Source organism: Microtus pennsylvanicus, chromosome X (genome assembly GCF_037038515.1).
Source record: "Microtus pennsylvanicus isolate mMicPen1 chromosome X, mMicPen1.hap1, whole genome shotgun sequence".
NCBI classification, from domain to species: Eukaryota; Metazoa; Chordata; class Mammalia; order Rodentia; family Cricetidae; genus Microtus; species Microtus pennsylvanicus.
Genome location: NC_134601.1, coordinates 110,413,899 through 110,702,256, shown reverse-complemented (window position 1 = coordinate 110,702,256; position 288,358 = coordinate 110,413,899). Strand labels below are relative to the sequence as shown.

The 288,358-nt window shown below is 39.6% G+C and overlaps 2 protein-coding genes and 2 pseudogenes across 2 annotated transcripts; 2 read left to right on the top strand and 2 right to left on the bottom strand.

Moving 5' to 3' along the window:
- Positions 1-6,303: 6,303 nt before the first annotated feature.
- Positions 6,304-6,936, bottom strand: LOC142840493 (claudin-34-like). The gene has a single exon (XM_075956985.1). The coding sequence runs from the start codon at positions 6,934-6,936 to the stop codon at positions 6,304-6,306; it is 633 nt and encodes a 210-aa protein (XP_075813100.1).
- Positions 6,937-52,382: 45,446 nt separating this feature from the next.
- LOC142840492 (small ribosomal subunit protein eS6-like) lies at positions 52,383-198,834 on the top strand (annotated as a pseudogene).
- Positions 54,509-62,556, top strand: LOC142841376 (small ribosomal subunit protein eS7-like). The gene is made up of 2 exons (XM_075958211.1): positions 54,509-54,927; positions 62,245-62,556. Exons 1-2 carry the CDS (start codon positions 54,602-54,604, stop codon positions 62,501-62,503), a joined length of 585 nt encoding a protein of 194 aa, XP_075814326.1. The 5' UTR covers positions 54,509-54,601; the 3' UTR covers positions 62,504-62,556.
- LOC142840658 (nucleophosmin pseudogene) lies at positions 99,907-101,023 on the bottom strand (annotated as a pseudogene).
- Positions 198,835-288,358: the final 89,524 nt, after the last annotated feature.

Genomic DNA, 288,358 nt, shown 5'->3' with positions numbered 1-288,358 from the left:
AGAGAGAAGCTTACCATACTATGACTGAAAAGGCCACTGAAGTGTCAAAGGCCCCCTAAAGGAAACTCACCCATGAACTGGCCTTCTATATTCATTGCACTGGGAAAATGGATCATCTGCCTTAACCACTTTTTATTGCTTTGATAAAGTTCATGTTAATAGAAACTTAAAGGAGAAAAACTTTATTTGGGTTTTCAGTTCTAGACTGAATAGTGTCCACCCTGATGTGTAAGTGGCAGCATACCAGCATGCATAGTGATTAGCGTAATAACCTGAAAAGAGACATATCCTGAACTGTAAATGCAAAGGAGGGAGCAGAGAGCAGATCAGAGAGAGAAAGAGAGAATTAAAAATGACATCTTGCTTAGTAAGATTAAGCCCATTTCCAATGGCATCCCTTTTCAGCAAGGCAATGCATGCTTTACCTACTCAAACATTACAAACAGCTATAGACTAAATATTAAATTATTTATACGTATGGGAAACACTAATTCAACCTGCCACACCATACGTTATGGGACTAGTAACTCAGTCTATGTCTAAGAACCCAGGCATAAAATATTTTCATTTGGTTTTGACCACAAAGTTTTCATAGAAAATTAAAAAAAAAAAAATTTCCCAATAGAGAGTCTTAGTTTGAGGCGTATCTATAAATGTAGACATGAAGTAGATGCTAACAACATTAATTACATAATGAAATATTAACGTACAGTTGCTCTAGTTCATTGCACATACAAAATTGATGGAATAACAAAATAAGTGTTTGGCAAGAATGTTTATGCATAAAATACAAAGTTTTCAATTATTAAAAAAAAGAAAATTAAAAGAACTATCTAAACTAGTAAACAAATTCTAGCAAAACTTCTATGAATTCTCAATAAAATGGAAATTTTTATTCATTGCCTTCGTGAGAAACAAAGTAGATTTTTAAACGTCTAGGTCACGTTCAGCCTCTATGTATTATTATTTAAAAGGACATTATTCACAATAGATCTGATCTTAGACATGAAGATCATTAGACTTCTTAATACATAATAAACCTAGATCACATCCATCTGCTCCCTACAGGAATATGGAAATAACATCATACCTAGTCAAAAGTATGAAGCAACACATATCATAGACCCCAAGGATTGAGTCTTTCTAAAAGCCTGAAAAGAATATCGATAAAACTAGTTGAGAATCAGATAAAGATGTAACTTATCAGATTTACTGAGCAACCTCATGGATGTTAAAGTACTGGGAGGCAGCATTAGGGCTCATAGTAAAACCAGAAATTTCAAACCAGGAGATACAACCTGAAAATTGTAAACAGAGACTATTCATTTATTTTCAAGCCTTCTCTCTGAAATATGACTCTGTACATTTAGAAAACCTAACTAACATGACTACAAGTTTAATTATTATATAGGACTATCTATTAATCTGTAATTTTTAATTATACATTACATTTTTTCAATGAGCTGCACAAACACAACTCTTTAAACAAGAGCAAAAATGCATATACACATTGTAACAAAATTGGCCTTAAATCTGTATCAATACACCAAGATCTGTATCAATGTAAAGTATTCATCTCTGTATCTTATCCCTTTTTAAATGAAAATAGACATTTATAAACAATTATTTTGAGAATTTGGACATAGTTCTCTTAAAACTGCTTCCTGCTGATGGTTAGGTGAAGTATTTTTAGGGTACTTGGAGATCTTTTGGGGGATCTTGTTCCATCAAACCACATTAGTCTGGAAAAAATCCACAGGTTCCTATCATCTCTGGTAACAAATGAGAATCTCTTTTCCAAAGTAACATATCCTTAGACTCAAATTTTGTAATCAAGATACCCTTAAAATATATATGTTGGTTTAGTTGAGCAGCCCCCAGAAACAAATGTTTTTCTGCAGATAACTCATTAAACATTCAAAAATGCAAAGAGAACAAAATGATATACATAATCCAGTTTTCAAGTGCTTAGCACTCCTGGACAGTAAAAAACTACAGATATATAATGAAGACAAATCAAGATTTAAAAAAAAAAAAACACCTCTAAATGAGTCAGTTTCAGATAAATGTATATAGGCTTGAAACAAAAGAGTATAAAAATCATAAAAAACAGTTAATGGCTTAAAAAAGGTAAAGTCTTTAAAGATACAAAATGCTGACAGTCATAACAGAGTAAAAATAATAAAATTAATATTAAGCTTTTAAAAATTAATACAGTAAAAATAAGTCACATAAAAATTTACAGAGTCTAGATTAGGTATATTAATGTGTTTTCTTTAATTTTTGTACTGTAAATAATCTAAGTACAGAGAGACATGTCATTGTATGGGCTAATAAGATAAACCAGCATATATATTATAAAGGTATCATGACTTTGGGTCTAAGGATATGTTGCTTTGAAAAAGAGGTTCTACTTTTGTTTTCATGGATGATGAGAACCTGTGCATTGCTTCCAAACTGGTGTGGTTTGATGGAACAAGACCCCCTGAAGACCACTGTAGACACTCAAAAAAATTACTATCTACAACAATCCTCAGAAAGCAGTATGGAAAAAACTACACCCATATTCCCAAATAGTATCTATAAATGTTTGTTTGCATTTAAAGGGACTATGATATAGATATAAATAATTTGCATTGGTATGGATCTTGGTTTATTAATGCAATTTAAGATTTCTGCTCTTGATTAAAATATTGTGATTGTGTAGTTCATTTAAAATGTAATATATAATTAAAAGTATAAGTTAATAGATAATTATCTATTATAGTCAATCTTATAGTCATGTTAGTTAAATTTTCTAGATGTATAGAAATATATTTCAGTTAGATAGGTATTCTTCAAATCTTTCAGAGACATTCAAAATATGGCATTTAAAATATTTAAGAACTTAACACTTTTCATGACAGAGAAACACATCTACTCCTAGAGCAACAAGCTACTTCAAGAGAATGATAGACCTTAAAGTGGCTCCTTGGTTAAACATTTGGGCAAAAAAATACTCTTGCCTGGACTTATTGATGGTATGCTATGTAAACTGAACATGCAGGACCCACAGAAAAATGAGTGCTAAACTTGCCTAAAGGTGAGAAAAATTTTTGGGGTTCATGATTCATAAAAGAGTTTGTGAGACATTCTACAAGATATACAAAATGTGACTAACAAACTGCCAAAATAGGTGGAACTGTATTTAAAATTTCCTGCTTCAAAAAAAAGTCTCCTAGATACTATGGGTCTATAGGATAAAGATGGATGCCCCAATGATACAAATATTTTGGGTAACTGTCCAGGTAGCGAGATGTCTCTGTCAATTTTAGAGTTTTAAAAGGTGCTTACATGTGCACCTTTTTTTTTTACTTATATTTACTTAGGTAATATAGTATCCCCCTGGAGTTTTTGGATGAAGTTAAATATCTATAGTTGAAGTTATAGTTTCCTTAGCTATGACAAAAGATAAAAAAGATATAAATATTGTAACTATAATTCTTGGTCGATAACTGTTTGTTATATGTAATTTTACTATGTTAAAGTTAAATATTTCCTTCTTATTTAAACAGAAAAGGGGAGGCGATGTGGGATTTCCCTCTGTATGCTGTGATTACCATTAATGAATAAAGAACTGCTTTGAGCCTGTAGAAGAGCAGAGTGGGGCAGAACAGAGCTAGGCAGGTAGGAATGGAATAAATGCTGGGAGAAAAATGGGTAGAGTCAGAGGGAAGCCATGGAGCCACCACCAGAGCCAGACATGTTGAAACTTTGCCAGTAAGCCATTGCCACATGATTATACACTGATTAATAAAAATAGGTTAAATTAATATGTAATGGTTAGCAAAAAAAGAAAGAAAGAAAGCTAGAGCTAATGGGCCAAGCAGTAATTTAATTAATACTGTTTTTGTGTGATTACTTTGGGTCTAAGATAGCTGGGTGGCCAAATACCAACAAGCAGCCTCCCTCTTCCAACACTTTAATATCATGCATGAGAAGTCCTCTTTTGAATTGTTGTCCAGGGATATAAAAGACTCTTCAAACTTATAGCTACGGCCACTGCATTTGGTTACCCACCCTTAGAGGTGTAAGGTAAGCTCCCATTATTTAAATAACAGTGCACTTCAGAAACAGGACCCAGAGGACCCTGATCTGAAACTGACCTTAGCACTCCATCCCTGAGGTCTAGCTTTCAGGGTACCAGAAGCTAACATGCAATTTCACAACAGAGAGCCAAGCAATAGTCCTACCCAGCTATGATATTTATTAGCCACATTAATGACCAGCACAAATGGCATACATACCTTGACAGTAATCAATGGCTCTCTAATTATACTAAAGACCTCAACAGATGGATGTCATGCTTAGTATTGGAAACATAAATAGTGCTATTGCAATTATGGTTATTGGAAGAGAATCTATGGTCACTAATTTATTAAACCAGCATAATCCCTAACAATAATCTATAACATTTGTCCTTTACCAACAGGTAACTGTAGATTTCATCTCTCTTGGAGGAAATTTCTTTCTGCACTAGACAGAGACCACAACAGAAAACCACAACCAAATATATATGCAGAGTCCAGTCACAGAGGATGTTCTCAAAAAAACATGCACCCTGCATCAGCATCAGCTGCTGCCTCTAGGTTTATGCCCTGATTTTCTTGTGCCTAAAAGAAAAATTAAACCCTTTCCTATGCCCTAAATTCCTTTGGCCATAGCATTTTATTTCTACAGTAGAAACCCTTCCTGAGACATTAATGAATGTACCACTTGTTTGAGGTGTCTGATATCCTACAGTAGATTAAGAATTTCATTTTAGGTACTCTGGATGTGATGTTGGCTATCAAGAGTCATTGCTCATTTCAGATGGCATAATAAGTATGTAGGTCTCCAAGTGCATATTTTGAAATAATGGTTCATAAAATTCTATTTCCCTTTTCCCAAAGCAGTCCCCTTACTAGGAATATTTTTTGGCCTTTTGTTCTAAAAAAGGAAGGGGAGAGTATAGAATTTTCAGTTATCATTTTTGATAACCATTGTATATCCTTAATTCTCAATTTACTGTGAAACTGTTCCCATTGTTAGACCACATCTCCTTTGAATTTCTAGGGGCTTGTCATTTAAGTCAGGGTGATTTATTCACTATCATATTGATATTAATAGGGTGTTATAGTGTATACTCATTGTTAATTTCACAGAATCTAGAGTAACATATAATGTTTTTGGACACACTTGTGAGATATTATCTTATTTCATTAACCTCTGGGAAATCCTGCATGGGGTTATTTTAAATAGGTAGGTTGATGTGGAAAGACCTGTACTAAAGGTGGGTAGCATCATTCCATGGCCTTGGGCCATGGACTGTATGAAAAGGAGAAAGCCAATCAAATGCAGCATTTGGGTTTCTATCTATGATTACAAGGTAATTAGCAATCTCAAGATCCTGGCACATGACTCCCTTGCGACTATAAACTAGATCCCAAACTTTCAGGCAAAAATGACACTTCTTTCAAGAATTTAGATCGGTGTTTTCCTTAGGGAGTTTCTCAAGTTAGTCCATTCCTTCCAAGTTATACCTAATTAGAATTATTTTATTGCTTTAGTTGATATTTTCTCTGTGGTGAATATTTTCTCTTACATTTCCCTAGTAAATGTCTCATAAGTAAAGACATAAAAACCTGTGAGGAACTATAACAAAGAATACTTGTTAAGCTAATTAAGTATAGGATAGTATTAAAATGTTTTGTATGTAATAAAGATGGGGTACAAGGAGAACAAAAGTTGGGATGAGATTCCTCAAATTTAAAACTCTTGTAAAAGAAATATCAAAAGGAGTAAAAGAGGGAGCAAGGAAATATGGGAAAATCTTCACAGGTATTTTGACAAACACATTGGGGAGATTCCTTATAGCAATCTGTAACATACTTTGGGAAATAACATCTGGTGGATAGTTGCAATTTGTACAACGTGGGAAATCATTCTTCTTTAATTCTTATGAACTTACAGAATAATGTAAGGGGTCATTGTATTCTTATACTCCTTTCCATATCTACTATGTTTCTTGATAATTTACTGTCAGCAAGAGCAATTCAAATACAGAACTCATAAGACTAAGTGGGCAAGAATTTATTTAATGAAAATCCATAAACCTCTTGATGAAAAACTGAAGCAATTAAGACAAGAAATGTAACTGGAAGCCCACTTCTCTTCATTGGGCATGGTTCTGAATCTGAAATTTTAGGGAGTTATCCAAAAAATACTGGTGATAACTCCTTGTAATTTTGGATTTTCAAGCATATGTAAGCTGGAAATTCATATTTAAATAACAGAATATTTTCCGGAATGCCGCGGAAGAGTAAAAGAAAGAGAAATTATGCCACCCACTAGAAATAGAAAAGAAGAAAGGGTTGCCATTGCCAGTGCAGTGCCAACCTTCTGGGTATCTGGGAAAGAAGGAGTGTGGAAAGATGGGGGGAAGTCAATCCCAACGTTGCGAATGATGGATAAATAGTTGAACAAGTTGGACAGGAAGACAAAACTGCTAGCAATGACGTTCAGAATCCCTGGCAGGATGAATGGATTGTAGGTGTCTTTCTTCCGGAGTCTCCCTGAGTACAATTTCCAAAGAGCCACAATGAAAGTGACTGTGGCAATCATGCCGAGAAAGCTGGAGATCAGTAGCAGGTGTTGAGCCACTCGAATATCAAAAGGGATGAAGCTGTCCTGGTAGTTATATTTGTAACACACTTTGGAGATGTTGGAATTGCCTTCCTGGTGGTGAATGCAGACTTTCCACATCCCCACTAAAGTCATTCTGGGCTTGGAATCCATGGGCTCCTGAAAACACCACACTCTCCACTGAGGGAGGCCCAGGGAGGCACTGCACAGGATCCATGCTAGGGTGGCCAGAGCAAAGCCTCCTAGCTGCTTGCTGGCAGCCCTCCTGGCCATCACAACGGTGACAGTGAACACCAGGCAACTGCAAAGAAACACAGGACATCATGAGGATAGATTCTTCAGGACTGGAAGATTATCCCCTGTGGGGGCAGTACCAGGAAGAAAGGTTATGTTGAGCAGATGGACTTTTGACCAGGAAACTCCTGCAGGGAGTGTGTTCTGGTCAAACTCAAAAAGAATTGCTCAGTGGGAACATTTAGTAGCACATTGATAATCCACACACTATTAAGATTTTCTTTTTCTACTGTTTACGGAATCACAATGAATTTTGGTTCCACATATTTGGTCTTCCAGATAATCATGATAATATGAAATTTCACACCAAAAATATAAAGTTACTTCAAGCACAACATTTGGATAATTTATGAAATATCCATATCATGGCATTATATGCCAACCTTAAAAATAGAAGTGCAATTATAGATTAAAGATTTTTTTAATTTAATTTATTTTTTTTATTTTTACTCAAACCATTTAACTATTTATTTGTGTGACACTGTATGTCTCTGTATCCCAGGCTGGCCTAGAACTATGTCCCCATTGTGGCCTTCAGTTAGAAGCAATCCTGCTTCCTCTCCTTTTCAATTGCTGGCACTAGAGGCAGTAGCCACCACACAATCTAACTAATGTCAGGTTCATCAAGTGTGAGAAGTTTGTCAACTTTATAATGACAAATTTCTCATTGTATTGATGAACCATGGTTTTACTGATCAATCATTGAGTACCTATATCTGGATTAATACCAAGATTGACTTAAAATCAATGGTGTCATGTGCATCATGTATGGAAAATGTCATGTATAATATATATACATATATACTTATATATGTGAAACTTATGTATATATACATTCACATTGTCGTTGGTTTTATCCTCAAAAAAAGAATTGAGCTTGTGTAATAGAGTGGCTAGTGTGTATTTTAGAACTTTCTAAATCTAAGGCAGGATGAAGTATAGAAAATTTACTGTAGAAAGAAAATAAAGTTATAGTAACTGTAACATAATCTGCAACTAAGAACACAAATCTCAAAACTATAAAAATGACTGCAACTAATAACACCTTTTAATAATAACTTTAAGAAGCAGTGATGTCTACTTCACAGTCAATAGACTCAAGTTAGGTAAAGAAACAAGAGGTGTCTTTGTATGGTTTACTACGAACTCAACTTGTCCTCAAAGTTGGGAGTGAAGTTAGATTGAAAATAATTAAAAGTATCCTAAGCAAATAGGAATAGTAAACAAACAGTTTCTCTACCCTAATTTCACACAAGATAGACTTCAAAATAAAATAAATGAAAGAAGACAAAAGAGGGATACTTCCGGGACACAGCATCTAACCTCTCTATCCATCCAGATCTCACTTGACATTCTTCAGGGTCTAACCCAGTGAGTGTCTTGGACCTTCCCCTGACACATAGACTTCCCAACTAGCAAATCTATCCTCAAGACCCATACCTATGGCCAAGTCCAGTCTAACGACCAATGTGTGCATTTCAAACAACCTCTAGGCTTCTGCTAAGAACAACCCTGCTTGCCTCCCATCTAGAAGGCGTCTCCTATACCACATAAGACTTCTTCATCTAGTCAAATCTATGCCCACCCTCAAGTCCTGGACCATGAGGGACATCGTATGTTCACTGTTCACTCATCTCAGTTCACTTTTACCAGTAGACTTCATTATTCTCTCACCATTTTCAACCTCTCTGTACAATATGCCCAACATGCCCAAACTTTTTCTTTTTTGATCCAATCTGGTCTGTGCATATATGACAAAAAACTAGCAGAATAAGTCCATATGCCTAGACCTCACTGGAAAATCAAATCAATATGAAAAATCAAGTCATTTCTTTCTCTCCAAAACCTACCAGACCTGGACAAGAGTTTGTTAATGAGAACTATGTAGATGAACCCCAGGACAAGGACATATAATTTAAAATGACAATCATAGACTTCAGTAAAGAATCCCAGGAATATAAAAAGACAAAAAGAAACAGTCATTAAAGTTAAAGAGACAGAACTGAAGGAGAACAAATGCTTGAGTGATGCCCAAGAACACACAAACATAAGATTGGTGAAGATGACAAAGTCAGTCTTGGACCTGAGAACAGAATTCCACCAGGAGATAGAAATATTGATGAGGACACAAGCTGAAATGAAAAATCCAGTAACTAAAGTAGAAAACTCAGGGGAAAGCCTCGTAAGTAGAATGACTGCAGCAGAAGAAAGAACATCAGAATACAGAGATAAAGAAGAGGATCAATATCAAACAAGCAAGGAATATGAAAATTTTTACAAAAACACAGAGAAGGAGCATACAAGAAATGTGGGACATCATAAAAAAACCAGAACCTTCAAATTATAGGCATAGATGAGGGAGAATATTGCCAAGTCGATAGCACAGACAGGGCACTCTTTACGATCTTAGAAGAAAACTTCCCCAAATTAAGATAAGGCACACTCATGCAAATACAGAAGCACACAGAATACCAAATAGACCAGAATGGGAAAGAAAATCCCACAGCATATTATAGTTGAAACACTAACTATATATAAATATATAACAAAGAAAGTGCATTTAAACCTTCATGGGAAAAAAAATAGATAATGAGCCAGGGACTTAAACATAAAGGTCCCAAAAGAAGAAAATGTGAACAAAACAAATCACATTTCAAAAGTTGTTCATCATTCGAAGCAATTGAAGAAGTGAAAATCAAAACTTGAGATTTCCTCTTCATCCCAGTAGGACGGCAATGATTAACAAAACGAGTGACAACTAATGCTGAAGTGGGTGTGGGGGGAAGAGTTCTCATTCACATTTTTGGGGATTGCAAACCTGTAAAGCAACTATCAAAATCAATGCAGAGAATTCACAGGAAACAAAAATAGATCTACCACATTACCCAGGTATACCACTCCTTGAAAAGACATCCTACTCCAAATATATTTGCTCAACCATGTTCACTGTTGCTCTATTCACTATAGCTAAAACAGGGAAACAACATTAATATCCATCAAACAAAGAATAGATAATGAAAATACAGTGCATATGTCCTATAGAATACTATTCAAATGTAAAGAAAAAGTGAAATAATAAACATTTTGGGCAAGTGGATGGAAAAAGAAACAATTCTGAGTGAGCTAACCCAGGACCAGAAAGAAAAACATCACATTTCTTCACTCATTGGAAGCACCTAGGTATAAAACATCAGATGTGAGTATATATTCTAGATCAACTCCCTAACCACAGATAATAAAATGCCCCATTTGTCACTATATGTGGCGGAGGACCAATGCAGAGGAGAATAGCAGATGATTAGAAATCTTATGTGGGAAATAGAGAAAATGGGGATTTATGGAGGGATGAAGGAAATAATAAATACAGAAGGATAGTAGATGATAAAACAACAGTAAGAATTTATGAAAAATTATGATGAACCATACTATTATTTCCTTAAAAAATAAATGACCTATAAAGCATATGACTTCTGTATAAATATACTGTATAAAAGAAAATATCTCATCTGGACTTATATTGCTTCCTCCAAGAGCCAAATATCAGCTAACACAATCTACATCTGAAGGCATTAGAAGCCTTCTTTTGAATTGTTGGTAAGGGCTATCAAAGAGAAAACCAATACAGAATATTGCTATTCCCTTTGGCTGACCTTTAGAGGTAAAAAGTAAGTCCCTACTGATAAAGACTCCATAAACTTCAGACTCAGCTCAGAAACCTCTGAGGTAGAACTGACCTGAGTGCAGCCTCACTCTGGTCTAACTTTAATGGTACCAGGAAGGTTTTCAAGGTAGGCAAACAACCGATAGACCTATTCAGGTATGATGCCTATGAACCACAACAATGATCACCATGGAAAGATAGCCCTAGAGATCCAGTGATGGCATGCCGAACTCTAATAGTATTTAAGACCACTTATGAGAGGCAAGCCATGCCTGGTACAGGAAACCTGGGAAAATACAGAGAACTAGTGTTGTCATGGATCTTGGAGAACATGTAACTACCACTTTACTGTCAATAGACATGTAGTGGTGAACCTACTTTCCCAAAGTCAGTCATAAATTCTGATATGGATACTTAGAAACATAAATTACATATACAACAAATGTGAATGCAGCTTATTCTTACCTGTATAAGTATACTTACCTGTTACAGTATTTTTAACTGAATTGGTGGCCAGTTATGTGGCAGAATCACTTAAACTAAGGAAAACATGATGGTTCCCCTCATGTGCTCTTTCAAGGCTGGTTGCTGACTTCACAATCAGTTGAGTGGTGACTGGTCTGTTTACAGTTCTGAGACATTTATTACGTCATCAAATGTTATCTCCCACTGAGACCATCTCCCAAGTTTCAGTCATTCGTGTATGAGTGCAAAAGCAATTTAACTAACCACAATAGATTTTCAGTTCCCTTTGTTATGTTTTTTACCCAGCATTTGAGAAGTGGGGTGTGTTTGCCAGTGTGTCTCCCTGTTCATAGTCAAGACCTACCTGACTGGTTTATCCCTGTCTATAATTTTTTTCTTTCTCTATGAGGCACTATTTCAAATCCTGTCAATGGAGGTAGTGACATTTTATAAAGTTATTGCTATATGTAGATGCTGTGCTAGAAGTGGCATCAACATACCAGGAAAGCTCCTAGTTAACTCCCAAGAATTGTTCACAAAAATCTAGGGGTAGGGAACAACCAATGATATGGCCGGGATGAAAGGAGAGATCTCCTGAAACCACATAGAAAACCCCTCCAGGATACAACTGTCGATCATGATAGATGCAGCTAGTCCACATTATGTTGAAATGTATTGAAGCAAATGTTTCAATGTTGGCCAACAAATAGCTCATTTTAAAACTATACCACTAGCTCAATCCTGGTTCAATAATAATATAGAAGGAAAAGTGATAGATGATGGCAGATCAGAATTTAAGGGAAGGAAGAGAATGATGAAATTAGTAGCAATATGGCATTTTTCTTATTTTGTTTTTATTTTTGAGACAATTTCTACACCTAGATCATGGTCAACCTGAATGTATGGACATGCTATCACTGACTCCAGGGTACTGGTGTTTCAGGCATGTTCCACCATGCATCTTCTAAGACCTTGTATTAGTTGCTTTTCTACTGCTGTGATAAAATACTTTGAGAAATGAATCTTTTGGCAGGTGGGAATAATTCAGGCTGGCTCATGTTTCCAGAGGACAGTCCATAATGACAGGGAAACATGACAACAGGCAAGCAGGTCAGGAAACTTGTAGCAAGGAGAGGGGCTGCTTGGTCATTCCTGGCTGCCCAGCTCTGAAGTAATTACACAGAAACTGTATTAATTAAATAACTGCTTGACCCATTAGCTTTAGCTTCTTACTGGCTAACTCTTTTATAATTTATCCCATTTCTATCAACCTGTATCTCACAACATGGTTATGGTCACATGACTGTGGCTTACTGGGCAAAGTTCACAGCATCTATCTCTGGTGGCTTAATGGCTTCTCTCTAACTCCACCTTTCTTCCTTCCAGCATTCAGCTTAGTTTTCCCCACCTAGTTCTGTTCTTCCCTGCCATAGGCTCAAATCAGTTCTTTACTCATCATCTAATAAAAGCAACACAGAGACAGAAGGACCTTTCACACCAAGACCTCATATCTCCATCCTTGAGAGACCAAACTAGAGTTGGACAAGGCTACGAACTCTCAAAGACCGCCTACAGTGAATGTGGTACTTCCTCCAACAAGTATATACATTCCAATAGTTCCACAACTCCTTAAAAGAGCATCATCATTTATAGGACCACACATGATCCTATGTGGGACCTTCTAATTTAAACTACAACAGAACCCATAGGAAATTAATATAGTTACTCTGTCTAGTACATGTCACTTTACAGAGACTGTGGCAGCATGAACAGGGCATGCACAAGGCCAAGCCATATCCCTACACTGAGAGTAGAAGTGGACATGAGTTCCTATCCCTAACCAAGCAGTTATATCCAATTGGCAATTGCTTGCAAAGTAAAGATGAGTTTTCTCCAATGGAGCGTTACCAGGTATATAAATCCCACTTAAGGGCAGGTCCCATGCTCAGCAGTAAATAATCAATACAAATTAACTCAAGGGTTGTTATTAAAAACTTTGCTTTATATAATGTTTTGGGGAATTTTATACCTTACTTAACTTTTAGTTGTATATTATGTTTTCTGACTTTGAGTTTTTAGAGTGTGTGTGTGTGTGTGTGTGTGTGTGTGTGTGTGTGTACTTCTTTGTACTTTTTTGTTTTTTCCTCTTTGGTAGTCTGTTTAGTTTGCTGGTTTGTTTTCTAAAGAGAGAGAGAGAGAAAGAAGGCATAGAGTTGAGAACTAGAGGTCGTTTTGGCATAAGATGAGTGGTGAGATACTGTGATCAGAATATGTTGTGTGAAAAGAACATATCCAATAAAAATAATTACTGTTGACTTATAAAAAGAAGATATTGAAATCACTCCATGTATATATGTGAACATAATGCAATAAATGATAGCAAAAATTTATTTAGTATGTATGCAAACACATGGAGATTAAACAATCACTTACTAAATGATGAATGATTCAAGGCAGAAATAAAAATAAAACTTTAGATCTGGGTCTTTGAAAAGATGAACAAAACAAAAAGATGCTTTAACCAACTAACCAAAAGAGAGGATCCAAATTATCAGTCAGAAATGAGCAGGGAAACATTACAACTGGCACTGAAGAAATTCTGAATATTATAAGGGAATATTTTTAAAATCCACACTCCATTAATTTAGAAAACCTAAAAAATGATTGATTTTTCTAGCAAACAAAGGAATAAGATAAGTTAGAAGAGAGGACTCAGAAGGCCCACAGGATGTGGGAAAACTGGATATGCAGCAAGGTTGATGGAATCCCCAGGGAATGGAAATAGAGTGTGATAAGGGTTTCCTACCAAACCCCAGCCCAATGTGTCAGTACCCACACTCTTCCTTAGAGTGACAGCTCCCACCTACAGCTGAGAGTAACTTGTGTGTTTAAGTGCTTTCCACAAGATGCCTGACCAAGTAGTTTGTCTTCTGCCCTTACCCATAGTTCTTCTCCCAATATCCTAATTTTTTCCTCTTTCATTCTTGAGTCACCTGATGCAGGTACCTCATTCCTGATAATTCCTTGTGCTTGCTAGCTCTCAATGTGATAAAACACTGACTGAAAGCAACTTGGTGAAAAATAGCTATTTTTGATCTTAGAGCTTATAGTACATAATAAAGGAAAGTCACAGTAGGAACCCAAGTCCCATATACCCCTCCTTGCTCTCTTTAAAATTCATAGCCCCAACTTTTCATCATTTCTACATACATATATGTAAATTTATATACATATATTGCTAAATATACAAATATTACCTGCTCAGTCTGTATAATGTTATTTGTGTATATGTTTTCCAGGGATAACCATTTGGTATAATGGTGTGAAAAGATCTTCTGTATATGTGTTGTGTTGTGTTTTGCTGTGTTGTAGGAAGCTTCTTGTTTGTTCCCAGCTGCTCAGTCATGAAATAATCACACAAAAACCGTATATTTGCAATACTGTTTGGCCAATAGCTTATTGTATTTCTGGCTAACTCATATCTTAAATTAACCCATCTCCATTAATCTGTATATCACCACAAAGCTGTGGCTTACCAGCTAAAGTTCAGGAGTCTGTCTCTGGTGGGGCTACATGACTTCCCACTGACTCTGCCTTCTTTCACCCAGCATTCAGTTTAGTTATTCTGCCTATTTCTATTCTGCTAAACCACTGGTCAAAACATTTATTCATTAACCAAAAAAAGCAACACATATACAGAAGGACTTCCTACATAAGTGTTGCTTTTATTGGTTAATAAATAAAGCTGCTTTGGCCTATACCGGGGCAGAATATAGGAAGACTGAAAGAGATATGTATATATAGAGAGAGTAGGCAGAGTCAGGGAGATGCCATGTAGACACCACAGGAAACAGATGTCAGAATCTTGCCAGTATGCCACAACTTCATGATGATGCACAGATTAATAGAAATGGGTTAATTTAAGATATAAAAGCTAGATAGAAAGACAATTAAGCTAGTGGACAAGCAGTGATTTAATTAATACAGTTTCTGTGTAATTATTTCAGGTCTGGGCAGCTGGGAACGAATAAACAGCCTCCTCTGACAGTATTGGATAACCAATTGGTATGCTTTACTCTGGGAAGACTTTCTTTACTTTCTTTTTTAGCTGCCTGCAGTCCTTTGTGTAGGGTTGAGGCCACATTTACTTTCTCCCATGTACTTTAAAATGTCTACGGCTGTAGTTTTATTCAACTCATACTTACCTAACCATGTTGGTGAGCTTTTATGAGTATATCTTTTAGCATAAAAGGAGACACTATCTCACAGCAAACTCCCTGATCATCTGGCTCTCAGTGATCTTTCCTTCACTCTTCTGCAACGTTTCTTGAGCCTTAGGTGCAGGGTGTATTTATTTAATATTGTTTAGTTAGTTTAGTCTTTTGAGGTAGATAAATCCATCAGGAATGGGCTCTAAATTAATAACTATAAATTTTTATTGGTTATGTTTTTCCATTATGTCTCAAACAGTTACAAAGGGAAGTTTCCTTGATGAGGGCTGAGGACTACACTTACTATGCTATATCTTGCAGAAGTTAATGTTTTTTTAATTCTTATTGTTATTAATATGAAATTCCTTTGTTATTTTTGAATACTGCTGCATAAGCCTTCTCAATTGTCCTATATTTCCAAAACAGTAAAATAAAACCCCAGCACTTCATTGCAATAAATTTCATGTTATTTTGTTTCTATATCACTAAATTTATGACCTGAGTTGCTCATTTCTTCCCACCTACCATTTTAGAGTTTGGTTCAGTTGTCCTTGTATTTCCAAGACCTTATTGAATATCTTAAATTTTTTTACTTGATATTCTTGAGATTTTGATTTGTGCATTTAGACTATTATCTTTCTTCTTTGAATTGCCTTGATTCTTTCAAAATAGATTTTGGTATGTTGTGTTTTCATTATAATTCAAATCTAGGAATTTTTGTTTCTTTTATTTCTCCAGTGATACATACAAAATTCAACTTTGTTTTTTTTTTAATCTCCATGCTTTTATAGTATACTCTGTCCTTTAAATTACTATTGATAACTAGCTTTAGTCCACTATGTTCAGGTAGAATGATATATGTTTTCTTAATTTGTTGAGATTTAACTTGTGTACTAATACATCTTCAATTTTAAAGAAAGTTCCATGAGCAGGTGAGAAAAATATGTATTATTCAGTGTTTGGATGAAATGTCCTATTAATGTCTGCTAGGATCATTTGATATATTATGTAATTTAACACTGTTTCTCTATTTATAGTTTTCAATGAACTATGTACTGGTGAGAGCATGGTAATAAAGCTAACTACTTTCAATGTATTTTCAATAATCTTTGGCTTGTCACATAATAGTATATGCTTTATGAAATTTGGTGTGTTTGTCTTTCATGTATATTTAATTATAATTAAAATATTCTTTTAAGAAATTTTCAGTTTTAAGAAATTATATTCTTTATATATTGTAACAATTTTGGGGTTTAATTCTCTTTTGTCAGATATTACTGAAATGATTCTTGCTTACCCTATAATTTCATTTTATTGGATTCTTTTATCATCTTCTTACCCTAAGGTATTGCTTGTCTTTGACAATGATGTGTTTCTTGAAGACTAAAAAAAAAATACATCCTGCTTTAAATCCTTCCTGCTAGACCATGAATATTGAAAGATGTCCATGAGTTCTGGTCACTTAACTGATTTTGCGATGTTTTCTTAGTTTTAAGTCTCTTTTGATTATTTTTGTTATTTTTATGTCATTTTGTGTGTTTGTCCTTCTTTAGAGATTCAATTATTCCTTCATATACCCTTTTGAGGTTTGGCTTAATATTCATATATTTATTTAGTGCGTTTATCAAGGATAGTTTTATTTGTCCTTCAATTCTAATAAATATATTGGCTAGGTATAATAATCTGTGTTAAAAGTTTTGGTCTTTCATACCTTGGGTTACATCTTTCCAGTCCCTTCTGCCTTTAAAGGTTTCTTTTGGCTAATCAGATGTTATTCTAATTTGCCTGCCTATATATGTGACTTGACATTTTTCTTACAATATTCAATGCCTTTCTTGTGCCTTACATGCCATTTATTATTAGTAATTACTTTTTTGTTCTGTCTATTTGCTGTTCTGTTACTTTATTGTATCTGACTCGGAAATTAACCTTAGGTTTAGGATGTTTTCTTGAATGATTTTATTAAAATATTTTCTATATCTTTGATATCACATTTCTATACCATCAAATATGTAGACTTCTGTTCTTTTCCCAAAGTTCTCAAATGTTACATCCATATTTTCCTTTTTTTTATATTTCCTGAATAATGTAATTTGCATCTCTAATCTTCTAGCACTGGTACCCTGTTTTCTGCGATCCATTCTATTAATGAGACTTTCCACTAATCTTTTAATTTGTACTATTGAGCTTTTCACTTCAAGCAACATTTCTATTTAGTTTTCAGTCATCTGTTCCATCCCTTTATTGAGTTCAAATTTTATATCTTGGGTTGAATTCCTTCTTGAAATCAGCTCTTTGTTTTTGTACTGCTGGAATTCATTCATGTCTTCTTTAAGTTGTTTAAAGATAGGTATAATTCTTCTTTTGAATTCTTCATCTCTAAATTCTTCTAAATCTTTCTCATCAGTTGTAATGACAAGAATTGGTAATACAATTTACAGATGATGTATTATCTTTGAAGAAAAATATTGAAGAGGACACCAGAAAAATGGAAGGCTCTCCCTTGCTCTTGAAATGGCAATTCTACCAAAAGCAATCTATAGATTCAATGCAATCCCCATCAAAATCACATCAAAATTCTTCACAGACCTGGATAAGACAATAATCAACTTTATATGGAAAAACAAAAAAAAACAGGATACCCAAAACAATCTTATACAATAAAGGATCGTCTGGAAGCATTACCATCCCTGACTTCAAACTCTATTACAGAGCTACAGTATTGAAAACAGCTTGGTATTGGCATAAAAACAGAGAAGTTGACCAATGGAATCTAATAGAAGACCCGGACTTTAACCCACAAACCTATGAACACTTGATTTTCGATAAAGGAAGCCAAAAACACATATAATAACACAGACATCTGACAACTCTCCACCAGCACAACTCAAAGAAGGGAAACAAAAACACTACCACCAAAAAATAATAATAACCAGAGTTAACAAACACTGGTCATTAATATCACTTAATATCAATTAACTCAATTCACCTATAAAAAAGCATGGGATACAACCAGACTCTCTGAACATGGCAGACAATGAGGGCTGATGAGAAGCCAAGGACAATGGCACTGGGTTTTGATCCTACTGAATGTACTGGCTTTGGGGGAGCCTAGCCTGTTTGGATGCTCACCTTCCTAGACCTGGATGGAGTGGGAAGGACCTTGGACTTTCCACAGGGCAAGGAACCCTGACTGCTCTTTGGACTGTAGAGGGAGGGGAAAGGAGTGGGGGAGGGGGAGGGGAGAGGAGTAGGGGGAGAGGAAGGGAAATGGGAGGTGGGGAGGAGGCAGAATTTTTTTCAATAATAATAATAATTTTAAAAAATTCATTTTTTTGGAAAAAGCAAAACAAAAAAAAAGAGAGAAGGGATACAAAAACAAGATCCAACATTCTCCTGTTTACAAGAAACACACCTCAACCACAAAGACATATACTACCTCAGAGTAAAGGGTTGGGAAAAGGTTTTTCAATCAAATGGACCTAAGAAACAAGCAAGTGTGGCTATACTAATATCTAACACAATTGACATCAAACTAAAATCAATCAGAAGAGATGGAGAAGGACACTTTATACTCATAACAAGAACAATTCATCAGGATGAAGTCTCAATCCTGAATATCTATGCCCCTAATATAAAGCACCCACATATGTAAAAGAAACATTACTAAAACTCAAAGCACAGATCAAACCTCACACACTAATAGTTGGAGGTTTCAAAACTCCTCTGGTGGACAGGTCAACCAGACAGAAACTTAAAAGAGAAATAAGAGAATAGATGTAATGAATCAAATGGACTTAACAGACATCTATAGAACATTCCACCCAAACAGGAAAGAATATACCTTCTTCTCAGCATCTCATGGAACCTTCTCAAAATTGGTCACATACTCAGTAACAAAGCAAACATCCACAGATGCAAAAAATTTTAGTAACCACCTGTGTCTTATCGGATCACCATGGAGTAAAGTTAGAATTTAACAAGAATTCTACCCCCAGAAAGCCTACAAATTCATGGAAACTGAACGGTCAACTACTGAACCACCCCTGGGTCAAGGAAGAAATAACGAAAGAAATTAAAGTCTTCCTTGAATTCAATGAAAATTAAGACACAACATACCCAAACCTATGGGACACTATGAAAGCAGTCCTAAGAGGAAAGTTCATAGCACTAAGTGCCCACTTAAAGAAAACAGAGAAAGCTCACATTGGAGACGTAACAGTCCACCTGAAAGCTCTAGAAAAAAAAGAAGCAGACTCACCCAGGAGGAGTAGAAGATTGGAAATAATCAAACTGAGGACTGAAATCAACAAAATAGAAACACAGAACACAATTCAAGGATCAATGAAACAAAGAGCTGGTTTTTGAGAAAATCAACAAAATTGACAAACCCCTATCCAAACTAATCAAAAGGCAGAGAGAGAACGCACAAATTAACAAGATCAGAAATGAAAAGGGGGACGTAACAACAGACACTGAGGAAATTCAGAGAATCATTAAGTCTTACTACAAAAGCCTGTATGACACAAAATTGGAAAATGTAAAAGAAATAGACATTTTTTAGATAAGTACCATATACCAAAATTAAATCAAGACCAGGTAAACAATTTAAATAGACCTATAAGTCACAAGGAAATAGAACCTTCATCAAAAACTTTTCTATCAAAAAAAGCCCAGGACCAGATGGTTTTAATGCAGAATTCTATCAGAACTTCCAAGAAGAGCTGATACCTACACTCCTTAATGTGTTTCACATAATAGAAACAGAAGAGTCATTGCCAAACCTTTTTTATGAAGCTACAGATCTAGGGAATAACTGAAAAATGCTGGAAGTTTAGGGGAGGAAGAAAATGTTCATACACTGTTGGCGTGAGTTTTTTTTTTAACCTGGCTGAGCCGTGTTAAAAGTCAATGTGGAGAGTTCTCCAAAGACTAAAGATAAATTTACCACAAAAAAAGTACTCAATATCCTACTCCATGGATACTCCATGGATCAGTCATGTATGTGGCTACCTGTTTATAATAGCTAGGAAATTGAAGGGAAAAAATTAAATGTCTTTCAACTAACAGATAATAAAACTGTGGTACATATACACTATTGAAAACAATTCAGCGGTAAAAATAAATAAAATCACAAACTTTGCAGGTAAATAGTTGCAACTAAAAAAGACCATATTGAGGTACCCAGACCAAAACAGTAAAATGTCACATGTTCGCCCTCATTTGAGGCTCCTAACGCCAAGTGTTCATATGTAAATACATATGCTTGAGTAACTTCAGAAATCAAGAAATCAAAATGGACTATTGCTGGAGGCAGGGAGCAATAGAGTGGTAACTAACAGGATACATATGTTGCAATCTGGTAAATGGGGAAAGGGGGTCTGTGATTACAAAGGGCAAAGGAGATAAATACTGGAGAGATGAAGGTAAAATAAAAATAACATTGTCTAAAAGAATATTAAATATATAGCAAAAATAAAAACCTATAATAGACAAAAGTCTGTGTATAAATATGCATACATAATTTAAATGAAAAATTTCTCAGCTGGGCTGGCATTACTCACTCCAGAGCCAAGGCCCATCTAACAAATATACCAACGCCAGGCTTCAGAAACCCCTTTTTGAGTTCTTGGTTATGTGTTTTCAAGAAACTATTCCACAGATTATTGTCATTACCCTTGGTTACCCCTCAACCCCACTCTGATGTATACCCTGAGAAGTGAAAGATAAGTCGCTATTGAGGAAGAATCCATGCATTTCAGATTCAGGACACAGAGGATCCTGAGCTGAAAAGTTCCTTCCTAACAGCTAACTTTCTTCATGTAAGAAGGAACTACACAAGCTTCCAAAGGAGAGAAGCAAACAACAGTGTTACCCAGCTATGATGCCCATGAGCCTCATCAATGATCAATACAACAGGATAATTCTAAGGGGATAGTTCTGCCATGAATACCATAGTAGTAAACAATATCTTTCTAATTGGAGTTATAACTCATTGTGTACAGTAAAGATATCTGTCAGGATTGTCCCAGAAAGGGACTGTCATTCTAAACATTGCCCTTCCAAGTTGTTTTAGCACAGCCTTCAGAACCACCAGTTAACCAGGCTTGAGTCTTCTCTTCCTCAGTCAAATGATCTTCATACAGACTCTAGAAGGCCTTAGTGCAGACAAGGAGCCAGAAGGCATTAAAACAGACATAGAACCTGAAATGACCCTATCCTAGAGCAATACTGACGAATATCATGCATATCACCCTAGAACTTTCATCTGGCGATGGATGGAGATAGAGACAGAGACCCACACTGGAACACTGGACTGAGCTCCCAAGGTCCCAATGAGGAGCAGAAGGAGGGAGAACATGAGCAAAGAAGCCGGGACCACGAGGGGTGCACCCACCCACTGAGACAGTGGAGCTGATCTACTGGGAGCTCACCAAGGCCAGCTGGACTGTTACCAAAAAAAACATGGGATAAAACTGGACTCTCTGAACATGAAGAACAATGAGGGCTGATGAGACGCCAAGGACAATGGCACGCGGTTTTGATCCAACGCAATGTACTGGCTTGGTGGGAGCCTAGCCAGTTTGGATGTTCACCTTCCTAGATATGGACGGAGGGGGGAGGACCTAGGACTTACCACAGGGCAGGGAACCCTGACTGCTCTTTGGACTGGAGAGGCAGGGGGAGAAAAGTGGGGGGAAAGGGAGGGGGGTGGGAGGAGGGGGAGAAGAATGGGAGGAGGGGGAGGGAAATGGGAGGCTGGGAGGAGGTGGAAATTTGTTTTTTTTTCTTTTTCTTTCTTTTCTTTATTCTCCTTTTATCAATAAAAAAAAATAAAAAAAACAGACATAGAAACAATATGCATGTGGAAAACTCCTTTATGTAATATGTTTTTGCCCTCAGGAACTGCCTGGACCCAATCACGTGTATACTGTTTCCATTTGAAAATGGATTGCTCCTGTACAGATAATACCAAGCGCGTGATGGGCAGCTCAGGTTACATGGTAGCTTGGTTACTTATTGTCAAACATTGTTTCCATTCAGCCTTAATAGGTCAAGTGCTGTCTCTCCAAAAAGAACAATTGCCTTCAGATAATGGCAGAGCCTTGCATCAAACTCCTAATAGTTTCTTCTGTGATGCACCTATAGGGACCTGCCAAATACTCCAAGCAGCATCCCTATCTGCCACTGACACTTCAAGTACCATGTGTTCTGCAGGATATGGTCCAGTTGAGTATACTCAGTAGCCTTGATATTTTGAAGACCATTCTTCTTTTTCTAGACCACTTTCAAACCCTGAAAATTTCACCTGGTTATGGTCCTGGGTAACACACCTAAGTGAGTAATGCGCTGTCTCCAGAATCCAAATAAGCACACCAAGCATTGTGCTTTTTTCTTGTGGTGGTGGTAGTGGAGGAGGTGCAGGTGTAATTACTTGTGTGTTTCATGTTTGAAGGAATATCACTCACAACATGACCCACACCACAGTTCATAACTTTTGTAGAGGTATAAGGTCTTTAAATTTTCCTACCCTCTGACACACATATGAGTCACCAATAAGACCAAAGTGGTTGCTACCTCCTGCTCGTTGTGTCCAATAAACATTATATAGTGGACCAGTGTGGGTTTTTCTGTAAGAAACAGACAACCAAGATCCTTCCAAACTGTTATGACGCCTGGCTGGAGGGTTAATATACACTTGAAGTAAAACTGTAAAGGCATACTGTTGGCTTTGCAATCTGAAAGCAAATTGTTTCTGGTGGTCCTTGTGGATGTTATTGAGAAAAGGGCCTTTGCTTGATCAATACCTGCACAGAGTGAACCACAAGTACATCTACTCATGTAAGGATGTAATATCTGGTACAGCAGCTACAAATGGAGATTAAGTTTGCAATAGTCAACTGTCATTACCCACTATCCATTTGTCCTCTGCAAAGGGCATATAGGAAAGTTTAAGTGAGATATGGCAGGAACCACCCACCACCTCTACATCTTTCAAGATACTGATAGTGGCAATAACTTCTGAAATTCCTTAAAGCAGTGGTTCTCTGTAGTATGAGCGGCGGGCTGCATTCCTGCCCAGTTCCCACATGGCTAGCTTTATACCCCGAAATAACAACACACAAATTGTATTCTTTTAAACACTGTCTGGCCCATTAGCTCTAGCCTCTGGCTAATTCTCACATCTTGATTAACCCATTTCTATTAATGAGTGTAGCACCATGAGGTGGTGTCTTACCAGGAAGAGGAAGGATCTTAACCTGCATCCATCTTGGAGAGGAGAGCTATAGTGTCTGCCTCACTTCCCTTCTTCCCAGCATTCTGTTTGGTCTTCTCCACCCACCTAAGGGCTGGCCTATCAAAGGCCAAGGCAGTTTCTTGATTAACCAATGAAAGTAAAACATAGACCCTCCTCCATCAGTTCTCAACTTCCTAATGTTGAAATCCTTTAATATAGTTCCTCATGTAGTGGACCCTAACCATAAAATTATTTCATAATTTTAATTTTGATACTGATATTAATCATAAATATCTGTGTTTTCTAATCGTGTTATGCAACTCCTGTGAAAGGATCATTCAACCCCTCAAAGGGGTCGCAACATACAGGTTAAGAACTGCTGTCTTAAGAAATCTGATATTGACTTTGGTTAACTATTTACCCTGCTATAGGCAATTTCAAGGACTTCTGTTTGACCTTTCAACCATAGAGTTCTCACACCACAGGAAAGGGAACCACTGTGATAATTCTGCGAACTTCTAAGAATATTGATCTCAGCTATTAATCCCGGAGCTGTAGAAAAATGTCACAGAATGTGTTCAGGGACTTTATTTACCTACTATAGGTTAGATTTCAGTTAAAACTTTTGACTTCCATAAACACCTACTTTAGCACAATGGCTTTTTTTGCAATATTTTATCATTTTACATAGCTATCCCCATTCCCATCTACTTTCCTCCTCCTGTTTCCTCCACATTCCTCCCACCTCACCTCTCCATGTACTCCTCAGGAAGGGTAAGGTTTCCCATGGGGAGTCAAAAGTCTGACACTTCACTTCTAGGCAAGACCAAGGCCCTCCACCCTATATCTAGGCTGAGCAAGGTATCCCTCCAAAACGAATGTGCTCCTAGATCCCAGTTCAAGCACTAGGGATAAATCCTGGTCCTACTTCCAGTGGCCCCACAGCCTGCCCAAGTCTCACAACTGCCCCCCACGTTCAGTAGGCCTAATTTGGTCCCATTCGGGTCTGCCTGCTGTCAGTGCAGAGTCAGTGAGCTATCACTCACTAGTTCATGTCAGCTATTTCTGTGGGTATCATCATCATGGTCTTGACCCCTTTACTCATATTATCTCTCCTCCCTCTCTTGGGCTCTCTAAGGTAGCTTAGTTCAGTGCTTCCCTGTAGATCTCTGTATCCACTTTCATCAGTTGCTGATTGAAGGTTCTATGATGACAATTAAGGTAGTCATCAGTCTGATTACAAAGAAAGGCCAATATAGGCGTCCTATTGACTGTTGCTTAGAGTCTTAGATGGGGTCATCTTTTAGGATTCCTGGGATTTTCCCCTACTGTTATGTTTCTCAATAGCCCTTTAATGGCTTCCTCAATAAAGATATCTCTTCCCTTTCTCTCCCTCACTGTCCTTCCCCCTTCCTAAGCATTCCATTCCCTCATGTTCTTCTCCTCCCTCCCCTTCTCCCCTCCCCTCCCATGCCACTCTACCTTCTCCCCCCTCCTAATTTTCTCAGGAGGTCTGGTCTGTTTTTCTTTCCCAGGGGGATCCATATATGTCTCTCTTAGTGTTCTCCTTGTTACCTAACTTCTCTGGGATCATGGATTATAGGCTGGTTATCCCTTGCTTTAAGTGTAATATCCACTTATGAGTGAGTATATACCATGTTTGATTATCTGGGTCTGAGTACCTAACTCAGGATGTTTTTTTCTTGTTGTATCCATTTGCATGCAAATTTTAAGATGCCATTGCTTTTTACCCCTGAGTAGTACTCCATTGTGTAAATGTACCACATTTTTTTTATCTGTCCTTCAGTTGAGGGGCATCTAGGTTGTTTCCGGATTCCAGATATTACAAATAATGCTGCTATGAACAGTTGAGCAAATGTTCTTGTGGTATGAGTGTGCATCATTTGGGTATATGCCCAAGAATGATATTGCTGGGTCTTAAGGTAGATTGATTCCCAATTTTCTGAGAAACCACCATACTGATTTCCAAAGTGGCTGTAAAAGTTTGTACTCCCACAAGCAATGGAGGAGCATTCCCCTTATTCCACATCCTCTCAGTATAAGCTATTATTAGTGTTTTTTTTTATCTTAACCATTCTGACAGGTGTAACATGGTATCTCAGAGTAATTTTGATTTGCATTTCCCTGATGGCTAAGGATGTTGAGCAATTCCTTAAGTGTCTTTTGGCCATTTGCAATGCTTCTGTTGATAATTCTCTGTTTAATTCTGTATCCCATTTTATAATTGGATTATTTGGTAAGTTGATGTCTAGTTTCTTGAGTACTTTATATATTTTGGAGATCATTCTTCTATTCAATGTAGGCTTAATGAAGTTCTTTTCCCAGTCAGTAGGCTGCCATTTTGTTTTAGTGATTGTGCTTTGCCTTACAGAAACTTCTCAATTTCAGGAGTTCCCATTTATTAGTTGTTTCTCTCACTGTCTGTGCTACTGGTGTTATATTTAGGAAGTGGTCTCCTGTGCCCATGCATTCAAGGCTACTTCTTACTTTCTCTTCAATGAGGTTCAGTGTGGCTGGATTTATGTTAAGGTCTTTGATCCATTTGGATTTAAATTTTGTGCATGGGGATAGATATGGATCTATTTGAATTCTTTTACATATTGACTTCCAGTTATGCCAGCACCATTTGTGGAAGATGCTTTCTTTTTTCCATTGTATAATTTTATCTTCTTTTCAAAAATCAGGTGTTCATTAGTGTGTAGAACAATTTGATTATGTGTGGTCTTCGATTCAATTTTATTGGTCCACTGGTCTGTTTTTATACCAATATCAAGCTGTTTTCATTACTGTAGCTCTATAATAGAGCTTGGCAACAGAGATGGTGATGCCTCTGCAAGTTCCTTTATTATAGAGGATTGTTTGGGCTATTCTGGGTTTTTTGCTTTTACATATGAAGTTGAGTATTGTTCTTTGCTTCTTAAGATCCACTGGTAACAATGTCAGTTCAGTAACAGTATCCAAATAGACCTTCAAAAGTCTGACTGTTTTCTTTACAATTGTGAACATTTACCATTGGAAAGGCCATGCTGGGGAAAATGGGAGAAGTGTTAACAGTAAAACTCTTAGGTGTTTTAGCAAGATCTTTCCTCAGGGTAGCTTACCATTCCTTCATTCACTGATGTGGTGAACTTATTTGGATTTCCTTACCCACTTCATAGCAGAAAGCAGGAGGGTACACAAGACAAAGGCCACCAGACAGGGTCCTGGGCTTTTACTGTTCTCCCTTCTCACACCAAACAGAGATTTACTGGAACCACACCCATTCCTGGATATACAGGCATCTGCCCATGCACTGAGGGCACAAGATCTTATACTGAAAGCCTTCAAAGGTGCATAAAATTGGGTGAGCTTCTACCTGTGTTCACCCAAGAGCAGCCCTCTTCCTGGTTTAATTTGTCAAAGGTATTCCTCAGTAATACAAGATTGTAAAGAGTGTGCTGACAATGTAGGACTTTAGCAAAACCAAACTAATTTACAGAATAGGACCCAGATGCAACAGTGAAAATACGCATGCACCTTATCTGGAATGCAGGCCCATATATAACTTCAAACCAGGAAGAAGGCTGCTCTTGGGTGGACACAGGGAAAAGATCACCCAGATTTATCTACCTTTGAAGGCTTTTAGTATAAGAACTTGTGTCCTCAATGCATGGGCAGATGCTTGTATATCCAGGAATGGGTGTGTCATTGTGGGGCTCCATCTTCCCATTGGAGACTTCAAAGGTTGCTGTTAGGCATAGTCTTGGTTCACTGCAGAAACAAACACTTTAAATGTCATATGCAACAGATCTCAAAGATGCTAAAGGATCAATATCTGTTATGTACATCCAAAGTAAAAAACTTAATTCCTAGTTACCTGAAATCATGTACAGGAACGTAGATGAAGCTTTTTTCTAGAGTTGGTACTCTATATAACCATTAATATTATGACAAAAACTTAAAAATATATTTTAACCTTATAAATTGAGATAATATATGCACCTAAAATTGTTAGAGTCAAAATAAAATCAAAGGATTATGAGATTAGTGGGAATACAATAGTCTCTTAATTTTTGTTTTTCTTCTGTTCCATATCAGGTGACTCTTCTGACATTCTGACATAAGACAAATATGTTGGAGTTTTCCTTTTAACAAGCATGTTTGGGTTTGGAGAAGGAGAGAGCCACATTCCAACTCCAAAGGCAGCTTTAAGTTTTAACTGGACTGGGGCTACAAAAAGACTATTTGCATTTTATGTCTGTAGAGAACTGCAGAAACAAACAGTCAACTGTTTGGGCTGCCTAGGCACAAGCATAGATCCCACTTGCCAAGACTGGATGCCTTTTTTCTGGCATCAAAGGTTTAAGTGCAATCTGTGCATACTCAGTGCTGAGTCCTTAAATTTTCTCCACTAGATTATAGCCATTCTTTCTTGTTCCACATTCATTACACATGTGCAAACACCCTTTCCTATTGAACACAGGGCAGTCCTTCTATACCTGCTGTACATTTGACCTCCTCAGCCAAGGTTTCTGTACTGTCTGAGGCTTTTGTTTTTCTCCAGAATACAAACACAGAATGCAAACTCCTCACTTTTTCACCACTGAAAACAGCCCACTGAACCCCAGGCTCTGTCATGTGCCAAAGTTTAGCCTGGCCATAACCAGTTTTAATCTGTGCTCACAGTCTTTAATCTGTGTTGGTACACAGGGAAACACAGAATTGGGACAGGAAGACTGGGGATGTTTCTTAACCTTAGCTTTGGTTTACTCTCCCAGGAGGTAGAAAAAGGTGGCAAAGAAAGGAGTTGCTGTTGTGGAATATTCTTTTTGTGTACTGTGAATATGTGTCACTCTGATTGGTTTAATAAAAAGCTAAACAGTCAATAGCTAGAAAGGATTTTCAGACACAGAGGAGGCTGGGAAGAAGAAGGTTGGAGATATGAAGAGTTGCCAGTCAGATGGAAAGGAAGCAGTATTGGCAGTACAGAGTAAACATGATAAAGCCACAGGACAAAAAGTAGATTGATAAAATGGGTTAACTTAAGTTGTAAGAGCTTCTTAGTAACAGCTTAATCTATTGAGCAAGCTTTCGTAATTAGTAATGTCACTGTGTCATGGTTTGGGAGCTGGAAAGAGGGACAGAAAAATCCACGTTTAAATGATGCCCAACATCCAGCCATTTATAGCCATAGAAAAATTGAGAAAACTTTATAAAACATTCTAAACACACAGAAATGGAGCCAAATATAGTTTCCTAGTCTCATGTCTCTCATGCTAGTCCCAGTACAAAGACAAGGCTCATGGCACCTGCTTGTGTGTTTGAGCCACCAGTACACCATGAGCTAAGACACATTGTGGATTTAATGTTTTGCTTATGCAAGCAAAATAAGTTACAGATACAGTAATGCAGATTAGGGGAGAAAAATGCTCTAAACATGTTACAGTGTGTTCAGCAATGTGCACAGGCTTAAGGAAATATGGGTATAGTCATAAAAAACCAGCTTAAATATAAGAAAGTCTTTAAAGAGAAAGTAATAAATAAAAAATAAGTCATGTATTGATGGAAACTATACAGGGAGTCTGGAACCTCTATGGTATCTTGATAATTTTAAATTTTTAAATGCTATAAACAAAAACAACAGTTGCTGAGATAGATTGCATTGTGAAAGGCTCTGCTGATTTAAGCCAGCCTATATACTTTAAAAATGCTTTAACTTTAAAATGTAAGTAAAAATGCATTGCATTGGAAAAGTTTTTTTATATATTTTTGTTTCCACAGGAAATGAAAGGTTATAGATTCTTTCCAAATTAATAGAGATCAGATTTGATTGGGGAAGACCCACTGAAACCCTGGCTACAGAATTAAAAAAAAATAAACCTAGAAAAACTGTAAGACAAGTGATGGATATTTTACCTGCTCAAACAGAAAACAGAAAATCATTTGACTGACTTGCACACACAACACATTATATACTTGTATTAATGCAGGTATGTATGTTATCTTTGAAAGTTTATGCATTTTCAGAGCAAGGGGACCAAATACCAATTAAAAATGGATGGCCCAGGTGATCCAGTCCTTCAGAGTACCTTTTTAACCTTTTTATTGATATTTATTGAGCTCTACATTTTCTCTGCTCCCCTCCCTGCCTCTCCCCTCCTTCCTTCAGTTTTCCCACAAGGTCCCCATGCTCCTCCAATTTACTTAGATCTTGTTTTTTTCTACTTTCAATTTCCTATGTAGATTATATCTTTGTAAGTCTCTCTTACTGTCTCATTGTTGTCTAAGTTCTCTGGGATTGTGATTTGTGGGCTGGTTTTCTTTGCTTTATGTTTAAAACCCACCTATGAGTGAGTAGATGTGATAATTGTCTTTCTGTGTCTGGGTTACTCACTCAAAATAATGTTTTCTAGCTCCATCCATTTTCATGCAAAATTCAAGATGTCATTATTTTTTTCTGCTGTGTAGTGCTCCATTGTGTAAATGTACCACATTTTCTTTATCCATTCTTTGATGGAGGGGCATTTAGGTGGTTTCTAGGTTCTGGCAATGAAAAACAAAGCTGTTAGACAAAACGACAGCCTACAGAATGGGAAAAGATATCCACTAACCCCACATCAGACAGAGATCTGATCTCCAAAATATATGAAGTACAAACCTAAACAGAGAACTCTCAACAGAGGAATCTAAAATGGCCGAAAGACACTTAAGGAAATGTTCAACATCCTTAGTCATCAGAGAAATGCAAATCGAAACAACTCTGAGATTCCATCTTACACCTGTAAGAAGGGCCAAAATCAAAAACACTGATGACAACTTATCGTGGAGGGGCTGTGGGGAAAAGGGAACACTTCTGCATTGCTGATAGGAATGCAAGCTGGTACAACCCCTTTGGATGTCAGTGTGGCAATTTCTCAGAAAATTAGGAAACAACCTTCCTCAAGACCCAGTAATACCACTTTTTGGTATATATCCAAAGGATGATGTAACACGAACAGGGCCTGCTTGTTGGGGTTTCTGTCCTGCCCAGTACTCCACAGCCGGCAAGCCCCAAAGAAAATCACACAGAGATCTCTATAAGTTATAAAGCTGATTGGCCCATTAGCTCAGGGTACTTATTAGCTCATGTAGCTTATATTAACCCATTATTCTGATCTATGTTAACCATGTGGCTCAGTACCTTTTTTAGTGGGGCAGATCACATCCTGCTGCTTGGGTGGTCTGCGTAGGACTGGGAGGAATCAAGTTCCTCCTTCCCAGAATTCTCCTGTTCTCATTGCATCATTTCTACTTCCTGTCTGGTTTTCCCACCTATACTTCCTGCCTGGCCAATCAGTGTTTATTTAAAACATGATTGACAGATTACAGACAATTCTCCCTCACCAGGATGCTCAATCATGCCACAAGGACATGTGCTCAACTATGTTCAGAGTACTGTTTCAGTTTTCTTAGAGTTCTGCATCCAGAACAACTTCAAGATTGATGGCTGAGATCGTCCAGCCAGGACTTCAGATAAGCCTTATACTTTCCCAATGCACAGAGATTGGACAACAAATGATACAGCTAGCTATCATAGAAAATGCCCATTATCTCTATTTTCTCAGGGTCCCCTAAAGCTATCAGAGCTCCTAGACAACAGGAAACTGTCTAGAGAACACAACACCCATATTCCCAAGATGTGGGATGGATGGATTTTGGTCATTTGGTGGGTTACAGATATTTGTGATCCTTTGGGGAAGGGTTGATTACAAATTGTTAATGGTCATGGTCAAAAAACTGAACAAAGAAGATTAGCTTCAGGGCTACAAGACATCCAGAAAGCGACTGGTGAATGTTGTCAAGACTAGGTAGAACAGTCCTTTATAATTCCTGCTTCATAAAAAAAGTCTGCCAGATATTCTAGGTCTGTAGGCAGAATATTGGATGCCCCCAATGTTGCAGAGAAACCTCTAGTGTCTGTCCAAACATTCAGCTGTTTCTGTCATTTCTATATTTTTGGAAGTTGTTTGCTCTGTACGTCCTGTTTAGTCAAGTAATTTTTTATATTCTTCTTGGGTGACTAGATAGCTATAGTTGCAGTTTTCCTTAGTTATGATAGAAGGTAAATCAAGTACTGAGATTTGGACACATACATATTAGATAATGGAGTATTCTCTCCAAATATGACAAATACAAATGTACTGGACATTATGAATGTAATTCTTACCTGATAATTGCTATTGTTATCTATAGTTTTATTGTGTTAGAGTTAAAACATAGTACACTTTTTGTACACAGTCAATTATATGTCTTTTTGGTTTAATAAAAAGCTTAACAGCAAATAGTTATGCAGTATTTTCAGGGAAGAGAGGACACTAGGAAGAAGACAGAGTCAGAACCACCAGCCAGATGGAGAGGAAGCAGCATGAGCAGTTGATGGAGGAAGGTCATTGGTTAAGTAATAAAGAAACTGCTTGGCCTCATAGGTTAAAACATAGGTGGGAGGAGTAAACAGAACAGAATGCTGGGAGGAAAAGGAAGTGAGCTCAGAGGCCATGCTCCCCTCTCCCAGGCAGACGCGATGAAGCAAGCCGCCAGGTCAGACATGCTGAATCTTTCCTGGTAAGACTGGTGCTACACAGATTACTAAAAATGGGTTAGGCGAAATATGAGAATTATCCCATAAGAGGCTAGAGCTAGTGGGCCAAGCAGTGTTTAAAATAATACAGTTTGTGTGTTGTTATTTCGGGTAAAGCTAGCCAGTGGCAGAAGCTGGGTGGCGGAATGAAACCCGCAGCTCCTACCACAGAATGGCCCCCAACGCTGCTCTTATTACAACAAGCAGTGTACAGTAAAGATAAAAAATCCACAGAGGAAAACTAGATTGATAAAATGGGTTAATTTAAGTTGTAAGAGCAAGTCTAAGCTATGGCCAAGATTTCTTAATTAATAAGTTTCCATGTCATAATTTGAGAGCGGTCAGGTGAAACAGAAAAATCTGCCTACAATTTGTCTTCCAGTACCAACTGAAATGCATGGATCGGCTACTCCAGGTAGAGGGTCTGCTAGCAAAGTACAGATGGTAAAACCTAACCACTTAGCACACTCCTGCCTTGTCTCCTTTGGGTGCCCTTCCATTCACAAATGTCTATCACTACTTCTATTCAGATTCACCCTGAGGAAGACTACTTCCTTTTGTTCCTTGCTGCCACGCACCAACTACATACTCCCAAGATGGACTAGCTGCGTTCCATCCTTGCAGTGTTTCTCATCACCCAGGGATTGGGCTAGGAACATGAAACTATAGAACCTATAGAAGTAAGGACACATAGAGAAGTTTTGGTCTGCTTGCTACCAATGCTATGGGCAGAGGCTAGAATATACAGGGTATATTCTGTTCCAGGTAATGGAGGTATAGGTGTGGGTGGGGAGAACAGAAAACAGCTAGGGATCCTGGACACTTGCACACACACCTGCATTTTTCTAGGAGGAGAGGAAGGAAGCCCAGGTATGTTCTCTATATCACTGAGCCCCAGATATAGACTCCTAGTCAGTGAGTCCCTGCCATCCTTGCTAGCTATAGCTGACAAAAGTCCTGTGAGCATGTCTTTCCTATATTTCCAGGCCATGAACTCTGGAGCCCTGACTGCCTCAAGAGTTTGCAGTTTGCAGTTTGCACTGGACCAGGTTGCCACATCTGAACTCTAGTTGCCCTCAAAGCTTCCTAAGTCTTCTGGAACTGCATGCCCTGTTCTTAAGGAACTAGTATCCACCCATTCAATTCTAGCCAAAAAATAAACAAAGAGAATTACCGGGTACATCAGCAATACAATATGCTTCAGGCCAGTATTGCATCAAGAATGCTAAGCTACCCTTGGCCCGTGTACATTCTGTGGTCCCTCTGTAGAGTAAAGCACCCTAACCAGTTTCTGTCAAATTCCTTAAGGAAGTGACTTGTCCACTTCTGGCCTGATATGTATCTATAAGCCTAAGTTTGGAAATCTGTCAATTTAAAACTATTAAAACCAACTATGGACAATGGGCCTAGGGTCTGAGCAGTAGCTAAATTCAATTCTGTATCACCATGAGTCTAGGTCTGAAAGTAAAGCACAGGGTGGCCATGCCTACCAAGGTTGTACAGAACCTGCAGAGCTACAACCAAGGTTCTAGAGATAACAGGTCATATGAGAAGGAGAGCAGTTGTCACTAGAGAAATAATAGCCATCCTCAATCAGAGCTTAGCCCCGGAGCATGCTTCACACCTGACAGAGGGAAGCACAGATGTGGACACAGGGAAAACTCATGGAAGTGTGTGTGCCTCTGATGACTGGAGCTTCTCAGACCAACTCCCAGAGCCCAGGGGGAGAGGATAGCAAAACAAACACTCTGGGCATCTCTCCACAAAATACGCAATGTACAAACAGGTTCTTTCACTATGGGTTTGCATCCAATCTGCCAGGATCTTACATAGCTTGGGCCATTGCTTGCCTTGGAGTATTCCCAACCACAATCATCTGAAATGATATACAGGCATGGAAAAAAATCTAAGAAGAAACACGACATCCAAGCAACCATTATAATTTTTATATCTGTCAAAAAAGTATTCTGGCATCAATAGATTACCATGAACCTTTAGATTATTTTTCTTTTTCCCAAAGAATACCAAGTCCTTTCAAGACTTGTAATTTTCTTTTGCATCAATAACCACATAGTTATACATAACTGTGATCTGGCACACACTGAAGTGAAGGTACTCTGATGCCATTCAAGTAGAGATCTGGTTACTTAGACACATTTCAGCAACCCCAGATGTGTCCATACAAATTACCAAGACCCTTGTCTTAGTCTGCCCCTTCCTACCCTTCCCACTACAACCCTACCATTGCCAAAAGAAACCCCCATGTTGCCTTCATCTTATTTTCTCTCAATGATGAAGACCATGGACAAGGGACAAAGTCAGAGACGTGGCAGTTAAATGAACTGTTTAAAAATCAGCCCCCACCAGACTAGTCATTGTTTTCCCACACTCACTCTCAACTGAATGCAGTTCAAGGAACCAAGTGGAAAATGAACGCCATGGGAGCTAGCCTGTTCAGACTTCTCTCCAACACCCACCAATGCATTCCAATGGACTGACTGGGTCAGTTCATGGGGATCCCAATCAGTGGTCCAATGTGTTTGGTCACATGAATACACTGACAATACCAGATTCCTATCCCCTAGTGTCCCAGAACTATTTTCTACCTATGCCCACCTGGGCTCTTTGTGGGGGCTGAGTCTCTAATGGGCTTCCAGTATTGTTTATACCTATATGATTTTAAGTCTGTCCTTCCACACCTGCTACATATGGCATGTTCTACCATGGCTTCTGGATTCTCTGATGCATTCCATCCTCTGCAAAGGACTCACACAGAATGCAATCCCTTCCCTACTTACATGCCTGCTGAACCCAAACCTTTTCCATGTAAATACCCTGGTCATTATCCAATCTAAGTTCATAGATATGCTTGGCAGAGGGCCACATTTACATAGCTGAGAAGGGCTGGAGGGTTTCCATAATTTTGACTCTGGAAGTCATCTGAGAATCATAAGAAAGTTGATCAAGGAAGGGAGTTCCTTCCATGTGTGGTCAGTAATGCATGAATCAACTAGTGCATGTAATAGGTTATGATGAGTGATGATGGGTAAAATCCAGCTACAAGAAGCATTCTCTTACGTTGCCTTTTGGTAATCCTTCAGTTATTGAAAAAATGTTTATCCTCTACACAGATTCACCTTGAGGAAGGACACATATCACCTTTGAAGTGCTTCAAAAAACACTTGGATTAGGCTAGGAATGGGATTGTCTTTAAGAACCATTGTTTGATAGGTAGGGGATACCTGAATTCCACCTGCAATTCTCTCAAGGGTGAAAAAAGCAATAAATGATTGAAATAAAAAGAAATTACCCTAATTCTGATAGAAGAGAAATTAGGAAATAGACTTGAACTCATGGCACAGTATTTAAGTTTCTGAATAGGATATCAATAGCACAGGCATTAAGACCAACACTTAGTAAATAGAACCCTATGAAGCTGAAAAGCTCCGGTAACACCATTTGTGTAAAGCAGCACCCTACAGAAGGAGGAAAAAAACCTTTACTAATTATACATCTGATAGAAAGTTAGTATCTAGAAAACACAAGGAACTAAATACATAAAAATAAAAACGCAAATACCCCAATTAAAATGAACTGTAAAGCAACAGAGAAGTATCAAGAGAGATAACACAATAGGCTGAGAAACAGATCAAATTTTCAACATCCTTAGCTACAAGAGAAATGCGAATTAAAACTACTCTGAGATTTCAGCTTGCCCTGGTCAGAATGGCCAAGACTAATAAAACAAATGACAGCACATGCTGGTGAGGATGAGAGTAAGGGGAAACACTTACTACTAGTAATAATAGTAATAGTACAAAACAGTATAGCCAATATGGAAATCAGTGTGGAGGATCCCTAAAGAGCTACAAATTGAATATATATACCCAAAGGACTCAGTCACTTACTACAGAGATCCTTCTCCATGTTCATTGCTGCTCTAGTCATAATAGTTGGAAACTGGAAATCCTTAGATATTCATCAACTAAGGAGTGAATAATGAAAATGTGATAAATTTAAACAATGAAATGTAATTATGCTATTTAGAAACATGATGTGATGGAATTTGTAAGTACATGGATGGAAAAGCCACCATAATGAGTGAAGTAACCCATATCCAAAAAGACAAATATTGCATTTTTTCTTATATGAAGGTGTTGTTTTCCAATTTGTGGATATGTATGTTTCAATCAGTATAAGCACAGAGGTTAGGTAGTTATTAAAGGACCAGGTTGAAGAGGGGGGTAAAGATAAAGGAGAAAAAGATATAGGAGGATAGGGAAGGAGATGGGAGTACAAGTTAAAGAAAGTAATATGGGTATGGGCAACTAACACTAAAGGATGTGTTAAAGCCATATGGAAACATATTATTGCTGTAGAAGTTTGATAAAATTCATATAGATAAAGTTACCATATAATCAGTAAGATAATACCCCAACTAGACATTTTATGTCACAAAGTCAAACTTCTATTACCAGGCATGGTAAGTAATATCATTGAGCCATTGGCTAAAGGGGTCCCATGGACTCCCAGAATATCACAAGTTATTGACAATGCTTTTGGTCACCCTCTAAAACCTGACAGTAAGGCCCTATTGCTAAAGACACCACTTAGATGAGTAAGCATGAAGAAATCAAGCTAGTTCCTAATTATTATATACTGGCTGGCATTTATGATACTAGATGATGCTTTTCACCTCCCATCCCTGTCAGTCATGAATGCCAAAGGTTCCCTGAGCCTGGGCTTCCTTTCTATACATGTCAAAGAACTTCAGAGCCCTACCTAATTTGGGAACTTTCACTGACGCTGGCTAAGTTCTGGTTATTCTACTGACAGACTACCAATGAATTGAAACCTGGTTGTTCTATTGACAGACTACCAATATACTTAAACCTGGTTGTTCTATTTTTAGACCACCAGCATATACATTCAGGAAAACAGGCTATTGGTTCAGTATAGTTGTCTAGCCATCTTATATAGTTCCAAACATAGCATGTTGATATGTGTATCCACCAGCATTTGCTGATACGAGTAGTTGTATAAGATCCTAATCTTGAGACCTTAAATTATTCAAAGAAGAAACAATACATCCCAGTTGCTACCTGCCTGGCCCTGCACATAGGCATGGACATAGAACCCTGACCAGATCCTCCAAATTGACAGACAACCATTATCATCTCATTATCTGTCAAAAATTTCTCCCACTCCTTGCAGAAACACCCCATCCCACCAATCTCTCTCCCATCCACATATTTCTATTTCCTCTCAACTAAGGAGGGAATTGAACTTTAGTGTCTGCACCATTACAGATACCCATTACTACAGGCCAGTAGAAACACAAAATGCACACATTTCAGAGACACCAGTCCTCTTATTTCCAGACAGGATGCCAGCATCATATTCAATGCCCTGCCTCACTTCCTACCATAGTCCTGGAATTCCAAAAACAGAACAGAACAAACAAACCCAAAGCACACACAAACACTCTTCATACAATTTTATCTCACTAAGTTGTACTGCATGAGTAAGAGCCAAATTCAGTGGATGTGCCAGGTGAATTCATAGGTTATCTATCAATCTTTGTGTGTGTGCGCACAGAAGGGGGGAATGGCACAGAGAGATACACAAGCAAAACACATGTTGTCATGTTTATATAGTGACCTTGCTTCAGGTATAAAGAATAGGTAGTTTCTCTTGATTCATGCAGAATCTCTCACTTTGGAAATGCTCTTTTATTACCCATCAAGAGTTCTTTGTCTCCTTGTGTCGTTAAGGACTGAGTTTCCTCCTTCCCCTCCCTCTTGGAGTAAAAAGGTATTTGACATTTTGTACTATGGCAGCCCAGTTAGGAGACGTGGAATACTTTAGAAGACCCTGGATATTTTTGAAAGACAAGTATTAAGGGGACTTAGGAGTTTCAGAGAAATTAAATTTATTTTTGTCATTTTAAACACTGTGGGACTTACATAATTTATAAAATTTTATATTTAAGTACAAATAGGTCATCTTGGGTAAAAAAGTAAAAGAAAATGTTATAGTTCGTTAATATTTATCAAGTTAATAGTGGGACAATTTTCCTTTCTTATTTTTTCTTTTCTTTTTCTTTCTTCATTTTATTTATTTATTTATTTAAATTAATTTATTTATTAAAGATTTCTGTCTCTTTCCCGCCACCGCCTCCCATTTCCCTCCCCCTCCCCCAATTAAGTCCCCCCCTCCTCAGCCCGAAGAGCAATCAGGGTTCCCTGCCCTGTGGGAAGTCCAAGGAACCCCCACCTCCATCCAGGTCTAGAAAGTTGAGCATCCAAACTTGGCACAACTAGAGTTCTCCTAGAATACAAAACTCAATTCAGAACTGCCTCCATCAAATTGTCTGTATGAAAATCTGTAGGACATTTTTTATTAATGGTTAATATGGGTGATTCCCAAGCTCCTTAAGGAAATGCCATGGCCAAACTCATGGTCCTGGATGGTATAAGAGATCAACCTGAATAAGCAATGAAAAGCAAGCCAGTAAGCAGCACCCCTTCAAGTTCTTTGTTTTTACTATATACAGGTTTGTGCCCTGCTTGAACTCTTGGCCTGGCTTCCCTCAGTGATGGAACTGTAAGACAAAATAAACCCTTTGTTCCTCAAGTTGCTTTTGCTCATGCTGTTTTATCACCACAATAAAAATCCTAATTAATACACCACTGTTTTAATGTTTTTTTTCAGAACTCTGACCTTACTCTTTAATTTTTTTTTGAATTTTTTTTAATTTATTTATTTATTAAAGTTTTCTGTCTCTTCCCCGCCACCGCCTCCCATTTCCCTCCCCCTCCCCCAATTAAGTCTCCCCCCCAGCCCGAAAAGCAATCAGGGTTCCCTGTCCTGTGGGAAGTCCAAGGAACCCCCACCCCCATCCAGGTCTAGTAAGTTGAGCATCCAAACTGCCTAGGCTCCCACAAAGCCAGTGCGTGCAGTAGGATCAGAAACCCATTGCCATTGTTCTTGAGTTCTCAGTAGTCCTCATTGTCCGCTATGTTCAGAGAGTCTGGTTTTATCCCAGGCTTTTCCAGACCCCGGCCAGCTGGCCTTGGTGAGTTCCCGATAGAACATCCCCATTGTCTCAGTGTGTGGGTGCACCCCTCGCGGTCCTGAGTTCCATGCTCGTGCTTTCTCTCCTTCTGCTCCTGATTTAGACCTTGAGATTTCAGTCCTGTGCTCCAATTTGGGTCTCTGTCTCTGTCTCCTTTCATCGCTTGCTGAAGGTTAATATTCAGGAGGATGCCTATATGTTTTTCTTTGGGTTCTCCTTATTTAGCTTCTCTAGGATCACTAATTATAAGCTCAATGTCCTTGGTTTATGGCTAGAAACCAAATATGAGTGAGTACATCCCATGTTCCTCTTTTTGGGTCTGGCTTACCTCACTCAGGATAGTGTTTTCTATTTCCATCCATTTGTATGCAAAATTCATGAAGTCCTTGTTTTTTATTGCTGAGTAGTACTCTAATATGTATAAATTCCATACTTTCTTCATCCATTCTTCCATTGAAGGGCATCTAGGTTGTTTCCAGGTTCTGGCTATCACAAACAATGCTGCTATGAACATTGTAGAGCATATACTTTTGTTGTATGATAAGGCCTCTCTTGGGTATATTCCCAAGAGTGGTATTGCTGGGTCCAGGGGTAAGTTGATCCCGAATTTCCTGAGAAACCGCCATACTGCCTTCCAAAGTGGTTGCACAAGTTTGCATTCCCACCAGCAATGGATGAGTGTACCCCTTTCTCCACAACCTCTCCAACAAAGGCTATCATTGGTATTTTTGATTTTAGCCATTCTGACAGGTGTAAGATGGTATCTTAAAGTTGTCTTGATTTGCATTTCCCTGATCGCTAAGGAAGTTGAGCATGACCTTAAGTGTCTTTTGGCCATTTGAAGTTCTTCTGTTGAGAATTCTCTGTTCAGCTCAATGCCCCATTTTATAATTGGGTTGATTAGCCTTTTACGGTCTAGTTTCTTGAGTTCTTTATATATTTTGGAGATCAGACCTTTGTCAGTTGCGGGGTTGGTGAAGATCTTCTCCCAGTTGGTGGGTTGCCTTTGTGTCTTAGTGACAGTGTCCTTTGCTTTACAGAAGCTTCTCAGTCTCAGGAGGTCCCATTTATTCAATGAGGTCCTTAATGTCTGTGCTGCTGGGGTTATACGTAAGAAGTGGTCTCCTGTGCCCATGTGTTGTAGAGTACTTCCCACTTTCTCTTCTATCAGGTTCAGTGTGTTCGGACTGATATTGAGGTCTTTAATCCATTTGGACTTGAGTTTTGTGCATGGTGATAGATATGGATCTATTTTCATTCTTCTACAAGTTGACATCCAGTTTTGCCAGCACAATTTGTTGAAGATGCTCTCTTTTTTCCATTGTATACTTTTAGCTCCTTTATCGAAAATCAGGTGTTCATAGGTTTGTGGGTTAATGTCAGGGTCTTCTATTCGATTCCATTGGTCGACTTCTCTGTTTTTATGCCAATACCAAGCTGTTTTCAATACTGTAGCTCTGTTTGAAGTCAGGGATGGTAATGCCTCCAGACGATCCTTTGTTGTATAAGATTGTTTTGGCTATCCTGGGTTTTTTGTTTTTCCATATAAAGTTGATTATTGTCTTCTCCAGATCTGTGAAGAATTTTGATGGGATTTTGATGGGGATTGCATTGAATCTATAGATTGCTTTTGGTAGAATTGCCATTTTTACTATGTTGATCCTCCCAATCCAGGAGCAAGGAAGATCTTTCCATTTTCTGGTGTCCTCTTCAATTTTTTTCTTCAAAGACTTAAAGTTCTTGTCAAATAGATCTTTCACTTCCTTGGTCAGAGTTACCCCAAGATATTTTATGCTATTTGTGGCTATCGTGAAAGGTGATGCTTCTTTAATTTCCCTCTCTGTTTCCTTATCCTTAGTGTATAGGAAGGCCACTGATTTTTTGGAGTTGATCTTGTATCCTGCCACATTACTAAAGGTGTTTATCAGCTGTAGGAGTTCTTTGGTAGAGTTTTTGGGGTCGCTTATGTATACTATCATATCATCTGCAAATAACGAGAGCTTAACTTCTTCTTTTCCGATACGAATCCCCTTGATCCCTTTATGTTGTCTTATTGCTATTGCTAGAACTTCAAGCACTATATTGAAGAGGTATGGAGAGAGTGGACAGCCTTGTCGTGTTCCTGATTTTAGTGGGATGGCTTTGAGTTTTTCTCCATTTAATTTAATGTTAGCTGACGGCTTGCTGTAAATAGCTTTTATTATATTTAGGTATGACCCTTGTATCCCTAATCTCTCCAAGACTTTTATCATAAAGGGGTGTTGAATTTTGTCAAATGCTTTTTCAGCATCTAATGAAATGATCATATGGTTTTTTTCTTTCAGTTTATTTATATGCTGGATTACATTGATAGATTTGCGTATGTTGAACCAGCCCTGCATCTCTGGGATGAAGCCTACTTGATCATAATGGATAATTTTTCTAATGTGTTCTTGGATTCGGTTTGCCAGTATTTTATTGAGAATTTTTGCATCGATATTCATGAGTGAGATCGGCCTGTAATTTTCTTTCCTGGTTGGATCTTTCTGTGGTTTTGGTATCAGGGTAACTGTAGCTTCATAAAAGGAATTTGGCAATGACTCTTCTGTTTCTATATTGTGAAATACATTAAGGAGTATAGGTATTAGCTCTTCTTGGAAGTTCTGGTAGAATTCTGCATTGAAACCATCTGGTCCTGGGCTTTTTTTGGAAGGTAGATTTTTGATAACGGTTTCTAGCTCTTCGCGACTAACAGGTCTATTTAGATCGTTCACCTGGTCTTGGTTTAGCTTTGGTATGTGGTACTTATCTAAAAAAATGTCCATTTCTTTTGCATTTTCTAGTTTTGTGGCATACAGGCTTTTGTAGTAAGATCTAATGAGTCTCTGAATTTCCTCTGTGTCTGTGGTTATGTCCCCCTTTTCATTTCTGATCTTATTTATTTGCATGTTCTCTCTGTGTCGTTTAATTAGTTTGGATAGGGGTTTGTCGATCTTGTTGATTTTCTCCAAGAACCAACTTTTTGTTTCATTGATTCTTTGGACTGTTTTCTGCGTTTCTATTTTGTTGATTTCTGCCCTCAGTTTGATTATTTCCAGTCTTCTACTCCTCCTGGGCGCATCTGCTTCTTTTTTTTCTAAAGCTTTCAGGTGTGCTGTTAAGTCTCCGATATATGCTTTCTCTGTTTTCTTTAAGTGGGCACTTAGTGCTATGAACTTTCCTCTTAGCACTGATTTCATAGTGTCCCATAGGTTTGAGTATGTTGTCCCTTTATTTTCATTAAATTCAAGGAAGACTTTAATTTCTTTCTTGATTTCTTCCTTGACCCAGGTGTGGTTCAGTAGTTGACTGTTCAGTTTCCATGAGTTTGTCGGCTTTCTGGAGGTAGGATTGTTGTTGAATTCTAACTTTAATCCGTGGTGATCTGATAAGACACAGGTGGACACTGATATTTTTTTGTATCTGTGGAGGTTTCCTTTGTTTCCGAGTATGTGGTCAATTTTCGAGAAGGTTCCATGGGCTGCAGAGAAGAAGGTATATTCTTTTCTATTTGGGTGGAATGTTCTATAGATGTCTGTTAAGTCCATTTGCTTCATTACCTCCAGTAGTTCTCTTACTTCTCTATTAGGTTTCTGTCTGATTGACCTGTCCATTGCTGAGAGAGGTGTATTGAAGTCTCCTACTACTAGTGTGTGTGGTTTGATGTCTTCCTTGAGTTTTAGTAATATTTCTTTTACATACGTGGGTGCTTTTATATTAGGGGCATAAATATTCAGGATTGAGACTTCATCCTGACCAATTGTTCCTGTTATGAGTATAAAGTGTCCATCTCGATCTCTTCGGATTGATTTTAGTTTGAAGTCAGTTTTGTTAGAAATTAATATGGCCATACCTGCTTTTTTCTTAGGACCATTTGCTTGAAAGATCTTTTCCCAGCCCTTTACTCTGAGTAGATGCCTGTCTTTGTGGTTGAGATGTGTTTCTTGCAAACAGCAGAATGTTGGATCCTGTTTTTGTATCCAATCTCTTAGCCTGTGCCTTTTTATAGGTGAATTGAGACCATTAATATTAAGTGATATTAATGACCAGTGGTTGTTTACGCCAGATATTCTTATTGTTTTTGGAAGTAGAATTTGTGTGTCTCCCTTCTTTGAGTTGTGCTAGGGAAGGGTCGCTAGATGCCTGAGTTATTGTAAGCAGTGTTGGCAATGTTGGATTCCTTGGGTTGCGATTTTCCTTCTATTACTTTCTGTAGGGCTGGATTCGTGGCTACGTATTGTTTAAATTTGTTTTTATCCTGGAATGTCTTGATTTCTCCATTTATAGTGAACGAAAGCTTGGCTGGGTATAGTAGTCTGGGCTTGCATCCATGGTCTCTTAGCTTCTGCAGTACTTCTATCCAGGACCTTCTGGCTTTCATTGTTTCCATAGAGAAATCAGGTGTAAGTCTGATCGGTTTACCTTTATAAGTTACTTGGCCTTTTTCCTTTGCAGCTCTTAGTATTCTTTCTTTAACCTGTATATTTTGTGTTTTGATTATTATATGGCGAGGGGATGTTTTCCTTTGATCCAGTCTGTTTGGTGTTCTATATGCTTCTTGAATATTCAAAGGAATATCTTTCTTTATGTTGGGAAAGTTTTCTTCCATAATTTTGTTGAAAATATTTTCTGGGCCTTTGAGCTGTGACTCTTCTCCTTCTTCTATTCCTATTATTCTTAGATTTGGTCTTTTTATTGTGTCCCATATTTCCTGAATGTTTTGTGATGAGAATTTGTTGGCTTTGCAGTTTTCTTTGATCAGAGCGTTTATTTTCTCTATGTTGTCCTCAGAATCTGAGATTCTTTCTTCTATTTCTTGTATTCTATTGATTATGCTTGTTTCTGTAGGCTCTGCTCGTTGACCTAGATTTTCCATATCCAGCTGGTCCTCAGTTTGTGTTTTCTTCCTTGCTTCCATTTCAGTTTTCAATTCTTGAACTGTTTCCATTACCTGTTTGATCGTTCTTTCTTGGTTTCCCAGGGTATTATGTACGTATTTACTCATTTCTTCAAATTTTTGGTTATACTTCTCATCCATTTCTATAAGGGCATTTTTCACATGTTGTTTAAGGGACTCTACAACTTTCATAAAGTCAATTTTTTCCACTTCTTCTGTATTATGGTGTTGGAGACCTTCTGTTGTAAGATCGTTGGGTTCTGGTGTTTTCATGTTGTTTTTCAGATTATTGGGTGAATTCTTTCCTTGGCGCCTGCCCATCTCCTCCTATCGATGCTATCTAAGGGGTCTTTTAAAACTGGTTCAGGTTCCCCTGCTGGCCAGGGGCTCCTCTTACAAAATGCCCTTGCTCTGTTTCCTGGTTCCTGCCGGGGGCCAAGATCCCTCTCACCCCTCAGAAAGGTCTTCAGGAATAGGACCCGGCTCCTCCTTTGCCAGGGACCTCCCCAACCGAAGGCCTACCTCTTTGGTTTAATTGTAGTGGGGCGATCTGTTCTTGGTGTTGCGCGTGGTCCCTGCAGCCTGCTTCTGCTGCTGGGACAGTTCCCGCCGCCAGCAGCCTGTGTCCTCTGCTGCTGCTCTGGTCCCAGTGGGTCCCCGCCGGCTGCGCTGGGCGTCCTCCGGCCGCGCTCCGCCGCCCGGTGTTCCGGCCGCGGTCCGCCGCCTGTTTTAATGTTTTAAAACATCCCTTGATTAGTCTGGGAAGATATTTGCTTGCAGAACCATTGTATGACAGACAACTGTTAGCAGAAATCTACATACAGCTCTACCAAAGGAGAAGACAATTATTACCAAAGCCAAAAGTAAGAAATGAGAGGCAGAAAAGAGAAAGCAAAAAGAGAAGAAAGGAGAAAGAGAGGAAGGGAAATTGGGAGACAGGCAATGTTAGAACCAGGCAGGAAGAACAAAAGAAGGAAGGAATGAGGTAGGAATGGAGGACAGATAAAGGTTGTTAGATTGTAAAGTCCATGTGTTCCCATGCCCATGGTTGAGGAAAGAATATACAGAGCAAGTTGGGACTCCATCAAATGTACTGTGGGTGGGAAGGAGAGCCCATAAAAGAGCCAGACAGACTGTAAGGAGTCCTGTGTACCTGTGCCCTTTCCTGCTGTCAGCTAAGAGAACATCGAGGGAATTGAGGCAATTTCCTCATATCTCTGTGCCCCAGATAAAGACTCCTGGGCAAGGAACACCTGCCATGCAATCCACTAGGATGTCACAAGAGTATCTATCCTCTATCCACAAGGCAGTCATGCCTGACAAGGTTGTGCCAACAATGGGTACTCATGCCACACCAAGGCTACTGGAAACAATAGTGTACAGAAATAAAGTGAGAAAGAAGCATCAGCCTCAGCTGAGGCATTGGCCCAGAAATAGCTTCAAATCCAGCATAAGGCAGCTCCCAAGCAGACCCAAGGAAAACCTCACAAAGGTGTGTGTACCTCTGAGGCCTATAGTTTCTAAGGGCAAAGCCCAAAATCCATTTGAAGTGCACAGCTGCCTTTGGTCATCTTGTCTTCAGAATTCCACCTGTTTTGTCAGGGAGTCATGCCTATAGATTTGAGTCCAATATGTATGCTATCTTTAATAAGTCTGGTCATAACTGGGCTGGGAAAATCACTGAGCACTATATGATTAAGAGATTCTGCGGGACTTTGATCTGCAGAAAATAACACACACACACATACATGTGCACATGCACATACACACATACACACCACACATGCACAGGAACACTGTATCTCAGATATTACCTGCCTTCTTAACCCCAGTCATATGCATGGGTATGACCCGAAGTCATCTCCTTGTGGTTGGCAGGAAATCATTATAATCATTAGGTGTCTCAATATCTCCCCTCTTTTTACTCTAGTGCAACACAACACCATGATCCATAAAGCCCTTTACATCATGCTTTTCTGTGTGAACAGAGAGTACTTATCCCATACTTGATACAGAAGAGACAGGTTCTACTGTTGTACTGAACTCTCTGAAGTATTCCTTTGTATCTAGTACATATTCTCATTAGATGTTTCTTTCCTTGCTCACATGACTACAGAAGCCCAATCTCTAGAATGTATGATAGCTATGTCCTACCCTATCCAGTTTTTTCATTTGTAATACTAGATCAACCTAGATGATAAGTATGCCTTGACTTGAGAGATGTGTGTTGGAGGACATTCCTATCAACCTTCAGTATTTTTCTAGTATCTCCAGCAAGGTGGGTGAGTGAGGAGGTGACTCCAAATGCCATCAGCTACACATTGATTACTTATTGAAGACAGTGAGCTTGGTAACAGAGCTATGGGCACCTAATCTGGCTACATTTCACTGAACTTGCCCTAGCCCATATGGGCACTATTGGATCCATTAATGACTGGCACTACTTCTACTCAGATTCACACTATGGAATGATACCCCATTCTGTACCTTGATAATGAATGCAAACTAGCTACATTCCCCATCTGCATGCAACCCTATCAATGCCACCCCACACTCTTTGATTGGCCTGTAGATAAAGTTGATGTGGGAGTCCCCTTTGTGTGTTGTAATTACCATTAATGAATAAAGATACACAGACTAATGAAGATGGGTTAAATTAATATGTCAGAGTTAGCCATTAAGAAGCTAGAGCTAATGGGCCAAGCAGTGATTTAAATAATGCAGTTCCTGTGTGATTATTTCAGGGCTGATCAGCCGGGAACCAATAAGCAGCTCACTCAACAACAAATTGGTGCACCAACGTGGTGGACTAAATCCATGTAAAACCTGAGATGGCTTGAAAAGAAATTCTAGACACACCAAAAAAAAAGTTTAGCCACATTTATATTTCATCTGGTGGCTTGCCACAGCTCCATTAAGAGAGGTCTTACTGATTCAGCAGTAGCAGCCACATGGTTTCAAAACAGCAGCTTCCTGGCCATGGGCCATGCTGTTAGCATAAACTCTGGCTCTTTCTGTCTCTTTCCAAGCATTTGGATGAGGTCTGTAAACAGACTGATACAGCTTGCTTAATGGCAACATTGACTGGTTGTGTGCTTATAGATGGGGCAGTGTGCATGGCTCTTAGGGGGTGGCAAGCAGCTCAGCCATGCTGGACTGTGTGGAACAAGCAGAAATTACCATATATACCCTAGTAATGACACAGCTTAAGTTTTAAAAATAGCTTAGTGTTTTAAAAAATATTCCTGTACATTAAATAATTGCAATAAAGGCAAATCCAGATAAGTCATAGTGCTGGATAAATGTACGTAGGCTTGGAAGACAGAAAAAAAAGACCAACTCTCCTGCCCTCAGGACTTTAAGGTCAGACATCCCTTATCTATACCTTCAGGCACAACTCTAGCCATCACCCAGGCAAGGCACAGGGGCCACTCTCCCAAGAGCCACAGCAGAGGAGTGGGACCAGCTCTCCTGCTCTTATGACCTCAGGGCCAGCTCTCCCACCTGTCTCCAGTACTGTTGGGTGAAAACAAAAACAAAACAAAACAAAAACAAAACAAAAAAGCCGGGCAGTGGTGGCGCACGCCTTTAATCCCAGCACTCGGGAGGCAGAGGCAGGCGGATCTCTGTGAGTTCGAGGCCAGCCTGGTCTACAGAGCTAGTTCCAGGACAGGAACCAAGAACCACAGAGAAACCCTGTCTCGAAAAAAAAAAAAGAAAAACAAAACAAGTACTGATGGGTGGGGGAAGGATGTCTCTCCCCTGTCCATGCTGCCTTAGGTAGAAGAGTAATAGGGACAGTTCTCCCAGCTTCAGGGCTGGCTCACTTACACCTCTGCCAATAGGATTGGCTCTATTGTGCTACCGAGGTGAAGTGCAGGGCCTGCTCTCCTCAGTGTTGCAGCTGGGGGTGGGCAGGGGAAGATCTCCTGCCCTTCTGACTTCAGGGCCATCTCTCCCACCTGCCTCAGGCATTGATGGGCTAGGGATGGGGGAAGGTATCTCTTCCTAGCCTATGCCACCACCTGAAAGATAAGTAATGGGTGGGTCAATTCTTTTTTTTTCTTAGTCACTATTTATTGGTTGCATGATGTACAACATGTAGTTCTCGGGAAAGAGCCAAAGAATTGACTAAATACTTAGCATTTTAAAAGGAATTTTGCTAGCAGATAAACACAGTAAAACTTATCATCATTGCCCACAATATAAAAGGAAGAATAAAACACCAAAATACGACAAAGGTGTTATTCAACACCTGTCACTCGTCACTGAAATGCTCAAAACCAACTTTAGTACTCACATTGTTCGCTTACTGTCAAGCAAAGTCCATTCATTGTGTTTACATATGCTGATGATTACTACAACTGGGGCTTACTTAGTGATTAGAAGACCAATCCAATCAAATAAAACTCTGTGATTACAAGGGGATTACACTTAATTTGATCCCTGCTTTACTTTTGCAGTGCCAGAATTTGGAATAATACTTGAATAGGAGACCCATGTTTTTATTTTATATGGAGCGCACCAATTATGTAGCGAATCCTGACTACAAGGAGTCCTCTTTCGATTGTACTGAGATACTTCACATGCGGTAATAGAGCACTATCATGGCACAGGGACCATATATGCATGAATTCAAGGCTACCTAAATGACCTAAAAAGAGGTTGGACACTTAAAACGAATCTATTGACATGGGACCCAGGGGCTGAGTCCAGGTTATCTCATTGCGCAGTAGTAAAATTTAGTCCTAGGCATTGACCCTGGACCCTCAGTCTTCATCTTGACCCCAAGGTCAAGTATAAACTACAGGTTGCCCGGGCATGCTAAGGGTGAACTGGCACTGTGGACCCATACTACAACAAAGCTATTATAGGCCATAGAGAAAGTGGGGCAGTTACTATGAGGGAGTTAAGATTTGATTCAGCTGGGGTCTGAGACTAGAAATGGCTTAAAATCTGCCAGAAGGCAGATCTGGGGTGAAGAGGGGGATAAACTTCCCCAGCTGTGTGTGTTTCTGAGGGCTACAGTTCCTCAGGCCTGAGACTAAAGTGAAGAGGGGGGGATAGATGGCTCCAAAATCTTTTGCCCATCTTTTCTACAGAACATAGCCTGAGTTTTTAGGTAACATGGCTATGGGATTGAGTGTAAACTGATGGTCATCTTCCACAGCTTGGCCATAGCTCAGCAGGGAATCTCCCTAACATCTACTTAAATGATAAGTTTCATAAACTCTGATCTGTGGACAAGAAAATATCCAGAGAAGACATAATACATTCTCTCAGATATGGGCATGAGCCCTCCATCATTTCCTTGGCATTGGCAAGCTACCATTATAATGTCACTTTCTGTCACAATCTCTTTCCTCTTCTCATCCCACTGCCATAGGCCAGCCACACTGAAGCTCCTCAGAATGCCTTTATATCCTTTCAACAGAGAACCCCAAATTCATCTGGGACTTGGATCTTTGTTTCTACTTAGACAGCCCAGCTACTATGAGGGAAGTCCAGAGTAAACACAAAGGAAGCAGCTCTGCTGTCGTTCAGCGAACACATGAGTTCATGTCTGCCACAGGATTCCAGGACCCCAGTCACACTCCTGTCATATTCAGTCCAGTCCCATCACAGAACTGGCATTGTCAAAGGAAACCTACTACATTCACACAGTTTTCCTTGAGGGAGCTGGACACTCTGGGCAAGGGACGAAAATCATGAGATGTAGCAGCTGAACAAATGTGTGTTTGCACCAGTCTGTTACCATTCACTTCACATGCCTGCTCACCTTCCTCTCTCTGTCACCCTCACAGAGTCCCTGTCACAGTTAGACATGGTCAATAGCTCTTGAATTCCTGAAGAATTACCACTTCACTTAGGAAATACTTTGTCTACTTAAGGACTGAGCCTCCAAAGGGCCACACCCTCTGGACTGCTCAGAGGGAAAAGGCTATTAATCTTCCTGTGGCCTAAAGATAGCAGCCTAGAAACAGCTCTAGCCATACTTCTCAACTCTCCTTTTTTATGAGACCTAGCCTGGGGAGCTCCTCTGCTGCTGGCTAATGAGTTCCCTTGGAGTTGCCCTGGCCATCACCAGGCCACCCACTCCAATAGACTGGCCTTTCACAGTCCAGACAGTTCTCTGTCAATGGTCTGGGCTACCTAGTCACATGCATAGGCACCCATTTCTAAGGAGGCAGGATGAAACTGTTACAAAATGGCTGACAGGGGCAAAGAGCCTGACAGAGCGGGAATAATCTGAGCAGAACACATCAGGAAAAAGAGGGAATCTGGACAGAAAGCACCCAGAAACCCATATGAAAATCCAATTCATGCCTCCAAGCAGACTCCCACCACAGGACACCTACCTCCCTTTACATTTATCGAAGTTCTTGGTCGGTTCTAGAAAAGTTTTTCATTTTTTTATTCTTTTTTCCTCTCTGTGGGGATGGTCTTTTACTGTGTCAATATGTAGCTTACTTCCATTCTGTCAGTTGTCACCAGGAGCTATAACTTGCTCTGTGTGAATGATACTCAAGAGCTCTAGTTTTACTCCAGGCTCTAGTGACTGCTTTAGCAAACTGCCTCAGATCTCTAATTGTCCCTTTGTGTACAGGACCCTAGGGGCCTCTACTTCCACTCTCATGAGGCTGCCATTTTGTGCCCCACCACCACCATTACCACACACCCTGGTCCTTAACTATAACTTTCTGTTCAGGAACTTCATAATTTGTTACTTTCATTCTTGGTGGCTTCTGTTTTCGTGTTCCCCACCTTAGATCTCTGGCTATCACAGTCAGTAGCTCATCTTTCACTCTCTCCAACTGTCACTACATTTTCCTTTCTCACTGGGTCTTCTTTCCAGAATGTGCAATTCTTTGCCAGTCCCACAGAATGAGCTGGCTTATCCCTAGATGACTATGCACAATTTAAGAGCCATTACATTTGTTGGGACTACCCTAGATTTGAAGATGCTTTACCATTGAGATTTTAATAGTCCATGCCAGAATTTGAAGAGCTCTACTTATGGTCAGTATAAATAAAATAACAATGAAGGCTCAAGGATAACAGAAACCATACAGTGCCCAAGCAATCTGGTGGAAGATAACACCCCTTTTATTTGCTTTAGTGACCAGGAAGAGTGGCGGGTCTATTCTTTGGGAAACAAAGACCCTTCATGTTCACACAACTAAGAGATTTACACTCATAATTGGTGGAAAATAGAGTGGGATTTTATATTGCAGGCCTTGTTTAAAGGCCATATCCCTGTGCGACAGAGAAGGGTATGTTTCCCTAACACATCCAGTCATCCTCATGGTCTCAATGAAGCCTAATAATAACATTCTTTATGGAAGTCTGGCCAAGGTATATGAATGATATACATCACTTCATTGAACACCTTCTAGTAGCCTTTCCAGACACCTCCAACTGTTCTTTTTGTAGTAGTTTTTCTCCTAGATCATTCTTCAGTTATCAGACTCCCTTTTCCCCCATTCTCCCTATCATTGTGGCCATTACACACTTCACCAGAATTAATATATTGGCAGGATCACATCACTAGATTAGCTGATAGCATTATGGCAAGTAGTCATCAAAACCACACAAGATGCATTATGTTTGAAAGCTAATGACAGTGTAGTCACTTTTTCTGAAAGAGACACTTCTTGGACCCAAAGAGGGTCATTTCAAATTTGCCTCTTGGAACCTTTTCTTCCTGATGGAAAAGCCTTGCGGTTTGAAAGATTGCATGAGGGTTTGGGCCTGCAGAATTCATATACTGAAGAGAACAAGAGACGAATATGTTAGGAGCCAAGCTGTGGGTAGGAATGTGAGTTCACCTTCTCGGTCTGGAATCACCTTGGGGTAAACTACCGTACTAACTGTCCCTCTTTAAACACTGGAGTCACGCCTTCCAGCAGCGAATGCTGGTAGGGAAGGACCATCCCCACTTCTCCTTCCTCCTACTAGCTGCGGATGGTACATTCCAATTACAAGATCTTTTTGAGATCACCACATGGATCCTCTACAAAATTTGCATGGAACTAGATGCCCAAAACCTTAAGAGAAAGAGTTTGAGTCTTTTCTAATAGGGTCAGTGGGTGACTTCACTTCCCCCTGGGTGATAATGAAAAATGTCCTCCAGGGAAGTCTCTATTATAATAATGTCCTCTACCTAGATGTATCTTACAAAAGGAAAGGATAGTTACTCTTTTTTTCTGTCACCTCTTAAGGAATTGCCTATGTCAAGATGAAGCTGAATGCCTCCTTTCCAACCATAGACTGCCAGAAGCTCATTAATGTGGGTGATATACACAAGATTTGTATTTTCTATAAGAAGTAAATGGCCAGAGAAGTAGCTGCAGATGTTAGGATTGAAGAGTGGCAGGATTATGTGGATGGAACCAGTGGTGGGAATGACAAATATGTTTTCCCCTGAAGAAAGATGTCCCACACATGACAGAGTATGACTGCTGTTGAGTAAGGAAAATTGGAGAAAAGCAGAACAAGTTCAAAAATGCAATGTGGATTCTAGCTTGATTGTTTCTTCTAAGACTGAGTTCAATCAACAAACAGTAAGAGTACCAAATTGATAATCAATCCTCAAAAATAAAAAAGTAAAGGAAAATGGTCAAATCTTATGTTTTACCAAACAGGGAACCCTGCATTAGCCAAGGTGTGCTAACTAGACCATGGTAAGCTAACTGTCATATGCATGATGATTGAACTTTTCTTCTTTAAAGGTCAAGGATCTTGTCCCAACATACTCATAATTTCTACCTGGGCTTACTCCCTGCACCTTAATCCACCTAAGCCTCTATATCTCACCTTACCTCCTTTGGAGATGTGTTCACCAAATACATAGGGGCCCTCAAGGAGATTAATAAAAGCCATGTAGATCCCTCCTGAGGTATTAAGGATAGGTCTTTTTCAGGGAGAGAATACATTTCATATATAAATTAATCAGTTTATAGAATAAATAATGATACATTTATATATTGTATTATATATTTACACATATACATATATTTATATATTATATATGCATATACTTATATGTGCATATAAATATATCTAAAGATATATCTATTTATATTTAGATATATTTATATATAAATATTTATATAAATATCTTTATATAAATAAATATTTGCATCTTTAGATTTATTTGTATAGAGAGATATATCTATATCATTTGCATGTAGATAACATTGATGAATTGTTACATGCTGTTTAAGCTCACTGAGAAGCTAGATCTTGAGATGTTTTATTGGTTCACCAACTTCAGTCCCAAATAGGTTTGTCTTCAAAATGTGCTCCATAGTCTTGTATTACTCAAGATTGTCCTCCAACTCTGTCCCAGGGAAAAAGCATTATTAAGTGCAAATAGCTCTCCCTTGACTCCTGGAGCATTGCCATTTTCTCTTAGGAAATATTTTTCACTATCTAACAGGAAGCCTTCCTTTTCAGAAAGACTGAGCCTCCAGATGCCCACTTCCTCAATGTCGAGTCCTTCCATCCTAGCCAGAAAATTAGTCTTCTTTACATATTTCCTGAGATAGCCTTATCATTACTTTCCTACTCTGCCTCTCTACAAGGCTGAGCTCACAACGCTGGTAACTAAGCTCGCTGGAAGATGACCTGTTCTGAATTCACACTAGCACCAGAACATGTTCTCCAGTGGACTGACTTGCCACTGTCCACAGGGTTCCAAGTCTAGGATGCCTAGCCACTAACACAGATGCCCACCCTTTGACAAGACCTATGCCTCTCCTCTGGAATTCATCAATACTTGCCTAATGTGATCTTCTCTTTATGGATTTCACCATAGACCAGCCATAATGTCCTGGATGAAATGGGGCTGTTCTTTACATTTGCTACATGAACTGTGTGTTGTGCCACGGTTTATGGACTCTCTGAGGCTGTGATTCTTCTCTAAGTGACACACACACACACACACACACACACACACACAATGTGTGCCTATTCACATGCCCATGGACCTACTAAATACCAGAATAAGTGATGTGCCAAAATTAGGCCCTGACCTGCATATTCTTCCATCTGTTGTTACAAAACAGTTTGTCACTAAGGGCTTCCTTAACTTAGGCATTGCCACAAGACACTTAGCAGTCATTTTGACCCCAGGGAAGCCAGGATGCCAGGGTTGTGTGGATACTCTGCTGCCATACTGCAATCACAGAGACAACAGGGAATTGAAGAAAGGCAGGTTGCATGTGGTAGACAAGCACATGTCTCAAACATGGCCAATGCATAGAAGTGGACCTAAACGGTGGTTTTTCCGCGAAGGTCGGGGAGGGGAACCCTCGGGGTACCTGCGGGACTGCGGTCCATGCATCCCGGGCGGATGCGGCGGATGATGCGGTGTGCGCCGGTCGATGGCCCTGGCCGGGTGCCCCGCGAGCCGAGTGACCGACGGCGCCTTGCTCCCTCCCCCCAGGGCGAGCCATGTTCAGCTCGAGCGCCAAGATCGTCAAGCCCAATGGCGAGAAGCCGGACGAGTTCGAGTCCGGCATCTCTCAGGCGCTGCTCGAGCTGGAGATGAACTCGGATCTCAAGGCGCAGCTGCGGGAGCTCAATATTACTGCGGCCAAGGAAATTGAAGTTGGTGGTGGCCGGAAAGCCATCATCATTTTTGTACCAGTTCCTCAGCTGAAATCCTTCCAAAAAATCCAAGTCCGGCTGGTTCGTGAATTGGAGAAAAAGTTCAGCGGGAAACACGTAGTCTTCATTGCTCAGAGGAGGATTCTGCCCAAGCCAACTCGGAAAAGCCGTAGGAAAAATAAGCAGAAGCCCCCGCCCTCTTTTGGCGCGTGGCATTGGGAGCTAGGTCCCAGTCCTCGGGGCGCCCGGGCGGGCTGCACTTCCTTTGTTCCTGTGGCCTGCCTGCACCAAGGAGGGTAGGCGCTTTGTCTGCAAGCTGCCCAACCAGCACGGAGGCCTGATCTCTCGGCCCCAGGAGAACCAGCATTGGGGTGAGTTTCTGGCCCGTGGCGCCAGCCAGGGACGGGGATCTCGGGGGTCCCTTGGCCTCCTGTCTTTCTTGGGCTCTCTGCAGGACCTCTATTCCCTGGTTACTGCCTCTTTCTTCCTGGCCCACCCAGCTTCCGTCCAGAGCCCTCCCCACTTGCCCCCCCTGCCCTCTTTTGGCGCGTGGCATTGGGAGCTGGGTCCCAGTCCTCGGGGCACCCGGGCGGGCTGCACTTCCTTTGTTCCTGTGGCCTGCCTGCACCAAGGAGGGTAGGCGCTTTGTCTGCGAGCTGCCCAACCAACACGGAGGCCTGATCTCTCGGCCCCAGGAGAACCAGCCTTGGGGTGAGTTTCTGGCCCGCGGCGCCAGCCAGGGACGGGGATCTCGGGGGTCCCTTGGCCTCCTGTCTTTCTTGGGCTCTCTGCAGGACCTCTATTCCCTGGTTACTGCCTCTTTCTTCCTGGCACACCCAGCTTCCGTCCAGAGCCCTCCCCACTTGCCCCCCCCCCCGCCCTCTTTTGGCGCGTGGCATTGGGAGCTGGGTCCCAGTCCTCGGGGCGCCCGGGCGGGCTGCACTTCCTTTGTTCCTGTGGCCTGCCTGCACCAAGGAGGGTAGGCGCTTTGTCTGCGAGCTGCCCAACCAGCACGGAGGCCTGATCTCTCGGCCCCAGGAGAACCAGCATTGGGGTGAGTTTCTGGCCCGTGGCGCCAGCCAGGGACGGGGATCTCGGGGGTCCCTTGGCCTCCTGTCTTTCTTGGGCTCTCTGCAGGACCTCTACTCCCTGGGTACTGCCTCTTTCTTCCTGGCACATCCAGCTTCCGTCCAGAGCCCCCCCCACTTCGCCCCCCCTCTTTTGCGTCCAGGCGGGCTGCAGTTCCTTTGTTTCTGTGGCCTGCCTGCACCCAGCAGGGTAGGCGCTTTGTTGGCGAGCTGCCCAACCAGCAAGGAGGCCTGATCTCTCGGCCCCAGGAGAACCAGCATTGGGGAGAACCAGCGTTGGGACGAGCCAGGGTTGGGCACGGAGACCTGATCCCTTGGTGCCAGGAGAGCCAACATTGGGGAGGCCGCGTTGGGTACGCAAGGAGACCTGATCTGGTAAAAGAAGATCCATAAGGGAGTATTTGGAAGAAGAGATGGGCAGACGCCAAGGCAAGAATTCGCCCAACAAACTGAAAAGCAACATGAAGCCACCAGAAACCAGCGACCTCACAACGGAAGGACATGAACACCTTAATCAAGAAGGAGAAAAGATTGACTTCATGAAAGTGATTGACGCCCTTAAACAGCATGTAAAAAACGCCCTTATAGAAATGGATGAGAAATATAACAGAAAGTTTGAAGAATTGAATAAATCAGTGAATGATACCCTAGAAAACCAAGGAAAAATAATCAAACAGATAATGGAAACAGTTCAAGACTTGAAAACTGAAATAGAGGCAAAGAAGAAAACACAAACAGAGGGCCGGCTGGACATGGAAAATCTAGGTAAACGAATAGAGACTACAGAAACAAGCATAACCAGCAGAATACAAGAGATAGAAGAAAGACTCTCAGATTCTGAAGATACCATAGAGAAAATAAACACTATGATCAAAGAAAACAGCAAGTCCAACAAACTCTCATCACAAAACATTCAGGAAATATGGGACACAATAAAAAGACCAAACCTAAGAATAATAGGAGTAGAAGAAGGAGAAGAAGTGCAGCTCAATGGTCCAGAAAATATATTTAATAAAATTATAGAAGAAAACTTTCCCAACCTAAAGAAAGATATACCTATGAAGGTGCAAGAAGCATACAGAACACCAAATAGGCTGGATCAAAAAAAAACATCCCCTCGCCATATAATTATCAAAACACAAAGCATTCAGAATAAGGAAAAAATATTAAGAGCGGCAAAGGAAAAAGGCCAAATTACTTACAAAGGTAAACCTATCATACTTACACCTGACTTTTCCATGGAAACCATGAAAGCCAGAAGGTCCTGGATAGATGTACTGCAGAAACTGAGAGACCATGGATGCAAGCCCAGATTACTATACCCAGCCAAGCTTTCATTCACTATAAATGGAGAAAATAAGATTTTCCAGGATAAAAACAAATTCAAACAATATGCAGCCACAAATCCAGCCTTACAGAAAGTAATAGAAGGAAAATCACTAACCAAGGAGTCCAATAATGACCACAATGACTCAGGCATCTAGAGACCCTTCATCAACACAAACCAAAGAAGGGATACACACAAACACTACGACTAAAAAAAAATGACCGGAGTTAACAACCACTGGTCATTAATATCACTTAATGTCAATGGTCTCAACTCACCTATAAAAAGGCACAGGCTAAGAGATTGGATAAGAAAACAGGATCCAACATTCTGCTGTTTACAAGAAACACACCTCAACCACAAAGACAGGCACCTACTCAGAGTAAAGGGTTGGGAAAAGGCCTATCAAGCAAATGGACCTAAGAAACAAGCAGGTGTGGCCATACTAATCTCTAACAAAGTTGACTTCAAACTTAAATCAATCAGAAGAGATGGAGAGGGGCATTTTATATTCATAACAGGAAAAGTTCATCAGGATGAAGTCTCAATCCTGAACATCTATGCCCCTAATATAAAAGCACCCACGTACATAAAAGAAACATTGCTAAAATTCAAGGCAGCCATCAAACCGCACACACTAATAGTAGGAGACTTCAACACTCCTCTCTCACCAATGGGCAGGTCAATCAGACAGAAACCTAACAGAGAAATAAGACAATTAATGGAGGTAATGAAACAAATGGACTTAACAGACATCTATAGAACATTCCACCCAAATAGGAAAGAATACACCTTCTTCTCTGCAGCTCATGGAACCTTCTCGAAAATCGACCACATAGTCGGTAACAAAGCAAACATCCACAGTTACAAAAAAGTATTACTAACCACCTGTGTCTTATCAGATCACCATGGATTAAAGTTAGAATTCAACAACAAGGCTACCCCCGGAAAGCCCACAAAGTCATGGAAACTGAACAGCCAACTACTGAACCATACCTGGATTAAGGAAGAAATAAAGAAAGAAATTAAAGTCTTCCTGGAATTCAATGAAAATAAAGAAACAACATACTCAAACTTATGGGACACTATGAAAGCAGTCCTGAGAGGAAAGTTCATAGCACTAAGTGCCCACTTAAAGAAAACAGAGAAAGCTCACATTGGAGACTTAACATCCCACCTGAAAGCTCTAGAAAAAAAAGAAGCAGACTCACCTAGGAGGAGTAGGAGACTGGAAATAATCAAACTGAGGGCTGAAATCAATAAAATAGAAACACAGAGAACAATCCAAAGAATCAATGAAACAAAAAGCTGGTTCCTGGAGAAAATCAACAAGATTGACAAACCCCTATCCAAACTAATCAAACGGCAGAGAGAGAATTTGCAAATTAATAAGATCAGAAATGAAAAAGGGGACATAACCACAGACACAGAGGAAATTCAGAGAATCATTAGATCTTACTACGAAAGCCTATATGCCACAAAACTGGAAAATGTAAAGGAAATGGATACTTTCTTAGATAAATATCATTTACCAAAGTTAAATCAGGACCAGGTGAACAATCTAAATAGACCTGTTAGTCGCGAAGAATTAGAAGAGGTTATCAAAAACCTCCCTACCAAAAAAAGCCCAGGACCAGATGGTTTCAATGCGGAATTCTACCAGAACTTCCAAGAAGACCTAATACCTATACTCCTTAATGTATTTCACAATATAGAAACAGAAGGGTCATTACCAAATTCCTTTTATGAAGCTACAGTTACTCTGATACCAAAACCACACAAAGACTCAACCAGGAAAGAGAATTACAGGCCGATCTCACTCATGAATATCGATGCAAAAATCCTCAACAAAATACTGGCAAACCGAATCCAAGAACACATCCGAAAAATTATCCACTATGATCAAGTAGGCTTCATTCCTGAGATGCAGGGCTGGTTCAACATACGAAAATCTATCAATGTAATCCAGCATATAAATAAACTGAAAGAAAAAAACCATATGATCATTTCATTAGATGCTGAAAAAGCATTCGACAAAATTCAACATCCATTTATGTTAAAAGTCTTGGAGAGATTAGGGATACAAGGGTCATACCTAAATATAATAAAAGCTATATACAGCAAGCCGACAGCTAACATCAAATTAAACGGAGAGAAACTCAAAGCCATCCCGCTTAACTCAGGAACACGACAAGGCTGTCCACTTTCGCCATACCTCTTCAATATAGTGCTGGAAGTTCTAGCAATAGCAATAAGACAGCATAATGGGATCAAGGGGATTCGAATTGGAAAGGAAGAAGTTAAACTTTCGTTATTCGCAGATGATATGATAGTGTACATAAGCGACCCCCAAAACTCCACCAAAGAACTTTTACAGCTGATAAACAGCTTTAGTAATGTGGCAGGATACAAGATCAACTCCAAAAAATCAGTCGCCCTCTTATACACAAAGGATATGGAAGCAGAGAGGGAAATAAGAGAAGCTTCTCCATTCACGATAGCCACAAACAGCATAAAATATCTTGGGGTAAATTTAACCAAGGAAGTGAAAGATCTATTTGACAAGAACTTTAAGGCATTGAAGAAAGAAACTGATGAGGATACCAAAAAATGGATGGACATCCCTTGCTCTTGGATTGGGAGGATCAACATAGTAAAAATGGCAATTCTACCAAAGGCAATTTATAGATTCAATGCAATCCCCATCAAGATCCCATCAAAATTCTTCACAGATCTGGAGAGGACAATAATCAACTTTATATGGAAAAACAAAAAACCCAGGATAGCCAAAACAATCCTATACAATAAAGGATCTTCTGGAGGCATTACCATCCCTGACTTCAAACTCTATTACAGAGCTACAGTAATGAAAACAGGGTGGTACTGGCATAAAAACAGAGAAGTCGACCAATGGAATCGTATAGAAGACCCGGATTTTACCCCACAAACCTATGAACACCTCATTTTCGATAAAGGAGCTAAAAGTATACAATGGAAGAAAGAAAGCATCTTCAACAAATGGTGCTGGCACAACTGGATGTCAACCTGTAGAAGAATGAAAATAGACCCATATCTATCACCGTGCACAAAACTCAAGTCCAAATGGATTAAAGACCTCATTATCAGCCCGAAAACACTGAACCTGATAGAAGAGAAAGTGGGAAATACCCTACAACAGTTGGGCACAGGTGATCGCTTCTTAGGTATAACCCCAGAAGCACAGACATTAAGGGCAACATTGAATAAATGGGACCTACTAAAACTGAGAAGCTTCTGTAAAGCAAAGGACACTGTCACTAAGACACAAAGGCAACCTACTGACTGGGAGAAGATCTTCACCAACCCCGCAACAGACAAAGGTCTGATCTACAAAATATATACAGAACTCAAGAAACTAGACTTTAAAATGCTAATTAACCCAATTAAAAAATGGGGCACTGAACTGAACAGAGAATTCTCAACAGAAGAACTTCAAATGGCCAAAAGATACTTAAGGTCGTGCTCAATTTCCTTAGCAATCAGGGAAATGCAAATCAAAACAACTCTGAAATATCATCTTACACCTGTCAGAATGGCTAAAGTAAAAAACACCAAGGATAGCCTTTGCTGGAGAGGCTGTGGAGGAAGGGGTACCCTCATCCATTGCTGGTGGGAATGCAATCTTGTGCAACCACTGTGGAAGTCAGTGTTTCGGTTTCTCAGGAAATTCGGGATCAACCTACCCCTGGACCCAGCAATACCACTCTTGGGAATTTACCCAAGAGATGCTCTATCACATGTCAAAAGCATTTGTTCAACTATGTTCATAGCAGTATTATTTGTAATAGCCAGAACCTGGAAACAACCTAGATGCCCTTCAATGGAAGAATGGATGAAGAAAGTATGGACTATATACACACTAGAGTACTACGCTGCGGTAAAAAACAATGACTTCTCGAATTTTGCATGCAAATGGATGGAAATAGAAAACACTATCCTCAGTGAGGTATCCCAGACCCAAAAAGAAGAACATGGGATGTACTCACTCATAATTGGTTTCTAGCCATAAATAGGGGTCACAGAATCTACAATTGGCGAACCTAAAGAACCTAAGTAAGAAGGTGAACACAAGGAAAAACATATCGTTATCCTCTTGGATAAGGGAAGTAGACAAAATTGCCGGGGAGAAAAGTGGGATCTTGGGGGTGGGGTGGGAAGGGGGTAAGGGGAGATGGGGAGAGAAAAGGTAGAAGGGAAGGAGGGGGGACTTGGGGAAATAGGAGGATCGGGATAAAGGAAGGTTGGATAGGGGAGCACGGAACCACAATTCTTAGTTAAGGGACCCACTTTAGGGTGGGCAGGAGAATTGACCCAAGAGGGGCTCCCAGGTGCCCAAGCTGAGGTCCCCAGTTAGTTCCTTGGGCAGCTGAGGATAGGGAACCTGAAATGACCCTATCCTATAGCAATACTGACGAATATCTTGCATATCATCCTAGAACTTTCATCTGGCGATGGATGGAGATAGAGGCAGAGACCCACACTGGAGCACTGGACTGAGCTCCCAAGGTCCCAAGGAGGAGCAGAAGGAGGGAGAACATGAGCAAAGAAGTCGGGACCACGAAGGGTGCACCCACCCACTGAGACAGTGGAGCTGATCTACTGGGAGCTCACCAAGGCCAGCTGGACTATTACCAAAAAAAGCATGGGATAAAACTGAACTCTCTGATCATAACGAACAATGAGGGCTGATGAGACGCCAAGGACAATGGCATGCAGTTTTGATCCTACGCAATCTGCTGGCTTGGTGGGAGCCTAGCCAGTTTGGATGTTCACCTTCCCACAATGGACGGAGGGGGGAGGACCTAGGACTTATCACATGGCTGGGAACCCTGACTGCTCTTTGGACTGGAGAGAGAGGGGGAGAGGAGTGGGGGGAAGGGGAGAGGGGTGGGAGGAGGGGGAGAAGAGTGGGAGGAGGGGGAGAAGAGTGGGAGGAGGGGGAGGGAAAGGGGAGGCTGGGAGGAGGTGTAAATTTGTTTTTTTTCTTTATTTTTCTTTTATCAATAAAAAAAATATATAAAAAAATAAATAAAAAAAAAAAATAAGCAGAAGCGCCCCAGAAGCCGCACGCTCACCGCAGTGCACAACGCCATCCTTGAGGACTTGGTCTTCCCAAGTGAGATTGTGGGCAAGAGGATCCGAGTGAAACTGGACGGCAGCAGGCTCATAAAGGTTCATTTAGACAAAGCACAGCAGAACAACGTGGAGCACAAGGTGGAAACTTTTTCTGGTGTGTACAAGAAGCTCACGGGCAAGGATGTTAATTTTGAATTCCCAGAGTTTCAGTTGTAAAGAAAATGACTGAATAAAGTGTCATTCGTAAAAAAAAAAAAAAAAAAAAAAAGTGGACCTAAACTACCAAAGGGTGCCTCTGATTAGGACACAGTGAAAAATTCACCCAGGAGTATACTCCAGTCTTTCAGGCCCAAATGTAGAGTCTGAAAGGAGATTACAGCTACTGTTGAAACCCTTTGGTCATTTTGTTCAGAGATGCCAGTCTGTGCAATCAGGTATCCTGGCTATAGGCTTAAAAGCACATTGCAGGCCATCTTTTATAAATTATTTTATGGTTTGACAGAGAACATACCCAAACATCAGCTGAAATTCACAAGTTGTATAGAATCATGATCTGGGAAGAAATATTTATAGAAAAAAACACTGTATCTGATCTGCTGTGTCTGTATGGTTCTGGGTAAGGTAAGTCACTCCTTAAAATTGTCAGGAAATCAAAATAATACTTCTGCCAATCACAGTCACTCCTCTGTCCTCATGTTACTACCACAAACCCAGTCACAGCCACTCTGGATATTTTTTATGTCCATCCTCTTAAGAGCCTCAAGTCTCTCTGGGACTTGAAACATTTTGTTTCACCTATGGTGAACCACAAACCTATGGTTGTAGACTGGGTACTGTACGATGAAAGGCTCTCTGATGCAAATAGTCTCAAAGGCACCTAGCCAAATTCAAAGACCTCAGTCATCATGACTTCAGCTTAACATCACAGTCCCAAAGACCTTAAAGAAAACACATTGTCTTTGTTCAACTTTCTCTTACAGAAATGAATCTCCTTGGGCAACTGACAAAGGTAGTGAAGGTGTCAGTTGAAGGAAGGAGACTCCTACGAGTCTAGGTATACTCACACACAAATACACAGATAAAGATATACACATACTGACACAGATACACACACACACACACACACACACACATAAAGAACAAGACTCCCAATTCCAGTGGCCTTCCCATCCCCCTAATATAAGCTGTTTGTATATTCTGTTTACTGTCTCACTTCATATCTATAACTGTAACTTTGTGTTCAGGACCTTGAGGTTCTCTACTTTCAGGTTTGGCTGCTTTTATATGCTCTAACTCAGAATTACTGTCTGACAATGGCTGCTTTTCCTCTCCATTGTCATTTTAATTTCCATTCTGAGTAAGCCTTTCACCAGGGTATATAATTCCCTGTCTATTTAATGGAATGAACTCTGTGGTACAACTAAATGATGATCCCATACCCAAGATCCCTAAAGCACTTCTACTTAGACTCACCCTGAGGAATGGCCCTCCCTTCTACTCCTTGCAGTTTCATACTCAGCTACATAAATCCAGGACACCACAGTTACCTTCTACTCTTATAGTGTTTCTCATCTCTATTCTATTGTTCTGGAAAATGCTTCTTTTGCACAACTCTTGTCTCACAGATATTGGGTCCCTGAGTTTTATCCATGGCTCTTCCAAAGGAGAAAAGTAAAACAATGAGTGAATGTAATGATAAAATAACAAAGGAGTAAATGAAGAGGAGGAAGCGAGAAAAGGGAAAAATGATGAGAAATGGAGAGGGAGATAAGTGAAAGTCTGGAAGTTGAAAATTTTCTGACCCAACCCCATGCACAGAGGACAGAACATCCAGGACAAGGAGTGGTTCCAGATTATTAAGATGTGGATGGGGGTAGAGAGCCCAAAATATAGCTTGAAGCAATGTGGAGCACCCTGAACCCTTGGAGGTGCTCTTTTTTTCTGCTGTGAAGACAGCAAAAGAGTCCAGGAAAGTTCTACATATCCTTGTTTAGGAGTTGAAAGCTTCTGAACAAAAAGGACTCCACATCCCTCTCAGACATGGTTAGCCCAGAACTTGGAAACATGTGCTTCTTATATCTACCAGACCCTGAAATTGGAGGTTTGCCAAGTCTACTGGTCATGCAGAACCTGAGTCCCTACAGGCCTCCCAAGCCTGCATGAGCAACCTTGCCTGTCCTACAGGATTCATCTTTTCCCTTTTTTTCAAACAACACTAAGAAGCTCACAGGGAAGTAGAGGGTCATCCTAAAGACAATTCCACATTAGTGCATTATTGCACCAAGAATATCAAGGTCCACTCATCCTTGGCCCACTCCCTAGGCCCTCTAAAGACCTCAATCCACCAGACTTCCAGCAATATATCAAGTATTTTGGTCACTTCTAGCCTTTTACAGGAGTCCCAGCATGAGTAACATTATCTTGCATTGGGTTCAAAGACCTCGAGGATTTTCATTTTTCCTGGATTGAGAAGTTCCACTAAGGGGGGGGGGGTAAGGGGGGTGTCATTATTTGTCTTCTTTATTTTTATTGCTGTACTAAAATACCATGAACAAACCAATTTACAAAAGAAAGTGGATTACAGTTTCATTTGCTTAGAGTCCAGATGATGGAATGAAGGAACAGCTGAAAACTGTCATCTTGATCCCTAACCACAATGGAGAGAGAGCTCTGAGAATTGGATTATTCTTTTGAAACTTTAAAGCTTGTCACCAATGACATACATCCTCCAAGAAGGTCAAAACTCCTAATCCTTTTCAAATAATTCCACTATCTGGGCATCAAATACCCAAATATGTGAGCATACACACACACACACATATATATGCATATATATGTGAGATAGATAGATAGATAGATAGATAGATAGATAGATAGATAGATAGATAGAAGATAACATTCTTCTTTAAATCAACATGCCCCGCTAGACACTAAGGACCATTCATGCATGAATCCCAAAGGAAGTATGTCCCTGGCTGAAAGAGAAGTCAGAAGCCAAAGAAACAAAGAAATAGACAATAGGCTGGGGGACTGAATCTATGTTCTCTCACTTTGTAGCAGCCTAATTCTGACTCAAGTATTGACCCAGGACCTTCAGCTGTCATCTTGACTCCAGGATCAAAGGTGACCTATCAGATGAGCAAACCAACCAAAGGTGTGCTAACACTGTGAATCAATGCCACAGACAAATTTCTATAGACCATAGCACATAGAATAAGTTGGAAAAGAGTCATAGGTGAAAAAATAGCATGTTTTATATTGGGTTCTGACCCATAAACAGCCTCAAACCTGGTAGAAGTTGGGCCGATGGTAGACAAAGGGAAAAACTCACACATGTGTGTACATCTCTCAGGAGTCCAGTTCTTCAAGATAGCATTCAAGGAAAAGAGGTTACCACCAATGAAACCTTTTGCTCATTTTATTCACAGGCCTCAGACTATGCTATGTGTTCAAGTGAGGAAACAACAAGTTGTATGGGATCCTGACTTGAGGATGAGGAAAGTGAGAACTGCAGGCTATTTTCCACAGACTGGGCCACGGCTCATCTGTGAGTTGTCTCAACTAATCTCTACTGAAATGACGTATAAAAATCTGATCTAGGAACAAGAAAATATCCACAGAAGAGACTTCTCATCTAAACAGCATAGGATTGCCAGGCAACCATCATTGTCTCACTGTAGCAATCACTCCCTTGTGCGGGAGAATTGTCTGTATTCTGTCAATCATGTTTTAAATAAATGCTGATTGGCCAGGTAGGAAGTATAGGTGGGCCAACCAGACAGCAAGTAGAGGCGGGGCGAGGAGAACAGGAGAATGCTGGGAAGGAGGAAGTCCATTCCTCCTCATTCTTGCCCACAGAAGAAGCAAGATGTAATCTACCTGACTGAGAAAGGTACCAAGCCATGTGGCTAACATAGATAAAAGAATAATGTGTTAATACATCTTATAAGAATTAGCAAGAAGCCTGAGATAATGGGCTAATCAGTATATAATCTTATGGAGACCTCTGTGTGATTTTCTTTGGGACTTGCCGGCTGTGGGAACCGGGCAGGACAGAAAACCCCAATGAGCAGGCCTTCATGTTACAACTCCCAATTACTCAACCTTGTACCCACTCCACCAAAATACCCTGCAGGATATTTTTATTCCCTGTGTGGATCAGCTTCTGCAGGAAAACTAGCACCAGCCTCAACCAAGTACTAGGCCCACAGCTGACTTCGAGCTCAGCAGAATATAATGCTGGAGTAGACACAGGAATAAAAGGTTCCCAAAGTGTGTGCAGTTCCAAGGCCTCCAATTTCAAAGTCAGAGACCAAAATAAATGGAACGAGGACAGTTATTGTCAAAAGCATTTGTTCATCTTCTTTATAAACCCAAAACCGTGCCATCATGCACCCTGGACGTGGGTTTAAATGTAAGCTGCCTAATATCTTCCACAGCTTGGAGGGCAGTATCCCCAACCAACATCTGATGAAACAAGTTGCAAGGGAATCTAACAAGGATGAGAAAAATATATAAAGAGACACTGCACCCCAGCTGCTGCCTGGTACTGGAGATGGGCATGAGCACACAACAATCTATTTGGTTTTGTTGGACAGTCAGTATGAGCTTGTTGTTTATCACAATATCTGCAAATCCACACAATTAAACTGTTGCCACCATCTCATGATCCTTTGATCTACCTGATATATTGCAGAGTATTGTATTCCTAAAGGGATTCCACAAAAGAATAACAGTCATCCAGTGAATGTGAACTTAGTGCTATCCTTCCACATCTGCCACACACATGGTGAGCTCTCTCATGACTTTTGGACTCCCTGAAGCTTTGTTCCCTCTCCAAGGAAAAAACAATGAATGCACATCCTCTGCACTGTTAATCAGCCTCCTCCTAACTCCAGACTCCGCCATGTGCTAATATTAGGCCAGAACTATACACACTTCCACTTGGGATAAAAGAGCACCTTAGCAATGAGGGGTTCATTGATGTTGGTGAGGAGAGCTGGAAGGGATTTATAACCTTGGCTGTGACTGTTTTCTTGTATTCTTAAGCAAGGTGGTAACAGAATTATCTATCCCCAAGAGCAGAACTTATGAAAGGGTCAGCTACTGAGGGAGTTGGTTTGCTAGTGAAGCTCAAATCAGGAAAAGCTGGCCTCAAAACACTGGTGCTTCATCTCATGGCAACCATCCAGGTAGGCATGCCTGCTGCTGCTTATTCTCAGATTCATCCTGAGGAAAGACATTGCCTTGCATTCCTTGCTGTTGCACAGCCACTAACTACATATATTCACTATGCACCAGCTACATACCACCCATGCAGTACTTCCTAACATCATGGGCATTTAGGTGTCCCACACAACTTTTCCTTGAAAGGTATGTCATTTGTGAACTCCACCTGAAACATTCAGCGAGTAGAATAAAATTAAAAATGAAGCAAAAAGCTCACGAAGATCAAAGGAGTTGCTGAAAGGAAAATAAGAAGGACGAAGAATGAAGGAAGGAATGTTTCAAATAGGAAGGAAGTGAAGGAGGGAGGGAGGGAGGGAGGGAGGGAGGGAAGGAAGGAAGGAAGGAAGGAAGGAAGGAAGGAAGGAAGGAAGGAAGGAAGGGGGACGGGAAGATAAAAAAACTATGGGTGGAAATTATGTCTATCCAAGACTGTGCAGAAACAAGATGATCCACAGCAAGATACAACTCATGGAAAGGAGCTAGGGTATTGATGGGGATTCAGAAAAGAGCAAGTCACTGGGGCTTAGGTATTTACTTGGCCACATTTGTGCTCTTTTGCTAGGCAAGCAAGAAGGAAAGTCAAAAAAAATGTTGTATATGGTCACGTCCTGGCAGACTCCTAGCATCTGATCATCTAGAACACATCCCTGGTATAAGTGGGATGTAATGTTTTCTGTCTAACAGGCCACAAACTTTGGAGCCCTGTGTGTCTTATATGTATTTACAGGTAAAGGCCAATGTGGGTCTGTTGTACCCTGGCTCCCTTGGGTATTCCACCCTGTAATAGTTCAGTGTCTTGTCCTGTAGGAATCCAACCCATCTTTCAAATCCTGATTTTTTTTTGTTCTTTTATATTTTTTATTATTGATATTTTTTGCTTCTTTGTCAAAAATCAGGTGTTCAAAGGTCCTCCTGTCTGTTCTTATGCCAATACCAGGCTGTTTTCGGTACTGTAGTTCTGTAGTAGAGTTTGAAGTCAGGGATTGTGAAGCCTCCAGAAGTTCTTTTATTGTAGAGGATTGCTTTGGCTAGCCTGTTTTTATTTTTTTTGTTTTGCCATATGAAGTTGAGTACCATTCTTTTGAGGTCTGTGAAGAATTTTTCTGGGATTTTGATGGGCGTTATGCTGAATGTGTAGAACAATAAGACACCAAACGGAGATCAAGGGGATACAAATTGAAAAAGAAGTCAAACTCTCACTATTTGCTGATGATATGATAGTTTACATAAGCAACCCCAAAAATTCTACCAAGAAACTTCTACAATTCATAAACACTTTCAGTAATGTTGCAGAATACAAGTTTAACTCAAAAAAATCAGTAGCCCTCCTGTACACAGATGATAAAAGGACTGGGGAAGAAATCAGAAAATCAACACCCTTCACAAGAGCCACAAATAGCATAAAATATTATGGAGTAATTCTAACCAAACAAGTTGAAGACTTGTATGACAAGAGCTTTTTTAATCTTTTAAGAAAGAAATTGAAGAAGACACCAGAAAGTGGAAAGATCGCCTATGCTCTTTTTGTTTTGTTTTGTTTTGTTTAATTTTAAAGAAGAAAATATTTTGGAAACAGCAAGACAATTTTACCTCAGGGGACTATTATACCAAGAACACCAAGTCACCAAGGTCCCAGGAAAATTCCCTGTGTCCTCTGTTAAGCAAAACACCTAAATCAGTTGCCTTCCACCAGACTCAGTGAGCCACTACCATCTATGGTCAATTCTGACCAGAATGAACTTTACAGCCTAAGTCAGGGTCTCTGGCCTGAGGAATTAATGAACCCAAAGGATCCTTATTTGCATTACACTGAGACAAGTCAGTAGAAGGAATGAAGTATCGTAGGCACTGGGACCAGACATACTATATGAACCACATTCAGAGTAAGAAGAGAGATCAAAATCCTAAGAAACAAAACCACAGACACTAGGCCCATGGGTAAGCCCAGGTCCCCTCACTATGAAGTATCAACATTTTGACTTGGATGTTGACACTGGACCCTTGGCTGTCATTTTTATTCCAGTCTGAAGGAACAACCACAGATGAGTCAGGCCTGCCGTGTGTGCATGTACCACGAAGCCATGCCACATTCAAATTTCAAGAGATTATATGGAAAAGAAGAAAGTGTGCAGCTACCATGGGGCAAATAAGCACTCACCTCAACTGGGATGTTGTTTATTTATTTATTTTTTGTTATTTTATTATTTTGGGGGCCCACCACACAACTCCCAAGTAAATCACACACAATGGTTTAATCTCACTTATGACTACCCAGCCTTAGCTTGGCTTGTTTTCTGCCAGCTTTTCTTAAACTATCCTGACTACTTTTTGCCTCTGGGCTTTTATCTTTTCCAACTTCTGTATACCTTTCTTCTTTCTCCATGGCTTGCTGTATAGCTTGGTGGCTGGCCCCTGATGCCTTCTTCTCCTTGTTCTCTTGCTCCTCCCCTTCCTTGTTTCTCCTTCTATTTATAGTCTCTGCAGGCCAGCCCCACCTATCCTTGCTTCTGCCTTGCTAGATTGGCTGTTCAACTCCTTATTAGACCTTCAGGTGTTTTAGACAAAGAATCACAGTGTCGTAGAGTTAAACAAAAGTAACATAAACAAAAGTAACACATCTTAATACAATATCCTCCAACACACACACACACTTTCCTTTTCTACTCTTCTTTTCTACATAGCAGATAGCTCAAGGAGCCTCTTCAATGCTGGAAATGAATTGTATTCTAGCTAAACTACTCTGAGTTCTAAATAGTACCAGCCATGGATGTCAAAGAACTGAACAACCACAGTCTGTACATATCCTGGCTAGTTTTTAATGCTCACTTAACACAAACTAGAGTCACTTGGGAATGGGGAATCTCAACTGAGAAAATGCCCCCATGTGAATGTCCTGTGATGTAGAAGGACCCAGCACACTGGACTAGAGGTCCTGACATTACAAGAAAACAGTGTGAGAAATCAATGAGAAGCAAGCCAGTAAGTAGCATCCTTCCAAAGTTTCTGCTTCAGGTTCAGATACCAAGTCCCTATCCTCCTTGATTCCCTGCCATAACTTCCTTCAATGGTGGCCTGTGATATGGAACTGTAAGCTGAAAGCTAAAACAAACCCTTCCTCTCCAAGTTTTTGTTCACTTGCTTGCTTTGCTTTATTTTTGCCATGGCGTTTTAACAGTGCTGTAGAAAACCTAAGGTAGAAGTTGGTACCAGTTCATGGGGTATTCCTCTGACAGTCTTAACCAGGTATTCAGGGAGACTATAGAAGGATTTTAAATTTGGGATATAAGAAGCCATTGAGAGTTCAGAGCTTAATGGGTGTTAATTCTTTTCAGGACAGATGGCAAAGGTAAGAAGACTTTTACCCAAAACTTTTACTCAGAAAAGACAGGGACTTCAGCTACTTCTGCTGTATAATCACTAGCTGCATAGATCTGGGATGCCACAACATCACAGCACTCTTGCGGTGCCTTTCAACAGCCTTGCAGTGGACTATAGCTGTGGCTCTCCTATAAAATCTTGCTAACAGGTAGGGGGTTGCTGTTCTCCACCTCCAGAGTGTTGAAAGAAGAAAATTGTAACCAAAGAAGGACAAAAAGAATGCCCAGATGATCAAAGTAGATGTAGGAAGTCAAACAGAAAAAAAGAGGTCAGTAAAAGGGGTGGGAAGCAAGTGAGAGGGAGGGAAGGGGAGAAGGAAGGACTGATAAAAGAGCATTGGATGGAAATTCTGTGTGCCCCCAACTTCCTGGGGAGAGAAAAGGTTAGTGTTTGGCTCTATTAAATGAGTTGTGGGAGGATTGTAACCCAAAACACAGCTAGAGAACTTTTGGGGGAACTCTGTGTACTGGAGCCCTCTCTTGCTCTCTGCTAGGACAAAAGAGAGACAGACAAGTTCACCAACTCGCTGAGCCCCATATGTAGTCTTTTGAGAGGCTGCATTCTATATTCCTTCCAAACACTCCTGGTTAGCTGAGCTAAGAGCCTCTGCAATTTTAAACCAGGCCAAAAGATCTCCGGCCTTGTCTGACTCTGGAGCCTGTGCTGGTTGTGGACACCATGGTTCATATGGAAACTGACTCTCCCAAAGCTTCCCAAGTCTAGAGACAATTGACCTGTCCATTGGGATCTCAAGTTTCCTACTCATACTGAAGTCCAACTAAGACAAACATCAGGAAGCACTGGGTGCATTAGTAAGATGATTTCAGTTCAAGGCAGGATTGCACCAAGAATACCAAACTATATTTGCCCTGGGTTCACTGTTTGGGTCTTCTGATGAACAAAACACTCCATTTGCCTGAAATCAGACCTTAGATGGCAACCCACTATTTTCGCCACTTTATGTCAGATGTTAGCTTCCCAGCCTGGGTCACGGGATCTAGCATGGAAATCAAATACCTCACAGGGTACTAATTTTCACTGGACTTAGAAACTCCACTGGAGAGTTAAGATACAGCACGAGAGAAACCTTTGTGGTGTCCCATAGTGGATTAGGCCCAAACCACAGAGGGTGACAAAATATGCCATACAGAGAGAGTTTGAGTGTGTAGTTTATTTGAGATAAAGAGAATGGGAAGGGAAGAGAGAATGGGAAAGAGAGAGGGGGGGAAGGGAGGAGGGAGAGAGAGAGGCAGATACAGGACTCTTCAGAAGAACGGTGGTCTCTTCAGAAGAATGGCTTCCCCATTAAGGTAGTGGAATCATACATACATACATACATACATACATACATACATATCTACATCAACATTCTGACTTTGGTATATGAACATGAATTTCAGTTGTCATCTTGACCCAGAGTCAAGGATTAGCCACATTACAGCTAGGTCTGTCAAGGATTTGCTAACACTGTGTAGCCACATCACAATGAATCTTCTAGAGACAATACAGCATAGAAGAAGGCTAGCAATGGTTAAAGGAGGAAAATCACCCTCCTCAAATGGGATCTTGACCTTGAAATCATTTTAAACCAGCAGAAGGTGTGTACACCTAGAAGGGTTCTAGTTTCTCAGACCAGATACCTGAGTTTGAATAGAAAGGGCAGACACCACAAAAGTACTATTGTCACATAAACAAAGATGTACACACACACACACTGAAAGACACACACAGATACACTCACACACACCCATACTCACAGAATCCCGGACACAGGTATTCAGAACACTGAATTCTCTCTGAATTCCCGAGGTTTCACCATACTCACTTGGGAGTATGGTGCCTTCCTCTCCTTAAGGACTGAACTTCCAGAAGTCCACGTCTCATTCTTGAAATCACTCTCCCTGTGGTCCACAGTCAGCCACATCATTACTTTCCAACTCTGCCTCTCTACAAACCCCTCTGATGTTGGCAAATGATGTCCCTGGAAATAACCTGATCTAAATTCTCATCAACACTGGGTCATACATTCCAATGATATGACCTGACACAGAGCACATGACTCCAAGCAAATTATCTGTGTTGCCATGAAATTAAGATCGACCCACTCCATTACAAGACAGATGCCTCTCCATAAGTATGCTAGCTCTAATTGCCAATTGTATCTACTTGTGCTCCTTCTGGGGTCAGGATCCCCAAAGGCTTTCAGCACAGACCATTGTTCTCATCCTGTGGCAACTTAAGGCTGTCCTTCCACACCTGATGCACATGGTATGCTCTACTACGGCTTCTGTACTCTCTCAGGCCTTGCTTCCTCTCAATAGAACACACAGAGAAGGCACAGCCATTCTGTTCTCCAGCACACTGAATCCCAACCTCTATCACCTGCCAAATTTAGGCCTTGTCCTATCCTTTGTTCCACCTGTGATGACAGAAAAGCTTTGACATAATGCTATTTAAATGGGGGATGATGGCAGAGTGACTTTTGTAACCCTGGCACTGTATGCACTCCAGGGATATTCAGCAAGGTGGACAAATAAGGGTGAAGGGCTCCATGTGCCTGAAGCGAGGCATAGGTCAGCTCTTAAAATTTTATGTTTGCTAGTAGAGCGAAAGGTGGTGAAACATAGCCACCAGGCAATGATCTTGCCTCAAATCTGCTAGGCACCTTTCCATCCATCGGCAACTGCTACTCTTTCTTAAGCAGGTACAGGGGAATGTGGACTGATCTAGAAAGTAGGAACTGACCACTTTAAGAAGGGCCTCCCCTTTTACCCCTTGCCCTAGTGGTTGCTTCCAAACCAGAGGATATTGTAACTATTACAAAATGCCATGCAGGAAAGAAAGAGATTATCTGACTGTGGATAAGCAGGGCAGTACCAATCACACAGGTATGGAAATCTAGAGGGGAGAATATATTGTATAGCTTATACGAAGTCTGATCTACAGGCCCCAAGCTAACTCCTATCTATGAGGTCTCTTTCATCACCATGATGGGAGCTGTTCTAACAAAGTTGACATTTTTGTTCTTTTCTTTCTGTGGCTTGTGTTTTTCTGTTCCTGTGTCAATCTATAATTAGTTTCAGTCTGCCAGCTGCCCCCAGCATCTGAAACTGTCACTTTGCATCCAGGTCCCTCGCGATCTCTGCTTTCACTCTCCAAATGATTGGGTCATTACTCAACTGGGAGCAACCACAACCAACATCTGCTGAAAAGACAGCTTGTACAAAACCCTGATTTGTGGGCAAGAAAATATGCAAAGAATAAACACTGCATACCAGCTGTTACATATCTTCATAGCCCTGGACTTGGGCCCTAAACTGTCTTCTTGAGATTTCCAGGCAACCATTATGAGCTCATGTTTGGCACAACCTCTGACAATTCATCAGTTTTCCACCTCACTCCATCAAACCAGGGCCCCTTGGAATATTATAATTACATGTCTCAAAAGGAATACAAGTTTCTCTTGGACTTGTGCTTTCTTTTTTCTCCAGGGCCCATCCAGCTACCCATAACTGTAGCCTGGAACAGTTGCAAAGGAAGGCATTCTGATGCCATTCAAACGTACTGACTGACAGGCAGCTAGACACATTCAAGCCAGCCCAGTCCTCATTACTCCAGCCAGAATTCCAGCACTATACCTTTGATGATTTGGGGCGAGGAGAGGTTTAGAGACGCGTTTTTTTCTGTGTAATAGTCCTGGTTGTCCTGGAATTCACTTTGTAGATCAGGCTGGTCTCAAACCCACAAAGATCTGCTTACCTATGCCTCCCACGTGCTAGGATTAAAGATATGTGCCACCACCACCCAAGTACATTTTCCCAGAATACTCAAAGAAAAACAACAAGTTTCTTTCAGCCAATTTTTTTCACACAACTTGCTCTTTTGAGCAAGGGACAAAGTCAGTAGATGTGGCAGGTGAAGGATTGGATTTCCCACCAGAACACACACACACACACACACACACACACACACACGTAGGTCTACAACTATGGGTACCTAGAGCAGATATTCCTCCTTAGATTCACGGGATATTGCCTTTTCACTCAGAAAATGCTTTTCACTACGCAATAAAAAACCTTTTTTCTTAATTGACTGAGTTTCCTGAGGCTCAGCTCCTCACTGATGAGACCTTCTAGGCTTCCCAGAGGAAGCAGATCAAATAGATCACTCTCTCTGTGGCCTGGAGATATATCCATCTCTGCTTTCCACTTTCATTTACAAAGTCTAGACAAGGAAAAGACTATGATATTGGAAACTGAGCACCCTAAGAGGTGGCCAACTATGACTTCTCACCAGCATCAAGACACACATTCCAGTGGATTGATCCACAACAATCTACATGGTTCCATGTGTATTGTCTTGGCCGCCTTTTTACTCTTACATTTTATTTGGAGGGGTGCACGGGGCCAGAGGGAATGCTATGGGATAATTGGGATCAAGATACATGATGTAAAAGACACACAGAATAAATAAATTTAAAAAAGAATCTCCTCAGTATTCCCAGGCAACCATTGTGATCTCACTGCCTATCCCTTGATATTGCCAGCCAATTATTATGATCTCTTCTCTGACCCCATTCCACTTACCCACCCCCCTTTTCAAGGGATCCCAGGGCCCTTGAGGACCTGCATTTTTAATTTGCTGCTGTAGCCTCCCACATGTCCACGACTACCTCCTAACACACACACACAAAAAAAAATAAATAAATAAGGCACTCTGATGATGATGACATTCAAGTAGAGTGACTTGCACCTAGGTACATCCAGAGATAGTTGTCCTCTTATCTCCATCCATGATCCATCACACACCCTCATTCCTGCATCACAGCATCTGCTTCTTGGAGGATACACAGAAGTTCCCTTCCTCTTGTTTTCTCTTAGAGAGCTTAAACCCCTGGTCAAGGGACAAAGTCAGGGTAGAAGATGGGTGAAAGAATGTGTTTCCCAATAACACCCATGCATTCACACTCAAAATGCTCAAAACCACTGAAAGACAACCAGACAATCCCAGTCTCTCCTCTCTCTCTCTCTCTCTCTCTCTCTCTCTCTCTCTCTCTCTCTCTCTCACACACACACACACACACACACACACACACAGAGAGAGAGAGAGAGAGAGAGAGAGAGAGAGAGAGAGAGAGAGAGAGAGAGGAGAGAGAGAGAGACTGGCCTACAGATAGCCACATCATTGTTTCCCCACTCTTCCTCTCTACTAAATCCAGGCAATCAAGCCCTTCTGTTACTAGCAACTGAACTGCTTCACAGCCAACATGTTCTGAGTTCTGAGCAGTATCAGGCCACATATTTCAACGGACTGATGTGCCATAGAACTCAGATTTTAGCAAACTGCCTAGTCTGCCCATTCACATGGATTGATGTTCATTATGCGTTAAGACCTAATGTCTCACCTCTCGATACCCACATTACCTGCCACAAATGCCTACCATATCTCACCTCTGGGATGCTGGCACTACTTGCTACCTGTGCCCACCTGGACTCCAGCTGAGGGCTAAGTCCCTATAGTGTCTCTACTATATACCAACAATCCTTGCTGTTGTGGACTTAGGGCTGAAGGAAGACCTTGTAGTGATGCTCACCCCCAAACCAATCACAGAGAAACCATATTATTTAAATCACTGCTTGGCCAATTAACTCTAGCTTCTTATTGGCTAACTATTACATCTTAATTTAACCCATATCCATTAATCTGTGCATCACCACAAGGTCGTGGCCTACCAGTAAAATTTCAGCGCATCTGTCTCTGGTGGACTCTGTCTCCTTTCCCACAGGATTCAGCTTGGTTTTCCCCACCTAGCTCTGTTTCCCTATAGCTCTGCTATAGGCCCAAAGCAGTTCCTTTATTTATTAATGGTAATCACATCATACAAAGGGAAATCCCACATTGCCTCCCCTTTTCTGTTTAAATAAAAAGGAAGGTTTTAACTTTAGCATAATAAAATTACATATAACAAAACAGTTATCAAGAAAGAATTACAGTTACAATATTTATATCTACTTTATCTTTTATCATAGCTAAGGAAAACTTTAACTATAATTATCAATTCCATCAAAGACTCCAGAGGGATATAATATTACCCAAGTAAACAATAAGTTCATTGTAAGCAACTTCAAAAACTCTAGAATTGACAAAGACATCTCGCTGCCTAGACAGTCACCCAACATTTTTCTGTTCCATCTCCAGCCTAATGGCCCATAGTATCCAGCAGACTTTTCCATGAAGAAGGAAATTTCAAAGATAGTTCCACCTATATTGGCAGTTTGTTAGTCACTTTCTTCTGTATCGTGCAGAATGTCTAGCAGTCTCTTTAATGAAGCAAGAACCTTAAAGCACAGTTTAACCTTTAGGCAAATTCAGCAGTCATATCTCTGTGGGTCCTGCATATCCAGTTCATCAAGCAATCCAGGCAAGAGCAGTTTCTTGCCTTAATGGCTAACCAAATCCATAAGGAGCCTCTTTGATACCCATCTTCCTCTTGAAATAATTGGTGCTGCCAGGAGCAGATGTATCTCACTGTCATGAAAAGTCCTAAATTCTTAAAACATTTTAAATGCCATATTCTATAGTCTTTGAAAGATTTGAAGAATCTCTATCTAAATGAAATATATATATATATATATATATATATATATATATATATATATATATATATCTAGAAAACCTAACATGCTATGACTACAAACTTGACTATTATAAATGATTCTCTAGTAACCTATATTTCTTAATTATACATCACATTTTAAAGTGTGTTGCAGAATATATACATATAACAAAATTGACCTAAAATTTGCATCAATAAAACAAGATCTGTACCAAAGCAAATCTCTATAGCATATCCCTCTTTGAATGTAAAGAAACATTTATAAACAGTATTTGGGAATAAGGGTGTAGTTCTTCTCCAAAATGCTTCCTGCTGTTTATTGGGTGAAATAGTTTTTTTTTTTTTTGAGGGGTGTTCAAAGTGATCTTTCAGGTGGTCTTGGTCCATCAAACCACATTAGTCTAGAAGAAATTCACAGGTCCTCATCTTCTCTGGAAACAAAAGCAGAACTTCTTTTTCAAAGCAACATATCTTTAGATCCAAATTTTGAAGAAAAAATACCTTTAAAGTATATATGTTGGTTACTTAGCTCCTTCATAGTTAAAAAATCAAAGAAAACACAATAATATAGATAATCCAGATTTTCTGTGTATAGTTTATCTTTCTGAGGCTTTCCTTACTATTGCTGTTTAATATTTATTTTGTTATCTTTACTCCTATAATCTATGAGTGTCTGTACTCTGTCTCTTTAAAAACTTTGGTTTTTGAACCATTTATTTCTTTTTATGACTCTCTATACTTTTTTTCTTCTCTATCCCAAGCCTACATACATTTATCCAACACTGTGACTCATTTAGAGGTCTTTTATATCTGAATCTGTCCTATTATGTATCTATAATTATTTACTGTCTAGGAGTGCTTCTTAAAATGCTAAGCGCTTCTTAAAAACTTAAGTGGCACCATTGCTAGGGGAAATACAGCACTATATGCTTGCCCTGACCAGTCCAGCATTGTGGAGTTGCTTGCTGCCTCTGAGAGCTATGCACAGTGCCCCATTTCTAGGCACACAGCCAGCCCATGTTGCCACTAAGCAAGCCATAGCACATTACTCACAAACCCTATTCAAATGCTCCGTCTCCTGAAAGAGCCAGAGGTCACTCTGGAAGCATGGCCCAGAAAGCAGGCATTTCATAATGGCTATTTTTTTCTGCTATCACTGAATCAGGAAAACCTCTCTTAAGGGAACTGCAGTATGCCACCAGCAAGCAAAGCCCATTCAGGGAATAAAATGAGGCTAAACTTTGTATTTTCGTGTCGAGAATTCCTGTTCAAGCCCTCTAAGGTTTTAAGTGGATTTTAGTTGGCCATGTGGGAACCAATTTGTTTTAAGGAGGTCGCTTGTTAGTTCACAGCTGCTTAGCCCCAGAGTAATCCCACAGAAACTGTATGAATTAAATCACCGCTTGGCCCATTAGCACTAGCTTCTTATTGGCTAACTCTTGCATCTTAATTTAACCCATTTCTAGTAATCTGTGTATCACCATGTGGCTATGGCTTACTGGGTAAAGTTTTGGCATCTGTGTTCAGCAGGGCTACATGGCTTATCCCTGACTCTGCCTCCTTTCTCCCAGAATTAAGTTTAGATTTCCCCACCTAGTTCTGTTCCCCTGTAGCTCTGTTACAGGCCCAAAGCAGTTCCTTTATTAACCAATGGTATTCACAGCATATAGAGGGGAATCCCATATCACTTTTTCTTATTTCCACTGTAGCAACTAAACTACCCATGAACATAGCACAGCACAAAGGAAACAGGAAGACACCATGAGGCAATTCAAGTAGTCAAACAAGCACTTTAACAGTTTAGGGAGACCACAGTCCTCATGTCTTCCCCTAGGACACAGCACCATATTTGAAAACTTACCTTGTCCCTTCCCACTGCAGTCCCAGTATTATCAAAGGAAATCCACAAGTTATCTGACTCTGTTTTTTTTCTCACAGAATGGGCCTCCAAGGACAAGGGATAAAGTCAGTAGAGTAGCAGTTGAACAAGTGGGACACACTTACATACAAGACCTTTGTAATTTCCACAGGGTTACATGGAGATTTGAAGAACTCTACAAATGGTCAGTTTATTGACTGAAAAATATGATAGAAAATTCCATGATGGTCATAGTCATTAGGTTCCCTGAGCAACTGTGTGGAGTGAGGTGACCCAAACATGGTCACTATTAGCATATCAACTTCATCAGTCAACCACCCTTATATTATTTTGCAGCAAGGAAGAGTAGCGCCTAATATTTGAGGTATACTGGCTTTGACCTCATACAGATAAATGGAGATTTGCCCTATAATAGGGGTACCAGGGCAGGAGTTTATATTGGCACTGCTAAGCTAACAGGCATTGTCTGCTATCCTCAAGGAAAGGCTACTCTCATCTCTGGTGGGAAAGGTTTATGCTACACCTAACATATCCAGTCAACCTCTTGGTCTCCATGGCACATAGTGACTTTCTCTGTGGAAGTATGGGCAAAATGTTTGAATAATGCACATTCTTTCATTCAATATCTTTTAGTAATTCCACTACACACTCCCAACTCTTTTTCTCCTGGTTGTTTTCTCAATATCATTCTCCCTTTTTTCCAATTCATCTCTTTCATTTCTGCTGTCACATATTTTACCAGAATAGAGATATAGGGAGGTTACAGTCATTATAAGAGATGATAGGGTTCTAGCAGGCAATCTTTAGAACTGCCAGAGACCTGTTATTTTTGAGAAGGATGCATGCCCTCTATCCCAGAAGCTATCACCAATTTATAACCACTTGCAAATGAAAATTTAATTAAATTTTCTAAAAATAAACCTGTAAGTTTGGTTCCAATATGCCTACTTTACAGTCAGATACCTGACAGCTGAACCTGGAAGTTTGCGGTGCAAGTCATGAAATTCTTCATTCAGGGTTTCAGCAGAACTTTGTCTGTTCCCATGGCCCACTCACTAGCTAATGCTTTATGCTACAACTGGATATTTTTCTCCTTCTGCAAGGAAATGTAGGCACAAGCTATATATAAAAGTTTGGAAGATGTTAAAGCTTACAATCTACAAGGAACTCTCCCTCTCTGTCTACCCCTCACTTCCCTTCTATCTTTCTGATAGTGAAAAGGCCATTTCAGATACACTTCAACTATCTGATCAATACGGTATCATTCCAAACTGGTTTGAGGTCTCTGGTCCTGAGAATAACAACACAGACTGAATTATATGCCATGCTCTTCAATTCAGTCACTAGAAATCATTTCTGTCCATATCTGGACATATGAAAACAAAATAACAGAGAAAACCTAGCTAGGGACAGCCTCCTATGTTGTTTAAAGAAGGTTCAGGTTGGTGACTGATGTCCCCTAGATTCAATACAAAATAAGGGAACTCTGTACACTGATGACACCTTAGAAGTTGAAGAGAAATGCTGGGAACTTCCTTTACTGAATATGGTAGCAAGGACAGTCACCTTCAGCCAAAAGGTTTATGGCACTTTCCCCCTCAGTCCAAGGAAGTTCCAACCTGCACTTTTGCCCAGTAGGGCCTCACTTCTGACCTTTGAACTAAGATTACCTTAGAGATAATCGCTCTTACCAATATAGCCAGGAAAACATATTTGTATCCAGTGAGACCACATACCTTCAGCCTTTTACAACACAGAAGTAAGAAAATTAAAACTAGAATTCAAGCCATCTGCCTAAAAGCTGGTAGTCAAATATGCAGTGTTCTCATCTTTCATTTATAGACCTCCCCATCTCAAGACAGCCTCGAGGTGGACAACCAACCACTCAAAGTAGTCTGTTTGTTGTTTGTACTCTCCAAACAGTAGTGGGAACAAGGGAAAACAGAGCCATACCATTCTTCTACTACCCAAAAAGGTAAGATAGGTTTTGACCTACACAATGCAGTAACTGGATCTTGCTATTTGGTCAAAGGTGGCCAGGCACTTTCCCCTCTAAACAAGGAAGTTCAGGAATTCACCTTTGCTCAGGATGACCTCTGACTTATCCCCTCTGAAACTTCTCAAACTGTCTCTCTTCTTAAGGAAACAGCTTCCCATATTGAAGAACTGTCATCAGAGTTTCCTCTTGGTGAAAGCTGGGTTTGGGGCCTTTAACCTCCTACAGACATATCTGTCTAAGGATTCAGAATTTACCTTTTGTTCAAAGGAAACTGACACTTGCCCCTATGATTAAAATGATCTCAAGACATCCCCTTCTGTCTGTGTGGACCTCAGACTCATATCACTATTGGAGGGATTCACAACTTTACCCTCTGACTGAGGCTATTAGGAAAACACCATAGTGACCAAAGGGACATCAGACAATTCTAAGGTACCAGAGTCCAAAATTTATGTCATCTTCCTGCATACTAGCCACCAACATAGAGACTCCATCCTTCATGCATACACCTGTATAACTGATCATATGCTTCAAGAAGACATAGAGCCTGAGACTGCCACTATGGCGAAGAGGTCTGCAACTTCATTTCTTTATTAAGGAGATATTTAGACCCTCCACCTCTACCCACAGAAACCTCAGACATTGCACTTCCATCCAAAGAGAACTTAGTCTTTCTCCCTCTAAGTGGCCAGGAAACCTAATGCACAAGTCAGCCAAAAACCTTCCTCTTTCGCCCAAGTGGACCTCAGACCTACCAGCTCTGTATAACAAGGCTGTAGATCTTGTTCCATTGGCAATAGCAGCCTCAGATATTCACACCTGTCTCTATTGCTTCCAGCCTTCTACATACTAATGATCGTGTAAGGCATTATCCCTATGAACAAACAGGCTTTGGGATTACTTCATCTGACCAAGGGCTTCTCATACCTTCCTTTTCTACCTAATTAGGGCTCCTACCTACCTCTTCTAACAAATGGAGCCACAGTCCTTTCTACTCTGACCAAGGAATTGTGAGACCAAGGTAACTTTGGTGCACTCTGGTTTACAAACCCTGAGTGCCAGAGTCATAAGTAGATCCTAAAAGTCAGGGCATCACCCTTTAATTCAAGCACTAGAAATAAAATGGCCCTATCCTTCCTGCTCATGCCTGGATGGTGAACACAATTTTGTGGAGGGGATCAAACTGGGGATAACCATTCAACTTAGTGGAAGAATGCACAAATTTATGCCTTGCCTCCCAAACAGCCCACACAAGATATAGATATTCAAAACAGTGAATGGTTGGAAGCTGATCAAGCAGTCCTAGAACATTTTTTAGCTCCACAAAGCATTCAGTTTCTGCCCAAGAGAAAATGGGCCTTTTTATTGTGCTGAATATAGGCAGAGTCTGTATCCCTCTGACAAAATATCTCAGAAGCTCCACTCATGGCCAGAGTGCTTCAATGCTTCTCCTTATGTCCAAGGGGTCTGCTACTTTGCTTCTTTGATTAAAAGGATGTCAGAATTTCTCCTGCCCGAAAGTGCTTCAGTCCTTCCCTCATCATATCTAGGGATATTCAGACATTTACCTCTGATAAAGAAGGCCTCATATGTGTGTGGCCTGTGTGATCAAGCAAATATCAAATATTCAGGCCTAATAGATCCCAAGCCTAAACCTCTAACATATATGGCATGGAAAGTACTCTTCTGACCAAAGAGAATTCAAAACTTCCTGGATCAAGGTCTCAAGAACATGAGAGTAATGGGGTGAGAGTAATTCAGGTTACTGTCTTTATTCTGGCCATCTAAAATGGAAAAATCCTGTCTTGTATCCTGAAAACTGAATCTTTGAGCATACACATGAGGAGAATGGAGCCAGAGACTATCACACAGTTCCTTTGAAGAATTCCAAAACTTTCATCATGCCTGCCATGGACATTCAGAAGATATGTGTATCATACACTGATTTGTGAGTTGGAAACTGATAAAGGAGTGCCTGAACCTTCCTGTATTTCCAAAAGTATCCTAGGCATTCACCTTCTGCCTAACAGGTCCTCACACATATGACCAAAACAAGCTGGGACTATTCAAATCAGTCCTAGGGAAGCTCATACCTTCTTCATAACTTAGAGGACCCTTAATCTACCACTTCTTCCCAAAGAGGGATCAGAAATTCTTCTGCACACAAAGAAATTGGAGATACCCAACATATCCAAGGAAGTCTAAGGGTATCCTCCTTTACTGAAGGGGGTTAGAGATTATTCCCTCTTTCCAAGTATTCATCATTCCTCTTCTGAAAAAAAATTGGACCTCGAACCTGCCTGCTATGGTAAGAGGGCTATAGTTCTTCAATATCCAGACCTTTCCTGCACACACATGTATGAGTTGGCTTACTAACTCTATGTAAGAGTGAGTAAGAGCCTTGTCTCTTTCTATTTTGACCAAGAAGACTCCCATTCACTGCTTCATTTTACCAAGGGTGTCTAAGATCATCTCCTTCTGCCCAAGCGGTCTTCTGACAAAGGAGGTACTTCCATTGTCCTCATCAGATTCAAAGGCCTCAGAAATATCCATTGGAAATAGAGATCCTAGAACACATGTAAAGAAGCCTCAGACTACCCAGGTTCAAACTACTGAGATCCAAGAGTAGAAAGTAGAGCCAAGAACATAAGGAACACAGCCTCAAGAGAGAAACTAAAATGGTATGGTCTTCATAACTCGGACGTAATATCCTATTTGATGGAAGTTTCTGTCCTGCCAAGTACCATAGCCGTTTGGTCCCAAATAAATACACAGAGGCTTATATTAGTTATAAACTGTTTGGCCTATTGCTCAGACTTATCAATAATTAGCTCTTACAACTTAAATTAACCAATAATTCTTAACTATGTTTAGCCATGTTGCTTGGTGTTGAAGGAGCTGCTGGCTGCGTTCCTGCCACCGAGTTTCCGGCCATGTGGCTAGCTTATGCTCCAAAATAACAACACACAAACTGTATTCATTTAAACACTGCCTGGCCCATTATATCTAGCCTCTTCTTGGCTAACTCTCACATCTTGCCTTAACCCATATTTAGTAATCTGTGTAGCACCACGACGTGGTATCTTACCGGGGAAGATTCTAGCATATGTCCATCTTGCACTAGAGCTTCACTGTGTCTGGCCCAGAGAGGAGAGGCATGGCAATTGCCTCACTTCCTCCCAGCATTCTGTTCTGTCTACTCCACCCACCTAAGGGCTGGCCTATCAAATGTTCCAAGGCAGTTTCTTTATTAACCAATGACCTTCCTCCATCAGCTTGGTACCTCTTATCAGTAAAGTATTCTCATCTTGCTTCTTCTGCATCTGTCTGGTGACTGCATCTCTGCCTTTCCTCTCGCCAGAATTCTCCTAGTCTGGTAGCCTTGCCTATAATTCCTGACTGGCTACTGGCCAATCAGTGTTTCGTTAAACCAATATGAGTGACAAATCTTTATGGTATAAGAGTACTATTCCATAGCACTTCCCCTTTTTTTATTTTTAAAACAAGAATCCTGAAACAAATATCCATTGTTTGGCTTTTTTCCTGACCATTACCAGTAACAACTTGTAATCAATGCCCCTAAATAATGATAAATATGCATGTGATATTTTGTTTGTGATCTAACAAATAAAGCTTGCCTGAAGATCAAAGTGCAGAGCTAAGCCACTAGTTAGCCAGCACTCAGAAAGTGGCAGACAGATCCTCTGTAAGTTCAAGGAAACCCTGGGCTACATGAGATTAATCAAACTAAAAGAGAAATAGAGCTTACAAAAAGATGATTCTAGTACTTGGGATCCCATGCCTTTAATCCTAGCACTAGGGAAGTAGAGACAGGAGTAATATGGCTGGGCAGAGAGAAGAATATAAGGCAGGAGTCAGGAGCTCAGATGCAGTCTGAGGATTCAGTCTGAGCATGCAGTCTGAGGTTCTTGGAGAGAGCATTCAATCTGAGGACTCAGTCTGAGGTTTCATAGAGACAAGATTCAGTCTAAGTGTTCATAGAGATCTATGCAGTCTGAGGATTCATAGAATCAGGATCACCCTCTTAGTTAGAACATTGGTAGAGGTAAGAACTCTATAGTAGTTTACTGCTCTGCTTCTCTGATCATTCAGCATTAACCCCTATAATCTGATTCTGGGTTTTTATTATTAAGAGCAATTAGAATTTGTGGTACAACCCTGGGCAGCTGAACATATGCTTGAAAAGAATACCTATCTGAGGACTGTCATTAGACCCTTCATAAAAATACTATGAGTATTGTGTGGCCTACTATACATTCACTGTAATGCACAGATATTCTAGTCTCTGATGAAGAGTTGGAAACTGACAAGGCAGTGCCTAGAATGCACTGTACTGTATAAGATGATCTGGGACCTTCATCCTGTGGCAAAGAAGGGACATGGAACTTTCTAACTCTACCCTCTCAGACATAGTAGTTTCCCTCTATTAAAGAGTCCTCAGATCTTCACCCTCTGCCCAAGAGGTCCTCAAATATTTTTCTTCTAACACTGATGCTTTGTATTTTCCACATGGTTCACAGTGGCTCATTGCTTCCCTCTCTGTAGGCATGCCTCAGACCTCTCACTTCTGACCCATGGAGTTATAGACTTACATCTCTGACTATGGGGATTATAGCCATCAGAATTTGCTTAGGAGGGAAACTTCAATAATGTCCCTCCAGGACAAAGATTCCTCAGACATACTTGTTTTGACTGATAGGGCCTCAGACTTCCACTTACAGCACAAGGGGCCTCAGATCTACCCTATTTTGTGACATGTTAGTCTTGTCATCCCTATCTATGATTTTCTCTGAATTTTTCCTTCTGACTAAGGGTGCCTCAAAACTTCCCAATCTACTCAAACAGATCTTATATTACCCCTCTGTGACCAATGTGAAATTGGACATTTTCCTTCTTATCATCTTAACATTATTCTCCTATGGTAGAGGTTGCAGTCCAAAAGTAGCAAGAAAACCTAGAACAAAAGTCATCATAATTCTATCCAGTCATCAGAAACTGAACCTTCCAATTATTTGCATCCAGGTTTAGATAACTAAACACACTTTGAAAAGCTGAATAAACTATGGATAATCACCCTGACAGTGGGAATGGTGCTAAGACTGCCACACTACCTCCTGAAGATGACATAAATGATACGGATATTCTTTTGCTGTTATAGTTATTATGACTGTTTCTGTCTTCCTCTTGATTAACTTCAGACGAGAAACTTGAGACCAGGCAGTGGTAGCACATGCCTTTAATCCCAGTACTCGGGAAGCAGAGGTAGGTGGATCTCTGTGAGTTCGAGACCAGCCTGGTCTACAAGAGCTAGTCCCAGGACAGGCAACAAAGCTACAGAGAAACCCTGTCTCAAAGAAAAACTTGAGATTGAGGTTTTCTTGTAATGTTAATCATATATTGGTATTATAAATCAGCAACCAGTTCTTAAAAGAATTCACATTTCCGACTCTCCATGACAATCAATTGTACACATATATTTTAACCTGTTGTTTCAGAGAAATATCACTATGTATTTTCTATTTTTTACATTTAATTATTTAACCAAAGTAGATGAAAAGTAATCAGATCATGAGCAAATCTATGCTTCCTGTGGTGTCTTGTTTTCCACTGGATCACCATTTCCTTTGACAACAGTTGGAAGATTCATCTTGACTGACATATCTTAGAAAGATAGATTTTTAAAACTGATAGGTCTGAAAATAGCATAAATAGTTTCAATAGCATTAGGAGCTAGTGTATTATGATTTTAAATTCCAATTACTCATTAATAACAGAAGTAATATAAAAGTACTAGTAAGAGTTTCAGGATTTAATACCTGAAATAGCTAGAAAAAAACAGAAGGAATATTTATTAATGAAAAATAAAATCTATGTACTTCTAATGGACACTTAGTGAAAAATAATGTGTGTATGTGTATGTGTACATGTGTATTTGTGCTTCAGATTTTTATACCTTAAGTGGAGGTAGTAAACTATGTGCTTTTTTTTCCTAAGGTAGGTATTAGAAGTGAAAGACACTGTTTTTACCTTTGTTACATTTGTTTGTTATTGTGTGGGTACATGTCATAGCACACAAGCCCAAGTCATACGACAATGTTATGGGGTCTTTTTTCCCTTCTGTAATGTAGATTTTGAGGATAAAACTCAAGCTATCAGGGTTGGTGGCAAACACCCTACCTGCTGAGTCATCTTACCAGGCCCAATACTGTGTTTTAAGCTCTGTTAAAGAATTATGTAAAGTCTTATTTCCAAAATATATTTGATATTATCACTATTGTCTCTGTTATGTTTTGATTGCATAACCTTAAGTACACACATCAGAAATTTGATCCACAATGCTGTGGTGTTGGGAGCAATGGAAAGAAGGCCTAATGGAAAGGAAGTTATGAAGACACAGTCTCAGGAATAGAATACTACTGCTACCAATGGAGTAGGTTCTATCACTGGGGTTTTTCTTCTGGCTTTCTGTCTCACTCTATTGCCCTTCTGTTTTCTGCAGCTGACTTTGCCAGGAAGCTAGATTCTGGTTCTATTTTTTAAAAAAGATTTATATTCAGATTGCTTTAAAAGATTTTGCCCCTGTAAGCAATGGATAATGACCCCTACCACCCTCCATCACCCCAGGGTGTCTCATTCACTCACCTTCACCACAAATTTTTCTCACATTCATGAGTATTTTTCTTTTGTGACCATTGTTATTAACCAGGGCTATTTGTGTGACCATATGTTTTGAAGTATATTTTGGAGCCTGGTGGACTCAACAATGGATACGCAACTGAAGATAGTAGTTCCCCTCACCCAGAGTCCATCAAAAGCCAGAAGTTAGAGTTCAAATGGGGTCTCTATACTTAACTCATTACTAGTGCTTGCTTTGTATCAGCCCAACACAGTAATTAAAGTTGTGAGTTAGTAATGTTAATAGTTGCATTGAATCTGCAGAATGGGGTTCCATACTCCTTCACCACTTTTCTGGCTATTATATACTTCTATCCCCTCTGCTACAATGCTCCTTGAGTATTTTAAGAGTGTTTAAAATGTCTTGTTCGAAGATGAGCACAGTACCATTGCTTTTCCCATACATCTTGAGCAGCCATGATTCTCTACATTCACTGTTGTTCATAGTAACCCAAGCCTTTTCTGATTAAGGCTAGAGGCATCTTTACTCTATGACAGTGCTTCTCTGCATTCCTAAGGCTGAGACCCTTTAAAACAATTCTTCATATTGTGGTGACCCCCAACCACAAACATATTTTCTTGCTACTTCATAACTGTAATTTTGCTACTGTTGTGAATCATAATATAAATATCTGATATGCATGCTATCTGATATGTGACCCCTTTGGGGGTCATGACCCACAGGTTAAGAACTGTTGCTCTTTGGGGAATAATCACTTTGCTGTGGAACAGGACTAGCTTAGTTCTTGGGGGAAGCTGAATGATGTTAGATTTCTGAGGCAGCAGAAAGAGACAGAAAGCTGAAAGGGACAGGAGTCTGATCTTCAACAGATAGGACTGTGTTTATTAGCACACTCAGTGGAGGGCAGCCTCTCTTCTGTGGGAAATTGAGGGGTCTGTCAAGGGGAAAAGCTGGCTATTACCCTTTATGGGGTGGGGTGAGGAGCTTGAGAACGAGGAAATTCTTGAAACTGTAACCTGCATTTCTCTCCTGCAGTCTCTCCTTCCTGAAATTCTTTGCCTGCAGCAAGACAGGCTACCTTGGGAGACAGGGAGTTGGCCCGTCTGCATTGACTTTCCTTTCTGTGCTGACTAATAAGGCTGAGCACAGTCATTTGTAATCTCATGAGGAATCCTGTTTTTCCATAAAGACACTCTGTCGACTGAGATCATGGGCATGAGGACCACGTGAAAAAATGCTGAGGTGGAACCACTGAGGCCGAACAAAAGGAGAGAAGGGCCAGAATTGACGAAGTAAAGAAATCCCTGAGGTACCGGAACCTCTTGGAAGGCTGCTGAGATGAATTCAGAGGTAGAAAGAAAAAAAAAAAACAGAAAGAATTCAGAGGTTGAGCAGGACTGGCCACCATCTCAGAAGCAGTTGAAAGAACTTACTTGGATGTTGAGACTGTGTAGAGCTATGATGAAGGGAACCAGGATATGGCTTGATAGGCAGAGTCTTGGTAGGGGAAGAAGTAGGCATAGGGTCTGCTTGGATAGCGTGGCAGAACCAACAGGCCAGAGTCTAACTAACAGCAGGAAACTCACTAGACCATAGCAGTTCTCAACCTTCCTAATGCTGTGACTCTTGATAGCAGTCCCTCATGTGGTGACCCCCAACCATAAAATTATTTTGTTGCTACTTCATAATGTTGCTACTGTTATGACTCATAATGTAAATATTGGATATAAAGGATATCTGACAGTAACCCCCTAAAGGGGTTGCAACCCACAGGTTGAGAATGGCTGCACTAGAGTATAGGGAACCCATGGTGCGCTGCTTAAGATCTGGACACCCTATACTGCCAAAGAGAGTTGGGAGTTGAGATGGCAGCTTATAGATCTTCTGTCAATGTACAGACCCCTCACCTTCTGCCTAAGGTCGTTTGGTCGTATAGGAATTTCTGAATGATATAGCAAAGCCAGGAAATTTCCCCAATTATAAGGTGATTCAGACCTAAACATTTACCTGAATACTTAGGTATTTGGACATGTGACAGGCCTCAGATTTTTCCTTTCTTTCCAAGGGGCCTATCTTATCTCCTCTTTGATTAACTTAAGTCAGACTTCTCTTATTGAGGAGTGCCTTGGAACAATACTTTCAACACAAAGGTACGTTAGACTTTCCTCTTGTGTCCAGGGACACAAAATAAATCTCTGAAAGAGGCACAGCAGAATTTCCATCTTTACCCAAAAGAGTCTCCATTATTATCTTTCCCTAGGGTCTTCAGGGATTCTCCCAGGCCATGTGCGTCCTCAAGCCTTTCCATCTTGTACAAGGGACCTCAGACCTTGGGAAGTTTCAGAACTCACCCCATGACCAAACAGAATTTCCCATCTAACCAAGACTCAGGATTAACTCCTATAATCTAAAGGGGCCAAAGATTCACTCCTTGTGACAACAGGGTCTAGGAATATTCTTCTCTAATCAGCAGGCCTTCAGCAAATCTGATTTGAGGTCTACAATGCTAAATTTATCAGTTGGAGCTCAGAATCCGGTAAGTCACCAGAAATGGAATGTTGCCCCATCTTTCATGTTCAGAAATGGGCAGCTGAGCATACTTGAAAAGGAGACATAGCTAGAGTATCATCCATCCTGTTGGAAGAAGCTTAGACAACTTCCTGATCTGCTGCTAAGTAGATATAGATATGAATATTGCACGCTCAACCAAGCACTTCACAACAAGAAATCAGCATTTAGACCTTCTTTCACTGCAGACAGTAGCCTGGTACCTTCAACTTTCACCCACGGGTTCCTGAGGTCTTCTTACTCTATGTATAGATTGAAGCTCTGATGTCCCCTTAGTCAGAAACAGCATGTCAAAGGCCATCTTTTATAGATTGTTAAAGTCAGAGGAGAAAAGTCTAAAGCCACATTGGATGGAGGGAACAAAGTTTGAGAGCACCTTGGTCAGAGGCTATATCTTATAAACAGAGGGAGAAGTCTGAGGCCACTTGCTCTCAGATGACCTTCAAGGAAGTAACCCTGGGTTTGAGGACCTCTGGGGAAATAGTTCAAAGTCCCCCTTAAGTAAATGGAAAGGGTATGTGGCCCCGTGGTTTATTTATTTTGTTTTGTATTTTGAGACAGGGTTTCTCTGTGTAGCCCTGGCTCTTCTGGAACTTGCTCTGTAGACAGGCTGGCTTCGAGCTCTACACCTTCCTCTGCATCTCAAGTGATGTGATTAAAGATGTACACTATCACTTCCCGGAAAGACCCCATGATTTAATGGAGAAAGTTTAAAGGACCATAGGTATCAGACTGTTGGATAGAGGAAGAATGTCCTTTTCCCCTATTACTTCTCTATTTTTCTATTGCTTCCTTGTGAAGAGTGAATAGATCTGAGTTTGCCATTGGTTTTAGTAGGAAGATGTGGGACCCATTAACTCAAGGAAGAATAGTATATAAGGTCCCCTTGGTTGGATGGAGAGTGTCTGCGTCCCTTTAGAGCAGAGAGGCTCTAAATCTAAGGCTCCATTGGACAGATGGAAAGGTCTGAGGCCCAATTTGTCAGAAGGAGTATAATCAAAACTCCCTGGGAATAAGGCAAGGTCTGAAGCACCTTTGAGCAGAAGAAAATTTCTGAAGATCCTTTGGATAGAGAGGAAAATGTCAAGTACTTCTTGGCAATGGGAGAAAGCTGAGGACAACTCCCCCACCCCCCGCCGAGAAAGAAAGCGAAAGCTTGAGGCACCCTTGAGAATAGGGGAAAGGACTGAGGATGTATTAGTCACAGGAGGTAGGTCTTACATCTTGTGGCAAATGGGAAGGTCTAGGTGCCTTTAATTCTAGGAGGAAGGTCTTGGGACCTTCACAGCTGATAGAAAAGATATATGGCCTTTTCAGGCCGAAGGGAGAGGTCTAAGATCCTACTGGTCATAAGGGGCAGGTCTCAGACTCTTTGGACATAGGTACATGCCTAAGTCCCTTTTGTGAGAGTTGGAAGGTCTGAGGTTTCCTAGGGCAAAGGGGAGGGTTTGGGGCCCTTCTTACTCTGCCCAGCTCACCCTGGGAGTATCCACATTGTGATATTTTCCCTTTTACCAAACAGGACCTCAGATAGTCTTCTTCTGTTCCGTGGGTCCTCAGGCAATATTTGTCAAATGAAGACCATCCCCTCCGACAGAGTGGGCTTCAGATCTTGTACCCCAAACATATGTTAAGTAACTGGACTTCTGATTAAGGGAACCACAAATCTACACCCTCTGAGTTTTTTGGATGATGGGGTTGGGAAGTTTGGTTCAGTAAGTAAGTGTTGTCCCACTCTTGTGTTCCTTTTGTAATTTTTAAATTCTATTTGTCAGAGTGTTTTGCTTGCATGCATCTCTATGCACCATGTGCGTATCTGGTGTCTGTGGAGGCCAGAGATGTCATCAGATTCCCCAGGACCATAGTCACAGATGGCTGTCAGCCACTATGTAGGTGCTGGGAATCAAGTCCAGGTCCTCCGAAAGAAAAGCCAGTGCTCTTTAGTCCCTTCTAATTCCCTTTGAAATTATTCCCTAGATAGCTGACTAGAGATCAGTCCAGGCCCTTTGTAAAGCTACCTGTGGTTTTCCATCCTTTATAATCCCAAAGTGTTTTTTTTATTGATTTTTATTGAGCTCTACATTTTTCTCTGCTCCCCTCCCTGCCTCTCCCCTTCCCCCTTCAACCCTTCCCCAAGGTCCCCATGCTCCCAAGATCTCCCATGCTCAGGAGATCTTAATAGATCTATGCATGTCTCCCTTAGTGTCCTCATTGTTGTCTAAGTTCTCTGGGATTGTGGTTTGTAGGCTGGTTTTCTTTGCTTTATGTTTAAAAACCACCTATGAGTGAGTACATGTGATAATTGTCTTTCTGTGTTTTACCTGCACATGTTCAAGTTCAATAAACTTGCCGGCCCTTGACTTAAAAATACTTTAATTGTTCTTTCCAACCATTGAGGTAATTGCACATTAAATTGATGCAATGAAATCAATGAAAAATGAAAAAGAAATGTATTGCCAGACTGAAAGTATGACTTGTCTGCATAGACAGCAATCATACAAAGGTCATTCAAGAATCTTTATTTGAATGTTTATTAATTCAAATTTAAGCTACTTTTATATTCCTCTTCCTTTGAGAAATAAAAGCATTTGCCTGTACCTAAAACCCTTCTCTGATTTTTTTTTCCTGCAGTAGATGCAAACTAACACAGATATCCACAATTGGACAATGTGCAGTGAGTGAGTACTTTGGAGTACTCAGTCCTCAGTGGGGTGTCTCCATCAAATCCTGCACTCGGGGCTCAGGAAGCTATACAGAAGAGGAGATAGAAAGACTGTAAACACCAGAAAAGATGGATGACTCCTAGGAAACGGTAGTTTCCAGACACAACAGGACTGATGCACATATGAATTCATGGTCACTGTGCCAGCACATACAGGTTACATAAATTGAAGCCAGATGGGATCCGTCACTGAGAGGGAGAAGTGAACCAAGGGTCTTACCCCTAACCAAGAAGCTATTTTCAGTTGATAGCTGCTGGAAATGGGAAATCAGTTTTCTCTAATGGTGTATCACTATGTGTATCACCCACACTTCTGGGCAGATCCATACTTTTGGTTTCATTTTGGTTTGATATTTTTTGTGTTATTTGTTTTTTGTTTGTTTTACTTTTCATTTTGTGGATACTTAAAGATGGAGAGAAATAACATGAAGTTTGACGGACAAAGAAGTGGTGAGGATCTGGGAGAAGTAGAGCAGGAAAAAAAATCATCAAAATATATTATACAGAAATTTTTTAAGGAAAAAAAAACCTCTGCTTAGAAAGACTTTGAGGGTTAAAAGAATTCATTTCAATTCTTTTTCCAAGGCAATTAAATAATGTTTAAGCAGTGGGACCACAAGGTGGCAGTGTTCACCTGTAGTTCTCATATCCACACAGGCGTGTAGAATACACCCACACGCCCATGCCAGTTTTTCCACTGGATGACAAAGTTAGCTTACGGGAACATTAAAATTTGTATTGATAACAAGCATAAGATGATTATATCAGAGGATTCTCTACAGGATTTAAGTATGTGACCCATTTTTTACACTCAAAATAGTCCATATTTTTCTTTTCCTTATGTATTGAAACGGAGCCACTTGATTAGAAAAATTATATCCACTCTGACAAAGAGAACTAGTTATTTTTTAATGAGTATTAGAATGTTCAAATTACCATGTAAGATTGGTAAATCATAGTTTTATACACTATTTTCTCTTTGTTTATACAACAAATTATTCCCTAGTATCCAAGTCCTACCACTTGACATGGGTGAACAGAATATGCTAATAACACTCTACGTGAAAATCCACATAACTCACAAACAAAAGATAACAATGGTTTTAAAAACATTCAAAAACCTTGGATACACCCCTTTAGTCTTGAAAATTAAACCACGAAAAATTCTTTCTAATCAAAACTCATCTCCAGAGCTTTAGATCTATGCAGCTAGTTAGACCTGTTTCATTGAAGTTGTACGAATTCTGTAGACTGAAAAATACATGTGTGCTCCCTTCAGAGCTCTGAGAACCCTATGGAAGAGGAGGCTGAAAGGGTATACGAGCCAGAGAGCATGGAGGACACCAAGGAAACAAGATAGTCTAGACACAACAGGACAGAAACACATCTGGACTCCCAGAGACTGAGGCAGCATGTACAAGGCCTGCACAGGTCTGCACCAGATCTGGTCCTAGAGCTGAGAGGAGATGTGGGCATACGCCCCATCACTGACCCAGAATCTATCTCTAATTTGTAACCACTTGCAAACTAAAACCTAATTTTCTCCAAGAGTCTCACTGGGAAACAAACCACTCTTAAGGGCCGGCCACAGCATTAGATGATCAGCAGGAAGCAAACTCAATGACATCTTTGCAGGTCCCTTGTCTCACAATATCATGACAGTGCTCTAAAAATTGTTTTTTATTTTAGTTTTACATTTTTATTCTCTCCTCTCTCTCCCTCTCCCCCCCCTCTCCAAGTCCTTTGCATATATATTATGGCTTCCAGTTTTGAGCTTTTGTGGGATTCCTGATCAAGTGGGTCTCTGTGAGTCTCTGCATCTATATCTATTTCTTGTGCCTTTTTTTGGAGGTTTTCTTCCTTCTGTTTGTTTTTCCTATGCTGATAGTTTAGTTTTTGTTTTATCATAACATACTATACTGTATTGTATTATATTGCATTATTATCCTGTAGAAGCCTGTTTTTTTTTTCTATTGAGAGACAGAAAAGGGATGGATCCAAATGGGAGAGAAGATGGGGAGGAACTGGGAGGTGGTGGGGAAAGGAAAACCATAATCAGATTATATTATATGAGAAAAATCTATTTTCAATAAAAGGAAAATGCATTGTGAAAATTTCATGATTTCATTTTTCTTTAGAGCTGAATAGTATTCCATCATGATCCATTTGATAGTTAAGGGGCATCGAGGTTATTTTCAATTCCTCATTATTATGAAGGGAGTGTTTATCAGTGGAGAATTTCAAGTCCTTTGGGCACATGGTAAGGAGTGGTATATCTGAGTCATATGGTAGATTTATTTTTAGGTTATCGAGTTTTGTCCACACTGACACATCTACAACGCAGCTTAGGCTTGGTCATAATGAAAGAAGGTACGGGAAGATTGTAGGAGCCTGAGGAACAGGAAATTTTCTATGAGACCGAGATTCCTAGAAATGACAGAGAAGCTACATCTATGAAAGATTATCGACATGGCTGCCTAAACAAAACAGATCAAGGATAACATCTTGATAGATATGCTTACATGAAAGGAAGAAATCTCTCAGGGTTCCAGCACTAGACAACAAAATACAGGCACCCTGCTGAAAGTGAGGGAAATAGTCTTCCCCAAGGAAGAGCCCCAAAATTGGCTATTTAATACCAAGTGCTCAGTTCTGATGCCATGAACATACAAGTAACTTTACAGGGACTGAGCAAGTTGTATTTATATATTTATAAATGTGATTATATATATATATATATATACATATATATATATATATATATATATATATATGAAGATGGGAGGTATGAATGGGAAGGGGAAAATTATGTAATATTTTAATTTCAAAAATTTTAAAGTTTTAAAACAAATAAGAAACATAAAATATAATAATAAGTAATGAGAATGAGTTCAAATGTACTATTCATGTTTGTGGGTGGTGGTGGTGGTGGTGTGTGTGTTTGTGATTCAACTACTTACCCTTTTAAAACAGATAAAACACCTGATTCTGGAGAATAAACGAAGGACAGGATAAAATTGGCTAGATATGTGCATTCAAGGCATAGCAAGTATTTCAGAAAACACCAATAGTAATCATTGATTGGTCATTGATGCTTGTGAATTCTTGATTGGTCATACATTCATTTATTTTGTGAATGAGCACAAGCATGCATGAAGACAGCTTGGGAGGACACATGTACCAACATGTATGGAGGTCAGAGGACAAATCAAGGAAGTTAATTCCCTCCTTTTACCATGTGGGACCTGGGAATGGAATTTAGGTTTTAAAGCTTGAAAGTAAACACCTTCATCACTAAGACATCTCCTGGCTCTATAGAATTCTGATCCCTTTTAAATATAGTGTGCCAACCAGGAAGCTTCTAAATCTAAAAGCCTTCTCTGTTCATTGCCATCACGTGTCAAGTGGAATACTGAGCCAATTGTTGTCCTGTTTTCACATTTTGCATCCATTATCTCTCACATCATAGATTGTATATACCTTATTACAATCAAATAAAAAAAATATGATTTTTAGGTCATGCATCTTTTGCTTTCAGTACTTCATTTAGTCTCTAAAATAAATCTGTAAATTTTAATATGTCCACTTTACAATCAGAGACTAGGCAGTTGGGCTAAGAAGACTGCAGAGCAGGCCATGAAATCCTTATTTGGGGATGCTATGATACTTTTCAACTTGTCCAAGGAAGTTTGGGAGCAGTCTACTAGAAGTTATAGCTCACCTCTCTCTCTCTCTCTCTCTCTCTCTCTCTCTCTCTCTCTCTCTCTCTCTCTCTCTCTCTCCCTCTGGCCTGTTTCTGATGGAATAGTTTGTGAATCATTTTGCACCTGAAATAGATTTGATGTCCTAGATTCCTAGTTAGTGTATTTATTTGGGAATGGAAGTGACCACAAGACAGGGAGCAGAGACATCTTAGTGGTTACGGGGATCAATCTGAAGAGGCCAGAGCACAGACAAGTCCCTTCTGCTCCTGCCAATGAGGACTGAAACACAAGAATGTTGAGTGGAGAAAGGTGGCAAGCCTGCAAACCCTAATTCTAGATGAGGCATCTTCTGCAGACTTCTTTTGTCTTGTGAGGTGACTGACCCATTGTCATGCTTAGAGCTTTGTTTTCCCCTTGGCTTTTGTCTTATTCACATTTAAGTGACCCTAAAGGATTTGTCAAAATCCATACACTATCAACTTATATTCAATGGTGAAGTAAAAATATTTGGAAATTGACAACCTCTTCACACCACTGTGTTTTGTCTTGTTTTTATTCTTTTTGTGTGCACTTGTGGAAATACATGTGTGAATATATATGTGCATGTGTATAAGGGCCTGTGTGTGTGAGTACACTTGTGTAAACATGTGGGCAGAACTTCACCAATTGCTCTTTTATCTTAATCTCTAGGCAGGGTCTCTTAATCAAACCCAGATCTCACTGATAGAACTAGTCTTTCAAGTTTACCCCATGGATACCTTGTCTCTGCCTTCTGAGACTGAGATTACAGAGTTACAGCCATGCTTATCTGGTATTTGTTTTAATTCTGGGTATCCAAACTCTAGTCATCTTACTTATTTAACAAGCACTATTGATGAGCATTCTTTTATATTGTAAACCAGGTATTTTGTGTCTTCTTAAGAATAAATAATCCAAGCATTGACCAAATATTGCCTGAGAGTTTTCCTAATGTTTGTCTAAAAACTGACAAATAATAGATGACATGCAGTGTAGTATTGGAGGGTTTGGGTCTCTTTCTATTACAAATTTGCCCAGAATGTTTGTATGAAAACTGACAAATAATTAGATGGTGTGCAATGTAGTATTGGAGGGGTGGGTTTCTTTATATTCCAAATTTGCCATGACATTTGGAATTTCCTCCAATAAACTTTCAGTGGAAACATTATCAGCATCCCATGACAGTTACCTTGATCTAAGATGTCATGAATTCTCATGTAACAGTCCTCATTTATTAGTGTGAATATGCTACCACTATCAAATATCCAAATAGAAAGGGAAATGTGAATCTGTGCTATTTTTCCTTTTTATCTATTTCAAAACAAATAACTGGTCTTTCAAACCCCTTCAAAGGTGACCAGTGAAGCCTTGGGGGGTATAGATTTTGACTTTACATCAATATATTTTGAGCACATGTATAACTTTGATATATTTCCATAATTCCTACTTTGCTACAGATGCACACATGTATTGAATATTCTACTAGAGTTTTATTTTGAGCCCCAACCACGCAAATTTGAAGGCACTTGTGAATCTGTGGCACATTATCCTTCTGTTTTCTTCACTAGAAAAAAGCTTTGCTTATTTCAGTTTTGGTCTGGAATGTCCCCTGGAGGCTTATGTATTTGAGGTTTGATCTCCTTTTCTAGTTTTATGATTGTTGCTGTAATAGAATGTGCTGACAAAAGCAACTCAGGGGTGAAAAGGGTTTTATAGCAGCTTACGATTCCAGGATTCAATCCAACAATGTGAGGATGCCAAGACAGGACTTTAACCAGATAGTCACTTTACAACCACTGTCAAGAATGGAGAAAAACAAACACATACAGGCTTGCTTACTTAGTTGTGTTGAGCTTAGTTTCTCCACCATTATACACTTCATGATTCTAGGGAATGGTACTACCCACAATAGGCTGGGTCTTTTCACACTAATTAACTTAATTAAAACAATCCTACAGACATGCCCACAGGTCAAATAAATGTAAACAATCTATCACTGAGACTCAAATCAGGTGGTTCTTGACTGTGTGAAGCTAACAAAGCTAACTGTTACAGCCCCCAAGGTAGCAGTATTCAGGTGGGGCCTTTGAAGGTGACCAGATGGTAAGGGCTCTGACCTCTGTATTGATTGGTTTATAAGTGGATGGTCTGTTGGGAGGTGATTAAAAACTCATTAGGTGAAACTTAGCTACTGGGACCCTAAGAGCTGTATCTTCTCCTCCCCCTCCCTCTCTCCTTTCCTTCCCCTCCCCATTCTCTGTCCTTAACCCATGTCCTCCAGCCACAATATCCTGCATCACCATAGGTCACAGAACACCAGAGCCAAGTTAGTATGGATGAAACTGCTGAAATTCCTCTAACATTTCCAAGCACTGTTTACAGTGGGGAGGGGTCTGCCTAACACAAGGGGTGATCATGGGGAAGATAGTGAACATGGGGAAAGTAAGGAATAAACTCATATAAATGTGCCTGTTTATTTCTGCCTCTGCAGTGCTCCTATTCGTAGTCCTTGAACTTTGACTTCCTGCAGGCCTGCTTTTCTATCCACTGCCACACCACACACTGTGTGTCCAAGTCTCTGTTTTCCAGATCTTTTAAAAACTTCTCACAGCTACGTGAAACCTCCCATAGGAGAAGAAAATCCATGAACTAATTTGTACCAAAGAAAATGTCCATAATTACAAAGGTTCAATGTGTTCACTGTCTTCCTAACCAACTCCTATCCAGATTCAAATTTTAAACTCAATTTTGAGATCCATGGGAATCTGGGTTTAATTGCTTTATTTCAAAAATGTATTAAGCTTCTTTCTTTTTTTTTGGTTTATTCAAAAAAATTATTGAACAGCTAAGGATACAAAGGTATTAAAACATGGTAAGAGATGAGGCATATGCACAAGTGTAGACAGCAGTAAAGTTCTCTGCATCACAAGAGTGAAAGAAAAATGCTTTAGGAAAACAAGAGATTGCTTCCAGTGTGCAAGGGTGAATGGATGGCCAATCAGGAAAGGGGATTGAGATTAAATAGAAGACTTCAGTCTGGATTGTTGATGATACTCAGTATAGACTATATTTGTTTCTCCTTTTCCTCTTTCCCCATCTTTGGGCTTAATTTACCAGTAGTGCCCAGGAATGTTTAATGCACTTTTTCTATACTTGCTTGCATTTTTGCCTTAATGTCTTCTACAGAACTAGGTCCTTTTGGTGTTTTAGAGGTTTTTTCCTGCTTTTTGAAGGACTCTTGACCCTTTGATCTTGGTGTTGATGGTTTTAAGTCTTTTCCATTTTGGTTTGATTTTTGTGCATTTTTGGCTGGAGTATCTCGTACAGATTTCTTCACTGGAACTTTTTCTTCAGCTTCCTCATCATCAAAATCATCGTCGTCATCATCTTCATCATCCTCATCATCCTCATCATCTTCATCATCATCATCATCAAGTTTTACTTTTTTCTGTGGAACCTTGTTGCCACCTCCAGGAGCAGATTACTTTCCAGACATACTCAACAGCTTTACATCCTCCTCATCTTCATCTTCTGACTGCATCTTCCTCTACAGCTACTAGATGCTGTCCACTAAGATTGAGCACACTTCAATCTTAAGACCACAGGAGGTGTTATTTCAAATTCCCCAAGAGAAACTGTTGGCTGTACAGACATTTTCAAAGTTGCCAGTGTTACTTTAATTGGACTGCCTTCATAGTTTATTGCTTCTGCCTCTGCGATGTGTAATTCGTCTTTTGCCCCAGCACCTATACTAACCGTTCTTAGGGATAACTGGTGCTCATTCTCATCATTATCTACCTTAAAGTGATAATCTCTGTCAGCTTTTAGTTCACAGCCGAAAAGGTAGTTCTGAGGCCTTAGAGGGCTCATGTCCATGTCCATGGAGTCTTCCATGAGGTGAAGGCGCGTTCTTCGGTGGCAGAGAAGTCGGACGGAGGGTTCTGCCTGCTGCTCCTCAGAACAGGCACGCAAGGCAAGCTTCTTTCTTTTCTAAAGATTTTCTGTATTCTTTTCAAACCTCTTGGATTATGTCTTCAATATTGTTGGAACAATCCTTTGTTTTGCAGTTTTTAAATTCTATTTCCTTTCTCAAAGAATTTATATTACTTTGGAACTCATGGAGTTACTATCACCAAATACATATTGAAAATACTTTTCATATTGTTTTTAACTCTTGCTTAAGCAGATTTATTGGTCTAAAGTAAGATTTTTCTACTAAATTGTACATTGAAAAAATAGATATGAGTTATATTTTACATGTTATAGAGCCAGGTATACACAAGGTATATTGTATCAAAAGCAAAATACTGATGGATGTTTCAAATAAGAATAAGGGTCTGGGAGACAACTAAAAATTATTCTGAAACATTCCATGAGCCAAAAGATTGATAAGCATTTACACCGACCCCTGCTCAGGAATATTTCCGTCTGTGAAGTGTTGTTTAAACTTCCATGCAGTAACTCAATATGTCTGGTGAGACCAGCCTTCACATCATTGTGCCTGTCTTTGGAAAGTTTATATTTTCCATCATTCCTTCTGCTGTGTGTGGATTACCAACTGCACATACTGTTCATATATCTTTTAGCTGTCTAACAAAGAATGTACCTAATCTCTTCAGGAAAATTAAAATCTTGGCTCTTTTCTAAGTTAAATTAAGTATTGGATGCTGAAGCAACATTATGTTAGGTGAAAAGACGTCTTGACAGCAAATGATTATCTAAACTAAATTTAAAACTTATCTACTTCCCTATTTTATGCAAGATCCTTTCTGGATTCAGTAAAAACCCTTCATCCATTCATGAGATATTATACTTTCAGACTAAAATTTTGCTGTAATTATAAATAGTAGCCTCTAAACTCTGAGCAGAATTATAAACTGGTTTGCATGGTTTTCTTGAGAATAAATGAGAATATGTCTATTAATCCAAGGAAGAGCTATAATATATTAATTGTGTCTAGTACTCTAGTCTAATTGGTGAGCCACTGACTTTATTAGGATCAGAGGCACACAATCCGGTCACCTTCAAATGCCTCACTTCAGAACACTACTGCACTGGGGACTGTGATTATTCACTTTGTTAACTTGACACAATCAAGAATCACATGAATAGAGAGTCACAAGGAGAGATGGTCTCCATTGGTTATTGCTGTGAGCTTGTCTGTGAGAATTTTTTTAATTAAAGGACTCAAAGTCAGCTGCTTCACCAGTTGAGATGACCCAAAGTGGGTAAAGATTCATGAAACCTACGTCCTTGAGGCTCCTTGCCTAAATTGCAGGTAGTGCCACCAAAGATCCTCATCTCCCCAGCAATTGTTTACTGCCTACTGCCCTGGAGAGGGGGCTTAAGAGTACTGTAACTTTCTGAGCTTGGTGAGTCTTCTAACTTCATAAGGTTCCTGAGAATTTAAATTTCATTAATTTTCTGAGTCCTATGAACCTCCTACAGGAGAAGACACTTAAGCTGAGAATAATCTTCTGGCATACTTGCCACTATTAACATAGTTTTCCAGGAGGTAGAATAATATAGAGGCACAGGAAGAGCAAAGGCATGAGTAGTAAGAGAGAAAGCAGGTAAATTAGATCACTTTTATTTCATATAATAATTATAGGATACAGAGTGAAGTCATTTTTAGTTTCAAAGTGTTTATCATGTAACGTGTTCACTCTGGAAGTGATTGTTATACTCTCTGCTTTAGACACATGTGTCTAGTTTAAATTATGGCCATAATCTGTACGACTTGTTCATGATAGCTTATCTCTGTGTTTTATTCAGTGCTTCCTGATGAATGTGAAGGAGGGAAACAGCAGAGCTTTCATAATACTAAATTTAGAATATATCCTTTAACTTTATTTCATTCAGAACCACTATCTTTTGAACGTCATGGGTTCAAGTGACGGATGATATTTTGCTGATCCTTGAGGAAGTCATTAACATTGTAAGAAGGCATTTGCTCTGTGTGCAAAGCTGCCCCCATCCTCCTTCCACTTGGTGATGAACTTGACTCAGTGTTCAAAAATCACTCCTACTTTGGCATCATGGACTACCTCAACCCCAAAGTAGAATAATGGCTTTCTCTTTTCTTTTTCTATTGTGCTACTTAAGCCACAGTCTTTTAGTAGAATCATGATAATGTGATAAATTTCTGATACTATAACAAATTATTAAATAATCAATGAAGAGTGAGGAAAGGTTGAGTTTTGCTCACAGTTGAAAAGGTTCACCCATTCTTGGTAAGCACTGTGGTTTCAGAGGACTTTAGTAAACTCTAGTGTTTTTAAATTTTTTCACTGTATGACTAGGAATCAAAAGAATGAAAGAAGTAGAGCCTGGAGTCCCTCTACATTCTTCAGAGCTGTTTTATTGGGTACCTAATGACTTCTCACTAGAGCCCATCCTCTAAGTGTTCTGTATCTCTCAATAGCACAATATTAGGGATGTAACACATGAGTCTCTAAAAGCCACTAAATTTGAGTAGATCAGATGCCATCCCTCACTGTAAGTTCCTTACAAATGGATCCATTTATTCACCATTATGCAAGATATATAACAAGATTGCCTTGCCAACAATTCCATAGTAAATGCATTACGCTGTTCTGATCTTAGATATTGTGGATATAATAGTGAACACAGTACATACTTTGCTCCTAAAAACTAACAAGTCAAGTAATCCATCTATGCTTATTTAATCATTTAACATATATCATGTTTGACTGTCTTACAAACTAACTCAGATCATGTAGATTACCTGCAGCAAATTCTCTTCATTTGTGGCTATAGGGATCTTTGGTTTAGGGGGAAAGGCAGTTTGTGGTTTTTCACAGATCCTTATCCATACAAGACCTGACAAAATCTTTCCCATCATGTGTGGCTGAGGTAATTGATCTTTCCTCTTGGAGTCGCTAGAAGGACGACTTCCTAATACCCATTATGTCTCAAAGAGGGAGAGCATAAAGGAGAATCTTGAAGGACCTAAGACAAAATATACAGAATTGGTACATTGGTTATTGCAAACTGAAATGCCACTGGGGAACTATAACATTAGAAGTGTCATAGCTTTGCTGGGTCAATCTTTCATCTGCCCAAGTGACCAGACATGCAGTCTAATGCCTCTTCTTAAATTTTCAAAGTGTAACCGGAGGCCAAGACCTGAAAGAAATTTAAGAATGAACACATATGTCAAATGCATAAACCCAATATGTATAAGTAAGTAAAATAATCTATTAATGGTCAGTTCCTCTTTGGGTATTAGCCAGAGCTATATACATGTTATTATTTTAAAAGCTTCTGTCATATATTATTCTCTAAGTGTATAGTGTGATTTCTCACTTGGAAGGTATATATTAATTCTAGAACAAATTTTTTGACAACTAGATACTACTTTGATGCTTTTTTTCTTGATAATCATCTCCTACATTAACTGAGTCCTAAATCCAGCTAAAAATACTGCATAAGAAGGGGGAAAGTCTTCTCATCTCCAATCCCAACCACACACTCTCAAACAATGTCTCAAAATTCTGACCTCTGATGCTAAGGAAGCATGCACCCTTGGAGAAGTACTTTCCACCATGAAAGAGGAGTATACTCAATGCTTTTTCAAGGTTAACTTGATGATCACTCTAATGACATCTTCTTAACCTTTATTAGGTATCCATTATAAAAGATGCGATTCTTCTTTCATCGGGTTTATTCTAATTGTGAGTGTTGATAAGAAACATCCTTAGCTATTAGTTTGTCCTTTGAAACAATGCCTTAATACCAGAGACAAGTACAGGGAAAGGAAACACACAGAGGAACTGTCCTACCTCTTTCCAAGAGCACCTCTATTATAGGGCATTTTCTGACTTTTTAAAGCTATTATGATGATTGTCATGTTGATTGTCTAATATTGATTGCCATGTTGAAAGTGTCTGGAATCATCCAGGAAGTAAACTTTTCGGCATGTCTGTTAGGGAGTTTCTAGACAGGGTTAATTAACTAGGGAAGACACACCCTAAGTGTGGAAGGTACTTTCCCATGTATTGGGATCCCAGACTTGAGGGAAGAGGGAGAGGAGAGAAAGAGAAAGAGTGCTGAGCAGAAGCATTCATCTCTCTTTGGTTTCTGACTGTGGATGCAGTGTAACCAATGTAACCGCTTCACACTTCTGATACCATTCTTTATTCACCATTATTGACTGTAGCCTTATCTTTCTAAAGATGCATTGGTCACAGCAAGGAGAAAAGTAGTGACATAACTGTGCTTTATCTATTGAAATCACTTATTTCCACCATGGTGATATTTGTTGCTCAGAACAACAAGGTCAACCCCTAATGCTGTGAAATAAACAATCCAATGTAACAGTTGCTGTTGGGGGAGGAATAAGGTCTTGTTTCTCTGTATTCTTGACTTTGCCTATACTGGTCTCTGATACAAAATAATTCCTAAAAACTATCATTTTTCAGGAGAAGCTGTCTGTTATTAACACTGACAACTGGAAAGAACTACATACCTGTAATGAATATCCTATTTATTGGTCCTTATGGTTGTATACATAAAGTAACCATTTCTGGAAATAAGAACAATTGCAAAATAGATACACAATTCTCAAATAAGGAAATCAAAGAAGGAGAAACTATGGTGGACCACAGTGGATACTTTATAGGCCTTAAAAAATCTATTATCTTCTGTAGTTTAAACTTTTTTTTAATTAATTAATTAATTTTTATTGAAAAAATTTTTACCTCCTCCCTGCCTCCCATTTCCCTTTCCCTCCCCCCATTCCTTTCCCCCTCCCTCTCCAGTCCAAAGAACAGTCAGGGTTCCCTGCCCTGTGGGAAGTCCAAGGTCCTCCCCCCACCATCCAGGTCTAGGAAGGCGAGCATCCAAACAGGCTAGGCTCCCACAAAGCCAGTTCATGCAGTAGGATCAAAACCCAATGCCATTGTCCTTGGCTTCTCATCAGCCCTCATTGTTCGCCATGTTCAGAGAGTCCAGTTTTATCCCATGCTTTTTCAGTCACAGTCCCGCTGGCCTTGGTGAGCTCCCAGTAGATCAGCTCCACTGTCTCAGTGGGTGGGTGCACCCCTCGTGGTCCTGACTTCCTTGCTCATCTTCTCCCTCCTTCTGCTCCTCATTGGGACCTGGGGAGCTCAGTCCAGTGCTCCAGTGTGAGTCTCTGTCTCTATCTCCATCCATCACCAGATGAAGGTTCTATGGTGATATGCAAGATACTCATCAGTATGGCTATAGGATAGGGCCATTTTAGGTTCTCTCCTCAGCTGCCCAAGGAACTAACTGGGGACATCTCCCTGGACACCTGGGAGCCCCTCTAGAGTCAAGTTTCTTGCCAACCCTAAGAACTTCTTATGCTGTTTAGCAAAACAATGAATAAACTCTTCTCTGTAGAGGTCTCAACTCCATTCACAACCAATTGCTTGGATAACACATTAAGCCCCGAAAAGAGAATTCTTTATTTAAGCCACTCTTCATTGCTCCTCCCTAAGCATTCCCAGGAAGAAAAATGAGGATAAGGAATGGGAAGAATGACATATAGATGGAAAGTTATTGTTGGAATTTGGTGCAAGACTTGGTCACATTCAGTTGGAAAGATATAGAGTTTTAAATTGTGCAAGGTTACAAGAAGGTGAAGAGTGTCTTAGGATCACAGAAAGACTTTGTCTTGTTGAAAGGAAAGTATTAGAGAATGTTGACAGCTTGCATACTCTACACAAAAGAGCAGTTGTGATGAGAGTTTATTACTACAAAAGATGAAACCGACAGTGCCAACTACAGAGAACAATTGAGAGTGCCTGGGCCATCAACCCTTCAGCATAGTCTTTTAATAGACCCATCTCCCTGCCCCCTGGGGCAAATCAGCTTCACCAAATCTCACTATTGTCAAATTTGCAGTAATCACATGCAAGAGGGAAACAGGAAGTACAAATAGCACATTAATATGCAGCACTCTGTCTCCAGAAGGGAGCCTCAAAAGCAGAATGAGACATTAATATTTGTCTTGAGATTCTTTCCCCTGGCCTTGAATCCAACAGCAGGATTTTATCACAATAATAAACATAGTGCTTCAGCTTCTAATACTGAAAATGGACCGTGGGTTTCCAGAAAGTGAATTTTCAAAGATTCTTATGTCTGTTTCTTGAAAGATAACAGAGAGACGCCTGCCTCTCTCCAAGACACCCACATGTAATTAGGACTTCAAACTGTCTGCTCGTTTTCTATCCCAGAGCCTTGATCATTTATAGAATGCACCAAATGAATTTGTGGGTGTTGCTATGTCCATGATTATCTTTTATTTCTGAATATGGAAAGGAAATAATTTTCTATTCATGTAGTTTAAATTCTCCCATACATCTAAATCCTAGAGACTTCATTTTATTTTGTATTCTAACCACACGCGCGCTTGCGTGCGTGCGCGTACACACACACACATCAGATACTCACAGAACACATGCAGGAAACTGACAGCCCAGTGGGTCTCTACTGTAGTAATTAATACAGGCTTTGGCGAAGGATGTTATTTTCTCTCCTGGAGATATTAATATGTGATGGCATGCCAATTTGGTTATGTTTAAATGTCTGTGGTCACAGAGAGGAAAAAAATACCCAAATTTTATCTTGAAGCAAGGGCATGGAAGTTTGCCTTAACTCCTAAGAAACTGGAATTTCCCACAAAATACAATGCTGACTGGTGGTTTTCACAGAGACAGAACCTAGGTTTACAGGAGTCCAGGCAAAGTGAGATACAGTAACTTGCTGATTAATAGTCATAGAGTTTTCTGACTGTAAGAACATTTAAGGATGGTAGTGAAAGATACATAGAAGCATAAATATAATCAATGTAACTTATGTGTTTCATTTTAAAATGTTCAAAGGCCACATAGACACACACACACACACACACGCATTCATGCAAACATCCACACACACACACATGCACCCATGCACACATACACACATATACAACATTAGCAAAATGTTTGTAATTTCTAGCACTCATAATGAAAGAGGATACCAATCTGCAGAATGGTGATTGTTGGGCTGTTGTTGAAGGCACTACTAGAAGTTAGTTTTATCCAAACTCTCCTCACATACATAGTTGAACAAGTAGGGCTAGGACGAGTACTCAGCCAGTAATCTGTTTCTTAAAACCAAGAAGATCTGAGTCTGATTCCTGAATCAGTGTAAAAGTTGTGCATGGTGATTCAGAATTTGTAATTTCAGAACTAGGGAACTGGAGACTGGAAAATCCCGAGAGCTCACTAGCCAGCCAGCATAGATGAATCAGTGAATTCCATGTTCAATGAAATATCTTGTCTCAAAGTTGAAGATCAGTATAGGAAGTCACCTAATATCATCCATTGGTCATCAGAAACATGCACACATATACAAATTGGATAAGGAAAATTTTCATATAATTGTGAACATGAGTGTTATAAGCTGTAAAGTTGACTCCTGTTGTTATTCTGTCTTTACCTTTATACTTATTGACATGACTGCATTACTCTCAGAAAGTGTCCTAGGATACACAAAGTTTCCATGTATAAACACTGTATTAATTTTGATGCTCTCTGTTATTGGAGATCAAGACTCATACAATGGAAACTAACCTTTTCTAGCAATATGACTGAGGACAAGAGTTATGTCAGAATGTGATCATGGGGAAAATGGAGGAGCACAGAATTAATTCTTCACTCCATGGTCAGGTGTGTTCACAAAATTCTATCATCATTATTTAATATTTGACACACAATAATTAAATATTTACTATTTTCAAGGTAACATTCTTATGAGGCTGTGTCATTTTCATACCAGTGCCTTGTGCAAACATGTCCCTACTGGCTGATAACAAAAGTATTTCCAGCTCCATGATGATGAAGATACAAGGTGTCTGTCTTCTTCCTTAGATGGATGACAGAGACTCACAGGGTGAGCTCTTTTAAGGTTTTATACTCATCTCTCAAGGCCTAACTCTGTCTGGAAGGATGGTCCTAAAGGGAAAAGGTAAAGAGACACTGTATGCTGGGTAAGAATTTGATGTGGGAGTGATTTCTTATTAATAAAGGAACTGCCTAGACCCATTTGATAGGCCAACCCTTAGGTAGGCGGAGTAAACAGAATGGAATGCTGGGAGAAAGAAGCTGAGTCAAGGAGTCGCCATGGTTCTCCCACTCCAGACGCAGGTTAAGATCATTCCTGGTAAGCCAGCTTGTGGGCTACACAGATTAATAGAAATGGGTTAGATCAATATGTAAAAGCTAGCCAATAAGAAACTGAAACTAATGGGTCAGGCAGTGTTTAAAAGAATACAGTTTCCGTGTAATTATTTCGGGACATAATCTAAAGCTAGCCGTGCAGGCTGCAGGGGTGCCGGGGACGCAGCCCCGCTGCCCCTATTTAAACAAGAATTCCATAAGGAAAAAGGGAGGCTATTATTAGGGGGGAAAGAGGTTGTGGGAAAAAACTGAATTTATACTAGTAGTAAAAATTTCAATGAGAAAGGAAATAAAGCTAAGAAGCAGCAAAAGTAATCATGACACACACTACTGTATTCTATAAAAATAAAGTACAGAGGGCGATATAAACCTAGAAAGAGTAACATGGGGGTTGGCTGGCAACTCCCAAGCCAAGCTTGATCAATAGTGGCACACAAGAAAGAAATGAGTAAAGAACATCAGTAGGCAGAGTCTTCTGTATCTCAACTCTCAATTCCACCCTCCCTTACGCATTCTTCTGATTACAAAACACAAATTAAAATATGAAAGGAGTAGTTTTTGTCTCCTTTTCTCATTATTATATCTCCCACACCTGGATGAAAATCTACTCTGCCAGTGGGGCTCTAAAAAAATATTTCTGCATGACAAGTAAGTATGAAAACTGATTTGTATGCATTTTCTGAAAGTGATTTTATCAGTCAGCCTCGTGATACTAAAGGAATTGCTAAGTTAAGAAGTTAAGTGATCGATACAGAGAAAGATTTATTTAGCTGATTGATAGTTTTGAGCTTCATTGGCATGCTTCCTGCATTGGCTCAGTTCTCAGAAGAGCAGTGGATGCTGATGTATCACAGTGACATGTGTCAGGTAAAGCAGTGATGTCTAAGGCCAGAAAGCAAAGAAGAAAAAAGAATGCTGTGAAGGAGAAGAAAAAGGAGGGAGAAAGGGTAGTGATCCACAATAACTTTGGAGAACATATCCCCAAATGTATCAAATGGCTCCCATTAATCGTTAGCCCCTTGCCTATCACCTCCCAATAAGAGGGCCTGGGGACCAAGCCTTTAGCACAACAGGGTATTTTGAACATTAAATCAAACTACTAAGTAATGCTCATGCCATCCAAGCAACTCACATAGAAGGCTAAGATGTTGCAGCCAGGCCAACTCTATGAAAATTTGTGGAATAAAATTTTTTTTATTCATCTCTTGTTCTGGGTTCTGAAACTTTATAAAGACATATCAATATCTAACTTAGCCAACTCTTCATCTTATTTCAATTATACCATCAAAGAGACCCTGTGTTTTGCTTCACATCTGACAGGCTTTAAAACAGATGGCAAGCTGACAGAAATTTAATAAATTTAAGAATGCTTAGTCTTCAGAACCTAGCATAATCATCATCAGAGAGGATTTATCCAGCAACTGATGGGAGCAGATGCAGAGATCCACAACCAAATATTAGGTGGAGCTCAGGGAACCCTGCAGAAGAGGACAAGAAAAGATTGTAGTAGCCAGAGGGATCAAGACACCACAAGAAAACGGTCCACAGAATCAACTAACCAGGGCTCATAGGGGCTCACAGAGTTTGGACCTACAATTAGTGAGCCTTATGGGTCTGAATGAGGTCTTCTGCATATATGATATGGTTTTGTAGTTGGTATTCCTGTAGGAATCCTAGCAGTGGAATCTGTTTTGCCTGCTCTTGGGACCCTATTCCTCTTACTGGGTTCCCTCATCCAGCCTTACTATGAGAGGATGTATTTAGTTTTACTATATCTTAACATGACAAGGAGGTCTGCCCTTTTCTGAAGGGAAAGGAGGATCTGGGAGAGAAGGGGTATGGGGAGGGTCTGGGAGGAGAGGAGGGAGGAGAAACAGCAATCAGGATGCAATATATGAGTGAAGAATTTTTTAATGTAGAGAAAAAAACAAGAATAATGAGGTAGAAACCCAGCACAATGGAAACTCCATGGAATTTATGAGAGTAACCCTAGCAAAGACTCCCAGTAATGGGGGATATGGAGCCTGAACAGTCATCTTCTGTAAGTAGGCATAGCCTCAAGTGGAGGGATTGGGACACCAACCCAGCCACAAAACTTTCCGCCTACAGTTTGTCCTGCCTGCAAAGAGTTCTAGCAGAATCCTCATCAAAAATGACTAGAGAAACTTCATCCAACAACTTCTGGGAGCAGATGCAGAGTACCACAGTCAAACATTAGGTGAAGCTCATGGAGTCCTGTGGAAAAGGGGGAGGAAGGATTAGAGGAACCAGAGGAGACAGGGATACCAAGAGAAGATGGCCCACAGAATCAACTGGTTGGGATTCATGGGGGTTCACAGGTATCAGAGAGTCTTCAGGGATATGACCTAGGTATTCTGCATATATATTACAGCTGAGAAGCTTGGTGTTCTTGTGAGATCCCTAATAATGGGAGTGGTGAGGGGGGAGTGTTGTCTGTAATCCTTTTGCCTATGTGTGTGAACCTTTTCCTCCTACTGGGTTGCCTCACCCAATCTTGATAAGATGGTATGTTTCTGATCTTATTTAGCATATTATGACATTTTTGATTGATGTCCCTGGGAGGCCTGCTCTTTTCTGAGGGAAGATGGAATTGGGGATGGATGGGGGAGAGAAGAGGTAGGGAAGACTGGGGGAGGGGAGGGAGTGGAAAGTGCAACCAGAATGTTATATATGAGAGAAAAATAATAAAAGAATGTTTAGTCTTGATTGATATTGGAACAGAACAATAAATGAAATGGAGATGGATAAATTCATTAAAGGATGTCTAAAATTATGATCTTGCAATGTTTTTTTCAATCCATACAGAACATGAACTTGTGCTTTTGTATGTGAATTTTTTTAATAATTGTTTAGGAAAAAAGTTTGCTGTGACAGTGGATGGTTCTAAATACTTATATATTAGTAGAATACCCCAATATGAATGTGGAATGGGGACAATTCATCTGACTGACAAGTATTGCAACTAATTCTGTCAAAGGCACTCGTCATAACTTTAGAGGTAATAACTCTGTTAATTTGATCCAGTTCATATAATGGCTTTACCTTATGAGCTTATGGAAGAGAAGAGAGTATTTTTAGTTTAAAATGTAGCACCATTATTTAAGAAATATATAGTCCCAGAAGGTGACCATCAGTTCATTTAATGAGTTCAACATTCTGGTTTTGATTGAAAGTCTTAACTATTATTTGACAGGAAATGAGGAAACCTAGTGATTAGGTGTAGAACAGATTTAGACTTGTGCTTTTGTTACTTGTTATAATGGATTCAGGGTCATTGATGTCCAATAAGAAAATGTCAAAAAGGAATGACAACATATGAACAGTTTGCTTGAGAGGTTTTTTTTTGGGGGGGGGGTTGTTTTGTTTTGTTTGGTCTGGGGTTTTTTTTGGTTTTTGTTGTTGTTGTTGTTTTATTGTTTTTGTTTTGTTTTGTTTTGTTTTTGGTTTTGGGAGCCAGATGATGGCATTTCTGGTGTGTGCATGTGGAAGCCAGAGAGAAACATCAGATATCATTCCTCAGGTACCATGCACTTTTTTGACACAGGTCTTTGCACTGGCCTGGAAATCACCAAGTAGGCTAGGATAGTCAATGAATCCCAGTGATCTTTCTCCATAGTTCTGAAATTACAACTATGTACCACCACATATTTTTTACTTATTCATTCATTTTTGTATTTATTTATTCATGTGCTTGCTTGTTTGTTTGTTTACTTTGGTTTTTATACAGAATTTCTCTGTGTAACATCTCTGGCTGACCTGGAACTCAGTCCGTAGACCAGGCTGGCCTGAACATACAGAGATCTACCCGTCTCTGCCTCCCAAGTACTGGGAATAAGGCGTGCTCTACCACCACCCAACTAACACACCTGTTTTTTGTTGTTGTTGTTGTTTATTTGTTTTTTTAAAAATGTAGGTTCTTGGAATCAAACTCAGATCTTCTGTTTGTCAGACAAGCACATAACCTACTGAGAGAGCTGATGCTGAAATTGTATGGTGCTGCAGCAAGTCTAGGATTGTAAACTATGCATGCTTAAATATGGTATTGAGAAGCAGGAAAATTCCTAACACTCATTTGAAAAACTTGGCAACCCTGTATCTGTTGCACAGGCTTTTGCTGCAGCATTTTTTGAACAGGCAGTTTTATCATGGGACCAGAGTCAAGTCACCTAGAGAAATGCAATCACCTATGCTTACATTTTCTTGAAATTGCTGGATAGGGAAGCCTATTGTTGCATTTTTTCAGCTGCACAGATAGCTATCATTTGGTCCTAAAGCCCTCTTGAAGAGTTTTTAATGCATACGAAAATGACTCTGAAGATGGCAGAATTGCCTCAAAGGCAGGACTTTCTTACTTTTGGCCTCTCCCCCAATCTTTCACTTCAGCTGGAACTCATGGTTTGTCTCCTGGAACAGCCATTTCCACTTGAAATAGCCAATTGAAATGGCATTTCATTTTGTTGAGCTTATAAACATCAAAAAAGGTGAGCTTAAAAAGTATTAAACAGACAGAGGTTTTCTCTGCATTGTTGTCATTTAAACAAAGCCTTTTACTTAACAGAGCTAATAACAAGCCCTATCATAAAATTAAAATGACTGTGCATTTACAATGTTGAATTATAAAATCCTTTCCCATTTCTGGCACACAGCTCTTGCATAGCCTGGTGTGGGGACTAGTCACCCTGGTTTTATCAATATGGGTCAATTTTGTTCTTATCTTCACCTTTCCATTTCTGCTGTATTTCTTGTATGCCACCTTTAAATTAATTCTGCTTATGCAGAATGTCATTTACCATGCCTACGAAATTAAAATTTTCATAGTTCATAAAATTAGTTTTTGTAAAATTGAAAATTGCAATGTCTTAACAGAAATAGCAGATTACAATATTTTAGAACTTGATTATATCCTACTAGCCCCCAAACAGGCTACATTTTTTTGTCTGCTATTTTTTTCCAATAAAAGGACCATAAAAGAATGTTCAAGTATCTGGGAATATAGCCAAATTTCCATCAAGACAACTGCAGTTTTATTGTTGTTAATTCAGGTGCTTGGTGAGGACTAAACCACAGCTGGGCCCAACTTTGCATAGGTTCTGATGATCCAAATTCGTGTCTTCATGCTTGAAAAAAAGAAAAGAAAAAGCACCTTACCCACCGAGCAATCTTCCAAGCCTGTGCACGCTCCTTTTAAAGTTCGTTCAGCAATGCCCATCTCTAAAAGACATTTCACTATAAAAATGTGTAGACTTCCAGAATGAAGACTTAATCTTCCTGCATTCACCCAGACGGTGATGTGGAAGTGATTCTTCTTGCTTACTATAAGGCATTTCATTCTGCTCTTCTTTCTTGATCATGCTTGGTTTAGACTCTACACTCAACCAAAGGAACACCCATTGTGTTCACTTTCACCATTGCTAGCTTTGCAGATAGCTGGAGTTACAAGCCTGGGAATGCTAGAAGTTGGGCAGAGCCCCAAATGAAAGTCAGTTAGTATCAGAAAGGAAGAGAATTCTGCCAACAGTTCACACAAATCTAGAAGTGAGATTTTTTTCAGATCCTTTCAGTAGAATCCAACTCTGAACCTTAGTTTGACTGAGAGCCTTGAGAATATTCTGTTAAAGAACTAGGAGGAGATGTGTGTCATGTAATAAAATGGACCATTTTAAACTACTACATTTGGAGCAACTTTTCACACAAGCACTAATATGTATGTGTTGTCTTAGGGTTATTATTGTTGTGATGCAACACCATGATCAAAGCAACTTGGAGAGGAAAGGGTTTATTTTCACATCACAGTTCATCATCAAAGGACATCGGGATAAGAAATCAAACAGGGCAGGAACCTGGAGGCAGGAGGTGCTGCAGAAGCCACGGAGGGGTGCTGCTTACTGTCTTATTCCTGTGGTTTTCCTCAGTGTGCTTTCTTATAGAACCTAGGACCACCATCCCATGGAAGACTCCACCCACAATGGATTGAGCCCTCTCCCCTTAATCGCTAATTAAGAAAATGCCTTATAGCCTTGCCTACAGTCTGATCTTATGAAGGCATTTTCTCATTGAAATTCCTTCATCTGATGACTTTAGCTTGTGTCAGGCTAACATAAAATTAACCAGCATAAGTGTTCTCAACATGACTTACACCAGGTCCTGTAAATCTTCATTCTGAAACACTGTCAGTTGCAAAGGTTGGGATTTTCAGGAAAGAAACATTACTACATTCATTCAGATCAAGCTTTCTGAAACAAAAGGTAGGTAAAAAGTGAGTTTTTCCAGGGCTATAGAGATGGCTCAGCACACCTACAGCTGTGTACTGTTCTTGCACAGGACCTGAGTTCTATTCCCAGGATCCAGGTCAGGCAGCTCACAACTACCTGTAATCCAGCTTCAGGGGATCTGACCTCCTCTTCAAGCCTATGCAGGCAATTAAAATATAAATGCATAAATAGTCTATCTTCAAGCTGAAGAACCATGTTGCTTATTGATACTGAAACTGGTAGAATATCCAAGTTTACTTAAAAATACAGGCTCTTCTAGTCCCTTGAAAGATAAATACTTTAATCTATTTCTATACTGCTCCCAGACATTTCAGAAATGAATGCATAATTAAGCTGACTGCTAATATTTGCTTCTCTCTGTCTGCCTGCGCTGTGGTTAAAGGTCGAGAGCTCTGCCAAGTTTATCACTCTTCAGGTGATTGCATAGCATACTCTCCATGCAGGAAGAATACTGGAGACTTAAGGCAGAATGAACACATGGTAAACAAACAATTTCAAGATTGTTGAAAGGAATGATTCTCCTGTGATTTGAAGTAATCCTCAAAATTGCAGCTTGTAACAATCTAAGACTGGTACTGTAGCTTTTTCTTATGCAATGCACCATGATGTTTCTCTCATGGAAAGTAATATGTAATTCACCTGCTCATTTTATCACAAGTTGCCAGGAGCCAGGAACTGCTCCTTGTTCAAATTCAATCTTTCTCCAATTAGATTGTGAAATAGCAGCTGTTACTATAAGTGGGGAAGGATTGGCTTTTGCTTGATTTTCTAAGGAATGTATAAAATTCTGCTGACTTTCACACCTTCTTCTGACATAGTCCAAATATATGCATCTAAGTTAACAAAAGGTAAACAACTGCTAAAATTTGTAGCATAAAAAACATTCTGAAGATAAACAATTGTGCCAGGTTTTTTTGGGGGGGGTGTTTTTTTCTGAAAAAACAAGGAATGGTGGTTGAAGGATTGAATGCCCTGTTCCAAAATCAGGCAACATCTGTTAACACAAAACCAATGAAAACTGATGAGTTAGAAAGTATTGGGATTCTGAAGTACAAAGTGTTTAAGAGTGTGCTGTGTGTGAGAGAAGGGGAAGGGTGCACGGTACACAATTGTTCGGTATGTATGCAAGGATCTGCAAATTTTGCATGCAGAGGATGTGTCTGAAGTTGAGGATGAGCTATAGCATCTACTGCCCTGGAAAACATTAACTGAATAAAGCATAAGGTTATGGAGTAGTATTCTAGAGAACCTTCTCTGAGATCTCTATTCAATAATACCCTGAGTTCAAACACTGTTTGAATATACACTTTGATTAAAAATAAATGAGAAGAAATTCTTTTCTGTTGGCTTTAGCAGTCAGCTCACTCTGAAGATTTTTGCTCATTACATGAATCTAGGATAGAGTAGGTAGCTGGGATGGCTCAACTCAATCCAACTTGCAGAGGTCTGGAATCTATAAGCTGCTGGGAAGACCTGTGAGGAATTTTCTTGATCAGCTTAAGTGAGCAGATCCACGTTAAATGTGAGTGGCCCGTTCCAGTGGCAGCACAGCCCAGAAAAAGGAGGTCCAAGGGAAAATTCTTTGCCTTTTGTCTCAATGTCTTTGTCTCTCACCAATGAATTCATTCACTCAGTTGCTAACACCAGAACCCAGCTTTCTCCTGTTTCCAATGTGTACTAAATACCAGTGGCTCTCCAGAAATGCTCTAGAGCATTTCTGTCAGAGCCAGAAAGGGACTTCTGAGGCATAGAGTCATGTGGAGTGGGAACTTACAGGATTCTTGGCCTCTCTAGTGTAATGGTAGCCACTGTTGGACTAGCCAGCAAGTATCGTACAATCCTATCTAATAAGTTCATCTTAATATGCATTCACTCTCTTGGTTCTGTTTCTCTAGAGAAGCCTGACTAATGCAGTCATTTAAGGAAAAAATTTTCCCTTACCATGGCTGAATATGCTTCCATGGGTTTCCTGGAACTATCTTATGATTTCTTTAAGAGACTTGACCCTAGAGCGGCTCCCAGGAGCCCATGGTGATGTCCCCAGTTAGTCCCTTGGGCAGCTGAGGATAGGGAACCTGAAATGACCCTATCCTATAGCAATACTGACGAATATCTTGCATATCACCATAGAACCTTCATCTGGTGATGGATGGAGATAGAGACAGAGACCCACACTGGAGCACTGGACTGAGCTCCCAAGGTCCCAATGAGGAGCAGAAAGAGGGAGAACATGAGCAAGGAAGTCAGGACCACGAGGGGTGCACCCACCCACTGAGACAGTGGGGCTGATCTATTGGGAGCTCACCAAGGCCAGCTGGACTGTGACTGAAAAAGCATGGAATAAAACTGGACTCTCTGAACATGGCGAACAATGAGGACTGACGAGAAGCCAAGGACAATGGCACGGGGTTTTGACCCTACTTCATGTTCTGGCTTTGTGGGAGCCTAGCCAGTTTGGATGTTCACCTTCCTAGACATGGACGGAGGGGGGCGGACCTTGGACTTTCCACAGGGCAGGGAACCCTGACTGCTCTTTGGACTGGAGAGGGAGGGGGAGAAGGGTTTGGGGGAGGGGAAGAAGGGTGGGAGGAGGGGGAGGGAAATGGGAGACTGGGAGGAGACGGATACTTTTTTTTTCCTTTTCTCAATAAAAAAAAGAGGAAAAAAATAAATTACACCAGCTTTGTCAAGTCCCTTCTTTCCATCATTGGCCATTCTTGCTCCAAAGCATCAGCACCATTATTATATATGCTGTCTTACCTCTCTACCTAAGATGAAAGACCTAAAGGAATAAATTTCTAAGTGTGTTAGTCCGGTTCTATGAGGTTGTAGCATGCCACTTTCAGCTTCTTTTTAATCCAGCATCATCTGAGGTCTACCCTTAACATCACCTCTTCTAGAATGGAATGCAAACTGCATATTACACTGTGCAAAGACATTGTGGTAACTACTATATGCTCGATCATCCTGTGCTTCTGTTATCTGCAGTAATCCCAGATAAACTTGCCTTTTGCTGTGGTCAAAATATCATAAGGTGCTCTACAAGGTTCCAAACCCATATTAAAAATGTCTATATCCTGGGACTGGAGAGATGGTTCAAAGATTCAGAGCACTTGCTGCTTTTGCACAGGATCTAGGTTCTCGGTTCAGTTCCCACCACCCACATATTTACTCAGAAACATTTATAACTCCAGTTCCAGGAAATTCAATGCCCTCTTCTGACTACCACAAGCAGCAGGCATGTATGTGATATAAAAAGTCATTTATGAAGGCAAGATAGTCATGCACAAAAAAATAAAAATATAGAAAAATTAAAAGGCATGTATCCTAAAATGAACTATTTTTGAGGAAATACATTTGTAATTTTTTAACTATGAGAACCCACTGTCTTGTCATAAACAATTTTAGAGTATTTTTTACTGCATTTTTTGTATAAAAATAATTTTACAGCTATTTTTATACATCTGTTTGGCTTATTTATTTCTTTTTATTTCTTATTTTAAAACAATCTTATTTTACATACCAATCCCAGTTCCTTCCACTCCCATTCTTCCACTCTCCCCATCTTCTCCCACCCTACACCACAACCACTCCTCAGAAAGGGTGAGGCCTCCCATGTGGAGTCAACAGTCTGACACATCACTTGAGGCAGGATCAAGGCCCTCCCTCCTGTATCTAGACTGAACAAGGTATCCCTCCACAGGGAATAGGCTCCAAAAACCGAATTCATGCACTAGGTATAAATATTGGTCCACTGCCAGTGACCCCACAAACTGCTCAAACCACGCAACTGTCACTCACATTCAGAGAGCCTGATTTGATCCTATGCAGGTTCCTCAGCTGTCAGTGAGCTCCCTAGCTTAAGCCAGCTGTTTCTTTGGGTTTCTCCATCATGGTCTGGGCCTCTTTGCTCATATTATCACTTCTCCCTCTTTGTGGCTGTACTCCAGGAGTTCAGCCCAGTGCTCAGCTGTGGATCTCTACATCTGCTTCTATCAGATACTGGATGAAGGTTCCCCTCTGTATGCTGTGAATACCATTAGCTAATAAAGAAACTGTCTTGGCTGTGATAGGGCAAAAGAATAGAGCTAGGCAGAGAAAACTAAACTGAATGCTGGAAGAAAGAAGGGTGGAGTCAGAGAGAAGTCCTGGAGCACTGCTGGAGACAGAAATGTAGGCCAGGTTTAGCCTTGTGGTAAAATATAAAATAATGGAAATGGGTTAAATTAAGATGTAAAAGCTAGCCAATTAGAAGTTAGAGCTAATAGGCCAAGCAGTAATTTAATTAATACAGTTTCTGTTCGGTTATTTTGGGAGTGTGGGTGGCCTGCTACTAAAGTCATCAATCTGATTACTGGGGAAGGGCATTTTAGGTACCTTTTCCAATACTGTTTAGATTTTTAGCTGGGGTCATCCTTGTGGATTCCTGGGAATTTCCCTAGTGCCTGGTTTCTTGCTAACCCCATAATGGCTCCCTCTTTCCAGATACATCTTTAATTCTCTCCCTCTCTGTCCTTCACCCAACTCAACCTTCCCGATCTCTCATGTTCTCCTCCCTGCTCCTCTTATCCCCTCCACACTCTTTTACCAACCTCCCCCATCCTACCATGCTACCACTTTCCTAAGGAGACCTTCACCATTCCCCTTCCCAATGGGATCCTTGTATGTCACTCTTAGGGGTCTCCTTGTCCTGTCCTTTTTGAGGTTGTGGACTGTAGGCTGCTTATGTTTTGCTTTATGTCTAATATCCACTTATGAGTCAATACACACTTTGTCTGAGTCTGGGTTAGTTCACTCAGGATGGTTTTTTCTAGTTTCATCCATTTGTCTGCTAATTTCAAGATGTCATTTTTTTTCTGCCGAGTAGTACTACATTGTATTAATGTACCACATTTTCTTTATCCATTTTTCAGTTGAGGGACATCTAGGTTGTTTACAGGTCTGGATATTAATGCTACTATGAACAGATTTGAGCAAATGTCCTTGTAGTATGGGTCTTCATCCTTTGAGTATATGCCCAAGAGTGGTATTGCTGGCTTTTGAGGCAGATTGATTCCCAATTTTCTGAGAAACCACCATACTGATTTCCAAAGTGGTTGTACAAGATTGTACTCCTACCAGCAAAGGATGAGTGTTCCCCTTGCTGCACATCTTGTTCAGCATAAACTATCATTGATGTTTTTTATCTTAGGCATTCTAACTAGTGTAAGATGGTATCTCAGAGTCATTTTGATTTGCATTTCCCTGATGGCTAAGGATGCTGAGCAGTTCCTTAAGTGCCTTTCAGTGACTTGAGATTCCTTTGTTGAGAATTCCGTTTAAATCTGTGCCCTATTTTTTAATTGGACTATTTGATACTTTCATTTCTAGTTTTTTGAGTTATTTGTATATTTTGGAAATCAGCCCTCTGTCTGATTGGTGTTGTTGAAGAATTTTTTTCCAGTTCTATAGGTTGCCATTTTGTCTTGATGACTTGAAAAAAAAAGACTGCTTGCTTATTTCCTGACCACCCAAACTCAAATAACTACACAGAAATATTAATTATAACACTGTTTGGCCTATCAGCTCAGGCTTTTTGTTAAATAACTCTTACATCTTACTTTAATCCATTTCTATTAATATATGTATCACCACAAGACTGTGGCCTACTGGTAAGGTTGTGGCAACTGTCTCCTTCAGCAGCACATGGCATGTCGCTGACTCTCCCTTCTTTCCTCCTATTTCTCCGCTTAGAATTCCTGCCTTGCTATATTCTGCCCTGCTGTCAGTCAAAGCAGTTTCTTTATTAACCAATGGTAATAAAACATATTCACAGTGTACAGTGGGGAATTCCACATCAGTGACTGTGTCCTTTGACACAGAAGCATCTCAGTCTCAGGTCTCATTTATTAATTGTTGATCTCAGTGTCTGAGTTACTGGTGCTATATTCAGGAAGTAGTATCTTATGTCAATGCATTCAAGTCTACTTTCCACTTTCTTTTCTATCAGGGTGGACTTGAGTTCTGTGCATGGGGATAGATATGGATCTATTTGCATTCTTCTTCATGTCGACATCCAGTTATGCCAGCACCATTTGCTGAAAATCTTTCATTTTTTCATTGTGTAGTTTTAGCTTCTTTGTCAAAGTTCCGGTGTTCATAATTGTGTGAACTAATATCACGGTCTTCAATCCGATTCCATTGGTCCACCTGTCTGTTTTTATGCCAATACCAAGCTGTTTTCATTACTATAGCTCTATAGCAGAACTTAAAGAAATGGATTGTGATGACTTCAGAAGTTTCTTTATTGTACAGGATTGTTTTGGCTCTCCTGGGTTTTTTGTTTTTCTATATGAAGCTGATTATTGTTCTTTCAAGATCTGTGAAGAATTTTGCTGGGATTTTGATGAGGATTGTATTGCATCTGTAGACTTCTTTTGGTAAAATTGCCATTTTTAGTATGCTGACACTACCTATCCAAGAACATGGGAGATCTTTCCACCTTCTGCTGTCTTCTTCAATTTCTTTCTTCAAAGACGTAAAGTTCTTGTCATACAGGTTCTTCACTTGTTTAGTTAGAGTTACCCCCAAGATATTTTATGTTGTTTGTGGCTGTTGTGAAGCATGAAGTTTCTCTGATTTCTTTTCAGTCTGTTTATCATCTGTATATAGGAGGGCTGCTGATTTATTTTTGTTGAGTTAATCTTATATCCTGACACATTACTGAAGGTGTTTATCACATGTAACAATTCTTTGGTACAATTTTAGGAGTCACTTATATAAACTATCATATCTGCAAATAGTGAAAGTCTGATTTCTTCCTTTCCAATTTTTATCGCATTGATCTCCTTTCGTTGCCTTATTTCTCTAGCTGAAACCTCAAGTACTATACTAAATAGATATGGAGAGAGTGGACCACTTTATCTTGTTCTTGATTTTAGTGGAATTTCTTTGAGTTTCTCTTCAATTAGTTTGATATTGACTGATGGCTTGCTGTATATTGCTTTTATTATGTATTATGTTTAGGTATGTTCCTTTTTTCCCTGATCTCTCCAAGACCTTTCTCATGAAAGGGTGTTGGATTTTGTCAAAGGCTTTTAATGAGATGATCATGTGGAATTTTTCTTCCAGTTTGTTAATATGGTAGATTACATAGACAGATTCTGGGATGAAGCCTACATGATTATGGTGGATGATTTTTCTGATGTGTTCTTGAATTTGGTTTGCCAGTTTTATATTGAGTATTTTTGTATCAATGTTCATGGGGGAGATTGATCTCTAATTCCCTTTTTTAGTTGCATATTTTTTTGGTTTTTTGCCAATGGCTTAACAGAATATAGCCATGCCATAAGATATATATATATATATATATATATATATATATATATATATATATATATATATATAGAGAGAGAGAGAGAGAGAGAGAGCATGGGAGAGAGAGAGAGTCAGAAGGCAGAGTCAGTGAGACACCATGTAGCTGCGTCCAGGGACAGAGTCACCAGAACTTTACCCAGTAAGCCACAGCCATGTGACGATACACAGATTAATAGAAATGGGTTAATTCTAGACGTAATGACTAGCTAACAATACGCTTAAGCTATTGACCAACCAGTATTTCAAATAATATAGTTTCTGAGTGATTATTTTGTGGTCTGGGTAGCCAGGAACAAACAAGTGGCCTTCTACCACAGGTCTCTATCATCTCCATAAGGTTATTTTTAAGGTCATCTTCTTCTGCTTCATCTGTGTTGAGATGTTCAGGTCTTGCTAGCGTAGAATCATTCGTTTCTGGTGATGCCATATTGCTCTTTATGCTATTGAATGTGTTCTTACACTTCTGTCTGCCCATCTCTTCCTCCAGTGGGTGAAGTTGGGGTCTGTGCTTCAGTGGTCTCTCTTTCTCCAAATGGTGCTGGTGGGACTTGTGGCTTAGGTGGTCACTCTTCTTCCAGATGCAGGTGGGTCAGTACCTCTGGTGGAGACTAGTATGGCTCTGAAGCTCCTCCAGGTATAGGTGGAGCAAAGGGCTCAAAGGACACAGACGCCATAGGGGATGGTTGGGTGTGTTGGGAGGCTGCTTCCAGGTCTCTGGGGCTTCCCTGTTTGCGGTAAGACAAAGTCTGTGCCTCCAGGGGCTAGGGTCTAAAGAGTAGGGTCCTCCACTTGAGGACCCAAATACTCTCCTCTCCAGGTGTATTCCGGGCCCAGGCTCTGATGGACACAGACGTCATGGGGGATTGTTGGGGTTCTGTGGAGGCTGTTCTCAGTTCTCCAGGGATAGGAATGCAGCACAGAATGTGTCTCTGGAGTCTAGAGCCTAGAGAGTAGTCCACTGTCTAGGACCTAGACAGTAGGTTTCTCCAGTAAGGAAGCCAGAAACTCATCTCTCCAAGTATAGGCAAGGCCAAGGCTCTGGTGCTCTCAGGTGCTGTGGGGAGGTGGTTAGGAATGTGGGGAGCCTGGTCCCTGGTCTCTGGTGGGTGGGGGTGGGCACTGAATGTGCCTCCAGGTTCTGTGGCCTAGAGAGTAGGGCCCTCCTCCAGTTGGATAGTCACCTCTCCAGGTAGGGGTGGGACCAAGGCTCTGGTGGTCATAGATGCCGTGGGAAGTCACTGGAGGTGTGGAGAGGCTGCTCCCAGGTCTCTGGGACTTTGCTTGGTGGGAATGAGGCATGTAATGTGCCTCTAGGGAATAGAGCCTAGAGAGTAGGGCACTCCAGCTGGGAACACAGACACTTCTCCAAGTGGGGGTAAGGCCAAAGCTCTCGTGGTATCAGATGCCCCAGAGAGTGGTTGGGGGTATCAGAAGACTGTTCACTGGTCTCTGGGGCTCTGGTGGATGGAGGCAAGGCATGGGATATGACTTCAGGGACTATGGCATACAAAATAGGGCTTTTTAGCTAGGGAGCCAGATACTCACCTCTCCAGGTAGGGGACCTAAAATAAAGTATTATGCTGTTGAATATTAGTTGAAGATGTGCTTGTTTATGCTGTGAATATTTTGTTTAATGATGCAAAATGTATTGCATTTCTTTATGTTGCATTTGTTTAACTCTGTAAAGTTATGCTACTTTGCCTGCCTAAAACACTTGATTGCTCTAATAAAGAGCTGAACAGCCAATAGCTAGACAGGAGAAAGGATAGGTGTGACTGGCATGCAGAGAAAATAAATAGTAGGAGAAAACTAGGAAAGAGGGTGGAGTGAGAAAAGGAGGGGAGGACACCAGGGGTCAGCCAGCCTCTCAGCCACCCAGCCACACAACCAGCCACAGAGTAAGAAGGCAAAAAGTCATACAGAATAAAGAAAAGTAAAAAGCCCAGAGGTGAAACAGAAAAAAAGAGAATGAGTAATGTAAGTTTAAAAAGGGGGCTAGAAACAAACCAAGCTAAGGTTGAGCATTTCACAAGTAAGAATAAGTCTCCATGTGTTTATTTGGGAAATGAGTGGCAGGTCCCCAAAGAGTAAAAGGATCTATTACAGTATTATTTGCAAATTATAAAGATGAGACTATATTATTTCAAGGAATAGTGATTTAAAGGTCAAAACGAGAGCATTCTTCCCACAGGCTTATTTTTATTTTTAAAATAATCATATGCTATGTGGGTATGTGTAGATTCAGATTTCCTAGGAGCAGATATTGAGATAAGCATTTATACGTATTTATATGCAGTCTATATACCTTTATTTGCAGAAGGCAGTAAGTGAAATCATGATGGACACTGACGCTAAGATGTCCAATATGACCCTCCCTCGGAGAGGCAGTCATGGGTGTATTTTGTATTTTCAGGAAGTCTGGGAGCTGGATTCCTTCCTATCTTAAGGTTTTGCAGCTGTCTATCAATGATCAATGGTCTTGAGGGAAGGGATAAACAGTAGTGCCTCTATATTGTTTTCTAGGTATTGAGACCTTTTATGGCAAAGAGAAAATCTGGGTACTCTGGTTGCAGTACAAACCTTGTTATATAGGCATAAAATGATGCCTATATAATGTTCTCTATACACCGGTTCTATATAATGCCTGCTGACCATTCTCTCAACACATTTTAAAAAGCTGAGACAGGGTCAAGTTATATAGTTTAGGCTGGCCTCTAATTCATGATTCTCCTGCTGTATCTTCCAGAATGCTCCAGTTGCAAATGAACACTACTGTGTCTAGCTCACTTAATCCTTTGAGACATACCTACCTATTCACAACTAGAGACCCAGGGCAACAGTTCCACTCATTTCTCTAGAGCAGTGGTTCTTAACCTGTGGGTTCTTAACCTTTGGCAAACCTCTGTCTCAAAAAATATTTATACTATGATTCATAGCAGTAGCAAAATTCCATTTATAAAGTAGCAATGAAAATAATTTTATGGTTGAGGTCATCACAACGTAAGGAACTGTATTAAAGAGTCACAGCATTAGAAAGGTTGAGAACTACTGGTCTAGAGCACCACTGTTGTCTGTCATCAGTGATGTCAAAGCCCAAGTTCATGTGCATCAATAAATGGGTTAATTCATCTTCTAAATTGAATACAAATAACAACAACAAAAAACATTTTCAAGATTAAGCAGAAGAGGTGTAGGCATGTGGAACTAGGTCAGTCAGTGAAACAATTGGTATACAGTATGTATGCAAGAAATCTTAAAGTCTAATCTTACACCAGAAAGTTAATACCAAATTTGAATGCCTGCCCTATTGATTTTCTTTTAATGCCTGTATTGTTGAAAGGAAGACATTGCTGCCTAGTTTTTATAATTGTCCTCGCATCACACATTCACACTTCCTCTTCTTCTTCCATCTTTTCAATCATCTTCCTCCTCCCTTCCTCTTCTCATCGTTCTGGTTTTTCTATAACTTTTTCCACCTCCTTTCTTCTCTTCTCATCTTCCTCCTCTAATCTTCCTAGTCTTTCTCTTCTTGGTATCTTCATCTTCATCTTTTTTCTCCTTCCTTATCTTCCTACTTATCCTTTTTCTCCTTTTCTTTCATCTTCCATGTCTTCATATAAATCTAAATCTAGTTGTTCTTTTAATTCTAATTATTCTCCTATTCCTAATTTGCTTTTTTCCACCCCCACCTTCTTCCCATATATGTTCTTTCTCTTTTATTCCCATAGATATGAGATACATTTTGTATGATTTGATGAACATTTAAAAAATATTAAGCCGCTTTTCAAGTCTGTCTGGGCTTTTTATAAAATTCATGCTGTTGCAGCAAAAGATAACTCCCTCCTCATTTGACTCTTCACACATGGTGGGCAACTAGACACTATTAGGTCTGTAAATGGGAAAAGAGAGGTGACTAGTCTAAATCCTTCCTGTTTCCATTGCCAGATTAACTGACTATGGCCATTTCAAAAATAAGTCTTCAAGTACAATATTGGAAAGAGGAAGCCAGTTTTATTGAGCTACTGCTGAGAAAAGGGTAATGGGTGGAAAACTGGCTGGAGAACTAAACACACAAACAAACCTATATGGAGCACTTAATATATGTCATGCAACTTATTGAGTATTGCCTATATCCAGAGACAGCTCTATTCTTTGAGTGAACTTCTTTGCCTTTGAGGCAGAGTGCTATGTTTTGTTTTGCCTTAATGCAGTCCTGGAGATGCAGCCAAGGGTCTCATGCCTGCAAGGCAAGTGCTCTACCTTGGAGCTACATCTTTAACCCTTGAATGAGTCTCACAGTTTTAAAAAAGAAATTTTTTATTCTTGGTTTGTAGCTCTCCTCCAACTCCTCACTGTGTGTGTGTGTGTGTGTGTGTGTGTGTGTGTGTGTGTGTGTGTATGAGAGGGGGGGTAATGTTGGGGTTGTACACCATGGCGTGCTCATAGATTTAAGAGGACAACTTTGCAAAGGTCATATTCTCCTTCTACCTTTACACGGTTTCAGATTTTCATGGCAAGTGCCTTTTCCTAGCACTGGGTCTTTGTAGTTTAATGTGTTTAATGTGGCAATCAAATTCTCTTGTAGATCTGTCTCTCTGTCTCCCTCCCTCCCTTTCTTCCTTTTTTTTCTTTCCTTCTCTCTTCACTCTATTTCTTTCATCTGTCCTTCCTTTCTGTATTCTATTCTTCGCTTCATTCTTTTTCTTTTAGATTCCAGGCTTCCCTCACAATTACAGTCTTCTGAATCCTAAAGTTACAAGCGTGCATCACCATACTATGTGACTTTCATAGATTCATTTTCTGTCTGAGAGGACATGAGATGAACCATCAACCTTTGGATCTTTATCTAGAGCCCTGGACATATCCTTATCTTCTAGTTCCATTTGGAAGGCTTAAATGGATCTGACAACCGCCATTTTCATTGTTTTCATGCTATGTAACATCTATAGCATACTTGATTTTGTTTCTTATACTTTTAGAACACCTTTGATCTACTCAATTCAGCCCTGTCATTGTTATTCTTACTTAGATTTTTCTAAGAACTGTTTGAGACAACCTCTCTCCTACTGCTGTAATTTGATAGCTTCAAAACTGACAACCTTCCATTTCTTTCCTTGGTTCTGGTAACCCAGATCTTGGATTCCAGTGGAGTCTTTTTGTGTCTCGTTGTATTTGTATTTTAAAACCCACATCTTGTTTCCAGAATTCCATTTGTCAGACAATGTCTAAGTATAAACATTTCAAAACCTGGACTCATTATCCTATAGAATATGACGATAATTCTCCTTCCAGCAATTCCAATGGCTCAAACTCCTCTGTTGAAAAGTATTGTTTTAATGAGCTCCCTATTAGTCTCATTTAAATTACGTTACCAAGAATGATACATAAAAGACAATAATAGTCTTTTTCACTATCTCAAACTGAATTTCTCAATGCATGTGACAGCTAAGTGCTGTCGTTGGCTTTTAAGGGAATTAAATAGGCTTGATTGCAGTGACTGATCATCCAGTGCTGGAACTATGCATTTTTCTACTACAGTAGAGGAAATAATTTAATTAGTGGGTTATTGTAAATGTTCTGATTCTAATGCATTAACTCCTGTGGCCTGAGGCTGATAGGAAAGAAATTAACACTGACTCTTTCTGACTGTGGGAATGAATTGGTCTTTCTAGGGCAAGAAAATTAATTATAAATGCTCTCAAGTTTAAGACTGCCAGATTTTTTATGATAAATTATGTAATTATGAGATGTCAAGTATACAAATAGTCATGATTTGACATTTTACCTTATTAATTCCAACATTTCCCCATTATATAGGGCACAGTCTTCACATTTAACTGCTCAGTAAAGGGAAGGAAAAAATCATTGTTCTCTCCACTCTCCCCATGATTTCCAGTCAGTAAATTTCAGGAGACAATGAATGCTAATGCACGGCAGCTCCTCTGACAGTCTCACGTTTCATTTTGAGCCAAGACCAAAATAAACAGAAAAAAATGACCCAGGAAAGTATGCTACTGCTATAAGACTTGAAACAACTTTTTAATTAATTTTTAAAAATTATTGTTGTGGGAGTGTGTGCCCAACCGGCAGCCAGCCAGACGCCCTGGAAAGAGGAGCTCAGGCACCCTCCATTCCCCTAAACTTTCTGGCCATTCAGTGGAGGCTTCCCACTGGCTACTACCTTCCTCTTCTTATCCCATCCCAGCTTGCCCCCCAAGCACCCATTTCCATCTGTGGGGTCATAGGATCCCCCAACTCAGACTGCTTCAGGGCTGAGGGTCTGGAGACAAAGTGGTGAGGGCAACTGCTGCAGGAGTTTCTTTGTTCCACTGAGCCTGCACCCAGCAAGAATGCCCTTTTGCCTGCGAGGTCCCCGGCCAGCTAGTGGTCCAGATCCTGTACCAGAAGATCCGTCCTTCTGGAGGACATTTGAAGAAAGAGATGGGCAGGCGCCAATGCAAGAATTTCTCCAACAATCTGAAAAACAACATGATAACACCAGAATCCGGGAAACATACAACAGGAAGACTTGAACACCCTAATCCAGAAGTTATAGAAGAAATAGACTTTAAATGTAACATTATGAAAGTGATAGAGTCCTTTAGACAGGATGTGAAAAACTCCCTTAAAGAAATGGATGAGAAGAATAACAAAAAGTTTGAAGAAATGAATAAATCCCTTAAAGATACCCTAGGGAACTAAGAAAAAGCAATCAAACAGGTAATGGAAACAGTTCAAGACTTGAAAACTGAAATGTAGGTATTGAAGAAAATACAAGCCGAGGGACACTGGATATGGAAAATCTCAGTAAACAAACAGGGACTACAGAGACAAATATAACCAACAGAATACAAGAGATAGAAGAAAAAATTTCAGACACTGAAGATACTATAGAAAAAATAAACTCATTGATCAAAGAAAAAAGCAAATCCAACAAATTCTTAACACAAAACATCCAGGAAATTTGGGACACCATGAAAAGATCAAACCTAAAAATAATAGGGATAGAAGAGGGAGAAGAATTATACCTCAAAGGCCCAGCAAATATATTCAACAAAATTACAGAAGAAAATTTTCCCAACCTAAAGAAGGATATTCGTATGAAGGTACAAGAAGCATACAGAACAATGAATAGACTGGATAAAAAAATCCCCTTGCCATATAATAATCAAAACACAAAACATACAGAACAAAGAAAGAATATTAAGAGTGGCAAAGGAAAAAGGTCAAGTAACATATAAAGGTAAACCTATCAGAATTACACCTGACTACTCTATGGAAACCATAAAAGCCGGAAGGTCTCAGATAGATGTGATGCAAAAACTAAGAGACCATGGATGCAAGCCCAGTCTACTATACCCAGCCAAGCTTTCATTCACCATCAATGGAGAAAACAGGGTATTCCAGGATAGAAACAAATTTAAACAATATGTAGCCACGCCATACAGGAAGTAATAGAAGAAAAATCACAACCCAAGGAACCCAACAACACCCACAATAACTTATACATCTAACAACTCTCCACAAGCACAACCCAAAGAAGGGAAACATACAAACTCTACCACCAAAAAAAAAATAACCAGAGTTAACAACCACTGGTTATTAATATCGTTTAATATCAATGGACTCAATTCACCTATAAAAAGGCACAGGTTAAGAGAATGGATGCGAAAGCAGGATCCAAAATTCTGCTGCTTACAAGAAACACACCTCAACCACAAAGACAGACATTTACTCAGAGTAAAGGGTTGGGAAAAGGTTTTTCAATCAAATAAACCTAAGAAACAAGCAGGTGTGGCTATACTAATATCTAACAAAATTGACTTCAAACTAAAATCAATCAGAAGAGATGGAGATGGACACTTTGTACTCATAACAGGAACAATTCATCAGGATGAAGTCTCAATCCTGAATATCTATGCCCCTAATATAAAAGCACCCACATATGTAAAAGAAGCATTACTTGAACACAAAGCACACATCAAACCCTACATACTAATAGTAGGAGAGACTTCAACACTTCTCTCTCACCAATGGACAGGTCAACCAGACAGAAACCTAACAGAGAAATAAGAGAACTAATGGAGGTAATGAATCAAATGGACTTAACAGACACCTATAGAACATTTCACCCAAATTGGAAAGAATATACCTTCTTCTCAGCATCTAATGGAACCTTCTCAAAAATTGGATCACATACTCAGTAACAAAGCAAATTTCCACAGACGCAAAAAAATATTAGTAACCACCTGAATCTTATCAAATCACCATGGAATAAAGTTAGAATTTAACAACAATTCTGCCCCCCAGAAAGCCTACAAACTCATGGAAACTGAACAGTCAACTACTGAACCACCCCTGGATCAAGGAAGAAATAAAGAAAGAAATTAAAGTCTTCCATGAATTCAATGAAAATAAAGACACAACATACCCAAACCTATGGGACACATTAAAGCAGTGCTAAGAGGAAAGGTCATAGCACTAATTGCCCACATTTAAAAAAAAAGAATGGAGAAAGCTCTCATTAAAAACTTAACAGCACAGCCGAAAGCTCTAGATAAAAGAAGAAGACTCACCCAGGAGGAGTAAAAGACTGGGTGAGTCAAACTGGGGTGTAGTAATAAGGGCGGCTGGGCTGCGTCCCCAAAACCCCAGCCGCCTGCCCGGCTAGCTTTACCTGAAATAATTACCGAAATAATGAGCACCGGTCTTACCGGGAAGATTCTAGCCTAAGTCCATCCTGGGTCGGAGCTTCATAGCGTGCATCTTCCCTGGAGCAGGTAGCATGGTGTCTCTCCTGCGTCTGCTCCGGAGAGGAGAGCTGTCGAGTCTGACCTCACTTCCTCTTCCTCCCAGCGTTCTGTTCTGTTTACTCCACCCACCTAAGGGTGGGCCTATCAAATGGGCCTAGCAGTTTCTTTATTGCTTAGCCAAAGAAATCAACAGATTGATATGACACTCCCACATCACTGGGGGCTGAAATTAACACAATAGAAACACAGAAAACAATCCAAAGAATCAATGAAACAAACAGCTGGTTCTTTGAAAAATCAACAAGATTGATCCTATCCAAACTAATCAAAAGGTGGAAAGAGAACACGCAAATTAACAAGATCAGAAATGAAAGGGGGAAATAACAACAGACACTGAGGAAATTCAGAAAATCATTAGATCTTACTACAAAGGCCTATATGCCACAAAGTTGAATAATATAAAAGAAATGGACTTGTATTTAGATAAATACAATATACCAAAATTAAGTTAAGACCAGGTTAACAATTTAAATAGACCTGTAAGTCGTGAAGAAATAGAAGCTGTCATAAAAAACCTCCCAACCAAAAAAAGCCCAGGACCACATGGTTTTAATGCAGAATTTTATCAGAAATTCCAAGAAGAGCTGATTCCTACACTCCTTAAGGTGTTTCACATAATAGAAACAGAAGAGTCATTGCCAAACTTGTTTTATGAAGCTACAGTTACCCTGATACCAAAACCACACAAAGATTCTACCAAGATAGAGAATTAAAGACCAGTCTCACTCGGGAAAATCTATGCAAAAATTCTCAATAAAATACTGGCAAACTGAATCTAAGAACACATCAAAAAATAATCCATTACGATCAGGTAGGCTTCATCCTAGAGATGCAGGGCTGGTTCAACATACGCAAATCTATCAATGTAATTCAGATAAACTTAAAGAAAAAAATCATATGGTCGTTTCATTAGCTGCTAAAAAAGCATTTGACAAAATTCAACACCCCTTTATGATAAAGGTCTTGGAGAGGTTAGGGATACAAGGATCATATCTAAATATAATAAAAGTAATATACAGCAAACCAACAGCTAACATCAAATTAAATGGAGAGAAAATCAAAGTCATTCCACTAAAATCAGGAACAAGACAAGGCTGTCCACTTTCACCACATGTCTTCAATATACTGCTTGAAGTTCTAGCAATAGCAATAAGACAACATAAGGAAATCAAGGGGATTCAAATCAGAAAGGAAGAAGTCAAACTTTCATTATGGGCAGATGATATGATTGTGAACATCAGTGATCCCAAAAACTCTCCCAAAGAACTCCTACAGCTGATAAATACCTTCAGTGATGTGGCAGGATACAAGATCAACTCAAAAAAAAAAATCAGTAGCCCTTCCATACACAAAGGATAGAGGAACAGAGAGAGAAATCAGAGAAACTTCACCTTTCACAATAGCCACAAATAACATAAAATATCTTGGGGTTACACTAACTAAGGAAGTGAAAGATCTATTTGACAAGAACTTTAAGGCTATGAAGAAAGAAATTGAAGAGGACACCATAAAATGGAAGGATATCCCATGCTCTTGGATGGGCAGGATCAACATATTAAAAATGGCAGTTCTATTTCTGTCCATTTGCATGCAAAATTCAAGAAATAGAATACACTATCCTGAGTGAGGTAAGCCAGACCCAAAAAGAGGAACATGGGATGTACTCAATCATAATTGGTTTCTAGCCATAAACAAAGGACATTGAGCCTATAATTCGTGATCCTAGAGAAGCTATATAAGAAGGTGAACCCAAAGACAAACATATAGGCATCCTCCTGAATATTAAACTTCATCAGGCGATGAAAGGAGACAGAGACAGAGTCCCACATTGGAGCACTGGACTGAAATCCCAAGGTCCAAATCAGGAGCAGAAGGAGAGAGAGCACGAACAATGAACTCAGGACCGCGAGGGGTGCACCCACACACTGAGACAATGGGGATGTTCTATCAGGAACTCACCAAGACCAGCTGGACTGGGTCTGAAAAAGCATGGGATAAAACTGGACTCGCTGAACATAGTGGACAATGAGGACTGCTGAGAAGTCAAGAATAATGGCACTGGCTTTTGATCCTACTGCACATTCTGGCTTTGTGGGAGCCTAGGCTGTTTGGATGCTCACCTTACTAGACTTGGAAGAAGGTGGGTGGTCCCTGGACTTCCCACAGGGCAGGGAACCCTGACTGCTCTTTGGGCTGATGACGGAGGGGGAGTTGTTTGGGGAAGGGGGAAGGAAATGGGAGGCGGTGGCAGGGAGGAGGCAGACAGCAGGAAATCTATGTTACCATTGCCCCGGGTGTTGGACAAGCCTGTCGCAACACCCTACAACTGTGTCACCTTGCTCGGTGCGGTCACTTGGATCAGCATGTTGTCACAGAGAATCTTCCTGGCTATCCTTTACTTCCCTTCATTTCCTAAAGGCCAAGTTCATTTAAATCTTCAGCCATAAAACCTTTCCAGCCGGATAGAATTGCTCAGGATGTGCTCTGAAAGAACGCCTGTATCATGGCTGGTAAGTAAGGAAGTGTGGGCTGACTTAAAAATAAATGTTTTTGTTTAAAAAAAACAATAAATAAATAAAATAAAATAAATGGCATTTCTACCAAAGGCAATCTATAAATTCAACACAAACCCTATCAAAATACCAACAAATTCTTCACAGACCTTGAGAGAACAATAATCAACTTTATATGGAAAAAAAAAACCAGGATAGCCAAAACAATCCTATACAATAAAAGAACTTCCAGAGGCATTACCATCCCTGACTTCAAACTCTATTACAGAGCTACAGTAATGAAAACAACTTGGTATTGGCATAAAAACAGAGATGTTGACCAATGGAATCAAATCAAAGACCCGGATGTTAACCCACAAACCTATGAACACCTGATTTTTGACAAGGGATCTAAAGGTATACAACGGAAGAAAGAAAGCATCTTCAACAAATGGTGCTGGAATAACTGGATGTCAACCTGTAGAAGAATGAAAATAGATCCATATCTATCACCATGCACAAAACTCAAGTCCAAATGGAATAACAACCTCAATATAAATCCAACCACACTGAACTTGATAGAATAGATAGTAGGAAGTAGACTGCAATACATGAGCACAGGAGACCACGTCCTACATATAGCCCCAGTAGCACAGACATCAAGAGCAACAGTGAAAATATGGGACCTCCTGAAACTGAGAAGCTTCTGTAAAGCAAAGGATATTGTCATTAAGATAAAAAGGCATCCTACTGAATGGGAGAAGATCCTCACCAACACCACATCAGACAAAAGTCTGATCTCCAAAATATATGAAGAACTCAAGAAACTGGACATGAAAATTCTAATTAACCCAATTAAAAATGGGGTACTGAACTGAAAAGAGAGTTCTCATCAGACGAAATCCAAATGGCTGAAAGCCACTTAAGGTCATGTTCAACCTCCTTAGCGATCAGGAATGTGTGGAATATATACACATTAGAGTACTACTCAGTGGTGAAAAATAATGACATTTTGAATTTTGCATGCAAATGGATGGAAATAGAAAATACTATCCTGAGTGAGATAATCAAGACCCAAAAGATGTATATGGTATGTACTCACTCATTAGTGGACTCTAGCCACAATGGACATTAAGCCTATAGTTTGCAAGCCCAGAGAAGCCAAATAACAAGGAGAACCCAAAGAAAAACATATATATACATGGTGGCCCCAGAGCTAGCACAAAATGGTACGTCCTCCATTTTGAAATTTTCCTGACTCAGCTTTAGCTGCAAAGCCTGCAGCTCATTAAGAGGTCCTGCCACGAAACACTTAAACGGTGTTGACGAAAAGCTGAACACATGCTTTTCGGTTTTCAGCCGTAGCAGAAAAAAAAGCTGCACGTTTAAAAATGCCAGCTTTCTGGGCCATCCTGCCAGGGCAAACTCTGACTGTTTGAGGCAGGAGGGCCGGCTACCGAGAGAGGACTTGAGTGTTGTCTGTTGTAGCTCGCTGGCTGGCAGGGACCTTGCAGCCAGTACCTCAACCATGAGGCTGGAAAGCTAAGGAATGGGCTACATCTAGCCCGCAAAGCCACGCCTTTAGTCCTACTGAGATTGCTTGGTAAATTAAAGACTCATGTGGTCAGAAAAAGAGAGATATACAGTAAAGAGAGATTCAAAGACAGAGAAAATTTCTGAATGGTTTAAAGTGTGTTAAAAATATATGCAGACTAAAAGTTAAAATTCTTAAAGTAAAAAACAAAAATAAGGAAGAAAGAGAGTAGCCAGGTGTGGTAGCACACGCCTTTAATCCCAGTGCCTAAAAGGCAGAGACAAACAGATCTCTGTGAGTTCAAGGTGTAGTAGCAAACACCTTTAATCCCAATGCCTGGGAGGCAGAGACAGGCGGATCTCTGAGAGTTCAAAGACAGCTTGGTCTACAGATATACGCTCAAAAAGCAAAAAGTTAACGTAGGAATGTCGCAGCTTAGATTCTTAAGTGCCTAGTGATCTAAAGGCGCAAATCAAAAGTGCTCCTGGATAGTAAAAAATTGCAGATTCACAATAGGACAGATTCAGACCACTAAATGAGTCACACTGTTGGATGAATGTACGTAGGCTTGGGAGAGAGAAGAAAAAGAATATAAAAATAAAGTTAATGTTAAAAAAAAAGGTAAAGTCTTTAAAGAGACAGAGTACAGATAGTTAAGAGATTAAAAGAAATAAAGAAAAATAAGCCACGTAAAAGATGGAAAATTCAGAGACGCACAGAGGCGGTGGAGCGGCAGTGCCAGACGCGGCGGAGCGACACCGCATTCAGGAAGAGGCTTTGGGAGACCAGCGCTGCAGCAGACGCAAGCGGCAGGGTCAGGCGTGCAATAAGGAGAGCAGATCACCCTACTACAATCAAATCAAAAAGGTAGGCCTTTGGTTGGCCAGGTCACTGGCAAACAGGGAGCCTGGTCCTGTCCTGAAGACCCTTCGGAGGGGTGAGAGGGTTCTTGGCCGGCGGCAGGAACCAGGAAACAGAGCAAGGGCATTTTGTAAGCGGAGCCCTGGGCCAGCAGGGAAACCTGATCCGGTTTTTAAAAGACCCATTAGATAGGATTAATAGGAGGAGATGGGCAGACGCCAAGGCAAGAACTCACCCAATAATCTGAAAAACAACATGAAAACACCAGAACCCAAGGATCTTACAACAGAAGTATTTAAACAACCTAACACAGAAGAAGTGGAAAAAAATGACGTTATGAGCGCAATAGAGTCCCTTAAACAACATGTAAAAAATGCCCTTATAGAAATGGATGAGAAGTATAAAAATAAGTTTGAAGAAATGAGTAAATATGTACATGATACCCTGGGAAACCAAGATAAAACGATCAAACAGGTAATGGAAACAGTTCAAGAATTGAAAACTGAAATGAAGGCAAGGAAGAAAATACAAACTGAGGACCAGCCGGATATGGAAAATCTAGGTCAACAAGCAGAGTCTACAGAAACAAGCATAATCAATAGAATACAAGAGATAGAAGAAAGAATCTCAGATGCTGAGGACACCATAGAGAAAATAAACGAACAGATCAAAGAAAACAGCAAAGCCAACAAATTCTCAACACAAAACATTCAGGAAATATGGGACACAATAAAAAAACCAAACTTAAGAATAATAGGAATAGAAGAAGGAGAAGAGTCACAGCTCAAAGGCCCAGAAAATAGATTCAACAAAATTATGGAAGAAAACTTTCCCAACTTAAAGAAAGATATTCATTTAAATATTCAAGAAGCATACAGAACACCAAACAGACTGGATCAAAGAAAAACATCTCCTCGCCATATAATAATCAAAACACAAAATATACAGGTTAAAGAAAGAATATTAAGAGCTGCAAAGGAAAAAGGGCAGGTAACTTATAAAGGTAAACCGATCAGACTTACACCTGACTTCTCTATGGAAACTATGAAAGCCAGAAGGTCCTGGATAGATGTACTGCAGAAGCTAAGAGACCATGGATGCAAACCCAAACTACTATACCCAGCCAAGCTATCGTTCATCATCAATGGAGAAAACAAGACATTCCAGGATAAAAACAAATTTAAACAATACGTAGCCACAAATCCAGCCCTACATAAAGTAATAGAAGGAAAATCACAACCCAAGGAATCCAACACTGCCAACACTGCCTACAATAACCCAGGCATCTAATGACCCGTCACCAGCATATCTCAAAGAAGGGAGACACACAATCTCTACTACCAAAAGCAATAAGAATAACCGGAGTAAACAACCACTGGTCATTAATATCACTTAATATTAATGGGCTCAATTCACCTATAAAAAGGCACAGGCTAAAAGATTGGATACGAAAACAGGATCCAACATTCTGCTGTTTGCAAGAAACACATCTCAACCACAAAGACAGGCACCTACTCAGAGTAAAGGGTTGGGAAAAGGTGTTTCAAGCAAATGGTCCTAAGAAAAAAGCAGGTGTGGCCATATTAATTTCTAACAAAACTGACTTCAAACTAAAATCAATCAGAAGAGACCGAGATGGTCACTTTATACTCATAACAGGAACAATTCATCAGGATGACGTCTCAATTCTGAATATCTACGCCCCCAATATAAAAGCACCTACTTATGTAAAAGAAATATTACTAGAACTCAAAGCAGACATCAAACCACACACACTAGTAGTAGGAGACTTCAACACACCTCTCTCTACAAGGGACAGGTCAATCAGACAGAAACCTAATAGAGAATTAAGAGAATTATTGGAGGTAATGAAGCAAATGGACTTAACAGACATCTATAGAACATTCCACCCAAATAGGAAAGAATATACCTTCTTCTCTACAGCTCATGGAACCTTCTCAAAAATTGACCACATACTTGGAAACAAAGGAAACCTCCACAGATACAAAAAAATATCAGTGTCCACCTGTGTCCTATCTGATCACCACGGATTAAAGTTAGAAGGCAACAACAATGCTACCCACAGAAAGCCGACAAACTCATGGAAACTGAACAGTCAACTACTGAACCACACCTGGGTCAAGGAAGAAATTAAGAAAGAAATTAAAGTCTTCCTTGAATTTAATGAAAATAAAGAGACAACATACTCAAACCTATGGGACACAATGAAAGCAGTGCTAAGAGGAAAGTTCATAGCACTAAGTGCCCACTTAAAGAAAACGGAGAATGCATACATTGGGGACTTAACAACACACCTGAAAGCTCTAGAAAAAAAAGAAGCAGACGCGCCCAGGAGAAGTAGAAGACTGGAAATAATAAAACTGAGGGCCGAAATCAACAAAATAGAAACACAGAAAACAGTCCAAAGAATCAATGAAACAAAAAGCTGGTTCTTGGAGAAAGTCAACAAGATCGACAAACCCCTATCCAAACTAATTAAACGACAGAGAGAGAACACACAAATAAATAAGATCAGAAATGAAAAGGGGGACATAACCACAGACACAGAGGAAATTCAGAGAATCATTAGATCTTACTACAAAAGCCTGTATAACACAAAATTGGAAAATATAAAAGAAATGGACACTTTTTTAGATAAATACCATATACCAAAGTTGAACCAGGACCAGGTGAACAATCTAAACAGACCTGTTAGTCAGGAAGAAATAGAAGAGGTTATCAAAAACCTCCCTACCAAAAAAAGCCCAGGACCAGATGGTTTCAATGCAGAATTCTACCAGAACTTCCAAGAAGACCTAATACCTATACTCCTTAATGTATTCCACAATATAGAAACAGAAGGGTCATTACCAAACTCCTTCTATGAAGCTACAGTTACTTTGATACCAAAACCACACAAAGACTCAACCAGGAAAGAGAATTACAGGCCAATCTTACTCATGAACATCGACGCAAAAATCCTCAACAAAATACTGGCAAACCGAATCCAAGAACACATTAGAAAAATTATCCATTATGATCAAGTAGGCTTCATCCCAGAGATGCAGGGCTGGTTCAACATACGAAAATCTATCAATGTAATCCACCATATAAATAAACTGAAAGAAAAAAATCATATGATCATTTCATTAGATGCTGAAAAAGCATTCGACAAAATTCAACACCCCTTTATGATAAAGGTCTTGGAGAGAATAGGGATACAAGGATCCTACCTAAATATAATAAAAGCTATTTACAGCAAGCCAACAGCTAACATTAAATTGAACGGAGAAAAACTCAAAGCCATCCCACTAAAATCAGGAACACGACAAGGCTGTCCACTCTCTCCATACCTCTTCAATATAGTGCTTGAAGTTCTAGCAATAGCAATAAGACAACATAAGGAGATCAAGGGGATTTGTATTGGAAAGGAAGAAGTTAAGCTTTCGTTATTTGCAGATGATATGATAGTATACATAAGTGACCCCAAAAATTCTACCAAAGAACTCCTACAGCTGATAAACACCTTTAGTAATGTGGCAGGATACAAGATCAACTCCAAAAAATCAGTTGCCTTCCTTTACACTAAGGATAAGGAAGCAGAGAGGGAAATCAAAGAAGCATCACCTTTCACGATAGCCACAAATAGCATAAAATATCTTGGGGTAACCCTGACCAAGGAAGTGAAAGACCTATTCGACAAGAACTATAAGTCTTTGAAGAAAGAAATTGAAGAAGACACCAGAAAATGGAAGGACCTCCCTTGCTCTTGGATTGGGAGGATCAACATAGTAAAAATGGCAATTCTACCAAAAGCAATCTATAGATTCAATGCAATCCCCATCAAAATCCCATCAAAATTCTTCACAGATCTGGAGAAGACAATAATCAACTTTATATGGAGGAACAAAAAACCCAGGATAGCCAGAACAATCTTATACAATAAAGGATTGTCTGGAGGCATTACCATCCCTGACTTCAAACTCTATTATAGAGCTACAGTATTGAAAACAGCCTGGTATTGGCATAAAAACCGAGAAGTCGACCAATGGAATCGAATAGAAGACCCTGACTTTAACCCACAAACCTATGAGCACCTGATTTTCGATAAAGGAGCTAAAAGTATACAATGGAAAAAAGACAGCATTTTCAACAAATTGTGCTGGCAAAACTGGATGTCACTCTGTAAAAGAATGAAAATAGATCCATATCTATCACCATGCACAAAACTCAAGTCCAAATGGATTAAAGACCTCAATATCAGTCCGAACACACTGAACCGGATAGAAGAGGAAGTGGGAAGTACTCTACAGCACATGGGGACAGGAGACCACTTCCTACGTATAACCCTAGCAGCACAGACACTAAGGGCATCATTGAATAAATGGGACCTCCTGAGGCTGAGAAGCTTCTGTAAAGCAAAGGACACTGTCACTAAGACAAAAAGGCAACCCACTTACTGGGAGAAGATTTTCACCAACCCCGCAACTGACAAAGGTCTGATCTCCAAAATATATAAAGAAATCAAGAAACTAGACCGTAAAAGGCTAATCAATCCAATTATAAAATGGGGCACTGAGCTGAACAGAGAATTCTCAACAGAAGAACTTCAAATGGCCAAAAGACACTTAAGGTCATGCTCAACTTCCCTAGCGATCAGGGAAATGCAAATCAAGACAACCTTAAGATACCATCTTACACCTGTCAGAATGGCTAAAATAAAAAACACCAATGATAGCCTTTGCTGGAGAGGTTGTGGAGAAAGGGGGACACTCACCCATTGCTGGTGGGAATGCAAACTTGTGCAACCACTCTGGAAAGCAGTGTTTCGGTTTCTCAGGAAATTCGGAATCAACCTACCCCTGGATCCAGCAATACCACTCTTGGGAATATACCCAAGAGAGGCCCTATCATACAACAAAAGTATATGCTCAACTATGTTCATGGCAGCATTGTTTGTAATAGCCAGAACCTGGAAACAACCTAGATGCCCTTCAACGGAAGAATGGATGAAGAAAGTATGGAATATATACATATTAGAGTATTACTCAGCAGTAAAAAACAAGGACTTCTTGAATTTTGCATATAAATGGATGGAAATAGAAAACACTATCCTGAGTGAGGTAAGCCAGACCCAAAAAGAGGAACATGGGATGTACTCACTCATATTTGGTTTCTAGCCATAAATAAAGGACAATGAGTTTATAATGCATGTTCCTAGAGAAGCTAAGTAAGAAGGTGAACCCAAAGACAAACACATAGGCATCCTCATGAATATTAACCTTCATCAGGTGATGAAAGGAGACAGAGACAGAGGAGCACGGGACGGGGATCTCGGGGTCCAAGTCAGGAGCGGAGGGAGACGGAGCATGAGCAAGGACCTCAGGACCGCGAGGGGTGCACCCACACACTGATACAATGGGGATGTTCTATCGGGAACTCACCAAGGCCAGCTGGCATGGGTCTGAAAAAGCATGGGATAAATCCGGACTAGCTGAACATAGAGGACAATGAGGAATACTGAGAACTCAGGAACAATCGCAGTGGGTTTTTGATCCTACTGCACGTACTGGCTTTGGGGGAGCCTAGGCAGTTTGGATGCTCACCTTTGGAGACCTGGATAGAGGTGGGCGGTCCTTGGGCTTCCCACAGGTCAGGGAACCCTGATTGCTCTTTGAGCAGATGAGGGAGGGTGACTTGATCGGGGGAGGGGGAGGGAAATGGGAGGCGGTTGAGGGGAGGAGGCAGAAATCCTTAATAAATAAATAAAGAAAAAAAAATAAAAAAAAAAGATGGAAAATTCACACAGAGTCTGGATTATGTACATTGTGTTTTCTTTAAAATTTTTAACTGTGAAGGAGCTAAGTACAGAGAGACATTTCATTATATGGGCTGCTAAGCTGAACCTACACATATGTTTTAAAGGTATCTTGACTTCGGAATTTGGGTCTAAGGATATGATGCATTGGAAAGAGTCTTATTTTGTTTTCACAGAGGATGAGACCCTCTTCATTTCTTCTATCCCAATTTGGTATGATGGACCACGTCCTCCTGAAGGTTTGCTGTGAACATCTTCAGAAAATTACTTCACTCAACTGCCAATTGAGATAAACCTGGCACACAGGTTACACCCTAAAATCATTAACGATGCCCCCATTCAGCAGGAAGCAGTTTGGAGAGAAAAAACTGCGCCCATGTTCCCAAATATGGTTTATAAATGTTCTTTTACATTTAAAGGGGGATATGATATAGACATGAATAATTTGCATTAGTATAGATTTTGCTTTATTGATAGAGATTTTAGGTCAATTTTGTTATATGTATAAGTGTTTCTGATTTTGATTAAGGTATTGTGAATGTGTAGTTCATTTAAATATGTACTGTATAATTAAGAAATATAGGTTGTTAATGGATAATCATCGATAATAGTAAAGCTTGTAGTCATGTTAGTTAGATTTTCTAGATATATAGAGATATATTTTAGATAGACATTCTTCATGTCTTTCAAAGATTACAGAATAGGACATTTAATGTTTTAATAACTGAGGACTTTTCATGACAATGAGACACTCTGCTCCTGGCAGCACCAATCTACTTCAAGAGGAAGATGGGCATCGAAGAGGCTCGTTATGGAGTTTGATAGCCATTTAGGCAAGAAACTGCTCTTGCCTGGACTATTGCATAAACTGGACACAGAGAACCCACAGAGAGAGGACTACTGAACTTGCCTAAGGTGAGATGATCTTTCGGGGTTCCTGATTCATGAAAGAGTCTGTGAGACATTCTGCAGGACACAACAGATAGTGACTGAACTGACTTTGAATTTTCCTGCTTTATGGAAATGTCTGCTGGATACCATGGGCCTGAAGGCTGAAGATGGATGCCCCAACAGTACAGAGGAATTTTGGGTGACTGTCCAGGCAGCGAGATGTCTCTGTCATTTCTAGAGTTTTAAAAGTTGCCTTTTTCTTATTTGCTTAGGTAGTATTGTATCTTTCTGGAGTCTTTGATGGAGTTAAGAATAGTTAGTTATAGTTTTCCTTAGTTATGATAAAGATTATTGTAACTTTTACTTGATAACTGTTTTGTTATATGTAATTTTGCTATGTTAAGGTTAAAGCCTTCCTTTTTTGTTTAAACAGAAAAAGGGGAAGTGATGTGGGAGTGTCATATATCAATCTGTTGATTTCATTGGCTAAGCAATAAAGAAACTGCTAGGCCCATTGGATAGGCCCACCCTTAGGTGGGTGGAGTAAACAGAACAGAATGCCGGGAGGAAGAGGAAGTGAGCTCAGACTCCGCAGCTCTCCTCTCGAGAGCAGACACTTCAGAGAGACGCCATGCTACCTGCTCCAGGGAAGACACACGCTATGAAGCTCCGACCCAGGATGGACTTAGGCTAGAATCTTCCCGGTAAGACCGGTGCTACACAGATGATAAGAAATGGGCTAGTCCAGGTGGGAGCCTAGAAGATGCTAGGTAGAAATGAGCCAAAGCAGTGTTTAAAAGAATACAGTTTCCGTGTAATTATTTCGGGGCAAAAGCTAGCCAGGCAGGCAGCTGGGGTGTTGGGGATGCAGCCCCGCCGCCGCCCATATTACTACAAATGGCGCCCAACATGGGGCTCGAACCCACGACCCTGAGATTAAGAGTCTCATGCTCTACCGACTGAGAAATTGGAAGCAAACAAGATTGCCAGGCAAAAGTTGGGAGCATGGGAGTGGGGGTAGGGGTAGGAGTGGGGTTGGAGGAAGGGGAGGGGGGAGAGAGAAGGGAGAAAGGAAAAACTGTAGAGAGCTTGAGGGAGTAGAAGAGTGGAGATGGAGGAAGGGTGGATATAGGAGCAAGGAAGAAGATATCTACATTAAGGGAGCCATTTTAGGGTTGGCAAAAGACTTGGCTCTAGAGGGGATCCCAGGTGTCCAAGGGGATGTCCGCAGCTAGGTCCTTGGGCAGCAGAGCAGAGGGTGCCTGAACTGGCCTTGCCCCACTATCACGCTGATGATTATCTCGAATATCACCATAGAATCTTCATCTGGCGACGGATGAAGATAGAGACAGAGACCCTCATCAGAGCAACGGACTGAGCTTCCAAGGTCCAGTTGAAGAGCAGAAGGAGGGAGAAGATTAGCAAGGAAGTCTGGACTGCGAGGGGTTAGTCTACCCACTGAGACAGTGTGCCTGTTCTAATGGGAGCTCATCAAATCCAGCTGGTCTGTGACTGAATGAGCATGAGCTCAAACTGGACTCTCTGAATGTGGTTGACAATGGGGGCTGACTGAGAAGCCATTGATAAAGGCACTGGGACTTGTTTCTACTGCATGTACTGGCTTTTTGGGACCATAGTCTATTTGGATGCAAAGCTTCCTAGACCTGGATGTAGAGGGGGGAGGGCCTTGGACTTCCCACAGGGCAGGGTTCCATGCCCTCTCTTAAAGAGGGAGGGGAAGGGAGAGGGGTGAGTGGGGGAGCGGGAGGGGAATGGGAGGAGGGGAGGAAGTGTAAATTTTTAATGGAAAAAATAAATAAATAATTGAAAAAATATTGTTGTGCATGTGCTCACATGCATGGGCATACTTGCCACAGCCCTCTTGTGGAAGACAGAGGACAACTGTGGAGTCAGTTCTCTTCTTCCACTATTATATGGATGCTGTAGAGCAAGCACTTGCTACCAGGTTTGCATGGCAGGGGCCTTTAAGCACTAAGTCATCTTATTGTCCTTGAGATCATGTTTGTAGAAGAGGTGTGAAATTTGTCTTTAGTTACTTCATATTTATCTATTCATCCTCTCTCTTTTGCTCATTTGCAGGCAGATAAATGTTCAGTGCCTTGATACAGAGTTCTTTTTGGTACCAGGAGATTTGACCTTATCTAAAAAATGTCCTCTCTCCATTGTCTCTCATAGTTCTTATTTTCTGGCATCATGACAATTGAAATTTTTTATTGAAAATAGATTTTTTCATACATTATATTATGATTATGGTTTCCTAACCCCTTACTCCTCCTAGCTCTTCCCCATGTCCCCTCCCATTGAAATCTATACCCTTTCTGTCTCTTGTTGAAAACCAAATGGGAATAATAAATAATGTTAATAATAATATAAAAATAAAATAAACAAATCTGAATATGACAAAATAACCAAACAAGGAAAAGCACAGAAATGCATATAGATGCATAGACAAACATATTAATACACACAGGAATCCTATAAAAATACACACACACACACACACACACATATATATATATATATATATATATATATATATATATATATGAAAAGAAGCTTTAAGTTTTAAAACAAACTGTCTTGCCTTAACATTTGCGAAAAGGAACCTCCAAACATGCCCTTGAGTTCATTTTCCATTGTCCATCTACCTCTGGGAGTGGTACCTTCTCATTACACTATTTTTTTTGCCCAGTGAGTCAAACTAATTTTGAAGCCAACTAATTTTTCATTTGAAAATGTTTATAATTTGAAGATTGCTTCTGGGTTATGGATGGGGGCATGTGTCCATTTCTCCTTTCAGTTCTAGGAACCCATTAGGTGCAGACCCTTGCAAGCCTCATGCATACTACTCCAGTCTCTGTGAGTTCATATGTGTACCAGCCCTCTTCTGTCTAGGTTTTGATTCCATCCCCTCTGGTTCTTACACTCTTTCACCTCCATTTCTCCAGGGTTCCCTAAGCTCTTATAAGAGGGATCTGATGGAGACGTCTCATTTATGGTTGTGAGTTCCAGGGTCTTTCACACTGCATATTCTCTGGCTATGAGTCTTTACTTTTTCCCATGTGTTGCAGGAGGAGGCTTCTTTGAAAGCTGACTAAGGCACTGATCTATGAGTAGAACAGAATATCTTTAGGAGTCATTTTATTGCTACATCCCTCTAACAAAACAGTAGTATTTGATTTTCCCCTGGGAATCTGACCTATATAGTCTCAAGTTCTTGATGACCCAAGCAGTGTCAGATTGGGTTCCATTTCATGGAGTGGATTTTAAGTCAAATCACATATTTGCTGGTAATTCCATAAGCTTTGTGTCACTATTGCAACAGCATATTGTGCAGGTTGTTCACTCTTGTAGATAAACGGATTTGTACCTGGGTTGGCATTTACCTTTCTCCTTTTGTAGCAGGCAGAGTACTTTTGAGTACATAAGTACTAGTCTGTAGCGGTGAAGGATCTAGGTAGGCATCAGCTCGAACTCTCTGTATTCAGTGAGTTGTATAGGTGTTCTCTTCAGCAACAGGGCATTACCATCAGCTTATGATGAGCCACTAGTAGCCTTGGCAATAGCCTGGGTTGTTTGGGTATTCATGTGGGACCACCTTGCCTAAGGACTGATTATATGTAACCCATTCTTGGTAGTGAAAACTTCATCCGGTGATGAGAGATGTAATGTTAAGGCTGTCTCCACTGTTATTTGTCAATTTAATTTAGATCACCTTTATATATGTATATATTACGGGAAACTTCTGCTGTATTACACTTCCATATGATCCCTCAAGTGGCCCTTAGTTTTAATTGTTCCTCCTCTCATCCCCTGCCTCCCCCTTCTTTCCCCTCCTCTCTATTTGACCCCCCATTTCAGTTCCAACCCTGCCCATGCATAACTACCTATTCTATTTTCCTTCCTAGGGAATTCCATCCCTCCACCATAGTCCCTTACTCTCTATCTAAACTCTGTGGTTATATGGTTTGTAGCTTGCTTATCAATGACTTAAGAGCTAACATCTACATATAAGCAGATATATACCATATTTGTCTTTCTGATTCTAAGTTATCTCACCCAAGAAGATTTTTTTTAGTTTTATCCATTTACCTGTGAATTTCTTGATTTCATTTTTTAGTGTCTGAGTAATATAGATGAGACTGAAGTCTATGGCCAGTTGATTTTAAAGAAGGGGCCAGATTCCATTCAGTGGACATGGCCAAATCACAAAGGCCTCTGAATGATGATGGCAAGAGGCTCTACAGAGTAAAAAAAGTTGTAGAGGTGAAGCTTGAAGTTTAAGCATTACCTTTTTGGGGAAAAAAAGAAGTATCAATGAGGTGAAAAGTGCTGTCAGCCTCTGGAAGCTGGCTCAAGCATGATAATGGACAGCCTTCTAGAACATACACCAATTGCTAGTCCATTGAGGTCCTTCTGAATCCTAACTCTGAGGATTGGTAAGCATAAATTTTGCTTGTTTTAAGCCATCAGTATATAACAATTTGTTATTGTGACAATAGAAATTAAATATACCACCAAACATATTTCAAATATTATTATTAAATACATATATTGGGCTGTTTATACATATAGTTGTGTAAACATTGATTCAACAGCAGAAGGAAAATCCATGGGTTACAGGGACTATATGTGCACTAAACTTGTAAAAGTGCTATTTTCTTTCTTGTAACTTTTCCCCAAGCAATGCAGTATAACTATTTATATATCACTTAAAAGTAATGTCCTTTACATTGATATTTTGAGTAACCTAGAGATGATTTAATGTATATGAGGTGGTGTGCATAAGTTAAATGAAAATACTACACTGTCTTACAGAAGAGACTTGACTATCCACGTATTTTTGTGTTACAGATCAAGAATTCCTGGAAACAATCTTCCATACCCTCATGGATTGATGTCAATGCACACAAAGCCTCACAATAACCTGCTGCACCTGTAGAAGTACAGTTCACACTCAATAACATCAACCAAAGAAGATAAGTCCCTGCCGGGTAATGATTCCTTTTGGTCTTTACTGTATTTTCTCCACCTGGCATAGCAGTTCTTAACCTGTGGGTTGTGACCCTTTTGAAGGAGGTTGAAGGACCTTTTCACAGGGGTCACCTACTATCAGAAGACAGCAATATTTACATTATGATTCATAACAGTAGCAAGATTTCAGTCATGAAGCAGCAACAAAAATAATTTTATATTTGGGGTCACCATGACATGAGGAACTATATTAAAGTGTTACGAAGGTTGAGAACTACTGATCTAAAAATCTGTTGTATTTGTTCTTCAGGCACTTATATCATTTTCTACCCTTATATCTTACCTATGGCAGGCGGGACTCTTTAGATGTGTCCTAGAATTCTGACATACAAGTATGTGTGCCTTGTATCTCCTTCCATGAGCATAGGTGGGAAGCGTAAGAACTCTAAGGACTAAATCCCTCATCAGGTGACTGTGAATTAATCAAACGGAAGCTTACTTTTGTTTCCTACTCACTCACTCCCCGCTCCCTGCTCAAAACTGACAAGTAGTGGGTCTAGGGGTAGCTCAGTTGGTAAAATACTGGGTATGCATGAGAACCTGAGTTTGAGCCCCAGAACACATGTCAAAAAGCCAGGTGTGACACATTCTTATAACGCAAGCACTATAGAAGTGGAGACAGACAGATCACTAAGGCTTGATATCCATTCCGTAAAGCCAAGCCTAATTGGCACACCCCAGGCCAGTGAGAGACTCTTTCTAAAAAACAGTCAACAAAAGCTGAGGAATAACACTTGAGTTTGACCTCTGGCCTCCATACATGCATGCACATGCAGTAACATACACAAGTCTACACCAAACTACACACACACACACACACACACACACAAATGACAAGAAACAATAGCAGCTCTCATAGCCCATGGAGGAAGGAACCAGATACTTTCTTATCAACTTCCTGTGTGGGCTTGTAACAAGGCCTTCACTTAACTCCTAGAATTTGCAAGTGGCCTAGGCAGGCAGCCAGCAGAAAAAAACAAAAGCCCAAACACTAAGACACAGCTGTAAGGAAATGATTTCTGCCAACAACTTGTGAATGTAGATGGAAACCTAGGATGGAGAATGGAATACAGGTCAAATGCCACATGATGATTTCAACCTGGAGAGGCACACACACACAGGTGACCCCACTATCCCACATCCATATCTGTGACTAATTAGAAACTGGTAACATACAAGCTTGTATTATTAAACACTACTAAGCTTTTGGTCAATGGTTCTACAACCATAGAAAATAAATATGCCTCCCTGCAGCAAGCATTCTTTAGTGAGTTATTATGAAGTGCCCACAACTAATTCAAAGCACATCATTTTTAGTTATTATTTTTTTCTTGTTTTTATTACTTCTTTGAGAATTTTTATAATGTATTTTAATTATATTTAATCCCCAGTAGTTCTAGATACATTACCCTACTTACCCAATGTTGTGCATTCTTTTTTGAAAACTCATCAAGCACTGTTTTTGCTGTCCATAGACCCTTAGGCATGCGTCCTTCCAGTGAAGTATTACCACAGCTAAATGGGTATATTACTAAACTGACTATTAATGATTTATTGTTATACCCATAGATCAGTGCATCTCTAAATACCAAAGAAACTCCTATTTTCAATAGATAGTGTTAAACACGGAGAGACCCACAAGTGCTAACTGTTCAGAGACTAAAACATTGGAAAATTCTCAGTAAGAGAACATCAATACTTCTCTTCCTCTGAAGACTCAGAGATCATGGCAAAACAGGAGGCAGAAAGATTTTTTTTTGGTTTTTTGAGACAGGGTTTCTCTGTAGTATTAGAGCCTGTCCTGGAACTAGCTCTTGTAGACCAGGCTGGCCTCAAACTCACAGCGATCTGCCTACCTCTACCTCCCAAGTACTAGGATTAAAGGCATGTGCCACCACTGCCCAGCTCAATTTTTTTGTTTTGTTGTTGTTATTTGTCTGTCTGTTTTTGAGACAAGGACTCTCTACCTATGCCCTAGTTGTCCTGGACCTCACTGTGTAGACCAAGCCAGCTTGGAACTTATATAGATCTGCCTGCCTCTGCCTCCTAGGTGCTTCTTAGATTAAAGAAGTTCACCACCACACTCAGCTTATAGAAAGATTTTTTTAAGAGCCAAAAATGGTGAATGACAAGTTACCTGTTTTCTAGACAGTTTATCATTATAAGTGTGCCAATCACAGAAGAAAGGTTGCACTTTGTTTTGAGTGTCCTAAGTTCCATGATCTGGTGTGTGCAAGTTATATGCAAATATTTTATTGCCTTAGAGAAGGAATAATAACATATGTAGGGGTTTGTATTTGCTAACTTGGACTGCTGGATCCAGTTAAGTAGGAAACAGCTATGCCATTCTTTCTATTATTCTGCTGCTCACTTTGGGTCCCACAGGAGTCAGACATGTTCACAATGATAGCTTCCTCATACCTGCTTTTGGGGCTGCAATTATTCCATAGCCCAACATGGATCTGCACACTACGAAAGCTCTCAGCACAAGAAGAAGGATGCAAAAGTCCTATCTCACATTCTGGATTTCCCCCTGCTCTCTGCACGTCTCATAGAAGCTTTTCTACTTTCTCTCTCCACCAACAAAAGGGAAGTCATAACACAAAACACTTGAAGAAATTTGTTAACATACATGTATTTATCCAAAAGTCACTTCATGCAACCTTCCAACTACGCATTCTATAAATGACTGATACCCTCATCAAAGAAGCATGGCATCAAACATAATAGTTGAAGTGGTACCATTTACCACTTCACAATGATATAATGTTAAACATTCAACTTTGTATCCTGGAAAGAGCTGAGACAAGCAGACATTTGTGAGTTGCTGGTGTACAACCTACTGACTGCAATATTTCTTGACAGGATATTAGATAAAATGAAGCTTCGAAGACTCCCTAAAGAAAAAGTAGAGATTTCCCTCACTGTGAGGTGTTTGGTTTACCTCATACACTAAACTCCACAATGGATTGCTTATAATGGGCATAAGCCCAAGGATGAGAAAAACATAGAGGCAGTTAAGAAGGCTGCTCACACAACACTGCAAGGGAAGAATGTGGAATTTTCCACTCAGTAGACCTAATTAAGAAAACACACACCCAGGAAATGCAAGTGAGAACAAACTCATTCCTGGGAGATTCTTGATCCTACTTAAACTGCATTATTCTAGGTTATGTAAAGACTAATTGGCTTCTAGATAAACCTGCCTTGACAATCATTTCCCAGCAAATGACAGCAGCCTAATGGTTGTCGGAAGGTTAATGCCCCACATTCCAGTTGCTTTTGGAGAAACTTCAATTCAGTTTCAATTCAATATTCAAAGAATATTTTGTCTTATTCCCTTGAATCATGATTATATTGCAAATTTCACGATGGTTTTTTTTGGACTCACAACAATATCCCACATGATAAATCCTAGGAATCATGCAGAAGTTACGGCAAAACTTCTACAAGCAAAATGATTGTGGAAGTTATATTTGGCACAAAGCACAGTAGGTATTGATTCAGTGCTTGGAGCTCATGGAACAGCATTAAATGAAGCATGGAGGAAATATTGTGGTTCTACGCTATTGTTTTAAATGCATCAGTATACAATCCTAAATGTTGTTATGTTAGAAAGCATGATTCAGAAGAACTAAGGTTCGATATGGCAAAAATAGCACATGGTTTAAAAAAATGACATCAATCCCCAGATGAATCCTATTGCAGCATACTGAGAACTCTTGAAACCTGAAACATAGAAACGTCATTAGATAACAGTGAGTAAAAATTCAAACATCTGGGAAGACTTGAGTTTTTAAAGTGGGAGTGGAGTACCTATTCAGGAAAGCACCTGCTCTTTTTTATTTCTGGCATCACATCAATTTCTGGTTATGTTTTTAAAAGGAAATATAAATGAATGGAATAAACAGATAAATGTAAATAGAAGATAATATATAGATGATAGAGACAAATAGGTGATTGATAGTTAATAGATATGATATAATTAAACATAATAGATGGACAGAAAGTAATAGAGGAGATAGATGATAGATAGATAGATAGATAGATAGATAGATAGATAGATAGATAGATAGATAGATAGATAGGCAGAATAGATGGGTGGAGGAATATATATATGTGTGTGTGTGTGTGTGTGTTTATGTGTGTGTACATGCAGGTACAAACATAAGTACTTATTTTAAACAATTGACTCATTTCTGGGGCTTGAAGTCAGCAATGTGAGCTAAGGCTCAGGTAGAACTCAGTGGTAGTCTTGGGTCTGGAGCATGGAAACTCAAGCTAGGTATCCATGCTGCAGAAGCATTTCTCTGTGAAACATCAGTCTTTGTTCTTAAGATTTTCAACTGAATGACATACTGCATGTTGTCAGGTGATCTAATTTCCATAAAATCCACCAATTTCAATGCAGTCAAATTTCAGAAGTATTCCCACAGTAACATCTGTATCAGTGTTAGGATAAAGAGGTAGTTCCTCATAAAACTAATCATGTCAGTAAAGTTAAGGTGGGTGATAAAATGGAAATGATCCATACGAGACTGATATCAGCAAAAAGGATTGATAGTAGGTAGAGGCTATTTTCTCCTAATGAAATGATGCTTATCTAGTCAGTTAATTATTGAATGCCTAAGAAGAACTGACAGCTGTTATAGGTCCTACGGAAGTAAACAACCAGCTATACTCTTTGTTTTGATAGAGTAGCCAAGCTAGAACAGACATCAATAAAAAATAACCCAGAGGTCAAATCTAGCCTACCACCCATCTATATTAGTTAAGTTTGATGGGAGCTCAAACACACTGCTTACTTAAGAACTGCATCTGAATGCTACAGAGCTGGGGAAGGTAACTCTGAGGAAAAGATTGATACGCCCTCCATGGAGAGATAATGGCTTTTCAACTGCTCTCTTGGTGTAGGCATTTTCATGGCAGGACAATGAAACCTGCAGCACGATCCTATTGACAGATGTCAGGGATAGATGAACTGCACTCCAGAATTAAGTAAAGAGAAATTTAGCATGTAGCTTTTAAATCTCAAGCAAAGGAACTTCCTGTAACAAAAATATTTAACACAGAAATAAGGAAAATGTAAGAAATGGCATTTGGTGTTGGGACACAGTAAAAAGTATTCATAGGGGTAGTCGAGAGTAAAGGAAAAAAGATCTAGGGACTCTTTTCTGGGATGTCTCCTAGGCAGTCGGCTGCATCAAGATGAAGGAATAGTTTCTTCTTAGCCAGCAGCTATCAGAAACTCATTGAAGTAGACAATTAACACAATATTTGTACTTTCTTTTTTTATTTACTTATTTATTTATTAAAGATTTCTGCCTTCTCCCCGCCACCGCCTCCCATTTCCCTCCCCCTCCCCCAAACAACTCCCCCCCTCATCAGTCCTAAGAGCAGTCAGGGTTCCCTGCCCTGTGGGAAGTCCAAGGACCTCCCACCTCCTTCCAGGTCTATTAAGGTGAGCATCCAAACAGCCTAGGCTCCCACAAAGCCAGAACGTGCAGTAGGATCAAAACCCAGTGCCATTGTTCTTGACTTCAGCAGTCTTCATTGTCCGCTATGTTCAGTGAGTCCGGTTTTATCCCATGCTTTTTCAGACCCAGTCCAGCTGGCCGTGAGTGAGGTAAGCCAGACTCAAAATGAGGAACATGGGATGTACTCAATCATAATTGGTTTCTAGCCATAAATAAAGGACATTAAGCCTATAATTAGTGATCCTAGAGAAGCTAAATAAGAAGGTGAACCCAAAGAAAAACATATAGTCATCCTCCTGGATATTAACCTTCATCAGGCAATGAAAGGAGACAGAGTCCCACATTGGAGCACCGGACTGAAATCCCAAGGTCCGAATCAGGAGCAGAAGGAGAGAGAGCACGAGCAAGGAACTCAGGACCGCGAGAGGTGCACCCACACACTGAGACAATGGGGATGTTCTATCGGAATATTTGTACTTTCTATGTGAAAGAAATGGCCATAGAAGCAGCTGATGATAGTCTGTATGAAGAACAGCAAGCTTGTGTGATCTAAATCAGTGATGGGAATGACAGACAAGGTTTTCCCTGAATTATGCCAGAGTGTACCTGTGGTTGAGTAAGGGACATTCTTGTTAACGACCAAGAACTGGAGAGAGGAAGAACAAGTCTGCTCAGAGAGGCATTGTTAATGCCAATCTGAGTGTTCTTAACTTAGTTATTGTAAAGAAAGGAGAGAAGAATATTCCTGGACTGACAGACACTATTGTACCTCAGTGATTGGGACCTAAAACAGCTAGAAGAATCTGAAAAGTTTTCAACATCTTTAAAGGAAACAATGCCCACTAATATGTTGTCATAATGTTCTTAAACAAAGTAGGTAAGAAGCCCAGGACCAGAAAACCAAATATTCAGTGTCTCACTCATCTGCGTGTCCTAAAACACAAACACCAATATATTGCTCTGAAGAAACAATATACTAAGAAAATTAAAGGGGCTGTAGGATATGATAAACTTTTGTTTGAGAGACTGAAGGAATCCAAAGAGAAATGCCAGGAACAGATTGCCAGGAGATGTAGGCTCTCTTCTCTGAGAGCTTCTACTTCTAAGTCTGCATCCAGTAAAAACCAAGAGTCTTTAAAAGTAACAAATTATCTTGTTGACCATGTCATTTGCTTTACAGAAGCTTTTAAGTTTCAGGAGGTCCATTTATTAATTGTTTCTCTCAGTGTCTGTACTACTGGGGTTATGTTTAGGAAGTGGTCTTCTGTGCCAATGTGTTCAAGTGTACTTACCACTTTCTCTTCTATGAGGTTTAGTGTAACTGGCTTTATGTTGAGGTCTTTGATCCATTTGGACTTGAGTTTTGTGCATGATGATAAATATGGATCTATTTTCATTCTTTTATATGTTGATATACAGTAATGCCAGCACCATTTGTTAAATATGCTTTCTTTTTTCCATTTGGTATTTTTTGCTTTTTTCTCAAAAATTAGGTGTTTGAAAGGGTGTGGATTAATATCCAAGTCTTCAATTCAGTTCCATTGGTCCTCCTGTCTGTTTTTATGCCAATACCAGGCTGTTTTCAGTACCATAGCTCTGTAGTAGAGTTGGAAGTCAGGGATTGTGATGCCTCCAGATGTTCTTTTATTGTACAGTATTGTTTTGGCTATCCTGTTTTGTTTTGTTTTGCTTTTCTATATTGAGGGAGGAAGGTCATTGGTTAAATAAAGAAACTGCCTTGGCCCTGTTAAAATTTAGATAGGCGGAGTAAACAGAACAGAATGCTGGGAGGAAGAGGAAGTGAGCTCAGACGCCATGCAGCTCTCTCCAGGGCAGACGATATGCAGCCAGCCACCAGGTCAGACATGCTGAATCTTTCCTGGTAAGCGCACCTCGTGGTGCTACATAGATTATTAGAAATGGGTTAAGAGGCTGAAACTAATGGGCCAGGCAGTGTTTAAAAGAATACAATTTGTGTGTTGGTATTTAGGGGTATAAGCTAGCCAAGCGGCCAGGAGCCGGGCTGTGGGAAGAGGACCACAGCTCGTACTACACTATATGAAGATGAGTACCATTCTTTCAAGTTCTGTGAAGGATTTTGATGGGCATTGCATTGAATCTGTAGATTGCTTTTCAGAATGGGAAAGATTTTCACCAACTCCGCATCAGACAGAGGACTGATCTCCAAAATATACAAAGAATTCAAGAAATTGGTCATCAAAAGAACAAATAATCCAATTAAAAAATGAAGTACAGACCTAAACAGAAAACTCTCAACAGAGGAATCTAAGATGGTTGAAAGACACGTAAGGAAATGCTCAATATCCTTAGTAATCAGAGAAATGCAAATCAAAACAACTCTGAGATTCCATCTTACACCTATAAGAACAGCCAAGATCAAAAACACTGATGATAACCTATGCTGGAGAGGTTGCGGAAGTTGCTGGTGGGAATGCAAGCCGGTGCAGTCTGTTTGGATGTCAGTGTGGCTATTTCTCAGAAAATTAGGAAACAACCTTCCTCAAGACCCAGTAATCTAACTTTTGGGTATATATCCAAAGGATGCTCAATCGTATCTCAAGGACACGTGCTCAACTATGTTCATAGCAGCATTGTTTGTCATAGTCAGAACCTGGAAACAACCTAAATGTCCCTTGACCAAAGAATGGATAAGGAAAATGTGGTACATTTACACAATGGAGTACTACACAGCAGAAAAAAAATAACATCTTGAATTTTGCAGGCAAATGGATGGAGCTAGAAAAGATCATTTTGAGTGAGGTAACCCAGACCCAGAAAGATAATTATCACATGTACTTGCTCATAAGTGGCTTTTAAACATAAAGCCAAGAAAAACAGCTCACAAATCACAATCCCAGAGAACCTAGACAACAATAAGGACCCTAAGAGAGATATACATAGATCTAATTTACATGGGAAGTAGAAAAAGACAAGATTTCCAGAGTAAATTGGGAGCATGGGGTGCTGCAGGAAGGTGTATAGCTAACAATTACCTGCCTACTTGGGCATGGTCTCATAGACAATTTACCTGGATGGGGAAGCATTTCCGGCTTTCTTCCTCTCTGCCTTTCCCCCTGGACCCAAGTTTTGCTGGTTCAGTTTGTTTGGATCTCATCTTTAGCCATTGTTCACACAAGAATCATGATTTGTAAGTTTTATCTATTAATAAATACCTGGATATTTTTTAGTTCTGAGCTAGTGTACGATTCCTTCTATTAAGTGCCAGAGCTCTCTGCATTCAATGGGGACATTGAGAGAAGGTTGAAGGGGAGGGGGAAGGCAGGTAGGGGAGTATAGAAAAAATCAATAAAAAGTAATAAATTAATGATCAGATCTTGAAAAGAAAAAAACTAACAGAGCAAATGAAAACTTCAGCCAACATGAAAAAGAAAAACAGTTCAGTATTTTATACTGCATTGTCTTCAAAAAAATCAAAATTATAAAAGCAGATGATTCTGAACTAAATAGCAGATTAACACTTTGCAAAGAAAAAAATTAAATCAATGAGGTGAATTAAAAACCCACAGCTCTAGTGAAGATGCAGAGAAAAGGAAAGGAGAAGTAAAACACTGAGATATAGCACACATTTGAGGAACAGAAATGACAAGAAAAGATACCAGTTTAAACAAATAAAAAAATGAAATAATGGTGGGAAGCCAATGCATTAGGCTTAAAATCAGCCAGAAATTAATGAAACAGGTATTAAATCCTGGGTTGGCTAATTTCAAGACCCCAAATTTCATATTTCCAATGCCAAAAAGAAACCAATCAAAATTTTAAGGGAGGGAAAAAAGAAGACCCAACTTTGTACATAATAATAACTTCCCTTCATCCCATTATGAACAAAGCAATGAAGGGTGATTCAAATGTCACATTTGTGCCACACAGAGAAAAAAACATAATACCTTTGGGGATGACGTAAAGTACACTAAATCCTACTCATAAGGTATGCAAAATCAATAATGTCATTATATTGGTGAAAGAAAAGCAATAGAGTTCTAGACCCAACATGCCACATGTGAAATAATGACCAGTTGTGGGAACTATTTTTATTCACATTTTTATTAACATATATTAACTTTACAAAATAATATGCTACATCATGACATTTTTCTGCATGTATAAAAGCTTTGGTCATATTCCATCTTTTGCCCTCTCTCATCATCCTTTTCCTAATTTCTTATGTCCTTCCTCTTCTTAATTGTCCCTATTGCACTTTTATGTCTAATTTTCCAGATTATGGAAATATTTTAAAAATAATTTTATTTTATATCTTTTAATCCTATGTATACATGTGTGTTCGTAAAAGAGTATGTGTTCTTATTCTTAAGTACATGTTCCAGAAAAAGCCAGAAGAGAGCATCTGATACCCCTGGAGATAGAGTTACAAGAGGATAGGAGCAACCTAACATAGGTGCTGGAACCTAAATTCTATTCCTCTAGAAGAGCAGAAAGAGTTCTTAACTGCTTAGCCATCTCTCCAGGCCCCTGCCAACCATATTTAAGGATATATGACAACCAGGTGATCAAATTCTTAGGAACCAAGTGCTGAGAATAACCCTGTGAGGAGGTCTTGACTTACACTGGTAGAAAATCAAGTTACTTAGGCATAGCAAATATGTTTACTTTCTAGTGACAGTGTACTGTGATCCAGTGGCTCAAATTGAAGCTGAATTTGTTCTGTGTACTTACAAAGTCAAAGCCACCCTTCCTATACTGCTGCATGTACCATGTTCAAACAGCACTCCAAGAGTGAAAATAATTCCTCATCAGGAATATTAGAGACAGTTATATTTGGTCTTTGTTATTGTTTTCTATGGTCCATACAGTAAGTAGTCAATTTTACTCATTATTGTAATTCCTGAACTTCCCAGCTATTTCAACTATTACTGTCATCTGGGAATTGTTCTTTCACAAAATTTGAACAAAAGAATAGCCCTAATCTAAGTAACTCCCTAAAGCTTCTTTGAATGACCCTGCAAAGGATTTTTCAGATCATTATAATTTCCAGGAAAAAGCTTAGCCCAACAAAAGTAAGCTCTTGACAAATCAAAAGGAATAAATGCATTGGCACATGGTTTCATAATTGATGCTGTTGTTGATTTGGTAATGCAAAGGAATCAAATAGACCACATTACAAGTTTTGTTCAGAATATGCAAAATTAATGACAGTTTTAGGAATGTCCATTAATGTCAATTATTATCCATTATTAAAGCTCCAATGTCAAATTAAAAAGAAGATATATTCATGTGTCCAACACTTTTCTTTCTAGTCTCATGGTCATAGTGTTTTATCACCAGTTCATGATTTGATGCAACTCGGGAATAGAAATCACAATCAAAATGCCACTTGTTTTTGGTATGAGATGACATTCTGAAATAGTCTTCACTTATGTATCAAATTTTACTAGTGGTAGCTATTTGATACTTTTGCTAAGATCTGCATTCATGTTCCAAATGGTTTTACATGATCTTTTAATACCTCTTCTTATGATTTCTGGGGAAGGGATTCAGCTCCACATAACCTTCAATTTCAGAGTTTTTGTTTATATTATTAAATGAATCTGATGTAACACTAAGGAGCTTCAGATCTTCAATGCAGTCAGTTGTTTACCACCTCAAATTTTTGACTCTTAAGGGAAGAGTTTGGATACCTTTCAAAGGTGATTATTTTCCCTTGAAATGGTGATTATTTCCTCTTGAAAAGGAGCAGTGGAGGAGAGGGTGCCTGAACTGGCCTTGCCCTGTGGTCAGACTGATGGCTACCTTGAATATCACCATAGAACTTTCGTCTGGCGATGGATGGAGACAGAGACAGAGACAAACATGGGAGCACTGGACTGAGCTCCCTAAGTCCAGTTGAAGAGCAGAAGGAGGGAGAATATGAGCAAGGAAGTCAGGATCGTGAGGGGTGAGGGGTTAGTCCACCCACTAAGACAGTGTACCTGAGCTAATGGGAGCTCACCAAATACAGCTGGACTGGGACTGAATGAGCATAGGATCAAACTAGACTCTCTGAATGTGGCTGACATTTGGAGCAAAATGAGAAGCCAATAATAATGGCACTGGGATTTGTCTCTACTGAGTGTACTGGCTTTTTGGGATCCTATTCTCTTTGTATGCATACCTTCCTAAGCCTGGATGTAGTGGGGAGGGCCTTGGACTTCCCACAGGGCAAGGTGCCTTGCCCTCTCTTAAAACTGGAGGGGAGCAGAAGGGAAGTGGGAGGAGGGGAGGGAGTGGAAATTTTGATTGGTATTATTTATATAGTAATAAAATATCTGATAAATTAAAAAATAAAAATAAATAAATAAATAAAAGTATTTTTAAAGATTAAAAAAGGAACAGGGTATGGGCTAGAAGCTCCAAGAGTTTGAACATCAGAATGAACAAAGAATAATCATATTGCTTGTTGTGTTCTAAAGCAGCTTTTAGTTTCTTAATTAAAGACAAAAATATGAAGAGCAAACCCTGAGTGAGTTTTCCAAAGTGTAACAAGTTTTATATTGCACATCCAGGGATGAGAGTTATAGTTTGGTCATAGAGTATAAACTTACCATGTGCAGGGACATGGTTTTAGTTTTAGCACTGAAAGAAAAATGTGCGTAACAGCCTTGAAAGTAGTGCTGTGGTTCTCTTCAATCCTCTTTGGTGAGGTTGTTAAAGATCTGCCCCACCCACCTGTTTTCTTATCTTTCTCCTCAAAGGTAAATGTGGGTGACACTGAAGAAGATTGTAAACATGTATTATGTGATTCTTCATTTGGAATTTTGATTTTGTGCAGCTTCCCTGAGAGGAAAAGACCGTCTCAAATATGAGACCTATGGTAGAAATGGATTTCTTTCTTTCTCAGAAATGATCAAAGCAATTTCAGTGAAAGAGATATTGGAATTATTGGGAGGCAGATGTACTCAAATCTCTGTTCACAAGATATGTTAATGGTTAAAAGGTCTTCCTTATTTTTTTTTTTACTTTTTTGGGGGTCTTCCCTTTTGAAACGTATAAGTTCAATAAAAACAGAAAAATATCTAACACATTTAGTTTAAGAAGTAATCAGTAGAATACAAAAAAATCAAAATAACTTCTATCTCAGTTTAGCAAGGAATCCCATTAACCCCATGATGTACCTTCAGGCATGTACAAACTCAGATATTGCTAACTGAAGATATCATCTACAAAGGTCACTCATTCTTTTGGGATAAAAACTATTTAATAATAATGACATGTGTATATGTATATATTTGCTAGCTCTCACAGGGAAACAGATATTGAAATTAAAGCATGATTTTTCAGTTATAACATTTCACAGATAATATCTGCATATCTCTTTTGAATTCCAACCCCAAGTTACATTTTGAAAAATTAAATGACTTTGAAACAATGGAAATTTTACAAAGCAAAGTCACTGCCACTGTTATCTCTAAGGCAAGTCAAAATGGGAAGGTTTATACTGTAATAGTGCTGTCACAATTATACAAAGATCACATTTGAAAACAGTACAATCAAGTTACTTTAAAAATATCACAACATTTTAAGTAGTTTGTGATTTGTGGTTGTGGTATATTCATAGCTATCTTTAGCTCTCTTGTCTAATGACAAGAACACAGTAAAATATCTCACATGGGTACACTGATCAAGTATGGGATCAGAAGGCATGAAATTTCCCTTATTTTCACATCTTAATCAAGTAAAATGCAAAGAATTTATTCACCCTCAAGCTGAAGAAACTTCACTGGGGATAAGAAAAAGTAAATACAGCAAACTAAGTGCTAACTTATGCATTAGCCAAATTAAAAACATAAAACCTCTGAGAATTACAAAGAGAGTTGTCATAGTTAAGTTTCTATTGCTGTGATAAAACACCATGACCAAAAGCAACTTAAGGAGGTAAGTATTTATTTCAATTTACACTTTTATGGTAATAGTCCATTTTTGAGCGAAGTCAGGAACCTGGAAGCTGAAACTAAAGCAGAAGTCTTGCAAAAATGCTACTTACTGGCTTGTACTCCATGACTTTCCAAGTTTGATTTCTCATGTACCCCAGGACCATCTGCCCAAGGGGGTAATTGCCTACATTGACATGGGCCCTCCCACATCAATCATTCATTAATCAAGAAAATACTCCATAGTCTTGGCAACAGGCCAATCTGGTTGGGGTGTTTTCTTGATTGAAGTGCCCTCTTCCCAGATGACTCTAGTGTGTGTCAAATTGATTTAAAAAATTTTAAAACAACCAGCACAGTAATCACTTCATCAGTGTGGATTATTATTCAAAGATTCAGACACTAGATATCATAACCACCACAATCACCAAAGTTGTGTAATAATATAAACAAAACAAGTTGCCATGGAAGCATATAGGTAAGATAGAGTAACAGCACATCATAATGCTGTTACTAAGATTGCTCTCTCTGATGGTGTACATAGTAAGTAAATGCCTATAGCGATATCAAAACATTCTCATCTGTGTATTCTTTTAGTACACAGATTTCATATACTTATTTTAGGTTTAGATCTAACTCAGACAGGATACAGGATGTTTTTCAATGAAAGAAAAAGATGTTACTGTTCAACTTCATACATTGTAAAAATGTAAGCAGAAAGAGATGTCAGATTTAAGATTGTATAAAAGTAGATAATTTCAATCAAGTATATACTTATAACCATGGTACACAAAATACCTGTATATCATGGAAATTGCTTCATATTGGGTTGCTATTTTTTTGTTTTATTTATTTATTTATTAAAGATTTCTGCCTCCTCCCTGCCACCACCTCCCATTTTCCCCCCTCTCCCAATCAAGTCCCCCTCCCTTATCAGCCCTAAGAGTAATAAGGGTTCCCTGCCCTGTGGGAAGTCCAAGGACCACCACCTCCGTCCAGGTCTAGTAAGGTGAGCATCCAAACTGCCTAGGCTCCCACAAAGCCAGAACGTGTAGTAGGATCAAAAACCCATTGCCATTGTTCTTGAGTTCTCAGTAGTCCTTATTGTCCACTATGTTCAGCGAGTCCGTTTTTATCCCATGCATTTTCAGACCCAGGCCAGCTGGCCTTAGTGAGTTCCTGATAGAACATCCCCACTGTTTCAGTGTGTGGGTTGGGTTGCTATTTTTTATGGTTGTGACAAGTCCCTGATATTGGGGGAGACTGCTTATTTGTTCCCAGCTGTCAAGAGCCAAAATAATCACACAGAAACTATATTATTTGCAATATTGTTTGGCAAATAGCTTAAGCATATTGCTAGATAGCTCTTATATCCTAAACTAACCCATCTTCCTTAATCTGTGCATTACCACAAAGTCATGGCCCACTGGCAAAGTGTGGTGGGCTCCAGCAGAGGATTCTATCTCTGGTGGCAGCTCCCTGGCTTCTCCCTGACTCTGACTATTCTCTCTATATATATATATATCTTTCAGCCTGGCTTTATACTGTTAAGCCATTGACCGAAAGCAGCTTCTTTATTAACCAATGACAATAAAATATATTCACTATGTACATCATCTCCCACATCACCTCCCCTTTTTTGTCTAAATAAAAGGGAAGGTTTTGACTTTAACATAGCAAGATTACATATAAAAAACAGGCATGGAGCAAGAATTACAGTTACAATATTTATATCTACTTTATCTTTTATCATAACTAAGGAAAACTATAACTATCTATTCTGCAACTCCCTCAAAGACCCTGGAAAGATATAATATTACCTACGTTAACAGGAAGTGCATTGCAAGCAACTTCCAAAACTCTAGAACTGACAGAGACATCTCACTGCCTGAACAGTAACCCAAAGTTCTTCTGTATCATTGGAGCATCCATCCTCAGCCTACAGGCCCACAGCATCTGGCAGACTTTTCCATGAAGTAGGAAATTTGAAGATCTTTTATGCCTTGTATTGGTAAAGTTCATCAGTTGCTTTCTTCTGGGTTCTGCAGGATGTCTGGCAGACAATTTGATGAAGCAGGAATCTTGAAGGACAGTTTCACCTTTCGGCAACTTTAGCAGTCATTTTTCTGTGGATCCTACAAGTCCAGTCAAGCAGTTCAGGCAAGAGAAGTTTCTTGCCCAAATGGCTAACAAACTCCATGAGGAATCTCTTAAATGCCCATCATTCTCTTGAAGTAGATTGGTGCTGCCAAGAGCAGATGTGCCTCAAGTCATGAAAAGTCCTAAGTTTTTTTTTTTTTTTTTTTTTTTTTTTTTTTTTTTTTGGTTTTTCGAGATAGGGTTTCTCTGTGGCTTTGGAGCCTGTCCTGGAACTAGCTCTGTAGACCAGACTGGTCTCGAACTTACAGAGATCCGCCTACCTCTGCCTCCCGAGTGCTGGGATTAAAGGCGTGCGCCACCATCGCCCGGCAAGTCCTAAGTTCTTAAAACATTTTAATGCCATATTCTGTAGTTCTTTGAAAGGTTTGAAGAATACCCATCTAGCTGAAATATATCTCTATATATCTAGAAAACCTAACTAACATGACTATAAGCTTGATTATTATAGATGATTATCTATGAACCTATATTTCTTAATTATACATTACATTTCTAAATGAGCTGCACAAACACAATACCTTGATCAAAAGCAGAAATAGACATATAACAAAATTGATCTTAAATTTGTATCAATAGACCAAGATCCATACCAATGTAAATCTCTCTAACATATCCCCCTTTAGATATAAACAAACATTTATAAACAACCATTTAGGGAATTTGGGCATCATTCTGTCCAAACTGCTTCCTGCTCTTTGTTGGGCAATATTATTTTTCTGGATGTTCACAGCAACTTTTCAGGGGGTCTCATTCTATCAAGCCACAGTCTGGAAGGAATCCACAGGTTCTCATCCTCTGTGGAAACAAAAGAAAAACCTCTTTTCCAAAGCAACAAATCCTTAGACCCAAATTTTGAAGTCAAGATACTTTTAAAATGTATACATTGCTTTAGCTTAGCAACCCATACAATGAAATGTCTCTCTGCACTTAGCTCCTTCACAGTCAAAAAATTCAAATAAAACGTAATAATATACATAATTCAGATTCTCTGTGTATATTGCATGTTTAAGTGGCTTATTTGTTTTTACTCCTTAATCTATGACTGTCTGTACTCTGTCTCTTTAAAGATTTTGTTTTATTTATTTATTTTTTAAGCCATTTACTTATTTTTATAACTATTCCTTCTCTCTTCCAAGCCTATGTACATTTATTCAACACTCTGACCCATTTAGGGTCTTTTTAAAAAATCTGAATCTGCCTTCATTGTGTATCTGTAATTAGTTTCTGACCAGAAAATCCTTTTTTATTGCTAATCAGATGAGGCTAGAACCAACTTGGTACTGCCTGTTGGCTCCACCAAGTCCAACATGGTGGAGGCATGTTTACTGCCTCTGAGACTGCCAAATGGGAGCCACACTCATCACCTCAACTCTGTGGTAACCAGTTGGCCCATGATAACACCAAGTAAATTGCAGCACACTGCCCACAAACCCCATTCAAGTGCTCAGCCTCCTGAAAGAGCCAGAGTTTTTGCTGGCAGCATAGGTTAGGAAGCTGTTGTTTAGAAACTGTGCTTTTTATTTTGTTCCTGTTTTGTTTTATTTTCTGCTAAAGCTGAATCAGGAATACTTCTCTTAAAGGAACCATGGTGCTCTTACTCTCCACAAACAATCAGCCCATCTGAAAAAAATGCTCTCTCAGGTTCTCAGGTTTTATAGATATAGCTACCCACATTGGCACCAATTTGTTGGAGGAGGCTGCTTGTTCCCAGTTGCCCAGAATCGAAATAAACACTCAGAAACTATATAATTTGCAATACTGTTTGGCCAATATTTAAGCATATTTCTAGCTAGCTAGTATATCTTAAACTAACCCATCTCCAGTAATTTGTGCATCACCATGAGGTCATGGCTTTTGGCAAAGTTTTGATGGGCTCTGGCAGAGGTATCTGTCTCCAGTGAGGCTACATGTCTTCTCCATGACTCCACCTACTCTCTCTCTCTCTCTCTCTCTCTCTCTCTCTCTCTCTCTTTCATAGAACTGCTTTCAACCTTGCTTTACTCTGTTAAGCCATTGGCCAGAAGCAGCTTCTTTATTAACCAATGGCAATAAAATATATTCACAGCATACATCACCTCCCTCAACACCCTCAAAAACAATTTAAGGGGTGAATACTTGCTTGGCTCACAGTTTCAAAAGGCTCACCTCACTTGTTGTTTAGTCCCATTCTCTTAGTAATCATCTATAGCATTGTTTAGGATATTTATTAAATACATGTCAGTAGTTTTTATTTAAGTACATTCATAGCTTTAAGTATTAGAGCAGTTCTATGGAACAGTGATAGGGAATAAGGCAGTATGACACAATAAAAATATAATTATAAGCAGCACTTCTTTGATTGACATCACTGAGTACTGGGAGCCATGATGGAAGGATAAGCACTCATGATTTTAAACCTTTTAAAGTGAATTTCTTACTTTTTGTATTTATCTGAAGTTCATATTTTTCTCTCTGATTTTCCCCTGATATCAGTATTGATAGGTTTTATTATAGTGTGAGTCTCAAAGTTTTGTTCTTATACACCCAAGATATGGATTTTTAATGTAGTATTTATTGCTTAATCTCATTTCTAGTTCTAGAGAAAAGAGATAATCTCCTCCCCATTCCCACTACAGAAAAGAAATAGAGCAGAATACTAAACAAGAATTATGAATACTTCCTTGAACTCTGTTCCCAAGACCCTTATAGGGTGACATTCTTTAAAGATTATAGGAATCAAAGAACCTCAAAAGAAACAGCCATTTACCAGCAGTGTTCTAGAAAATTCTGCAGTGTCCCGATAGTATAGGACTGAGAGGATTGGAGTCATACTGGGGCAATTAGCACTTAGGGTGACATTTCCAGAAAGAGCGAAAAGTCCCCCTGCAGGCTAGGAAAAACACATTAGGATACAGACATATGGTAGGACAAAAACAAAGGTAAGAAATGCATTAACTCAGATAGAAAATCTGTTGAGAACTCGACCTTGGTGTCTGTGGTCTGGTGTCTATCCCAAAAACACCAGGGAGCAATGGGAAGCAATACTAAGTATTGTACACTCAGAATATAATCCACCCCAGATTTTAAGATGGTGCAGAAACACAAGTTAGAAGACCTTGTGCAAATAGAAAATGCTTCACTGATAGTTTTGAAAATAGTCCAGGAAACACATGGACACATCTGGCCCTGGAGATGAGTGGACTTGAGAACTATTCTGAAGGCCGGGCTGAAAGGGCTTGGGAAAGAAATAAGAACAAGAATCCTGGATGCTTAGCCTAACACAGACGCCTCAAGTCTACACAAAAGAGCTTTCACTAACTGTGAGAAGAGCCACCAATCTCAACAGAATGTATATAATCATAGTTAGGAATGGGAGCCGCAGAGTCAGGCTAGTACCTGACAACTGAGTGGTCATTTTTAGCATGTTTAAACAATATTTGCAGAATGATGCAGGCATAGGAAAATCAGAATCATGCTTCATTTTGTTTTGGTGTGTGTGTTTATTTTTCTAAACAGAAACTAAGACGTCATTCCTGTCAATCACTTTCTCCACTTGGAGAGGAATCTGCTCAGATAGATAAGCACACATATCTTGGCCATGCTTATCTCTAGAAAGCTGCACTTTCCTTGGCTTGGGAAATGATTGAATTAAATATAGGGGCTACACGGAATGCCTACTTCCAGCTGTGTTCCTCAACATCTGGCTGATGCTTGTGACATGCGGTTGTCCAAATGCATACAGTGCCTCCAGTTGGAGACTGTCACGTGCCTCCTGCCTTGAAATGAAATAGGGCAACCACCAGCACTCCATGTGTTCTGATGACATTGCTTATTCATGAAGGAGACTGTCATTCTGCCACCCTATGTGCTCAATCAAGGTGACGTTATTATATGAAATAGTTTCCTAAGGCAACTGCTGATGTGACAACTTACAAAAACAGAAATATCAGTTGTATAGCCCTAGATGTTAGAAGTCCAAAGAATAAGTATCAGTGGAGCTACATTCCATCTCAAGGCTTAGGGGGAGATGCCTTGCTTGGTCCCTTATAGTTTCCGAGCTCTATCATCAGTCTTTGAGGTTAATTGCACTGATGTTCTATCCCTTCAAACTACACCTCCACTGTCACTCAGTATTGGTGCTCTGTATCTCTGTATTTAAATATGTTCTCCTCAACTAAACATCCAAGTTAGTGGATTATTACTTGAGTGACTTCATCTTGATATAACTGTATCTTCAAAGAGTCTGTTTTTAGATAATATGATAGTTACTGGTTGTTAGGATTGAGCATCTCTTTTGAGGAGACACTAAACATATATTACACCAAAAATTTCCTGATTGTGATCACTAATCTTGGTTGACAACTTGACACTCTCAGAAAGAGGAACCTTGACTTGAGATTATCCTGTGGACATGTCTTTAGGTCACTGTCTTGATTGACAGCAGATGTGGGAGGTCATCTATGGGCAGTGCCATTTTTGGGTAGGTAGGCCTGGAGTATATAAGAATGTTAGTGAGAAGCCAGGAGAAGCATGCTAGTAAACACTATTGCTCCATGACCTTTGCTTCAGTTCCTGCCTTCAGATTCCTACCTTAGGCTCCTGTTTGGGCTTCCTTCAATGACAGACTATAAACTATACTAAAATAAACCCTTTCATCCCAAGTAGGTTTTGGTCAGTATTTTATTACAGACAAAAGAAAGCAAGCTAGAACACTGATATTTGTGGATATTTCTTCTTTAGTAACTTTTCCCACTAGCCCTGGTATAAATAAAAAAATAAAAACAATAACAAAAAAGTCCATTAGACATTGACCTCTATCTTAAAAACATATTCTTTTGAAAATGACTACACATGATTTAACTGAAATGTATCTGGTCATAATACCTCTTGGATCATGTGCCTTATCACATCATTGATTTGAAGGTGAGTTCTCTTAAAACATGAATCGATAAGCTATACCTGTGTCATTTATTATATAAAGTATAGGTGTTATTTTAACTTAGAGTTCAATGCCTGTCATGTGAATGGACCTCAATAAATGTTTGCTGAGTGAGAGAAAGAAAAAGATGAGAAAGATTTAAAAGGAAGAAAGAAAGAAAGAAAGAAAGAAAGAAAGAAAGAAAGAAAGAAAGAAAGAAAGAAAGAAACAAGGCTTGAACGACTTTCCAGCTTAATTTTCAGTCTCCACTGCTAACCAGCTTTACTCCCCTTCCCACTTAACCTTTTCTAATGGCCTCCATCTATCTCCCTCTCTGGCCTTGCAAGACTTCAAACTCATCCTCATTCATTAGTGATAAGCTGAGAAGGGAGTGATAAAGAGTGATGGCTGAGATATTAATCTGGCTCCAATTTGCAGACAGGACAGATTAAGTCTGTGACTGAAGACCTATGATTCAGCTAATAGAGACTGGTGTGGGGAAAGTCTGTTTGCATGGCCAGGAGTGTTACTGAAAGAACAGCTGCCCATCATAGATGGCACCACCAAATTACTACAAATTAGAGTTAGTTACTCACAACTGTGTCTTAAATCCCAAACATGCAAGAGGGATTCTATTTGCACAACTCTATAGCCAACCACATGTTGTATTGGTATCATACTGCCACATACCTATATGGCCAAATCTTACCAATTTAAAACAAATCACAGTTCATCTCAGCTTCTGAGGGTCAGGAAACCAGGTCACAGTACAGCTGGGTTAAAAGTTGAGAAAATATTTGGGCATTCCTTATGAGTTTACATGATTGTTGGTGGAATTGCTGTTTCTTTTTGGCTCATGGCAAGAAGCTACTCTCAACATTAAAGGGTTGGTCGCTTTAGTTTCTCTTAAATTCTGGGTTTTGCATGGCTACTTCATTGAAGTGAGCAGGAGAAAGAGACCCTCTTCCAAAAATGGAGGCCAGTCTTAGGGAATGCAAACATGAGAGTTATGTGCCATAATTCTCCCCAAGCTCATCATAATATAAGTAATCACAAATCTCAGATCCTGACCACACTGGGAGCAAGGACTACACACAGGTCTGAAAACCAGGATAAGGATAATGAGAGCCATATTGAGTCTGATAATTGACTTCCTGGTCCTAGTTAGATATTCTCATTAAAACTTACATGGGATAGACTTTCACGGATAGCATGATACAAGGATCTATATGAACCTAACATAGAAATACCTAGATACTATGTCTGGTTACTACAGACTGGCTGTGTATTCTCAAAATGTGGAATCTATGACACAATGATGACAGAAGGTGGGGTTGTAGGGAAATGAACAATATGTGTTTGTAAGCTGAGCAGTTTATTGCATTTTATTATAGAAGCCCAAGTAGATTAAGACAATGATAAATTAGCCCCTGACCAGTGTAGTGGAATGAATAGCTATCTACCCTGCCCACTCAATTCCTGTTGAATTCTTAACTCCAGGGTGATAGTGTTAGAAGGTGGATTCATACAGGCATGATGAGGTCATGAGGGTGGAGTCTCATGGATGGGATTAATGTTCTTAATAAAAGAGATCTCAGAGGGTTCCTGACCCTTCTACCATGTGAGGAAACAGTGACAAGGCATCATGTGGGAACCAAGAAACAGTTCTCATTAGGCTCCAAATCTGATACTATTCAGACTCCCAGCCAACTGAACTATGAGCAGAGCATCTTTCTCATTTATACACCATCAGTTTGTTACAGCAAACACAATTGGATAAATACATCATTAGTGAATATTTTATCTCAAACTGAAACTATTCTTCCACTTGGCTGATTGAATGCACCTTTACTAAGCACACATTAAAATTTTAGTTGTCAACGGAAACTAATTTGTGTATCTTAAAGCAATTAAGGGACTTTTTATTTCAAAAAAAACATTTTTGTAGTGAATAACCTACCTATTGAAATATGCTAATAGATATCTTCAGGATAATGGCTACACTAACAAACAAATAATTGAAGCCTAGATATGATAGGAAAGAATGACAGGCAAGGCTACAGCATGGTTAACAGTAGCTGCAACCTGCTGGCCTTCTGGAGGCAGCCCACGCTGAAGAATCCTATAGAAAGCACACTTCAAGAGTAGGCACTTCACAGGAAAATAAACATGTCTCTGATCTTGATTTAGACAGACTGAGAAAGACAGACAACAATCTCTGAGAATTCCTGAATTACTGTTCTTCATATTTGTTCCACGAAAGTGAAGGTATAGTATAGGTAAATGCCCCCCGCAATGAAAAAAGAAGCACCTTCTAGCCACATCTTAATTAAAAGTGCCTTGTATCTGCCTTACCAAACCACATCTGGAAAATCTTCACATGCTTAACTTTGTTCATTCCTACTTGTTCATGTATCTTAAATAATGTTTGTTTCTGACACATAGAAAGGGAATTTCTAGAAATTGATATTACTGTGTGGCCACCTGGTGTATAATCATTTGTAATGTGTCCTAAGTTTTTTATAAACATTAATAATATTTGAAAATAATTGTGATTGCTTCTGTATTTCTAACTTTTACATTTTATTTTTCCTTTATTTTGTTTTCCTTTTTTATACTAGCTACAACTATTAAAACACTGTGGATAATAATAGCTGGGGATTGACTTAGTTGTTTTTGTCCTCCTCCCAATTTGAAAGCGGGATTCCCTGAGTATAATGTACTGTTACACTTTAAAGCTATTTATTAATTCAGGGTGCTCTTCTCACTCCTACTTTTTCTGAGGGAATTTTTTTTAAGCAAACATTCACTTCATTAACCATTCCCGAAATTTATCAACAAACTTACTATCCTAGTTATTTAAATTTTGAGATGACAAATTACCCAAATGAAGCAACTTAGGGTACCAAGGGTTTATTCTGGCTTATAGTTCTAATGGGAAACAGTCCCACGTGGCAGGGAAGGTGTAACAGCAGAAGCATGTAGATTAGATGGTCATATTTCATAGATAGTTGGGAAGTACAAAGAGAATGGGAAGTAGGGCCAGTTTTTAAACCCTCAAGGCCCCTCCTCAGTGACATACTTTCTAAATGTGTCACAATGTTCCAAAGCAGAAGCACCAACTAGGGGCCAAGTATCCAAACACATTTCCCATTCAAACCATAGCACTTATCCAGAAGTCCCTCCATACATATATTAATCAAGTAAATTATAGACATCCTTACCTTGAAGAAGATAACTCCATAAGCATTAGCAATTAAAACTGTGGCCAGGTGGTAGTGGTACACACATTTTAAATCCCAGCACTCAGGAGGCAGAGGCAAGTGGATCTCTGTGAGTTTGAGGCCATCCTAATCTACAGAGAGAATTCCAAGACAGCCATGGCTGTTACACAGAGACACCATGTCTCAAAAATAAAAGAAAGAAAAACAATATGCCCATAGAAGAGTACATGCCAAAATGTGTGTATAGTACAATAAATACTTGACAAACATTGTCTAAATCAATAACAGAATACCTATGATAGTTATCTTGACTGTCCACTTTAATGTACTTAAAACAGCCTAGGAAATTCATCTCCTAGTGTGTCTATAAGGACATTTCCAAAGAGGCTTAACTAATATGTGGCACCATCACATGAGCTGTGGTCCTTAACTAAATACAAGCAGGTTGAATGCCAGCATTCTTTACACTCTGCTTCCTGACTATGGATGCAATATAAACAGTTGCCTAAAGCTCTAGCAGCCATGCCTTCGCCACCATGATGAGCTGTACCATAAAACTCTGAACTAAAGCAAACCCATGCTACCTAAGTTGCTTTATATTAGTTAGCTGGTACAATGCTATGTTAACAAATAAGTGGAAGTGATAATCCTATTAAATAAAGCTTGTATTGATATCAAATGTTATATGCAAAACTTTCTCCAATCTACGTCCTAACCAGACGCCACCATGCTTAACTTCAAAATGAGACAACAGTGGGTACATTTTGGGTGGTATGGCTACCATGATATTTGAGAGACAAAATATATTATATAAGGTATGAAACTGTCACAGTAAAACCCATCATTTTGCATACTTAACATATGTTAATAAAGGAAATTTAAATCACAATATCTGATAAACATTTGGTCTTAATTGTTAAGCCTCATTTTTATTCTTGAGATCATTTACAAGTTGGAGAAGTTAGATAGACGATTCAATTTTCTTTTCCAATCTTATCCTAGGTCCCATCTCTCTAAATTATTCTTGAAAATTATCTTGTTCCATTCCTAGCTCATACTTTTTTGTATTCTGCACAGTTCAAGTGTACCAACTGACAATTTCAATATTCCTTTCACTTTGCAGAAAGGGGAACATTTAAGAGGGCTGGGATGACTACATAAAGTGCTATTATTATTAATTAGCAGATACACATATAGAATATTTCAATCACTATGAATGTTTTAAGCCAGAAAGAATGCATGAAAGTGTGAAGAAGGATAATTCCTCTACATAGGGTGCCACCTACTAAGAATTTTATGAATCAAAGTCTGATCTAAAAAAGAAGTTATCTTGAGTTCCAGCACAAGTTCAACACTCTATACAAGTGCAATAGCACATGCAGAAGCCCTTTAGCACACATGTGTCTGCTGTGTTAAATCATCATACAGGAGAGTTACATGAGTGAATGGTTCTATGAATTCACTGGCTGTGCATACTCTGGAAATGACAGAAAAATCACATGAAATTTGCCTCATGTTAGCCAGTACTTAGTGCATGATTTGGGTTCCTTGTGTTGATCAAAATTGTGCTTTTGTAGATGACAGGGGAAAAATGATCCTGGCCTATGCAACCATAGGTCAAAATATGAGGGTGTCACTCTTGCTTTTCAGTGCAGTGACATAAAGAATTTAAAATGAGACACATAAACAACTCGAAAGGAAAAGACACATATTTTGGCTCACAGTTTCTGATGTTTCAATCCACGGGCAGATACATCCACTTGTATGAGCCTGCTGTATAGCAGAGCCCTATGGTGAGGAATAAGTGATAAAGACAGGAAAATGAGGGAAAGAAAGAGCAGTCGGTTGGAAGCAAGATATAATTCCCCAAAATTTAACTTTAGTGACCTCCAACTGAAACACTCCTTCAATATTACGATATTTTTCCATAATGCCACCATTAATATACCTACTACTGGGTTAAGCCAGTGATGAAAGTGGATCCCTCATGATGTAAGCACTGCCCCAAATCATGATTTAACAATGAAGCCTTGAACATATAAGCCTTAAAAGGATATTTCAGGTTCAAAGTATAACAACATAGTTAGCAAAGTTTATGCCAATGACTTAACCTTTCCACTCTCTGCTCCATATTGCTCTTTGTAGGTGTGTATCATTCAAGAGCCCTTTTATGCTTCAAATGGATGGCTTTCCTACATGGGCCAACCCTATACAAACAGCATTGCCATTCAAAGATTAATCCACACAGTGGTCTCAACCTTCCTAATGCTGCAACCCTTAAATGCAGCTTCTCATATTGTAGTGACCCTCAACCATATAATTATTTTCATTGCTACCTCATAACTGTAATTTTGTTACTGTTATGAATCATCATGTAAATATTTCTGGAGACAGAGGCTTAGGGGATCTATTAAATATTCAAGCTCTGCTGTGAGTCATTGCCTGAATTTCAGGCCAAATAAAACACCTTCATACATATAAAACAGGTTACATATAGACACCTTCCACTTTACCAAATGTTTGTCCTTTAAAGGAAAACCCCAAGATACACATGTATTTACTGTTTAGGCTTTACAGCCACAATTGACACAGAATTCCTGCCACCCCTATATAATCCAGACACCCTAATTCAGTACACAGCTATGAGAATACTAATAAATGTTCATTTAAAAAAAACACTAGATAGCTCAGTGGATAAGTTGCTTACTACATAAGCAAGAGGACCTGACTTCAGACACCCAGCACCCATGTAAAAAAGCCAGCTGTACTGATAAGCACATGGAATCCTAGTCCTGGGGTAGTAGAGACAAGAAGATTTCAGAAGTTCAAAAGGGCATCTCTCAGTTCGGTATGAGACTGTCTCAAAAAATAAGATAAAGTGTGACTGGAGAAACGGCTCAGCAGTTGGGAGCATTTTGTGTTCTTTCAGATGACCAGAGTTGAATTTCAAGCACCCACGTCGAATGGCTCACAACCACTTGTAACTCCACTTCCAAGGTCTCTGAGGCTTCCATGGGCACCTGCACTCACATGCATATGCCTCCCCTCCAACACACACACATACACACACACACACACACGCATATGTAGCAAAAATAAATAAAATATAAAATGGAGAAGAAAACATCCTTCTACAGGAACACATCCTGCATTTACCTCTAGCCTCCACACATGCATGCATGATACACACACTCCCCCCCCCCCCACACACACACACACTGCGTGGGAGAGACAGGAGAACAATAGCTCAGAAAAGTGAGAACAGTTTCTCAGCAATATTCATTCTATTCTGGAACTTGCAGAGTGGGAAATTTACATATGTGTTGTTTCTGTAATCTTTCTCCCCTTCCCACACTAGATGTCACTGTGTAGCTCATTATTAAGAAGGCTAAGCAAAACCTTCTCAGAGAAATGGAAACTGTAAAAAAACATAGGTCCCCAAGCCATCCTCACACGGCAGCACTGAGAGCAAGCACTCTGCTTACCCTACACACAGAGACAGGAGACAGCTCACTCTGCACTACACAGAAGGTGAGCCTGCCCTCGCTGAATGCCACAAAGACTTAACAACACCTCAAAATATGTTTTGCTGTCTTTTCCCCATTTGCATACCTGTCAACCTGATAAAAAGTGAGAATTTGGGAAATGCAAATAGCTTACTCATGAAATTTAATGAAGTGTGCATATGCTCTAGTTTTGAAGCCTTGCAAAAATATACCATTCCCTTGATGCTTTCAAAAAATTACTTTCATGAAGATAATGGAGCTTGGAATAAAATAAGGACACCTCCCACATTCTTTGTCTCAATTTGATGTTAGGGTAATTTTTTTCACATAATCCTTGAAGTCAGATATGTGTTTAATCAGGAATGTTTTTGTTACTCTTTCCTTAGATAGAATGACTTGGAAGGATTTTTTAATATTTTTTTTAAAAAATCTCTTCTCATTTTACATACCAATCCTAGTTTCCATGTGGCAGGGGAGGATTGTTTTTGAAAGACAGATTCTTACTATGTAGCCCTAGCTGGCCTGGACCTAGCTATACATACTAGGCTGACTTTGAACTCATGGAAATCTATTTGTTATTTCCTCCAAAGTTCTGGATAAAAAAGTGACACCATGCTTAATCTGACTCAGGAGAATTTTAAAGCCATGAAAATCAATCAAAATCCTAGATGTGAAACATTCCCAAATTAGCTACCTTGCTATGCCAGAGCTCAGAACCCAGAACCTCACTGAAGAAATACATTGTGCATACACAGAGCCCTCATTTCTTGTATCTAGGAAGCAAGACAAGACAATGAAAGTTACTCAGCTTACAAGACTTTTAAATTCCACCAAGATTATGAGTATACAATCATTGCTAATGTAAAGAAATGTACTAAATAAGAAAAGTATTTTCCAGGATATTTCTAGAGATGAAATCATTGTTCATGTCTAAAGTTATAGCAAGATTAATCACAAACATAATATAATTGAACAGTATCTCAAGGTGCAAAGAAGAAGCCAGCCAGGTTCTTTTTTTTCTTTTTCATTGTTTATTATTATTATTTATTCTTTTTTATTAAAAATTTCCACCTCCTCCCCTCTTCCCATATCCCTCCCCCCTCCCTCCCCAGTCCTAAGAGAAGACAGGGTACCGTGCCCTGTGGGAAGTTCAAGGCCCTCCCCCCTACATCCAGGTCTAAGAAGGTGTGCATCCAAACAGACCAGGATCCCAAAAAGCCAGTACATGCAGTAGAATCAAATCCCAGTGCCATTATCATTGGCTTCTCAGTCAGCCCCCATTGTCAGCCACATTCAGAGAATCCGGTTTGATCCCATGCTCGTTCAGTCCCAGTCCAGCTGGCCTTGGTGAGCTCTGATTAGATCAGTCACACTGTCTCAGTGGGTGGACTCACCCCTCGCGATCCTGACTTCCTTGCTCATCTTATCCTCCTTCTGCTCTTCATCTGGACCTTGCGAGCTCAATCCACTGCTCTAATGTTGGTCTCTGTTTCTATCTCCATCCTCCACCGGATGAAGGTTCTATGGCGATATTCAAGTTATTCATCAGTGTGGCTATGGGACAAGGATGCAAATGGATGGATATAGAAAACACTTTACTGAGTGAGATAACCCAAACCCCAAAAGATGAATATGGTATGTACTCACTCATTAGTGGACTCTAGCCATAAACAAAGGACATTGAGCCTATAGTTTGTGATCCTAGAGAAGATAAATAATAAGGTGAACCCAAAGAAAAACATATATTTATCCTCCTGGAAATTGGAAGTAGACAAGATCACCAGGCAAAAGTTGGGAGCATGGGGGTGGGGGTGGGGTGGGGAGAAGGGGAGATGTGGAGAGAGAAAGGAGAAAGGGAGGATTGGGGAGAGCTTGGGGGCGTGGGATGGTTGAGGTGGAGGAAGGGTGAATATGGGAGCGTGGAAGAAGATATCTTAATTAAGGGAGCAATTTTAGGGTTGGCAAGAGACTTGGCTCTAGAGGAGTTCCCAGGTGTCCAAGGGGATGTCCCCAGCTAGGTCCTTGGGCAGCAGAAGAGAGGGTGCCAGGTTCTTTTCAAAGTCAAATATTGTATCAACCAAGTGATGATAATATTAGCTGAGAAGGTTACACTTTTCTTTTAAAACAGAAAGGAGTCAATAATACATTGTGTGTGTGTGTGTGTGTGTGTGTGTGTGTGTGTGTGTGTGTGTGTGTGTGTGTCTGTGAGTGTCTTGTGTATGTGTTCAGGAGATAGAACCCAAATCTCCTATGCCCTTGGCAAGTGCTCTACCACTGAGCGACATCGCCACTCTCTAACTCATTGATCTAAGAGGCAACACACACAGTTGGTGACAACGAATTCAAAGCTATGTTCTTATGTAAATCTAAAATAAAACTTGGGGGAAAATCGCATTTTATTATTTAGTTTGTTAGTTTATTGGTTGTTATAACCAAATACTTGAGGAAAGCAACTTAAAGAAAAAATGATTTATTTTTATCACAATCTCAGAGGGTTCAATTTACAGACACTTGGCTCCTTGTTTCTGGATTGAATATCATAGCCATGAAAGGGGGTAGCAGAGGTTATTTATTCCTAGTGGACAAAAACAAACAGAGAGAATTCAAGGAAGAAGAAGACAGCCTCAATGGCCACTTCCAATGCTGAGGTCTCACCTCCTAAATGTCCAGAATCTCCCAAAATGACACCAATAGCTAGTGACCAACTGTTCAGCCTATGAGTCTATTAGAGTCCTTTCATATTCCAACCATAACAATTGTTTTCTCCAATGAAGAGCAAATCAACCATTGTTCTATTACTATAAGGAATTGATGATGATGGTAGTGATGGTGGTGAGTGTTATAGTGGGAAAAAGGATGATGATAATGGTCATGATGATGATGGAAATGGTAATGATAATAAATAAGTTGGTGGTCTTCATTTCTTCGCTTTGAGAAATATATTTTCACCTCTATCTTATTAACAGGGAAATTAGATCTCATCCTTGTTCTATTGGTTTTTTTTAGATAAAATGATGAAAACTGACTTTGAAATTCTGTCTCTTGAAAATAATTAACATTATTGATGAAAGGAGACAGAGACCCACATTGGAGCACCGGACAAAAATCTCATGGTCCAAATCAGGAGCAGATGGAGAGAGAGCACGAGCGAGGAACTCAGGACCGCGAGGGGTGCACCCACACAATGAGACAATGGGGATGTTCTATCGGGAACTCACCAAGGCCAGCTGGTCTGGGTCTGAAAAAGCATGGGATAAGACCGGACTCTCTGAACATAGCGGACAATGAGGACTACTGAGAACTCAAGAACAATGGCAATGGGTTTTTGATCCTACTGCACATACTGGCTTTGTGGGAGCCTAGGCAGTTTGGATGCTCGCCTTACTAGACCCGGACGGAGGTGGGTGGTCCTTGGACTTCCCACAGGGCAGGGAACCCTGATTGCTCTTTGGGCTGACGAGGGAGGGGGACTTGATGGGGCAGGTGGAGGTAAATGGAGGCGGTGGCGGGGAGGAGGCAGAAATCTTTAATAAATAAATAAAAAATAATAATTGACAGACTCTTCTGCAGCACTCTTCATTGTGTCCAAGGGACTGGGTAGATTTCAGTCAATACCAAGGTCATACTCAGGACTTGCTACCTTTAGGCTCCATTTTTCTGAGTAGAGACTACAATTATTAGCTAAGTACCATCCTAATTATGAAGACCTAGCTTTTAGCTTTCATCTTAAATTTCTCCTTCTAAAGAGTATGGTTAAGAAGAACTTGTAAAAAAGAATTCAGTCCATATTAATACTGCTTTCTTCAGAATTATCAAGCAGATAAAGTAAATTAAAAATAACTATGGAGCATTTATGTCCAGCTTCCCCCCAAAAATACTGAAGAAAGTTTATAAGAGTGATTATTTTTAAAGTGTTAGAGAGAATGTTGCATGTGATCCCTGGGGTTAGAACCACAGGTAAATAACAACCACTTCTGACTTTGTATGGCAGTGGGTAGACAGAGAAACCAGAATTCTGCACTCACTGGGTCTCCAGGCTGGTTTCCTGCCTCCTGACAGTCTCTACCAGATGATGACCTCTGACAGTGACAAGATGTCAAGAAGAATCCCTCCTCATCCACTCTCACTTTTCCACTGTCTCTAAAGCAGGACATCCCCACCCCCTGGTCCTCTCCCTTAGATCTATCTTCCTTGTATGCAACTTTCAGCTGTATCTCACTGAGCCTGAGCCTTAAAATAGAAAATGTGCAAATAGAGAATTTGGCAGTTCTTTCTCAGCACTGTGATTTGATTCCCAAGGCTACATTCTTATTGCAAAACACTCTGTTTGCCATTGGCATTCAAACACGGCTGTGGCTGTGATAGACTCCTTTCTTCTGTAAAAGAGCAGACTTTCACCTACTTCCTCAACTCTGTCCAGGTGGTACAATCTATAGAAACAACTGTATTTTTAAAAGGAAAAAAGAAACAAACCGAGGAAGGAGTGGTTTCATAATATCTCTTGCTCTACGAAACACCCAACTGCCAAACATTATTGCTGTGTCAGGAGGAAAATAAACTCAATGTCCTTAGGCAACTTCTGGCCTGAGTCAGCACTTTGAAAATGCAGCCAAACATTCAAAATCACTGTGGGAGCCTAAGACACAGATTCCCCAATGCCATTCATCCTCAGAACTTTGTGACTGAGATGGAGATGATAGCTATGATGCCAACAGCATGGGGATGCTGATGTTGCTTGTCTAGTAGTGGACATACAATGCAAGCCTACTTACAAAAATGCCTATAGAAAGCATGATGGCATTGAGTGAGTGGAGGAAACAGGTAGCTCTGGACAGGAAGTATAGGGACAACCTGTGCTGATGAAAACTATGAGGAGTGGATTTCATTGGGAGAATACAGGGTGAAGCATGATTTGGGCAATAGTCAACACCAGGACTGAGGACAGAAAGTAGAAAGAAGAAAAGAAATGAATCCTTACGTCAGGTGGTTCAATCTAGGTCTGAGATAGAGATTCAGACTAAGGAAGGCATGGAAAGGGAAAACTTGAGGATTGCCAGCCTGTGCAGGGCAGTCTAAAAGTGTTGTATGTAGACTTGAGAGAGTTGCCTGTAGTCTATAGGCATTACATACAGTCTGGGGAAACTGGGTACTAGATAGAGCCACAGGGAGCTAGATACAGATGAAGAGAACAGGATATAGTGTAAGGAATCCTTATGCTGACTATCTAGGCACATGTACCTGAATGCTAAAGGCAGGAGCTTTTACAGCCCCAGATTTCATTTCTTGACACATCACTGAATTAAAGAACCATGCAAATTTCTATTTTACTAGAAGCCACAAAAGTATAATCTACTTCCTCTAGGAGGCCAGACCCCTAGTGTTTCTGAAAGCTTAATAGATAGAAGCAGATTAACAGCTGCCAATATACTTCAGTATAGCAGTCCAGGCAGGTCTCATTCTACCAAGATTGAGTTGCCACAATGGAAGTATAATTTTTAAAAATCTATTTCATTCATCCAGTAACAATTTCAACCATGTATATAATGTATTTTGGCCATTTTGACATCCCATTACCTTCTGTCATTCCCTCTTACTCCTGCTGAACTCTTTTTCATCACAAATTCCTTCCTACTTTTCATGTATATGTGGTTTCATTTACTAGAGCATACAGAATTAACCAGGGGCTACACTACTAAAGAAAACGTCTCCTAATCCACCAGCAACAGATGTATACCAATAGCTCCTCAAGGAAAGGTGGCATTTCCTAAGCTTTCCTTCATCCATGATGGAATGTTAGAAAGTCGCACCTTGTCCTTGTGAAAACACCAGAGTTGCTGTGAGTTCATTAGTGCAATTACAATGCTGAATCCAGAAAATATTTTACAAAATGCCTTTCTCTCCTCCAGCTCTTACATTCCACTCCATCTTCAGTTAGGAATACAAATACCTTAACGGGTCATGCAACCACATAAAGGGAAAGCCCACATTCTGCTCTCACTTGTAGAAACTGAATACAATGAGGAGTCATGCTATTCTGCACGTGAATATGAAAAAAATTCAACTGCACAGAGGAGGGCTGAGGCACTAGAAACTATTCAGACAATTGATAGCAATGAAAGGATTCACTGCTCTTTCCAGAAAATACTAGAGATGAATCCTCAGTTCTCATCAGTAGCCTAAAAGGAAGCCCCAAGAAATGGCAGTAGGTCAGGAGTTGGGTAGGGATAGGATGAAGCGGGCAGATTTGTGGAAGATTAATACAGCATATACAATGAATTCATGAGTTAAAGTCAATTTATTTATAGTGGATTCACCTGTTTAGTGCAAATTTATCCAGGATATGATTGAAGATAGAACTGTAGACCTAGATTCATACAGTATAGGCATTTGGGAAGGCTAGCTAGAGTTATAGACAGCTTTGTTTACATAGAGATAGCCACAATGATAACTGTAGCCATAAATATATACATAGTTTTAGGTGTGTGTTTAGAAGTCAGCACAAATATATTGCTGACTAGCAATGTGTTGGTATGGGTATATAATATGCTTTGCATATGTGTTTCTTCCCAACATTCCTTTGTGGAAATTCTCACTCCTCTCCAAGGTGGTGGTATATTAAGAGCTTCCTGAGACTTGTGAGTTTTTACCTGAGTCCTAAGAGCTCCAGGATGTCAGGATTTCAATTTCTAGCTTATTGCTACACAACACTTTCAAGCAGCACTGAAAAAAACCTAACCACCAGTGCCACAATCGTTGCTAGCAAATATGCCCTTATTTTTTTTACAGGCAATAAATAAATCTTTACATTAAAGCATAACTTGACCCAGACGTTGAGTTCATGGTCCCAATTCTACCAGTTATGATTGTTCATAATCTCCATGTTATGAGAAAATTTTCTCTTGTGCAAATTTCCAGAACTATGTAAATAAGAATCATTTGAAAATATATTAAAAATCAGGCAGCCATAGCAACCAGTTGTCATCATACAAGATGTGCTTATATAGTTCCTGGGCAAAGAACTTTCCAGTTCTCATGGCTTGTTAAATGATTCCATCACGGTCTACCATGTTTACTCAGTGTTCACTTTACAATTGAAGTTTGAATTTTCCTGGTTTGTGTGTGTGTGTGTTAATATACATAGATATGATTGCATAAAATAAAATCTAAATTTTATAAAATAAAATCTACACATTTGTTTCACATCACTGATGTCAGTAAATCGAGTTAAGATGATATTTGAACTATAAATCAAAATAAAAATATAAATAATCCTAGCTTTATTGTAGCTTGTTATGCCCTGTTTAGTTAATATCCCTGGGAGGCCTGTTCTTTTCTGAAAGAAAATGAAAGAGGATTGGATCTGGGGAAGGTGGGGGGAGGTGGTGGAGAAGCACTGGGAGGAATGCAGGGAGGCGAAACTCTGGTTGAAATGTAATGTATGAGAGAAGAATAAATATTTTTAAAAGAAAATACAAAAAAGTAATAACCCAAATTTCTAGAAGAGGATAAAATGTACCCTCCATATTTTGCTTAAGTAAATAGAACTGAATATGTAGACTCTTGCTTGGCTTATGCACTGCTTCAGTATTCTAGATTTTCTTAATTAATTCTAAAAAATTCAATTGTTATCTAATTTATGTTTTAACACTTGGGTACTTGTTGTGGTTTGAATGTATTATCTAAATGTTATGTGTTGAAACTTAATTCCAAATGTGATATTAAAAAGTGATTAAGTCATAACAGGTTATAAGGAACTGGCATATGGGTGGTCTTTTGTCTTCTGCCTGCTCCCTGAAATATGAGGACACAGATTCATTCCCCTCAAGGAGAGTCAGAACCATCTCAAAGATAAGGTGGTCCAGACTTTACTAAGCGCTAAATGCGCAGACACTATGTAAGTAAATTATCTACCATCAGACATTTTATTATAGCAGCAAACTGATGTAGTGGAAAAACACGGAAATTTACCATTCATATTGCACATAAATGCATGCAAATATGATATGAGCACACTGAAGATCAAACGCAGGGCTTTGCCCATACTAAGCAAGTATTCTACCACTGAAGTTCATCATTTAGCCCCCTATTTTCTGTTTTTAATAAGCATCCAGTACAAATTTTGTAATATCAAAAGCTGGGAATCATGGATACACCAGTGAAGACAGTGATGTGGATGGAGAAAGTTTTGCAGGATCCCATCCCTAGATGAAGAATTACAGGCTACTGAGGGAGAGAACATTTATTTTCTCCAGGGATAAGCACTCTAATAGATTATTCAATCTCAAGTGATCACCCATAAACACATAAGGATATGAGCAAAGTGGATAAACACTAAATGGATTCAATAGATTTTGTGTGTGCGTGTGCGTGTGTGTGTAAAACAATAGTATTTATAAAAGATATGGTCACAAATTTGAGAGGGAGTAGAAGGATAATGCCAGAGGAGTTGAATGGGAACAGTGAGGGACTGAAATCATGTAAATACAGTATATTCTAGTATTAGATTCTCAAAAATGCAAAAAAACTTGAATTTTAAAAAGATGTAATAACTGGAGGCCATCCTAGGAGATGCTTGCCACTGTATGTGTCCATATGTTTTCATGTATATATGTATCTATGTGTCTATATCTCCGAAATAACTCAGAATAAGGCTGAGTACTTCCACTTAACATTCACTCTTTTTACATGAGACCTGGTTGTGGTATTCCTACATACCATAAAACATATCCTGTTTTCAGGTTGTTACCATGGAGTATGAATGTTTCTTACAATATAGAAAAAGACTACGTCTCTTCCTTAAATGGGAATGAGTTTATTCTGGAGCCAAAAATGAGTGACCATGGCCCAGGAACACAGATTCAGGCTACTTCAAATAACCATGTTCCAATATGGCAACAGTTTCATCAAGTTTTTATAGTAACTGAATAAAAAAAGTCAGAAATCAAAAAAAATTCCAAATACATTGGTGGGCACATCAGATGTGGAGGATCTAGAAAAATGAGGAAACCTCTGCTATAGGTCTCAGCTGCTATCTGGTGACATTATTAACTTATGAGTTACGAAAAAATCTTGGAGTCTGTAAATACATTGCAAAAGAGTTTAACTGATATTCACAAAGATCTTAGTTCACATATAAAGGTATGAAATGAATTAAGGGGACTAACAATAGCCCAAGATAATTTACCTCTGTACCTGTAATGTCCCAACTTCTCCACAATTACGGAAATTCTATTCAGTCTAGTCAGCCTCGTGGACTATGTAACACAGACACTGGTTTCTCTTTAAGCTTTCCAGTTCATACCCCCAAAAGACTGACACTGCCTGAATGACCCAGATAATAAAGGAGGTAGAGAAAATTCCAACCAGGATAGCATCTATCGGTAACAGACTATCTAAAAGAGAAAAAAAAAATAATTTCCCAGCAATCAGTGCCAAATCAGATCCAGAGTCAACATTGCTCTCAATCATTAATACTCACAAAATAAAAACACATGCAATTTAGGCAAAAAAGTCATTGCCTTCCTTTTCTTGAGTCTGTATGTTATAAAGTCAGACATAAAATTAACATCTTAATAGCTCTGATGGAATTCGTTGCAGCCCTATTCCTGTAGAAAATAGAAAATGTTAATGAGGAGAAAATGTGAGTGATTAATAAATGTGATTTAATGAAATGACCTTTATTTATTCGCTGAGTAATTAAAGTAATTAGGGGAGACCCAACTGCGATGAGAATGTCACAAAACAGAATTCAATGCAATCACCTATCCTCTTCGTTGGGGGAGAAAAAAGTCTACCTCATACATATTTTTAGACAAAGGAATACATCTACCACTGGCTTTTTGAGTGAGCATAAGAGGTTTTGCAAAGTGTCAAGAAAATTACCCCACTTTTAGGCAATTATATAAATATACCCTAATGAAAAAATACATCCCCATGAGAGAATAAAATAGCATGCAAAGATTTAACTTTTATAGCCTCACATATCCTTTGAATTCCAATTAGAAATCCTCCTTGGTTCATGGGCAGTATCAGTTAGAAAACAGAAAACAGCTCAGGAGCACCAGGCCATATTAAGTCTCTGTCATGGTTCACTGGAAGAAAGTATGGACAGAGAGTACATTTTCCCTAAAAAAAGCTTTGTCCCTTTTTTTTTTTTTTGGCAGGGGGGAAAAAAGCAATTCTGCCCAAAAGGCTGAGAAGAAAATCAATCCATACTAGAGAGTCAGCAATAACTTTTTCCTCTATTAAACTGATGAGGAACATCAGAGCATTGCTGCTTTTATTCCAAGGGATGAAGAAATCCAATACATCCCATTGTCATGCCCAAGCTCACTTTTCTCTCCCTTCTCAGAACACACTAACCAGATATTGAGGATATGTTTCAGTAAGGTGCTTGTTGTAAAAGATCGAAAACCTCAATTTGGTCCTTAATGCCCACATTAAAAGCCAAGTAGATGGCATGATAATCCTAAGGATGAAATAGTGGCATGCATAACTTGGTAGTAACCAAGAGTTTTCTTAGTTTTTTCTTTTTTATTGTTTTTATTGAGCTATATATTTCTCTGCTCCACTCCCTTCATACCCCTCCCCTTCTACTGTCTCCCATGATCCCCACACTCCCAATTTACTCAGGAGATCTTGTTTTTTTCTACTTCCCGTGTAGATTAGATCCATATATGTCTCTCTTAGGGCCCTCTTTGCTGTATAAATTCTCTGGGGTTGTAAATTATAGGTTGTTTTTTTTTTGTTTTATGTCTAAACACCACTCATGAGTGAGTACATATTATATTTGTCTTTCTGGGTCTGGGTTACCTTACTAAAAATGATGTTTTATAGCTCCCTCCATTTTCCCATAAATTTAAAGGTGTCATTATTTTTTTTTCTGCTACAAAGTACTCCATTGTGTAAATGTATCACATCTTCTTTATCCATTCTTTGGTCAAGGGGCATTTAGGTTGTTTCCAGGTTCTGGCTATGACATACAATGTTGTTATGAACATAGTTGAGCACATGTCCTTGTGGTATGATTGAGCATCCTTTGGGTATATACCCAAAAGTGGTATTGCTGGGTCTTGAAGTAGGTTATTTCCTAATTTTCTGAGAAATCGCTATAGTGATTTCCAAAGCTGTTGTACCAGTTTGCCCTCCCACTAGCAATGGAGAAGTGATCCCCTTATCCCACATCCTTTCCAGCACAAGCTGTCATCAGTGTTTTTGATCTTGGCCAGTCTTACAGATATAAGATAGCATCTTAGAGTTGTTCTGATTTGTATTTCTCTGATGATTAAGGAAGTTGAACATTTCCTTAGATGTCTTTCGGGTATTTCAGATTCATCTGTTGAGAGTTCTCTGTTTAGGTCTATACCCCATTTTTAATTGGATTATTTGCTCTTTTGATGACCAGTTTCTTGACTTTTTGTATATTTTGGAGATCAGCTCTCTGTCCAATATGGGGTTGGTGAGATCTTTTCCCATTCTGTAGGCTGCCATTTTATCTTGTTGGTCATGTCCTTTGCTCTACAGAAGCTTCTCAGTGTCTGTGCTACTGGGGTTCTATTTAGAAAGTGGCCTCCTGTGCCAATGCATTCAAGTGTACTTCCCACTTTCCCTTCTAAGAGGTTCAGCATGGTTGGTTTTATGTTGAGGTCTTTGATCCATTTGGACTTGAGTTTTGCATATGGCAATACATATGGTTATATTCTCATTTTTCTACATGTTGATATCCAGTTATGCCAGCACCATTTGTTAAATATCTTTTCTTTTTTCCATTTTATATTTTTTTGCTTCATTGTCAAAACTTAGGGCTTCATGGTGTGTGGATTAATATCAGGATCTTTGATTCAGTTTTGTTTGTCCTCCTGTCTGATTATATGCCAATACCAGGCTGCTTTCAGTACTGTAGCTCTGTAGTAGAGTGTGAAGTCGGGGATTGTGATGTCTCCAGAAGTTCCTTTATTGTACAGGATTGCTTTGGCTATCCTGAATTTTTTGCTTTTCCATATGAAGTTGAGTATTTTCTTTAAGGTCTGTTAATAATTTTGCTGGGATTTTGATGGACATGGCATCGAATCCATAGATTGCTTTTGGTAAAATTGGCATTTTTACTATGTTAATACTACCTACCCAAGAGCATGGGAGAGCTTTCCGTTTTCTGGTGTCTTATTCAATTTCTTACTTCAAAGATTTATAAAGTTCTTATCATACAAGTCTTCTATTTGTTTGGTTAGAGTTACTCCAAGATATTTTATGTTATTTGCTGCTATTGTGAAAGGTGATGTTTCCCTGATTTCTTTCTCAGTTTCTTTATCATCTGTATAAGGGAGGGCTACTGATATTTTTGAGTTAATCTTGTATCATTCTACATTACTAAAGGTAATTATGAGTTGTAGAAATTCCTTGGTAGAATTTTTGGGGTTACTTATGTAAACGATCATATCATCAGCTTTTATATGTTACTTGGTATTTTAATCTCAAAAAAACAAGGGAAGTGACTTTTAAAAGATATTTTTAAAATAGCCAGGCAGAGTGGCAGAAATCGGTAACCCCAACATGGGAGATTTGGACAGACATAGGCTGAATTTAGCTTCAGTGGGAGACCTTGTTTCAAAAAAGTAAAGTCAAGGAAGTCTTTTGACTTCACAAAGAAGGCAAATGATGTCAACTGATGCCCTCCATGCACGTGCATGTATTCAGACCTGCAAAACACACACACACACACACACACACACACACACACACACACACCACATCACAAACTGTCAGGACTCCAATTGGTATCCCCCATTAGAGATGAGGTAGAATTTCAGCGGCACAGTACCTAGGAACTGACCCATGTGATACACTCTCTCTATATCTTGCAGGGATGGTCAACTTGCTTACCCCACTGACCCTCACTCTCCTCATCCTTTCATTCATGATTGTGCATGGAAATATTAAGATTTCAAATATATCAACATTATAGCAAGCATTTATATACATCTCACTGCTTGCAAGCCTCTACATGTCAAGAAAATAACTTTAGCCTCCCTGCGAATGCTTCCTGACCTATATAATGGAAATAATAATAATAAGCAATAATAATACTTTTTATATGATGGAGGAAGGTCATTGGCTAATAAAGGAACTGCCTTGGCCCTTTTCTATTGGTTAGGACATAGGTAGGTGGAGTAAACAGAACAGAATGCCGGGAGGAAGAGGAAGTGAGGTCAGACTTGACAGCTCTCCTCTCCGGAGCAGACGCATCAGAGAGACGCCATGCCCCGCTCCCGGGCAGACACACGCGATGAAGCTCCGACCTAGAATCTTCCCGGTAAGACCAGAGCTCATAGATTGTTAGAGATGGGTTGATTGGGATATCAGAATTAGCCAGTAAGGGCTAGAGCTAAGGGCCAAGCAGTGATTAAAAGAATACAGTGTCTGTGTAATTATTTCGGGGCATAAGCTAGCCGGGCAGGCAGCTGGGGTGTTGGGGACACAGCCCCGCCGCCCATATTACTACATTTATATCTACTGAAATTAGATAGATCAATAGATAAACAATATCTAGTATGTACTGAGGAACCAGCTCTATCTATATATTGGCTTTTATAATTGATTTGCTCTGCTCTGAGCCCCATATCATGAAAACTAGGTTGAAAGATTGACACCTATACAATGATGTTATTACCATAGCATTAGATATTGCCCCATATAGTCAGTTCCTACCCTGTGGTAATTCAACTAATTTTCAATTTATAGTAATAAGAAAACAGTGGAAACCAAACTTTCTGTTAAGGTTGGGATCTTAATTATTCCCTAAAGACCCATGTGCCAAAGCTTGTACCCCAGCTTATGATGCTATTGAGGAGGTAGTAGAGTCTTTAAGAGGTAGAGTCTAGTGTGTGGAACTTAAGTCAGTGCAAGTATAGGACTGAGGAGGATATTGAAATTTCAGGTTTCTTTCTTTCTCTGCCCCTTGACTGCCACAAGGCAAGCAGCTCTAATCGACTGCATGTTCCTGACATGATGTTTTACCGTACCACAGACCCAAAACAATCGAGTCAAGTGACTATAGACTGAAAACTCAAATCATGAGCTAACATAAACCTTCCCTTCCTGTTCATATCCAATTATTCTGTCATACCAACGAAAGCTAAACAAGATGTTTCATTTTTAATTTTGATCTTTTCATATCCCAATATTATACAGGTGGTATTGGGATTCTTCTAAGTTAAAATCAAACAAAAGATTGTACAGAGAAGGCTTTGTCTTGGCATGCTTCGCATTTCTCCTTTTGATGCTTTAGTAGGCAAAAATTGCTTTTATACAATATATTCTGATCATACTTTTCCCTTCTTTTAGCTTGTCCCAGATTCTGCTTAGTTCTGTACTTCATTTTTTATAATTGAGTTATGTGTTTTCTTGGTGTTCAGTTTTAGTTAGTTCTTTTATTTTTTAGATTCTAAGCTTCTATCAGATGTGCAATTGGTAAAAATCTTTTCCCATATATGTTTTTCTTAAGATTCAACTTGTTACTTAGCTTCTCTAGGGTCATGAACTATATGCTCATTATTCTCTGCTTTATAGCTAGTATTCACTTATGAGTGAGTACATACCATGTTCATCTTTCTGGGTCTGGGTTACCTCACTCAGGATGATTTTTTTAGTTCCATCTATTTGCGTGCAAATTTCTGGGGACCTGTTCTCTTTGGATGGATACCTTGCTCAGCCTAGATATAGTAGGGAGGACCTTGAACCTTCTCCAAAGCAATGTGCCTTACCCTCTCTGAGGAGTGGATGGGGGTTGTAGGGGTGGGAGAAGGTGGAGGGGACAGTAGGGGAGGAGGGAGTGGGAACTGGGATTGGTATGTAAAATGAAAAGAAAAGATAGTTTGTTTTCTTTTTAAAAAACATATAAAAGAAAAATCTTTTCCCATTCTGTAGTTTGCCACTTTGTCCCTTACAGAAGCACTCCTGCTTCATGAGGTCCCACTTATTAATTGTTGATGTTGGTTCCTGTGCTACCAGTGTCCTGTTCAGAAAGTCATCTCCTGTACCAAGGGGTTCAAAGATATCCCCCCACTTTTTCTTTTATCGGATTCAGTATATCTGGTGTTATGTTGAGGTCTTTAAACAATTTGGAGTTGAGTTTTATGCAAGGTAATAGATATGAATCCATTTTCATTCTTTTAAATGCAGGTTGACCAGTACCATTTGTTGAAGATGTCATCTTTTCTTTGGTGTGAACTTTTTGCTTCTTCATCAAAAATGATGTGCCCATAATGTGTGTGGGGGCTTATATCTGGTTTTCAATTAGATTCCATTGATCAACATGTCTTTTTATTTAATGACAAAACTGTGTTGTTTTCATTGCTATAGCTTTGTATAACAACTTGAAGTCTAGAATGGTGAAACATTCAGCAGTTCTTTCATTAATCAGGGTTGTTTTTAGGTATCCTTGGAGGGTGTGTGTGTGTTTTTCCATATGAAGAAGAAAATTGTCCTTTTGATTTCTCTGAAGAGTTGTGTTGGAATTTTGGTGGGGATTGCATTGAATCTGCAGATCAATTTTGTTATAATGGCCACTTTCACAATATCAATAGTATTGGTTCATGAGTATTCTGATGTCTCCTTCGTTTTCTTTCTTCAGTGTCTTAAAGTTGTATTATACAAGCCTTTCACTTACTTGGTTAGTTATCTAAAAATAAGTTTTGAGGCTGTTGAGAAAGGTACTGTTTCCCTGATTTCTTTCTCAGTCTGTTTATTTGTATATAGGATGACTACCAATTTGGGGGCACTAATTTTGCATGCATACATGGTTATGGTGCTGAAAGGGTTATGTTTGAAAACTAGCTATAGTGGTCTTTGCACTTACGGTAAGTAGTACATTTGTCTCTATTCTGTCATTTCCTGGTTGATCTCTTTGGCCTTATACTCACCAAGATTTGCCCTCATTATATTTCAATACCGGAATACAGACAGAAAATTAATTATTTCATAGAACAAAGGAAAAAGAAGCAAAATTGGACAGGTCATATTTCCAGATTTTCTTGTGATAACCTTCTGACAACATTGAGGCAAAATCATGTATGTGTTAAAAACAATGAGCATATTTCAGTCATGTTTTGTAGTGCTTGTAAAATTAATTCAACAAGTATCTGCTGAGTCCCTCGGTGCATAATGATTGTAGAATTATGAAAATAAAGCATTTTTGCCTTGAGGTAAACAGATGAGGGAGTACGGCATGTTAAGAAAAAAATCAAACTCTTTGGCAAAGCCATAGTTGTGGTTTTAAATGGTTAAATATAAATAATTTTGTGGCTTGTGTTACATGGCATTTCATTTTTAATTAGCGTTTTTTGTTGTTTGATTGATTGATTGGTTTTTTTTTTTATTTGTTTTTTGAGACAAGGTTTCTCTGTAGCTTTGGTGCCTATCCTGGAACTAGCTCTTGTAGACCAGGCTGGCCTCGAACTCACAAAGATCTGCCTGCATCTGCCTCCTGAGTGCTAAGATTAAAGGCATGTGTCACCACCACCCAGCTGATTACTTTGTTTTGGGGGCACTGCTAATGAATGGAGTATCTATGGTAATTTTAATGTAAATAGTTACTTTGCCTTTCGCAAATGTCCAAGTAGATTTAGCATGTTTAATTCATACCTCTTAATTCCAAAAAACAGTGGTCAGTTCCCTGTGCTATGGGAGCCCTGACAGAAATGTGTGTAAAGACTTCCTTGACATTGGGTGGGATTATGTCCCAATTAGTTCAGCACAAGTTGAACATTCATCAAGTTCTGCCTCCCTAGCACTCAGGCTTAAGAACACAGAATAGTGTGGTTGTTCCATGCCTGCAATCCACTGCAAAAAGACACTAATCTCTTTTCAAAGCATTACTTTTAGACAATGTTTTACTGTATAACCTAGGTTGGACTGTAACTCACTATGCAACCCTGGCTATCAGCCACCTATAATGTTGTTCCAGGAAAAGATCAAAACTTCTAGTACTTTGTGGGAGCCTAGGCGCTCACCTTACTAGACCTGGATGGAGGTGGGTGGTCCTTGGACTTCTCACAGGGCAGGGAACCCTGATTGCTCTTTGGGCTGACGAGGGAGGGGGACTTGTTTGGGGAAGGGGGAGGGAAATGGGAAGCGGTGGCGGGGAAGACACAGAAATCTTTAATAAATAAAGAAAAAAAAACTTCTAGTACAATTTCTGCTGAATGTGAATTGCTTTCACATCATAGCTTCAAAATTCCCAAATTAGAGTTTGGAGAGATAATAGTTAAGATTGCTTGCTGTTCTTGCAGAGGGACCTGACTTCCACTCTCAGCACATTTCAGGTAACTCATACTTGCTTGTAACTTCAGCTCCAGGGGATCCAATGCCTGCTTATTGCTTCTGCTGGTACCTTCCCTCACATGCACATAGCACATGTTAATAGACCATATAATATCAAATAAATATTTTTGGGGAGAGGGTTTTAAGACATGATTTCTCTGTGTAACAGTTCTGGCTGTCCTGGAACTCACTTTGTAGATCAGGCTCGCCTATAACTCACTGAGATCTGCCTGCTTCTGCCTCATGAGTGCTGTGATAAAAGGTATGTGCCATCTCTGTCCAGTGAAATAAATCTGTTTTTTAAAAAAAATCAATAAATTTAAGTTGTGAGTTACGAAGCATGTACCTTGGGTTATTGTTCTTGCAGTTAGGAAACCAATTTGGCTTTTAGAAACCGCTCAGCCAGCTACAGTAGCTTGAGTAGAATACACATGCCTGGGCTCCAGCTTTCCCTTCTGTGTATATTAGATCCATCTGACTCTTCTTTATAGTCCTTAATTCCCAAAGAGCCTTGAAAATGCCCAATTTTCTCTTCTCCATGGGAGATTCGATTTGACCTCAGTTAGAACTCATTCACTCAACATAACTAAAGCCAAAATATGGCACCATGCAGCCATTGGATAGCTTTTAAAAATAAAAGTACTCAATTCTCCACTCATAGGTGGCCATGATCCCCAGGGTGACTTCTAGCTAACTCAACAAATGTAAAGGTGTCCGTGTCCACTAGTAAGCCATCTGGAGACACTTGTGTGTACCTTTTGACTCTCTCCTGACAAGCAAGCCATCTCTCATTACTGTTGTGGTGAAAGCTCTGCAGCCTCCATTCCAGTGGAGAAGCTATAGAAAGCAAGCAGAATGCATGCTGGCTCTTCTTCTTAGCTGCCTCACATATTTGAATGAACTTTCTCTTTTGACTTTGAGCTCAGACATGTATTTATTATTTTGAAGAGAATGGTTTGGCTGAAAAGAAACCAGAGCTCATAGACAACTTGAAATTTTCCACATAATTTCTGGTTTTTATTGGTTGTGGTAGGAAGGTGTATGCTTGTTGGGGGGGGGAGCACATGGGAGCTCTCAGGATCTAAACTTGGGTTCTCACATTTATACAACAAGTACTTTAACTACTGAGCCATTACCCCAGTCCTTAAACCCTTTTCCAGTTAGCCAATCATTTTGAAACTGTGTACATAGATAGCCATGATTTTCCAAATTAAATAAATAATTTACTAGAGTTCACTTGGTGTGTCAAATGTACATCAATAGAGCTGGGGTGGTGGAACACACCTGTGACTAACGCTTGAGAGCGTGAGGAAGGATCCTGAGTTCCAAATCAGTCCAGGCTGCATTATGAGTTTCAATCCAGCCTGAGTTTTAGAGCAAGACCTGTCTCAAAGTCATATTTAGAAAATTAGCTGAGTATACGGCTCAGCAGCATAGGACTTTTCTGAATCCCTGAAAATCAATGTACTTTTTAAGCACTTGGGGTCACAGAAATATTACAACAACCATTATTGATCAGAAATCTGAGAAGGGAAGGACAGACTTCCCTTGGACTATCTTCCACAAAAAAATAAGCACTGTTTTATTGGTTTCATCTTGGCTTCTCTTTCTACCTCTGCTTGCTCTTTCACACAGACATTCCACTGCTTGTTCACTTCTGTTTATCCATTCTATTAGGATATTGTTTTAACTATTTCCACAATATGCCATTTGATGGCTGCTTTTTCTTATATTTCTATTTATATGCTTCTATAGTTAATTCCATAAAGTTAAATTCCCAGCAGAGCAAAATCTGGGTGTGGTAGCATATGCTTCTAATACCAGCACTGGAGAGATGAAGATAGGAGGACCAGAGGTTCAAGATCATGCTCAGCCAAATACTAAGTTCAAGGTTAACCTAGGTTACATGAGATCCAGTCTTAAAATATGTTTTCTTGGTGTGTCTAGGATACACTATTCTATTGGTGGTACTAAAGTTTGCCTTTGTAGACAGAATAAATCCTATGTAATGTAGGTAGGCTTCATTCAATCAATTAAAGAATGAGTACAACAAAAATACCAGCTCTATCCTGAGTAGATGATTTCTGCATTTTCCTATCTGTGGGCTCTTATCCACACACCTCTGAGTGTTTTTCCTACTGTCCTTCTTATTGAAACTACCCTCCAGCTTCTTATCCCTCACAATTATACAAGCCAGTTCTTTTTAGTAAATTTCTTTGCATTTTCTTGGACATCCTAAGTTCTGTTTCTCTGGAGAACTATACAAAAACAAAACAAAACAACAAAACCCTTATCACTTTGAGAATCCTTAGAGATGCTATAACAAATACCTTGGATAATCATATAATATAATATAATATAATATAATATAATATAATATAATATAATATAAAAAAGAACGGTTATATTTGTAGGATTTAATCTGTGATTAGTTGGCCCTATTATTTGGACCTGGAGTTGGATAGCACATCACAGTTGAGACACAAAAGAACAAAAAGGAGCTAGGAATCCCATAATCTCTTCATCAACATGTTCCCAATTATATTACCAACCTTTTTACCACTAGGACTCGCCCCTTAGGACTTCCTAATGACACTAACATGCACCAGAAACAAATCTTTTCTTGCAAAGCTTGGGGTGTTAGAGTGTCATTTAGTACATCATAATTTTATATGAAAGAAAATCAGGAAAAAAGTTGAACAGCAATTTCTGTTATTGCTAATTGACTTCTTTATCAGACACTGTGAATACTGTAGGGAGATCAGGGAATTCATTAGGTGTTTGAGGAAATCTAAATTCTAATATTTGGATCCAGATACTAGAGTAGTTACAAAAATCGAGTATCAGGATGTTTATTTTACTTTGGCAAAGATTTGCTAGATTTTTTTCAGTGATCCTCATTATTAATTACACTCACTCTGAATGCTGATAGCCACTCTGTCACCCTTCTCACGAGCAGGGGGAACAAAATCTCTTTTCATCTCTGTTTACTAATACTGGAGTGGGTTTCAGATAGATACAATGGCATTTCCACAAGCACATCTACTTTCTTTTTTTTAATAGATTAAATAATTTAATAGGCCACCATGAACACCAAGCTTCAAAATGATCAAGACAATCTGCTGGTAACTTACATGCCTTGAACAACAAAAACAACTTTCTTTGGAAGGATTTTCAGACTCAGAGGTTCTGCAGTATGCCTTTAACAGTATACAATCATTATCAATGCAAGTAATGAAAACAATGACCAATAACCGTGAGATAAAATCGTAAAAGGCAGCCCATATATTGCAGTTAGTAGATGAGGAGACATAGTAAAGAAATGAAAAACTTCAACAGAGAACTAGAATCAGTAAAAATTATTTTTTCTTTAGCTATAATTATTTAAAATAACTAACTTAATTGAATGTGGTTAACTGAAAACTAGGTGTATAAGGCTTTTTCTTTTGGGCCAGCAACCAGTTCCCAAATCATGACACAGAGACTTATTAATAGCTTTGAATGCTTGACCTAGCTTAGGCTCATCTCTGGCTAGCCCTTTTAACTTAAATCAGCCTCTTTCTCTTTATCTACCTTTTGCCTCTGGGCTTTTTACTTTTCTTACTTTCCGTATGTCTTACTTTCACTGCTTCTTCAGTCTGCTGACTGGTAGCTCTTTGTCCAAGGTGTGTTCATTATTCTGTCCTCCTTTTTCTTTCATTGATTCTCCTCTTGAGCCTAGATTTCTCCTTCTATTTATTCTCTCTGCCTGCCAGCCCTGCCTATCTTTTCTCTGCCTAGCTATTGGCCATTGAGCTCTTTATTACACCAATCAGCTGCCTTAGGCAGGCAAGGTAAAACAAATGCAAGACATCTTTACATAATTAAACAAATGCAGCGTAAACAAATGTAGCACATGTTTGCCTAGTTAAAGTAATATTCTACAACAACTAGGCATAACAGAAAACAGGAGGTGTAAAGTCAAAGAAATGTAAGTATGAAACTCACAAACTGAAGCAAAGATGGAAAAGAATGAAAAAAGCAAAAATAACATAAAACAAAATAACAAGGAAAGCAGGCTATATTATGAGACATAAGAGGAGCATTCTACAGGTCAGCTGTACACACATCTACTTTCTAATGCTCAGCATTGTAGTATGTCATGGCAAGGAAAAAAAATATCTCTATAGCCGAAACTGAGTTAAGGGCTTTGAGATATTAAAATAGCCCCAAAGGCAAGAGAAATGGTTCCGCAGTCAAGAGCAATTCCTGCTCTTCCTGAAGGCTGAGTTCAGTTCTCAGTGCCCATATTGGGCAGCTCATGACCAGCTGTAAGTCAAGCTCTAAGAGTTATGGCTGTTGGCATCTGCAGGTACCTGCAAACAAATAAAAATAAAAGTCTTCATCATGGAAAGGATTATGACAAGATTGAAGTTTTGGAGTTCAGGGAGAACCAGGACAAAGCAGTATCTTCTGGACATGGCAGAACTGATTCTCTCATTAACTCATAGCAGCTGTGATTACCTGTACACACAAGATCAAGCTAGTATTCTATCACGCAGTGAGTAGGGATTAGCTAGCACTCACCTCCCACTAAGGAACTGGTTCTGGGAGAGGGAAGAGATGATGGGTTCTTGGAGAGTGAGAGTCAGTATTCTTTGAGAGTCTGGTTCCTAGGAGGTCAAGCATGCTCTAATGGACAGTTTTATACATAAGAGTAAATGAGCAGCCCAAATTGGAGTGGATTTTTAAATGACATGAAATAAGAGGTGAGAGAGATGTAGGGGTGGATCTTGAAAGAGGTAGGGGGGATTTGGGATGAATACAAAACTCTTAAAATTAATCTTAAAAAATATGGTCCCAAAAACTGCAGGTAGGCTCAAGGTTACACAGGGATCCTTGTAAGCGGAAAATATAATGGTCAATGTGAAAGGGGAAAGCATGAAGACAGTGTAGAAGCCAGACACATGCACATGCATCCAGACAATCTAAGCAATGGGAAAAAAATCAGAACAACGCTTGTAGCATCTGCTATGATATCCCTGTATTAAAACATGTCCTGCATGTCCTTCTAGCCCAGGGATACTAGAGAATCAGGTTATAAAAGAATTTCCAAGGAGTTGGGAAAGAAGAAACATACTACTTTACTACCTGAGCTTTCTTTGAAGACTTGACTGTTTGCACTCAGACATTCTAAAGAAAATCATTTGGCTGCACTACACAGATTGGACTCATTGTGTGGAAAGTATTTAAAATCATCAGTAATGGAAACAAGATTAAAATGAATGTCGTATCTGCCTGATTTCTGCTTGAACTGTGGTTACACTAATCACAGTGGATCAAACTTTCTTGTATGCTCCTTGTTAACACATCGTTCTTTGTCGTATGTATCTCCTTTTAGTACAGTAAGGTGACAATTATTCTTGACATTTCATGATGATTCTAGTTTTAATCTTACTCTTAATGGGATAACAGCAATTCAAACACTTGAAAGCCAACATAATCAAATTTGGGATTAGGTTATAAGAGAGGGAGTTTAGTTTCTTCCACACTATTAACCATTTATTCTCCCTTTGGTTTGGATGTTTAGTTATGTATACAGGGATACAAATATGTGTGCATGTATATATACCCAAGATTGATGTTGAATGCTTTCTATAACACCCACGTTATTTTTTAACAGGATTTCTCATTAAGCCTGGTGTCACTAATTCACAAAGACTGTCCGGACAGCAAGGCCCCAGAATCTGCCTGTCTCCACCGCGCTCCCACAGCCTCACAGGGCTAAGATGGCAGGTGTGTGCTGCAGCTATTTGCATGGGTATTGAGGTTCCAAATTCAGGTCTTTATGTTAGTAAAGCAAGAACTTTACCCACTAAGACACCCCCCCCCCCTGCTCCACACAATGGTCTAACTCTAAACGGACAGCCCAAGGACTCATATGCTAAAAGCATGATTGCCAACTTGTGGGCTACGCTGCTGGGCTAAATCATTCCTCTCAGGTATCTTGCCGTAATGACAACAGGTGAATGAAAAATTTAACACCAAAATGAGTTAGCTGATTTTTAAAATCTCTGAAAAAAAAAGGAAGAGATAGAGAAAGGTGGGGGGGGGATTAAGGTTTTTGCCATGCAGAGAAAATTAAGCTAGAGAGAAACTAAGTATAAAATATGTACTTTTTTCTGAAAACTGGATACAGTTTTTACTTGCAAAAGAACATTCAACAAAGTGGAAAACATTCTGTATAAAAATCTCAGCTTCTTCATAATTGTAATTTTAATTGCTAAGATGAATGTGGAACCTGATTTAGCACCAAAATGATAATTGACCATCATTTTTTCTCTTGTTTTCATCATCATTCTTGCAATACTGAATATAGCTTAAAAGTTATTTCCCCACATGATGTAAGATGAGTTGAAATATATCTACACACATACACCCAAAGAATTGCTGAAGTCTTACCCTGCAGTACCTATTTGCAAATAGGGCTTTTGCAGCTAATGAAGATTAGGTTGTAAGTGTTGGACTTCAATGCGGTAGCTAATATTGCCCATTTGGCAGGATATAGAATTAGCTAAGAGACAAACCTTTGGGCATGTCTATAAGGCAGTTTCTATATTGTGTTAATCCTAATGGAAAGATCCACCCTAAGTATGGGTAGCAGTACTCCATGATTTGGGGTCCTGGACTGAAGAAAATATAAAGAGAGCAGGCTGAGTATTAGTATACAGTCACTTCCTGACTGTAGCTACAATGTGACAGGCTGCCTCATCAATGATGGCCCCTTGAACTGTGAGCCAAAATTAATCTTTCCTTAAGCTGCTTTTTGCAGGTGTGTTGTCACATCAATGAGAGTGCTAATTAATGTGATTCAGTGTGATTGGTGCCCTTTGTGAAAATCAGGTACTTCAATGCAGACACGTATGCACAAAAGGGGAAAATGGGCTGAAGATGCAAGGAGTTTGCCATGTGAAATCTGATACATACCTGACTATTTGCAAAACTAAGAGGGAAGCATAGAGCAGAATCTAATTAGGAACCGACCTTACTGACAAGACAGTGATCTTATGCTTCCAGCCTCCAGAAATGCAAAAAGAACTTCGGTTAGGTCAATGCACAGTTTGTAGTACTTTGTCATGGTAGCCCTAGAAGCCTAATACAGATGTTGTGTTTGTTCTCTGTCCTTGATACTTTATACATTAAAAGGTACTGATAATACTGTTAACTGTCTCAGCCAAAATTTTCAGTTCTTGTCTCTAAATGTACTTGGCAATTTTGCTGTGCCTCACCGTGTCTTTTTTATTATCTCTATTTGGTTTATGTGTATGAATGTGTTCATATACATGTTTGCATGTATAGACAGGTGTGTGTGTAGTCACAGATCATCACAGAACATCTTCTGTAATTAATCACCTTATTTTTTAAGATAGATCTCTCACTGAATTTTGAACTCACTGAGTGGACAGTGAGCTTCAGAAATCAGACCACATTTGCCTCATCATAGCTGAGATTACAGATGTGCACTGCCATGTCTTGCTTTTTTGTTGCTGTTGCTTTTCTTTTTGTTTTGTTTTCCGTTTTGTGAGACAGGTTTTCTCTGTGAAGCTTTGGAGCCTGTCCTGGAACTGTCTCTCTCTCTGTAGACCAGGCTGGTCTCAAACTCAGAGATCCACCTGCCTCTGCCTCCCAAGTGCTGGGATTAAAGGCGTGCACCACCACCGCCTGGCCATGCCCTGATTTTTAATTAACATGTGTGCTAGGAATTTAAACTTGTACTCTCAAGTTTAGTCAGCAAGGACAATGTCAGTGAAGCTCCCCCACCTCATCTGTGTTTTCCTTTTATCTCTTGTCTAAACCTGCCCACAGCAACATCGCTCCCACTTGGCAGCAAAAGCAAAGAATCATTTAAGTCATTGTGTTAACTGTCAGGAGCAACCTGTACCTGTCGCTTATAATGTTGTATTATGATACCACCAATGGATACATTCTCTATCGCCACTTTCTAGTTACTACAGCAATGTTGGGTAATTACAAAAGAGTCTATGGAGCTGGGCATGATGACTTACGTGTGTGATCCTGGAACTCCAAAAGCTGAGGTAGATAGGAGGACTGAGTTTAATACCAGTCTGGGCTACACTGTAAGGACATACTTAAAAAAAATATGTGGTCCACAGACAAAAAATATTTAAACTCTAATGCTCTGCAAAACAACAACAACAACAAAAAGCAAACCAAAAATACCCCAAAACCATCTAAATCATGTTTTATGGTTTCTCTCTCAATAAAAGCAGAAATAAACAAATAATTTTCACATTGTGTTTGTATTATACTTGACCTTTATAGAACATAACTATAAAATAAAATTTCAATGGTGTGATAGTGTCTATACCACATATTTTATACCAAAATAAAATTTCATATTCAAGTTGGAGCCATGTGTACAGGTTGGGAGAAGACATTTTGGTAGATGGACTGGAATAACATATATTCATATATATTATGGTTTAAAACTAAAATGGCCTCCCAAAGACTTATGTATAGAAAGCATGGTCTTCAATGCAACCTCATTCATACCGAGGTAGTACATCAGGAGATGAGCACATTATGAGGGCTGTGACCTCATCAGTGGATTTATCTATAGACAGCCTACAACATAAGAGGCTATTGGAAGATGGCAGAAATGTTTAGGAGCCAGATCTTATTTCAAGGAAGCAAGAGGAACTAAGTTGTTCTTCACTAAGTATGTTTTGTCCCAGGTATATGTGTCTGTATCTGGGTCTTTCTCCTTCTCTCCTTTATAGATACAATAGGGTGAGCAACTTTGTTATAAGTTGTACTCCCAACCACCATGCAATCAGTCCATAGAGAATGGAGCCCAGTGAGTACAGACTGACTCCTCTGAATTCACAAGCTGAAATAAATCTTTTCTTGAAAAGAGTCTTTTTTTAGGGTATTTTGTTGTGCTGGCAGGAAGCTAACATGATAAGAATGTATGTATTTAGCACTTCTTTCTATATAAGTATCTATATAGGTATATGTCTACCTTGGCACCTATTTATTTGTGATCTTATAATCTGAGCTATTGTTTTCAGAGATTCAAGCTTATTCCCAAACCTTAATGTTAGACAGACATACTTTTGTAAATGGTAACTAAAATTCACTTTTGAAGTTGATGCTCAACTGCTTATGTACTCAAATACGTCAGTTTCCAGAATGCCCTTAAAATGGCAATTCTTTGCTAAGGAGCAATTTGGATGCCATTATCACTAAATCCAAACCTTCACAGTGGAATTGTTATAAACAATGGTGTTTTTTTCTTACTCTCTGTAATTAATCTTTCCATTTTCCAATTCCAGCAGCTGTTCCTGCCTCTAGATAGATGAAACAGACTCATACGCAAGCTTCTCATGTTCTCCTCCAGGGGCTTTCCCAGTAAGTCCCTCTGACCTCTCCATCAAACATTTTCTAAAATCTGCCAGATATAGTTGAGGTTACACAATCAGTGCTTTTTCCCAGTCTGACCATGTCTGCCTACACCACAGCCAACATCTAGGCTTCTGACAGGACCCACCCTACCTGCAACCACCCATGGGTTCTTTCTACCCCACTTGCAACAATCACACTAAATACCCAGACTTCCCAGATCCTTCTCAAGGTATAGCCCTGTGAGGTACTCTGACACCTCCATTCACACCTTTTATGCAATTTATCAGATCTTGCCTGGGTTCCTCAATCAGTACACGAGCCTAATCAATCCTCCCCAGATTACATCAACCAAAAAACTCTAGACTTCACCCAGAACCTTCCCTACTTATCCTCCAATGCATAAGACCATCCTATGTCAAATCCAACATTTCTAGCTAGTTAGATCTACTCACAAACTCCAGGGTTGGACCAGGACACATATACTGTATACTAGCCCAATTCCTTCTGTCTAGCTGACTTCATTCCACCTGGGCCAATTTCAACCTCTATGATCAATCTGCCCACACATCCTCTCTTCTATCCCAGCCTTCTCTGCCCACAATAGACACAGAACTAACAAAGTAGTTCATATGCCTAGATTTCAACCTCAAAATACCAAAAATATGAAAGAGCAAGCAAGTATCTTCTCTCTAAAAACTACTAGCCTTGTAGAAATGTTTACCAATGAGAATTTACCTAGTTGAACTCCAGGACACTAAATTTAAACGAATAATAATAAACATCATCAATAAATTATAGAGTTTAAATAATATATGAGGAAACAGTTCAATGAAATCAAGGAGAAAGAAAATAAAGAGAATAAATGCCCCACCTGTAACCTTAACTACAAATGGTTCTATACTGCCTGTTCCAGAAAATTGCAACCATACCTTTGTTACAAAACGTTGTTATAACTATCTTGCAGCCCTCCCTTTGTTTCAAAAGGTTGTTATGATTACCTTGTTAAGATTACCTGTTGCTATGACTACCTATTTTTATGACTACCTTATTACAACCACCTTGTAAATCTTGTCTTTGTATCAGCAGGTAATTATGGCATTATGCTTATATTCTATCCCTGTAACCCTGCCTATTTGACAAATCCCCCATTTAGAAATCCCATCCCTGAGTTATAAAAATTTGTCTTCCTCTTGAACTTCACTTTTGGGGAGAGACTGCCTGTGTGCACAATTTGGAGTGGAAGAGTTTCGAGACGGAGTTTCTCTGTGGAGCTTTGAAGCTTGTCCTGGAACTCACTCTGTAGACCAGGCTGGCCCAAAGCTCACAGAGATCCATCTGCATCTGCCTCTGCCTCCTAAGTGCTGGAATTAAAGGTGTGTGCTACCACTGCCAAACACTGTATACAAGATTTTAAAAAGCTCAGTTACGTAATTTGGCCATGATGATTTGGGTCAGTAGCCTTTCTCCTCAAATCTTTGAGATTAACATAATCAAAAGGCTTATCTACCATGACCATGCTGGTTTTTTTCCCTGTAATGCAGAGATGATTCAACATACACACATCAATAAATAAACCAGATAAATGGAGTAGAGGGGCTCAGTGGTTCTGGATACTTCCTTACAAGCATCCAGGGAGAGCCTTGTCTGAAAGAAAATACCATTTGAAGAACCTCAACTTCACATCCAGAATCTTGGGTGTCTGTCCATGTATGTGCCTCACAAGACTGTACAGGAAAGCAATTCAATTATTCACATAAACACAATTGCAGATGATACAGTGTGTGCAAATGTACTCAATACTGTCACATCAAGACTGTTTTCATGTCTTTGTGAAATAAAGAAGAAATACAGAGAAAAGATCAAATTAATCCACGTGTGTTAAAGACATTATACTTAAGGGGGAAAAGTACACACTTTTCAGGGAGCCAGAAAATGCAGAATTGTAGAGGAATTATAAAATTATTCTAGTAACAATTTTGTACAAATGAGACTATTGTTATTAATAAGACTTTTTTCTAAAGATTACTCTTCCAAATCAAAACTAATATTACCAAGGATAGTTTTTAATCAGTGTCTCCTCACATATCTTTGGCCAGTCATCATATAAAAAATATCTACATGATGATTTGCTGTAGCTCCTAACAGGATCTTCAATAGTTTGTTGAGGTGAAAAAGTCTCCAGACAGTGGTAGCACATACCTTTATCAGAGCACTTGGGAGGCAGAGGTAGGTGTGTCTCTGTGAATTCAAAATGAGCCTGGTCTACAGAGTGAGTTCCAGGACAACCAGAGATACACAGAAAAACCCATCTTGAAAAAAACAAGTCTCCAGGCTTCAGAAGCCAAAGAACCTTAAAAGCATCCCTATCCTCGGCTCCCTTTCACTTTTCTAGTCCCAGAAGACACACTCTTCTGGCCTCCATGAGCCTTCTTCACACGCATGGTTCAAGGCATACATAAACAAAATTCAAATTACCCACAGACATAAAGTAAATAGCCATTTCAAAAACAATTTTATGCCTAAATTCTTTGTGGTTTAATGTGGAAAACCTATCATTAGTGATAGTTGGTTTCCTATTGATTCTGTGATGCAAATATTAGAACCTTAGGAATCCAGTCTTTAATATCATAGCACTTCTCAAGGCTGAGGGAATGAAGGGGATGAAATATTCTAAGAGTCACAGGTCAAGGAGAACATCTGTGAAGCACTGTCTTCTAGACACTACAAGCAACTGCACTCGTTAATTCTCTACAGCTCTGGTTACCTATAAAAGGCCTCCACTTAACCAATCTGGTCAATTTTCCAGCATGGATTGGGGGATGGGCTCACAAGGCCCTATCTCTAATTGAGACACTACAGGCAGTTGAATGTCCAGAAGAAAAAGACAGTTTTCTTCAGTGATGGAATTTCTATTAGGTTTTCCATGCTATACTGGACATCTCTACTCCTAACATCTGTGGGCAACATTAATTGGATTGACTAGACGATAGACAGACAAACAGAAAGATTGAATGTGTGTGTGTGTGTGTGGAGAGAGAGAGAGAGAGAGAGAGAGAGAGAGAGAGAGAGAGAGAGAGAGAGAGAGAGAAAGAAAGAGTATTAAGAAAAAAAGAAGGTTTTGAAGCTTGGAGATGAATGTGAGTAAAGGAACCAAGAGGACCTGCAGTTGGTATATAAGGGTGGATTTTATCAACATAAAACATACTCATGTATGAAAGAAAAAATGTACATGCAAAGAAACCATAATAAGATTTTTGAACTATAGCAATTGCATGGAAAAACAGTTTAGTAAAAATGGAAAATGAATTCTCAATAACTCTGCAGTAGAAATTCTGCAATCCAGTGGCAAGAGTGCTTTAGATATTAGTGACATTTAAATACAATAACGTTATAAAATACATCCACACCAACAACTTTGTGTGATTCTTGCAGTGATTCTGCAGGCTGTTTTACCCTAAATAAAATAATAGAAATAAAGGCATGGGAATAAATGTGAATCTGCACCTAAGTTTAAATGGAATAGATTAAAATTATAATTTTCAATGTCAGTTATTTTCCACTTATCTGTATTGAAAATACAATTATGAAGGCATCTGCATTTGCTGAGTTGATAACAAGAGAAGCAATAATCTATTGCACCATGAACTAAAAAATCAGAACTATTCTTCTTCATTATTTGGAAAATGATTTTTATTTCTTCTGTGATGTGAAAGTACACTTCAAAAGCATTTTTAAACTGATATATAAAAACAAAATTGAGTGTAATAATGGAGTGCCACCTGGCGCTTTGATGTGTGTATTTGTTGCATAATGTTTGAATCAAGCTAAACACATCTACAACCTCAAACATTTACCATTTCTTGGGCTGCAGCAGTAGTTAAATTGGTAAAGCACTGACCTCGCAAACATGAGGACCTACGTTTAAGCCAGGGTATCCACATTAAAAAATAAAAAAGCTGGGTGTGGTGATTCACACTTGTAATATTGGTACCTGATAGGCAGAAAACAGTCAGTTTCCTTGGGAATCATTGGTCGGTCAGCCTAACCTACTTGGTGATTTATACACACACACAAACACACACACACACACACACACACACACACACACCAATTTTATCATTGCTTTCTTATGAAAATACTCAGACTCTTTTATCTAGATTTTGATGATGCCAATGCATGTGTGGCAGGGGAGATGTCCAGTATCTACTATTTTTTCATTTGTTTGTTTTACTTTACAGAGATCAATTTTTCTGAACTTTGAAGTTCTCTTCTATCGTTTGGAAATAAGATTGAGTTACCATTAGAAGCAATTATACAATAAAACATAAAAACAACTTTTTGAGGGATAAAAGTATCCAAACTACACGATAGCCACAAACAGCATAAAATATCTTGGGGTAAATCTAACCAAGGAAGTGAAAGATCTATTTGATAAGAACTTTAAGGCATTGAAGAAAGAAATTGAGGAGGATACCAAAAAATGGATGGACATCCCTTGCTCTTGGATTGGGAGGATCAACATAGTAAAAATGGCAATTCTACCAAAGGCAATTTATAGATTCAATGCAATCCCCATCAAGATCCCATCAAAATTCTTCACAGATCTGGAGAGGACAATAATCAACTTTATATGGAAAAACAAAAAACCCAGGATAGCCAAAACAATCCTATACAATAAAGGATTGTCTGGAGGCATTACCATCCCTGACTTCAAACTCTATTACAGAGCTACAGTAATGAAAACAGGGTGGTACTGGCATAAAAACAGAGAAGTCGACCAATGGAATCGTATAGAAGACCCGGATTTTACCCCACAAACCTATGAACACCTCATTTTCGATAAAGGAGCTAAAAGTATACAATGGAAGAAAGAAAGCATCTTCAACAAATGGTGCTGGCACAACTGGATGTCAACCTGTAGAAGAATGAAAATAGACCCATATCTATCACCGTGCACAAAACTCAAGTCCAAATGGATTAAAGACCTCAATATCAGCCCGATAACACTGAACCTGATAGAAGAGAAAGTGGGAAATACCCTACAACAGATGGGCACAGGTGATCGCTTCTTAGGTATAACCCCAGAAGCACAGACATTAAGGGCAACATTCAATAAATGGGACCTACTAAAACTGAGAAGCTTCTGTAAAGCAAAGGACACTGTCACTAAGACACAAAGGCAACCTACTGACTGGGAGAAGATCTTCACCAACCCCACAACAGACAAAGGTCTGATCTCCAAAATATATAGAGAACTCAAGAAACTAGACTTTAAAAGGCTAATTAACCCAATTAAAAAATGGGGCACTGAACTGAACAGAGAATTCTCAACAGAAGAAGTTCAAATGGCCAAAAGACACTTAAGGTCATGTTCAACCTCCTTAGCGATCAGGGAAATGCAAATCAAAACAACTTTGAGATATCATCTTACACCTGTCAGAATGGCTAAAGTCAAAAACACCAAGGATAGCCTTTGCTGGAGAGGCTGTGGAGGAAGGGGTACCCTCATCCATTGCTGGTGGGAATGCAATCTTGTGCAACCACTATGGAAGTCAGTGTTTCGGTTTCTCAGGAAATTCGGGATCAACCTACCCCTCGACCCAGCAATACCACTCTTGGGAATTTACCCAAGAGATGCTCTATCATATGTCAAAAGCATTTGTTCAACTATGTTCATAGCAGTATTATTTGTAATAGCCAGAACCTGGAAACAACCTAGATGCCCTTCAATGGAAGAATGGATGAAGAAAGTATGGAATATATACACATTAGAGTACTACGCTGCGGTAAAAAACAATGACTTCTCGAATTTTGCATGCAAATGGATGGAAATAGAAAACACTATCCTGAGTGAGGTATCCCAGACCCAAAAAGATGAACATGGGATGTACTCACTCATAATTGGTTTCTAGCCATAAATAGGGGTCACGGAGTCTACAATAGGCAAATCTAAAGAAGCTAAGTAAGAAGGTGAACCCAAGGAAAAACATATAGTTATCCTCTTGGATAAGGGAAGTATACAAAATTGCCGGGGAGAAAAGTGGGATGTTGGGGGTGGGGTGGGATGGGGGTAAGGGGAGATGGGGAGACAAAAGGTAGAAGGAAAGGAAGGGGGACTTGGGGAAACAGGAGGATCGGGATAAAGGAAGGTTGGATAGGGGAGCACGGAACCCCATTTCTTAGTTAAAGGACCCACTTTAGGATGGGCAGGAGACTTGACCCTAGAGGGGATCCCAGGTGCCCAAGCTGAGGCCCCCAGTTAGGTCCTTGGGCAGCTGAGGATAGGGAACCTGAAATGACCCTACCCTAGAGCAATACTGACGAATATCATGCATATCATCCTAGAACTTTCATCTGGCGATGGATGGAGATAGAGACAGAGACCCACACTGGAACACTGGATAGAGCTCCCAAGGTCCCAAGGAGGAGCAGAAGGAGGGAGAACATGAGCAAAGAAGTCGGGACCACGAGGGGTGCACCCACCCACTGAGACAGTGGAGCTGATCTACTGGGAGCTCACCAAGGCCAGCTGGACTGTTACCAAAAAAAGCATGGGATAAAATTGGACTCTCTGAACATGACGAACAATGAGGGCTGATGAGACGCCAAGGACAATGGCACGCGGTTTTGATCCAACGCAATGTGCTGGCTTGGTGGGAGCCTAGCCAGTTTGGATGTTCACCTTCCTAGATATGGACGGAGGGGGGAGGACCTAGGACTTACCACAGGGCAGGGAACCCTGACTGCTCTTTGGACTGGAGAGGGAGGGGGAGAAAAGTGGGGGGAAGGGGAGAGGGGTGGGAGGAGGGGGAGAAGAATGGGAGGAGGGGGAGGGAAATGGGAGGCTGGGAGGAGGTGGAAATTTGTTTTTTTTCTTTCTTTTCTTTATTCTCCTTTTATCAATAAAAAAATACATTAAAAAAAATAAAAAAAAGTATCCAAACTAACATAATTTCAATTATCATAGGCTGAACATTGTATGGCCATAGTCCATAACAGGTTATCATACTTCCATCAAACAACATAATGTAAAAAAATCAACATAATAAAATGCATGATCTTTGGAAACTATGCTGCTCAGTTGTAAGAGAGTCCTGGTCTGCATGGGACATAGATATCTGCTTGCCATGCAGTGAGAATCCTACATGGCCTTTGGACAAGATGAGGCACCTCAACTGACCACCACCAAGCAAGGTTCCAGAATTCACTGCTGGCTATATAAGAAAGCTATCTTAGAGGAGAACAATAAGAACCCACTGTAACTTGTACCACAGCCAACATTACTGAAAGCAAAAGAACCACCCAACTGAGCCCATCCAAACAACAGAATTATGAGAGCAACCAAATGCTGTTTTGCAAACCATCAAGTTTGGGATGACTTATAATGTGATGAAATAGTGTGAAAATACTTGATTTGTAGGAGAGTTATATTGCAATACACTTTAACAGACACTTATTTGGGATGTCAAATAAAAGTAGATCTCTATTTTATAGATTTGTTTCTACCAGAACATTCCATTTATTGACTCTGAAAAAGTACAGATCCATTATAGAGAGTGTTCTTACCCAAAATAAGACCTGATGTTATGATTCCAAGATGCAAATGGGAATTTCAATAATAAATATAAAATAACATATTACAAAGGTGTCCTTTAAGCATGTAGTTTTTTCTTAGAACACATGTGATACACCAACCTAAAATAAAGTAGCTTGGAAAATTAGATTAACTGCACATTGGGGAAGATGTTATCATTCTCTGATTTAATCCACCCAAGAAAATAATTGTTCTGTCTGATCCTCAAACACGTTCTTTTACTAAAGTATCAATTTCTCTCTGACATAAATGTCTTAAAGAAGAAATATGTGATAGTTATGTTCCAGGAAATGTGTTTTATACAAAATATGACTTTCTTGTAAGAAAAGGAGAATCAAAGTGGTATTGATTTCTCAACTGCAGAGTTGTTGTCTGGTGTTTAATAGAATCGACAGCAAGAATCCTAGTGAGTGAATTCTAAGTAGTGTCATTTATAGGCATAAAATCTTTTAGAAAGGAAATGCATAAACTCTATGGTACATTGATGAGCAATTGAAAATACAGTCTAAATTAAAATGTTATTGTACTTTACTCAGGCCTGAATGAGTCAGAAGATCACAAAAAGGACACATTTATCAGAGCCAAATAGAGCCTTCAACTCTGAGTATGGAGGGACAGGTAGTGATTTCCAGAAAGTAGGAGGAATATAAGCCCCATTCTGTCCTATATTAAGTGGCAGTAAAAAAAAATATACCTGTAATGTTTCTAACATTTTAGGGCTTAAGGTAAGAAGGATTTATGACTGTTTGGTTTCAAACCTAAGACAAATGGCTGAGGTACCTATTTAATATATTAAAGTGGACACTTACCACCAGACCAGGTTCTCCCTACCTGATACAGGGTATGACTGTCATACCCCATCACCTACTGTGGGACATAGGCCTTATACATTGTAAAGATTTTTCACTTGCATTGGTTTAATAAAACGCTGATTGACAAGTAGCCAGGCAGGATGTATAGGCAGGTGACCAGATTAAGAGAATTTTGGGAAGAGAAAAGGCTTACTTTGCAGTCATCACCCAGACACAGAGGAAGCAAGATGAGAACGCCTCACTGATAAAAGGTGCCAAGCCACGTGGCTAACACAGAAAATATTATGGGTTAATTTAAGATGTAAGAGTTGCCTAAAATATTAGTCTAAGCTAATAAGCTAAACAGTTTTGTAATTAATATAGTTTCTGTGTAATTATTTCAGGTCTGAGTGGCCAAGAACAAACAAAAACAGCTTCAAAACTGACTCTCAAATATCCCATCCCTCAATTGGCTCCTCAATTGGCTAATAAGTCAATGCAACCACTGGAGAGGCTCACAGTCTGCCACAAAGGCTCAAAATAAGTAAGTAAGAAAGTAAGCAAACAAATAAATAAATGTCATTGATATTAAGACATACTCCAGGTCTTCTTCCACAAGCAGGCAAAACCATGCAAAACCCTTTATGTCCTTTACAAATTTATTGGTCTTCTATGACAAACTATAAAAAGACACATAATAGATTGCTAACACCTTATTCCTTTTATTGACTTATGAAAATACACCTGCTTCTGATGTTGCTTGCAGTCTGCCTTTTCCCAATCCAGAGGCAGCCCTCCCCCTATCACTTGCCCCTCAAGTATAATAAATCTCCTTTGTGCTTAGAACATAGTATCTGGGTGTGTCATATACCAACTCCAAAGGGCTGCCCTGACCTATATTCCCTACAACTGCCAGAAACAAGACACAATTGAGCACTCTCATTTATTACTAAAAAAATCAAATACATAAACAAAAAGGGGACTAGGAGAATAAAGGAATAACAGCTAAGAAGCTATTTGCCAAAGCAACGTATATTTTAAATTTTAAAAATCGCTTCCCTCAAAATTACCCAGACATCTCAAAAAAAATCACAAGAAAACAAAAAGTTTATCTGAAGGGTTAATGATCTAAAATATTCAGATGGACTAAGAAGCTCCAGACAGCAAAGTTGACTTCACCCATAACAGCTGGGTTGCTAGATGGGGGAAGCCTCGGATAAGAGCGTCAATATGCCTTTTTAAGTGGCATCTATCACTGCAGTGCAACTGAACTGCAGATAGAATCTTCCACCCTCAAAGTTCCCCCATTTCCCATCATATAAATACCCATGCCCTCAGCAACACTTGAACACAGTCTCCACATCCACAGAGAGATTGTGGCCCTTCACTTGTTCTGATTAAAAGAACAATTCTGTTTCTGGAGATGTCTCTGTTTTTTTTTTTCATTCCAAGTTGCCTTCATCAATATCTATGTAACATTATCCAAACTCACGGTTTTATATAAACCTACTTAAGAATCTAGCCTGTTTCCTTCATAAATTAGAGTTAAGGCTCCACATCTGTGCTTTCTCCTACAGGCTTTCTCTAGATTCCAACAGGATTAGTAAATGCATACCGTGAATGGGCACCAGAAGACAACAAAAGAATGACATTTTACTGCATTAAACTGCATGCTGCTTCTATTTTTTATCCCATTTACCCAACTTCTTCTCATTATACTGTGAATTTATCTCCTGACTTCCATTCTTAAATAAATCCATTCCTGGATTCCTGTTCATCTCGCTCATCCATGGCATGGAGAACCTACTTTAAAAGAGCTTAACTATGCTCTGGATCATATAGGTATAAAAAGACTTCAGCAGGACACAGGTTTTCACTGTATGTTTGTCACTCTCTTCCCTGTTAACTACACTCAGCGGTGGAATAACATTTATAAACACCACTTAAAGGTGATTAGTTCCCCATTAGAGCAAGATATTTCTGCTTTAGATAAACATCCTTCCCTCCAAATAAAGAAACTCAGAGAACAAGCACAAAATACATTTTTGTCCATACTGAAAGCGGTATCAAACTGCTTCTAATTGGTTTTCAGGATTAAGTCTTAATACGTGGTCCCTTAGAAGAACAGCCATTCTGTTTGTCTGCCTCATCATACCATGCATTTGCGAATTTTTGTAAAGGACCACCAAGAGATGATGTTGATTCAGCTGTCCCTATAGTACATCATATGTAAACTGCTCTTCACCAATGGGCACCTCCATGGACACACTAATAAAACAACAAGAAGGAGAAACTGTGATGATACATTGTTCTGAAAAATCTACGAGACAGGAACATTTTCTGGACCTCACAGACAGAGTTAATAATCCCCTTGAGGTCACTTAAGACTGCTATCCTACTGTGCACGCAAACTGTTTATTTAACCTGCCTTTGAGAGAACAGTGTAGCAATCAACCTTACTTGCAGTGGTTTTCCCATGTAATCAACCTTAAAAACCTAAGATAATGGATAGCTGTAATCTTCTTAAATTATGTACTCTTTTATGTCCCTGAGTCAGAATGTGTATTGTATGTATGCATGTGTATCATTTGCTAAAAACAGAAAATACAGAATTTGAAAGCAATTTTCTAAAATCTACTCTAAAAGTTGAAAACAACCATTTATGAATATCAGGTAATAAAAAATAATGTTTGTTATATGGGTCAGTTGGGATCAGTTGGAATTAGTGACTTAATTCCTTGTAAAACCATGTTATAGATTTCTGTAAAGTATCCTATTCCTTCCCCCCTGTAATGCTTTCTGTGCTGTTCAATAAATGCAGATAAAAGCCCTTTGTTAAATACATAAGGCTCATACAACAGCCAGACAGCCAGACACAGGCACACAACAGACACACCGAGACAGAGCAGATTCACAAGACAGCCTTCAGGCAGACACACTCAGATTTATACAACAGACAGAGGATGAATGTCATATGGAGCATGCATGAAGTAAAGAATTCAGATCTAGACAGGCTCTTGGTTAAATGGCCCCAAGGGAGAGTGTTTTTATTTCTTTCCTTAATGCTACAAGAACGCATCATTGATGAGTTGGTGTTAATCACTAATATATGTAATTAACACAACTTCTGTTGCTGGGTTGATATATCCTGAGAAGAAGCAGCTTGGAGGGAAGGAGGTTGATTTCACTTTACTATTTCAGGTGATACTCTATACTGCAGAGAAGCCAAGGTCCTTGAAACATCCTTGAAACATCTCATCATATCAAGAGCAGAAAGAAAATACATGCACATGAGTGTACTTGCTTATACTTAGTTTAGTTTCTCTAATTTTATACAGTTCAGGACCCCCTGACTAATGACTGTGCCACCCAGAGTGGGCTATGACTTCCCACACCAATTAACTTAAGACAATTGCCCTACAGACATGCTCACAGATAATCCCTCTCATTGAGATTATCTTCCTGTGTGATTCTAGGACATGTCACATTAAGAGTTAAAACTAACCATCATAGATACACAAGAGAAGGCTAAATCATAATTCCCTGCCTCTGAGCACACACTACTTTGAGACACACATCACTAAAACCAGATGGTGGGAAGGAGCTATTTCTTCATCTTGCTGGAGGTATGTCTACAGAATAGAAAAGAGGCCATAAGTTGAGCAAAGAAAGAAAAAGAGACAAATTTATGGGTGAATAAAACATCTAAATGGAGAATCTCCAGAGAATAATTATATTTTTTAAATAGCACTGTAATGGGAATTACAGGATATGGCAGTGTCAATATGGGGTCTTAATAACTGTGGGTATGTGTATTCAATGAGGTAGAAGCAAAGGGAAGGTTTTGAAATGAAAGTAAAAAAATATTACATCAGTTATTTTGAATCAATCACCTTTGGCCACAATTATTAATAATAAAAATGACATCAGTCCAACCAGCAGCTAGGCAGCTGTCCTTGTAAGAAGCACTTCTTATAGAAGGTTGTGCTGGTTTCCATGGAAGCTTGTAATTCTGGATGGATTTGTGACAGTTACTTCCATGTGTTAGAATTCTCTCTTCATAACCTCCTGCTTCGGTTTCACTTGTTTCCATAGAGTTTAAACAAGGGACTTCATTCTGATCCTGATGACTTGGGCACATTTTTAAAAACACAAAATAGCAAAAAAAAATAATAATAATAATCCTGAGGATGAGGTCGGACTGCATGCAGCCTCCTACACACTAACAAAAGGTATGCTTTTAACTTCAGCTGAGGAGTTAGAAAAAAAAAAGAAACTACATAATCATTTTAAATTTTTGTATGTGTGTAAGTGTGTCTGCATGCATATAAATATATGCAGTATATGAACCTGTCTATACATGTAGAAACCAGAGGAGAACATACGACCCTCTACTACTCTCTGCCTTATTCCATTGAGACAGAGTCTCTCACTGAACCTGAAGCTAGCCTGGCAGCCAGAAAGTCCCACTGATCTCATTATCTATGCCCACCTCCCTTAAGCACTGGCATTACAAGACTGTGCACCACACTTGGCTTTATTCATGGGTTGGGCCTCTGAACTTGGGTCCTCAGAAACTTGCTCAACAACTGACCCATCAAGATGTGTGTGATATATATATCAGGCCTTGCTGGTAGCTGTATTTCACATGCACAAAAGAGACAAAGATACATATTTTCCTATCATTCTGATGAGGGAATGGATGGACTGGAGACATTCGTCAGATTTAGATGTGGAGTGTATGTGCTTCTGTGGGGGATAGGGATGGGGGAGAAGGTAAGGGAAAGAAAGAGGGGGAGTAAAGAGAGGAAGTGTGAGAAGGGAGAGAGAAAGAATGATCAAAATGTTTACTCTAAGCAAATAAAGAATTATGTCATCAGGAAAATATCTTCCACTCTTTTAACTCACCACAGCTCTATAAATTGCCACATACTGATTTAGCAATGCTCCAAGGAGAGATTTTTTTCCCCTCCTATTGAACCCCTGCCCATCATCTCTCCTCCATGTTCGAATGTTTACTGTCAGAATCTTCTACAGGTCTTGTGTAGGCAACTATAGCTACTGTGAGCTCGCGAGTGCAGCAGACCTGTTATGTCCAGAAGATCCTGTTTTGTCCTTGTCCTCCCCAACCTCTGACTTTTACGATCTTTCTGCCTGCCCTTCTTCATTGTCTCCTAAATCTTGGCTAGGGAATGATTAAGTGTTCCATTCGTGACTTAACATTTATCATTATTTACTCTCTGCACTTTGACCACTTGTGAGTTTCTGATTTACCAACCATCGACAACCCAAAGATGCTTCTCTGATAAGGACTGACAGCTGCACTAATGTATGGATGTAAAGATAAAAGTTTCAAAAGCTTGTTGATACTACTGTCCATTTAACGATAGTGTAGGTTCAGCTCTTGGGCCTATAAGCTCCCCAGCCATTGGGAACCATTTAAATTGCAAAATCCTTCAAAAAATGTATCACTGTATACATTATGAAAGGGACACTTGTTGACAGCAGGAGGGATGAATCAAGGAGATATGCTGTTGGCTTATTGGGACATCAGCTGGAGTCGTGCTCTAAGGGTGACTCAGATTTATCAAAACTGTATGTATGTGCATAAATCCCCACCAAAGCACTGCAAGCATTGCTCTGGTGGTGATGAGTAAGAGGAATAAGGAAAAGGAATTTGCAAACGCAATTTGAAACTATGGAATCTACAAAGGATGAAGACTGGCTGATCATGTTGAGCATTGTGATGGCTAGTTTGAAAGACACATGGGAATATACAGTATGGAAAGGATAATAAAAAAAGAGGAAATAAAAGAATTCACAGAGATCCCCTGTTATTAATTTATCATTTATATATTTAGATGAAGACTGGTTGACCTGTTTTCTAAAATGCTCTATGCAGGTCGAGCAATGATGCTGCATGCTTTTAATCCCAGCATTCATGTGGCACAGAGAAATCCTGTCTGGAAAAAAAATGCTGAAGTGAGATCAGGTAAGAATTATCTTGACTGGGTGTGGTGGCATACACTTTTAATCCCGGCACTTGAGAGGCAGAGGCAGGCAGATCTCTGTGAGTTTAAGGCCAGTCTGGTCTGCAAGGAGAGTTCCAGGACAGCCAGGGATGTTACATAGAGAAACCCTGTCTCAAAAAAAAAACAAAAACAAAAAATCTTCTATGCAGAAATCATATACCATTAGGTAGATACAGCATGTACCTGATGTTAGTAATGATTCTCATGTGGTCATGGTATCTGAGACAGAATATAGAGCCATAGGAAAGATGGTGAGGGAAACAGGCAAAACATTCTGGCTGAGTCAAACCCTTTGGGGGATATGTGCAGCAAAGGTATGATTAACTTGTAGTTTCTCAAAACAATCTGAGAACCTCAATTTCATTTGTAGGAAAAGATATAGGCATATCAGGACAGACATGGTGGCACACAATTGGTATCGGAGTATTTAGGAGTGTGAGTAGTTCAAGGCCAACCTGGGCTACACAGTGAGTTCCAGGTCAGCCTGGACTAAAAGATATGGCCTGTCTCAAAAATTAATTTTAAAAACTTCTAGTAACTTAAATTTGGGTTTATTTATTTAAGACAGGAGCTAGCTCTGTATTTCATGCTGGCATGAAATAAAGAAACTCCCTTGGCCTATTGATAGGGCAGAACTTAGGTAGGTAGAGAAAACTGGACTGAATGCCTGGAAGAAGAAGGCAGAGTCAGGGAGATGCCAGGAAGCTGCCAGAGTCAGATATGCTGAATCTTTGCCGGTAAACCACTGCCACGTGGCGATATACAGATTAATAGAAGTGGGTTAAATTAATACAAGAGCTAGCCAATAAGGAGCTAGAGCTAATGGGCCAAGCAGTGTTTTAATAAATACAATTTCTGTATGATTATTTTGGTTCTGGGCAGCCGGGACAAACAAGCAGCTCTTACACTCATCTTTCTGAATGTGGGATTATATACATGTACCATCATTCCCTGCAACCGATCCAATAGGTCTGTTTTCTTTCTTTGTGTATCTGCGAATGTGTGAAAGAGTAGATGTCTCTGTCTCTGTCTCCTTTCATCGCCTGATGAAGGTTAATATTCAGGAGGATGCCTATATGTTTTTCTTTGGGTTCTCCTTCTTATTTAGCTTCTCTAGGATCACGAATTATAGGCTCAATGTCCTTTATTTATGGCTAGAAACCAAATATGAGTGAGTACATCCCATGTTCCTCTTTTTGGGTCTGGCTTACTATTTCCATCCATTTGCATGCAAAATTTAAGAAGTCCTTGTTTTTTACTGCTGTGAGCTGGCCTGGGTCTGAAAAAGCCTGGGATAAAACCGGACTCGCTGAACATAGTGGACAATGAGGACTACTGAGAACTCTAGAACAATGGCAATGGGTTTTTGATCCTACTGCACGTACTGGCTTTGTGAGAGCCTAGGCAGTTTGGATGCTCACCTTACTAGACCTGGATGGAGGTGGGTGGTCCTTGGACTTCCCACAGAGCAGGGAACCCTGATTGCTCTTTGGGCTGACTAGGGAGGGGGATTTAATGGGGGAAGGGGTGGGAAATGGGAGGCGGTGGCAGGGAGGAGGCAGAAATCTTTAATAAATAAATAAATTTAAAAAAAAGAGTAGATGTGCATGTTGATGTGTATTGACATGTGAATACAGATGTGGAGGCCAGAGGATACTGTCAAGTATCTTCCTCAATCACTCTCCACCTAATTTTATGAGACAGGGTCTCTCATTGAAACTAAAACTCACCAATTTTGCTAGGCTGACTGGCCCATAGGCTAGGATGCCCTCCTGTCTCTATCTCCTCAGCAAGCATGAACCTGAGCACTTGGCTTTTCCATGTTGATACTAGAGGCCGAACTGAGATTTCAATGTCATGGTGGCAAGCCCTTCACTGAAGAAGTCATCTCCCCAGCCCCACGTCACTCTATTTCTAAAAATACTATAGGACATATGTCTTAATAATATAATGTTTTTAATTGTAGTATGTGTATGTGGTATAGTGTGTGAATATAAAAACACATTTTGAAAAGCCTCACTGAGTTGATACTTTAGGAGTAATGGGAAACAACACTGACCTTCATTTCAGTCTTATTTCTCCTTTGATCTGTACTCATATAGGGCAGAGATGAAAGAGTTACAAGTTAGATATCATTAGTGAGTAAATAGACATATTTAAGAGTTCAAATTGACCAAAGAGGAGAATGTGTGTGTGTGTGGAGTATGTGTGTGTGTGCTCAGTCTATATAATGTTAATTTGTCTGTGCATGATTCTTTGGTATTAGATAACCAGTTGGAATGCTCTTCCCTAAAGAAGACTATTCCTTAGTTGCATGTGGATTTTAAGTTTAATTAGAGAGCTGTAGGTTACTGCCAAGATATGTGTGAGGTTACTGCAGCATTAGTGCTATTATGCAAAGTGGGTCATTACTGTAGTTAGTAGATGTCCTAGCTGGGTAGGACTATTGATTGCTTCCCTTCTTTGGAAACTTTCATGACACCTTCTGGTACCATGCAAACTAGTCCTCGGGGAAGAAGCATTCAGGTCAATATGGTAGGTAGAGTGAAGTCACTTGTTGGAGAGACAGCTCGGTGCTTAAGAGCACCTACTATTCTTTTTTTTTTCTTTTTACTTTTTTATTTTCTATTTTTTTTCTTTTTTTTTATTGATAAAAGGAGGATAAAGAAAAGAAAAAAAACAAATTTCCACCTCCTCCCACCAGCCTCCCATTTCCCTCCCCCTCCTCCCACTCTTCTCCCCCTCCTCCCACTCTTCTCCCCCTCCTCCCACCCCTCTCCCCTTCCCCCCACTCCTCTCCCTCTCCCTTTCCAGTCCAAAGAGCTGTCAGGGTTCCCTGCCCTGTGGTAAGTCCTAGGTCCTCCCCCCTCCGTCCATATCTAGGAAGGTGAACATCCAAACTGGCTAGGCTCCCACCAAGCCAGCACATTGCGTAGGATCAAAACCGCATGCCAATGTCCTTGGCGTCTCATCAGCCCTCATTGTTCGCCATGTTCCGAGAGTCCAGTTTTATCCCATGCTTATTCTGGTAACAGTCCAGCTGGCCTTGGTGAGCTCCCAGTAGATCATCTCCACTGTCTCAGTGGGTGGGTGCACTCCTCGTGGTCCCGACATCTTTGCTCATGTTCTCACTCTTTCTGCTCCTCATTGGGACCTTGGGAGCTCAGTCCAGTGCTCCAGTGTGGGTCTCTGTCTCTATCTCCATCCATCGCCAGATGCGAGTTCTAGGATGATATGCAATATATTCGTCAGTATTGCTCTAGGGTAGGGTCATTTCAGGTTCCCTATCCTCAGCTGCCCAGGGAACTAACTGGGGACCTCAGCTTGGGCACCTGGGATCCCCTCTAGAGTCAGGTCTCCTGCCCACCCTAAAGTGGGTCCCTTAACTAAGAATTGTGGTTCCGTGCTCCCCTATCCAACCTTCCTTTATCCCGATCCTCCTGTTTCCCCAAGTCCCCCCTCCTTCCCTTCTACCTTTTCTCTCCCCATCTCCCCTAACCCTCATCCCACCCCACCCCCAAGATCCCACTTTTCTCCCCGGCAATTTTGTCTACTTCCCTTATCCAAGAGGATAACTATATGTTTTTCCTTGGGTTCACCTTCTTACTTAGCTTCTTTAGATTCTCCTATAGTAGACTCCGTGAGCCCTATTTATGGCTAGAAACCAATTATGAGTGAGTACATCCCATGTTCATCTTTTTGGGTCTGGGATACCTCACTCAGGATAGTGTTTTCTATTTCCATCCATTTATATGCAAAATTCGAGAAGTCATTTTTTTTTACCGCAGCGTAGTACTCTAGTGTGTATATATTCCATACTTTCTTCATCCATTCTTCCATTGAAGGGCATCTAGGTTGTTTCCAGGTTCTGGCTATTACAAATAATACTGCTATGAACATAGTTGAACAAATGCTTTTGACCTGTGATAGAACATCTCTTGGGTAAATTCCCAAGAGTGGTATTGCTGGGTCCAGGGGTAGGTTGATCCCGAATTTCCTGAGAAACCGAAACACTGACTTCCATAGTGGTTGCACAAGATTGCATTCCCACCAGCAATGGATGAGGGTACCCCTTCCTCCACAGCCTCTCCAGCAAAGGCTATCCTTGGTGTTTTTGACTTTAGCCAATCTTACAGGTGTAAGATGATATCACAAAGTTGTTTTGATTTGCATTTCCCTGATCGCTAAGGAGGTTGAGCATGACCTTAAGTGTCTTTTGGTCATTTGAACTTCTTCTGTTGAGAATTCTCTGTTCAGTTCAGCGCCCCATTTTTTAATTGGGTTAATTAGCATTTTAAAGTCTAGTTTCTTGAGTTCTCTGTATATTTGGGAGATCAGACCTTTGTCTGTTGCGGGGTTGGTGAAGATCTTCTCCCAGTCAGTAGGTTGCCTTTGTGTCTTAGTGACAGTGTCCTTTGCTTTACAGAAGCTTCTCAGTTTTAGTAGGTCCCATTTATTGAATGTTGCCCTTAATGTCTGTGCTTCTGGGGTTATACCTAAGAAGCGATCACCTGTGCCCATCTGTTGTAGGGTATTTCCCACTTTCTCTTCTATCAGGTTCAGTGTTATCGGGCTGATATTGAGGTCTTTAATCCATTTGGACTTGAGTTTTGTGCACGGTGATAGATATGGGTCTATTTTCATTCTTCTACAGGTTGACATCCAGTTGTGCCAGCACCATTTGTTGAAGATGCTTACTTTCTTCCAATGTAAACTTTTAGCTCCTTTATCGAAAATGAGGTGTTCATAGGTTTGTGGGATAAAGTCCGGGTCTTCTATACGATTCCATTGGTCGACTTCTCTGTTTTTATGCCAGTACCACCCTGTTTTCATTACTGTAGCTCTGTAATAGAGTTTGAAGTCAGGGATGGTAATGCCTCCAGAAGATCCTTTATTGTATAGGATTGTTTTGGCTATCCTGGGTTTTTTGTTTTTCCATATAAAGTTGATTATTGTCCTCTCCAGATCTATGAGAATTTTGATGGGATTTTGATGGGGATTGCATTGAATCTATAGATTGCCTTTGGTAGAATTGCCATTTTTACTATGTTGATCCTCCCAATCCAAGAGCAAGGGATGTCCATCCATTTTTTGGTATCCTCTTCAATTTCTTTCTTCAATGCCTTAAAGTTCTTGTCAAATAGATCTTTCACTTCCTTGGTTAGATTTACCCCAAGATATTTTATGCTGTTTGTGGCTATCGTGAATGGAGAAGCTTCTCTGATTTCCCTCTCTGCTTCCATATCCTTTGAGTATAGGAGGGCGACTGATTTTTTGGAGTTGATCTTGTATCCTGCCACATTACTAAAGCTGTTTATCAGCTGTAAAAGTTCTTTGGTGGAATTTTGGGGGTCGCTTATGTACACTATCATATCATCTGCGAATAACGAAAGTTTAACTTCTTCATTTCCAATTTGAATCCCCTTGATCCCATTATGCTGTCTTATTGCTATTGCTAGAACTTCCAGCACTATATTGAAGAGGTATGGCGAAAGTGGGCAGCCTTGTCGTGTTCCTGAGTTAAGCGGGATGGCTTTGAGTTTCTCTCCATTTAATTTGATGTTAGCTGTCGGCTTGCTGTATATAGCTTTTATTATATTCAGGTATGACCCTTGTATCCCTAATCTCTCCAAGACTTTTAACATAAATGGATGTTGAATTTTGTCAAATGCTTTTTCAGCATCTAATGAAATGATCATATGGTTTTTTTCTTTCAGTTTATTTATATGATGGATTACATTGATAGATTTTCGTATGTTGAACCAGCCCTGCATCTCAGGAATGAAGCCTACTTGATCATAATGGATAATTTTTCGGATGTGTTCTTGGATTCGGTTTGCCAGTATTTTGTTGAGGATTTTTGCGTCGATATTCATGAGTGAGATCGGCCTGTAATTCTCTTTCCTGGTTGAGTCTTTGTGTGGTTTTGGTATCAGAGTAACTGTAGCTTCATAAAAGGAATTTGGTAATGACCCTTCTGTTTCTATATTGTGGAATACATTGAGGAGTATAGGTATTAGGTCTTCTTGGAAGTTCTGGTAGAATTCCGCATTGAAACCATCTGGCCCTGGGCTTTTTTTGGTAGGGAGGTTTTTGATAACAGCTTCTAGTTCTTCGCGACTGACAGGTCTGTTTAGCTTGTTCACCTGGTCCTGATTTAATTTTGGTAAATCGTATTTATCTAAGAAAGTGTCCATTTCTTTTACATTTTCCAGTTTAGTGGCATACAAGCTTTTGTAGTAAGATCTAATGACTCTCTGAATTTCCTCTGTGTTTGTGGTTATGTCCCCCTTTTCATTTCTGATCTTATTAATTTGCAAATTTTCTCTCTGCCGTTTGATTAGTTTGGATAGGGGTTTGTCAATCTTGTTGATTTTTTCCAGGAACCAGCTTCTTGATTCATTGATTCTTTGGATTGTTTTTTGTGTTTCTATTTTGTTGATTTCAGCCCTCAGTTTGATTATTTCCAATCTTCTACTCCTCCTAGGTGAGTCTGCTTCTTTTTTTTTCTAGAGCTTTCAGGTGGGCTGTTAAGTCTCCAATATGTGCTTTCTCTGTTTTCTTTAAGTGGGCACTTAGTGCTATGAACTTTCCTCTCAGGACTGCTTTCATAGTGTCCCATAAGTTCGAGTATGTTGTTTCTTTATTTTCATTGAATTCCAGGAAGACTTTAATTTCTTTCTTTATTTCCTCCTTAATCCAGGTATGGTTCAGTAGTTGACTGTTCAGTTTCCATGAGTTTGTAGGCTTTCTGGGGGTAGCATTGTTGTTGAATTCTAACTTTAATCCATGGTGGTCTGATAAGACACAGGTGGTTAGTAATATTTTTTTGTAGCTGTGTAAGTTAGCTTTGTTACCAAGTATGTGGTCAATTTTCGAGAAGGTTCCATGAGCTGCAGAGAAAAAGGTATATTCTTTCCTATTTGGGTGGAATATTCTATAGATGTCTGTTAAGTCCATTTGCTTCACTACCTCCATTAATTCTCTAATTTCTCTGTTAGGTTTCTGTCTGATTGACCTGTCCATTGGTGAAAGAGGAGTGTTGAAGTCTCCTACTATTAGTGTGTGCGGTTTGATGGCTGCCTATTTGATGGCTGCATACAGAACCCCAAATAGGCTGGATCAAAAAAAAACATCCCCTCGCCATATAATAATCAAAACACAAAATATACAGAATAAAGAAAGAATATTAAGAGCCGCAAAGGAAAAAGGCCAACTTACTTATAAAGGTAAACCTATCAGACTTACACCTGACTTCTCTATGGAAACCATGAAAGCCAGAAGGTCCTGGATAGATGTACTGCAAAAACTAAGAGACCATGGATGCAAGCCCAGACTACTATATCCAGCCAAGCTTTCGTTCACCATAAATGGAGAAAACAAAATTTTCCAGGATAAAAACAAATTTAAGCAATACGTAGCCACAAATCCAGCCTTACAGAAAATAATAGAAGGAAAATCACTAACCAACGAGTCCAACAAAGACCTCAATAACTCAGACATCTAGAGACCCTTCACCAGCGCAACTCAAAGAAGGGAAACACACAAACCCTACTACTTAAAAAGTGACCGGAGTTAACAACCACTGGTCATTAATATCTCTTAATGTCAATGGACTCAACTCACCTATAAAAAGGCACAGGCTAAGAGACTGGATACGAAAACAGGATCCAACATTCTGCTGTCTACAAGAAACACACCTCAACCACAAAGACAGGCACCTACTCAAAGTAAAGGGCTGGGAAAAGGCTTATCAAGCAAATGGACCTAAGAAACAAGCAGGTGTGGCCATACTAATTTCTAACAAAGTTGACTTCAAACTTAAATCAATCAAAAGAGATGGAAAGGGACATTTTATACTCATAACAGGAAAAATTCATCAGGAAGAAATCTCAATCCTGAATATCTATGCCCCTAATATAAAAGCACCCACGTATGTAAAAGAAACATTGCTAAAATTCAAGGCAGCCATCAAACCGCACACACTAATAGTAGGAGACTTCAGCACCTACTATTCTTGCAGAGAATTTGGATGGGTTTTGGTTCACAGTGTGGCTCCAGGGGGACCTGTCTCCCTCTTCTGGTCTCTGTGAATACTGCACTTGAATCGTATACATGTATATTCATTCGGATGCTCATGTGGATTAAAAAATAAATAAATAAAACTTTAAAATAAAAAGAATATGCAGCTGGAGAGATGGCTGAGTGCTTAAGAGAACGAGTTGGTTTTTCAGAGGACCCAGGCTTTATTCCTAGCACCCACATGGCTGCCCATAACCATTTGTAATTCCAAAACCAGGGAGCCACATGGCAGCTGGAGAGTCAATTCCCTTTTCTGCTATTCACAGGCACCAAACATGCATATGATGCGCATAAATATATGGAGGCAATGTACCCATACAGATAAAATAAAAATAAAAATAATAGTATATCAACCAGTGACCAAGAGACATGAAACAAATATTCTGGCAAGAAGAAACTACAAATATCATTGTATGAGATAAATGCAATTATGTAGGAAAGACATTTTGAAAATAATTTTTACAATTCACAACAGAGTTCTAGTATACAAACATTTTGACACATGACAGTATATTCAGTGTTTTTTAATTCATTTTATTTTTTTATTTTTAACTCTGTGTGTGTGTGAGTGTGTGTGTGTGTGTTTGTGTGTGTGTGTGTGTGTGTGTGTGTGTGTGTGTTTGTACATGTGTGCAGGTACTCACAGAGGCCAGAAATTGATGTTGGATCTCCTGGAGCTAGAGTATAGGTGGTCATACACCACTTCACATGGGTACTGAGAAACAATTCCAAACCACTGGAAAAGTAGCACATTGTCTTAACTGCTCAATCATGTCTTAAGCTCCTTCTTCGTTGTTTTGTTTTTATTACTTGGTCTTGGAAAAGATGAGGAGATGCTAGGTTAAAGGTTGGGGTGGAGCTATGGATACAGCTTTAGGCATATATTTCTCTCTGTAACAAAATACCTTAGTTAAACAGCTTATGAGGAGGAAGGGTTTATTTTTTGTTCTAATTCATAAGATCCAGCTCATGGTTGGCCCTGTTGCTTCTGGCTCTTTGCTGAAATGATTCACCATAGTGGGAAATGTGTGGTAGAACCAGCTGTTCACTTCATGACAGCCAAGAAACAAAGAAAAGCCTGAATCTCTTTCACCAATATACTCTTCCCACCGCATGATGCATGACTTAACTTTCTCCCATTATGCCCCACCTCTTAAAGGTTCCACAACCTTCTAATAACCAGACAAGCTGATGACCCACCTTCAACATACAGGCTTTGGGGCAAACTTATCCAAGTCACGGTAAGTAGGAAAGTAAATATCCTATGAAGAGAGAAGCTCTAGAAAATTTCAATCAACTGATTACACATATCCTAAGCTCTCAGCATATAGCTACAATCCTGTATAAGCTTAAGGCATTTCCACAAGATACCAACTCTCTACATAACAGAGGATGTCTTTCCAAACCAATTACTTTAAAGATTTGTTTGTTTATTTATGACTTTCTATGTATGGGCATTTGCCTACATATGCCATATACTAGCTGCACTACCTATACGCCTGGTGCTCATGGAGGTCTAAAGAAGTTATGGGATCCCCTGGAGCTAGAACTATAGGTGATTGTGGGTCTCTGTGTTGGTTGCAGAAATAGATCCCAGGTATTTTAAAATAGCAGAAAGCACTCTTCACAGCAAAGTACCCACCACTTCAAGCAGTGAAATTTTGATAAGCACACAGCCTCCTGTAATGGTTCTCATCTTAATGCCGCTTTACAGCTCCCAAGGTCTCTTCACACATGGAGGTCATACACAATCATCCAAAGGCAATTTTCCCAACCATCCATATTTCCCTGCCACTCTGCAATCACCTTGCTTCTAGGCATTTTGCTGCATCCCACTGCTTTTGTAGCACTGTGAAGAAAGAGAAAGCCCGAGGGACTCATGTTTGTCATGCATTAGTGATCTTCACAAGAGGCAGGGGTAGGATAAACTTATAATGCAGTGGTGATTCTGGATTTGTGGATTAGTTTCCCACCGTGACTCCTTTTGATCCTCTGAATATAAAGGAAGAAAGCATTTCTGATCCGTTCCTCCATTATGTCAGGGTTCAAGTAAGCACCAGCCACTGCAAAGGTCCATGTGCTTCAGTCCACATCTGCATTCATACAGAATGGGACATCTTGAAATCTTTGCTGTTTAGACCTCACAAAATCACCTTGATGCTCCACTCAATTTTACTTTCTATAATACTTTGGTCCCTTAATCCCTCCTAAAAGAAAGTTCTAGGATTTTCACTCAGTCATATCACTAGAAAGAAAATCCATCATACACCCACGACTATATGCTAAGACCCTATTGCTGAATACACAGACAAATCAACTTTGAACTAACCAGGAAACTTCCTCCCTGTTGGCTAGCTTTCATAGAGTCAGGAGGATCTATGAAGGCTGCTGGGAGACAAACAGACATCAATGACCTTAGCCAGGAATAAACCCTGTGTGATCAAATATTGACCTGCCAAGTGTGATGTACACACCGATACAATAGTGAAGACTATGGAGGTGTCTTAGCTGGGGTGTCTATTGCTGTGGCAGAATACCATAGCCATAGCAACTCTTATAAATGAAAAACATTTCATTGGAGTGGCTTACATTTTCAGAGGTTCAGTTCATTACAATCATGGCAGGACATAACAGCATGCAGGCAGACATGGTGCTGGATACATCTTGATCAGAAGGCTACAGGAAGTAGACTGTGCCACTGAGTGGTATCTTGAGAATATATGAGACCTCAAAGCCTGGCTCCACAGTGATAAACTTCCTCCCACAAGCCCATATTATTCCAGCAAAGCCACAGCTCCCAATAGTGTCACTCCCTTTCAGGGCCTTTTCTTTCAAAGCACCACAGGGAGTACCAACCACTCTATTGATTAGATTTAAGCCCTACTCGACAGAAGAGAATTCAAGTCTGGTACTGTAAACATGTCTAAACCCCATGGCTTGTGAGGTCCTAGGCTCTATAGGAGAACCTATTGATGTTGTTTTGCTGAATGGTCATGTCATCATATAAACCATATATGTGATGATAGATAGATAGATAGATAGATAGATAGATAGATAGATAGATAGATGATAGATAGATAGATAGATAGATAGATGATAGATATACAGGGAGATATGTGCTGTTTTCAACCTTGATCAGAGAAGTTTCTTACTGAAGTGGTTACTGGTTATTGTAGAGATGCATCACTGTTCAAAGTGTTGTGCATAAGCAACTGTCAGTGGTCAATCATAGATATGGCATCTATATCAATTATACTCCAACTCCAAGGCTCAAGAACTATCATGGAATACAAGGCAGAAAGAGCCAGAGAGTGGAAAGAAGTGATGTGAAATACTGTCAATGGTATATGACACAGCTGTTGTACACCTAAATTCATAGATGGTACAATTACCTCCACAAGACCTGGATAAGATGTGAGCATTGGAGAGGGGAATCGAGGATAGATATGATCAAGGCCCTAAAGAGGAACATACTACTGTTGTTGGACTACATGCCTATCTTATGAAACCTCCTTCTAAATATTTTCAGAAAACAGAAATGGTGGGTAGAGAATATGAAGCAACAATAGTTGAAACCAGGTCAACTCATTTCTAGGAATAGATGAGTAATGCAGAGGGACCGTTTTAGTCATCATCTCTCCCTAGTCCCACCTCTGGCTCCTCTTCCTCTTTTTTTTATTTACATTGATCTTAGTGGATAAGGTACATGTACCAAGGCATAAGTGTGGAGACAGAAGAAGAACCCGTGGTTGTTGGTTCTCTCCTTCTACCTAATGGTTTTGAACTTAGTTGTTAGCATTAGTAACAGATATTCTCCCCTTCCTTCCATTTTACCCTTCTATTCCTCCTCCTCCTTCTTTTCTTTTCTTTTCTCTATTTTTTTAATTTAATATCTTTTCCTAGGTTGTGAAAGAAAATTTCTTTTCCCTTTCTTCTTTCATACCACATAGTTCACTGGACTGAACCTTGAGGCAACACTTGACAGAACAAAGTAGAGCTGTTTAGAAATCTCAGTTCAGTTACTGCTGCACACATGCATTTACTTCAGGATTCTTTGAACTCCATCTCCCCTGCTAGTATATCAAATATTCTTTTTATTTATAAAGATGTATGAATATGAGTTATCTGTCTCTGGAGCCTAGTGAAACAGAATGCTGGCCTTTAAATGTTTATGAAGCATATGGCATGAGCAACTTAGTACTAGATGTTTCTCATACACAGAGCACATTGGGTGTATTATGACTATGCTAAAGGTTAAGTATTTCTTAGAAAACTCACAGGAAATTTTCTTGCCGTTATCATGATATTGGGATGTAGAATCCTTAGTAACTAATTACGTCATAGGGATTCTGGCCTCATGAGTGGATCCATGGTGATAACACAGAAAGAGTACGTTGACTTGGGTGTGGCTTTGTTATAAACTGTCATTCATATTCTCTTCTTTTCCTCATCCATCCTTCTCCCCTCTCCTCTTACATCTCTCTATTATCTCATGAGTACCCTTTTGCTCTGTGTGCCTCACTCCCCCATCCATCCTTTCTCCCCTGTTTCACTCCCTCTATTTATACTTCGCCTTCCTCTCTGCTATCCTTTTTTCTTTGTTTCATTCCCTCCACACACACTCTCCCTCCACTTCTCTAGCCCTTCCCTCCCCTCACTCTTATTCTCACTCTCATTTTCACAAGAATCCCATGGTTTAGCTCTGAAGTGTCCTCAAAAGTCAAGATAAAGGCTTGCTCTTCCATAATGATGGCATTACCGGGAGGTGATAAACACTTGAGGCAGCAGGAAATAGGTGGAAGAAGATGGTATTTAGAGGTGCCTTTGAAATTTGCCTTGTTTCTTTCCCTTTTCTCTCTGGTGTTCTCTTCTTTCTGGTCCCCAGTAACTGAGCTGCCACCATGCCTATTCCATCTTAATGCTCTGCCTTCCACATGCCTTTCCACAAGCAATGGAGCTGAGTAATCGTGGCCTGAGACTTCTAATACCATGAACTAAAACAAATATTTCCTCTGTTGGTGTTTTGCTGAGCTGTTTTCCATAGTGACAGAAGCTATTTGTCATGTTTTGTTTTTCTGTTTGTTTGGTTGGTTTGGTTTGTTCAGGGTTTTGTTTTTGTTTGTTTGTTTGTTTTGCTTTGTTTTAAGAAAGGATTCACTGTGTAGTCCTAACTGTCCTGAAACGCACTCCACGGAGCTAGTTGGCCTGGAACTCACAGAGATACACCTGCATCTGTCTCCCAAGGGCTGGGATTACAGGCATGTGCCACCACCACCCTGCTCTTTGTCATGTTGTACTGTAGCACCACTATGTGTTACCATCTCATTATGGGTTCTCTAGGGTACTGCCCAAGTATTGCCTCTGTCTGACACAGTGGAGCTACAGGGTAGGTTCATTCATTCCTGACCTTGTTTAAGTACCTATGTGGCCAAGAGAAATTGATGTCAGGCTTTTGTCTGAACATGTGAAAGAAGGGAGCAGTTAACAGAAATTCAGCATGCACTAGGAAATACATGCTAACAGCTATGTCTCTGTAATACAAAAGTGGACAGAAAAGGAAGAATGTAACCAGGTCAGTGCGGTTTATGCGTCTGCTGATGAAGCAGGTGATGTTTAAATTCCTATGCTTTCATCACAGTTCAGTGTTTGTGCATACTGGCAAGATGACTAGAGAAACAATTTGGCCCTATACACTCTTGGTACACTTGGTTCCCCATACATAAAACAGGAATTACAGACTTAAATACTAGACAACAGGTGCAGCTTCACAGAGACACCTGGTAGGAATTAAGTGATAATTGCAGAAGCATGTTTACAGTGTTCGCAGGATGGTATGGAGTACATATGTGACTCTAAACATTGGATTTTCCAGTTCTTCAAGAATAGCTGAAAATTTATTTTTAGATGTATAATATTTGTGTGTGTGTTCATGTCTATATATATACACACGGTGCGTGCAGGTACATGTCTGTGTGTGGTAGCACATATGGAGGCTGGAGGATAACACTAGGTCCTCTTCTGTCACACTATGCTAGATTTTTGAGCCAGGGTCACTCAGTGAACCCATCACCTAGAATAGATAGACAGGGAGCTCCAGGGAACTGCCTGTCTCTGCCTACAGCCCTAGACATGAGCTCCCATGCCCAATTTGTTCATGAGTTCTGGGGATCTCAGTTCAGGTAATCATGTTTTCAGTGTAGAAATTTTACTCTAGCAGTCACCACTCAGCCCACCCCCAGGCTCCTAAGTATGCTATTTTGTTTGAGAGAAAGAAAGAGGGGGTGGTTTCATGCTGACCTCAAGTTCACTATATAGCTCAGGCCGGCTTTGAAGTCTTAATAATCCTGACTCCATCTTTTAAGTGCTGTGAGTTGAATCAAATACAGCAGGCATATTAGAAAGGCACTCTATCAAAAGAGTTCCCAGACCAACGTTCTTTTTTTAAATGTTAATAGGCTACCAAGAATTTTAGAGTACTGAAACCCAAACAAATGACCATGTACCTAAGTTCCATTATGATAGTCAAAGGAAGACACAATTAAGGCTTAGTTACAGCATGTACACTACGATTTCTGAGAATTGACTGTACTTTATCTCATAAAATGGAAACACAATTTTTACTCTCCAAAAAAACATGATGTCTTGTCAGCCAAGATTGATTTTATTTTGTTTTTGCTTTAAAATGATTCTCCAACTCAGCTGATGGAAGTAACCTTCGGTTTCCAGGAGAAGGTAATCAAATTTTGTCTGATAAGTCTTCATTAAAAATAAGTGCCTTGTCCTCCGCTGACTTGTTCCTGTCGGTCAGTGTGTCCTGGTTCTGTGTGAGTGTTTGTATACAGCATGTATATATGGATTTGCTCATAGTGTGTATAAAGGGAGTGAATACTGGGTAGGCAATGGGAAGAAAACAAAATTAAGAGACATTAATCCATTCAGACTGCTTTAAAAGAACTCCATAATCTGAGTAACTTACAAACAACAGACAATGGTTGCAGATGGTCCTGCAGACTGGCAATCTAAGGACAAGACATGAAAAATTTAGTGTCTTATGAGGGCTGTTTTCTAAATCACAAGTGAGCTTTGTCAATGTGTCTTCCCAGGTTACATGGAGCAGGGAGGTCTCTGGGATTTTTGATAAGGACATGAATTCCATCCATGAAGGTTCACCCTCATGACATCATCTCACAGAGGCTCCACCTTCCAACAACACCACCATGAGGGTGAGGCTCTAACACAGAAGTATTTGCTTGACAAATAAACATTTTTTTCTGAATATAAATTAAAATGTGCTAACAATGTCCCAGGAGAAAATTACTAATTTTAATATTCAATGTTTAAAGCCTGCAGACGTATGAGTTTAAAATAAAATACAATACAAGTAAAATTGAAAAGTTCGATCAAACAGTTGGGAGGATCTATTCAGCAGAAAAGAACACTAGTGTTGTGTTTTCTCGTCTGTTGATTGAGCTGTGTAGATCTCTTAGCCATCAGGCATTAAAAGTCAGAAAGCGTGAAAGTTCCCAAGAGGGCTATTTATGTCACCATCACTTTCATAAAGAATGAACGAAGAGGCATTTTCCAGGTAAGCAAACTGCTGGGTAATAAATGTGCTGAGCAACATGCTTACATAAACTTCCAGGGAGTTGATTTACTCGGAAATAGAATTAAGTGCAATCAGGGGAGATCGTTGGGGAAAAGTTCATGTTGACAGTCACTTGGAAATGTGTCCCTAAAAGTCTTCAGAGGGTCAGGATTTCAATGGACTGACAGGTACTCTTCCAGTGTGGAGTCTTTTGAATCCACAGACAAAGCTGTTCTCTACAGAACTGTGCAATACCAGCACCTGTGGGGTTCCGAATGATGCTCCCCTAGCAAAAACATCACCTTCAATTTGGTGGACCTCCATTCTCACCACTTTATGTTGCCAAGGAGAGTAAATTGAGGCATGCACATCTCCACTTATCTGAAAAATTTTCCATCTAAACAGTTTTACCCTTTTAGTATCAGCAGGATTTTACTCTCCAAAAAAAACATGATGTCTTGTCAGCCAAGATTGATTTTATTTTGTTTTTGCTTTAAAATGATTCTCCAACTCAGCTGATGGAAGTAACCTTCGGTTGCCAGGAGACGGTAATCATATTTTGTCTGATAAGTCTTCATTAAAAATAAGTGCCTTGTCCTCCGCTGACTTGTTCCTGTCGGTCAGTGTGTCCTGGTTCTGTGTGAGTGTTTGTATACAGCATGTATATATGGATTTGCTCATAGTGTGTATAAAGGGAGTGAATACTGGGTAGGCAATGGGAAGAAAACAAACTAAAACTCAATTAGAAGAGCATTCATTTATTCAAGAAACTGGATTTAAAGATACAAGTACTTTATGACTAATTAGCTTTAATGCCACAATTATTCTTCAACCAAAGAGTAAATATTTAATGTAAAACTAAGTCCACCATGAAAGGAACCCATGATGTTCTCACACTTGATGTGCTCTTCCTGCCTGCTCATGGGACTGGATCAGGACTTGATAGACACCATGTTGAAGGCTGTGCTGACAGAACTGTAAGCACCCTTCTTTCAGCTGGCTCTCCAACAGGCACCGCCCATAACTTAGTCTCCCAAAGAGAATGTTTGCAATCATTCCTAAGCTCCCAGGCAGGGCCATGGGAACACTCCCCCACCAAAAGTTATTGTGGGGTTGGAGCCCATTCATCTGCGGTTGCCAGGCATGCAAAGAATCCAGGCCACTGTTCACCCATTGTAATCAGCTTCACTGTGACTGACAAGGTAATTTATTGGCTTCACTATGACTGACAAGGTAATTTAGAGGGTGCCTAAATTCTACCTCTTACTACTCAACTTAAAGAAAATGGGACATAGCTACTTAATCTTTCTCTCCAAGTTGATCACAATAGCTGAAACACTTGGCTGCTCTTCATTCTCCAACTTACCCTCCTCTCTAAATCCTGGGCTCTTCTCTTTTCCAAAGTGTCTTGTTTCTGTTATTAGCATAAACTGTGACCCTACAAGGTGAAATCTCCAGGCTACACACCAGATAATGTCAGACAGTTATAGCTTCTATTTATAGAATTGGTGTCACTGTAAATGAAGTAGGCGGGCAAGAGTTTTCACTGTGTGTTTGATTCTGTTTGTATTTAGATAAAACACAGGGTAGAATGTATGTAGCCAGACTCAAATGATCTGACATCTTTTGGCATAAATTTACTACCATAATATGTTCATTAAACATGCAACCTGGAGCCCAGGAAGACAAATCAGTTAGTAAAGTACTTGCTGTGTAAATGTAGGGAACTAAGCTTGAGCCTAAACATCTATGTAAAATGCTGGTCATGGTTGTGCAAGCCTATAATCCCAGTGATGGGGAGGTAGAGAGCTCTTGACTAACCAACATAGATGGATTAGTAAATCCTAGATCCCAGTGAGATTCAAATGACAACTCTAAGGAAGAATGAGAATCAGGGTTAATATCTGCTCACACACACACACACACACACACACACACACACACACACACACACTTGCACCCATAAGTGCACCCACACGTACAAACATGGGTACATAATAAAAATTTAAATTGTATAATGATAGGCATTAAAGTTCATATGCAAATATGACCACACAAACATAAACACGCACACACACAAAGATCTTTGGTATTAAATACCTAATTATTAGCAATCAAACTCCTCAATTCTGTCATCAAGAAGGTATATTTGTTTACTTGGTTCTATATTATGGTGTGGCAAGAACCCAGTGACTCACACATGCTAGCTATGCATAGTGTTACTGAGGTGCAGTCCCACGCCATAAAAGAAACATTTAAGTAAATGTAAAATAACAACAAAAATTTTATAGCTACGCATAACTGTATTTTTAAATTTACAGGTATTTTTCTTTAGGCTTCCTATGTTAACTATAACACAATTTTGTTAACTAATGTTACTTTTCAAATTATATAGTTTGAAGGAATCACTGTCCATTCCTCAATTTAAAATACTTTATTTCATCTCCTTTTTATTTTGTTGATTGTAACTTGCCCACAATGTTTCTTCTCCCTTCTCCCTCCAAACCCTCTTATATATCCCTCCCAATCTCCTTCAAATTCATAGTTTCTTTTTTCATTGTTATTGCATGCATATATGTATTTTAAATTCCTAAATATAATCTGCTTAGCCCATATAACATTACTTGCATGTCTGCTTTCAGAGCTGAACATTTAGTACTGGATATCCAACTGATATGTTCTTCCCTGGGGATGACACCACCCCTATTCCAGCTTTACTCAGTTGGCTTTATTTCCTTTGTATAGGGTTGAGGCTTCATTTCCCTTGGATAGAACCTTAACAACAATGGCCAAGAACTAAAATGTATGTTTTCCTTTAGTAAAAAGCAACATACAATTAATGTCACAATGTAATGGTTTGATTTATTTATTTATTTATTTATTTATTTTAATAAAAATTTCCGCCTCCTCCCTGCCTCCCTTTCCCCTCCCCCTCCCCCCACTTCCCACCCTCCACTCAATACACTCTTGGGAATATACCCAAGAGATGCCCTATCATACTACAAAAGTATTTCTTCAACTATGTTCATAGCAGCATTATTTGTAATAGCCAGAACTTGGAAACAACCTAGATGCCCTTCAATGGAAGAATGGATGAAGAAAGTGTGGAATATATACACATTAGAGTACTACTCAGCAGTAAAAAACAATGACATCTTGTTTTTGTCAAATGGATGGAAATGGTTTGATTTTCATCCCTGTTACTGACGAAATGTGGTGCTGTGTAGGATTGAATATTTCTTACAGACTGGTGGTTTGAAAGAAACTGACCCCCTAAAGGGAGTGGCACTATTAAGAGGTGTGGCCTTGTTGGAGTAAGGTGTGGCCTTGTTGGAAGAAGTGTGTCACTGTGGAGGTGGGCTTAGAGGTCTCATATATCCTCAAGCCACACCTAGTGAGACAGACCATTTCTCATTGCCTGTGAGTCAAGATGTAGAACTTTCGCTCCGTCTCTATTACCATGTCTGCCTGCATGCTGTCTTGCTTCATGCAATGACGACAATGAACTAAACCTCGGAACTATAAGAAAGCCACAATTAAATGTTTTCCACTATGTAAGTTTTCATGGTCATGGTGTCTCTTCACAGCAGTAGAAACCCTAACTAAGACACAAATAACTATATAATCCTGAAAAGAAGGCAGTGGTAACACCTTTTTCTTTTCATTTATGTGGGTGTTTTGCCTACGTGTATGCCTATGTGCCATATAAGTGTGCCTGGTGCTTTGGAGAACAGAAGAGGGTCTTGGCATTTTCTTCCCTAGAACTAGAGTTACACATAGTTTTTATCCACCATATAGGTTCTGAGAATGGAATCTTGGTCATCTGTAAGAACTGTCAGGGCTCTTAATCAATGAACCATCTCACCAGTCCCATGTTCTATCATTTTGTTGTAACCTTTGCAGCTTGTAATAGGATGGCCTTGCCTAAAACAATCATGTGTAATTCTCAATGAACTCACACAATGTCAATTTTGCTTTTTTATAATTAGTGTACAAATGAACGCCATTAACACATTTTCTTACATATATCATGAACTTAGTTCACACTCACTCCATTTCTTTTGCTTGTCTTTCTTCGCTTTTCCTACTGGTATCCTTTCTCAACCAAATATAATTGTTTTGTTTCTATTTTCATTATATATAATATATATGTGCATGTATAATCAAAATGTCCTTTGAAGTCAGAAGAGGGTGTTGGATCTCCTGGAACTGGAGTTATCAGATGGTTGTGAGCCACCTGATTTGGGTTCTGGGAACTGAACTCTGCAGGGGCCACAAGTGCTCCATACATGAAGATGCTGCATATGAGAAAAAATAAATGTGTTTTTTGGCTGGAATATATTTCATTTAATATTATGATTTCCAGTTCTTATTTTTATGACTGATAAAACTTCATTGTATATGAATACTGCAATTCCTTTATCCATTCATCTGTAGATGCATATATAGCCTGATTCTATAGCTTCACTGCCATGAACAATGACATGATAAGCATAGGTATGAGCACTTAGATTTCTTCAGACATGAACATGGAGTTTGTATAGCTGCACCATATGGGAGTTCTATTTCTAGTTGTTTGCAGAACCTTCAAACTGGTTTCCATAGTGTCTACAGAAGTTTGCATTCATAATTGTTCTTATCACCCCTCCCCAATATCCTCACTAGCATTTATTGTTGTTTGTGAGAAGGTTGTGGTTAGAAACTAAAATATGGACATTTAGGAATTACCCCAGCTTGAAAACTGCAAAGGAAGATATTTGGTAGTTAGAATATCTAAGAAAGTGTAGACAGAAGTTTCTGTCCTGCCCAGTCATGCAGCCATTCAATCCCAACAAAACACACAAAGGCTTATATTAATTATAAACTAGTTGGACTTTTAGCTCAGACTTATTATTAACTAGCTCTTACAACTTAAATTAACCCATAATTTTTAATCTATGTTTAGCCACATGGCTTAATGCCTTTTATCAGTGCAACATTTTCATCTTGCTTCCTCTGCATCTTTGGTGGCAACTGCAGACTGAGCCTTTCTTCTTCCCGGAATTCTCCTAGTCTGATCACCCCGCCTATACTTCCTGCTGATTACTGGCCAATTAGCATTTTATTAAACCAATACAAGTGACAAATCTTTACAGGGTACAAGAGCATTATCCCACAGCAGAAAGGCTTAAAATATCACAAGATAGAAGTTAAATATAGAAGGAAGAATGCTGATGTGTTTACAGTTTTGAGTCCTATATTTAGAAATCGTTTGAATCCCCTGTATTTCTTACATCTTCATGAAGCTGAGCACTTCCCCACAGCCTGGTTTCCAAGTAGATTTTTGCTTGGCCAATCTTTATATAGCCAAAAACTTGGAAATGTTTTTATCACATCCTAACTTTTCAATGACAATCCAGCTGGGATATAAAGCTTTGTGGTCCGAAGTCATTTAAAAATATTATCCTCACTTTATGTTGACATTAATAATTATGAGTTTGATTTTATTCTTCTTATTTTGGAGTCAATTGTTTTATCTCTGGAATTTCTCATGTTCCACTGGTTCTTGTATTTTAATTTTTCATTCAATTGTGCAATAGTGAGGTTTAGTTGTTTTTGTTCTGATTGATAATTTTGAAAACTCTCTGGATCACTTATATGTATAGTTTAAGATATTTTTTTCTTTTTTTCCTTTTTATGATAGAGAATTTTCTTCTCTCCTCTTCTCTCCTCTTCTCTTAAGTAAACAAAATCTCCTTTCTGTAGGTTTTTTCTTAGTTTTTTGGGTCTCCTCTATTTGCTCCCAATTAGTCTTCTGTTCCCTAGTCTCTAGCATTTCTATGACAATTCCTATTATTTTTAGCTTCTCAAAGCATTTACAGATAGTCTTGAAATCTTCCTCACAGCTCACTCATTTGCTCTTCTGCATTCATTCTGTGGTCCTAACACCTGTGTCCTTCATTCTATTGATCACAGATTTTTCTGACTACTACTTCAGCTTGACATATTTATAGGATTCAAGGCTTAGTATTCTATCTTCCAACAGTCTTGCCAAGCCATTCTTTAATGTCTATTCTGGCTCCATTTCTTTCTGTAATTCAGCTTCCACAGAGGTATGTTTTTCAGTTTGCTTCCCTTTGAGTATCTGAACCACTACTTATTTTAGTATGCTGGTATATGCTACTTAAGGACAGGGTTCTTACTTAGGAGCCACATGGCCTCTCAAGAAATGCCTGGTGTTACTGGAGTTATTTTTGATTGTCACATCTGGTCACTGAAGAAGCTGTGTCACCTGGTAGGTGAGGACCAAGGATGTTATATTCCATGCAGCAGTCCACACCAATTACATGCAACTAACAATTATCTGGCCCTAACTGTCACAATTGCTGAGACTTGAGTACACCTTAAGTAGCAGCCCTTGCTGTTCTATATATGTGATAATTCAAAGTTTAGTCCCAATGATAAACACCTCCTCCTGGCATTATGGAAGCAGACACCTTTTCACTCTAGTATTGTACCAGGAAGCTCACTGGGTAGGCAAATAAATCTCCAAAGGCTAGACGAATTCCCCAAATCCAAACAAGAAAGGAGAGAATTTTTTCCTGCTACTTCTCTCCATACTGACTGGACAGACTGGCTTCAGATTAAAGAGAGCATCCCTGCCCCCACCCCATCACTTGCAAAAGAGAGATAAGGTGAGAAGCTAGCTCTCTGTGGCAGTCACTACTACAGAGAGGAGGCAGCAGCTCTCATATTGTAGCAGCTTCACAAGATAACCCTCCACCCCTTAAAACTAAAATAACACTGAGTGCTTTATGAAAACGGAGACCCCGAAGTGTCTCTCTAAATTCTATTCTTCATTAATGGATGATGTAATAGATTTTTGTAAGTTTCAATGGCATGAAATATATTTATGACTTGCTCTTTTCCCCCTCTTTTGAATGGAAAATTGTTTTTCTTCCAACTCTGACAGTTGCCATACACATAAATATCTAGATAAGAAAAAAACAGTCTTTTCACCTTCTTGGCTTCTATTGAACAGTGTTGAACACCACAGGTCCGGTTTGCTATCTCAGTGAGCAGAATCACATTCCTATCCACTAATAACATTAATCAAAGTCGTCTTTTGTGACATTTAAATAAATGGATTTTTCTTTATGCACACAAGAACAATATAGACGATCTGTAGAGAAGGGATATTTATCACAGTGATGCATTTCTGTTATCGCATTGCTATTATTTAACCATTGATCCAGAGAAAGGCAACTGCTGAGGGTACCAAGATACTGTGATGGTAACAGAGAGGAATAAAAAGGGCTGAGAAAAGTCAAAGATGGCTTTTATGGGCCGCTTCCTGTGCTGTCTTTAGAGATTCAGTACATGATTTATGCCCAGGATACAGACTTCAAATGAATAATATGTTCCTATGGTAAAACACTTCTTCATATGTAAGCAAGATATACAATTCTAAAACGTTTTAGAAAACAAATCTCATACAACCTTAAGCTCAATTTCTGAAAAACAGGTTTGTGTATATTTGAGTGCTGAAGGGGGAAATGACTTTAATTTTAAATAAAATGTTTATATCTATTAATTTTCTCTCTTTCAGTAACTTGACATAGAACAATTTTCCATCTCATTGAGATCAAATAGCAAAGCAAAACCAATTATTTATCAGACGCTTGAAATAACACTGCGTGTAAACTCTATTCTAACTACAAGCATTGCTGAGCAGAAAGAAAAAATGAACTTGGCAGAAGCTGCATACATATTATCATTAGTTGCTCAAGAGCAACCCAAATGACTTGCTTATCATCATATACATTTTCAATAATGTATACTTACATTCATATAAGTTTTCCATAAAGTATATTTTGGATTATAAAACAACTATGAAATGCTTTTTCATTCCCGGAGCATGTTAGTTCTGTGTCATTCTGTCATATTACCTCACAGAAGCAGCATAGAGAGGAAGGATTTCTTTTGGCTCACAGTTTTGAAGGAAACAGTCTACCAAAGAGAAATAACCACAGTGGGAACACATCCCACCTAGGCAAAGAGACCCAAAACAGCAGGATGGGCCAGGCTAAAACCCTCATAGACTCACTCTCGGTGACACACCCAAAATGTCTCAAAACACCACCACCAGCTGCAAATCAAGTTCAAGTGTAAGCCCATCGGACACATTTCATATTTACAGTGTAACACCAATAACACAAAAACCAATTTACATGAAAAATGCTTTCTAAATCGTATTTTCTCTTCTCCCATTTTAGAATTGAAGGCCAGAAAACTAGTACTTTCAAGTAACATCTGACTCCTCATGTTTTGTTTTGTTTATAAACAAAGTATTACTGGAATGCAAATATGCCCATTTTTAATGCACTATGTGTTCGTGCTCATACCTGAGAAGGACAGAGGTTGGCCAACATCAGTTACTCTCCTCTTTACTCAATTACTCTGCTCTTTAATTTTTTGAGACAGGGTCTCTCAATGAACCTGTAGGTCACTGATTTGGTGAGTCCTTCCTGGACAGCAAGTCTCAGGGATCCTCCTGTCTTTGTTTTACCAGGGTTGTGATTACAGGTGTGTGCTGCTTACAGTTGCCTTTTTACAAGAAGGATTGGAGTCTGAATTTAGGTCCTCATGCTTCTCCATTACAACTGTTCTGTGCAGAGATCAGCTCAGAATCTCCAGAAGGATGAACTCATTCATCTCTCTTAATGCTGTGTGCTAGAAGGGCCAGTGTTCTTTGCCCCTGAAGCTGGTTATAGAAGCTTCCAGATGATCTTATATACTTTGGTGACTCACACATTCTGGAAGTTATCACTATCCCCTTTAAGTTAGACAAGTAGCAGTGATTCATACTTTTGTTGGCAGAATGAGAACCTTGGTTAGAATCAATAATCAAATAGCTGCTGCTGTCAAGTAAAAATGCTTCCAGCCAACCTTCTGTAGTAATGCTGTCCAAATGGATATGGCCTTGATTTATTAGGGAATAGATGGATGCATGGTAAAAGGTATCGATCCGCATGCACCCCAGACCCCCAGATCCTGGTAGTGGACTATTGATTTAGCATGTCATTAGTGTTGTTTCTGGACTAAGCATTTCTTAATTGCTACTGTTATTTCTTCTGGAGTGAATGAGTTATTCTGGACTGTTTTTAAATTCCCAGAGAAATGGAGCATCACTAACTAATTTTTTGCTGATTTCTAAGTTATTAGTTTGTTATCTTCTTTATATCTGGGCTGAGAGTTTAAGTTTTAATGTATCATTAGACTTCTGAGCACCATTGCCCGAATTTTCTACCTACTTTCTTGTGCTTGGCTATTTGAATCTGTCATTTACGGAAAAGAAAAAACTCTAAGATCCTAAAATGATGACCAATGTGCACATGGCTATTGACAGTTCTGTCAGCTGTTCTTTCTAGAGTCTAAGGTGTACAGTATATCATTTTGTTATATCCTCTTGATAGATCTGTCTTTTGGTGATCTTGAGATAGGCACCACATGATTTTACTAAACTAAATTGTGTTTTAGGGGGTGAAATATGGAGTGTTATTACTCCTGAGTTGTATTTAATTAGTTTCCCCTTGACTATCTTTTAGCTGTACCATTTGCATATAACCAGACTTTTACAAGATGAATTTATTTTTACCTATGACAATGTGATTACTTCCATGTCAAGCTTTATTTCCACTGTTTCATCAAGACTGTCCTATGTTATGAAAGTTTTACCCCTTTTTACTTTTATTTTTCTTCTCCCTTTTATGATGATTAATTGTTACAGGCCATGGAAATATACAGCATATGGCAATTGATAATTCAGATGTCAATCCAACAGAGAAGTGGCTTTGATGGAGAGTAACCCTGTCCAGGCAAGGCCTGCAGACAATCAACTGGAAACTGTTGCTCACTTTTGCTAAAGCAGCTTGGTGTTTCCCTTAATACCTGCTTCGTAGTGTGTAATCCCATGTGATGTATATATGTAATATCATGATTACATCTCAATCTTATGGGCACACATATATATGGGTGGTCAGGAATATGATTTTTTTTATTTAGCTACATAATTTTGATATATAGACTACATGCTTCATAACTAGATCTATTTGTCCCACGAGGACTGCTTTGTTCCTTTTTGCTCAGATTAAATACAAACAATTAGCTCATTTTCACCTCAAAGCAAGTTCAAACTAGACTAAAGCCTTTTTGTAAATCGCCATAAGTTTAAAACCATACAGCTATGCACAAGGCCAGAGTTGCAGATGTCTAACCAGGTTGCTACACAAAGCACCCTAAGAAATGCATGCCAATTCTTCACTTGCCAGTCTGTTAACAATAGACCTATGTCTCAAAGTTTGTTACTGGGCACTGTTCCCCACCTATCTGGTCTTATTCCTGTAACCTTGGAACCTTGTCATGGCAATGGCTCAGCTCCCTTTTGCCTACTCTAGGAATGTGCTTTTGACCAATGAGAAGTACCTCTTCTAATGTTTTATTGCTTCAAGACTCCTATAAGACAGAGAATTTTTAGGCTAGAGATAGAGAGGAGAAGAAAAAGAAGAGAAGCTAGGAAAAATTAAAGGTAGGACAGGACAATTAGAATAGAAGCAGAACAATTAAGAGACACATTCAGAGAAGCTCAGAATAAGAGAGCTCATTTGTTCTCCCTCAGATACCCAAAGAAAAATGTCCTTTTCACTTGCTGCTGTGTCCAATCTGAACCCTGGGAAGAGTCTTTGGGGCTGGACCTCAAAGGCTTTTGATAAGTTAATATAGATTGTCAATTTGACAGAATCTAGAAACACCTAGGAAAGAAATCTATAGGTTTTTCTGCAAGGTCTTCTTTAGATTATATTAATTGAGGTAAGAATACCCACTCCAAATGTGAGTGGGACTATTCCATGGGCTGGCACAGTAAACTGAATAAAAGGGCAAAAGTGAGCTAAGCACCTGCTTTTATCTATGTCTTGTTCCTGACTTCACATGCAATGTGAGCTGCTGCCTCAGGCTCCAGCAACTACGCCATCCCCAACCACGATAGATGGTACCCTAGAACTGAGAGACAAAATAAACCCTTTCTTACATTATTTTTCAGGTATCTTATCACAGTAACAAGAAAAGTGACTAACATATCTTTTTAAAATTTATTTTTAATTACCTTTTATATTGCCTCAAATTTGGCTATTTATCACATCTCTATAATTATGCTTGTTACTCTAGTCACTATATACACTGAATATTAATTTGTTTAATACAATCTGAAGTCATTCTATAATTTTATTTCTCCTCTGAATATGACATTTATATCTTCTTATTCACAGGGTTTTAAGTTTTAATGTAAAATTGTTATTTCATCTCAGCATTTAACTAAATTAAGTGGCATTATTTCATCAGCTTGTGTTTACTACTTTTCATGAGCAACAAGTCTCTTAAAGTAGGCTCATGTCCTGAACGCTAAGATCATAAACATGCCTCATAAGCAAGCCCTCCCTTCTACTTTCTCTTATATATTCATGGTGAGGATTGTATTTGACTATCCCTTTGGGTGTCATGTCTGTGACGTGTGTAGATTATCTATTCCTGAAAAAAAGGATCTTTATTTTATGTTTGTGTATTGTTAGCAGTTGCTTTGCTTCCCACCTAAGTTTCCTAAAAATAAATCCAGCTATCATTTCCATCTCCTTGTAGTTAACCCCTGTTTCTCTGTGGTATCTCAAGAATGTCTCTGTGATCTGAACAATATGTGGCCACTTATGATGGAATGACTTTATGCTTATTTACATTTTCATATCACAGTGTGTATTGTTTATGGGATGACTTCATTTCTAAATAATGTGGGATACTATTCCTTTCTAAATGAAATACATTAGCTGCGGTGTCTTCAAATACTGTTTCTATGCACCGCACCTGCACCATGCTCTGAGACATTTACATTTTATGGAAGTAGTCTGATACCATCTCAGGCAGGCCTCCCAAACCCGACTTCTCTTTCTTCTTTCTATTTAAATCTCCTTTTCTTTCTAATCCTTTTCTTTCTCCATCTATTCTAATGTTGTACCCAAAGTACTTAAAGAACATTCCAAGACACACTTTGTTATAAAAGGCCTTTCTACACCACAATGAACACTATGAGATCATTATTTCTACAAACACAATCTGCCCCAAGATTTGGAGTTAAACACAATATGGTAGAGTGACATGGATGTAAAGATGGCAATAGAGAAGAATGAAGGAAGTCTGTAACATAACAGAGCTTCAAGGAAAGGGGTTAGAACTCTCAAATGAAGAAAGTTTAAAAGCTGTCTTATTGAGAACTTGACACTGAAAGGTAAGTTGTGACACAAGCAGAAAATGGGCAGATTCAAGGGACAACAAAGACAAAAGAACTGATGAGCAAAGGACAATTAAGAATAAAGCAACCAGAGGCCATATTGGTGTCTATGACCCTCGTTATCACCTAAGGCAATGGGAACGTCCATGGTCTGTGCTGCCACCTAAAACCATGTTGATCTTCATAGGTTGAGCTACCATGCAAGGCCATGTTGATATGGGTGGCTTATGCAGCCACCTGGGCCCACGTTGAGGTCTGTGTTCTGGCTGTGGTCTATGCTGCCACCTGAGGCCATGTTGATATCCATGGGTCAGGCAGCTACTGAGGTCCATACTGGCACCTATAGTCCCTGTAACTCTAGAGGCCATGTTGATGTCCTTGTCCTGTGCTGTCACTGGAGACTAAGCAAAGATCCTTGGCATGTGTTGGTGCTGGAGACCATGTGGATGTTCGTGGTTCATGCTGTGGCAATGCATGCAAAAGCCCATGATCTGTGCTTCTGATGACTGTTAAGGGCAAGGAAGCTACTTTTCCAGCGATATAGATGACTGCAGATGCACAGTTAAAAAGGAGGAACATAGAGGGCTTCTGTGACAGCCTTTATTCCCACTCCAATCCCGCCCCCCCCCCAAATATAACAGCCTAAAAAGGAAGCCATCAAAGAGAACTCTTCAAATTTTTGATAATGATGCTAAAATGTAGATCTTCATAATTGATGGCTTCTAGCAGGGGTGCAGGTGGAGAAGGACTCAGTTTTCTTTAAGGAGCTGGTCACTGCGAGATGCTTCAATGAGTATATGTACACAAATTGGACTCATTTTCCCCTTTTTTCTTTCTTTTTCCTTTATTCGGCGGGGGAGGAAATTACAAAAGTGGGAGAGATGACATGGGAGGACCAGGAAGTGAGTGTAATCAGGGTGCAAGGTGCTAAATTCCCAAATAATAAAATATTATAATGAAAGAAAAAATAAAGAATCTCAACATAGATACTATATATATAGATGGCTCCTCTATCTAGGACAACAGTAAGAATAAATGATGCCAATATAATTATCATTGAAGATAGATAAATGGAAGACAAAGAAATAAAACATGAGTTCTCACATAAACATGCCATAATTAGATAAAATAAAAAATAAAGGCTAGTAACATTTCTAAACCATAAGAATAAGTAGTATCAACCAGGCATGGTGACACACACAGTGCTTAGGAGGTAGAAGCTAGAGGATAAAGAACTCAAGGTTATCCTCAGCTACATATTGAGTTTTGAGGCCAACCTGAGTATCATTTGACTCCACCTAAAAAAATAAAGCCATAGTAAATAAAAGATTAAAACTTAACTAGCATCTAAGTCAGTAGTTTTCAACCTTCCTAATGTTGTGACCCTTTAATACAGTACCTCATGTTGTGGTGACCCTTAACCATAAAATTATTTTTGTTGCTACTTCATAACACTAATTTACTACTGCTATGAATCATAATGTAAGTATCTGATATACAGGATATATCTACTGTGTGACCCCTATAAAAAGGCACTTCAGTACCCAAGGTTCTTGAGGCCCTAGTTGAGAACCACTGATCTAAGCAAATCCATGTGTTGTTTTACTAGGAAATAAATAATGGACTAATTGCAGATTTTTTTTCACTAAAATATTTAATTTGCAATGACAAAAATTAAACATGCAAATTTGAGTGAAAAATGCTTTAAACATTAAATTTTGTAATCAAGGCTTTATTCAAATATAAAAGCAAAAGAAATTTATTCTCATGTATTCCTGCCCTCAAATAATACTCAGAAGTTCTTTTGAAAGATAATTCTGGAAAATGGACTCTAATCAGTGGAAATTACCTGAACTTGCGAAATTAAAACACTCGGTGATTTGTGAGTCATGTGCTCACATGTGAGACATGTGCTCACAAAGAATCACAAACTATAAGTTTTAAAAATTGGATGAATAACATAAGGGAAATAGAAAAGTGATGCTAAAAGCATGGCAAAACTGTGTATCAGAGGAATGTAAGTAGGGACCTTGAAAGCTGTAATATATATATATATATATATATTCATTTCTCAGGCAGATTCCTTTGTTTGCTGTGATTTTATTTGCTATGTGTTGGTATGGTGACATCATGAACCTCAGAAGCATCACACATCCCCCTAGATACAAGAAGCCTGCAAGCTTTGTTCCTGTGCTAGGTGAGCATCAAAATGAATGGCTCCCATTCTATGTGTGGTTATACAATTCACTCTTCTAGATACTATCAGGATGTCTTCTGTGCCACTCCTAGATGCCTAAGTAGAAAAAAAGTCCAATGTACTTGGAGGAGTTTCCAAACAACTTCTGCATGAACAAGAGAACAGATTCAGTGGGAAATAGCGGATGACATGACATCAATTGATAGATTTACACTGGATTGTTTTTTTTTAACAGAGTAAAAGACTTGACCACATAACTAAGAAGTAATAGACAAGGGTGGCAGAAAATGTGGAAGTTAGAGAAATCTATTCTGCCCATAATGACATAAGACAAGAAAATAAGCATGGGATCCAGCTTCTACAGGTCTGGGTTAGTCTTTTAGGTAAAGTAGATTGAGTAGGTAGATAGACTTGTTCTATTAGAAGGTAAGAATAGGACAAGATCCTTGTATCAAGAGTATCATAGCAGGAAGCTGACTCTTTCCTATATGATTGCATGTCAGCACTTAGAACTCTGGGTAGTCTGACTCACATAACTGATGCTGTATGTAGTAAAGAGAGATACAAGGAACAAAGAGAACAAAGACTTTGCGAGATAACGGGGGAAGAACAATTTTGGAAAGAGTCTTTCTTGAACTTTTCAGAGTATATATAACATTTCAGAATGTTTCACTTATCACATACATGCTTGCATTAAATGAAGGTACTCAATACACAGTAAACCCTTTGTATGCCCACTTCCATACATTCCATCAATGGGTGATAGATTAGGCATGTTTGACTGTGCATATGCTGAGCATAAATAAAGGATTTTTGTGTAGCATTCTCTAATTGCTACAGTATGAAACATAAGCATTTATGGACATGAGTATGGTGAGGGGAAAGTCCTGGAACAAGGTCTCCAAGTCTCCAAGGATAGCATGGGATAACTGTGTTCCTGAGGAGGCTGATGGAAGGACAAATTTTAAAGAAATATCTGAGGCAATGATAAATGAACCAGAAGATGAACCAAATTAATAAATGAACCAAAGCCAGAAAAGGAGAGATGTAGAAGTCAAAAGTGATAAACAATGAGGAAATCATGTTCCTAGACATCACTGACTATCCCTTCTCAATATGTGGTAGCTATAATCAATGTCTCTTGCTCCCATCTGACATCTGTGTTAGTTCTCCAGAGTCACCAACGAACGGCAATAAATTGGATGCCACACAAATAGGGGAACTCATCCTCTTCCAGTTCTAATGACTAAGTCTAACACCAGGTGCTGGCATTGTTGGTTCTTTTGTGGAGCGAAGATCCATGTGCAGCCTCGCATTTAGATTCTAGGAGATGGCAAATGTCCTTGCCACTGTTAGTCTTCACTATGCAGCATCAACATTCCAGTATCTTCAGTCACATAGGTACCTCCCTTTCCCCTCTGTGTCTGTTTGTCTCATCACAGGACTCCAGTTCTACTAAATTAAGGGTCTGCTCTACTCCACTATGAACGTGTTATAATTTAACTAATTATATCCACACAAGTTATACTCTTGGGTTCTAAAAAGGAGAGGATTCTTGATTTTCTCCCACACTACCCAAATCTAGAAACTCTATTTTATATAGAATATGTCCAGTGCCCATCAAATCTTTCCATCCTGTGGAAAACTATAGCACCCCATAATCTTAATTTGTGTTGGGTCACCTCAAGTGCCTCGTCACCTCCATAGTCCTAAATCCATGCTTTCACTAAAACTATCTGAAAATAAAAACCAGATGCTATTGCTACCCAGCTTTACCATTACATTTTCTGGTGCTTTAAAAAATATCCAAGACTGGGAACTTTATAAGTATGTATATATATATATATGTGTGTGTGTGTGTGTGTGTGTGTGTGTGTGTGTGTGTATGGCTCAGTGTTGAAGGTTCAAGATCATGTCATCAGCATCTTCTTGTCTCTGGTTAAGAGCCCCTTGGCAGTATCACAATGTAGCAGATAGCATTGTTGTGCTGTGCAACATGGAGTCAAACAGCAAGATGGAAAGACAAACATGTGGAAGGGAACAACAGCCTTACTCTCAGCCAGTCTCACAGCAAATCCAGTCCCTTAAGCATAAAGCTGTTCGCAATGAAACTACACAGGCTATAGAAAACAGGAGCAGATGATGCAAAGTCAAGTAAGTTTGGAGATAGGAAGATAATTCTTCCAGATAATTGCCTGGGGATCACCAGAAGAGAATAATACAAGAAGTTGGAAAGGCAAGTTAGGCACCTGATGCAGGTGTTTTAAGTCACAGAACTAACCAGTACTCAAGAAGATGGATCACTAAAGCTTTCTCCTCCCCTGCATCCTTCAGCCCTTGTCACTGAATTGCAAATATCTTGGAACTGATCCTCTATCAGTTCATTCTATTGGCCTATTCTTTTTATCTATTTTTCTTTTTTTTATTGAGAAAAGGAAAAAAAAAGTTTCAGCCTCCTCCCAGCCTATTTCCCTCCCTCTCCTCCCACCCTTCTCCCCCTTCCCCCGCTCCTCTCCCCCTCCCTCTCCAGTCCAAAGAGCAGTCAGGGTTCCCTGCCCTGTGGAAAGTCCAAGGCCCTCCCCCCTCCGTCCATGTCTAGGAAGGTGAACATCCAAACTGGCTAGGCTCCCACAAAGCCAGAACATGAAGTAGGATCAAAACCTTGTGCCATTGTCCTTGGCTTCTCATCAGCCCTCATTGTTCGCCATGTTCAGAGAGTCCAGTTTTAACCCATGCTTTTTCAGTCACAGTCCAGCTGGCCTTGGTGAGCTCCCAATAGATCAGCCCCACTGTCTCAGTGGGTGGGTGCACCCCTCGTGGTCCTGACTTCCTTGCTCATGTTCTCCCTCCTTCTGCTCCTCATTGGGACCTTGGGAGCTCAGTCCAGTGCTCCAGTGTGGGTCTCTGTCTCTATCTCCATCCATCACCAGATGAAGGCTCTATGGTGATATGCAAGATATTCGTCAGTATTGCTATAGGATAGAGTAATTTCAGGTTCCCTATCCCCAGCTGCCCAAGGAACTAACTGGGAACATCACCTTGGGCTCCTGGGAGCCACTCTAGGTTCAAGTCTCTTGCCAACCCTAAGGTGGCTCCCTTAACTAAGAATTGTGCTTCCGTGCTCCCCTATAAGTGAGAAGGGGAGAATGGGGGAAACAGAATGATCTATTGTCCTATTCTATAAGTTGTTCACTTAAACTTTATTGTTTATCATTACCCCCTATGGAAATCCATGCCTTTAATGGCTGACATGAATTCCCACCTATCTCACAAATGTAAATGTCAGCTGAATCTGGACCAGTCTTAGCCCATTATTGGTCCCCACTAAATATTTGCTGTATATTTGCTGACTTTTCTTCATCATGAATAGTCTTATTGGGCACTTATTACCTAAGTGAAAATTGTACCTTTGAGTCTTGATAGCTTCATAGTATGTTTTACCATAAACATTTGATTGACAGAATATCTGTTTGAGAGCCTATGTGCATATTTACACACAGGTATGGCGTATGTGTGCATGATGTATATATATGTGTGAGACTTTTGTGCGTGCATGTATAAGTGTGTAAAGATACAAAGTACTCTGTTGTACAAAAATAAGACTGATCTACAGAGTCCCTCACTCAGCAACTTGTCAAGTGGGAGGAACTGCATGAAGCCTTCTTCATACTTCTGAGTCAGATCATGACGGTATAATTTTAATGGTGGCTTTTCTTGTCTGTCTTCCTGCAGTGGGTGGCAAAAGGCAAGGACTTTTGTTTCTTAAGTCTAAGGGTTGGGAAGATGGCACAGACAGTAAGTAGTCTGCTTGTCCTGCAACTATGAGTATCTGTGTGCAATTCTCTGCACCAATCAAAAAAGTTGAGCCCAACAAGTAGCTGTGCACCTATAACCTAACATTGAGCATGGTTGAAGCCAGAGACAGGCAGATTCTGGCAGCTTATTAAGCAGCCAGCCCCCCCCCCCCCAAAATGGTGAGTTTTGTGTTCAGTGAGAGACCCTCTCTCAAGAAATATGAGCTATCAAACAAATCATCTGATGGCAACCTCATACATACATAAATACAATTGCGCACACATATGTATACACACAAACACGTACCACAAAGTTTCAGCCATTTTGAATTTTATTTGTATCTGGATTGAATTACGAATTTTGCCTATGTTTGGGAAAAACCATGCTTTCTCTTACTGAGAATTTGAATGCATAATTAAAGGAAAAACAAACTTAAGAGTACCCTGTAGAAACTTTTCTCACACACTCTAACAGGGATCAGTAGGGCTCAGGGAAGACTGGGCAATCTGATGTACACATAAAGAAGGCTTGATGTGATTAATGTGATTTCAATTGCTCAGCAATCATCGATGTACTGGACGTGAGACGCAGACCCTCCAGGCTGTAGCATCCTGTTCAAGTATGGACTGCATCTCCAAGTCTTTAGACAATAACCAGCGTGAGCTGCCCAGCCCCTTCAGGTCTGCACATACTAACACACAGTTTTTAGAAGCAGTCTTCATGGAAGAAGGATGAACTAAGGAGCTGGCTTGTGGAACCAGCCCCTGAAAAGATGTGCAGAATAAGAAACAAAGACAGCAGAAATCAATGCCAGGCAGACAAGTGTGTGGTCAATGTTATTTAATTTTTCAGACAGATTGAAAGAGAGGCCAAAGGGATTACATTAGAGATATTTGAATGTCCCAAGCAAATCAACAGGTTCTCAAAATAATCTCTAATTGATACTTCTCTGCACTAACCTCTCAGTGATTTTCCACAAGTCACATCTGTGAATTTATACTGAAGTCAATACAAGACATATAATCCTTTAGGGGTCATGGTAGGGGTAAAAGAAATGCTTTCCATATCTTTTTGTAAATTTTTAATTTAAAGAGGGAAACATTAGCAAAAACAAAATGTCATTGGAGAAGGTAGAGGTTCCTAATAAGAAATGACTGAAAGCGTTAATGCATCATTAACTAGCATTTTCTGACATAGTTCGCTGCTTTCTCAAGATAATAACTGCAGTACTTGGCTTCCAAGGAAGAGGGGGCGGTGTGCACCTATAACCCCAGCACTTGGGAGGCTGAAGTCTTTTGTAAACTGAATGTATTCAGAAGCAGGGAGCCCAGCTTTCATAAAAGATCCTGTTTCAAAAGAAAGAGAGGGGATGAAAGACAAAAGGAGGGAGGGACGAAAGAGGGGAGGGGTAAGAAAGGAAGGAGGAAATTGCAGAAAACTGTATTGTAGCAAGTATGATTTTGCTTCCCATTTTAACACAGTCAAGCTCAGGAAAACAGCCCAGGGCTCTGAAGAGAGATAAACAGAATAGCAAATCCAAGCTTTCCAACTACTTCACTATCATAGCCTTGAATTAATTTGCATAGATGCTAATGAATCCCAAATATTAAGATATAATACCAAAAGTTATTTTGTAAGTTAAATCAGTTTGCAAGCTCAGATCCAAGGAGAGATGTGTGCTGGCAGGACCTTCAAGGAGAAACACATTCTGAGTCCATTATAGGACACCAATGATGGATAAGAGCTGGATTTGACAAATCCAGAAAGAAATAGGGGGTGTCCTCTGTCTAGACACTTGTGAAAATATATTTGAACAAATGAAGAATAAAATGTTTCAACTTGGGCTGGGGTGCACCTCAGTGGTAGAGTGTTTGTCTAGCATGCATCAAACCTTAGGCTATTTGCCAGCCTCACAATAATAATAATAAAGATAGAAAGGACCATGCATCACGCCTAGGCTAGTGGCGAGTCTCACAATAAAAATAATAAATACAGAGAGGCTATAACCTGAAGAACAGAAAGTGCATTTTAGAATCTCTTCCCCAGCACTGAGAATGAACTGTCTGCTTTAAGAAGCACCAAGGGCAGTCTACATATTATCCAGCTTTCCATCACTGTAAGAAAACACCTGAGGCAATTAATATACAAAATGGTTTATTATTTTGACTCATGATTTTATATGTTCTAGTTCATGATAGGATGACCTCATTGCTTTGTTTACATCAGAATGGATGGTATAGAAGAGCAAAACCATTCACCTCATTAAAGGAGAAAGAAGGGGCCATAGCCCCTCAAGCCACTTCATAAACAGTTTCCCAATGGCCCAACTTTTTCCCTTCCTGTCCCACCTCTTAAAGCCCCACTGTCTCCCAATGGCACTATACTAGGAATCAAACCTTTATTAATGGGCTTTTGTAAATCATCCTCAATTCGCATTGCATAACACTCCCGCTACATAAACTGGAACAAATATATCTAGGATCCACAATGGTATGAGATCTCAGGCACAAACCCATAGGGAACTCCCAAAACAGCAGGTCGTGTGTGTGTGTGTGTGTGTGTGTGTGTGTGTGTGTGTGTGTGTGTGCAAGAGAGAGAGAGAGAGAGAGAGAGAGAGAGAGAGAGAGAGAGAGAAGAGAGAGAGAGAGATTGTGTATTTTCTCATGTGTTCAGGTAGGTGCACATGTATGTATGTGTTCAAGTACACGTACATGTGTGCAGATATCAGGGGTTAATGCCAGATGTCTTTATCAATTACTTTGCATATTATTTTTAACAGGGTCTCTTAGTGAGCTTCAAGTTTACTGATGTGGCTAAACAGGCTGACCAGAAGGGCCAAGAGATCCTCCTGTTTCCAGCTCGCTGGTTTTGGTATAACAGGCACACATGCTGCACCTAACACTTTTATGTGAGTGCTGGAAACCAGCTCACTTCCTTGTACTTAAGTTGCAAGCACTTTATCAATTGAGTCATCTTGCCAACCTGAAAGACCCTGATTTCACATCCTGATGTCTGTGAGCCCTCTGGATGTATGACCCACATGTGTGCCCTTCCCTGAGGTTAACACAAGACTGCTGTCTGAAAAGTAAACAAACCTTTGTGTGCTCACCTGAGTACCACCAGTCCAGGGGATTCTGACCTTATCTATTTATTTTGTGACTATCTGGAAACTAAGAAATATCAAACATGAGCTTTTTCTATCAAATACTCTATATCTTGTGTTTTGGATAGAGAATTCAAATCTTTTTATCTCCTCAACTTGTAAGACTTTTATGCAAATGTTTTATCCCCTGCCACCACCCAGAAACCTTTGTTTACCCAGAGGCTCACTGCTATATTCCTGGATTTACCTTTTCTTCATTGTTTGTGCACCAATTCTTTTCAGACTAGCCAACTTAATTAGGACTATGAGATCAGACCCCAGCTAATGGAGAATAGATGCAGTTAACACCTGAGTTAGAGTAAAAAACAAATAAACCCCATGTACTTTTGTCTGCACATGTTCACTCTTCTGAGAATACCCACTTGATCAAGAACAAAGTTTGCTTTGCCCAGACACTTCAATTGGAGTGGTGGCCTCTTTGTGACCCCAAATGGATTTCTAACAAAATCCACAACAAAATAATAGCAACAAATGATGGTGAAATTCATGTGCTGCTTTGTGTTCCTTCACATATATTAGTTGTGGTGTCCAGTTCAAGATGCCTGTAAAGGTGAACTACGCTAACACAATTGATTTTGCTGAGAATCTGTCTCCATCAGCAGGAGAAGGGCAAATAAGTCTCAAGCAGCTAAGGATTGCCTTCAAAATTCCCAGGGAAGTTTCCAGCCACGGGTCTTCAATATGGTCTGCTGCTGTTCTCTCTTCCATTCTCCCAGGTTTATCTAATTTGCTGCAATGTGCTGTTCTGTCTGTTCACATGAGTCATACTGCCCTTTTATAATCATGTGTGGGTAGACAATACACAAAGGGGTTGTCAGCCAGTGTCTGAGAGAAGAAGTCCAAGTCACCAGCCTGGGAAGTTGCAGAACACAATCATTCATAAGCATTCTTGTTTTGATGGGGGTCTTCCATTATATAATGGTTCAGAGTTGAGGTGTTCCTCTTTGGTGCCACACCTATCCCTGAATCTGTTCCCTAAAGGTTGGTCTTTATCCCTGAATTTGCACTACAAATCTCAGTGCAGAAGTCTAGGTGTTGTTGCTGTTTCCAAAACTCAATTACTACTAGAGTTGGCTCCACCCCAACTCCTGGCTCTAAAGCCACCTCCTCCAAGTAAGCTTCTCTTATACTAAAAATCCCAGGACTCTTCCCTAGTCCTGAAAAAGGCAGGGTCACCTTTTCCTTTAGTTACATATTTGTCATTTGCAATCAAATCGTAGTTAAGCAATTCTGTTCCATAGCACAGAATGACTCTTTGTGATTCTAAGCTTATCCACACCCTCTAGTCTCGAGCACAGGTGAATCACAATACCACTGCATCCTAATTATTATCCTGCCCTTCAAAAGCAGGTTGTCTCTAAGAAATACATCTTGATATCGTCTGTGGCAGGATTTGAAGTCTTATATACCAAGAAATAGATCTTCCTCTTCCAGCATCACAAATTGGAAATTCCAAGATAAGAGATTTATGTTCAATTAGGCATGATTAGCCTCTAAACACACTGATGGTCTTAAGAAAATTATGTCCCTTTTGTTTGCATGTTGTGTTAATCACATTTTTAAAGTTGTGGCCTCACAGAGCACAGGCTGGCCTCAAATTCTTTATGTAGCTGAAGATAATCTTGGTCTTCTCATCCTTTTGCATTTACCTCCCAAGAGAATGTTAGAAAATGAAATAAAATAAAAGAAGGAAGATATGACTACTCCTAAAGTATGGAGAAGAGTTTTTATTGTAGATATAAGGGAGAAGGCAGGCAGAAGAATCCAGGCTGAATTTAGCCAGTAGACAGAGAGGAGGTGAAGAGCAAGATGGCAGCAGCTGATCCACCAAGCAGGCCCACTGGCCAAGAAGTCAAGAGGCCAAGAGACCAAGGGATCAGAAGACCAAAAGACTAAGGGACCTGTTGAATTACATAGGGATCAGGTGAGGTGCAGAGAAGCAGAAGCCCAGACCCTGGGAGTGAGGGGTTTAGGGTAAGGGACCATATAAGAAGCTGGGAGGTGGTGGTGCATGCCTTAATCCCAGCACTTGGGAGGCAGAGGCAGGAGGATCTCTGTGAGTTCAAGGCCAGCCTGGTCTACAAGAGCTAGTTCCAGGACAGACTCCAAAGCTACAGAGAAGCCCTGTCTCAAAAAACCAAAAAGAAGAAGGAGGAGGATCAAAGGAAGAAGAAGAAGAAGAAGAAGAAGAAGAAGAAGAAGAAGAAGAAGTAGTAGTAGTAGTAGTAGTAGTAGTAGTAGTAGTAGTAGTAGTAGTAGTAGTAGTACAGGAAGGAACCACAGGTACTGAGGGTAGCTGAGAGTGCTGGCCAGTGTCCTCTTTGATATGTTAATAACACACCTCAGTTAGCCATTTGTCCCTGGTCTCTGAGACCTAACACCAAGTAATGAGATTTTAGGTTTATGCAGTCACCTGGTTTATGCAGCCCTGGAACTAGAGCCTAGGACATCATGCATGCAAAGCAAGCCCTTTGCTTACTGAGCCACACCCACAGCCCCACTGTATGTGTTTGCTTCTTTGTTTTTGTTTTCTGAGGCTAAGGGAGATATGGAATAGAAAAGAGGAAGTATTGACTGCTTAATGGTGAAGATAAAATATAAGTAAATAGATCAGAAGTAAACATAGAAAGAGCTAAACCAATGGTAGTCATGGGTATGACTCCCCACCCACCTACCCAGACCTAGCTCTGCAGGTAACAATGATGATCTTAGAAGTTTCCTTTTTGGAGGTAGTTAGAGTCTCCTATAGTCCAGCCACTGCTCCATGTTTCCTGGATAGTATGTTTAAGAACATCACAGATGATGACATCACCTATTTGTACAACCTTTGTACGGTTGAGCATTTTCACCTTCTAAACTGACCTGGACCAGCAGGTCATTCTTCAGTGACAGGGTCCAAAGCAAGAGTACCAAGAGATGTGAAAATAAATAAGACAGGAAACCATGGTGTGTGTGTAGGGGGTGCATGAGCTGACAATTTGTATCCATAAAAGCTTATTAAATGCTATGTTTCAAACCCAGGACAAAAGGCTGAAGTTCCTATTTAATATATCAAAGCAGACCTGGTCTCCAGACATTTCAGTTACCCATACTTTTTGTAACATTGAACCCCTAGCTGCTGTACCTGGTTCCCTCTCTCCCCACTCCCCTTCTCCCTACTTGGCCCAGTTCAGTCTGGTTATGAACACTCTGGACTCTCCCAGAAGTGTCTGCCTCTGGCTATGTTCCCCCTTTATCTAAAATAAACTTTCTCTTCCACTGTATCTAGGAGCAGTCATGTCATTTTCCTTTCCTTTTTATTTCCTTTTTTTCATTCATTAAGAAGTACAGAATCTTCTATATTTCCAGGGGAGAAATGAAAAAGCATCTGTGAAAAGCTTTCACCCAAAAGATGAAGTCAGTGGGAAGGCAATCAAACAATATTGCACAAAGGGAACAGAATATCTCAAGGATGTCAGAGACCAGCACATTGTGGCCTTGAGACTGGTAACAATATCCTCTTAGCATGGGGAGAGCTAGACTCTCAGGATCCAAGGATGAGCTCCCCCAGAATCCTGGCCCCAGGCCATTACTGGCTCTAGCAAATGGATTCCTGGTTGAAGAGAAGGAACTATACTCCTCCATATATTTTAGGGACTCAGGGAAATCTGTATATCAGACAAACCCTGAGCACTAAATATCTGTTTATATGCATAGAAAAAAGGCTCTTGGAAGACTTAATCAGAGAGGCCCCTCATTGCAGTGAATAAAAGTGAATGTAGAAAGCTGTGGCTGTACAAGAGGCTGAGACTAAAAGGATGGTTGAGGGTTCAGTCTTAAGGAACAGATTTATAGAACCTTCTTAAGATTATGGAAAACAATAAGAAAAAGAGAGCAGAAAGAATATAAAAGCCAGAAGGTTGCAAAATGCTGAGAAATGTCACCTTCTAAGAACAACACGGCCATAGCAACCATAAACTCGGCAGCTGCACCTATTGGCATTGGACCCACACAATCCACTCTGCCCAATAGTCTCACCATGGTCTGGTGCAGGACAATTGTCTATAGTCTATCAATTATGTTTTAAATGAATGCTGATTGGCCAGTAGCCAGGCAGGAAAGTATAGGCGGGACAACCAGACAGGAAGTAGAGGTGGGTCAATGAGAACAGGAGAATTCTGAGAAGGAGGAAGCCCATTCCTCCCAAGTCCTGTCCCAATCACAGAAGAAGGAAGATGTGATTGCCCTGCTGAAAAAGGTACCGTGCCATGTGGCTAACATAGATAAGAATAATGGATTAATACATATTATATGAGTTAATAAGAAGCCTGAGCTAATGGGACAATCAGTTTATCATTGATATAGACCTCTGTGTGATTTCTTTGGAGCTAAAATCTGTGGGACCTGGTGGAAGGACAGAAACCAGGCAGGACAGAACCCCAGACAACAAGGCCTTACTGTTAAACTATGGCATCTAAGAGATTCTTGGGGAGAGAGAGGCATATACAGTTGCATAAACAATAGTGACCATACCAACACTTCATAGATAGTTCCAAACCCAGGGTCATACAGAGAGTCCTAGTTAATATCTATGGGACACAATATAAAATAAAAAGTAATGAATATGGGAAACATATTTGTAAGGAAGAGGAGGCACTATCAGGGGTACGAGAAAAATAAGAGAGAGATGGGGAAGAACAATCAATGAGTTATACACATGTATGAAACAAACTTGATTTTTAAAAAGTCTCATATTTTTGTTGTTTTTTAAGGTGAGATTTCTCTTAGCCCGTGGAAAACCACTACTGATTTCAATTTTTAAGTTTGTTCTTCCTTCCTGCTGGTTTTGTTTTCATGTCCTATATAATCAGGCTGACTGTATGTATTCCTAACTCTTCCCTAGACTGTGTTGTTCACTGGAAGATGAAACATCTGCCACAGGAGAAATAAATTTGACAACCCAAATTGACCCTGCTGCAGGGTTTACTTGGCTAAGCAGATACAAATAGCGTTTTTTTTTAAATTTTCTGCCTTGTGTGTTTTTGTTCTTGAAAGACATCAATTAGTGACTGTCATGAGGAATAGGAGCTTCTCAGACTTCAAGGACTTTCTTCACTTCAGGACAATTAGGACAGAAGAAAAGAATTGCACAAAATGTTCTTTGCTACATGCAGTGCAGAAGCCTGGAACTTTGCCACACATAGCTAGCTGGCTGGCCAGTGACCTCTAAGAATCAGCCTGGATCCTCCTCCTGTTGTAATTACAACCACAAACCACCATGCTCAGCTTCTCTTTCATGGGTTCTGGGATTTGAGCTCAGGTCCTCATGCATTCAAGGCAGGCCATCTTTCCATCCTCACGGCCCTGCCTCCTAATATTACTTTGTCAATTAAGTTACAGCATACATGTTTAGAAGAACACATACATTCAAGCCTTAGCATTAGTAACAGCTGCTCCACTGGTGTTTGATGTACGTGATGGAGACCACTAACCCTATCCCCTATTGCTAAATGCAAAGAATGACTCACTAAGCTCCACTTCTGTTCACTGAGCTCTGCTTCTGCTCACTGAGCTCCACTTCTGCAACAATTATAATGGTTCAATTTTGCCCCAGCCATTGCCTGCTAATTCACATCCAAATTAAAACTCCACATAACAGATTATCATCTGGAATCTTGTGAATGTCACAATTCTCAAGGAATTCCTAACTTGCATCATCATCATTATCATCATCACTATATGATATGCTGTCCTAACAAAGGATCTAGTCATTCCAAGATGTGTCTATCTACCAGCACTTTATTCTTAGCTTTGTGTTCTCTGAACAAACAACTATATTTGAATATGTTCCTGAATACCTTTATCAGGAACTCACTCCATGTCATCTCTTCATTTCTTCAGCTTTTTTTCTTCAATAAATTCCTGATTCTATCTCCCTATCTTATCATTCCCTATGAAGAAAATGCCACCGCTGTTTACTCTTTCTTTGTATACTACTCTAAGCCAATGTATCACAAGTCACACAAGCTTAATGAGATATACTTGGTGTGTGTGTACATGAGATATACTTGGGGTGTTTGCATGCATGTGTGTGTGTGTGTGTGTGTGTGTGTGTACATGTGGATGCCACAGAACAACTTCAAATGTCATTCTTCAGAATCCAGGAGTCATTTGCCTTGTTTATTGAGGAAGATACTGGGGTTATGCTGGATGGTCAAGAAACCATTGTAATCCACTTGCCTCTGCCTCCTCAGCTCTAGGATGATAAGCATGTGCAATCACCAACATTTTTTTAAGATTGGTATAATTACAACATTTGTCCCTTCCCTTTACTCCCTCCAAACTCTCCCATATACCCCTACACCCTCTCCTTCAAATTCATGATCTCTAACAATTTCACTAAATGTTATAATATAGCATGCATATATTTTATATTGCATAAAAGTTCCTAAGTATAACCTACTCAGTCCATATAACTATCAGGGTTGACCATTTATTGCTATGCAACCAATAGGTGTGCTCTTCCTCAGGGAAGACCCACCTCCACTGCACTCAACTCTCCTCAGTTGCTTATAGTTCTTTGTGTGGGGCTTGAGGCTTGTGAGTGCCTTCCAGCCCACTTACTCACTTCTTTACATGAGTTCTGGTGCTGAAACTCAAGTCCTGATACTTGTGAAGTAAGCACTTTCTTTACTGAGCTATCATCTCAGCCTCCTTCAATATGCTGCTTCATTATTCATGTGAGACATGCAAGGGCATTTCTTTGCATTCCTTCATTGAATAATTAAAAATAGTTCCTCTAATCGACATCCATGACTTCTAGACTCTCCTACCAATTCATTCCCCCACAGAGCTGCAGACTCTCCTTCTGAAGCTGAATTCTAATTCTGTTATATCACTATTTAATATTGCACAGTGGCTCTGCTTTCTTTCCAGTAGAAACCAGGCACTATCCTATGCTAAAATAACATGGAGAGACACCTGGCCAACTTCCTACTACAAAGATCATAGCAGACCAAGTGCCTTACCTTGAGAATTTATTCCTGAATCACACGCTGCACCACAGCGAACCTTCTCATGAGTTGCTCCCATGAGTTATGAAACTCAGAAGCCGTGCTAACATGGACACATTCTGAGAGACATGGGTTGCTTTTTGCTTTGTTTTGTTTTACTTTTTAAAAAAGTCAAGACCCAGCAATACCACTTTTGTGTATATACCCAAAGGATGCTCAATCGTACCACAAGGACATGTGCTCAACTATGTTCATAGCAGCATTATTTTTCATAGCCAGAACCTGGAAACAACCTAAACGCCCCTCAACCGAAGAATGGATAAGAAAAATGTGGTACGTTTACACAATGGAGTACAACAGAAAAAAATAACAACATCTCTAAATTTGCGGGAAAATTGATAGATCTAGAAAACATCATATTGAGTGAGGTAACACAGACCCAGAAAGACAAATATAATATGTACTCACTCATAAGTAGATTTTAGAAATATAGCAAAGATAAACCAGCCTACAATTCACAATCTCAAAGAACCTAGACAACAAAGGGAACCCTAAGGACACGAATCTAATCGACATAGGAAGTAGAAAAAGAAGATCTCCTGAGTAAATTGGGAGCAGGAGTGATGTGGTATTCCCCTTTGTATGCTGTGAATACCATTGGTTAATAAATAATCTGCTTTAGGCCTATTACAGTGTAGACTAGGTCAAGGTGGAAATTCCAAGCAGATAGAGGAGGAGAGAGTAAGCAGAGTCAAGGAGAAGTAATATACCCACTGGAGGAGAAAGACTGAGCCGCCCACTGGGAACTTTACCGTTAAACCACAAGCCTCGTTGTAAAATATATAATAATAGAAATGGGTTAATTTAAGATATAAAATCTAGATAGCAACACTCTTAAGCTATTTGCCAAACAGTATTGCAATTAATATAATTTCTGTGTGATTATTTTGGGTCTGGGAAGCTGGGAAATGAGCAAGCAGTCTCCACCAACACAGGAGGATTATGGGAGAGGGTAGAAGGTGAGGAAAGAAGAATAGAGGGGAGTGGAGAAAAATATATAGCTCAATAAAAAGGAATTTTAAAAATATCAAGATGATAATAAGATTGTATCAATTTTTCCCTTTTTCTTCCCTTTCCTCCCTCCAAACCCTTTCATATATCCTTTATTGCACTCTTTCAAATTCATGGCCTCCTTTTTCATTAATTATTATACATACTACATACAAATTATATATATTATAATATTATAGTATATATTATATTACATATAAGATATATTCTAAAATATAGCCTTCTTAGTATATATTATGTCATTTGCATGTGTTTTCTGGGCTGATCACTTGGTATTGGATAACCAATTGGTGTACTCTTTCCTGGAAAAAACTTTTTCTCCCAATCTCAACATTCCTCAGTAGCCTGTAAATCGTTGTGTAGGGTTGAGGCATCATAGTTTTTTCCTTGTTCACTTTTGCAGGCCTATTGGTATCATCCTTGATCAGCAATCATGCTCATGGGCAGTCATGTTCATGAGAATTTTGGGTGTAGTTTTTCACATGTCTAGAAGACACGATCTCATCATAAGTTCCCTAATCTTATAATCTCTCTGCCCCTTCTTCTCCAATGTTCCCTAAGCCTTAGTTGTAGGAGTGTTTTGTAATTTGGGACTGGGCTCCAGAACTCTGTATTTCGATTGGCCATGGGTTTCTGTAGTGGTGTCTTTCTATCGCAAAGAAATGATTCATCGGCATTGGTGGGGGAGAAGACTACACTTATCTTCTGGTTTAAGGACAAATATTTGTATTGTTGTCAGGGATTATTATGGTTTACTAAAGTGTTGGTTATTAGATTCTCCTCCAAACTCCACAAGAAACTCTGAGTATTTAGCTAAGTTCCCAATACCATACATGTTTTCCATCTTGTTGAGTGAATAAGTCCAATTAGAGGGCTCATGGTTATTGCCAATGTATGCATGCTACTACTGTACCTAAGGGTTATCATGTCATATTGATTGTTGATGTGGTTAGTAAACATCTGAACTGGATAGGTCTATTGGTTGCCTTCATATTTTGAAAGGTACCATGAAAGCTAGCCCCCAGGGAGCAAGCATTCAAGTCAGTTTCAGCTCAGGTGTCTTGTTTCTGAAAAGCATGGTGTCTTCAGAAATAGGGACTTAAGTTTTTATCTTTGGGGAAGGGCGACAGCAATAGGCTGTATGTTTTGGAAGTTTCTTGGAAAGTCCTGGCCAACAACTCAACAGAAGTCATCTCATGTCTGGTATTGGGATTTTGTTGGGTGGTCGTTGGTGTCATTCCCAGATGAGAAGAGTTCATCAAAATTATATATGTATATTTATACAGAATTTTGTGTATTATAGGATGTTTAGGTAAATAGTTAATAGTATGATTCCTCATAGCATTTTCAGATTTTTTAAGGGTGAGTTTATCTTTATTTTTTTATTTAAATTCTTTATTGACTCTTTTGGAGTTTCATATCATATACCCCAATTCTACTCACTTCCTGGTTTCCCGTATCTTTTCCTCATCCCTGATGCACCCACCAAAAGAAATATAATGAGGTAAGAAAGCAAACAAACTAAGGCAAAAACAACAACAAAAAATCGCCAAAAAAAAATTAACCACCACAACAACTAAAATATCTCTTTGCTTCTCCTTCTTTCCTGCCTCTTCAATACCTCTTCAAACTTCCTGGTGGCATTGAAGGCTTTGGTGTGCCATATAGTATACCCCTTTGTTCCGTCAGCTTTACTGGCAAATGTTCATTGCAATGAGTCACTGGTCTGGTTAAAGGCCTCTGGTTTCTGGTATAACCACATAACTGGATCTTTACCAGAACTCCTCTGTTGTAAAGATTGTTCCACAGGACAAGTCCCTTCATGAGCTCCAGCAGGTCCTAGATGGGTTAGACTCTAGGGTGGGTCAACCCAAGGCCTGGGTTTTGGCCTAGGTGATAGCTAACCTGGTCAGTTTGGGACACTGTGGCCACACACCTTAGGCAAGGGGGCAGAGTCAGCTCTCCTACATGCATGCTTTCAGGGTAGTATACAGTGAAAGGGAAGGCCAGCTTTGCTAGGGTCAGTGAAGGGTGGGACCAGCTCAGCATGACCTTCTGATTTTAACTCCTTGGTTCCCAAGGCCTCCTGAGATGACATAGGTCATAGACATCAACATAGATCCCAGTTGCAACTAGACCACAGACCCAGACATGGCCCTCAGCAGAAGCCTGGCCCCAGATGATACCATGACCTGAGGTGGCAGCACAGGCCACCCATATCTGTATGACCACTGTTCTGACGTGGCCCCCAAACTCCAACCAAGCCACAGGCTCCAGCCCATATCCCAGGCCTCTTTATGATTCCTAGTGACAACCTGCACCACAGACTTCAACACTGACCCCAGCTGCAGCTGTGCCATGGACCCAGACAGGGCCTCAGGTAGCAGCTGTGCCTGGCCAACATCTTAGCTCCAAGTGATAGCCTCAGTCACTTAGATCAGGATGACTCTGGCAGCAGCATAGTCCCTGGACACTAACAAGGCCTCAGGCTGTGACCCAGATCCCAGGCTTTATATGACCTTTGGTGGCACTATGGGACATGGACATCAACATAGACCTCAGCTGCAGTAGGACCACAGACATGGTCCTTGACAGCACCCTAGGTCTGGTTGTCACCATGGCCCCAGTTGGTGGCAAAGGCCATCCATATTGGCATGACTCCAGTGGCAGAGTGACTTGTGTGCCCATATACAGCCTCAGGAGTTTGCCCAGCCCACTGGAATCAGCATGGCACTGAACAGCAACAAGAGTCATGGACATTAATACAGACTCTGGCTACTGTAGGATCAGGGTCACAGACATGGCCCTTGGCAGCAGCCCAGTCTGGACATCATCATGGCCCTGGGTGGCAAGCAGACCTTCTCCCTCAGTCTACTCCTCACTGCCTTCACCATGGCCCCAGGTGGCAAGCAGACCTTCAACATCTGCCTATTCCTCGCCATCTTGATTTTTTTCTTTCTGCATCTTTCCACAGTGCATAAATCATTCTGTTCCCCATTCTCTCCCATTTCTCCACCACATATTTGCTTATCATAATAAAGTTCACATGCCCAGCACAAGAAGGCTGACTAGACCCCATCTGAGCAGAAATGCATCAGGCAGAGGTGGATGTCTTTCTGCCAGCCAGAGCCTTGAGGACCCCAGCTGGCTAGACCCTGTCTTTCAGACATTCTTACTGGATTGTTTTATTAATATGCTTCTACTTCAGACCTTTTAGAATGCAATGGTTTGGTGAATCTCCTGAGAGTTGTTGGGTGTCTAGAATGTTCTATCCAACCTTCTTTCCCCTTCCCTCCAGGCCAGACTTTATTGCAGTCAGAACAAACTGCTATTGTCTCTTCCTCCTCCCTATTTTTTTCAGATAGGCAATTCCTGTGAGTAAATTGCTGAGAGTTTAACACACACATCCATGTTCTTATCTGAGCCCATTATGTCTTCTCTAAGAAGTGTGTTCACAGCCAAGAAGTTGTATTAATTAATTAAGAGAAAACACATGAAGATGACAGTGACAGGAGTCAGTGCCTCCCTACTGTCTCATGCCTGTAGCTATAAACTCTCTATTGCTAATTACCTAGAAGTTGTGTGTGCAATGGGCTTTTAATCTAAGTACTTTGTCTTCTATTTTTTCACCTAGAAAAAAAATGAAAGGCCAGGGCAAAAAATCATAAAAAACAAAAAACCACTCTGAATCCATCTGAAATGTCACAAGCATTTAGTTCTTCCACAAAGACTACATATTGTCTTGAAAGTGATTCACAACTGTCCCTTAGTGACAAGGTCACACTCTGTCAGGGATGTAAAGCTATCAGGAAAAAAAAATCAAGGCTGATGTTTGTATCACTTCCTAAATTACACTGACTATGGATGATTATAAAGAAAAGATTGGCATTAGTTACCATTATAGTCAGTCAAAAACGCCTATAATATTACAGTTCTGAATATCTTGAGGAGAAATATATAGATAACAAGATTGAACACGCATGAATAATATTGCTCTTCATGGTCTTTCAGAAGAATTCCAAAATTTTCATTTCATGTTTATGAACAAAGATATAAATGTTGTGCAAATATCCATAGAGTACAAGTCTTGGAAACTGTTTCTCTGTTATGCAGAAATTTATATATGATTCATTCAAGTTGTAGTATATATTAATAGCTTATTTCTGGTGCTGAATGCTTACTGATTATACAGAAGCAGCAGCATTTTTCATATTCATTGACCCATTAGGGACTATCTGGGTTGTTTTTATATTTTGGTTGCCATGAACATTGTTTGGAGTTGGAAATGTAGTTCAGCAGTAGACTGATGCCTACTATGCTCAGTTTTTTTTCAACTAGACATGCCTGGGAAGAAGGAATATCCATTGAGGAATTACTCCATCAGTTTGACCAGTGACTGTGTGTATGGGGTTTTTGTTCAGATTTTTATCACAGCAACAGAGAAGCAAATATGGATATCTAACATGGCCTAACCCCTGGTTTCCATCTCTGGTGTCACAGAAATAAAAATTGGATCAAACAATCATGTTAAGTTTTTTGAAGACTATAAACTTTGATTTCTTGATGGAAAATATAGAAGATAATATTGGTTCATCTTCTGGCAATAGTATGATTAACATTATATACAGCTTCCAGTCTCTTCTCCACTATGTGGACTGCCTAATTGTTGTGGGACAATGCTCTTCTACCTTGTAAAGATTTGTCACTTATATTGGTTTAATCAAACACTGATTGGCCAGTAGCCAGGCAAGAAGTATAGGTGGGGCAACCAGACTAGGAGACTTCTGAGAAGATAAAAAGAGTCAGTCTGCAGTCGCCACCCAGATACAGAGGAAGCAAGATGAGAAAGTTGCACTGAGAAAAGGTACCAAGCCGCATGGCTAAACATATACAAGAATTATGGGTTAATTTAAGATGTAAGAGCTAGCTAGGAATATGCCTGAGCCATTGGCCAAACAGTGTTGTAGTTAATATAGTTTCTATATGATTATTCAGGTCTGGGCAGCCAGGAAAAAAAATGCCTAATCTCTGTCTGCACATAGTATATACTGTTCAAGTTCACTGCTTTCCATGTCACAATTTGGAGTTATAGGGTGTTGTCAACATGAAGAATATAACAAACAAGTTGAAGAGATAACTTAATAAACTGTTTGCTAGCAAGCATGACCTGACTTTGCTCTCTCAGAATCCACATACAAGCTGGACATGGTGGTACATACCTAAAATCTGAGAAGCAGGTGAATTTCTGGGGCTCCTTGGCCAGTCATCCTAGGTACACTTGCTGAGTTCTGTGTGAATAAAGGACTATGATGAAAAACAAGGTGAATATTATCTAAATAACCATATTTGAGGTTCTGTTCTGGACTCCAGACACAAATACACACATGCATACATAAACAGAAATGTGGACACAGGGGGAGAGGGAGAGAGAGAGAGAGAGAGAGAGAGAGAGAGAGAGAGAGAGAGAGAGAGAGAGAGAGAGAGAGAAACAAGAATATAGCTAATACTTGACTAATACTTGATACCTACAATGCATGGGTCAGGTCATATACACATGATTTAGGAGGAACAATGTAATATATATTTAACCAAAGAAAGAGAAGTTAATGAAAGAAGGGACTCAGAGTAGTCTATTGTATGGTACTAATTCAACAATATTTATTTCACAGATCATTCTCCTTGAATTCTCTGAGAAGACAGAAATAAATGACACATATACTACCATTTAACTTCATTTAGTCTATTTCTGAAAGCTATGTAATTCAAGTTTACAGACCTATGGTCATTTCCTTGGCATCTAAGCCCATGGATTTAGGTCCCTTCCAAGTAGAATATGTTCTTAAGAGGTCATTTCCAGTTACTTGTGGGATGACTGTTGGGAAGAGGCTAGAGAGGAAACTGGAACTTCTATTGCCCTTCTCTTGTAAATCCTAGACCTACTTAGAATCCCACCTTAGGATCTAACCACTGAGTGGACAGAGAAGAATCTATCTAGAACTTCTGCCTTTGTTTCCTTTTCTGAAATTAAAAAAGAACTATTGCATATATATGAACATTTGCCTGGATGTATTTTTGTGTACCACATGAGTACAAGGTTCACAGAGACCAGAAGAGGGTATCAGGTCTCCTGGAACTGAAATTAGCCGCTCTATGTGTGCTGGGAACTGAACCTGGGTCCTGAGGAAGAACAGCCATTGCTTTCAACTTCTAAGCTCTCCCTCCCTCCCTCCCTCCCTCCCTCCCTCCCTCTCTCTCTCTCTCTCTCTCTCTCTCTCTCTCTCTCTCTCACCCCTCCCCTCCCCTGCTACTTAATTTTTTGATGTATTTATAACGTACTCAAATAAGATCCCTGAAGAGATGTTAGTGTCCTCTAAGGTGCATATTGTGTTTGTTTTCTTTTATTTCTCCTTTTTGTTTGTCTGCATACCCCACAACTTGCCAATGTCAATAACATGGAATATGCGTGTGAATATTCAGTTTCACTCCCAATGTCACCACCAGCTTGAGAGCAGTCAGAGCAGTGCTTCTCAACCTTCCTAATGCTTTGATTCTTTAACACAGTTTCTCATGTTGTAGTGACCCCCAAATATAAAATTATTTTCAGTGTTACTTTATAACTACAATTTTGTTACTGTTACAACCATAATGTAAATAACTGGTATGCAGGATATCTGATATGGGACCCCTGTAAAAGGGTCATTCCACCCAAGGGTATTGACCCACTGGTTAAAAACCACTGACTTAAAAACTTCCAAAAGAAATTCCAGCATTCTTCCTTACACATCCTCCTCACCACACTATAAAGTGTACATCTGTGGGAAAATAAATGATGCAAAATTCACAAGTCTTTCAAAGGCTACTTTTAAAAAATATATGTATTTATACTTAATCACATATATGTATATGGGGAAGTTGCATGTGAGTGCAGGCTCCTGCAGAGTCCAGAAAAGAGCATTCGATCCACTGGAGCCAGAGTTAAAGGGAGCTGTGAACCACTTCACACAGTGCTAGGAGCCAAACTCAGGTCCTCGGAAAAAGCGGTAAGCTCCTTTAGCCACCCAGCTCTCCCTCCACCCTAACAATCTACTCCTTATCTTTTTCCTTTTCAACATGTTTTTTTCTCCATCCTCTCTCCCTGTCTCTCTCTTTCCTTTCTCTCTTTTCTAACTGGCAACACCGACTGCAATATCAGAACTAGGAGAAAATTGAGTCTGCTGGAAAGTTGAAGAAACGGCAAAAGAGCAACACATCCAGAAATATAGCATTGCAAAGCAATATTTCAAAAACTGAAATGAATGGGAAAGTTCCAGCTTTTGAAATAAACAGAGAATGTCTTTCCACCAGCCCAATGTAAGTCTCTTATCTCCTTCCTCCGATCCTTCCACGTGCTAGCCCTTACTTACCAAAACAGGCTTGCTGCCAGGTGAGTTTGCATTTACATATTTGATCTTTACACCCTCAGCCTGAAGATGCTGCATAGACAGATCCCTGATGTACATTTCTAGCTACCTTTAAATCCTGTACCTCGGAAAGTGACTTACTCACTTCCAGCACAATCCTGATACTATTTTTCTCTTCCCCCTTCATTTTTCCCTTTGTCTCATATACTAGTCAAACAAGAAAATTTTGAATGCCAGAGAGAGTAATCCAAGGAAAGTAAGAAAATCACATGATTAATAGGCTGGGTGGTTAGCCCAGGGGTAAGTGAGGCATTGATATTGATCTCAGCTGACTGTGAGACAAAGGCTTTTATAACTGCACTGGCCAAATGGGACAAGACACGGAAATTCATACTATATGATATATCATTGTCTTGACTTTAAGACCAAGAGACACAAAGGGGTCATAAAATTTCCTGATGCAAATTTATTCTAATTAATGAAAATTATGGAATATCATAAATAGTACAGTGAACCAACATTGCTCTGTCATTGGGCCATCTGGTCAAATTTATCGCAGGAAAAATGGGGGAATTTTAAGAGAAAAGTATGACTGAAACCTCCAAATATCAACCTATACTCAGAGAGGACCAGACAAGATGGCTTAGTGGCTGAAACTGGAGAGATGGATCAGTGGTTAAGAACACTTGATCTTCTTGCAGAGGACCTGGTTTCAGTTCTCAGCACCCACATGGTGCCTCACAACTGTCTATAACTCCAGTCACAATGCTTCTTTGAGGCACCAGGCACACATGTGGTGCACATACATACAGGAAATGAAAAGACGACACACATAAAATAAAATGACTAACTCTTTTAAAAAATATTTTTAAAAGATGGCTTAGTAAGTAAGTGCACTTTCTACAGAGCTAGACAGCTTGGGTTCAATACCTAAGACCCATGAGGTGGAAGGAGAAAAACAACTCCTGCAAGTATGCACAAGGTATGCATTCATTCTCTCACACCCATAAAAAATACAAAATAAACTCAGAGAGTATAAAAGAATTACATAGTTATAATTTTAGAAAAGTTAAAGGAATAGTGGTAAATTGGGATCCCATAGCCTCGTTTTGTAAGAAGATGCATATTCCAAGTGATAAAAAATAAATAGAAGGAAGGAGAAAGAGAAAGAGAGAACATGCAATGCATACACCATGGAACATAGAGAAGAAAGAGTTTCCAGCACCAAGAATAATAAATACACACTGAGTTCCTGTGGTGAACTGATGCTTGGGATTATAACCATAATTTCCTAGTAGTATGACTCAGCTAAGGCAGGGAGCATGGCATGGCATGGCATGTCTGTGAACCATAAAGAAGTTGTAAAAGTCACACAAATGACATCAGTGTCCCATCTCACATGGCACTTTCATAAAGAAACAAGAAGTAGATGACTTTCTGAGTCTCTGTGGACTTGACACTGCCTAACTGCACCTGGTTTTACTGCCTATGCCACTGATTCTCTAGGTGCCGGACAATCAGAAACCACATCCATAGCTACTGTGATTTTTGGTTTCTAGTCTAGGTTTGAGAGTGAGGGAATGTAGGGCCCTGGTCTCCCTTATTCCTGTGGTGCATTCGTGGGGACAGTTTATGATCAACTTACTAAGCTTCCTGTGTGTTTCTGTGCTATGCCTGGGTGGTGATCGTGGTTAGCTGCAGGGCATTCATTCCATTGATAATATGGTAATTTCCCACCTGCCTGGGCGGAGATCCTTGTGCTGCAGTGAGGTAGATAAAAACTCCCCCAACGCTGAATAAAGTGGCATTCGGCTGATCTCCTTCCGAATGACCCTGGTCTCTCTGTGTCTTCTTTTCAATCTCCAGGCCCTTGCCCGACTCGCGTTCGGTACAGAGGCGCGCGAACTGTACCGAGGGTGTAACACCAAATCGGGTGTTACAAGGGAACACAAGGAAATTTCATGTTGGCTTGGTAGAAGAGTCTGAAAGAGAGGGGAATCAATAGTGGACACGGTTAAGCTCTTGCACATCACTATGTAGGTGGCCAGCAACTCAGTATCTAATGAAGAACACCTCAGAGGCCTCATGGGAACCACTGGCAGCCCACACCATGGGACTTCATCACATGATTAGATAGAATCTTGAGATACGCTCAACATACTACTTTCCTAGACTTCTGCCTCCTGTATTCTGGTACTCCACCTAAAATACTGAAGTCAACTTAGCATCCCAGTACCTGTAACATATGGCAATAGTTTGGTTGTATTCCTTTTACAGATAAGCATTGTATTGAAGTGACTAAGGTAATGTCATCTTGTCCTAACTCCATTTTCTGTCTGCTCAGACGCTTCTCAGCCCACTATTGCTCCCTACGGTTGTGTTCACCTTAGCAACACTTTTGGGGTTTCAATGACCCTGACCAGGGTCCAGATGTATCAACTCAAATAATTATGTCTATACAAACTAACCATAACTAAAATAACTGAAAAGGTATAAATTGAAATTGACATATTGTATCTTAAATAACTACTATGTTCTGCCAAGACAAATGTTGCAAGGTTACCCCGACCCTCATCTAACACTGATGCAAATGTGGGTTTTTTCTTTAAAAATGCTGTGCCCTTGAGCTTCAGCACTAAGCGTCTTTCTGAGGCACTAGTCTACTCTTGGTTGCCAGGCAAAAATGAAAGACTCCAATTTGGCCTTATATGCATCGTGATCCGTAACTTTCTTACCTATAATATAATGTTATAATTAAAAAAAACAGGCTTGATGAAGGCTGAGGAGAAATCTCAGTGAGTACAGCCTTTGCTGTACAAGGATGAGGACTTCTGTGTAAGAAAAAAATCAGATGTGGTGGAGTGCTCTTATAATCTCAATAACCGGGGAAGAAGAGAAAAAAAGGATCCCTGAGGATCAATGAATATCCAATCTAGACAATCAGTGAACTCTAGCTTCACTGAGAGATTCTGTGTCAGAAAATAAGTTGGGGAGGGGCTGGAGGGATGGTTCAGAGCACTGGCTATTCTTCTAGAAGAGCCGAGTACCCTTAAGCACCCATGTGGGGACTTATAACTGTTTTCAATGCCAGTTAAGGGAACCAGCTTCCCTCTTTTGTCCTCCACAGGTACCAGGCACATACATGGTACACAGACATGTATGAATAGCAATAAAGGAAGACACCCAAAGACAACCTGTGACCTCTGCATGTACACATAAGCAATCAAACCTGCATACACATGTAGTCTTTCATACTCAAAAAAAAAACAGAACAGGCATGATAAACCATGAACCATATTCTTCCTTATAAAGATTTTTACTTTTTAAATTATTGTAATATACATATAATAGTCATGCATAACAATGTTTCCATCAATGGACATCATCAAGGTGATCCCACAAACTTATATGACACTGTGATGATGCAGCTATATGCTCATTCAGTGACAAAAATTGCCTAATGATATGTTTCTTTGTAGATTTTTCTGTCATTAACTAGTACATAACTATATGTCAGTTTAACCATTTCTAAGTAATCAATTTATATAGTTGTGTAACTGTTACCACTATAAATTCCCAAAACATTTCCAGCAAGAGTCTTTAATCTCTTCTGAATGTGTTTATTGAGAGAAGAACTCATGTAGCCAGGATGGCTTCCATCATTCTATGTTCTTTCTATGAATTTGCAAAATCCTAGTCATATACAGTATTTGTCCTTGATTATTTCTCTGGGTGTGTGCATTCTCAAAGCTCATTCATCTAACAGCATGTATCAGAAATTCATTGCTCACAATGTCCTATCAAACATGTACTCACTCATAGGTGGTTTTTAAACATAAAGCAAAGAAAAACAGCCTACAAACTACAACTCCAAAGAACTTAGACAACAATGAGGACACTAAGAGAGAGACATAGATCTAATCAACATGGGAAGTAGAAAAAGACAAGATCTCCTGAGTAAATTGGGAGCATGGGGACCTTCGGGGAGGGTTGAAGGGAGAGGAGACAAGCAGGAATGGGAGCAGAGAAAAATGTAGAGCTCAATAAAAATCAATTTTTAAAAAAAGGTAGGCATGGCAGCACATGACAATAATAACAGAACCAGGAGGTAGATTCTAGGGAAACCCTGGGGCTTGCTGCCCAATCAGCCTAGCTGAATCAGTAAACTAGAGATTCAGTGAGAGACACTGTCTGAAAACATAAGTTGAGGATCAATCAAGGAGAATATGAGACATCAGCCTCTAGCCTTCACATTCATGTACATACATGTGCACATGCAGTTAAACCATGAACTCTCATATATACCCATATAAATGTGTACATGTACTGTGAACATAAAATAAGTACACAAACTGAAATAAAAAAAAATACCCAGCATCTTTGGGAAGAGAATTCCACAGTCTCATTCTTGATCCTGACTGATGAACACTGATTTCTTGTGACACTGTTGAAAATACAGCCATACAACAATAGATATATCATTATGCCTTTGAAGCTAGTCTGAGAAGCAATGTGTGAACTGTGCTTTTTCTGGTGATGCCAACAGGTTCATATTTCTATTTTTAGGGCTACAATTGTGTAACAAATTTCTTATTTTGAACACAAAATGGCCCACCTCCTCCACCACACAGACAGATGAGATGGTAAAGACAAATTATCATCTGTGCATTCTCTGAGCCCACTCCAGCACTGAAGAGGCCTCCAACAGAGCCTAACCCTCTGTTGCTTAGTCATGCTGTCTTCCTTGTTCTCCATTTAACCTAGCAAAATATCCTGGGCCAACTGCATGCTTCCTGCCTCACAAATAAAAAGGGAACAATTTATCATCTCCCAAGACAGGTACGCCGTCTTTAAAGCTCTGATTGCTGAAAAAGAGTGAGGTCAGGACATATTGTATTGCTTTGTGACTGTCCAGGGGTGCAATGGTAATAAGGTGCACCATCCTGGGAGCATGCATCCTCTTTTGATTCTTCATTAAAACTGATGTTTCAGTTCTAAGAACCTTAGCACAGCTCCTGAAGACCTCAGCCCCAAAACTGATCTATTCCCAATATCCTGACAACACAGTAACATTCCTTCCATCCATTTGGAGGGATGTTAAACTTATCTATGGCACTCCATGTGCCTCAGGCAACAAAAATCCATGACATTCTAACAACTCACATGGTCCCAGCTTGATATTTGATAAATTTGAAGGTGAATAAAAGAAAAATAGGAGCTACAATCCTCAGGACAGTCAAATCTAATACAAATAACTATGCCATAACGTAATGTTGTACAATTGTTGAAAAAAATTTCTCATATATAAAAAGTTTCTCATATATATATATATATATATATGTGTGTGTGTGTGTGTGTGTGTGTGTGTACGTACATGTGTGTGTGTATGTATGTATGTATGTATGTATGTATGTATAAAACAATCCTGTACAATAAAAAGCTTCTGGAGGCATCATCATTCCTCATTTCAAGCTCTACTACAGAACTATAGTAATAAAAACCATATGGTATTGACATAAAAACAGACAGGTAGGTCAATGGAATCAAATTGAAGGCCCAGATGTAAATCGACACACCTATGGATACCCAATTTTGTCAGAGAAGAGAGAATTATACAATCGATAAATAAAAGCATCTTCAACAAATGGTGCTGGTCTAACTGTATGTTGGTATCTAGAAGAATGAAAATGGATCCATATGTATTTATCACCCTGCATAAAATTCAAGTCCAAGTATATCAAAGACCTCAACATAAAAACAGTTACCATGAGCCTAATAGAAAAGAAAATGGGTATAGCCTTGAATGCATTGACACAGGAGACAAATTCCTGAATAGAACACCAATAGTGCAGACACGAAGATCGACAATTAATTAATGGGACCTCACGAAACTAAACAGCTTCTATAAGACAAAGTATACTGTCAGTAGGACAAAACAGCAGCCTACAGACTGGGAAAGGATTCTTACCAAATCCACATCTGACAGAGGGCTAATTTCCAAAATGCATAAATATCTCAAGAAACTAAACATCAAAAACCAAAATAATCCAATTTTAAAAGGGGTACAGATCTAAACAGAGAATTCTCAACAGAGGAATCTCAGATGGTAGAGATGGTAGGATGTTCAACATCCTTCGCATGAGGGAAATGCAAATCAAAATGGATCTGATATTCCATCTTACACCTGTCAGAATGGCTAAGATAAAAACAAAAGTACAGCTCATGATGGAGAGGATATGGAGCAAAGGGAACACGACTCCACTGCTGGTGAGAGTGCAAACTTATGCAGCCACTTTGGAAATCAATATGGTAGTTTCTCAGAAAATTGGGAATAAATATACCTCAAGAAGCAATCATACCAACTCTTGGGCATATACCTAGAGGATGCTCAATCATATCACAAGGACACTTGCTCAACTATCTTCATAGCAACTTTATTCATAATAGCCAGAAACTTAAAACAGCCTGCATGTCCCTCAACCAAAGAATGGGTGAAGAAAATGTAACACATTTACACAATGAAATATTACTCAGCTGTTAAAAACAATGACATCAAGAAGTTTCAGACAAAGAGATGAACTAGAAAAAACTCATCCCGAGTGAGGTGACCCAGACCCAGAAAGACAAACATAGTATGTACTCACTAATAAGTAGATATTAGCTCAAAAGTAAAGAATAACCACACTATAATCCAAAGACCCAGAGAGGCTAGGTAACAAGAAGGGCCCAATGGAGTATGCATGAATCTTCCTGGGAAGGGGAAATAGAAGAGATTTTTCAGGTAAACTGTGGGTAGGTAGAGTTGGGAACATGAGGGATAAGGTTGGGGGACAGAGGAGGAGAGAACTGAAAGACAACTGGAAAGGGGGGTCAGCTTGGGATCAGGCAGAAACTTGCAAGGGAAACTCCCAAGAATCTAGAAGAATGACCCTGCCTAAGACTCCTAGCAATAGCACATACAAAGTCTGAACTGGCCATCTCCTTTGACCAGGCAAGATTTTCAATGGAAAGATTAGGATCCCAATCCAGGAACATAACCTTCAATCTACAGTCTTTAGTGCCTATGAGAAATGTTGGGGTATGGTGGTACAGAGACTGAGGGAGTGGCCATCCATAACCGGTTCATCCTGAGGCCCATGTCACAAGAGTGAGCTCACTCCTGATACTGCCTGAAGCTTCAGGACACAGAGCCTGGATGGCCCAGAGACCTAGGATAGAACCAAAGAAGACTGGAGAAAAAAGGGCCAATTTAATGGTGCCTGATGATAGTCTGCTATACTCAGAGTGGCACTTTAGCCCAATTGTCATCAGAGAGGTTTCATCCAGCAACTGATGAAAACAGATGCAGAAGAAAGGGAAGATTTTATGAGCTAGAGGGGTCAGGGGTTGAGGAGACAACAAGAAAACCCACAGATTCAGGTAACTGGGCTCAGAGGAGCTCACTGAGTCTGAACTGACAACCAGAGAGCCTGCGTGGTATTGACCTAGACCCTCTGTATATATAGGATAGTTGTGTAGCTTGGTCTTCTTGTAGGACTTCTTGTAGTAAGAGAAAGGACTGTCTCTAATGCTTTGACTGGCTTGTGGGACCCTATTTCTCATGCTGGGTTGTTTTGACCAGCCTTAATACAAGGGAAGGTGCTTAGTGTGACTGCAACTTGCTATGCAATGTTTTATTGATATCCATTAGAAACCTATTCTTTTCTTTTTTTAAAATTATTTACTTATTAAGGATTTCTGCCTCCTCCCCGCCACCGACTCCCATTTCCCTCCCCCTCCCCCGATCAAGTCACCCTCCCTCATCTGCTCAAAGAGCAATCAGGGTTCCCTGACCTGTGGGAAGCCCAAGGACCGCCCACCTCTATCAAGGTCTCATAAGGTGAGCATCCAAACTGCCTAGGCTCCCCCAAAGCCAGTACGTGCAGTAGGATCAAAAACCCACTGCGATTGTTCTTGAGTTCTCAGTATTCCTCATTGTCCTCTATGTTCAGCTAGTCCGGATTTATCCCATGCTTTTTCAGACCCAGGCCAGCTGGCCTTGGTGAGTTCCCGATAGAACATCCCCATTGTCTCAGTGTGTGGGTGCACCCCTCGCGGTCCTGAGTTCCTTGCTCGTGCTTCATCTCCTTCTGCTCCTAATTTGGACCTTGAGATTTCTGTCCGGTGCTCCAATGTGGAGACCTGTTCTTTTCTGAATAGAAACAGAGGAGTGGATTGGGTGGTGCAGAGGGCAGATGGGGAAAGAATGGGAGGAGATTAGATATGGGATAACTGCAGTCACGATGTGAAATAAATAATAAAAAATGTTTTTAAAACTTTATAATTATAGATATAGAAAATTCTCATATATATATAATTTTAGAAAATTATTTCAAGTTTTAGAAAGTTTGTCTTTTTATCTTTTTATTATCTAAACATTTCACATATATATATTTTGATCATATTTATTCCCTATTACTCTACTTTATCTTATTCTACTCCCTCAGAAACCCTCTCCCCACAGGCTCCTTCTTGAGCACTTTCATGTCTCTCTTTGAGACTGAATTTAGTTAGTGTTGCCTGCATGAACATTAGTAGTGACCTATTTACTGAAGTATAGGAAACTAGCCACTAGTTATACCCTGAAGAAAATCTCCAAAATCCATCAACAGCCAAAAGTCCCTCAGCTAGGAGTGGGACCCGATGAGCCCAGCCCCTATTCATATTCGATTGTTGACTATTTGATTTTAGTCAGTTCTTGTGCAGGTAACCACAGCTACTATTAACTCATGAGTATGGAAACCATATAACGTCGAGGAGACAACATCTTACAGCACCCCTCTCCATCCTCAGGCACCTATATTCTTTCTGTTCCCTTTTCTGTGATATTCCCTGAGCCTTGGACAGGATGATACAGATGTTCGGTTTGTGACTGAGCACTTAACAGCCACTTCGTCTCAACATCTCCACCAGTTAGAAGTCTTTTCAACAACCATCTCCTACAAAAAAAAAAGCCACTTGTCTGATCAGGTTGAGAGCAGCACTAATGTCTGGGTATGAACATAGAAAGTGGATTTCTTTTTACAAGTCAGGCTTTCTTCCTTAAGAGGTGGAATGTTGTTTTGTAACCATCAGCCAGTAAGGAATCCCGTAGACACAAAACCTAATAGTTCTCAGATATTAGCATGCCAAAAGTTGAAAACAGTTGCTATTCAGCTGGTTGAAAATAGTACCCATTCATCTGAGGACATTTTGCGCATGGGAACTGCACTGGGAAGAAGATTTGAAATAAATAGCCCAGAAACAGGGCAGTTGTCCTATGGTTCTGAATAGCTTCCAACGGCTCTTCCTTCTTATTCATTCATCTCTGTAAAGTAAGAACTGGGTCATAAGATCCGAATGACTGGCATTTTGCCACTGCTATATGGTGACAAGTGCTGAAGCAAGTTGCGAGGTTTCCTCTCAAATACTTGTTTATTTTTTTAGACCACGTCATCTTTAAAAGTTAATCTGCATAGATTCCATGCAATCTATTTTTACTGATGCCAATAAGAGACTTTCATTTCTATGCATGACTTGTTTGACAATTAGCATCCTCTGGCAACCCAGGACAGACTCTGAGGAGCTCAAGGAGAAAGATAGATATCAGCTGGAAGGAGGGATAAAGAGCATTTTAAGATGATGAGCAAGTTCAGCAACTGGTGTGTGTGTGTGTGTGTGTGTGTGTGTGTGTGTGTGTGTGTGTGTATGTGTGTAGGCCTGAGAAGACCAGCAACTTCTTTACAATACCCACTGAACTGTGTCCCCCTGAGCTCCATGCTGACTGTAGGTCAATAAAGAAGCCTGTTAGGGAAGAGGTGTAGGGCTCCAACCACCCAAGTAATTACAGCTTCTGCTCCCTGGGGCTGTCCTTTAAGAACCTCAATTTTGGTTTTGGTTTTTGTTTGGAAGGAAGTGAGTCTTCTGTTATAGCAGCCTGCAAGGCACAAGTAGTGCCTTTTCAATGTCCACTTCTGGGTGTGCTATTTAGTAATTATTAATCTCACAAGTTATGATCTGTTTTGTCATTGTTGCTCAACAAGTGCCACTACCGCTTATACCTGTAAGGAACACCATCACCCCAGTTCAATAAAAACTCACACAAAATCTCCTTCATGTCCTTCTTCCTTGCACACACACTGGGGAGGGGGAGAGACAGAGAGAGACAAAGAGACAGAGAGCTACAATTTGTTGCTTATGTCTGATAACAGTCCACTGGAGCATGGTCAACCTACTTGGGTACATACCCACAAAGAAAACTGCTGTCCCTCCTCTAACAAGCATTAACTATCAATAGCTTCTTAGCCAGGGCTGGGACCTTGGTGGTTCTTCCCCTTCCAAGCTGGAATGCTGAGTACCTAGCCAATTTTCTTAGTAGGAGAGATTTTGCAAAGAAAGCATATGGACTTACTCAAGCTCAGCAACTTTGAACCATTCTACTAGTGCCTCCAATGAGCCTGTAGTTCTCTATCTGCTCCATGGTTTGTGGTATGTGAGGTTTGTGGAGTGTGTGTGTCAGGGGAGGGTGTCTGTTCATGTTGGTGTGCATGTTCATGAGTATGTGCAGAGATCAACCTCAGGTATTGTTTTTCTGGCCGTTAACTTTTTTTTTATTTTTTTATTTTTTATTTTACTTTTTTTAAAATTTTTTATTGAGAAAAAGAAAAAAAGTTTCCGCCTCCTCCCAGCCTCCCATTTCCCTCCTCCTCCTCCCACCCTTCTCCCCCTCCCCCCACTCCTTTCCCTCTCCCTCTCCAGTCCAAAGAGCAGTCAAGGTTCCCTGCCCTGTGGTAAGTCCAAGGTCTTCCCCCCTCCGTCCATGTCTAGGAAGGTGAACTTCCAAACTGGCTAGGCTCCCACAAAGCCAGAACATTAAGTAAGATCAAAACCCCGTGCCATTGTCCTTGGCTTCTCATCAGCCCTCATTGTTCGCAATGTTCAGAGAGTCTGGTTTTATCCCATGCTTTTTCAGTCACAGTCCAGCCAGCCTTCGTGAGCTCCCAATAGATCCACCCCACTGTTTATTTTTTTAAACCAGGTCTCTCACTAAACTTGAGGGTTGCTGATAAAACTAACTGGCCAGAAGATCCTGTCACTTTTTGCCCAGTACTGGGAATACAAATGTGTGCTACTATGCCTGGCTTTTGTATATGTGTTCTGGAAATCTAAATCGAGTCTTTATGCTTAAAAGGCAAGCACATTATTGACTGAGCCATCTCCTCAGCAATTCTTGTTGCTCTTGATGTATCACTGGATGCCCAGGTGTCTGTTTTGGGAACCCTCTAGGAAAGGCTTGCCATAGTAACTTATTCTTCAGGCTGCTTCACGACATGACAGGTCCAGTTCTTGAAGAGATAGCTAGTGGGTACCAGAAAGGCAAACACACCTCCATCCTTCATTCCCTACTGTAGCAGGATCATGTGTTTGAACACTTGGTCTCCAGTCGGTTGCGCTGTTTGGGAAGGTTGCAGATCCTCTGGGAGGCCGAGCCTTGCTGGAGGAAGCATTGTCACTGAGGATGGGTTTTGAAGTCTGATAATCTGACTCTTCTTTTTTTCCTCTCTTAGTCCAGATGTCATTCCTTCCCTTCCTGCTGCCATATCTTCATGACCATAATAGAATGATTCCCCGGAACTACAAGCTTAAATAACGCCTTTCCTCCATAAGTCACTTGTGTTGGTGTATTGTGTTGAAGTGGCTAAGGTAATGCCATCTTGTCCTGATTCCGTTTTGTGTTTGCTTACCATCATTCTCAACCTATGGGTCATGACCCCTTTGGGTATTAAAATGACCCCTTTCACAGGGGTCACATATCAGATACCCTGCATATCAGATATTTACATTACGAGTCATAACAGTTGCAAAATTACAGTTATGAAGTAGCAACAAAATAATTTTATGGTCAGGGGTCACCACAACATGAGGAGCTGTATTAAAGGGTCACAGCATTAGGAAGGTTGACTACCACTGGCTTAGACAGTTCTCCGCCCTCTACGTCCACCACAGCCACTTCCACCTTAGAAACATATTTGAGATTGTCTGTGACCCTGACTATATTCCAGATGTAGTAACCCAAATAACTGACATTTGTGCAAATAAGACATAAACAAACTGATAGAATGACAAACCAAATTAATGGTCATGTTGCGGGTGAAACAACTACCGTGCTCTGCTAAAACAGATGTTGCAAGTTTACTCTGCCCCTCATCTAAGATTGAGACCATTGTGGGGTTTGCCTTGAAAGGCACTGCACCCCTGAGCTTAGGAACTAAGAGTCTTTCTGAGGAACTAGCCCACTTTTGGTTACCAGCCCCCAAAAAAGACGCTCGTAGTTTTATTGGTTTCCTGAGCGGAGTGGTCTGTAACTTTCCAGAGGGGATTGTTTCGGTGTCATTGTAACAGGAAGGAACCTCATGGCACTCCTAGTTAGGCTTGCTGTTTATCTATGCTATCACTAATACCACTGAATGAAATATACCTAGAATTGATCCAGACCTGGAAAGTCAGGAAAACCAAAAAGAAATAAAAGTAGGGACAGTGTGACTCCACACAAACCAAACTGGCAAAACATAAAAAGTGTGAAAAAAACAAGCAATGTAGAAAAATTGGAACTACACGCATGAGTAATGAGAAGAAGAATTGCTATAATCTCTTTGGACGTGATTTTTGCAAAGTCTATTGAACTAAAGATGAATGTAGTCTACAGCCCAGAAATTTCACTTTGAGAGAAATTATTGTGTCCACAAAGAATGAAACATGTGAAACTTTGCTATAGCATTGGTTGTTACCACAAAATTTTAAAAGGAAACTCCAACAGCCAGCATTAGGGAACCAGAGAAATGATACATTGTGAAAGACACTATCATGGGGGTCATCAAAACCAAGAATTCCTAGAATGCACTAGGCTGAATGGAAATGAGAAACAAGTTGTCAAATCTTTGCTAAAGTAAACCATTTGTAGGAGTTTTTAATTTTAGAAAAATCCATAGGCAGTAGAAGTCTGAGATGGATCATTTGGTTGGGATTGCTCAGCTCTGAAAGGGAGGAAGTAATGGAAGTTTCAGAATCATGTCTGTCCCAATGTGTTTCTTTTCAAATGTTTTAAAGCATCTGCAGTAAAACATAATCATGTGTTAACTTTTTTCTGAGAGACCTTTAAGATGTCTTTTCAAAAATGAGATGTGTCATATTTGATGTTCATCCAGGAATATTAATTTAGGGGCAGGAACTTTAGTAATACCTGGGGGCTACTGTTCCTTATTATTTAAGAACTTTGTTTAGATAATAATAAAAATAATAGTAGTAAGGAGCTATAGATGTAGCTCAATGGCAGAGCACCTACTTACTTAGCAGGCACTGGGCCTTGTAGTTCATCCCCAGCACTGAGAAAGAAAGAAGAGAGAGAAGGCAAAGGAAAAGACAATAGAGATGGAGAAAAGGGAAGAAGGGAGAGAAGAAATGAGAAAGGGAGATATTGAGAAGAGTGGAATGTAGGAGAAAAAGTGGGAAGGGAAAAGGAGAAAGAAGGAAAAAAGGAAGGAAGCAGGGGAAGGGAGGAAGGATGAACAGGAGGAAAGAAGAAAAGAAAAAAAGGATAAAAGAGGAAGAAAGTATGAGAGAGGGAGGAAAGGAGGAGCAGAAAGGAATGAGGGAAAGGGAAATGGGGGAAAGAAAAAAGAAAAAGAGGGAGAAGTCCTGATACCATCTGGGATGAAACATGGATTCCTACTCTTCAAAGTCAATGCTTACATTTTATTAAGAATGTCTGGTGCCCTAACAAAGGTTACTACTGCTATGATGAAACATCATGCGCAAAGCAACTTGGGAAGGAAAGGGTTTATTTGACTCATATATCTTGAATCATAGTTCACTGAAGGAAGTCAAGACAGGAACTCAAACAGGGCCAGAACCTGGAGGGCAGGAGCTGATGCAGCAATCATGAAAGAGCTCTGCTTGCTGGCTTACTCAGTCTGCTTTCATATAGAACCCACTACCACCAGCCCAGGGATGATACCACCCACAATGGGCTGAGCCCTCTCTCATCAATCCCTAATAAAGAAAATGTTACACAGGTTCATACACAGCCCAACTTTATGGAGGCATTTTCTTAATTGAGGCACCATTCTCTCTTATAACTTTGGCTTGTGTTGGCATAAAACTAGCCCATCTGTGTTCCATAAAGAGCTATCACCCAGAGCAATACCAAAGTAGGTACCTCTCGGACAGTCATGAATACTGTTAATGATCTGAGAATTTCCCTCTTGCTGCTTTATCTAAAGCAATGCCAATAATACAGTAGTTCTGTTATACTGATTATTTGATGGACCACAGAATTTTTTGATATTTTGAGAATATCAAAGAGAAGAAAATATTAGAAAATAATTGTGAAAGCAGGCCTGAACTCTTTAGTAGGAAGGCTGTTTACTGTTGTTTAAGTAGGATTATGCAATTACACTACACATGAGAAAACTATTATTATCAGAGATAGTAAAAATAAAAAAGAAGCTCTTTCTCTTCTCCAAGTGACCCTGAGACTGTGAAAATGATAATAACAAATTTTCAAAGTGGGTAAAATATAAATGAGGGAGTACACTGACAACAGGAAATAAAGAATATCAAAAGTCACTAATTATTTCTTTCCCAAACCTATCATTAGTAGACACAACATTTGTAGTAGCAAAAGAGATCTATTTTACCCAGTGGCATACTATGTAAAGATTTTCCCTGCAAGTTAGAGTGTTTAGTTGAAGTGTTGCAAAGAGTCTCATCTGGGAAGTGGTCAACAGTGTCCATTGTTACTAACTGAAAATGAAGGACACAGAAGCCATTCATGATGCATGCTGTTGGGAACTTTAGTCTTTCTCTTGCTTTGTATCTTCACAATATTCCTTGTATCATAAATTGCATCATGTAGTAGAATATTAGTTTAAGATGTGTTACATTCACCTATGCTGTGGAATATTTGTTTAATGATACAAAGATGTGCTGCATTATTTTATGTTGTATTTGTTTAACTCTGTAAAGCAGTGTTACTTTGCCTGCCTAAAACACCTGATTGGTCTAATAAAGAGCTGAATGGACAATAGCTAGGCAGGAGAAAGGATAGTTGGAGCTGGCATGCAGAGAGAATAAATAGGAGGAGAAATCATAAAGACTGTGGGGTGATGAAGGTGTAAAGAGAGTTAATTCATAAAGTAATGAAAATAATTATTTAGTATCACCCCTATTATTTTTCCTATATATGCATGACTCTAGTCCACTGACAACCCCACAGTCCTAGTAGACAACAGATACTAAAACACACTTGCTTAATTCTGTACCTAATACACTATTATTTGGGATTAGTGCGTTTTACCCAAATAAAACCACATAAAACTTAGATGGTCATAGCTTACTGAAAGTTCTGTGATAGCATAGCAAAGTGGGTGTCCGAGGTGTCTATGCACAGAAATACTAGTGAAAGAGTTGCCTTGCTTGAGTGGAAAGTCACTGCTCTCCTGCAGTCCACCCAAGCCTGCAAGCAGTTGAGATACCCACCTCCAGGCTGTGCCCTCACCCCCACCACCCTGGACACTGTCCCTCCAAGACCCTCTCTGTCACCAAACCCCACACACCTGAAGATTCTTCCTGTGGCCAGCTCTCCCCTGCAACTCCAGCAGACTACTTGAGCACAGGTGCAAACCATGACAGTTGAAAAAACAGCAGGTTACATAGGAACAGGTGTAAACCACACTAAGTGGAAGAACAGGCAACGACATAAGTCACACCAGTTAAAAGAAATTACGAGTATGCTGGTGTAAGAATACGTTCAACAACCAAAAGAGCAATATGGCACCACCAGAACACAGTGATCCTACAGCAGCAACATAGGAACATTCCAATACAGCTGAAGCACAAGAAAATGAACTTAAAAATAATTTTATGCAGATGATGGAGGCTCTTAAAGATGAAATGAAAAATTCCCTTAAATAAGTAGAGGAAAAGACAAACAAAAAATTGGAAGACACCAATAAATCCCTTAAAAAGAGCTAAGAAAAAACAATCAAGCAGGTGAAAGAAACAGTTCAACTTGAATACTGAAATAGGAAAGATTAAGAAACACAAACCAAGGGAATTCTGGAGGTGGAAAAATCTAGGGAAGCTAACAGGAACTATAGATGCAAGCATCACCAACAGAATACAAGAGATGGAAGAGAACCTTGGGTGTTAAAGATACAATAAAAGAAATGCATTCTTCGGTCAAAGAAAATATTAAATCCAAGAAATTCCTAACACGCAGCATCCAGGAAATCTGGGACACCATTAATAGATCAAACCTAAGAATAATAGTGATAGAAGAAGAAGAATCCTATCTCAGAGGCACAGAAAACACATTCAAAAATAATAGAAGAAGACTAACCCAACCTAAATAATGGCATGCCTATAAAGGTACTAGAAGCTTAAAGAATACTAAATAGACCTTATAGGAAAAGTTCCCTTACCACATTATAATCAAAACACTAAAAAAGGAGAATAGAGAAGGAATTTTAAGAGCTGCAAAGGAAAAAGGCCAAGTAATCTATAAAGACAGACCTATCAGAATCACACCCAACTTCTCAATGGAGACTAAAAGTCAGAAGGTCCTGGAGAGATGTTTTGCAGACATTAAGGGACCATGGAAGTAATCCCTGACTACTATACCCAGCAAAACTTTCAATAAACATAGATGGAGAAAACAAGATATTTCATGACAAATGCAGATTTTAACAATACCTATACAAAAATCCATCCCTACAAAAAGGACTAGAAGAAACACTCCAACCCAAGGAACTCAATTACATCCACAAAAACACAGGCAATGGATACCCTCACAACAACAAAACCCAAAAAAGGGAAACATACACACTATCACCACCACCAAAACCAAAAATATAACAGGAATTAACTAACCTAATATCTAACAAAATAGGCTTCAAACTAAAATTAATCAAAAGAGATGGAGAAGGACATTTCATCAAAGGAAAAAACCCTCAAGATGAAATCTCAATTCTGAACATCTATGCCCCAAATACAAGGGCACCCTCATTTGTGGTGGTGGTACATGCCTTTAATTTCAGCACTTGAGAGGCAGAGGCAGATGGACCTCTGTGAGTTTGAGGGCAATCTGGTCTACAAGAACTAGTTCCAGGACAGGCTCTAAAACTGCAGCAAAACTCTGGCTCACAAAAAGGAAAAAAAAAAAAAGAGAGAAAAGGAAAAAAAAACATTAGTAGTGGGAGAATTCAAAACCCCACTCTCACCAATGGACAGGTCTGCTAGACAGAAAATTAACAGAAAAAATGGGAAATGACAGATGTTATGATTCAAATGGACTTAATAGAGATCTATGAAACATTTCACACAGACACAAAAGAATACACCTTCTCAGCAACTCATAACAAAAAGAAGCAAACTGGCACAGGATGAGTGAACACCAGGAAATAATCAAACTCAGGGCTGAAATCAATAAAATTGAAACAAAGAGAACAATACAAAGAATCAATGAAACAAAGAGTTGGTTCTTTGAGAAAATCAACAAGCTAGGCAAACCCTTATCCAAACTAACCAAAAGGCAGAGAGGGAATAAGCAAATTAACAAAACCAGAAGTGAAAAGGGGCACATAACTACAGACACAGAGGAGATTCAGAGAATTGTGAGGATATACTTCAAAAACCTGTACTCCACAAAACTGGAAACTTTAAAGTAAATGAACAATTTTCTGAATAGATATCACATACCAAAATTAAACCAAGAACAGATAAATAATTTAAGTAGACTTATAGCCCCTAAGGAAATAGAAACAGACATTAAAAATCTCCCAACCAAAAAATGCTCAGGGTCAGATGATTTCAGCACAGAATTCTTTTTTTTAATTAATTAATTTATTTATTTATTAAAGATTTCTGCCTCCTCCCCGCCACCGACTCCCATTTCCCTCCCCCTCCCCCGATCAAGTCCCCCTCCCTCATCAGCTCGAAGAGCAATCAGGGTTCCCTGACCTGTGGGAAGTCCAAGGACCACCCAACTCCATCCAGGTCTAGTAAGGTGAGCATCCAAACTGCCTAGGCTCCCACAAAGCCAGTACGTGCAGTAGGATCAAAAACCCATTGCCATTGTTCTTGAGTTCTCAGTAGTCCTCATTGTCCGCTATGTTCAGCAAGTCTGGTTTTATCCCATGCTTTTTCAGACCCAGGCCAGCTGGCCTTAGTGGGTTCCTGATAGAACATCCCCATTGTCTCAGTGTGTGGGTGCACCCCTCGCGGTCCTGAGTTCCTTGCTCGTGCTCTCTCTCCTTCTGCTCCTAATTTGGACCTTGAGATTTCTGTCTGGTGCTTCAATGTGGGTCTCTGTCTCTGTCTCCTTGCATTGCCTAATGAAGGTTAATATTCAGGAGGATGCCTATATGTTTGTCTTTGGATTCACCTTCTTATTTAGCTTCTCTAGGATCGTGAATTATAAGCTCAATGTCCTTTATTTATGGCTAGAAACCAAATATGAGTGAGTACATCCCATGTTCCTCTTTTTGGGTTTGGCTTACCTCACTCAGGATAGTGTTTTCTATTTCCATCCATTTGTATGCAAAATTCAAGAAGTCCTTGCTTTTTACTGCTGAGTAATACTCTAATATGTATATATTCCATACTTTCTTCATTCATTCTTCCATTGAAGGGCATCTAGGTTGTTTCCAGGTTTTGGTTATTACAAACAGCACAGAATTCTATCAGAATTTCAGAGAAGATCTAATACCAATACTCCTCAAGTTGTTCCACACAATAGAAACAGAAGAAGGGAATATTGCCAAATTCTTTTTATGAGGTCACAGTTTCCCTGATACCCAAACCACACAAAGTTGCAACAAAGAAAGATAATTACAGGCCAATATTTCTCATGAACACTGATGCAAAAATATTCAATAAAATACTGACAACCTGAATCCAAAAATACATCAAAAAAGAAAGAAAGAAATAAAGAAAAGAAAAGAAAATCATCCACCATGATCAAGTATGCCTCATCCCATAGATGCAAGGATG

Excerpts from the sequence above, each read along its gene's own strand:
- LOC142840493 (XM_075956985.1), bottom strand. The coding sequence starts at position 6,936 with ATGGCCAGGAGGGCTGCCAGCAAGCAGCTAGGAGGCTTTGCTCTGGCC.
- LOC142841376 (XM_075958211.1), top strand. The coding sequence starts at position 54,602 with ATGTTCAGCTCGAGCGCCAAGATCGTCAAGCCCAATGGCGAGAAGCCG. Across the intron at positions 54,928-62,244 it reads AAGCCAACTCGGAAAAGCCG|AAAAAAAAATAAGCAGAAGC; the intron begins TAGGAAAAATAA and ends AAAATAAATAAA.